General features: G+C 37.3%; 14 protein-coding genes across 15 annotated transcripts; 8 read left to right on the plus strand and 6 right to left on the minus strand.

Annotated features, from left to right (window-relative positions):
* Window positions 1–8,835: 8,835 nt before the first annotated feature.
* Window positions 8,836–10,867, minus strand: LOC128259810 (copper transport protein ATOX1). Its single transcript, XM_052992396.1, has 3 exons — window positions 10,666–10,867; window positions 10,498–10,615; window positions 8,836–9,384 (listed from the first exon to the last, which is right to left on the minus strand). Exons 1-3 carry the CDS (start codon window positions 10,669–10,671, stop codon window positions 9,251–9,253), a joined length of 258 nt encoding a protein of 85 aa, XP_052848356.1. The 5' UTR covers window positions 10,672–10,867; the 3' UTR covers window positions 8,836–9,250.
* Window positions 10,868–11,574: 707 nt separating this feature from the next.
* Window positions 11,575–12,886, minus strand: LOC128259809 (galactose mutarotase). Its single transcript, XM_052992395.1, has one exon. The coding sequence runs from the start codon at window positions 12,775–12,777 to the stop codon at window positions 11,674–11,676; it is 1,104 nt and encodes a 367-aa protein (XP_052848355.1). The 5' UTR covers window positions 12,778–12,886; the 3' UTR covers window positions 11,575–11,673.
* A 705-nt stretch (window positions 12,887–13,591) lies between these two features.
* LOC128259860 (galactose mutarotase) lies at window positions 13,592–15,979 on the minus strand. Its single transcript, XM_052992467.1, has 3 exons — window positions 15,609–15,979; window positions 15,432–15,533; window positions 13,592–14,421 (listed from the first exon to the last, which is right to left on the minus strand). The coding sequence occupies exons 1-3, from the start codon at window positions 15,831–15,833 to the stop codon at window positions 13,639–13,641; spliced, it is 1,110 nt and encodes a 369-aa protein (XP_052848427.1). The 5' UTR covers window positions 15,834–15,979; the 3' UTR covers window positions 13,592–13,638.
* Window positions 15,980–19,461: 3,482 nt separating this feature from the next.
* Window positions 19,462–20,826, minus strand: LOC128259752 (ORM1-like protein). The gene is made up of 3 exons (XM_052992304.1): window positions 20,556–20,826; window positions 20,345–20,496; window positions 19,462–19,664 (listed from the first exon to the last, which is right to left on the minus strand). The coding sequence occupies exons 1-3, from the start codon at window positions 20,730–20,732 to the stop codon at window positions 19,529–19,531; spliced, it is 465 nt and encodes a 154-aa protein (XP_052848264.1). The 5' UTR covers window positions 20,733–20,826; the 3' UTR covers window positions 19,462–19,528.
* Window positions 20,827–21,559: 733 nt separating this feature from the next.
* On the plus strand, window positions 21,560–69,083 carry LOC128259674 (rab11 family-interacting protein 4B). Its single transcript, XM_052992203.1, is given in 13 exon segments — window positions 21,560–22,242; window positions 31,536–31,688; window positions 31,775–32,063; window positions 32,741–32,809; window positions 33,773–33,817; window positions 45,735–45,773; window positions 46,439–46,553; window positions 65,370–65,504; window positions 65,987–66,443; window positions 66,978–67,075; window positions 67,077–67,127; window positions 67,379–67,417; window positions 67,688–69,083. Coding segments are annotated over 12 exon segments (1,599 nt in total). The 5' UTR covers window positions 21,560–22,242; window positions 31,536–31,555; the 3' UTR covers window positions 67,817–69,083.
* Window positions 36,011–36,983, plus strand: LOC128259684 (uncharacterized). The gene is made up of 2 exons (XM_052992219.1): window positions 36,011–36,339; window positions 36,401–36,983. The coding sequence occupies exons 1-2, from the start codon at window positions 36,121–36,123 to the stop codon at window positions 36,842–36,844; spliced, it is 663 nt and encodes a 220-aa protein (XP_052848179.1). The 5' UTR covers window positions 36,011–36,120; the 3' UTR covers window positions 36,845–36,983.
* Window positions 52,061–52,904, plus strand: LOC128259689 (peptidyl-prolyl cis-trans isomerase). 2 transcript variants are annotated; one of them, XM_052992224.1, is made up of 2 exons: window positions 52,061–52,217; window positions 52,310–52,904. In XM_052992224.1, the coding sequence occupies exon 2, from the start codon at window positions 52,310–52,312 to the stop codon at window positions 52,802–52,804; it is 495 nt and encodes a 164-aa protein (XP_052848184.1). In that variant the 5' UTR covers window positions 52,061–52,217; the 3' UTR covers window positions 52,805–52,904. The 2 variants fall into 2 exon arrangements, with proteins under 2 accessions (XP_052848184.1, XP_052848185.1); XM_052992225.1 differs by having other exon boundaries at window positions 52,090–52,217; window positions 52,272–52,904.
* Window positions 69,084–69,201: 118 nt separating the features above from the next.
* LOC128259680 (uncharacterized) lies at window positions 69,202–70,373 on the plus strand. The gene is made up of 2 exons (XM_052992212.1): window positions 69,202–69,333; window positions 69,396–70,373. The coding sequence occupies exons 1-2, from the start codon at window positions 69,303–69,305 to the stop codon at window positions 70,280–70,282; spliced, it is 918 nt and encodes a 305-aa protein (XP_052848172.1). The 5' UTR covers window positions 69,202–69,302; the 3' UTR covers window positions 70,283–70,373.
* Window positions 70,374–71,087: 714 nt separating this feature from the next.
* On the minus strand, window positions 71,088–71,721 carry LOC128259690 (uncharacterized). The gene is made up of 2 exons (XM_052992226.1): window positions 71,524–71,721; window positions 71,088–71,461 (listed from the first exon to the last, which is right to left on the minus strand). Exons 1-2 carry the CDS (start codon window positions 71,549–71,551, stop codon window positions 71,151–71,153), a joined length of 339 nt encoding a protein of 112 aa, XP_052848186.1. The 5' UTR covers window positions 71,552–71,721; the 3' UTR covers window positions 71,088–71,150.
* Window positions 71,722–73,421: 1,700 nt separating this feature from the next.
* Window positions 73,422–75,123, plus strand: LOC128259679 (uncharacterized). Its single transcript, XM_052992210.1, is given in 4 exon segments — window positions 73,422–73,580; window positions 73,959–74,140; window positions 74,143–74,869; window positions 74,939–75,123. Coding segments are annotated over 4 exon segments (999 nt in total). The 5' UTR covers window positions 73,422–73,558; the 3' UTR covers window positions 75,007–75,123.
* Window positions 75,124–116,408: 41,285 nt separating this feature from the next.
* Window positions 116,409–218,923, plus strand: LOC128259673 (frizzled). The gene is made up of 5 exons (XM_052992202.1): window positions 116,409–117,815; window positions 149,064–149,183; window positions 157,249–157,443; window positions 158,168–158,393; window positions 217,021–218,923. The coding sequence occupies exons 1-5, from the start codon at window positions 117,144–117,146 to the stop codon at window positions 217,551–217,553; spliced, it is 1,746 nt and encodes a 581-aa protein (XP_052848162.1). The 5' UTR covers window positions 116,409–117,143; the 3' UTR covers window positions 217,554–218,923.
* Window positions 172,019–172,568, plus strand: LOC128259691 (uncharacterized histidine-rich protein DDB_G0274557). Its single transcript, XM_052992227.1, has one exon. It carries the CDS (start codon window positions 172,117–172,119, stop codon window positions 172,408–172,410), a length of 294 nt encoding a protein of 97 aa, XP_052848187.1. The 5' UTR covers window positions 172,019–172,116; the 3' UTR covers window positions 172,411–172,568.
* Window positions 218,924–219,167: 244 nt separating the features above from the next.
* On the minus strand, window positions 219,168–220,064 carry LOC128259687 (uncharacterized). Its single transcript, XM_052992221.1, has one exon. The coding sequence runs from the start codon at window positions 219,999–220,001 to the stop codon at window positions 219,471–219,473; it is 531 nt and encodes a 176-aa protein (XP_052848181.1). The 5' UTR covers window positions 220,002–220,064; the 3' UTR covers window positions 219,168–219,470.
* Window positions 220,065–236,350: 16,286 nt separating this feature from the next.
* Window positions 236,351–237,468, plus strand: LOC128259683 (uncharacterized). The gene is made up of 3 exons (XM_052992218.1): window positions 236,351–236,416; window positions 236,473–236,899; window positions 237,027–237,468. The coding sequence occupies exons 1-3, from the start codon at window positions 236,400–236,402 to the stop codon at window positions 237,435–237,437; spliced, it is 855 nt and encodes a 284-aa protein (XP_052848178.1). The 5' UTR covers window positions 236,351–236,399; the 3' UTR covers window positions 237,438–237,468.
* The last annotated feature ends 6,325 nt before the right edge of the window (window positions 237,469–243,793 follow it).

Consider the following 243,793-nt stretch of genomic DNA (forward strand, 5'->3'; position numbering starts at 1 on the left):
AATATTCAATGACTTCTAGTAGGAAAAGTGTTAGACGTTCTTTCTTGCCACAGAAACTAATGGTAGGTATGAGACAGCCCATAAAATACCATTGCCATTTAGTGAAAACAAGTTATTGGCACTGAAAGAGCTCTCGTATGAATCACGCGCAAGCATCCCACATATTATATAAACCTCCCCCATATATCTGAACGTGATAAATGAGGTTGAGCTTGAGCTCAGGCACTCCAACAGATCGAATTGACCTTGTTATATTGGGCAAACAATTTAAATGATTTTTGCAGTGCTTATCGATTTATTTTTCAGTCTCTGCGGGATGTTGTTCACGCTTTGCTCGGCCAAAACGAATTGGATACCCCTTGGTATCTTTGGCTTTGCCAAGACTATTTGCTATGCGACCTCTTATCAGAATCCGGCTGAATGGGGTCATCTCGGAGCGGCCGCCTGCCCTGATCTGAGATTTCTTTTTAACCGTTCTCGGCTTTGTTAGTTTTATTTTATGTCTTCGTTTTAGGCGGCGCATTAATTAACCCAGCCCTGGCTTGACACCCAATAATCGAGCATCGGCCAGGAACGTCGATTGATACCCATATAAATGGCAGCTAACTGCCGCATTTTAAATGGCATTAGTCGATTCCATTCTTCTGTTCTCAGCCCATCGCGCTGCTGGCCGGCAGATTTATGGCTATGATTCTGTCTCCGGCAAGAAAGCGCTCTGATCTCGGAGAAGTCGTTGCAAATTGATATCACATAGCCGAGTTTATGGTTCTTAAACAAATGTCTAGATATCCGATCAAGTTCTGTTCCTCATCGGATTGGAAATAGCATTTCCGATATCAAAGAGAGCCTTATGTGAGTTCCAGGAAACAGGACAGAGTATAAAAATATAATAGTGTATAAGTGCTCACAACTTTGACTGATTTTTAATGAATTCCTGTGAGTCCTAGAACCATTTATTTTGAGCTTCAGGTTATGCAGCAAGCTTTACTTTTGCAGTCTACTTCAAAATTGAGTTTCATTTCCCGGTGGGTCAAATATTTAAGTACATATAAAATAACTATATTTATTGTAAATTTGCATCACTCTTCTGCAAGATTCTTTTTGGTAAAAATATAAAAATTTTGTGTACCTAATAAAAAAGGAGATGAAATAAACCCCCATATTTGATACAAAAATAAAAAAAATGTTTGGTTTCCTTTTATTTTTAAACATCGAATTATGATTATACAGATTTATAAAACCAATTTATATATTTTTATATTTTGTTCTTACACCGTTGAAAATTTGTATAGGTATCTCTGCCTACCAACTACAAAGCCTACAATGTTATTTGGATAGGCAAAATCGTATCGCAGACCTTTTACAACAATTGGTGAAGAACGTTCTTTGTTATAACAAATTATAAATTATTTCTTCGCTAATCGAGTCTTAACCTTTTCGGCATATTTCGAGGGGCTTTATGAGTAATTTCGCCTCTTTCTTCTCCAGCTACCGCATTCCAAAGTGAAAGGCCAATCCGAAAGATTCAAACGCTCACACGCACGGCTGCATAAAAAGACATATAAGAAATTTCATAATTAATATGCCGCGCATACGACTAACTGTTTGAAGTTTGCCCCGAGGCATTAATATGCAACAATGTGTGGGACACGTTGCAACACGGAATCCCAGTCCCAGTGTGAAGTATGATTCTAATTCTGATTCCGAATCGGAGTCCGGTCAGGTGGCGTTTTTTCGATTGTGACCACAGAGCTGACACTAATAGATGCGGCCTTCTACGCCCTTAACAGATAATTTGCATAATAAAGCCGAGCCATTGGTCCGGCCGGGAATCCTACCGAGTTTGTCGTGCCCATCGGTTCGGTTCGCTCCATTCATTAATCATACAAAAGATCTACGCTGAAATTTCCAATAGTTTCTTGCCCATCTGCCGATCGTGCCCCGAGGTATTAGTTTTTCGAATTTGGCTGGGGCCCGCGGTTCGATTTGGTTGCTACGGTTTCCACTTATTACAAAGATTAATTGCACAGCTTATGCTAATCCAATGTCATTAGCCATTTATAGATAGTTGCGGTGGCAACTTGGCAGCAAAAACAAAAAGCGAATGAAACAAAACCAGAATTCCAGGGGAAACTAATGTGTGGCTGAGTTTGTTATCTAAACAATTTCATCGGTGAATTTATCACCAATTTCGTTGGCATTCCTTTCTGGCCTATGTGGCAAATAAGAGGTATCGGTATCTGATTTCCGTGGCACTGTCTCCATTTGTTACTCACCCCGCGTCGGACGAATCACCGCATTTTGGGGCATCTGCCCGTCTCTTTTTGGCCGGGGGCACAAGCGCGTGTTAAAATGGCCCAAACAAACAGATACTCAATCCAATGATAACCGATCCCCAAATGATCCGATTCCATTCTCTTCCCTCTGTGAGTGAGCCCCGTGAGGCAGCAAAAATTGAAACGTTTTGTAACTGATACTTGGCCTGCCAGTCGGAATTTCTTCTGTTTCCATCTATCGAGTAGAAGGCAAACACTGAACACATTTCAAGTGGCCCGATGGCCTTTGCTTAAATCTGCCTGGGAATGTGTGAACTGGGAATTCCAATATTTTAATGAAAATTTCTAAGGAAATATGTAGGAAGCCCCCAATGGATAAAAATAAAGCCATATCTATTTCAAGCATTTGTGGGCTTAGGCATAGTTACATTTTAAACCTTAATTAAAACGCATAAAGTCTATAATAAAATTTTTATTTAAAACTTATCATTCTTTCTTTTGAATGCTTAAATGCCACTATTTGATAAGGATGGGACTAGTGTTTATTAATAAAGTTTTTAAAATGTGCCTGTTTTTCATTTTTTTTCTTTATAGCAAACGATTTTGGCATGATTTTGCTGTTCACTCAAAAAAAAAGTCACCCTTTTCTTTAGTTTTTAACTTTTCGCATGTTCTTATAAAAAAAAAGATAAGCTTATAAAACAAAGTAATAGCTATGCCTTGTGTTGGAATAATATTTTTAAAAAAACTGAAAACAAAACAACCTATAATTGGAAACATTTCGTTAAAATGAACTTACAAATAAATCGTTAGAAACTGAATTAGTCAAACAACCCATAAAATACTTGTAGTCAAACCTTTCATCATCAGGATATCAATTAATTAAACAATTTTGACTATAGACAACCCACTTAAACTTCATCTCAAATTACACAAAGCAGACCAGATGCATTCGTTGCCGTAGGGCGGGATGCAGAACCTGTTGATCTTAATTTGATTTTCGAATTTCTTTTGGCAAGTAGCCAAGGCCAGTACGGGGATCTTGTTGAGGCATCTGAAGAACTGTCGAGTGCCGTAATTATCTCCTCGTCTGCTGATGCTCTGCGTTCTGAATCTGATTGCGTGCGGAAAAATTTGATTTATGTCAAAAGCAAGACACGAAAGGCATTTTCGGCTACCATCCCTGGCTTATTTACCTTAATAAATTCAAAATTAAATTTTCTCTTAATTGCGAACGGGACGGGGTCGATGTTGAAGGCCCCGGCCAGAACTTGATGGCCGGAGAGAAAGTGATTTTCTGACGCGGCTGCTGCAGTGTCTGCCCGGAATTGGGTCACCTGGTTGATATTGGGTATTGGACTTATGACTCGGTCCTCTGGTCTCTGGTCTCGGGTCTCGACTTCTCGTGAAGTTGGGTCTGGACTGGGCCCGCAAGCTGGTTATTCGCTTGGACTCGCCCGGCCTCTCGCCCATTGACATTTAAATTATTTGTTCGAAACGAACGAAAAAATGCCACCGAACCAGCGTTCGCGACGTGGTTGTTGTTGTCACGTGATGTCAGCAAGGGGCAAAATACCAATAAGCGGAGGAAAATAATAAAAACAATTTTTCATCTTAACTGACAGTGAAATAAAATACTCTCTGCTGGGCTTATGCAACCAGCAACGAGCAACGAGCAACGAGCAGAGCCAAAATCTCTGGGGCTTAATGGACAATTGGCTTAACTGGAGACAAAGGGCCACGCCCATTCCCTTCACCAGCGACAGGCGACAGTGACAGCCTCAAGTGGGCCAAAATGCACACACACTCGCCCAAACAACTGGTAATTAAAACAGGGCTCAGTCTTTGACCAGAGGTCGCTCTCTCTCTATCGTACTATCTCACAAACACGGCTCTGTGTGTCTATTCCCCCCCCCCCCCCCCCCCCCCCCCCCTCCTTCTTTTCCCCGCTGCGAAACGCTTTTCTTTGACGGCGGCCCTATAAAACGGCCCCCTAATGTATCAATAATGTCAGGCCACAGAATGCGGTCCGTCGATGGCTTTTGACTCGCTTGTCAGGTGTGTCGGCACGAGCGGCTTTTGTAGGCCCCCTGAACCTCAATTCTCGGAGGCAGCTCTGCCTGGTCGTAGGTCTCTAAGCCTATTCTGTTGCGTTGATTCGCTGATATAGGCAATAAAAAATATATACCCTACACAGATCGGATTTATAAATATTATATTCCATTTAAAACAATAAGGTAAAAGCTGTTGATATTTATTTATCGCTAATCTAGGCAATACAAAATATATACCCCACATAGGAGTTGGGTAAGTCGGATTTCGAAATATTATATTCCATGAAAAACAATAAGGTAAAAGCCGTTGATATTTATTGTTATTAATCTCATATGTAAAAAGATTTGATTTTAACAGCATTTATATTTTTTTATTGTCAGAAAAAATATAGAAAAAATTATAGCTAACGAAGTTTGACTGAATTTGTGACAATGACGACAGTTTCAGATTAGTTTTTGACCTTACACAGAAAAGATTGATATTGTTTATCTCTTAGATATACAGACATATTCTTTAAAAGACTTCTTAAGATGTGATATGCTTTATGTACGGTGTATTGTCAATTCGTTGTTGTCAGTCAAAAATAATCAAACATATTTTATATCGCTTTACTAACATTTAGTTAATTCTACCTTCCTCCCTCTCTTTCTAGTTTTTGTCTTTTCGTTAGTTCCATTCAGGTCGTAAACAAAGTCGCAAAGGTGTCAAACGCCAAAGCTAAAGTCAATAAAAATAGTTTACCCATGGGTGAATATACATAAGCCCATTCGAACGTGTACAAACACATAAATATGCATGTGTGCTTATTGGTGTTTGTGTGCTTGACTGTTTACGAGCTTGTTTGTTGTCCACTTTAAACCAGAACAAGGAAAAACTAACAAAATGTATCTGTAAGATACACATATTTTCAGCTTATTGCCAAATGATTTGTCAGAGCTGTCCGCAAACAAACAAAAAAAACAATTCGGAAACCTCAATCCGAATTGAAATTGGGTTGCGACACAGAATCACAAGCCAAAAAATGATCTTCCCATGCTGGTCTTTGACATAATCTCGGCTTGAACCGCTGTAAGACGATCGCATTTGCATAGATTGAACTATGGCGATATTTTTGTATAAATAACTCTTTATTAGCGAATTTATTCAATATTTTTATGAACAGTTTAGCGCAAGAATGGACTCATTAGGTTTCCGTTTTTAGGTGTGGTAAGCTACTTGGTTTCATTTTGCAGAAGTCAAACGAATTAACAAACAGCAAATATTTGGGCAAACCTGGTTTAGATTAAAGATTGTACACAAATTGTGTAACTCTTTCGTGTTTTAATTAGATGAGAACCTTAGAAATTAACATTTTACTTAACTAAGTGTTGTTTGTTGGTGTTCTATGCACATGATTCCATCACAGCTCACCTTTCCAATATTCCGAATTATCTTAGCTCTCTTCGGAAACAACTTCAGCAAATAATCCAAATCCGAAAAGTTTTTAAAAAGGCACACAATTAATGATGACCAAACGGCGGTTAAATTGCAGGCCAATGCCAGCGATTATTCAGTCAAATTGGTTTGCTAACTCAAACTTGGCACAGTGATCGCTTGACTCTGCCTATCTCGGCTTACTTTAGAAAATTGCTTGCGTGCAATTAATTAAACAAATTGCTTTACTTTCACCTACTGCTGAGTGGCGAGCAGCAATGGCAACAGAATCAACATTTGCATGGCATTTTTGCACACTCGCACAGCACTTGGCACAACAACGCGGACACACTCACACACGGCTGCAGTTATTTATATTTTCCTCGAATTCTTTTCTTTTTTTTTTTTTTTTATTTTGGCAGGTTTTCGGCTAACAGGAAAATTGACTCTGCCGATGTATGCGAACGCTGCCTATATACCGAAAAACAACTTTTCGCGCATATTACACGGCCACGCTCAATCGGAGTATCGTAGTATCGGAGAATCGGAGAATCGGAGAGAGAGATGAGGAGACGCAGTCCCATACGGAGACAAAAAAACCAACCAACCGATCGCAGGAGAATCGTTCTGCACGGCGAAAAGTCAAAAACACAACTGAAACTTCTTTGGGAAAAGTATTTTTACAGAGCAACGATCGAGCGATCCAGCCAAGCAGCCAAGCAGCGATCCACCGAAGGCACGCGCAATAGACGAGGTCTTGGACTCAACAGGTCGGCGAGATCGGGTCTCTCTCCAAATCCAAATCTCTCGTTTGTGGCTCTCGAGGCGGAGAGTGAGTGAGTGTGGCAAACCAGTTGATCTTGTTTTGGTTTTTGGCCCTGGTTACATGACGACTGCCGACTCCTTCGGCCAGTTCGTGTCCTAAGTCTTTTGTTTTGCGCGCATGGACTGCAAATGCCCGGCCATTATTATCTATGAGTTATTTACGCTCGCCAATACATTGCAATGTTGCACTTTTTGTTGGCCCTACTCTTGTTATGGCCGAAACGAAGCTCGTGGGCTTGGCACACGCTGACGCTGGCCCCCGAATCGCCACTGAGGAGCTCGGGCCGTTGGAATTTCCATGGCGTCGACAGGTTTGGTCCTCTTCTACCGCTTCTACCGCTTCTACCGCATCTACCGCATCTACCGCTTCTCTCTGCAATTTGCAATGCTCGCTGTTGGCTACTGTGCTTCCCCAAATGGCCAAGGAGCGTAGGAGTCGCTAATAGTTCAATGACCAGCGCAGAACAAGGACCGACCGACCGCACTAATCACCGAAACTGCCAGTGGAACGACCTTGTGTGAGTGCACCTTTGAGGTGCAATTCTCCCCGGAATTTATGGCCCAAACGGGGCCCTAAGTTCAGTTTAGTGTGCCATTGTTCTGGGCGGCCCGCCTCACATCTTCCATGACAATCGGCAGAACAAGAACGCCGCCAAATGGCAAACCAGTCGGCCGTCGGACGCGGAGGCTGTCCTGCCAATGCCCCAACTGCCACAATTGCCACAACTGCCCCAACTGAGGTCCCTGGCCAGCCACTTGACCAGGCGAAAAACGAGCGGCCAACTGGTTGCAACTGGACACTATGTTGCCAAGCATGCGCCAAAGAATTTCGCCAGCGATTTTCGGAATGTCTACAATGCACAGAGTGTGCAAAGCAAAACATCAACAAAAAATCGCAAAAAAAAAAAATGAAAACAAAAACACGGGAAGACTGGTTCGCCGAAAGGCGCGATGCGGATGGGGCGTGTCCAAATTCTGACATATTCTTGATCGGATGCACTAGCAGCGTACAATGTTATTCATACACAACATAACACACAAAACCTGACTTCATTTTATTTTTGTTTAACCTTCTTTTTTCAGCTTTTTGTTCAAAATAAACTAACACATAGATTTTCAATTAAACGCAATAGTGTGTATACCGACTTAATAAGGAATTGGGATTAGAACCTTTTCTTTAATAAATATTATGTAGTAAATATATGTAATATTACAGTTTGCCCATAGACGCTTCCTCCTCTAAAATCAAATATTATTTTTAAACTTCCGCTGCTAACAAAATCCAAATGTTATCTTAATTACCAAAAGATTCTCATCGATAGCTGGCAATGGGCATTATAACTGTTTGTTTTACCTTACCCATTTGAACGGTATTCGGGTAGTTATGCGATCCTAACCGAGACTGCTTAAGAACCTTTTCAGATGCTATCTGGAGCCGGTCAGCGGGCCACACTTGGGGGATTACAATCGGTCAGAGGCAAGGACGTGTCTCCGGATGGGATGTGACTGGTCTGGTGTTGTGACAGGCGGGCTCGTCCCTCGCTGGGCTCTTTGTTGTTAGGGCATAAATCAACAGGAGACTCGCAACTCGAAACGCAACAGAACCGCAGCCTCAGGTAGCCGAAGACGACACTAAGTTCCAAACGTCCACCGCCGAGCTCAATTAGTGCAGTCGCCTTGGTTCTTTGTGCGCGCTGCATTCTTTGCATGCCAAGGTGGCATTTGATTGATAATTTCGTTACGCCTCGAACATGCCCCACAAAAAATGACACACATGAAAAAGACAAAAACAGAACATGGAAAACCAAAAATACAACAATTTCTGATTTGATAAGTGTGGGTTCCCGAAAGCAAAGATTTATGACGTGTTCTGCTGACTCTTCGATCGTTATAGGGCATAAACCGGCTATTTGTCGCCGATTCGCTGGGACACCGAACATGCTAAGTGCCCGCATCTGATTTGGAGATTAGGAACACGACAATGAGACAATTTTCATGCTACATTTTTGAAATGTCAAACATTTTTGGGTTTTCCGAAGGCATAAGCTTAACGGTAAATAAATAACTCCTTTGTGGGCCAAAATCCCCATGGAATCGGTGAAAGCCACTAAATTCCTTCAATCGAAAGGTTCAGTTAAAAATAAATAGTTTCTTGTAAAGCAGTAACAATAAAAACTTGTTCATGTTAGATTTAACTTGTTTGTATATATTTAATGTCTTTAAAATGGTAAAATTTGTAATATTATGATTAGTCATAAGAGAGCAATTGGCGTATGTCATTTATTGGCAACTACATTGGATTTATTTGAGTACTCCCAAATACGGCAACTACTTAACTAGGCAAAACGTTGGCTTTTAAGATTTGATTAGTTCAACTTGAATTTAAAATTCCTCATCTAGGCATAAGTAATGCATAATATAATAACACTTTAATTGGTTAACTACGAGCTACATACAATTTGGGCAAGAGCAAATACTAGTGTAAAATTTGTAGATCATTCCTATATTTGATTTTGAGTAAGATTTAAATTTGTATGTATCTCATGAATATCACTGAACAGCGACCCAACTCGAATGCTTTCGGAGCGACAATGTGGAAGATCCCTCTATCCTCTAGAGTCCAGACTCTAGACTTCAAGTTTCAGTTTGCCGTACTTCTGAAACTTGCTGAGGAACTCGTCTCATTTCTTCACTCCGACGTACGTTGTGCTCTTTCCGGTCTTGCGCAGCTGTTCCATTAGCTCGTCGGACGACAGGTTCGATGTCACGCTCACCGTCCGATCCTCCAAGTTAATGTTCACTTTTTCGACCTTATCTGCGGAATGACAAAACACAGACTTAAGTTGGTAACCGCCAAACGGAAGGCAAACCGCGAGTGATAAGCGATGGTGGGAACTATTAAAAAGTATGAAAAATTTATGAATTTTTTATCAATTTGTTACATTACTATATTTAGTGGCTTCACATTAAGTTTAAGTTGTTTCGCTTTTAATTTTATTTAGATCGGAAAACGATATCATATAGATATATATCGAAGAATTGAAGTGAAAATTAAGATGTTTAATTTTTGCAATAGCTTCAAGGGTATATAAACTTAAGCTTGTCGTTTGTTTGTTTCTTGATTAGAAAAGATTTTAACTAATCCGGCAAAAAAAAACACAAAAATTGGACATTCAGACGAAGGCTCACATTTCGAAACAGTTTCAGATTTTGTTATATTTTTTGAACGTGTTTTTTTAGAAGTATTAAATTTACCCATTTTAAAAAATCATTTTTTAAGAAAAAAATGCATTCTTCGTAACGAAATTCAAGCTATCTTATAAACATGAAGTTACCTTTCTGGAATACATTTATTTAAGATATTTGACGTGCAAATTTTTGTTTAATATTCTTAGACTGACAAAATTTATACAAATTTCCATGAACCATAAAACAAAAAATTGCAAAGTAACTCAATCTTGCTTAATAATAACTCGAAGTCTCCAAACTCAAATTTATCTTACAGGCACATGATGGATTGGATTTGGAATTTGTATTGAATTTGAAGTCGGAAAATGTTGGGTAAATATTTTGTCAGTCTTGCATTTATATAGCTTTACATTTATGGGTTACTGAATGTATTTTGTAAGTTAATTTGAAATTTTTTGAGAAAATTTGTATGTTTAAAATAATTACTCATTATTACACATTACTTAAACCTATATTAAATATAAATAAATAAATAAAAATCCAGCAAATCTTTTATCTTTCACTCAATTTATCATTCAGTGCTTTTAGTTTAAAAATCTGTGTGTAAAATATGTACATTGTACATATAATTATTCTTCAGCTAAGTTCGCCTACATATAGACTTGTGTATGCATACATGTGTCAACCGATAAGAGGGCATTAACTAACTTAATACCAGGCACTAATGGTACATACGTACCGCCCAATTTGCCCAAGACACGTTCCACGGCGCTGGCACATCCGCCGCAGGTCATTTCCACCTTGAATTCGTGCACCTGCGGAGAGCGGGAAAAGCGAGAGGAGTGGAAAGTTGGGGACTTTAAATACTTTAATCGATTTTAAGGTGCGTTCGAGGACCAAGACTCACTGGCATCCTGCTGCTGCTGCTGCTGCTGTGACGGCTGGAGTCGGTCGTCTGCTTGTACACTTGCGGTAGGTTGAACAGCTTGGCGGCTTTTGTCAGTTGGTTCCGGACGTGGCACACAAAAACACCTTTTCTTTAGGAGCGTAAATTCTTTAGATATTTATTTTATTTGGCTTATTAGAGTGACCAGATGAAGGGTTAGAATAATGACCAAGTTAAACACACACACAAATATCGAAACGGGGCAGACTTCGATAAGACTTTAGCGCTGACTCAAACCAATTTGTTCTGTCAAGTGCTGCCCATGCGACGGTTATTTTTAAACTTGAAACCAGGCTGAAACTGCATTTACTCTGCACCAACTTCATATAATGTGCCTCCGCTGGCTGAAAAGCAGAAATTCTATTATAAACATTCTTAAATAAAGTAATATCTAATCGCCTACAGTAACTGACGTCTGACCTAACTGCCTGACTTTATTTAAGTAACTTCTAAAAATTTTGTGTCAAAAATTAAATATTCTCTTATCTTTTTGACAAAATGGCGGTTTCTCAAACAACAAATTGATTTTTAAGCCAATTTTCAATATTAAATTACTTAAAAAATCTTTGATTATTCAATAAAAATATAACTAAGAGCTCGTGTTAAAATATGAGACTAATTGGCTTAGCCGTTTTTGAGTAATGTTGGTCACCGACTTCGAAAACACCATTTTAAGTAAAACGCATTTAAAGTTTGTACTTGTACTTGCAAGCACTCTGAAACGCTTTCTAAAATTTGGGTGAATCTTCCAAAAAATTCGCCGCTGCAAAAGAAAATAAAAAAAAAAATGTTGTAGAACTCGAAATGTATATAGCCCCTTAACTATTGCGTACTTCCTTGTTTTTAAATTACAAGAACTGATAATTATAGATAAAATTTTATTTAGGGTTGTCAATAAGGACACTCACACTTCTAATTTGAATTTAAAGTGGCAAAATGCGGAGCTTCCATTCCCACGTTCTGCTCCATCTAAACGCGCTTGGGGCAGGCGCCAAAGCGATAGACCACCTGGTGGTCGTACAGCTGGCCGGGATTCAGCACGATCGTGGGGAAGTCGCAGTGGTTCATGGCGTCCGGATACTTCTGCGTCTGCATGGTGAAGGCTCCCTGGCGGACGTAGTGAGCCCCGTCCTTGCCCACATTCGGGACGTCCCCGCGGTCCTCGTCCGGCAGATTGTTGGCCGTGGTGAACTGCAGGCCCGGCTGGTTGGTGTGCACCTCCATGAAGCGGCCGCTGCACGGATGCACCACCCTGGCGACCAACTGCACCCGGTTGGGCGCGACGTCCACGCAGAAGTTGTTGTCGAAGCCGCCCAGCGGACAGGAGCTCACCTGGTTGAGCCGCTTGCCCAGACTGACCAGGCTGGAGAAGTCGTACGGCGTGGTGCGCACGCGCATCAGCTTGCCGGTGGGCAGGAGCTCCTGGTCCACGTCCACGATCTTCTGGGCCTTGACCATCACCATGTGCTGGTAGAGCGCCTCCTTGCCCGCTCCGTGGCCGGCCAGGTTGAAGTAGCTGTGATTCGAGATGTTCACCGCCGTGGTGGCCTTCGTCCGCGCCTCGATCCGCATCCCGAAGCAGCCCGTCTCGTTTAGCGAGAAGTTGATGTTGGTGGTCAGCTCGCCCGGATAGCCCTCGTGTCCGTCCGGCGAGATGTGCTGCAGGGTGACCCCATCCTTGTGCACGCCCACCACGTCCCAGATGACGCTGTCGAAGCCCACAAATCCGCCGTGCAGATGGTGCCGGTCCCGCACATTGCGGCTCACACTCACCTCCTTGCCGCAGAGCTGGAAGCGCCCGCGGGCAGTCCGGTTGACCACCCGGCCGGTGGTGGCCCCGAAGTAGTAGGGCTGGTTGCGGTAGTAGCCCGCCACGTCGTCGTAGCCCAGGCACACGTCCTCCAGCTTGCCGTTGAAGTCGGGCACCTTCAGTGCCTGGATGACGGCGCCCAGGGTCAGGATCGACACCGACATGCCGCGCTCCGTGCTCAGCGTGAAGCGCCGGACCCGGTCCGTCTTCTGGGTCATCGGGTTGACGGCGATGCCGAACATGTCCTCGATCACGCGCACCATTTTGCCAAATGCCTAGAGGGAAACAACTTAAATTTAGAATGCTTTGCTCTGGCGAATGATTTTAAAGAGCTTCCAAAAGCACAATCTCTCTACTGATTCACGCATCCAAGCCTACTAAGATGGGTGCCGATAACTTTGCTCACCTTCTTTGCTCCCACACTTGAAATCAATTGGAACTAAGTTTGATTATATAGATATGAAAATACCCAATATATTTTTCAAAATGTTTTCTAAACGGTCCCATTGGTCTCAGCGTTCTAAGTATCAAATAGACCTTAATGTTCAGTTGTTAACCCGTTACCCATAAAAGGATACATTGTATGCGTTTTTAGGCCCTATAAAGCATATTTTATTTAGCCATGTCTGTCGAGAAGTTGGTAAGAGCTGGGGAGCTGGGGCTAAGCATCTAGATCCAGATTCCAGAAATATTTATGCATATTTATGTATATATACATATTTATTCAATTGTCAATATCTATCAATACACAACATTTTTTAATGTTTTTAATGTACTTTTAGTCATTGTCATAGGGTTATGATGTCCTCTGGCGACGCTCTGCCGCAGCTCTGCCGTGGCTCTGCTAAACAAAACGGTAATCGGTAACCGGAGGGTGGGGTGCTGCACTCTCTTCTGGTATTGGCTATGCAGTACGACAGATGGCGCCACCTAATCTTCGATTGTTTTGTAGGGAAAATACTTAGTTTGAAGTTTGTTGGCTGAAAAACGGTTTCGCAGAAAAGTATGTGATATAGAAGAACTATAAACATCCACCAATTTGTGAAACAAGTCCCTTAAAACACAAAGCCAATAACCTTTGGGGTTGAAAACCATGGGCGTAGTTAAGCTTTATTCACTGGAGATCACTCGTTGTTGCAGCAGCACTTCCAGGACTCCTCGACCTTGAACCAATACATAACATCGTGGCGGTACTTCTCGTCCGGCTCGAGACTGATCGACGGGAACTCCGGATGGTTCATGGCATCGGGGAACTTCTCCGTCTCCACGCAGAAGGAGCCGTGCTTCACATACCGAGTGCACTGTTTGCCCACTACGGAGGTCAAGTTGTTGGCGGTGTAGAATTGCATGCCGGGCTGGTTGGTCCAGACCTCCAGCACGCGGCAGCTGGGCGGATGCACCAGCTTGGCCACCTTGGCGATGCTCTTCTGCAGCTGTCCCCCGTTGACCACGAAGCAGTTGTCGTAGCCCTTGATCGCACGGTCCTCGAACTGCATCAGGCGGTCGCGCAGCAGAACCGGCAGCCTCAGATCGAAGACAGTGTCATTCACGTCGGTCAACTTGCCGGTGGGAATCTGCAGCTCGTCCGTATCCACAATCTGATCGGCGGCAATCTCCACTGTGTGCTCGGCCAGACCCTTGGCTCCGGATCCATGACCCGCCAGGTTGAAGTACGCGTGACTCGACAGATTGACCATCGTCGGCCGATCCGTGGTGGCCTCGTACCTCACCCACAGCCGGTTTTCATTGTCCAGCTGGTATGTGATGAGGGCCGTCAGGTTGCCCGGATAGCCCTCGTGACCATGTGGCGATACGTGCCGGAAGACCACCCCGTCGGACGACTTCTGAGCCACCTCCCAGATGACACTGTCGAACCCTACGAATCCGCCATGCAGCTGGAATTTGTCCTGCAAGTTGAAAAGTTCTCTATTAGTTTTGATTATGCAGATGCAGCTACTGTCCTTTATTTAACCCACACATGCCAAATGTAATGCAGTAAACCAAATTTCTTTTTTCGTTCAGTAAATAGTGCTCAATTATGTGATTAATTGAATATTGTGAAATTCTAAAAATTGAAAAATTACGAGTTGCGCTTCAAAAAGTAAGAAAATCCAAGGCAAACAAAAAATCGGGATTGTTTTTAAATTAAAGTTAAATGTGTCTATTTTCAAAATAAAATATTTATAATTATAATTTTTGTAAATTGTGGATAATTCACGCGGGTGTAACTAAGGTGTCCTTCATATAGGACAGTAGTAACTAACACATCTACGATGTTTATTCTCGAAAAGAAAAGATCGTGCAAGTTGAACAATTACACCTTATTAACCTGTATAATGCAAATATGGGATGCGTGGATAGGTCGGACCAAAATAAAAGCCTCTACAGATCCTCAGTCAAAGGAGAGAAATGGTACTGCCCACTTTTGGAACATTGTATTGACATGGTCCTTCAAAACGGCAAGAAGTAGTCATAGCCACAAAACTTCTGCATAAAAACAAAAAAGGGGTAAACTTGCAGACAAGCTGTTTGGGAACTCAACAGGTACATAACTGATTTACGATATGATTGTCTTGATCATCTTGTCATAGTTCAAGATCGGCAAACAAGACCATTAGGCAAAATTGCGATGTAGGACTACACACCAAGCGATTTGTTGATTTTCACACTAAAGTGTACATTTTTTTTACCATGCCCAATGTACTCTGTGTCCTACATAAAGGACGTCTTCAGAAGACAATAATTAAATACATTTGTTTGTTTTTGAGTTTAAGGATGTTTTTCTTAATTCAATTGAAGCTTAATAGACCAAAAAAACTAAAATTATTTTTCCGAAGACTGAGATATCTGGGTTAAGACGTTTCATGAATCACAGAGAACACTTGAGATTAACAGAAACCCAACACAAAGTATTTACCTGAATGTTTTTGGTCACCGGGATTTTTGTGTCGTTCACCGTGTACTCCCCGTTGGCCACCCGGTTGGCCACTCGTCCAAGGGTTCCTCCGATGTAGGCGTCCTTGTTAGAAAAACCATAAATTACGGATCAATATAACATTGTTTGCAAAGCTTTCAGTTTCGATTTAAATCGTACCTTGTTGGCCACATAACTGGCGATGTCGTCGAACCCCAGGCACACATCGTCCACCTTCTTGTAGGCATCCGGCAGACAGACGCTCTGGATGATTGCCCCCAGCTGGATCACCGAAACGGACATGCCCTTGGAGTTCTTCAGCGTGAACCGGCGCACCATTTCCGGTGATTTGGTGAACGGATTCACGGCCAGGCCGAAGATCTCCTCCTCTAGGGTAATCGACATCTCGGCGCGTCTTGGTTTCGTTCCTTCCCCTAAAAACAGTTGACAGCAACTACCAGGGTATCTGTAGGCGCCGATCCGGCACACCTCTGTTTACGTCTAGTTCACAACTGATTATGGCTAGCCAAAGTCGTTCGGGTCGCGAGCTTCTCCCTCAAAGTCAAACCGGGCAATTGCTTGTCAGAAGTCGATTGCTCGGCCCATCCCAAGCAATTTCACCCGCCCACAACAGTCAACAGTCCGCATTATCGGAGGAGGGAGATAGAGCAGCCGCTATTTAATCGCTATTTAAGTAGAATATATAATCTCTAGGGGGGCGCGACTGACACAGAAGCAGTTATACGAGTGCTCCGACGGTTTCACTTGTCACATTGTTTTGATAGTTTATATCCAATGCTCGTAAAGCACAATGCTCGTGATAATGAATGAATAGCAAGTTGTCTTTCTATTGCAGGTAGTATATAATGCGGAACGTGCCGGATCGGACGACTATAGCATATAGCTCCCATAGGAACAATCGGAAAAATAAATGAAAAAAAGTTATAACTTTGCTGTTTTTTAATTTTTTGTTTAGTTCTTCGACATATAGTAATGGTAAAATATTTCCGATTTACGGTTTAAATTTCATCAAAATCGGACGACTATAGCATATAGCTCCCATAGGAACAATCGGAAAAATAAATGAAAAAAAATTATAACTTTGCTGTTTTTTAATTTTTTGTTTAGTTCTTCGAGATATAGTAATGGTTTAATATTTCAGAATTACGGTTTTAATTTCATCAAAATCGGACAACTATAGCATATAGCTCCCATAGGAACAATCGGAAAAATAAATGAAAAAAATTATAACTTTTCTGTTTTTTAATTTTTTGTTTAGTTCTTCGACATATAGCAATGTTTAATTATTTCAGAATTATGGTATAAATTTTATCAAAATCGGACTTTTGTCTTAAACTTGGCTGCCGGACAATGTGTACGCTAACAATTAAGGAAGCAAGCTTTGGCAGTTCATATTCCCTTGCAGCTTCAAAATCTATTATTTTAAACAAGAATGGAAGTTAATATACCCTTGCTGCTATTTAAAAACAATTTTATATTCTTGAAAACACATAAATTTCGTTGTATGTGCGTATAAGTTTAAAAACATTGATGCTATGAAGATTTTAAGCTCAAATATTCGATCGTTCCTATGGCAGCGATATGGTATCGTTTGCCGATGTGAATTAAGTTAAAATCGTAGATCTGAACTATCAAATTATTACTATTCCCAAATGAATCTTTAATTTTAATTTTAATTTAATTTAATTTTATTTCTTTTATTATTAATAATACATTAATTATTACATTATTTAAAACACTTATTAATTTTAATTAGTTTGGGAATGGGTCAAAAACTACTTGATTACTATTTAAATTTCTTATGATCTTCCTCTGGGTGTTTCAACTGTTGAATTTACTCCATGTTTGGTCTAATGCTCATTTTACAATATTTTAGAGAATACAATTCACCCCACCAAAATCCTTCTGGTATTAAATTGGCATTCGTTATGTTGTAGTTCCCATTTAAATTACTAAAAAGAAACAATATTACAGACAGCAGTTACATAACTAATTTCGTGCAAGATTTTCTCACCACTTAAAACTTTGAGCCGTCCACCAAGGAAAATGATTTGTATACGCCTTTCCAATTGTTATAGAATTCAAAGTTCTGATTTTCATGGTCTCGCAGAGCATCGCCGGCATTTCCCGAGTATTTTCCCAGGGACTTAAGTCTGTACTTTTCTTCTAAACTGCATATTGAAAAGTTACTGTACCGAGCAAAGAATTGCCTTCCTGTGGAGTCCGCCAACTCGATATATAGTTCATGTCTTTGGTTATTCGTAATCTTATGCAGTTTCTCGCAACCAATCCAATACTCATTATTTGGATCACCAAAGCCGATGTTATACAAGTAGCTCTCCGTAATGAAATCAAGCTGTCCGGTTTTACGACACTGAATTACAATCCAACCAGATCTGCCGGGGGGATCGTCAAAACTACTTATAACTTTGGGGCTGGGGGTTTCTGTTCTAACTTTGTATTCCAGCTGGGCAATCTTCTCTCTCAGCTGTTTATCGTTTTTATTAGCACCCGATTCTAATTTAGCCCCTTCTTCTTTAAGATTCAAAATTTCTGTATTTTGAGTGGCAATTGTTTTTTTTAAATTTTCTATCTGTTCAAGATTGTGCTCCATTGTTCGATCAAGTTTTGTTTCAGATATGCCTATCTCGATTCCATTTTTGTTCAATATTATGTTAATATTGTATGAATCATTCACTCTTAAAATAGGATCATGTAAAGTGAAAAACTCTTTAACTGCTGCACTCAGCTTTTCCACCAATTCGGGATTACAAAAAACTCCTTCTCGAGATTCCATTGTGTCAACGCTGATCAAATTACAAATAAATATATGTCAGTGGGCAATGTAAAATTAAAATAAACATTTGCTTACCCTTCAAATCTAAGTTAGCTTGACCACGAATATACAACTCCGATAATTAAGATAAGAAAAATTGTTCCAAGTGTGACCAATTCGCTCTCAACTTAGATTACTGACAATATTGCAAGAGCTGATACGATTTATCAATGGGCGTATTCAGTAGAACAACATGATCACTGATCACTGATGGATCAGTACTCAGTGATCAAGTTTATTCTGCTGAACGTTATGAATACGCATTACGCATTAATTAATTCATTTTTGCTTGTTTTGCTTTGTTTTTTATTATATATTATTATCGACATTTACACCATCGATATAGGCTAGCAGATATATACATATTATGTATCCAGAAAACGCAGTGTACTGTTTTAACGCTCCTTTTTTAATGAACATTATGGAAGAATTTCAGCAGAACTATCGCAAATAATTCATCGGTGGTTAGTAATCATGTTGTTCTGCTGAATACGACCAATATATTTTCACATACGCGATAAGCCAATTCATAAAATCAGAATTATTTTAGCCCCTTCAAATGCTTGGCTCATTCATAAAAGCATATACAAAAAAACAATTAAAAATAAGTTAAACAAAAAAGATAGAAAGAACTTTAAAATTAGCAAAACATACTTTGATGTGTTGTTGTTTAATCACTAACCATACAACATATGGTTATGTATGGTTAGTGTTTTAACGCAGCAAACATTATAAAATACCTGTCTATATAAAATACTCCTAATTCGGTCGGATACTCATAATTAACCTTAAATAAATAAATTAAATTATATATAACCCTTAATGTAAGCTGGACAATTTAATCCAGATTTGAAAATTCGGTTTTTCTTTACTACACATTTAGCAATTTGCCAGAATTTGCCAGTGCAGAAAAAAATTTCGTTTCTAATATTTTGGGCAAGCGAAAATCGCTGACCCGTGGGTGTGCAGTACTATGAAACTAATTTCATGTGCAAGTAATTACAAAAGCTTAGCTCTAACATGTTTGGATCGTTTACTAAACTTTTAAGTTCGTCTGCTTCTTAAAAATTCAAATGTATATAAAAATTTCTAAAACATTTGGCCTCGAAAATCAAGATTCAATAGAAATATACACAATTATTTGTATTTTTATATTTAGGAATATTTACATGATTTACAAATTGAGTACAATAGCCAGCATTTTAGTTATATACATTTTTAAATCCAATCGATGTAACAAGTTTTAGTACTTGTTAATATTGAACAATCGTACGCCATGAAACTGCGGCAATTTGGGAAGCGTGACCACTACAAGGGATATAAAGTTCGCAATGAAGTGTTCTGTGTTGTTCCGGGTATACAAGCAAGTAAGTAGGAATCTGTAAAAACAAAATCGTTATAAAATAGTTCATTTTCAACGAGGCACTTTCTTTTTAACCTAAGGCCCGTTTTTAAATCGTTACTTAACTTCCAACTAAATTGTGATATCTTATATCTTACAAGTTCAATAAACACAAATATTTAATCTACGTTTAAGGTCATGTTTTTAAATGAATATGAATTATGGTGTTCGAAAGTAACTGAAAGTATAAATATTCTTGATCCGTATCACTAGGAGAGTCGATGTAGCCATGTCCGTCTGTTCGTTTCTTATCAAACTAGACTCCCAGTTTTTAAGCAATCTGGTTGAAACTTTTTATTTTTTATACCAATATGCTCCGAGATATAGTAATGGTTTTCCATTTCAGAATTACTGTTACTTTTACAATTAAATCGGACAACGATGTCATGTACATAGCTGCCATAGGAAATTCATCTCATTGATTGAATACGTATAATACATATACAATACATTGTTTTTTTTGTAATAGCTCCCAGGGTTTATAAGCTTCGGTTGCCAAAGATTGCTACCTGTCTTGATAATTTTTAGAATTTAGTTTTCGGCTCTAATTTTTCGACTCGAGACTCCTGTAAAAACTTATAAAAACAGCCCCCTGGTCACAGGTCCCATATTCAGGCCCATTCATCCATCGGTGACCCAAACTAGGAATGCACTTACAGCACAATGGGAACGGCGGTGAGAAACTTGCGGGTGGTGGTCATCTGCACGCCGTCGTCGATCTGTTCCCAGTGTGTCCATCGCCGGCTGGGGTCATTCTCGGTGCTCAGCCACGGAGCGCCCTTGATGACGTGCAGGAAGTACAGGTGGGCCTGGGCACAGACACAGAGCGATTACGTTTGATGTCGATGCAGCTGGGGACTCCACTTACCGCATTGTGGAGCAGATTGGTGGCAGTCCAAGCCCAAGGAATGCTCACGAAGGGCACTGATAAGAAGATAAGGTGCACCGACAGCAGGCCTAGCAGGTAGGCCAGCCAGAACCCGCGGGCACTCAGCCAGGAGCTGTTCGGATTCGGCTCGCCGTGGCCTCCTGCTATGGATGTCATATTGCACCGCTGAATTAATTTGCTTTTGCTCCCGAACAGTTGTTCATAACATAAATAGTCATTTGTGCTCAGTATGACCGTGTAAACTTACTAACATTACGCTGAAATATACTAAATTAGACTCGCCAGCAAAATACCTATAAAAATATCAGGTGTATAGCCTGTTTCCACTAAATCAGACTCGCCAGCAAAATACCTATAAAAATAGCAGGTGTATAGCCTGTTTCCACTGTCCATAATTCTTCAATCCCATACACCCAATCGCAGCAGAGCTGTTGGAAATTTATTGCCCGGTACCATTTATTGCCCGATCCAAACGAAATTATTTAGAAACTATTAATAGGAGTGAGTTTTGAATGGCATTTGCCAACCTGAATGGCAAGGAGAATGAGCTGATATGGTTGTAAGACTAATTTACTGAGAAGACCACAACAGTTTCTTAAAACTAGCAAACCCCCTTATATGTGGAACAGGATCTGCAGCGCTTGCTCTTGTTTTCAGTAATTTGTATGCAAAAAAGTGTTTTATATTTAAAAAAATTCAAAAATGGCGCCATCCTTGCATATGGTGGCACTAACGAAATATCGGAATTTTTCGGATAAGAAGATTGATGAGAAGACGGTGAAAAAATGAAGCTTCCAATTCTAACTGCCACTGTCTACCGTCAATGTCAATATTTTTTAATTCGAATGTGCACCACTTGGCGGTGTGGCCGGAGGTGCACACTTAGTAGGGTAGTTTGTCAACCATTCGAAAATACCGCGAGCGAGTGTTGCAAGTGGTGGATTTTACGTCGAATGGTCACAGTGGACTCTCAGCATTATAAGTTAAACAAAAACAAATCGGAGGTGAACTCTGGCGGTTGTGACGGAGCGTGTTTTTTAAAAAGACTAAAAATCACAAGACAGGTTGTTCGTTTGCTGATGCTGCTGCGCGCGTGCAGTCGAATTTTATAGATATATCAACCATACGGGAAACTTTGGACTAACGAAAAATACACATCGGAACTTACAGTTTTATTTACTTATTATTTACATATTTTCGATAGAGCGCGCGCGGTGGTATTTCCCACAGTAATAACCCGAAATCACAGCCATAAAATAAATTAAAGACGTTGCCAACGTTACGCACGCGTACAATTACAAATTTACACACAAATATAAAGCAAAAAGTGTTTTTATATGCGGAAAATGACGATCTGAGTGAAAGTGCAAGCAGATCGAATGAAATACAAGACAAATAGCTGATTTTAGGCAATAATTTGTGCAACTACCTGTTCTGCACCAAATACATGTACAACAAAAACAAGTCTAACTGTTGCGCTCCGCCGGCTCTCTCCATCTCACTCTCACCTATGCTCGCGTGTGTGTGTTTCCACTTTTCAACTGTGTTGTGGCTTTTCGCCAAGTGCAAATAGTTTTTTTCTTTTTGTTTTTAACCAAATTCATGTCCCGCTAACGGTTAAAGTTAGTCGTCTGCTCCAATTGGATACGCAAATATATTTAAACAGGTGCGTGGCCCCAACTAACTGTTTTTAAAACGGCTGCTAATTAGCAAAAGTTTGTAAAGCACTGTTTTTCTTCTTTTTTTCGACATACATAGCTAAATCGGGAAAACCGCAAAAACCAGAACTAATTGGGAATGCTAACTGGTGAAGGGGAGAACTTGAGTTCTGTAGTTCAAACTTTGGATGCAAAGCCTTTTTAGTTATCTTTTTAACAAAAATGTCTCACATTCTCACATTGTTTCTATTATAATGGTCCCCAATGATCTCATCTTATCTGATATCTACTCTGCTCAAAGTTATATTTACTTTCGAGCATTTTTCCTCTCTTTAGTCATTAAAACAAGTTAGTGATGTTCCGAAAAAAATTATTTTAGTACGAAATGGTGGGAGTAATTAATGTAATTTAATAACTTTATATATGTATATCTTAATGTTCCTACCAATGTTTATATATGAATTCATATTAATTTAATTGCAATTTAAAAGCAAATGCTTAAAAATATTCTTATTTATTTACTTGCTTTCCGGAAACAATAGTGTTAATTATATTAATTTAAAATATTAAATTTTTTTTAGCATTTTATTGATTAATTTTTCGTTTTTAAATTTCAAGCCAAACTATGTAAACTATTTTAACTAAAAACTAAAATCTCCCGAGATATATGTCATGCTTAAAAATGCCAACATTTTTTAACAATAAATTATTTTGTGAAGTCATCAACAATTAAATTGTTGACTTTGAGACTGTGTGACTCTTAAATGATATAGTGAATTATTTTCTTGGCCTTTTCCAAAACGTCACGCATTTTTATTGATTCTCGAATGCCATTTGAAAAAGTTTACTAGCTATCGACTTTCTTTATTTTTGGGCAATTAAGTAAACGACTTTTGCTCATATATTTATTTGGAGAGTGTGTTTGTGTGCGGGACAGTTGAAACATTTCCACGTATGCGAAAATTCGCAATTGTTTTTATTTGTTGATTTTGGTGGTCCCCTTGTTTTTGCGCTTGCAATTCTCTCAACGCTTTTTGTTGTGGGTTTGAGCCACGTTCGTGCCAGCCGGAGACATCGTTGACTTTTTGTTTTTGTTTATTTGCTATTTGGCTTTGTTTCTTCCCGCCCACTCAATTTTTCCTGGGCTTTTGTGGTTTTTGGAGTTTGAGGAAGTTATGCCACCGATTAATTAATTACAGTGCCCGGCTATGTCAACTATTTCCGGACCACCTGCCCTTTCCTTATCGTACAGGATACACAGCCCCACAAGTGGCTCATCTTGCACTTAAGTATCTTCTGTTTTTCCCTTAGTAATCTGAGATCCACTTGGGCAAAGATGGAAAATCTGCAGAGGCAGCTGCTTCCTCTTTCGATTGCATCATGCTGCACGGTGTAATTTGATATTTTTGGGTTGTAAGTGCGTCCATTTCCCCTAAGTTCATTTTGGCCTCTGTTTAACATGGCTTAGAGGTTCTCGTTTCACATTTGCACTTTGCAAAGTCTGCCAAAAAAAAAGAAAAAGAAAAACAATACTGGGCAATAAGCAAAAGAGAAAAACCAAGAAAGAAATACATTTTGCTGCTGGCTTGGGGTATTTTGCCTTGGCACAGTTATGCGGCTTTAGTCATGTTTTTTTCTTGCGTATTGTTTATAATTTTCAGTTGGGGTGTCTTAAAAAACATCTTTATACTTTTAACTTGTAAACATTCATTGCCGGAAATTCCCTTTCAAATTTGTTGCCCCTATGATTATTAATATTTTAATTAAATTATTATGAAGGCATAAAAACAATAAGATATAAACAAGGAACACGAAATATAAAATACAATCATAATTAGACTTGCACTTGTTATTTGTACATAAATACCTTTATGAGATATTGATATTTCCTATCTTAACATATAATTTAAAATAATTTATTGCCATTAAATATTCCCTTTCAATTTTTTACCATAACAAATGAAACCAAAAAGTCATTAATATTTTAATTATTATATTGGGAAGCCTTTTACAAAAATCGTATTAAGCAAATTGCAATAAATGCAAAAGCAAGAAAACGAAAAAAAAACTGTAGCTAAAATTGAGTGTAATTAATTGCTTGAACTTCAATTCGAGGCGATTCAAGGTAAACAAGTTGAAATAAAAAGATTTCGTATTTCTTTTAATTTTATTTCACGTCGGTTTTTTTTCTTTTGTTTATAAACAAGGCAATGACGAGAGAACTCGTGCCAGTTGTTGCTTTTATTGTTAGTGTGCCAAAACCTAAACAAGAATGAAAAGGAGGAAAGGAGAAGAATGGAGAGAAGACAGTATGTGAAAGAATTCAATTGCGCCAGAAACTTGTTTGAATGGGGGTGGGAAAAGCTCTCCGGAGGGGTTGAATGAAAGGCTGATTGAAGAGCCAGATGACGTCGCCAATTGACATTTAATTGGTTTAAACAACAACCTGGTAAACACTCGTTGATCGACCCACTGACTGAATGAGGGGCTCAAATGGAAATGCATTCAAATGCCATTCCATCAAACTGGGTCGAATGCCGCTTCTTCAACTTCCTCTTCTTCCACCTGTGCCGCCGGTTCAATGCACCAAAAAAGAAGAATCTTTCAATTAAGTTTTCTATATACTACTTACACTTCTAAAAACCACGAAATATTTTGATCAATAACGCTGATGAATATTTAAGACAGAAAGATGAATATTTTTATTTTTAAACTTCGAGCTTGAGTAATCGTAGACAAAAAGAACACACAATAGTTTCTAAAATAAATATTTCTTTCAAAAATTTATATTAAATTAAAATGTAATTAAACAAAATAACACATTTTAAGCCTTTTAGACTTCGACTAATAAAACATATTTTACTCTATTACCAGTAAAATTAGTTTGAGTTTTACTGACTTCGCGTAACGAAAGCTGCAGTTTATTTTTTTCAGTGTAATTTGTGAGGAAATCCTCTTTCCACATTTGGTTCTTCTACCTTTTTGAAGAGCCCGCATCTAGCCAAAGTAAATAATTGCGGTAAATGAAATGCATTGCAAACACACGAAAAGAACTCAAAAGGTGGGCAGGATGGAGAAGGAGGGTGCTGCATGGGAGGTGGGGGAGGGGACTTCCACAACTTTAAACAGGTGTCGCATTTTATGACAGTGTGTTTTGTTGACTGTGTTTTTATTTCTCAATTGTTGTTCTGTCATGTGTTGCCAGGCGGTTGAATGTGTGTGCCTGCTTTTCATCTTTGTTGTTGTCGGTGCATCTTACTACATCACATATGCACATATGTACATTGTACATATGTATATCTGGTGTAGACTTCCGTATTTACTTTTGACTAAATACACTAACTAGGGCTTGTTTGACATGCTTGAATTAATTTAAGCTGGAGCGAAAGGTAATTCAACTGAGTTATTGAAGCATGAAAATTTTGTCAGTACTATTTAAATAAAAGTATGAATTATAAATAAAGTTAAATAATAGTAATAAATTAAAGAATTGTAATTTGATTTACGCGTAATGATAAGGAACATCTTCTATATGTTATTAGTTTTCTATAAATTTAATTAATTAATTAATTTATTTATTTTAAGCTTGAAACAAAAAGCTTATAAAGCCTTAAATTCAAGAAATTCGAATGATCTAATGAACTAATTTAAATAAAAGTAGGAAATATTAATAAAGTCGTATCAAATAGTAATAAATTATTATGAAACTGTTATATAACTTACGCGTAATTATTTAAGTACTTTTTTTAATAGTTTTCTATAAATTTTATTTAATTACATTCTACTATTTTCATTTAAGTTTGGAACAAAAAGGTTTATAAAGCACTAAATTTCAGAAATTCTAATGTTCTAATAAATTAAATTCTTAAATACTTATTACTTCTTTTAGATTCAAATCAATTCAGAATATATTTTTTTTATAGAAATACCTCTAGTCTGATTTGTGTTTGCAGGCCAGATTTTCCTGACCTGCCTCAGATCTTCCCTGTAAGATCTCGCAGACAAGTCTGCAGAATATGCCGGGCTTTCTTCAGCCCCCTCACCTCCTCCACACTCCCAGTTAAACAAGGAACGGCACGCCCGCCTCATTATTCATTCAGCAAAGGCATTCACCAAAAACCTGACGTGGAATTTTCGCTCTTGTGGACTCTCCACGGGTCTCCTTGGCTTCCGCTTTTTGTGTGCGCCCGGAGAATTTAAAACCTGCGGGGAAAGACACAAATTAGCGGGAACTGCCAGCGAAGCATTCACCGGATCAGAAATAGAGTGCAAACTAGAGGAGGAAGACATTGGGAGGGAGTTTCTCCATGGGTGCCGACAGTTCAAGGCATAAAAATAAATTCACAGAGCTAAAATAAAATATGTCAACATAGGCGCAAATGAGATTTGTCTTTTAGTTGATTCAGATGTGTCGTGGACTTACTAATTGATTTCAAAGTAACACAGTGGGATGACGATTTACAGTGCGTGTCAGCGTCATAAGGATTAAAAGATCAAAGATTAAAAGATTAAAAATCACATTTATCTACACTATTGAATTTGTCAAGATATAAACTGAAATTTGTTAATCATGTCCTTATACTATAAATACTTTAAAACATTCGTAAAAGGAATCAATTTTTATCAAAATCTCGACTTAGAATATCATTTTCTCTTAATATTTTCACTTAATTGCTTTCTTTTTCCTAGCTTTTGTCGCTTTTTCATTGTTAAGTTCCATCACGTTCCCCTTCATTTCACTCCCCCCAATGACCCAATTTTTCCAATTCAAGTGTTGTAACAAAATTTTCCTCTTTGTTTTTCCAGACTGTGTTTTGTATAATTCATCAATATTGCTTCAACCGCTTTGGATTTGGTTTTTGTCTTTTTCTTTGATTGTTATTTTACTGTGTCTGTTTTTTGTGGGCGTTTTTTGGTTGTTTATGTGGGGCGTTTACTTTGGGAGCTAATTTTCTAGATAAGCTTATTTGAGGGTTAAATGGAAGATAAAATGTTGGTACGCCATTTTATTTTTGCCTCTTTGTGTTTGTTTCAAGATTAAAGTAAAATATTTAAGATTTCTATATTTTCGGCACTAGCATTACACTTTTGAATTATTTAGTTAAAAGTGTGAAAATGAAAATCGAAACATGATTTTGTATAAATTTAAAGTGTCAGATAAATCCCTCAACGCGTTTCCATTGCCTTTGTTAGTTACTTAACCAATTGATTACTGTGCCGCTGAATATTTAGCTAAGAGCACGTATTATATTTGAAATGCATTGCGGTTTATAAAGAATTCTCGTTTTTCTACGTTAAACACGTTCACCACTTCATTATATTTTTTTCGAATTTCGAAAAGATTTGGCAGAGTTATAAAAGTAAAAGATTTTTTTTTGAGCCGAGCAACACTAATTGAAAAACAGCTGTTCCTGCTTATCGATGAGATGCGATCTCTTGAGCAGGTAGTTGAAAAATCTCGGCATCTGTTGCCACTTGAGAAAAAGGATCTGTCGAAATCTCCGCACTTTCTTCGCTTTAATTGGGGTTTTCATAGGAATTTTTGGAATTGTTCTCTTGAAATGTGCAATCCACTATCGGCATCGGATCGAATTCGAACTCGCCCATTTGCCACATGGCTTGAAATCTTTAATGAGCTTCCTTTGGTTCTTCTATCTTGTATTTTGGTACGTGCGGTTCCATAATCCCCAAGTATTATTGCGTGAGCAACACAACACAACATCTGCATAATTGTTGAGATAGATGGATGGATGGATTACATGTGTGTGACAAAACAACTGACAAGTAATTGAACAATCTGGTGGATACTGCTCCCCCTTTTTCTTTCTCGGTTCTCATCGGTTCAATTTTTCAATTGTTGTCTCTCGCACAAGTTCAAGTTTATTAGTCATAAAGTGGATGGAAGGGGAAAATCGGGGGAGGGCAGCCAGCTGGTCAAGTCTCGGATAACATCTAATAGAAATAAAACCGAAACTCAGTTTCATGCTGTCAGCGCACCGCCCCTCCAATTTACAGCTTGTGCTATAATTATACAATTCCATATAGAGTTGAGTTGAGTTTTTTTCAATTTTGGCGGGGGCGGGAACGGGTTTTTGATCTTTAGCATATGGCTAATGGTTCGGCCTTATGAACTGCAGTGCCCCATTTTATGCGGTGGTATTGTTGCCGTTAATGAATCGAAAGTGGCCTGAGAAATTGGTTCAAGGCTGGATTGGGTCGCATGGCTAAAGGGGGAATATGGGTGAGATTACACATGCAATAAAGATAATTTAAAGAAAAAAGATTTATCTATTTGGAATTATAAATTTGTGTATCATTAATATTTAAACCCCTTAATCCCCTATGCAATACATTCATTAATTAGAAAGGTAATAAAAATATAAATAAATAAATAAATAAAATATTATATTATATATAGTAATTATTAGTATATGGACAACTGTCAGCAGCAAACATTTGCAATAGATTTTTTGGACTCCTAAAAACGTTTGCATGTTTGAAATCTCTACTGGGAGCTCAACACAAGTTTATCACGACAATGTTTGCCTCGTTATACATATCTATCTCCCTTTTGTTTTGAAATTTCACACAATTCTTTATTCATTTATTTCTATTTCAAATATTTCTTACTTTACTTTGCATATCAGGTAACGGCGATTGCAACGATGCTGAAAACAAAAGAAAACTGTTCATGGGAAATATATTTTATAATCTCAATGGGCGGAGGGGAAAACTCATGGGAAGCTCTGAAAAGCTAAGGCCCCTTGAGCATCTGTAGTAACTGTAAACCAAGCGGTTCGGTTGCTTCTAACTGCATTTCTTGCCTAGATGGTTGTGTATTTATTTCTTGTTTTTTTTTTGTGACCAAACCAGCTGGCAAAGAGATTGCCATTTGCATTAACAACTGTGGCTTAGATTGTAATAGAAGGTACAAGCAAGGAAGATTACTACGTTAAGCCGAGGTTTTTATACCTTGTATATTCTGTGTAAATATACAATATACAAATATAAACTTGTTATTTGTTTTAACAAAAAAAAAAACCAATACAAATATTTCTTAATTTTATATGCAGTTAATTTTCCGATCGTTCGTAGGTTACTTTCTAGAGCTAGCAATGTATTCTTCTCTGTATTACAAACATAATTTCCAAAAAAAAAAAAACTTTAGTTTTTTAGTCTATAATTTCAAAATACCCTTCCATTGAATTTCAAAAATTCGATTTTAGTCAACCTAACTTTTTTGAGCTTTCCATTTCCCAGTTGCATTGTACAATTTAATTTACATCATACCCAAAAACCAAATATTGCTAAACGATGTACCAAAAAATTGTATTAAGAAACATATTTTTCGTGAGGAAAAAATCAGTTAAGAATAAATTAAGAATAAATTCTTAAAATAAAAATATTTACATTTTTTGTAATGAAAATCAACTTTAAATTACTGGTATACGTGTTGCTTTCGAAAATGTGTTGTGCTCTTTATTTTAATGTTAACTTTAACGGTGTGTTTTAAAATAAAAAGTAAAAATATATTATATGAAAATACCCACTGAACCTCGTAGCAATACCAAAAGGAATTAGCCAAGTTAGTCAAGTGACATACCTGTCAGCCATGTGAACCCTCGGGGGTGGTAACTCTCACAAGAAAAACTCACGCCCAACTCAAAAACATTATGCAAAGCAATCAAAGCCAAGAAAAACATTGCATAAGGGAAAAAAACATTTTTTGTGCGGTTTTTTGTTTTAACTTTGTTTCATTTTGAGTAACTTTCATCGATTTTTTCAGTGCACAGTTGTTGTTTTCGTTGGGTTCGCCCAAAGTTCGTTGCTCTTTTGCTTTTGCATTCCCACCAAGTAACCTCCTTTGGTCAATGGTGTATTTGATTTGATTTCATTGGATTTGATTGCCGGTTGTTGCTTACTATTTTCTTTGCTTTCTTTCGAACTTCACTCTTCGAGGCACTTCTGATTAATCACATATTTATGCTCATTATTGCATATTATTCCAGCTGAAAACGTTTTGCATCGAATTAAGCAGACAATCGATACTTAATCACAACTTTATGGTTGGCTTATTATGAAATTGATGGGTTTGCCATAATAAGCTGTGTAGTTTTAATTAATTTGTTTTTTATGAGAAAATTGTGTGAAGAGATAAAATAATGACATTCCTTAAAATGCAGAGATAAAAGAACGACACTCCTAAAAATGCATAATGTTAAAATTAAACGAATAAACACTTCTGCATTTGTTAGATGAAAAATAAAAAATAATTTGATTACATGGCTTGTTAATACTCCCACCATTCTCTTTGAAATATTGTAAATTTGTTTCTTATCATTTGTTGCTTAACCTTTTTTTTGACCAAATCTTCGTACTTGTCATTGTAATTTTACCTAATCCCCAAAACAAAAGTTGACCCAATTCTGCTTTCTACAACTAACGGCCCTGACATATCAATCAGTCAGCCATCAACACTCGACCAATTGTGTACGTACAGTATTTATAGATTTTTGTACTCTGCCTTCTCCATCTGCCTTTTACACCCACCTCAGTTTTGTGACAATGCCCAAAAGAAACGAAAGCGTGAAACTCACGAAAGAAACTCGAAAACTGTTGCAAGGCATAGGCAAGACCAATTAAAAAAGAAATATAGGTAATTACTCACGCTTAGATCGCGGGACTTCTATAAAAGTACTTAGGCCCTTAGTCATGGCTCAAAGTTTTGGGTAATTGAAGGGAGGGGAAAGTGGGGACTAATGCAGGTGACCAGTAAGGGAAGTAATGTCCACGTCAAGCCCCGAGCCAATTTACTTAATGACGTTTTGGGCTGATAATTTTTATTTTCCTTTTTGCCGGAAGCGGAAAAGGCACCTGTTGAAGGCTGTTTCTAAACAGAATGACAAATTTTGATAAAGCAGGAAGTACAATCAGCAAACCCATATGTATAGTACTTTATTTGGATATTGAACGTGAAGTTGCTTTGGCTGTCTATTCATTTAGAAAGATATAGGAATGAAAAAAGATTTCGTATATTGATCTGCTAAAACAGTTTTCATTTCAGTAAGTGTTCTAGGTAGTTAAGGACAAACTTACTTTCCCTTTAAGTTTCCAATCAATAAGCTAGTCTTAGATGGATTCGTGTTTTGAGCTTTCGCTAAACTTTTTGCAATTGCACGTCAAAGTTGGTTTAGCACTTTGACCTATTGACCTGCATGTCATGTCTGTAGGCAATTGAATATCTGAATACATTCCGAAGACAACCAGCTTTAAATTTCAAACCTTTTATTTCTTTTTGCAGCTGCAGTTTTCCTCCCCAAAATGGCGCCTATGCCCCGAATTCAGTTGCCCAACGGAAATGCGTCGATAAAGGCTAACACAAATAACTTTCTATATGCAGAGACGATGTCCGGCGATAGTAGTCCCACTCCCAGCAGCCCGCCTTCCAGCACAGGTATGAGCTAAACATTTACAATAATATATATACAATAATTTGATTTAAAATATATTTTTTAAACTAAAAAAATGTTTAAACCACAGCGGGCGTAGCCAAATCCCAGTGTTCCTCGCTTTCGGATGGCGAATCCTTTGAGGGCTATGGTGAGAACGAGTATCCCACCCAACTTCGTGAAGGCCGCAGTTCCAATTCCAATGGAAGCGACAACAACAGCAACCTTATTAATAACAATAATGACAATCTGAGCGTAGGAAACGCGAGCTCACAGCATAACCACAGTGGGCACTCTAACGACGGAAATAACAATTTAAATGGCAGCACTGGCATCGAACTCGATTTGGCCCCACATGTCGGTTCATCTACACCCCAAGAGTAAGTTCCTAAACGTTTAATACATGACATTTCAAAAGTATCACAAACAAAAAATAGACAAATTTTCTAGAATTTGATTACTTTTAATAGCATGAGCTAAAATTGGATTGGAACGAAATTAATTATCGATGAAATGCATTTAAATCAGAACAAATTATACATATTGATTAAATTTCAAATGCACTTAACTTCTTTACTACTGTAATTATTATATTATTTAAATTTGTAAAGATTAATACTTTAATTATTATAATTTTTTACAAATTTAAGCATTGTTTAACCTATTTTAACAAATTCGATGAAATATTATCAATAATAATAAAAACCAATATTAGTTTTAATTTTAATTAATTTCATTAATATTTAATGTTATTCCAGTTTTAACGCTACCATCGAAATATTTATGTTTTTTAAATGTTTTTTTCTTAAATTTGAAACAATTTTTTCATATAACTATTTGGAATAGCTGTAACGTGTGAACTATACATTTTGAAACCATAGCTTTTTACTTTTTGTAAATAATTCACTTCTGTCATGTTATGAACATGAGGTTTTTCAAATTAATTTTATGTAGATAGTCTGAATCTAATTCCTGGAACTATATGACACTTAAATGTCTCATATATTTCTATTGTTAACACTGCTGACACTTTATTAACTTGTTTTCATTGTTGCAGTGATGACGAGCTGAACATAATGCCCCGGGACAATTGGGCCAGGCGCAGTCTGAGACGTACTCCCACCAGGTAATCTCGCTCATTTGATCGGTCCACCTCCCAAAATGGAAATCGAAGCGAATGCGAATTTCCTTAGTTGTCAGACATTTATAAGGTTGCACACATAATCGGGCTGAATACGTAATAGCCGTGAACAGAAAATAAAACTGGCCAGGCCCAGAGACTTCATCAATTCAAAACTCTCAATTTGTCTGTCCGAGGCAACATAAAAAATCGTATTTGAATAGTTAACCTTTTCTTTTTTTTAAACCTGTGTTTGTCAGTTTCCACGTTAGTTTGTGTGTGTGGCATAAAAAATGCATACACAGGCTGAAACCAGTTTTTTCTATGCTCTGTCTTGGGCACATGAAACGCTTTGGGCCGTGATTCATGCGTGTCTCTGTCTTCGGGTTTTGGAATCTCTCACATCACAGCGATCGTGCCTCTCTTTCTAGTCGTGTTCTCCCGTCTCTTTCTGACTGTTTCCGCCTTTGTTCAACACGGCTAAAGCCGTGGTGAGTTCACAATTCACCTGATCGTAAGAGAGTCGGTTAACTCTCTTAAACTATACCGTGATGAAGATTCATTTGATCCCAGACATACATATTATTATAATATGGTATGTTGTTTACAACAAATATTACTTAGATTAAATATATATTTTTTAATAATCAACTATGAACAACAGTAGAACTTTATTTTTATTCACATACAACATTGAAAATAGATGAGAATATTGTTGATATTTCGTATCCTACAAAATATTTCGATTTGTCCAAATCGTCTATTGAAGTTTAAAAATAACTCTGTCTTCTTATTTGGCTTTACTTTTGAAACTATTAAACCAACTGACACCATTATTTATATAGCCTTTTAAATTGTAAATCTTACAATAAATATGAAGTGCCTAGGTAATACGTTTTCTTCTTAAAATAAATTCAAATAAATACAATTAAATTCGCTCCCCCCAATTGATAAACATTTTTCTTACAGCAATCCCGATAGTTTGTCCCAGCGTCGTTGGGGATCCATGAGACAGTAAGCCATCTAAAAAATATTTTTATTTGGGTTTTCATGTAGAGCTTCATAAATGTCATAACCCCCATTTTTGACCCATTTTGGTTTTGGTTTATTGATTTGTATATACAATATTATACTTAATTTTTAAATAATCATATTGGTATGTAAAATAGAACGGTAAAATATCACTTAATGACATAATGATTGTATATATTTTTGGTTTTGTTTTAGGAAAAAAAATTACCTTATCTGATTTAAGGAAAAACTGTTTTCATCACCAACGAACTCATTTCTTGGGGTCTATTTTTCAAGTTTGTAAATTTGGGTTATTAGTTTGCTCAAATTTTTCCCAATTTTCCATTAGTTGAGTTACTCTATTGCTTATTTTTCCTCTGCCGAAATTAGTTATCAGTCCGTTCCCATCTTTTTCGCCTGTTTCAATTGTTGTACCACCGACTGTTCAATTGGGTAATTTTCAAGAGCTTTCTTTCCACCATCCAGCCCCAAAATCCGAAATTTATGATTATTGCCTGCGGGCTGTCATAAAAGTTACAACGAAAAAAAATTGCTCACTTCTCTAGGACTTAATTGCAACTGAGACCATAACGAAAGCCAATAAATATATCAGATTAATAGCAAGAGATGTTAGTTAATACAATGCGAGCTCTGAGATTGGATCTGCTAGAATTTATATAACTTCCTTTGGCAGTTCTGCTTGTCAACTGGCGACCGTGTTTCCTACTGACATCTTCTCGGGCCAAAAGTTGTTTGGCCGCTTTTGTGAACTCTTCTCGGTACCGAGTGAAAAGGTTGAAGGTAGAAGATGGGGGTCTTTCCTTCTCGCCCCTCCTTTTGGCCAACTCCTTCCTCTTGACTTGGCTTACGAGTTTTGCTGACTCGCTGGGGTTGTCATGCCGTTGGAATTTATATTTTCGTTCAGCCGATCGGAGGAAATGAAGTGAGAGGGTCCAGAAACAGGTTTAACTTGCGGCAATTGTTTACTCTTCAGAATTTAGGCCGGCACTTTTGTCAAGTCGCGAAAAAATGTGACCCAAAATAAACACAGTTTGGTAAATTCAAAAGATGTTGATATATGCATCGATACCGCTCATCGCTCATTTGCCTTATATACTTAAGTCAATATAATAATTTTAATATTTGAAATATTACCTGTTGAAATTGTCAAACAGCTGTTTCATCAAACATCCGTTACAACTCTTGTTTTTAAATAGCCCAAGCATTCTTTGTCTTTGTTTTTGCTTGAATTTAATAATAATTTGCTAATGGATATAAAAATATCCACATAATATTTACATGCATTTGGTGACTACATTCATTTTGAGACCAAGTTGCCTTCTCAATTTTAGTAGGAAAGAGCGACTACCCTGGCTTCTCAGCAATTCAAAACAAATTTTCTTGTTGTTGATTTTCTAAAAATTTCAGCCAGTTGAGTTCGTATGGAACAGCAAATCAGCAATTCCGAAATTCAGTCGTTTAAAGAAAACCCAAATTGTGTGGTTTCTGCTTGTTTTTAAAAAGCTTTGTTTTTAAAACTATAAAAACTATATTATCCTATATCGATTTGTGACAATATGATAATTTATGGTCTCTATAATTTTAACAGTATAATTTCATTGAGATGGTTTGGTAAACAAAATAATCAATCTCGCTTAACCTGCTTTAAAACTTGTCTACGACTGAAACAATGCGAGAAATCTGCAAAAATAATTAGATTCCTCTGCATTTAAGGCGTGTGCAAATAAGTTAACCCCACGCAGGCTGTAAATTGTGGATGCTCTGTCAACTTTCCGGACCTTGATGTTCCCATGGCTTCTCCTCTTTTCAAAGTGACTACAACTCTGGCCGACTTGAATTTGTCATGCAAATGCCTTTGTTTTTGCTCATCTGCTGGGAACATGTTTCGCCCAGTCTCTGCACTTGGCAATCAACATTCAACAAAGCTGCGCTGGGAAACGGAGGGGGAAAATGCATTTAAAGAACCGAGAACAATTAAGGGAAATTTGTGGGAAGAGTTATAAGATTTAAATCTGAAAATGGAAAGGGAATAGGGAAAATTCCACAACCTATTTGTTTTCAAAAAAAAATTTAGCTCAATGAAAAGGTTTACCATTTAAAAAATCAAAAAAATTTTAACAAAGAAAATGTTGAAAAATATATTTAGCCTAGCAATCAGAGAATTTAACGTTGTACAAATTGCTGAATGTTTCAGTTCAGTTTTGTACCTCCAGTCAGCAGCGTTCTGTTTTCTTTGTAAGTCATTCAAAATTTTTGATCAAAATCAACAAAAATTTAGCCATAAAATGTGGGACTACCGCCAGAAAATTGACTTTGAAACATCGGTGAAGATATCACCGTACTGTCATGCTTGGCAATCGGTTTGCTGGTTTATGCTCAAGGGCCTTGATCTGTGGAAATTCTTGGTATCTGATCGATCACCAACTTATCTGGTGGTCCTAACCATTTTCCTGATTGGACTTTCTTGGATGATATTTAAGAAGCTTAGGCGTAGATGGAAAGAAGTGAGTTGGTTGATGAGGTTCATAAACTAGAGGCCCTCTGTTTTAATGGGGGTTTCCCCAGGTGCCCATGTCGGAGATCCAGTTGCTGAGAGATCGTGTTCAGTTTGTGAGCCAGGATATGGTCATGTTGCAAGACGCCCTCAACGCTACCTTAGTGTCCAAGCCCGTTGCAAGTATTTCTAACGAGGTTATTGATGCCTTTCTTGAGAGGGGGACCGACGAGGATGAGGAAAACCCACCACCGGAGCCTCAAGAATCTGAGTCAGCTACCAAGAATCCAGACCCCGAACCTCAGGATAATTCCTTAGACGAAAATAAAGCACTGCCTGTAGAAAAAGTTCCAGCAAAACAAGCCCAATCTGTGAACAAGCCCCTTGTTCAACCCAAACCCAGACGTATGCTATCTCAAAATCCACGTGATCTAAACGAATATACAGACGTGGAGCAAAGAAATGTGCGTAGACGCCAATCCATTCCAGGCTCTACTGCAGAACGGAGAATGTAGATTGTTGTTGTTCGCCATTGGGATACTTGACTGTACTTTAAAACTATAAATGAATTCAAATTATAATATAGGCTTCTACCTCAATATATGTTTTGTAAAAATTTGTATCATTATGATAATATGTAAAAAAATGTCCCGATTCATTTTTTTTTTTTTTAACTTTTCAAGTTTTGTTCTGATTTTTTAAGCCTGAAAAGTTTAACTAATTTGGATAGTTTTCCTTTTTTTAGCCTTGATGCAGCCTTGACAATCTTGCCTTCAAAAGTTTATCTTTAATTGATTTTCAATTGCCTTTGGAAGTATTTCCCACCTTTTTCGTTGTGTATCTCTATTTTCCCGTGCATAATTGCCAAGTCTACCCGTTTTGGCCCTCAATTTACCTTAAGGTGACCGGCTAATCGAGGCATTTTCCAAGCCACTTTTGCAGGTGCACCAGTTTGTTGGCAGTTGGCTTAATTTCTTGGCTAATTGGCAGACTCGGCTACAATTCCACGTTTTTTTCTTGCCTGCATTTTAATGATTTGGCAGCCGAAATCCGTTTGAAAGTTCCGTCTGTCGCCAATTTGGCATCGGTTTGAGGTAGTCACAAACTAATAGATACTTGAGAATGTTCATTGTTCGCCAAATTTGTTGATGTTGTATGGTTTTAGTTTTTAGTTTCGCCAGGCAACATGTTGGCAGCCAACAAGTTGCGTGGAAAAGAGCAGAGTCTGCAGAAGAGCTGCCAGATTAAGTTGTCGAAGTTACCTCTGTTAATGTAAAATCTTGTAACATAATATTGAGAAAAACAAAAGGATGACACCGTGGGTTTTTGATATATTGGCATGTTCTATAAAGGAGTGTAACGACATGAATGTATTTTAATTTTTTGAACTTTTATTACGTTTTACATAAATAATATAGATATTGAATATTTTTTATTTTATAAATTTATGTAATTTTCAGTTTAATTATTCGATCGTTCCAATGGCAGCTATATGATATCGGTTGCATATTTGAATTAAATTAAAATCGTAAATCTGAACTATCAAAATATTACTATTTGCAAGAGTTTTTGAAAAAAAAATTTTTTAAATACGGAAGTTTTTTTTTTTTTTTAATTTATTTCTTGGAGTATTTTTATTGTTCCCATGGGAGCAATACGATATATTAATATATTTTGAAGAACTTAAAAAAAGTTTAAAACAGCAAGGCTATGATTTTTTTTCATTTATTTTTTCGATTGTTCTATTGGAGCTATATACTATAGTTGTCCGATCCGTCTCGTTCCGACTTATGTACTGCCTGAAATAGGAAGACCACTTTTGGGAAATTTTCATGTAGATAACTTTAAAACTGACAGAATAGTTTGCTCAGAAACGGATGTACGGACAGACAGACGGATAGACGGACATGGCTAGATCGACTCTCCTAGTGATGCTGATCGAGAATATATATACTTTACAGGGTCGGAGATGTATCTTACACTGTACTGCAAAATTCTGACTGAAATTATAATACCCTCTGCAAGGTGAAAAAATGTATCTGTAAACTCTAGTTGATATAGCCGTTTAAAACACATTTTAAGGGTCAAAAGATAAAGCCTCTAGTTGCAAGTGGAATATGCTTCTAAGAGCTTTCAAACGCCATTAATAATAAAATTATTATTTGTGTTTTTGCTTGTGTATAAGCCGTCTAGCATTTTTATGTTAACTGCTAGCACTTTTCTGGCCGTCCAACTTTTTCCAGCTGTCTGGCAACCGTTTGAACGGCAACAGAGACTGAAAATGGTCTGGGCCATGTTAGTTTCTCTCCCACACACACTTGTGCTCTTTTGGCCTGCTTTTTCGCTTTGTTTATTGTTTGGCTGGTTGGCTCTCCGGCTTCGAACCTGTTTGTTGGCCGCCTTTGGATTGGCAGGCGGCTAAAGAGTTGGAATGCGGCTGGTTTTTGGTTTTAGTTCGAACTTGGCTGTAACCGCGTACGGACGAATTTCTGTCGTTGTTTTGGCCCGATTTGATTATTTATTAATCGCCCGAGAGTCTGTGACTTGTGTTCCGGTACAAACCCATAAAAACAACATACAAAATTCCGCCGCATCCATTGAGAAAACAAAAGTATGTGAAAGTGTCTGTGTGTGGCTGCTTTTGGGCTTTTGTTTTTATATATTTTGGGGGCCCCAGACAACGCGTCGTATGTGAAACATTTGTGCAAATAGATTTAATTGTGATTTTTCTTGCGGTTTTGTTTTTGGCTATAAATTTCGCTTTCCACGGAATAGAAAACGTTTTTAATTTGAGCAGCGCGGTTTTATGAGATTTCGTCCATAGCTTTGTGCTGTAGTTTACACTTTGGTAATTCGCGGCGTCACGCCTTAATGGCGTTCAACTACCATCATAATAGCCACAATAACAAGCGCAGTCTTCGGCCATATACTGCACATTCCCATGCAAAATCGCCTGCTTCGCCCTCTTCTCGTGCGTTATCCTCTTCTCCATCTTCGACATGTGTGTCTCGTCTTTTGCACGTGACTTTTCCTTGGGTTTCCACGGGGCCCACGCCCTTTTGTGCTGCACTTTTCCCCAAGCACTCGTCCAAACTAAAGCCCCATTAATACACAGCCAGGTAAAAATAGGTGGATCAAAAGTGAATAACAAAAGGTGAATAGGTTAGTGCTGGCACCACTCAGTTACTGCTCTATAAAAATACATTTTAAAATTTTAAAATATTTTTTTTGTATAAACTAAAATATTAAAATAACTGATCAATATATTAAGATCTAAATAAAATATTTCAAGCTATATAAAAATGCTATTTCTAAAGTCAAAATAGTTTGACACACTTTTTTGGTATAATGATAAACAAAATCTGGTAAATAATTTTTCAAAACAGACATTTGCATGCAAAATTTTAAGATAGTGGGCTTAAGTTTTGAATTCAAAATTTAATCATTGAGCTGTTTATGGGAGATTTACATAATAACCCAAAATATGTCTATCAACGTAGCAAGTGTTTTGAAAGCTTCTACTTAGATTTCAACAAGGTTTTGTGAAAACGCATTTACCAATCAATTCTTTCTACATTACACCTTGGTTACAACACCTTTCACAACCAGTAACGACACCGCCAATTAACTGAGGCTCTTGATTGCGTTAGGAGTTGAATGAGTAATCGACTTTTGGAGCTGGTCTGAGCCGAAGTACAGTCGATCCATTGCCACACTCACCGCATCTTCAACTCGGCCTAATCTCCCTTTTCTGCTCGCATTGTAGAGATCCATCAATCAAAATCGAATCAGTTTTATAGCCCTAATTACCGCGAAGAGCAGCCGTATAAATGTTGCCTGCCCGGGGCACCACAATTTCATTGCTAGATAGTCAGCGCAGTCGGCAGTGCAGTTTTCCAACGATTTTCTTTTCGATTTGCGATTTTCGATTTTTATTTCGATTTCGCTGGCGGAGAGCGTTTAACGACGTTATCAGAGCGATTTCCAGCCGCGTGTTGGTGAAATATAAGCCATATACCATCCGCTCATCGTCTGCAGTTGTGGCTTGACTTGGATGTTCGGCTTGAGGAGATTTGTAATGAAAAGTGAAGTGTGGCTGGCGGACCCGTCAATTGCGAAAGTGTGTCTAATTTGCCGATGATGAGTGCGAGTGCGTTTTCTCGAACGAAATTTCCTTTTCTGTGGCAACAACAAGCTTCCAATTTGTTGAGCGGCTCATAAACCAAATAAAAAGCGAAGTTATTGGGTGTGCAAAAATCCACAAAAATACACATCTAAAAAGACATTAATGTTATATGGACACTTCGTTAATTATACTGATAATAATTTTAGTTTAAAGAGAGAGCTATCATTAAAGTACTTAAATATTTATTTTCAAAGATCGTAATGACTTCGTTTAAATACAACAAATAGACAAGTGCCAAAGAACTAAAAACTCAAATCAGAACAAATTTCATAAATATTTTTGTTATAAATGCGCTTAAAGTGATCATCCAAAAACCATTTTACTAAAATCAAATTCTATAAGAAACTAAGTTAATATGCCCAATTTAATTTATCAAATTTCAATGACAAAACTCCACGGAGGTTCAAATTTATTTATTAACAACGATGCTATCACAGTGTTAAATGAACTATAACGTCTCCTGTTAAATGCTTTAAAATATTTTAATGACTAAATAAACAAAGCATTATTGTTTAACTCGTTCAAGTCTTTAATCTTATCAAAAAGCCAAAGAAACAGATCTTATCGGTTGCAGTCAACAAATTAAAGTCAATGACGTGCGCAATGCGGCCAATGGCACCTAAACCTTATAGCCAAATGAGCTAACCAAACGATAAAAGATAAACTCCATATAAATACCTAACTAAAAGAAAACTGAACTCACCTAAATGGATGATGAATATTTTGAGTATTTTCCTTATGACCGTCGTTGCAGTCATTTGAGAGACATGTGCGTATTAAATCCTCACCCAAAAACCCTTCACAAACTTGTTGTTGTTGTTGCACTTAGTCGTATTCATGTTGTTTGTTATATTCATATCTAATTCTCAAGAAAGCTCACAAGACACGCCCATTGTAGCCAGTTGGAGAAGTCGCCGCCCACATGTCCATAAATACTTTCACTTGTCCGGCAACAAAAGACGAACATTTCTTTATATCAACTGTGACTCAGGGCATTGTTTCTTTGGAAATCGCAACAATCGCGACATTTCTTGACCCCTAGTAATTTTGTTACCATTTCTGGAGAAACGAATTGAAGCACATCGAAATGTTTGTTGAAGTAAAAGTTTTTCGTAAGCTGAACAAAATGTCTGAAGTGCTAAAGAATTTAATATATAAAGGAATTCCAGTGTAAATTATAATAGATTTTTCATTGTCATTTTAGTTATTTCATTCACAGTGTCAAAATCATTTAATTAAATTAAGGTATTAAATTACTGTCTTATCTCGTGTAATTTTTGTATTCCAACCCTTTCTCCGGCTTTCTGGAATTTTTATGAATCCATTGACTCTTTTTTCCATAATTAAATTATCCACAAAAATCTTAAAAGAAACAAGAAAACCAGTCTAACCCCTTAAAAAATAGCTGCTTTAATAGTTTCAATTCCCAGGCGCTTAGTGAGTGGTTTTCAAGTCGAGGCACCTCAAAAGGGGGAAGGGGGCGTGGCCAGGTGAGTGGGCAAGGTGTACTTCACCCTTTGGCAACACCGCTGAAATAGTAACACTAACCACTGTGCGCATTGAGGCGTTTCGCTGTGAACAACAATTTCTGCAATAGAAAACTCGATTTGGGCAGCCAAAAAAGCTTCCGCCGGTGAGGCAGCGAATTAATGTCTATGTGGGTCAATCTCACCTGACGGGGACAGGTGTTTGTCTAACTTATTTTTACCAAGCTTTGTTTGCCTTTTCCCTCCTTTATTTTTGCATAATCCGATCGTGATTGATTGACGCGCTGTGGGGATTGGCGCGGCAAATATGAGACATAAATTGCACTAAAGAAAGACAGGCAAAACAAAGAGAAATACCGAATATAAAAGAAACTCGGGGAGATAATAGCAATAAAACACAAACATTAAGCAGCGTAAACTTGGCTGGTACCCATTGTCTGCCTCTGTTTTTGTTTTGAATTTTAGGCAGTAAAGTTCAAGAAACTTTTGCCACCTTTACTTAGTTGATTATTTAATTTATGAAGACCCTCAGACCGGGTCCGGGCATCATTAAAGTTTTCCGTCACTCTTGCCTTTGACTTTTACTTCAATTTGAGCTGAGCCTCATAACAAGTGCGGCAAACAGGTTGCCTCTTCAGTGCAAACATTTAACTCGTTATGAGACGGGTCCCTTTGTCAGGTGACTTTAGTTTGCAGAGAAGACGGGCACTCTCCCCTGCATTCAATTAACACTTTTGTGCTAAGAGGTGCAAGTGACGTAGCAAGGGTAGTTAAGTTCGCTTAACTGATGTTATTTTCTCATCACTGTAAGAGGTGATCATCCATAAAGCCATCTAGAAAAACACAAAGTCTGCGAACTTAAAGTACTCACAATAATGTTTAATGTGGAATATAAAAACCCAAAATTATTATTTTGTCTACCTATTTAAATTTAGATATTTATTTTTTTATTGCCCTTAATCTGATATTTATCTAAATTAATCTTAGCTATTGTTCATATTAAACCATTAACCTTTTAGCAGAATAGCAAAGCTTTCTTTTACGCTAGCCTTGTTCTCATTCATTTCCATTTTTGATTATGCAAACTTCATAGGCCAACAAATACCCATGGAAAATTACATAAAAATGTATAATTTCGGCTATGACTGCAGTTCATTCTAAATAACAATTGAAATACCTTTGAAAGCTCCCTCTCTGTTTTTCGGATTTTCGTGCCCCTCCCAATACCACCCTTTTCAGGGTAACGAAGCGGAACGCATTGCGAGAGGGAATAGAATAAATTGGCGGGGGTGGGAGATGGGAGATGGGAGGTAGGGGAATGAGCTTGCAATGAGTGGTAAAAAAAAAGGTAAAACTTAGGGGTATAATTTGTTATTCAACAGGTGTTTTGGTAAAATACTTCGACAGAATTTGTTTAACTTTTTCTCAATATCTTTACATATTTATTGTGGGATTGTGAGTAGAAATTTAAAATCCCCCAAAAAGTTGCAGTACATGAAAAAATCTAAAAATAATGGAAAACCGCTGCTTGATTTCCGGTCAGTGTCTCGAATTTCATTCAAATTTTCAAGCACTCCCTCGCCGAAACTCAAGGTTACCCACATGCTAGAAACTGATCCAGCAATTCAGACTCCACTCCCCTATAAACCCCTACCCTTTCGCCACTCCTCCGAATGCTGCCAACGACCTTAATCATATTTAAACAGTTTTTTTTGTTGGTTGCTATAGAGATTACATGCCATTACCTTGATCGTTTTTTTGTGTGTACAATTAACTGTCATTTTTTGATACGTTATTTTCTTTTGCTGTTTTGTTTTATGTTGATTTATTGTTGAGTTTAATGTGAGCAAACCAAAAAAATGAACAAAAAAAGTCGCTTATAGTTGCATACATTTTTTTCTTCCGTTTCAAGCAATTTTGTTTGCTTAACTTAATCTGATATTGCCTGTTAATCACAAATTGAAACCATTTGTATTTTGTACTCAGATAAAATTCGTACCAATATACAATAGACCAATGTTAATTTAACTATAAAAAAGTTATTTTACTATTTTACCGCAGCTTGCAATTCAATATATCACATGTCTTGACAGCAGAACTTAGGATGCAGAAAAAACTGGATGTGATAGTCAGACGGATTTGAAATTGCAACTTAATGTCAACTTCAGCCGACCACTGACTCATAAAAGCAGCTCCCCAGCTAACCACAAATGCTTTTTTTTTTGCATTTTCTGCTTCTGCTTTTTGGCTGCAAAAATTGCGCAATATTTGCAGCAGGTCCCCTCAACACTTTTCGGCTTTGGTCAATTTGCAATAATTTGCTGGCTTGTTTTTACATTTTTTTTTTGCATTTTTTACGAGCACGCAACTCTAATTTGTATGGTGTTTTTGCATAAAGTAAATTAAAACATAAAATAAAGTTGCGTTCACGGAGTGCCATAAACCCAGATGAGATACATAGATTTTCACGAATGTTTCATGTTTTTAGCTCAACTACACTCAAAAGTGGGCTAATGAGTTCAGTTGGGGCCAAACTGAGACTGTGAGAGGCGAGAAAAAAGTGGAATAGCTAACGTTTTGTTCGCAAACTTTTCTGGCTTGCGAATTTTACTCATTTTACTCATTTCTAGTTTTCAATTTTTCAAAACGGAAACTATTTGCGGTTTTCATATCTACGCTTTTATGGCCCAGACTAAAAGCAACACATTTTCAATGAATTTGCCATGTGAGATCACCTCAGATAGAAACCGCAATAAAGAAAACAAAACACTAATAAATGTAGCTGATGTTAGAGTTTGACAAGTATTTGTTTTTTTTTTTTTGTACTGTGGTTTTATTGTTTGGTATGAGTGATAAGTTGTAAACTTAAAACGCATCATGTTTAATAGTTGTGTTATCATAATGAACACAAGAAATACAATTTTATTTAAGTTTTTGATTACAGTTAAGTTAATAAATATCTTTGAAACACTTTAAGTAGGCTTATAACAATTTCTAAACATGCTCAGCTCTAAAAACCAGTCCATAATAAACATTCCACTACAAATACCTTTCAACAAAAATATATAAGCAAATACACTTTTCCGGCATTTTCTTAGCATCTCCCTTTTCCTTTCTCCTTAATTTGGCTTTCAGCATTGGTAGTTGCAAAATGTCTCCCACCTTTGACCTATTTTTTCGCTATGCACTTTACACAAACACACATTTTCCCCCATTTTTCCACTTTTACTCGAAATTTAGTCGTCTACGTCTCTGTCTTTGTCTGTCTGCACTCACATCTTTCGCAATTATTTTGAGTTTGACGTTTCTTTGCTGCTACAATTTCTTGGCTGCAGTGTGGCTTTTACAATGTTGACTTTTTTTACCTGCTAGCGTGGGTTGTGCATTTTTGTTGTTTTCGACTGCTATTATTGGTAGTTGTTTCTTTCATTATCACGTGTTTGGTTTCTTTTTATTTTTGTTTGGCTGTCTGCCTCAAGTTGTTTTACAAGTTGCCTTCTTTGGTAATTCCTCTTTTTGTTGGCCATTCAATGCCATCTAATTTATTTGCATTTCGAATTGCTTGAGTTTCTTCCATTTTCTTTAAAGGGCTTCTATGGGGTGTAGTGGGTTAGGCTTAGGGTTAATTTTTCATTTATCCATTCTTAGTGGTTTGGTGACTTGCTTGCGAAATTTGAGAAGCCATTAATCTATATTCCATTTGCTTATTTATGTTTTATTTATATTTTTCAGCTCCGGTCGCAGACAGATTAGTTCAAATGCCTTAGCCAGGTGAGTTAATATACATTTTGTATTTCAAGCTTATATTGTGAGCAGGAATATTTTTAACAGATATTTTTAAAACTCCAAAAAAATCCATTTTAAAATCATATTTAAAAGTTTTACATATATATTATATAACGATTGCTTTTAACGTATGCTTACAAAATTAGTCAATTATACGATGTGATTTTTAAAAATTTTAATTTGGAAATTACGAATATTTTTTTGATATTTTAAATAGTACAAATTTAATTTATTTTTTTATCAGAACTACAGTTTGAGATTCATTGTTCAGTCGGTTTGAGTCGTGACTAACAATGTCGTCTAGTAAATACGGAAACCATGTATAGCGTAAGATACATAAGTGGCGCCGTAAAACTGTGTAAAGTAGTGTAAAAATACGCGTAGTTGGTGTCAACAAAAATTTACAAGAACCTGGATAGGTTTATGTCCCAACTAGGTTGCCATGTCAAAAATTATAAAATTATGTTTCAAATTAATCAACAAAATAACTTTTAAATAAAGTAATACTATTTTCTAAGTATTTTAATCAATTTATTGACCAAGCTTTTAAGACATATATAATAATGCAAAAGCTCTAATACTTATAAAACAATGTTTGCCTTGCCAATTTAAATATTTTTCCAATTATTTCATTAAATCATTTATTTCAGCCAACTCTACAGATCATCGAGCTTTAACTCATCGGGCCGTAGCTCCAACTGTGATACAACAGAAGACATGTACAGCGACATTAGCTTGGAGAATCGTCATGACTACGATTACAGGGTAAGTACACCCATTAAATATAGCCACAGTAGTTAAATAAAACTCATGTTCTACTTCATCTTCATCTTAATGAAATAATAGATTGTTTACTTGGATAACGAGATATCGTTTGGGCATCAATCCAAATTAGTTTCGACTTCGACTTATTACACATTTGTCTTGCACAATTTGGTTTCAAAGACTTGACATTATATGGCAAAAAATAACGGAATAAATAAATAAATCGTCCGCTGCATGAATAGGCTAAAAAAAAATTGTCACGTCTGATATTTCATCAAAGAAATCGTTGATGAAGCATAATCTGCACTTGAGCCGAATTCGCAATTGTAAAACTATTTCCCAACTTTCATGTGTGTGAGCTTGAAAAACATTTTCATTGAGTCAAAATTTCGAAAATGTTGGGAAAAATGTTCCCTGGAAAAGTGAATATGTGACTTTTCACTTTGGATCTGCGGCCGCAGTGAATTAAAACGTGTTTTCTTTCCCTCAATCGCTGTGGCAGTCACCTTCGCTGGTATTTCACTGGGAATTCGTGGCTACTTGGCAGGTGAAATTCAGTGCTTTGGTCTTGTGTGGGTTGCCGTTGCTGTCTATTGCGATCTGCGGATCCAATCCGATTGTGCTCCGCCGGCCATTATATAAAACTTAAAAAGCCAAAGCATTTCAGCTGGCTCTCCGCAATTGGCCATGGCCAGTGGGGGAGTGCATTGGCGCCTCAAGGTCATTGAAATTCACCCAGCCTCCCTCGACTCACTGCCAATTAGATTTCCCACTGGCCAAGCAAGAGCTTTTTCGATTGAGTGCCAAAGAGGTCGGGAAATCATCGGTGCCTCTGGGGTATATTTTCGCTTTTCTTTGTGGGAATCATCTGGAATATACGAGGAAGAGACCAAGACTAAATGACTAATTTTTGCAATTTCAAAACTTAAATATAAGTATATGTAATGATAAATATTTATGCAAATTTGTAGTCCGACAATTGTTTTACAATTTTTAATCATTAACGTGGAAAGACAAAGAGTTTTCTTCCTGCCATCTTAAGCTTCAAGATTTCCTGAATGAAAGTAAGGCAAATTCAAAGCAACTGATAGGGATACACACTTGTGATGGCGATGCGACAAGTGTAAAATTGCTTTCTGCATAATGGCGAAATATAAGCAAACAAAAGGAGCGCGAGCCTGGTAAAAGTCGCCAGCCACGACAGTAAAAAGAAAGGTGGAAAAGCGTACAGGAAAAAACAAGACAGAAAGACAAACAGAAGTGGAAATGATTTTTGCGAAAAATCTCACGTACGAATCAATTTTTAAACGCCCCTGTGCGATTGTTCTTTTGTGCAACAGGCCAACGGGAAACGGATGTGGAGTTCGTGGGCGAGGGAAAGGTAAAGGCTTTTCGGTCAGGTGAGGAACAGGTGAGGCGGAGTTGGGCTAAAATATCATTACAAGTCATAGAAGCGCCTCGCATTTGGGTTGATTGTTGTGTGAAACTCTGTGATGCATGCCAAATGAGCAGCGAGCAGAAAAGATTAAGGTTTATTTAACAGGAGATTTTATTTCAAAATAAAAATAGAGAGACACATATGTTGGGTGCATTATTTTAAATACTTATTTAGTTGCCTTATGAACTCGGATTATAAATGTTTGCAAATAACATTTTTTTAGCTCAATAATGAAAGAGTTTTTTTTCTAGTAATTAGTTATTCTCAAAATGTATTTACTTATTTACAAACAGAAAACCAGGCTGTGTCACCTGCAAACATTAAAATATCAACACAATTGGTTATCGAATCACCTGAGGTGGGGATAAACAAACTATTTATTAAAAATAATAAATGTATAACTATTTATTTAAATAAACAAATTTTTGAATTCTTTAATTATTTAATAAAGCAAAGTTATGACAATTTGGAAATTAATTTATTTCTGTTACCACATGGCCCCATAAAAATTGAAAATTTGGCAGCGTACAGATTAGCTCCCTCGTTTTTTTTTTAATTAGGTATTAGCCCCTTCCTCGAAGTAAACAGTGAAAACCCAAAAAAAAAAAACTTTCCAAATCTCACCTTGGCTAGATGCCCAGGAAAGTGCTAAGCGTATCCAAAAAGATTTTCACTGCACCAAATACGATTTTCCATTTGATTCTTCTTTCACTTCTACTGACCCCATTTTCCGCACCCCCTCCCCCCCCCCCCCCTTATTTCAATGCTCTGCTGGCTTAATTAAGCTGAGGTCACTCTTCAGGCAATCTAGTGCGGAAGAAAAGAATCGCATTGGATCGAGCCGAAAGTATTGCATAAGGCCTCGAAGATGGGGAGATCTTGACTTCGTCTTCCCAGTTTTCCCAGCGCTGTCAGAGGTTGATTGGAATCTGCACTCGTCTTGAACTATTTGCAGCTGTTTTGCATCGTCGCACTTATGCAATTATAACTGTAGGCAGGCCCAAGCCCAAGCCCGAGACAATGCCACAATTGCAATTTGTTCAATTGTCAGAGTGGGCCAGAGATGTGGGGAGGAAATCTGCTTTTTTTTATTTTTGGGCTAATACATGCACAAGTGGAGTATCTGCGGTGACGACACCACTTGAAGTTGCCCAAGCAAAATGTTTAGGATTTGGTAATCCCTCGAACTGAATGGGAGATCCCAGTGGCAATATATATATATATATATATATATATCTCCGCCACGTCGATGAAGGCGTTGACTGGAAACAGCCACCTACAAGACATCGCATAAACAAACACTTCCACCAGGTGTCTGGCTAATAGAATGCATAAATGTGGTAAATTCGAATACAAATGAAGCTAATGTTAGCAGGAAGGAAAAAGAAATTACCATTTGATTCTATTGAACAGCACTGTATTTATTACACCTACTTGGTAATTTATAAAATGGGGTTTACTAAAAGCTTTTTATTGCTATAAATTAAATATATCTTCTTAATATTTTTTATAGACAAAAATCAATTCCTTGGATTACGAAACTATATATTGAATAAAATTGATTTAACTCAAACTTAACAGTTACAATTTTCCAAAAACTTGAATAGTTTTGGACAGTTTCAAAATTTTTAAACATCATAAGTTGCAATGCAATTATGACTAAGCCCCTTAATTTCACTGTCATTTTAAACAATTAGCCTCCCCCGAAGGGACTTGCATCATCCATCGTATCATAACAATTTCGACCCATTTGGCCTAAACGTTTTCGTAAACGTCTTCGAGCATTTAATTCGGTTTTCTTTGGGTCTACTTTAAGGCGCATTTGCATTAATTATGATAATTGCAACGTTTATGCTTCAATTCATTGCGTTGTGTGGGTCTCTTTGTCTTTGGGATTTCGATGGTTTCTGGGTCAACGTCACATTTGGGTTAAAAATTGATTTTCGTTTATGGTTTTACTCGCGTTTTTCGTACTTTTCCCTCCATATCTCATTCGGCTTGGCTTTATGCTTTTTATGTTGTGCCGGGCCTCGAATTGAGGCGGTCTTAAGGTGGGCGTCAAAGGTGCCAACGAAATTGTTTAATCGATAAGACGACCCTAGCAGGTGGCGAATGGAATGGCACGAACTGCTGGACAAAACCCATTTTCAGAGGTATTTTGTTGTGGCAGTGGGTGTAGAAACTGTTTTGCTTTGCCGGCTTGCAGTTCATGGATCGATCGATGATGGCTTGGAATTAGTTAAACTTTCTTTTGCTTGCCGATAAATAGTTTCGGGGGGTTTTTGCCGGTAAAAATATGGTTATTGGACTAGCATTTGTCCATAAATGCAATTTTTATATTTAATATATATTATATATATTTAATATACTTGTACTTATACTATTTAAGTTTCTCATTATTTTTTGTCAATTTTTTTCCATAAATGGCAATTTTAATATTTGATATATATTATATATATGTTATATACTTATACTTTTAAGTTTTTCATTATTTTTTGTCAATTTTGTACTTCTATATCCTCTTAAACTTGCCTTTGCTTGGCTTTAAGTTGTTCTAATGTTGACTTTACATTCACCTCATTTCCATACCCATTATTCTAATTTTTGCTATGCCAAATCTAATAATAATTCGTTCTTTGTTTTCTTCTACTTCCAGGTAAGCACAACAATGGCTAAAAACCAAACTACCTCAAGCACTCTTATCTTACCGATTCCACTGGGTAAGTGTTAAAACGAACCCACAAAAGTGTTTCTTGTCTGCCTTTTATCTAAGCTGCAAAATCGCCCGAAGAATTGGCCATAATGTGAATTTATGTTCCCACACACACACACACACACACACACACTCGCCAGAAGGCGCCTATTTCTGGGGGCGTGGCAGTGGGAGCAGTTGCCAAGTAGAAATCCTACGCTTTCCATTACGTCATATTGGCTTTTCGTATATAACTTTTGCACAAGGTTGTCCAAGGCAAACGGGCGTTACATTAATGGGTAACTAGTCGAATCGAAACGAAGCGAATCGAATCGAATGGGGTTCGAGTTCGAGTTCAGTTGAGGCTGCACTTGTCTTGGCCAACTATGGCTTGTATCTTTTCTTGTCTTCGCTTTTTGGCCGCACCACCATTTATTATAAGTAATGAGGCAGTGGAGAGTTGATTTAGCAATTACGGCCTACGTGCGAAGTGCTTTTTTTCGCGCACTTCTTCTATAAAGTCTTGAACTTTTGGCATTTAACTATGGGTTTATTAAAACAGTTCGAGTTATAAGAAAATAGATCGAAAAGTAAAAAATATCATAAGGAAGCCGCTGAATGCGTAATTACAAATTATTTTGTAGCTCAAACAAAGATATTTCTCCAGATATAAAATACTACGAAATACTTAAAAAGCTTAAATAAATGTGGCTTACTTGTAACTTTCTTTGCTACTAGCCAATCTTATCGTACAACAACCATCCTTAGTTTTCCTCTATAACAATTCTTATGTATATCTACCCGAAAAGCAATCGTTGCCTTGACAACTAACTAACCCGTGGACTATGTGTACACAAAATGAGCTAAACACAAACAAATAGGTTCAAAGGAGTGCTATAAGCTCATATTTAAAACAAACATGAATTCAAATTGCAATAGCAACTTCTCGAAAACTTTAATAATTCTCACAGTTTCTGGGCAATACTTTGTTTGCTTCGGCACATAAATATTGACTATAATTTGCCTAATTATACAAACATACAGCTGCGAATGAAACGTAAATAATGCTGGCTTTAAAGGTTTCCCGATCTGCGGGTCTGGCGTTGATAAAAGAGTCGGTTAAACAAATTAGCAGCGTAAATAAAGATTGCAATATTACGTAGTGCCAAGAATAAAGAAGAATAATGTGGGTGTATGAGATCTGAGGGTATACTAAATAAAGTAATACAAAGTTTTTCAGCTATAGAAAGGAATTTTCTATGTAGGTCCTATTATAAAACTTTTTCACAATGGAACTTTATCTGTTTATTCCAAATAATTATTTTAAGTGATTGAAAAGCAGGCTTTGATAAATTTTATTTCGTACTGTGTTTCGGGATTTAAAAAAAAGAAGGCTTTGACTTTTGTTTCAATCAGCCTTTATTTTAGATTCCCAGCTGGCACATCAAATCAGTCAGTTCAGCTTCAACTGTTCAACTGTAAGGTGCTCTTGTAAATTCATTTTCCTTTCATCCTGTCACGGCCAATTTATCCGGTAAATATATTATACTTGTTTTCGGACAAGTCAAATAGATTTAAACCCAAATAGAGCTGGCCTTCTTACGTAAGTTTTCGGCATTTGCGAAGATGTCGCTGCCGCGTGTTTATTTCGACATAGCCGCAGGAAATGAGAAGGTCGGACGGATCGTGATGGAGCTGCGATCGGATGTGGTGCCCAAGACGGCGGAGAACTTCCGGGCCCTGTGCACCGGAGAGAAGGGCTACGGCTACAAGGGCTCTCCCTTCCACCGGGTGATCCCGAACTTCATGTGCCAGGGCGGCGACTTCACCAACCAGAACGGAACTGGAGGACGCTCCATCTACGGGAACAAGTTCCCCGACGAGAATTTCCAGCTTAAGCACTCGGGAGCCGGGATTCTTTCGATGGCCAATGCCGGGCCCAATACCAATGGATCGCAGTTCTTTATCTGCACTGGCGAAACCAACTGGTTGGACAACAAGCACGTCGTGTTTGGCAAGGTCGTCGAGGGGATGGATGTCGTCAAAAAGGTGGAATCGTATGGGTCGAGGGATGGGAAACCCAGCAAGAAGGTCATCATCGAAGACTGTGGTGCCCTCTAAAAGGGGAAACATCAAATTATCTGATGCGAAGTTCAAGTTAATGTTAATAATGACCAGAAAAAAAAAAATGGTAGCATGAAATAGATATATCGAAAACCTATTCAGACTTTTTATTAATGCGTATAAAGTTTATAGGAACGAAAACGATTTTAAAGAATTTAGCTGGAATTACTCATTTTACAGACGAATTCTTTGAATCATTCTCAACGAAAAAGAGCTTCCCTGACTCAGTTTTCCTTTGATTTTCTTTTCCATTACTTTTAATTGACTCAATTTATTTCAAGTGATGCTCGCATATGTCGCTTTTGATTCTTTCCACTCAACTCTTTTGCCGTCTCCCATTACCTTTCCCTTGTGCCTTTCTATCCACTTTACCCAAATGCACTTTGCAAATGTCTATTAAGTCGCATACACTCAAAAGAAAAACCACCCCAAAATTGCGTACCCCTAAAGTCAAATACACTTCACAAAAATTCATTTGTTCAACGTACATTTCTACTATCTAAATAAAAATGTAAAATATTATTTCGAAAACTTTTAATCCCAAAATGTTATGTCACGTTCGACATCTCAAGAACATTTTCTTTGTTGTTTATTTGCTCAATGAACCAACTTTTAAATATTAAAACTACGAAAGAAACATTTTGTTTTAACAAATTTATATGCGAGAAAAAGCAATAAAATATAAATTAAATTTATCTGAAATACATATATATATTTATTTTGTTTGCCAAAAACAGAGAAAGGTTAAAAACTTTTGAAGCGCTGTTGTGAGTGTACGAAATTCGAATTTCAACAATTTTTGTTTAAAAAGTTATTAAAGCTTTAAATATTAAGACAAGTAAAGAAAATATATATATATATATATTTTAATAAATATATGTTTTGTAGTGTTCAGAAAAGATATGTTCTGTCACGTTTTCGCAACAAAAAACGTATCTATTTTCAAAAAAAATAAATTTACATTAAAATAAATATTTTAGAAATACAAATTTAGAAACATACGAAGTTTGAACATTGGCAAATAGTTTCTGACATTTTTAAACAAATTGATATTATTTTTCGAGTGCATGCAAACGAATTTCCAGCACTACTAAGTCGCATTAGTGGAATTTTGCTATTGCGTTTATTTTGTTTTTGCTTTGGGGCTCTGTTTTTTTGTTTATCTTTTCTTTTTTTCGGGCACCCAAAACAAGTCGCGGTCGCTGCCAACTTCGCCGTCGACGTCAATGCCGACGCCGGCAGTGGAGGAGCCGCCGCTTGGCGCTGGCTGTTCAGTGCTTTCCTCTCTCAGATTGCATTTAACTTTGGCCGCGTTCACAACACTAGAAAAGCGGAGCAACGGTCGCGCTCTCCCAGACGCCCTCTCTCTCGCGCGGGTGTTTTGTTGTTGGGCAATGCAACTGCCGAGGAAAATGAAAAGGAAAATGCAGCTGCTGCTGCTCTCCTAAAGCAAAATAGCCAAAAAAAAGGTTTACAATTCAAGAAATTCAACTGAAAATTACCTCAGTTTGTGTGTTTTGTACATGTTTTTTTTTGTTGCCACCTTATCGATCGGAATCGTTTATCAGTTGTGTCAGGTGCCTTAGGCTCATTAAACGCTTATTTAATAAAAAAAAATGAAATAAAAACACGTTAATTACACGGTCTGTTGTGAGAAACCCTAATCAAAATAAAACCCCCTTTTCTCCTCATATTTCCAATTTTCATACCCTCTGGCAAATATATTGGTTGATTGGTCTTAAATTGAAATTGAAAAGTGCGGTTGAATAAGTCTACCAAGTGTTTTATCGAAAAATAAAAAATGAAAATCAAGTGTGGCATAAAATTGATAAATGATGAAATTAATGATACAAATTTAAGAAAATAAAAAATAAAATAAATAAAAAGCAGTACAGAGAAAGTGTATGATATGGAACATTATAAATTGATAAAACCATGACGTTAATTAATGAGATAAAACAAAGGAAGATAATATAACTAAAAATAATATGTGCATAGAGTAGACAGTACAAAGTTATTGTGTTCGAATTAACTAATTAAGTGTGATAAATAGTAATAATTAACTTTTTTGTGTCCTTAAACTTTAAATGGGTGTTGAACAACTTAAATATTTTTTCATGTCAATGATCTCTGTGCATTGAACAGAAAAGGCTTTAAAATAAATATAAGTATGTGAAATAAAGAATGAAGTTTGAATATAAAAGTTAAATGAATTGAAATAATTATTTTTATTATTGTTATTTTACGACTTTTTACAAAAAAGATTACAAAAAAATCCTGATTAATTATTATGTTAATCAAATTTCAGGAATTTTCAATCACAACTTTCATTTCCTCCTTGTTTCATGAAGTCCCCTTAAAAAGGGGAATTAAATAAAACAAAATATCAACAGCTTCTATCTTAAATAAAGCATAGCACTTTCAAGTTCATTCAAAATACAAAGCTCGTATAGTTTTCCTGCCTCTTAGTTTCTTTTACTTGGCATTTTCCGTACCGTTAAGTTCGGTAGGAAAATGTTCTTTCATTAGCGATGGCACGTCAATTAGTAGGCATATGAATCTAACGGCACAGTGCTCGAGGCAGAAAAAGAAGAAGACAACGAACCGGAACTGAAAAATAACATTAAAACCAATAAGCAAAAGGTCTAAGGCAACAAATAAAAAAAAAAAAACGGAAAAGAACCGCGATGACATCAACGAAAAAAGGGGTGCACAAGATATGGGATGAGATGGGGAATGCCACTCCATCCATCCCGCATGCGTCCCGTTACTTTTGCTTCTCGGTTCGTGTCCACGCTTATTCACTTGCGCTTTTGTTTAGTAATGAGTAAAACATACAAACTGCGGAGGGATTTTTTGGGGGTTTGGGGTGACCATATAAAAATTCCACATAATTATGCGCTGTCTCTGACTCAAATGCCATATGGTAAAAAAAGAGACAGACAGACTCGATGAGAGAATCACCCTCGGACATGCATATGGCGAAAAACTTTTCCTTGGGGGGATCGCTCTTGTCATTGCTCTTGTTTGTTGATTATTATTTTTCCTATTTATAAAGATTGCGCCTCCCCGTTTTCGCTCTCCCAGTCTCTCTTTTTTCTCTCATTCTCCGATTGCCTCAGTTTATTGTGCCCCTGAATTTCTGGTTCATTCAGTTCGCTTTTCGCGTTTCGCGTGCTTTAAACTAATTTTGTTTGCCTCCCCCGAAAGTTGTTTGTAATAAACATATAACGCAACACAGCATTTTGAATAATTTCCAAAAAATTCAATTTAGTTTTTGAGAAATTTAAAAAAATTTGTGCAAAAGTTCGGCAGTTTGGCATTCATGATCTCTTAAAATTTGCAAGAAAATCAGGATCGACCTATTTGATTACATCATTTGCTTGAGATTGTAAACAAGCTTGTATTTAAACAACCAAAAAATAAAAATATTTGTGTTTCAATTGCCACATAAGGTTATTCGTAGTTAGCCATTATCTCTTGTCTCCCAAACCCTTTAAAGGTATAGTGATCTCTTGATACAGTGAACCAATAACCATGGGTAAAGTTTACTTAAACAGGAAGAAGCAATATAATATTTGCTTTATTTGGAGCGTTTTAAATTCTCAATAGAACAATTCTTTTTGATACATATCCTCTTTAAAAATTTATAGAAAATCACGCACATTTTATATAGTATTCGGGTTTTCTGATCTCATTTTGCTCAATAAATGTATACCTTAAAACCTCTTTTTCGACATTTTTTGTTGCATGAAAAATGCACAACAGCAGAGTAAAATTTGCATTTAATGAGCTCCTTCTCTTGTATACGCTCCCCTTGCCTCATTGTATGCAAATCTTTGGGGAATTCAATTTTGTTGAAGACCACCTAATGATAATTTTCTTTTATGCTATTTTTGATTGGCGGGCATGTGCGAGGCAGAAAATTGTTGAAAAGATAGTAAAACCTCAAAAGACCGAGCTGACAAAAAAGGAAAGTTTGCTTCATTAACAATTTGTGTTTAAACTTATTTGGTTCAGTTGACTAAACATAAAGAAACAGGATTTAGGGTCTTATTATTATTCACATGAGAATAAATATTTATAATACAATATTGATTTACTGTACTCATACTAAATAAAATAAATTCTGTTTTATGTCTTTCTAAGAATTATTCTTATCTTCATTTAAAAAAAATAAGACAGTCTCACTTAAGGTCTCGTTTTGTTAGAAAAATTCGGTTGTTTAAACTAGTCAAATCTTTATCAGTCATGCCCTGCTTTGTGGCCACCAAATTGACCTTTGTTTATATGTGTTAATGTGATTATTTAGCTTTGACAAGGGCACCTTACCTATAGAAGTGGCGAACGTTTTGATAAGCACATAAGAATGATTCAGTTTACTGGACTACAAAAATAAACGGCACATACAAGTTTCCAAGTAAAGGAAAAGCAAACTTAGCCAGGCATTGCATTTTCTGGTAATTAGAAACTTGTCGGACAGTCAAAACCTAAAGAATGAAAAAACAAAGAAAATAAGGGGAGGGGTGGAAATAGCTGTTGCTGGAGGATATTTAAAGTTGCTTAAGAATTTGCCTTAAAGTCTGAACGAAAATAATTTAACGCTCTGTTGGTTGTAGAAAAAGATCAAGAAAGAAAGAAGGGTTGGCTTCACATAATGAATAGAAAACTAACTGTGATTAGCATATTTGTAGAGCTTCTTATAGCCAGAGAATTTACATATTTTGCTTTGTAATCTATTTTTAATTTTTTTCAGTTCCTACGATAGTGCAATATTAAATTGCTGTTAAATGGTAAATACCATTTGGGGTAGATCGGCTTGTGACAGCACACAGCTGTTGTTTGTCGCGGCTTCTGTCTCTTTCCTTTCTTCTCTATCCCTCCTTGTCGTTTCCCTTCAGGCCGTGAAATGAGGTTAGCATGTTGTTTCAGTTTCACCTTTTAGTTCTTTGTCTTAGCGTGGGCGGTCGTCCAAAAGGTTTATTGCCATGTAAAATGCAACAACTGAAGAAATAATTGCAAATGCAAGCTGCAACACTAGACAACGAAATCGAGGTTAGCTGGGGTAATTGACACGAATTTGTTGCCAAGTTGAAGTATTGGAAGTATTCAGGGGAATTAAAAGGAGCCTAACTACCCAGAATACATTAAATATGAGGGTGCAAAATGAACTACCCACTTAGGCCAGATTGGAATACAAAACTGTACAATTACAAAGAAACTTAAATGATCAAGCGCCTTTTTTTAAATTAAATTCCCAATTCAAAATTCGTAAAACATTTTACCAAATCTATTTATAATACGCAGCCTATCCCAACAGCTTATAAAGCCACAAATTTGAGCTATTTATGCTAAACAATCTTTATGGCCCCACATAAATGCTTTATCTGGCATCTCATAAACTGGAATTCTCGGGGTTGCGCGTGTGCATTCATTATATGATCCCCCATTAATACTCTGATATTTCACCTCAACCCCAAACATTCTTTCAGTTCGGATTTTAAGCGTAATGCGATGAAAGATGCATCATAAAATGAGACTGCTACTGCATAAAAATCTGAACACATTGCAGTTGAAAATAGAAAATGTTTGTTTCACTTACTTTCAATTTCATCATCATTTTCCAACGAAACGAAACAAGTTGCACAAGATTTGTACGACAGGGTCTGTTGTTGTTATACTGAGTTGTTTAATGGACAAGTTTGTTGGTGAAAGTTGTTGTTGGTTTTGTTGTTGTGCATGTTAACGATGTTGCTGCTGCGTTTGCCATGCTCCATTGACAAAATTGACCATAGATCAATGAGTCTAGCTGTCAAGTTGGTAGGACTTCTGTTTTCGGTCTTTGAGGGATTTGTGGTTGTGGTTTTAAAAAAAATTAACAGACATTTTAGGATGGAAAAACAGAAGAAAGTATTTTCAAAGATGTTGCAAATGGGTAAATCGTATGTATAACTATGGATTAAACTATCAGCCTAGTTAAACTTTGTTTTAAAATGTATTGACCTTTTTTGTAAGTGAACAAAGTGTTCTCATTTCTTAGCTCGCAAAATAAGTAAAACAAATAAATTCTAATTTATTATGACAAGCCACTTAAACCCATTTGACATTGGCATATGTGCAGAACTGTGTTGTCTTCTCTCATTTTATTTTCATCTTAATTTGTATAATTCCCGTTTCTTCTGAATCATACAATTTATTATTAACAATTTAGCAGAAGATGAAAAATTCAAATTCATGACACATTTTCCACTGCCATTTCCTAGCGAAGTATTGAATCATCTACAGAAAATAAAGAGGCAATGAAGAGCAAAGACCGTCTCCGACTAGATTATGCAATTCTTTCAGTTACAGCAGAAGAATTGCATGCACCAACAGTTTTTCCCCTTCTTAGCCGCTTCTTTCCATTGCTTGGTTTTATCTGCACGAAGTTCATCAATTCAACAGGGAAATTAAACTTAGCCAGAAGCGCAGAAGCGCAGAAGAAACCAAACTCAGTCGTGTAGAAAGAATGAGACAGAGTACACTGCAGGGCGGTGAGGAGAATCGGGTAGATTGTCTTCGTCGGTTCTTTTGTTTTGGTTATCTTTTTGCAAGCGCACATTTCCTGCATGAAATATAGGAGAAATTCTTTATGGTTTTCCACCATTCTCCACCTTTGTTTCCAGTCAATTTCTTGCTCTGCTTTCTGGATACATCCAAATCTCAATCCCAAACAATTACCTTTCAATTTGTTAAGAATTGTGCTAAAGGCCATCGCGATACAAAAGAAGAAATCATTTGCTAAGCTTCTATTTATTTTTTTTTCTACTATTATTTTTCTGCATAATTCATTTAGCTGCTTGAGGGAATGAAAATTCTTTTGTTTACTTCGTGAACCCTGCTGGCAGTTCAAGATACTCATTTTTTGGAGAAAAAGAAAGAAATTCGTGGGGGACAATCTCTGGGAAGAGATCTGCAGAACAATTGCTCTGCTTATAATTGTGCAAGCAGAATTTCATTATGAGATTGCTATGGGATCTAAAAAGTGGTTAATGGAAGCTTATAAAGAGTTTTAATCACTGTTCTAACTTTATTTTTAATGTAACTAAAGTTAGTTTGGAAAGATTGTTTTTGTAACTTCAATACTGATTATATCAAATAAAACAAACTCAAGTTTATAAAAATATATAAACGGAATTACTAAACACAAAAGTGAATAAACGTAAAGAAACAAAAACCGAAAACCACAACAATATTTGTGATAATGCAACAATAAAAAATTAAACAAAATAATGTTAAAAGAATATATTCTAATAACTACTAATTTTGAAACGATTTAAAAACGCATACTAAAAGAAGTGAAATAAAAAGTGGAATTATATAAAAATACACAATGAAAACCGAAATCGATATTCAGAATAATGCAACAATTAATACCTATGTATACTTGTAAATTATTTTATTTAGCAACATTCAAACCTTAGCATGCCCAGAAAAGTGCCTTAAAAATGATGGGAGAGTAGAAAACGTGTCAACAAAAAAATATCTGAATTAAGTGCCTACAAAACTAAGACCAAAAGTCTTCCCACTCAAATGAAGAAAAATAAAACAAAAAAAACATCAAAGTGCGAAAAAAAAACCAACTAAAAAATCCCCCAACCAGTGCCACGCCCCAGCAAAACCATTTAGCCAAAAAAAAAAAAAAAAAAAAAAAGAACTACCCAAAATAAAACAAAGTAAATCATGAGTAGTCAACCTGCCAGCCAGCCCGATAGCATCGATTTAGCCTATGATATGTGGGCGGGCCAATTCGAATTCGTAGGACCCACAAGTCAGCAAAGCAACAAGAACAACAACAACAATCTGAACAACAACAAGTGCAGGATCGGAGCGCAACAAAATCGGAAACTATCTACGGATAGTTTGGAGGACCTGAATCTGAGCTTTAACACAAGTGCTACGCAAAATCCGCTGAGCAATACCTACAGTTTGGGAGTCACCGGCGGTGCTGGAAGTGACTACTGTGGCTTTGGAAAACACCCGCCAGTACTGATCGATCAGGAGACCTTCCTTAGCCTAAATCCAGCGGACTTTGAGGACATTGTGCCATCCAATTCGGAGCCCAGTTCGCTGGTCTTCATCGAAAACAAGCTAGAGACGAACAACAACAGTCTTGAATCGAACAACAATAACCATATCAACAATAATAACAACAATAAGATTTACAATTTGGAGAATTTGACCAGTAAATTCAACAACAAAACGAACAATACAAACACAAACGGTTTCAAATTGGAGAACCTGAAGAATTTCAAGAACAAACTACTCTGTGATTTCGAGGACACCAACGGCGGGGGAGGAGGAGGTGGCGGCGGTGGTGGTGGCAGCAGCGGAGGATCAGGACCCGTTGGCATGATGAACGGGGCCCTCAGTGCCGAGATCTGCGATAATCTCAACGAGCAAGTAAGCAGTTTTCCACTAATTTCCCCGATTCCGCGGGCTAATTTCATCAAAGTTCAGGGTTCATTTGGGGGTGGTGACGCCCCCTTTATTTAGGCTTCGCATGTCACGACATCTAGGTTATATAGTATATACGGCCTGTCAATATTGTCCAGTCCATTCACTATAAATAAGCAGCAATTGAATGCAATTTGCTTTAGTCTGACTCGGAATTCCATTAGTTCAACTGTTTTGTTAGCTTCATCGCTAGGAAATTTCCCTCTGAATTGATATTTTAATCAATTGCTACTGGAAGGCATAAAACAATATGTTGGAAACTAACGAAGTAAGTTGAGTGGTGGAAAATTCCATTGAAAGTATTAGATAATTGTAGAAAAGTTACTTGAAAACTGTGGACAAAAGTTTCATGTGTTGAAACTAAAAACTAAAGTGGTTGTGTCGGTACAGAAAATAATAATAAATGAATCTATTATAGATTTTTCATGAAATTGTAAAATTTACAAAGTGCGTTGGTTTCAAAACTCTTCAAATAATAATGTTAAATAGTTCTGTTAGTATTAAGGTTTATTTCGTTTCGACTATATGCTTGCACCTTTTAGAAAATTAAATGTTTCACAAACGTTGTTTACGATTTCCTTGACTTATTTACCTTTCTCAACGTCAAAACTGAGCCAAAAATAAAATTTCAAAGTCGAAGAACTTGTTGTGTTTGCCATATAATTTGCCAGACATCTGCTAACTATAAACAAATATATCTTATAGTTTGTGGCAAATGAGATCATCGGCCACAAATCATCAGTGAGAAAAGAAAGAAATAGTGAAACAGACATTTTGAGAAATTAGTTGACGAAGCCAAAATTAATGATTAAAAAACTGTAACGAAATTGATGATTAGCCGTGAAGGGAAATTGTGTCAACGAAAGTAACAGAAGTGAGCTCATGTGGACGGAAAGAAAATTAAGGAAAGCCCATAGAACGTCATTTTCTAATGCGATTACTCTAGTTTCAGGGCAGTAAAAGAAAAGAGTCTTTCACAAGCTAGTGATGCATTCCCATCATTTTATGCAATTAATTATGAAGCCTTTTATTGCTATTGGGCCGACAAATGGGTCTCTAGAGATTCGAAATTTCCTCCACTGCGCTGGAGGTCAGTTCCTCGCTTCTGTAAAGCCATAAACCTCCGGCGGATGCGAGATTTGTTTACTATACTTGATCCACATAAACTAGTGGGGAAACTCATTTGATAAATGAAACAATTGTAGGGCATTGTATCGCCGGAGGAGGAAACTGCGCGAGTGTGTTGCAAGTTAAGATTTTCATTTTGGGGTCAAAGCTAATGCCGATTACAATGTCCGAGTTTCCAATTGTTTTTCATTTCGTGATTAACGATCTGTAAATGAGTAAAATATATCAAGGGTTTTTTTCTTTACTATTTATAAAACTAACGCATTATATGAATAAGATCAAAAGACGAAGTTTTAGTTTATTTGGTCTTTATTTTTTTTATTTAAATTCTCAATTTAAAAGAAATTATGACCCAACCTTTGCCGACGGTATTTATAAAAAAAGCAACCAATTAGCTCTAAACATTTTCACATTGTTACACTTTTGCCTTTTCTCGTTGTACCTTCTATACGAAAAAAAAGAGAACCTTTCTAGTTTCCTTTCCCAAAATTATTCCCATTTTGAGAGACAACCTTCACCGAGGCCAAAACATCTGTTGCGTATTTCCGCACTTGCTATTACAAATTTCCCATCATTTAGTCGCACCTGTCGTGCCATCAACTTGACAAAACGAGACTGGAAAAATCAAAGGCCCTCAAAGGGGCGGAGGGCTTTAATGACCCCGGGAACACCTTTTTAAAGCTGAAAAATGAGGAATAGTGACGAGCACAAGTAAAGCTACCAAAGCCTTACCACTGATTTTATACTTAGCAATCGTAAAGTAAAAGATTGTATAAACTATGTTCCAAAATTGCATATTAAATTAACAGATCAGCCATTTTCGTTAAATACAAAAACTTAAAAAAGATAAAGTGCATTTAAAAAGTGTACACTGCTTTTTCAAATTTTAAAATCATCTATCAACATCCAAAGTCAATTCTTTTCCAAAAGTGTAGTTTCTCCGTACCCTTTAGTAAACTCCAGAGCACCGAAAACAAAACTTTTAGTTTTACAATTTAAGGGCAGGGTATTTGTAGTCGACTACAGCAATCTTATTTTCTCTATATACAACTCCTCGTCACTTGTTACTCAATTCGTCTTACACTTTTATTGTTTTCTCTTTATGCCCCCAGCAACATTTTATTTTTATTACTTTTCTGTTGTTGTTGCTTACGTTCTGACCAAACGGTTTCTGAATGAGACGCGACTTCTGTTTTGGCTGCTATTTTTTTGGCTTCTAAGTCTTTCCGTGTTTTTTTTTCTGTAGAATTCGGTAGACATTTAATTTAAATTCTAGTTTCTATATAATATGCTTAGTTTTTTTTTTTTTGCCATGGTTCATTGTACACATACGGAGCCCCTAATTGAGACCCCCGCCATATCGTACTTTTTCGGTTGACTCAGCAAGCTTATTCTTCTCTCGAAACATTTCTCACTCTCTGAATATTTCTCCAATTCTATGTTGTTTGTTTTTGGTGGGGCCCTAGGCCCATTTTTCAGTACTCGCCGTGCCGCCATAGACGTCGATTGTGTGTCCGTGTATCCATCGGTGTTCAGTGCTCTCATCTCGATCTGTTTAATAGTGCCATACTCTCTCTGTAAATCTAGCAGAAATAATCAACTACGAATTGTCGCCAGCAAATTGCACTTAATTAAGCCTAATTGAACCCCCTGCCGCACAGTTTGACAGCTATTGGGCGCCGACCCAATAGTTACAAAGCCGTTTGTAACCGCTAATTGAACTTATCAATTGACATTTCTGAGGGTTTTTTGGAGGCTGATTGTTGTAGGGGGGGTGGGGGAGGGGAACCAGTGAAAGGTGGCGGAATTAAATTAGCAGGAATCCCGTATCCCGCGGCGATGCTCATTTGTAGATGGACTTTACGTAGACAAACGTTAAAGTTTGGGGTAGAAAATCACTTGCGTTTTCGGTGGTCTGTCCCTTAACTAAAAAGTAAATATTTTGTTACTTGTAATACTTCGAAAGGGATTTTATTTATCTAAACTATTATACCTATTGATTTTCAAAACAAATGTAATTCATTAATTTCCTCTTTAGAAACAAATAAATATTAAGTTAAAAACCCAAAGACACCCTGTTTCCGTTGGCTGTTATCAGAGCTCTCCGGCATCCTGTACTGCAGTAATTGCACATTTCTTATCGGGCTAAGCAGGCAAGCGACTCGTGTTTACATCTTCTGTTTTTATATTTCCTATAAGTTTTTAAATGCGCGGGCGGGTCATGAGTAATTGTGCAAAAAGCAGCAGCCAGCAAATCTGTGGTGGCGAAAACAGATTTTTGCACATGCCAGCAACTAGTTGGCCAAAACTTGAATGCAAAACACTAGCAGTGTGTGCGTGTTTTTTTACGCCTTCTGCTGAAGTGGGTGCCTATGGGGCGTATGCTTAATATTTATGAGATTCATATGGGCAAGGCATGCCAATAACACTGGGCTACCAAAGTGGGATGGCAGATGTGTAGGAAAAGCATTTAAAGTGCTTCTCCAGTGAAATGTATTTTTCGCAATGTTCAATATTCAGGCCCAAGCTTCGTTATCAACATATTGCTTGCTTGTGTTGACTGGTGTAATTAACAGCATTTTCAGTGAGTTGTCGTTGTCGCTTTCAGAAAATACAAACGAAGTGTCGGCAGTCTGCTTCGACCATCAAATGAGCAAAGACTGCGAGACGATGCAGAAATAATTTGAATTTGTCTTAAGCCTGCGAGAAATGAGCATTCCTCAATAATGTGAAAAATAAATATACACAGATATAGTTACAGTTGCACACCATATAGATATAGGCAAATGTATGTGAAATATCCCATGGCTGATGTGCAGTTGGTGAACGATCTGCTCCTCGATCTGCGGCACATGAAAAACGATTGTGTTAGTCGAGACATGAACTTTTATTTTCGAACATAGACTTATCAATTTTTATTTCTTCCATATACTTACAGTTGGAACTGCTACAGCGCAAGGTCGACGATTTATCGGATACGCAGAATATAGCTGAAGATCGGACGACCCGCACCAAGACCGAATATGCGGTGCTCCAGGCGCGATATCATATGCTCGAGGAGCAGTACCGAGAGGTAAGTTAAAAGAAAATAGTTAAATCATGTGTTTAATGGTTCGTTTTCTTCTTATTTATTGTATCCAAAAAGGAAATTTGTGTTGTTAAAACACTTGAAAACAATATGTAACTTAGTTTAAACGTATCAAATTATTAAATATATTTTAAATATATATAGGCTTTTTAGGTAAATGATCCAAAAATCTCTGTAATTTAAAAAAAATTCTGTTTTTGTGCATAGCAAAATGGCTAAATAGTAATCAATGATCAAAAACTTTTAAAGTATTTTTTCCTAATGTTTTTTTTTTGGTTATGAATTTTAAAAAGTCTAACAATTTGTAATATTAATTTATTAAATTTCAAATAGCATCGAAATTATTTAATTCTATAGGCTTTTTGCATTTTTAAATAAATAGTATAGAATGTCTGAATCCTTTCAATTTACGACTTGCAGAGATCAAGAGTTGTACTTTTATTTAATGTTTTTGCTTACCCTTCCAGTCGGAACTGCGTGCCGAGGAGCGTTTGGCCGAGGAGCAGAAGCGGCATCGCGAGATCCTGGCCCGCGTGGAGCGCGAAGCCTCGCTGCAGAACGAGAACTGTCAGATGAAGATCCGGGCCACCGAGATCGAGGCCTCGGCGCTGCGGGAGGAGGCGGCCCGACTGCGAATCCTTTGCGACAAGCAGGCCAACGACCTGCACCGCACCGAGGAGCAGCTGGAGCTGGCCCGCGACCAAATCGCCGTCCTGCAGCAGGAGCACGAGGAGCAGGCGCAAGTGCTGCGCCGCCACGAGCAGGAGAAGAAGTCCGCCGAGGACCTGATGGTGGAGCTGAGCCGCGAACTGCAGCGCGCCCGCGAGGAGAGCGGCGCCCGGGCGATGCCCACCACGTCGCCGGAGAGCATAAGACTGGAGGAGCTGCACCAGGAGCTCGAGGAGATGCGCCAGAAGAATCGATGTGAGTGGGAAAGTTAATTGAGCATTGTTCAGCATATGGATTGAGTTAAATTTGGGAACGGTTATAGTACCTACAAATCTGATCTTCTCTTAGTCTTAAAATTTTTTTTTTAATTTTCAGCAGTAAGAGCACTTTTAAGACATTTCAGAAAAGTATAAGGAAAATATTTGAAAATTTTATAAAGCAAAATTCACCTCATTGGTTATAAAACGTAAAAATAAATTTGATTTTAAAATTCTAAGGTAAAACCATTAAAATTTTTAAAATTAAATCAATTAGTTCTGAATTTATAAGGATATTATGTTTAAAAGGTCAATGACATCAGCGGTTGGTGGGAAATAGTACTTACCACTAGATGACGTTGGTTTTTTCTTATTTAACGGGCTATTTGCACATCGCGCCACCTGCTGTTGGCTTAAATATTTGAAAATGGGTCAACAGAGTAAAGTCAATGCGAACAAAAATAGGATTTTTTCTTGTCTTAAATAATAAATTTGATCGAATTCAACTAAACTCTCTATTTTTCACCCTCAGCACTCGAAGAGCAGAACGAGGAACTGCAGGCCACGATGCTGACCAACCAGGCCACCATGCTGACAAATGGCGTGGAGCAGGGTCGCCATCTGCTGAACGGGCACCCTCAACAGTCTGGCCCAGGAGCTCGAGGAGATGTCACAAGCCCAGGTGTGTAGTTTGAGCCCGCCTGTAGTGTCGCCTGCTTGCGCTTTTAGTGTAGTCCAATCCGTCATCCCCACACCCACGAACACACAGTTTAGAAGCCAAACCCAAAAGCACACGCACAGTCACCGCAAAAGAAAAACTGATTAATGCTATTACAAAGCCTAGTGACCGTACCGTACTGCCCTGCGTTTACTTTAAATTATATATAATATCTGCCCACATGTGTATTTAAATTGACATTTATTGTATTACAGGATTCTGTGGATTCAGCCACATTAGCATCCTTAAGTCAGGTAATGCTTCAATCACGCAAAAGCCACAAACAAAATGAAAAAATTAATACAACACGGTTTTGGAGCCATTGTGCACGCATTGCAGTTTGACTTAAACTAAAATTGACTTAAAATAATGTTGGTTCATGGTTTTCTAATTTATCGAACTCATCAAGGACATACTTTCACATGGTCTAACATTCATTCGTGTATATAAAAACTCAAAAATCTTCCATGTTTATATGTTTCCCCAAGTTTGAACTGAATACTAACAAAACCCATGTCTTACAGCTGCAACAGGCCTTCCAGGAGAAAGAGGACGAAAATGTTCGGCTAAAGCACTACATTGATACCATCCTACTCAACATCGTGGAGAACTATCCTCAGTTGCTAGAGGTCAAGCCCATGGAGAGAAAGTAAAGCAGCCAAACGGAAGAACAAACCAACAAATCCCTAGACACTCAATCGAGCGCCGCCACCACCTAACATTAACTAAAATAAATGAACTAACTAAACCATACTTTATGTTAACTTTTTAAGCTACACTCTTTACATGTATTTATGCCTAACTTAAGTTGTAATTTATTTTATAACAGTTTAATGTAGATTTTTAAACCAAAACAACACAGAAAGAGAACACAAAGATTGCATGTCAAAATGATGAAAAGTCCTTAATTCGGTTAGGTAATGTTTTGTATAAAGAGAGTCAAAAATTGTGTAAAAATTTATTTTCCTTCGTTTCTAGTTTGAGTTTTGTATAGTGCGTGTTGTTGATCCCAAAAGATATTACATATAAATATTGTTAGATCTTAAGAATTATAAACCTCGTTTAACCTTTATTGAAATGGAGCCCAATAATTTATTGATCCAACAAAAAGATATTGTAATTGCTTGGAAAATCTGATTACGAATGTGTATAGCATTAAATAAGGAACTTTTATGGAGTGTTAATGTTTGATTGGAGATATGTTCCAATTTTGTTATGGCAGCTAAGAAGGTTTTTGCTGGCACAAATTTCCCCTTTCGGCATTCTTCATATATTTTCTTTTCGAATATCCATTCACAACTTCTTTCTACTCTACATGTGTACACCCAAAAAAATCTTTCTTAGTTTGCCTCTAAAGTAGTTGCAAGAATCTATCGAAAAAGTTGCGTTTATGGTATGGACAATCCCAGGATACGAAGGCGAAGTTTTAGTTTGATGTGGATCTAAAGGAAAGCAATTATCACTAGTAAAAGTAATTCAATTGATAACTTATATCATAACCCACAAACATACATATGTCAATGTATAGCACAGTTAAAACTAAACTTATTCTGCATATATATACCCAAATAAAATGGACGTAAAGTGCAAACATTTAGGGATGGCACATCAGAAGGTCTCACCCATAAACTCCAAACGAAAGCGATCCCTAATAGTCTAAGCAACAGAACAACTCAAGCGGTCAACCCTAATTTAGTTATGATAATATCCAAGCAACACAAGAATCGAGATGAAATTGTTAATCAAAATTTGATTGCCTTAAACGGAAGTTTTTAAAGTGTTTTAAGGCCTAGATAACTCTAACAAAAAAGTCCGTAACGTTTAATGACATACTGAGTAACATTGAATTTTAAATGTAATTTACCAGATGCAAGTCGCAGAACTTATATCAAAATAAAAAAGGAATATTTTATAAACAAAGACCCGCCTTTCTGACTGGCCCTAAAACCAAAGCGTTGCTAATTGGCGAAACCCGTTCAAAGACAATGCACATAAATGTTTAATTTATTAAGGAAGCTCGATGCGGAGAACAGGTTCCCCGGGAAGATTGCGTAAGATCATTTTGATATTGTATGCCTTATATAAGCCCGTTTGTGGAGCAGTCAAGGACAGAGAAGACATTGGAGTTGAAGTTTCAAGATGTTTAAGCTGTGTTATCCTTTGGCCGCAGGTGGGCACCTGAATATCCCTCATCTCTTGGAATAGGAATGAGTTTGACTTTTGTATTTTCAGTGCTGCTGTGTTTTGTCTTCGCCACAGCGCAGGTTGTGCCAAATGCAGAAATCGGTCGGATTACCATCCAAGTGCCGTTGCTGTCCAATGGAAAGCCCGTGATCCTGACCAATCAGGACAAGGAGGAAATGGCCACCGTGGAGGAGATCAAGCCGGGAAAGGTCCATGTTGTTCAGGAGGTAGTGGTGCCACCCACAGTAAAGGAGGAGACCAAGATCAGGATGGCAAGATCCGTTTCCAGTACGGGGAGATACAACCATGATGTGACCAATCCCGGTATTCCGAACCATGGAATTCCCAATCCTGGCATTCCGAATCATGGAATTCCGAATCGCGGCATCCCCAACGATGGCATTCCCAATCCAGGTATCCCCAATGATGGCATTCCCAATCCTGGCATTCCGAATCATGGAATTCCGAATCGCGGCATCCCCAATGATGGCATTCCCAATCCTGGCATTCCGAACAATGGAATCCCCAATCCTGGCATTCCCAATCCCGATGCCTCCGAACTTTTGCCGGTTGTTGTGATGCCAATGCCAACAAGTCGAACCACCACCTCACCCATGTCCACATCCATGGCCAAACGAGTGCCAGCCAGGAATTGTTTCCACCTGCTGATGGGAGGCGTGACTACCATGCCCCCAACGGATATGATGACAATGACACCTCCACCGATGGAGGACTGCGATCTGTTGTGCACCAAGGGCGAGTTCTTGCCCATTTGTGCCCACAATGGCAACTGTGTCCACGAGTTTGCCAACCAGTGCGTGATGGACACCTTCAACTGCAAGCATCGGGAACTGGCCTTCCGTGCAGTGGATGAGGACGTCTGTCGGCTGGGAATTTGTATGAAGAAATGCAAGGAGGAGGACCTGAAGCTTTAAGATACCTTAAACTACGAGTATTAATTTTAAATCTTTACTTTATCCTTTGCATATAAATCATAATAAATACTTTCGAAAAAAAGCCAAGCCAAGCTTCTGAAGCGTAGAGAAGTTCCAACGTGTAGCTTCTATCCCTAGAGATAGCTATAAGTCTGAAGTTAATAGCTAGTTATATCATGTTTAAGTTTCACTATTCAGTTGGTGCAAGTGTGATGAAAGTTATTAAAACGTTGTGTTAGCCGTCCCCTCGAGCTTAGCAAGCAAATGAACTTCGATTAACAGGTCGATATAAAAACTAATACAAAAACATTTTAATTCAAAACGATTTCACATTAATGTTTTGTGAGTATCGTATTGATTATGAAATGACAACATTTTATCTCTTATTTTAATAGAGAGTTACTTTAATGTTAAAACTTGATCTCCTAAGATAAATGATATACTTATGATATTATCGAAACTTGCATTTAAATGTATCGGGTAAATGGATTTTCCTTCAGAAATGTAAACTTCTTTCGATTTATCAAACATTAATGGTAGTTAACGCTTTTTGGTTTTTCGCAGCTTGTTGTTCACTCCTTTTTCTCGCCAGTCCCGACATTAAGAAATATGGTTTTTTCAACAATCCTAGTAACGCATTAGCAAAAACCAGAACAACAGAAAATATAATGTTTAAATATTGATTTATATAATTAGATTACAACGACACACTTTTAATAAGTAGATTCTTTTAAGTAAAAACTGCATCAACTTATTAACCTTTTCTTCTTGGTTTTGGGTATATACGAAAAGAAAAATGAACTTGTTTATCTTCATCAATTGAGTTTTATTAAATTCTAAATATATAACCTTTCAACCGAAACCTTTTTTACAAGCCAAACTCCTTGAGATCTGACTCCATGCAAAGTGGCTGCCAATCTTGCATGCATCGATGGTCATCCACGGTGTTGAACATTTTCTGGGGATTGCGGCAGTTGTACGCGGCCATGGCGCAGCGACTCTCAAACTTCAGAAGGCATTGTCCATTGCTGGCACATACAGAAGGGTCCTTTTCAGCACAAAAATAGTCGCATTTATCCTCGACTTCGTCCGCATAAACCCTTTTGCCATGCTGATCAATGCTCAGACTGTTGCTGTTCGACGTGGGCACCACTTTGGCGGCAGCAAAGGCAACAACAGCTGCAAAAAAATTGTATTGTTATAATAAATTAATTATGCTTCGGTTTAAAAAAAAAACGTACCCAGAAAGATTAGCGGCAGAAGCTTCATTGTTGGTTTGTGATGGACTTTCGGTTGAAACTGTTGATGTTTATTTTTGTTGCGTTTACCTTGCTGTGTTCGCAGCAACTGTTAAACTGTTGATTTTGCCACCAACTGGCCACATTTTATACACCCATACCCAACGACGATTCTGCTGATGAAAGCTTTTGGCTTCTGCTGCCGATGCTGCGGTCTGTTCTTCCTGATTCGCTGCATAATCCCTTATTTTAACACCTGCCAGAGATATTAAATTGCATCATCATCAGCGGCATCAACAGCTTTGTCTGTCATTTTTATCCTTGTCTGCCTTGTAATGAAACGGCTCGCCTGGCTAAAAATAAAACTTTGAAATGCCTAATTTGCATATTTATTGTTAGCATTTAAATTTGCTTTTACTGTATGTGCCGCCTAAAAGTACGCTTTGAATTGTGAATTTTTTCGTAGTTGCGGAAAATTCCGCTTGGTTGGACAGCGCTAATGCTCTTTGTTTGAAAATTAATAATTTGTTGGTGCTATGGAAAATGTATAACTTTTTGAAAACGTTATTAAAGATTTAACCGATACATTCTGACCAGTTCAATAATATAAGCGACATGATGACCAATAAATTAAACTCAATAAATTTCACTGTTTTACCCAAACAACATAGGTACACAATGAAAAATTCCACGAACCATTTGTACTTTTCCATAAAAAGTCGGTGCTCTTGAGTAAAAGGTTCATTCAAACTTATGTTGCGTAAGCTAAGGGTTCCGCGGTACAGCTACGAATACGAAAATTCGTTGTTTGGCGACATTTTTAGTTATTCGGCCCATATAATTTGAGTTACATATTTTATTTTTGCTAACAAACACTCATAATACATTACTGTATTATTAAAAAAAATCCACGGCTTGAACCATTATCCATGCTAGGAACTTGTCGCCAAAAATGAAAAATCTAATTTTGATAAAATTTCTTCAGTCTTAAAGTTCCTCTTAAAAATATGTCTTTAATGGAATCAATCAGTTTTAAATTTAATTTAATTAAAATTATTTTTTTCTTGGAATTTAAAGTAATTTATTATAAAGTAAAATAAGTAAATTAGAAAGTATCCTTTTATTGTTATAATAAATTGTGTTCAAATTTTATAGCATAGTGTAATTACCGATGAAAAAAAATTTTTTTTATCTTTTCGACCTGTGAAATATAAACTTTTGTTATTTAAAGAGCTAGTGAGTGTTTAATACCGGAAAAAAGTTATATATTGTAATAATTTTTTGAATTTTAATAAAAGATTTTTTATGTTTATTATGACAACGTTATGACAACCACTGGTGCTAATATCTTCTAAAAAGAACTTATTTTTTATTGTAAAAGATAATGGTCAAAATTGGCAACCTATTTTAATTGAGCAACCTATTTAAATGTATAGTTTTTTTTTAACTTTTAGTTAAGAACTTTTACTTTGTTATTGAACTAATGAACTACCGGCATTTAATGTTATATAAACGTAAACGTTTCATATAATTAAATTTGGGAAATTTTACGTTAATAAGCTTTTATTACTGACAACGCTAACCAGTGCTATCTTACATAATATATTTTTTGACACCATAAATTATTAAAATATTTCTGGTCGCTTTTCAAATATATCACATAATTTTCTTATTTTAAAATGCCACATCCAGACATAACGTTCCATAAGGAAACGATAAAAGCAATGTGAGAGATATGTCCAGCTGGAAGACGAGTATTTTCAATCCCCTTCTCCATCGTCACCTTCCTTCAAAGTGCTAATCTCAGCTCACTGGTCCGTTCAAGCGCAACCAAAAACCTGTTAGCAACTCGTGTGCTGAGAATTTACATAAAAACCGAATAATAACATGAACAAATGTTATTAAACAAATCGTTTGCAAGGCTGGTGACGTTTAAGGGAGCTCGAAAAGGCTTTATAAAGTGCCAGCTTTTGGGGAAAGAGTCACAGAACACCTTTGAGTGTCGAAAACGAACGCAAGTGTGGATTATCTCAGAAACATGAAAGTTATTTTGGTGTTAGGTAAGTTTTAACTAAACTAAGCACTGTGTAAGCAAAGCGGAAGAATTTAAGAAGTATATAAAAAGTTATATCAAGTGATTATTAGAAGCAATCAGAATGCCATTCAGAATTTTAATATTTTGATTTAGACAAACAAGAAATAAATATTGGAAACATTCCTTAACTAATTAATAATTGAAGGTTTCTGTGAGACTACAAGTTTTCTCTTAAATAACTATATTTTTAACCTTCGTTTAATTTTTTTAATATCATAAAGCTTAATTTTAGACAATACCAGTAGTCTTGATTTTTACAAACTTTACAAAACGTAAACCTAAAATAATAAAATTATTTTTTGCCTACTGGAAAAATATAAAGAAAATCCTTGAACTTCCGCAGCCATCCTGTCGCTGGGCCAAGCCGCAGAGTTGCCCCAAACCACGACGGGGAAGCCCCAGCAAACTGAGCTGCCCGTTCACATCCAGAACATGATAACCAGCCACGTCAATCAGGTGCTGCAGCACATAAAGAACAAGCCACAGGTCCCGAGCACACTGACAGGGCCAGTGGATTGGAGCGGGAGTGGAGTGGGAGTGGGAGTGGTAGTGGCGCGCCAGTGGTCAAACCCTATCCAGATCTCCTTCCACCACTGGCACACTCTGGTGATGTCCTTGCCCCTGCCCCTGCCCACATCCCAGAGGTTGCACCTGCGCTGCAATCTGGCCTACAACAGGTGCAAACTGGCCATCCACAGGTGAGGGTGAGGGTGACCAACCATCAGGCCACCGGCACTCTGATTCACCAGGGAAGGCCGGTGGTGCACAACAAGGTGGTGATGCCGCCGGTGGAGCAAGTGGTGCACTCACCCATCGATGTGGCCGAAAAGCTAAACAAACTGCAACTGCATGTGACGAAGGTGATGCAGCAGGCGGAGAAACATATTCCATTGGCCGTGAACCAAGCCATTAAGCAAAAGCAGGAACAGCAGGCGCAGAAAGAAAAGGAGCAGCTCCAAAAGGATAAGGAAAATCATAAGGATCAGGTGCACTCCGATACAACACCTCATCCAAATGCAGCCAAAACAGGTCGCTCGCTGGTAATTCCCGACAAGGTATCCAACATAGTCAACCTAGTCCACGCCCACATCCCCCAACTAATTTCCCAGCACCGCGAGGAAATGAAACTGGGAAAATGTAATTTCCAGTGTCCCAAAGCAGCGTTATCCGTGTGCGCCAGCAATGGCAAGTGTGTGGTCAATTTTCCTGGCCAATGCGAGCTGACTCAATGGAACTGCTTCAACACCAAGAATGGTAATGCTTTTATCCACACCTTCAAATGATTTACATTTAATATGCCCAATTTATTTTTTATTTTCTCAGTTTTCCACCAGGTGCACGATGCCGAGTGCCAGAACACAATCACGTGCTATCAGAGGGATATGATGTAAGCGATTCGTTCTGGGAGACGAGGCAATTCCACAAACGAATTTACACAATACTCCAAAACAAATATGATTTTATAAAGTAAATTTCAAAATAAACTTACTCATAAATATTAAAATACATATTAGGTTGTTTATATTTCAAGATGCCGCTGTGAAAAATAAAAGTTTGTTTCGTTAGCAAATATTTGAGAACAATTAAAGTTTGAATACATATTAAAATATGTGTCTTTTAAAGGAATCGTTTTAATGTTTAAAAAATGTAAATTTTAGTTGTATATTTATTAGATGTATTGAATATCTATTCTGGAATCTAGATTAGTATTTTTGTAATTCCATACTTGTAACCAAAACTGAGTGGTGTAAGCAGCACAATTCATACAACACAATTTTTTTTTTCATTTTTAGTTCGAGGTTAAATAGGATTTTTGTTTTTTAGCAATCTAAGGCCTTTAAGTATGATTCGGAATTTAGATAAATTTACTTGCTACATTTCCTTTTGCCTTGCCATTGTCATTTCCCACATAATTTCCATAGCGAATAAGCAGCCACATTCCATTTTCACGCCATTTTCCGTATCTGCCGAGAAGTTGTTTGCATGACATTTTATCTTCACTTTCGCCACCACACTTTCACAGTTGACGGGCATCGCTGGGATGTCCCATCTGCTCCTGGCAGGCGAACGATTGCGCGGCAATCATCCAATTTGTCAAAATGGCTTATTAGCGGATTTGGGCAAGAGCCCCGCTCGAGAACGGGCCACAAGCGCATCGGATTTAGCTCAAATAAATGTCATTATCATTGATTTGCCAATACAAATGCCACAAAACCGACAGCGCCCAGGGGACGGGGCTTGGCTTTTGAGATTGGAGTTTGGCCAAAAGCGAAACAGACAGCTGGGTACCGTGCTGGCCAACATTTTTGCAGAGCGGCTTATCACTAAAATGTTGCCACATGTTGCGCTGCTGAGCAGGATCCCCGAATGGAAACTGGGACCCGTTTCGAATGTGAGACCTCCGGGCGATAACTGCTTGAAATGGTCTATGCAAATTGCAGTTTCGACCAATTAAAAAGCACTTTTGGTCAGCTAACGGAGTTCAAGGGAAGTTCACAAATGGCTTGCTGTTTTCGTTTTTGGTATCTCAGGAAAAGATTGCTATCTCGTGGTGGGCACCTATCAATTCCTCCAACCTATATTTTACATATATCCATGGATCTACAAGGTAGCTACGGCTAAGCCCCCATCCTCGGCTTTTAACTATTCGCTGCAGCATGCGGAATCTACGACATCTATTCGCCTTTTGGGGCCCATAAATTTTCCACTTTTTCATCCGCGATTCCCCCGGGAGATCTTCGGACTGCGGCCCCTCTGTTCGATTCTCCGCCGTGTTCTACAAATGTTTGACTTAGTTTCGCTCCATCTGACTGCCTGCTGCGTGTCTGGACTTCTTTGCTCTGTTTTTGGCCAGGTCCGCAGTGCCACGCATGCGTCTTGGCCATTACGTTCCCTTTTCCCCGCTGGATTCCTCTACAATTCGCGATGCACCACACAGAAAAGCGCCGTTAACTCTGCCGCTCGCTTATCTCAGCCAATTGCTTTGGTTTGGCTTTGGCTTAGCCACACTTACTTCTTTCAGTGCACTGGGAGGAAAGTTTAAAACAAAAAGATTTGCTTTTGTAAACCAAAAAGCCGAAAGGCTCCATGAAAATTAAACCTTCGAATTTGAGGATGCCCACATTGCAGATTTTTTTCCTATCTATATTTAAATATTGATGGAAGTTTTTAGCTCCAACTATAAATAGTTACATTTAGTTAAGCTTTAATTGCTTAAACTCAGTTATAAAATAAATATTGATGTTTATTATAACAAGGAAAAATATTTGTAAAACCGATGTAGGGGATTTAATATTTAAACAAGTGTTCCTTTTTAGTTGAACAATGTGCCTTTTTATTTAAAAAAAAATAAATTTATCTTCAGAATAATTACATTTATACACTGATGTAAAAATATCGACCTTCAATCCTTAAAGCCTCTTTCTGCTTAACAAAAATAAATGAAGTAAATAAATACATTATTTTTTCAATTAAGGTTTAGAATACTGAGATAATGAAAAAGTACCATTGGCTTCTTCAAGTTTGTCTTCCATATTTATTTTTGATCAGATATCAGATCAGATATAATCATATCTGTATAATAGTTTTGTTATATTATTTTTTTTCGTTTATTCTACACTTCATATTACGATTGCAGAGCTTTTTTTGCAGTGCGAGTAAGCTGTCTCTGGTTAATGCCGAATGCGTGAGCTGAGGGCCGTGCCGCATTTGATGGCTTGGATAGCCTCGGCTCCATACTTCCAGCCATCCAGCTTCTGCTCCTGCTGGTGATTCTGTTCCTTTGGATGCAGCGCAGAGCAGAGCGGAAATGCAATTAACACTTTGGGCCGTAATTGCGTGCCAAATGCATTTCGTTGGCTCTGTGGCCGGTCCACATCGGCATTGGCCAGGGAAGAACCAGTGGAGTGGAGGCCGAAACAGGAATATATGTTCCTACTAGCAGTCTTGTTTTGATTTTCTTGGCTCATTTGCAAGAAATGTGCTCATAAATCAATTTCGAAATGCTTGTTGCCTACTGTCTGATCTGAATTGCTCCCCTGTAGAGCACCTTTCTCCTGTCAACACTCCTTGGATGTTTGCGGAGGTGGCAGCGTTGGTTGCTTCAAAGTTTTGAAAAGGTTACATGAACTTCAAGTGAAAAAGAATTTTTTTCGGCCATCAGGTTTTTTTCTGGATGGCTTAACAGGGTCTTGTTAGGAATTCTGGTAAAACAAGATGTGATACGCTTTTAAAGTTAATTACGACAAAATCGAAGATTAATTGATTAACACTTTACTAGGTTTGTTGAATATCATTTGTCTGCATGAAATAATTCCAAAATTTTATTATGGGATAAACAAAATATTTGCACAGTTGGAATAAATCATTTCTTATGCTGTTATTAATGAAAAAGTATTGGCCTTTTCTTTTATCTTAACTTGATCTTCTGAACCATATAATTTCGCTTTCATTTTATGCTCTACGAACCATAAATTGGCTCCTTAACTTGTTTTATTCTCGACCAATTATCCGCGATTTCCACGCAAATGCCTACCAATTTTGTAACTCCTGGTGGGAATGACGGGCTGCAGCATTTCCTGTTTTCTGATTCTCCCACATTAAAAGCTCGCCTTAACTTTGTTTTTCATTTAAGTGAAATTAATTGAGTAATTTGAAGCGAAATGTTTGCGACACGCAGAGGACAGATGGAAAAAGTGGGGAAAAATGAAAACAATTCCACAAACATGGCTGAGAAGGGGGCGGTAGGCGGTGGTCGGTGGGCGGAGGGCAATAGGGAAGTGCGGCAGATGCAGATTATAAAATGCCTGCCGGCCGAGCAGTTGAACCGGACTGAAAGGAGGCCAGGCAACAGAACAGAATTTAATATAAAGCATATTAACTTTGATGGCAAATGACCGTGGGGCAACGGGGGGTGTGGGGAAATGGGGGATAAGTGGGGGCGGTCACAGGGGGAGGGGCCGATCTGGGCCCACTCCAACAACACATGTTTGATGATGATGCGCGCTTTTGAAGTCGCTGGCAGTTAGGACCATCGTGGGTTCCAACCGCCTGACAACCGTTTAAAAAGGTTTTATTTACACCGAAGACAGCAGCTGGAGCGGGACAGCACTAGGCAGCCAGAGGGAGGACAGGTAGCCCGAGAATCGGTCTTGGCCTGGTCCAATGTGCAGCGCAATTAAGTTGCCAACAACTTTGAAATTATGCAATTATGGGTATGAGAAATTGCCTGGAAATTACACGAGGGACTTGACGAACAGCAGCAGCTCAGAAGAGCAAATGCACTCAAATCAAAAAGTGAACAATAAAAAATTCGTGTGGCTTTGACTTTGCATAAAAACGTATTCATGAAGTCCTTATAATTCTCATGAAAATTTTTTTTTTTATTTATTTTTTTTTTAACTCACCGATTTTGTTTAGCTAAAATCGCGATGTTCACTTAAAAATGCTCAAGGCGCCTCCGAAGATTCACGGACACCTCTTATTTTTCATTATTTTCTTATAAAATTTTATCTTACATTCTTTAAAGGTTTAATTATAATATGTAGTTAAATTTAAAAAAATATTATTAAGTAAGTCGACAAGGAATCTTTTCATAGATATTTATTTCAATTTTTGGATGCTTTATTTCTGCTTTTAGTTTTTATATTTAACAAATAATCTCTTGATTTTACCTTATTCTGTCCATAGATATTAATTTTAATTTTTGGATGCTTGATTTCTGTATTTAGTTTATATATTTATTAGTTTTTATATTTAACAGATAATCTCTTGATTCTATATTATTCTACTTGCTTCCCATTTTTTTTTTCAATCTATAGTTACATACAATTTTGAAATAAAAACAAAATTCGCTCCAACAAATTTTGTTGAAGAACAACATTTTTACCTTCCGTATTGTTTTTTTACAGTTTGAATATTTATGTTTTAATTTTTTTTTCTGAGTGCCGGAGCAGCTAAAGTGGAGCTTAAAACAGCTCAAGTGGAGCTGTGCTCCCGACTCAGAGCCTACTTGATTATTTATTAAAACGAAAGTTAAACAGCGAAAGGAAGCAATTTTCCATATAAAAGAAGGCAACTTCGCTGCTGAGGAAGCCGGGATCGGGATTCGCCGGCCATGTGTCTATGCAAGTTTTGTGGCTCCCTCCAGAGCGTAATTGCCATGTTTAAAGTGTGATTAATTTGTAATCATCAAAAAGGCAAGAACAGCCATGTAGAGAAGAGCTCAGCAGCTCCGGAGAAGCTCGGCAAATGTTTGCATTTTAAGTTGCCGGGGCAGAAAGGCAGAAACGAAACGAAGTCAAAGTAAAAGCCAAGCCCAAAGACAGGAATCGCCTCAGGATTGTAAGGGGCGGCCAGCGGAGAGGGGCGTGGCGCGGCCGTAGAAGTGCGGGACAACAGCGTGTTCTCTAAGTAATTGAGTTTGCTCGCCGAGGCGTTGAAAGTGGCCGAGAATCGGGGAAATTGGGGAAGTGCCGGCAGTGAAGATAATGAGCAAGCAAAGCTATATGCATAATGTTCGAGTCCGCACTGATATGTTACAGTGTCATGATTAGCCAACAAAAAAGTAAAGAATACTATTGTTACTTGATTTTTGCAACATAAATGTTTCCAGATTTATTAAAACGAAATTTTTCCTTGAAAATAACATAACATAATGACATAATTCCCCGGTGGATCTGCCAACTATACCAATACAAATATACGTTTTTTTGTTACCTTCTCAACTATGTATTTTATTCAGTTAAACAAAAATAGCTTCATACTTAAATTTTTGTTTTTTTTTTTTTTAAATCCTTTCTATTTAAAAATCACATAAAAGATTTTATGGAGAAATTTTAGTGAAAGGAAACTATCCATTATTTCGACTTCCATTCAATATATTTTACTCTTAATTATGACCATTCTCAGAAGCACAGTGGTCTGAAAATTCATTATCAATCCTTTTTCGAACAACAATCGTGATTGTGGCTCTTGGCATTGCCAATTTCATTAGCTGACAACTTTATTATCACCTAAGAGAGAGCAAAGCGTAATGGCTTTGGCCAAGACAGCGCAGCAAACACGATTCTCAGCTGGCCACGACTAATTACAGACAACTGCTGTTCGAATGCATCCAGCAGATACGCGTACTAGCCATAAAAGCCAATCGCAAACGCATTGCCATTAATTAAGCCAAAGTATAAATCTCGCATTGCTCCAAAGCCGAAAACCAAACAAAGCCAGCCGCGGATGCGCAGATCAGAATGACCATCAGCGTTAGCATTCAATTCATAAAATAGCTAGAGAAAGCTAAACAAAATCAAGTTATTTTTAACGCATTTGTAAATGTACTAACTTCTCTAATAATGAATTTAAATTTGAATTAATGTTATTAATATTAAATAAATTTAGAACGACTCGTAAATTTAAGTAAAAATCAGCAAGATTTTAAAACGACTGATCTCCGTTCTAGAATTAATTAAACTTTCGATAGCACTATCTATACTATCGTTGGTCGAAAAATTTAGCAAACTTTTTTATTTATCGCTCTAAAAAATACATTCTTTGCTGGAATTTTCAACTTTCAGGTGCACACCATGGCCAAGCCTTTCCTTATTTCAAAGTCTGTTAATTTATTAAATAATAATATTTATAACTCTACCAAAATCGACTGTTTCGGTTTTAAAAAATCGATTTCGAAATGATTTCGATTCAATGAAAATTTTGTAATATTGTCCTTAAAACTTAATTTTAAAATATTGCGAATAGCAGGCATCGCAAAAGCGAACATTTTCCGGCTTTTGACCTTTGAAAAAAGCCAGATTACACAACACTAAAAGCCATGAAGATGAGGAGCGGCTGGAAAGGGGGATCCCAACTGCGGACCCGTCAAGCCCGACATTCCAAATAATTACAAGCTATAAAAATTTATGAGCGCCAAGGATTTTCTTTTGCCACCACAAAACGTGAATGCGAGTGCGCGCCTCAGGCGCTGACCACAAGAAGTATCTACGTATCTCCCAGATACAAAGCGCTCACCCATAAAACAGTCGCCTCCATTACAGGCAGCTCCGGGCTACCGGTTCCTCCGCCGGGTTTGGCCAGCCTTTTGTTCTGGTTTCGTGCATTGATTGAAAATTAAGTTGGACCGATTGGGTGGCGCTTTCCTCAATCTCTCACTCGCATCGTCATTGAATAATCCCGTCACAAAATGTGTTAAAATTCAATTAGAAATGCTAGAAAAAGAGTGATACTTTACTTCTATAAAGTCGCATTTTTGGTTTAATATAATGTCTCAATGCTAAAAGAAATTTGTACCGTATATTTTACGACACTCACTAGTGACAGTGACATGTTTTATTATACTTATTTATTCTGAGCGCCTATTTTCCTTTTTGCATATAATAAATTATAAATAAGAGCTTAAGTAACTTTCTAAACATTTTGCAAGTGATTTAGTAAATAGGTACTCACTGGAAATTAATCTTAAGAATCTTTAAACTGCTTTCCTGCATCATTTTATGTTTAATGAATTTTATATTTACAATATTTCACTTTAATATAATGTTGTAGACTATAAATATGGTAAATCTTAGCATAGTTATTCATATTACAGCATAAAACTTAATATTATAAAATATATTTTAAATACAAAATTCATTAAATATAAATTTGATGCAGGTAAACAATGTAAATATTCTCACGATAAATTTCATTTAAATACCTACTTATAAAATGATTTCATTTTATTGATCATCTTTTGAAACTTGAACCGAAAGGTATCTGTTCTAAGCCACCTAGTGCTTTAATCTTTAGCTTATCCGTCTTAGCCCTGACAAATTTTAACATCGCCCCATGTGCAACCACATCCGCTTGACCTTCTTCCATAGTTTATTGGTTCCAGCCTCCCAGGTGACCAACGGCCAAGCAGACATTCAATTTGACTCGTTGTCATATGAAGTCAACGCAATAACTTCTCCCAACTAAAGCCCCAATTCGCATCCTGAACCTGGAGCTCAAGTGATGGCTACATCATGCTCTTCCACTTGATTTACGTCTAACTGTAATCGAATAATATATCAGGCAAAAGGCTAGTGCCCAGCTTGCCAGGTAGCTCAAACTATCTTAGCCACAAAAACCAATCCAGTCTGCGGATGCCCCTTCATTCGTCCCTATCATCAGTATGTGCATGTGCACACGAAAAAAACACCGTATGTTATGCTTTGTGTTGGAGATGGCACTTTTAAATTTAAAAATCTTAAAAATTAAGATTTTACTATTTAAAAATTATATTAAAAACAATTATTAAAAATCATTTTTTGTCAAGCTTCCATTAATCGAAATAAAACCAAGATAAAACTTATATTATGGGCGACTTTGAGTACTGGAATAAATTTCCCTTACCTCACATTTGTACGGTTAGTTCTCCATTAAGGGGACAGAATGGTTTCCGAGGTTGAAAAAAAAAAACAGATTCTTGTGGTTTTTTTTCTAATTTCTGAATGGATATAAATATTCAAGTTTTTTTTTTCACGGTAAATATCTTTATTTCAAGAGTATGCAGAGTTTTTTTTATTTGTAATTATTATTTATCCCGTAGTGGCGGCCGGTCGGAGTCTCTTCAAACAAGTGGCGTCTTGCGGTCCATAAAGCCTGAACTTAAATTCATTTGATTTATTTATTTATTTATTTGATTTAATTTAATCAACCTATTATTGCCTTAAAAATATAAAAAAAAATTGTTTAACTAAAAACTTGGGTTCAGCCGAAAGTATTTACTGTTAAAGGAATGTGTAAAATTTCATTCATATGGGTTCATTACTTTTTGAGTTATGTTACGCAACGACTTGAAAAAACGTAATTTTGAGAAAAATGAAAAAAAAAAAAAACAATATTTTTGAAGTTGCAAGCTATGTAGCTTTTTTAAGAACCTTTAAGAAAGCGCAGAGTTCAATTGTACAAAGAATATTTGTGGGCATTTGCATTCCATTTTTTAACTAAGAACAGTATAGCTAAAATATTTTGAGAAAATAATATGTATTTTAATATAAATGTTTTCTGTGTTCCGATTCAAGTATCTGCTCTAGGCCAAGCTATCCTCTTCACCAAGTCCCCACAGGGGCGAACTTAACGGCACGACAACCTTAGTCAAAAGCTCAGGCATAAAATCAATTACAATGACAAATGAGCAGTTGACAAGCTGGAATGGGGGTATGGAGGATGGAGGATGGACACAGGGTGGCGGAGGGAGCATGTGTCAAAGCGTTCCAAAAGCGCCGTTTGCCCTCAGGCCAATGGATGCTACGCGGACAAATCAGGTGAACGTGTACAGTGGGTTGGCTGTTAGGATATGTTCAACATTAAGCTAATAATTTTAGCAACTCCCATAATAAAACAATAATTGTACTCTTGACTATGATTTACATATGCGTTTTCTTAAAAATCCCTTTTGATCTAGAAGCAGAAGAATTATCATCCCTATAACTATTCCTTATTTTATTAGGTATCAGAAACTTAAATGCATCAATGAACGAAAATTGCTAAAATTTTTTGGCAAGTATAATAAATGAATTTACTCTTTAATATATTGACAAAAAAATAATTATTATACCTACACATATATTTCATGAACATTAAATTCAACATACTGCACTTGCAACAATGTAATATTTCTATAAAGGGTTTAATTTGGCTATTTATAATACTGATAACCTATCAATATCAATAACCAAGTGTAAAGGCGAAACGCACCCCACTGTATTACAGTGGCGTTGCAATCTCCATGCTAAACAAGTAATCTGGAGTTTCGGGGGAACGCGGCACATCCACATTCGCCAGTCTCAACGCTTCGTGGAGAATCCGTCCCCTGCCCAACCTACAGCCCCCACCCATTCTCGACCCATGAATTATGTGACTTATTAAAACGTCATTCGAGCTGACAAGTTGCCTTTGCCACTGCCGTTTGTCCACATGGCTTCGGATTACCTGGTGCCTCCCCGTCGCCTCCGGTTCCATGGATGAGCAGGATACTTCTAATTGTTATATACTGTCCATCCGTCTTGGCCAGTCGATTGCCTGGATGTGTGTGTTGTGCGGTGGACCTTTGTTTATGTTCTCTCCGTATCCCAGTAATCAATGAGCTGCCAGCCTCACCGGCTTCACCAATTTGCATTTATAATTTTCAGACTGATTGACTTTTGGGGTTTTGCCTCGGCTGCTGTTTGCACAAAATGTATAACCCAATGATGACAGGCCAAAATGCATTCGAATGCACTTGCTTTGCAAGTGCTGCAGTAATCCTATTTGTTTAAGTTAACAAGGTGGGTGGTGTTTTGATAAAAACAAAACGCAGTTGGAAGGAGCATTGTAGGAGTTTTAATTTTAACATTTTAGGAGTTTTAATTTTAAGACTTAGGTCATACCTTACAGATCGATTTTAAAACCTGTCTTAGAATAATGCAAAATAGTATACGCAGATAAGTACGCAAAAAATGATAGCTAAAACAAGAAGGAAGGCTTTAGTCAGGTGCCCCGACTTATAAATTCAAAATCTCATTAATTATTATCAATTTTAAAATAAATAAAATAAAATTTAGGGTTTAAGGGATTAATACTTACATATAAGTCAAAAGAAAATTGCTCTTAAAAGGCACAATATAAGGTACAATTGAGAAAAAGAATACCACTAGCTAAACAAAGGATTATGTTATTTCTAAATCGAAATTTCTGGAATCGAAACCGAAGGTCAATGACGCCAGCAAATGTAAAATACAAGACGAAATTACGTTAGATGGAGCCAAACTTACAGGTTCCGACCTTTTAGACATTTATCCAGAACAGAAGAATATGATAATAATTAGCTTCTGTCATTGAAGTAAAGCTTATAATTTCTGGATTCGTGAAATGACTTTTTATAGCTGCACAAGCTGACATAATGGAAAATGGCTTTACGGCTCTAAACATAATAGTTTTTTTATAACGGAAATATGGATTTTAATCCGATATTTTACTCAGTCCAATTCCCTGCTAGATGTACCCTTTGTAAAATCTACTTTTACTAACTTCGAACTATCATTGTCCCCAAATGTATAATGCAAAATTTACTCTTTCTTCCCAGGTACTCATTTGTGGCAAGTCCATCACCGAAGCACCGTGCGCCTTCGGAGGGGAAGAGGACCCGGACTCTCAGGAGCTGAGAAGGAAGACGATAACTATGACGATGACATGGATGATGATGATGGGGATGAGGACCAGAAGGAAAGTGAACCCAATTGTACACTGAGAAAATGAATCAATTATATTGCACTCAATCTGAGCATTTTTGAACTCAGAAAAATCCAAGACCGAAAATTCTCAGTTTGAGTTTATATATTCTGGTTGGCTGGGTCGAATATCCTAAAGATGCTGATCAAGAATATATATATACTGCATAGAGTCGGAAATGTCTTCTTCACAGCTGCAAAAACTTCTGACTGAATTTATATCACCCTCTGCAAGGACATAAAAATTAAACGCACATCTATAAAATGAAATGCCCACGGATGAAAATAGCTTAAGTCAAGACCTTTTTTTTTTTGGCAGGGATATAACAAATTCTACCCACCAGCAAAAGAAACTAGAAATTCATATAGGTATTGCAAGATTGGTTGACATTAACTAAATTGTGTACAGATAAACCTGCAGCTTTTACATAGTATTTGAACGAACGACTATATTTAGCTGGCTAACTTAAAGCTGACGAATTGATATTATTTACAGGCGTTTTTGTGTAGGACTACTAGGAAGCAATGGAGCCGGAAAAATAATAAAATAATTGTAGTCGAGCAGCCGATGGACAGAGGCAATTTCTTTTTTTGAATGACCAGTGATCAAGTTTTTCCTGCAGTTACGTGGCACTAAAAGCAAGAAGCTGAAATAACGATCTGAGCTACTGGCTGATTAGATCGGATTTAGAAAGCACTTGGATAAAATGGTACTAAAATGTGTTCGATAATTAGCTAAATAAATATTTTTTTATCTCCTAGATTAGTACTTCAGTGGAGGAGCAAAGCGATAAATCAGCGCGTCAGTTGCTTTTTTGTCTGTATAAGGCCAGAAAGAAGAAGTTGATCATGCTTATAGCTCCTGAGTTGAGAATGAATAACGAAGAAATCCTATCGTATGTTGACTACTTCCTATTTCAGCCATCCTTTGAGGTCGTAAAGAACAGAGGCTTTGGATTAATAAATAAATAATAATTAAATTCCGGGAACAAAATATAATAACTTTTGTATTCACAACATATCCTTTGTATCCAAAACATAAAGATACTTGTAATATAATACGATATAGTAATATTAGGCCACGCATTGTGGACTTAACTTAATGGTTGCCTATGTTTATCCCAGCACTTTTATCAAGGTCAAATTTTATACACATGTTCTGATTTCACAACCTTTCTTACATGAGGCGGCAAATGTAACACATCATAAAATAAAATACACCTCACTTTCACTCTTGCGTTGCACGTTTCGGATTTTATTTTCACTCATTCTGTGGTGGCGTTATGTTTAGCTTATGTTGGGGGTGCGGGATGCTGCTGAATGCATTAATTAAATTTAATTAAAATGTGTCAACTGAGCTTGTCATAACAAATTCGTCTCGCTTTTGAATTACACCCCACGACCCTCGTTTACAGCCACATATCCAACAAAACGGGACAACAGGAACGTTGTCAACAGCGACAAAATGGCTCATTAAAAACTTTATGCTGATGATAAGGCCTTAAAAACTTGGCCAAGGAAGTGTGGCCAAGGTAAATGTGTATACGTGTGTGAGTTTTGTTAATTAGCGCATTATAATGCAGATACACACTCTCTGTCCTCCAGGTAATTGAAGATTACCTGCCCAGGTAGCACGTACGTTGGCCCATTCGGTCTCATCTTCTTTCGCAATATTTTCATCAACTGTTGCTTCTTCAGTTTGCCCCCAACGCCTAAGCTTAATGAAAGTAAATGAGGTCTACTTCTTCCCTTATGTGAGGGAATTGTGATGAACGTGCGATAAACAGTTACTTTTTTCACCTGAAAAAATGTCAATGTGTAGAATCACGACTTTTTGGTATACATTTGAAATTAAAAAAATTATATAGGAATTTAAATCAATAACTCAAAGTAATCATTTCACTTGCTCGGTTCTAAAGTATATCAAGAACAAATTTTCCACTTTTAATCACTTTAGACTTTAACTCAAAATAAAACCTTTATAACGTTTTAAAAGAAATTAAAAATAAATCGAAAGGCAAACATTGAAAGACTTCAGCTTCTGTGGCACTGAAGAGTTTTGGTTGCATTGTAATCAACCATTACAAATTTCTGTGACACTCAAGAACTTTTTTTTTCAGTTCAGTGTATCTTTAAACATACTATTTTACTGTATTCTTCAAATCGCAATATATAAATTATGATCATCTAATATGCATTAAATATAAAATTTTTTTTATTTTTATAATTTTTAAATATACTATTTCTGATTGGATATAGATTCTTTATAATAGTCTTTTTTAGTGTTCTTTTCTTTAACAAGTCAGTTAACGTTAATTCTATCAATTTTGAAAGTATTTGAATCGTGAATTACCGCATCCCTATCATAGACTTCCTGCCATATCCCTTTCACCCCGTAACCCCCACAGCAGCCCCTGGATAAGCCTGCAACGGCACAAAAACACCCGTGGGTGTCGTTAATTGAAATTATTATACTTGTCTGTGGTATCATAAATGCGACTCGTTAAATTTGTATGTATGACACTTCGAAGCACAGCCATAGTCAGGCGTGCATAATGCGTGAGTGGGTGTATGGAGTGTACTGTATGTAGATATCCGAGATATATGCAGCCACATATCCTGCTCATTTCGCTCGTCCCCGATGTCGAGGGTCCACGGAGTGTCTCTTATTTGCATGGCGTCGTCATCGCTTCAGCGACAAAATGGAAATTTGTTGCCGCATTGCTCATGGCGTTGTCACGCCCCCTTTAGCGCCCAACGCTCCTCCCCGGGCAACCAATTGAAGACCCCCCTTTGGGCCACCCATGTGTGCGGCCGTTGTCGGTGTTTTAATGTGTCAAGTGTTTTATTTTCGCGTGTTACCTACTTTGATTTTTATTGCTCGCTCGACGGGCAAATTACACTCGCAAAACTAAGGTTATTGGCACCTATTGCACATATATATGTACAAATAACTTACTTATGATCAGTAATTTTAAAATTGTCTTCGAAATTACTGGAAATTAAATAAAAGGCAAATATTTTATGAAGAAGACAAAACAAATAATACGTATATAATTTTTAATATATTTTTAAAATTATTTAAGCAAAGTAAAGAATTTAAATTTGAGAACATTTTCTTTAAAGAACTCATTTTTATCAGTGAAGCCATAATTTTACTGTTAAGCTATGACTTGGAATAATTTTGAATTCTCGAACACAATATTTTTAGAAGTTATTTAGAAGTTTATTTAAATTATGTCAATGATGTCAGCTCTAGCAGAAAGAAAAACCTTAACACTATATATATCTTTGTCGTGCCAATTGAGTTGCAAGTGGGGCATATAAGACCTATAATTGTTTTGAAAATGGTTAACAGATTAACAGGTATTTAATAGTCGAGCCACTCTATAATGGCGTGAAGAAAAAAAACAAAAAGGTGATTTGTAAAAGTTTGGAGTCTTTGAGTCTTTAATAGAGAAAAATCTAAATAACTGCCTGTTAGAATGCTGAACATTTTGAACGTCATTAATAAACTTTTTTTTTTTGGTGCAAGAAAAGGCATACCTTTTTCCAAAAACCCCAACTGCCCTATATATGGAGTTGGGGTAGGAGAATAGGGCATTCCACTCGTGTATACCTCACTTGCTTTTATGTTTAATTCATGCGCAAATTGTCGCGGAAATCTGACGTCAAGTGTATTAAACGCCATGCTCTGCTTTTGATTTATGGACCCAGTTGGTGCCAGTGCCATTTTGGAGCAATGGGGGAACAACAGGGATGAGAATCACGGGTGTTGCCGCGGTACTGGCCGTCAATTCCAATAGCAAAATGAAATTGTTGCTAATTTATGAGCGAGTAAGCCATGGTCCTGTTCCAGACCCTGTCGCGGTCCAAAAATTCTTTGGATGCTTAATGAGCTGCGACAGTTGCTGCGATTTAAAATTCCACTTTAAAGTTAAGCTGGCAATGGGATTAAACGAATGGAATGCTATAAATTGTAGATCAATGGGAGGATAATTATGGGGCATTGAAAGATTGGAGCAGAACGTTTTTGCCTGTATTGAAACGGTTGGGGCTCAGCAGCACTTTTAATATAATTAAGTACTTACTAAAGTAAAGTTTTATCCGTTTTTAGTATAAACATTTTTACAAATTTTTTAAAAATAATTTAAAGGTTTCACAAATTTACAATTACTGCGCAACCTTTTCTAGAGTCAAGACTTAAACTATAGTTTAACATTACAACAGTCCTAAATTGAGCACAATCTTGTTACCATTATTATTTCTTTATTTATTCCACCATTGGCTTAAATCCTTATGTGCGTACAAAGTTATAAACATAAAAACATAACATATATAATATTCCCTAAGCTTCTCGGGTCCCCAAGAAAAAAGAATGCTAGCTGGCAGGGAGTTAAGCGACCGCAAAGTCCTTTAAGTCCTTAATGGAGTAAGATGAAATTGGCTCAGAAAATGCATTGGTTGCAGTGGAAATTTTAAGAATTTTTGTTGAAGCCACTCAATTATTTTTATAGGAATAGTGCCTAAAGGATTACAAATAAAGAACGCACAAATGCTGAATACACAGCGAGTCTAGAATATGGATTTCTGAACAGTACGGTATTTCGCTTGACAAATCCGAACATTGCACACGCAAGTGGTTAATAAACGGGAATTTATTATTTTAATTCAGGAAATCGAAGTTTATATACCCTTACCGTTGTTGCCAAAATTAAATATTCTTTAACCATTTCTATTATGGTTACGCATACGCCTTTATTACTTGCAGTGTGTAGAAAATTTATGGCTAGCCACATTATTGAGTTTCGAATACAAAATAGAAACACGGCCAATTAACATTAAAATTGCAACTAAGAATCTGTTTATTTCAAAAATAAGTGTAAGTTTAGCACAAAATATAAGATTTAATGAAAATCCAGTTTTAAACAAAACTTTTACATCTATTAACAAGAAAGAAAGCAAACTTCGGCAAGTCAAAAGCTTGCAGTTTTGCAAAAATGTAATATTCTTTGATATATCTAATTCGCTTATGTTTAAAAACATTGAAGTTGTGTTGATTTTCAGTTTTTCGTTCCTATCGTTTTCCGATTTGATTTAAATATAATAATTCTGAATTATTAAACCTTAGTAATGGTTTAATAGTTCAGAATTAACCAAAATCAATAAAAATAAAAAGTGAAAAATAAGTAAATAAGTAAAATTTTTGTTCTTCCCATGGGAGCTTTAAACCGTTATTTTGGAATAATAAACCATGATTAAATTTTGAAAAACTAAAAAAATTTAAAATGAACAAGGCTTTAATTTTTTTTTGTTTATTTTTCCGATTGTTTTTATGTATATAGCTGGTATAATCGTCCGATCCGCCTCGTCCGACTTATATACTGCCTGCAATAAGAATACAACTTTTGGGAATGTTTCATACAGATAGCTTTAAGACTGAGAGACGGACAGACGGACAGACGGACCGACGGACATGGCTAGATCGACTCTCCTAGAATATATGTACTTTATAGGGTCGGAATTGTCCCTTCACTGCGTTGCAAACTTCTGACAGAAATATATAATATTCTCTGCCAGGGTATAAAAAGGACCCCAAGATTCATAGTCTCACTCAGCAACACATTTATTTCAATCAAGAGGCAATTTGTTCTGACTACACCATAAACTGATTTGTTTGACGTCAGACTGTAGCAAATAACTGTCGTTTATAGAATTCACCGAGATATATATTTTAAGGTATATATATGTATTGCACCCATTCGTCAACCCCTTGTGGTCAATCATCTGAGGAAGGATACTTAAGCTGACCATTCAAAATCAATTAACGCGACAATTTGGCCGAACACACCCCGAACACGACAAACGCTAATTATGCAAGTGGCCAAACAAGCTTCTGAAGAATCTCGTAGATTGAAATCTGGTGTGCAGCCGATAGAGGAAAGTGTATCTATTGCCCAAGGCTTTAATGCTAATGGTATTATAATTAAGTGCCAATTATAAATGGATCAATCAAGGGAGGTAATATATATATTAGCACAGTATGAAAAGGAATCCTACTACCAACAACATTATATTGAAAGCATCATTTTTTAAAATTGCAAAAACCTAAAGATGCATAGAATGGTTAAAAAATAGTTTTGGAAATATGTAAAATGAGATTTTCAAACTTTTTTAAGTTTACTTCAATTTATTTGTCATGATTTCTTGCATCAGAAACTTAGAGAATTACAAAAAAGCTTTCACAGACATACATTTTAATAGGTCTGGCAAGAGGCAACCTATAGACAAATTTTTCGATTTCTAGTGTTTAACGTTGGAGTATGTTTTTGACCGATAATCAGGCTGGGTTTCGAGGGTTTTTATCTGTTGGAAATCAGCAAACTTCTAGCGAATTAATTGACGATCCTGCCACTTTGTCTTCCTTGTCTGCATATCAAGTTGCTGTCGCCGCATCTCGACGCTTTCGAATGCCATGGATGGCTGCCACGTTAACTGGTTGGAGTCGGGGTCTAAGCCGAGTCATCTGGGGCCATCCCAGCCAGGTGGGCTCGAGATCGATGGCAAGTCAGGAAGCCAAAGCGCAGGCCAGCAGCGGAAACCACTCGGGAATCGGTGGAAGAGGAGCTGTGATGCCAACTTTTCCATTTTGTAGCTAGGGCTGACTGTTTCTATAAATCTAGAACTTTAAAAGATTCTATTAAAAGAGTTAACCAAGGTTACAAAAAAAAATAGTGTTGTGAAAAAAGTTTTAAATAGTAATTGAATAAACAACATTTTAAGAAAAGTATGTACAGAGTTTTCTTATAAATACTATTAGTCGAGTACAAAGGTTTTAGCCATTTTCAAAGGTGGGCAACACTGCTGAAAAGACACTGATCATTATGCAAGACCTGCCGAGAAGAGCTTCTTCTGTTGCTGCTGCCTGTTGTTGTCTTCTCTCACTGATTACGTAATCGCAGGCAGAGTCGGTAGTGCACTGGTGTAGACCGTTTTAATTGCCGTAAATTAAACTATCATTAAAATATGTAGAAAATCTCGTGGAAAGTCCCCCAACCACCCAACTCTTCCATCAGCCCCGGCATAGCAATATCAATTTCGCATTACATATTACATCACAGCCCAGTGAGCGACAAAAAAAAATATAAAAAGTATTGGTATATAGGAAAGCGGAAAAATTGCAAATTGATTAAAAGCCATTAACATGTTCTTAATCACTCAACACATATGGCTGGCTGGCTGGCTGAATGGAGTTGCCCGGGAAGAGCTCTCCTATTCGAGTGGCTCCATGTGGTATTGGGTGTAGGCCGAAGTTGTTATGGAGGCCACTGCTCAGCCTCTGGTAAAACCACAGCTCTGGGCACCAATAGCGAATTGGGTACCCTCTTTATAATAGGGAGGAGTCGTCCAGTTGGGTGCTCAAATTTTATGGCCATGCGTTGATGGATGGTTTAAATGGGCAGGATGTTGACATTCACCAGATGTACACATGTAAATATGTGCGATCAGAGAAGAAGTTTTGCGAAAACATTGAGAATTCTTTGAAATTCATAAAGGCCTACCATCACAAAGAATATTGTATGTTTTCAAAGTCTGATGACGATTAATTATATTTACCTAGCTAAGTAAATCGTTGCCAAGCCAATTTTAAACGATTCTCAATTGATTTCCCTTTTAAATATTAAAAACTTATTCAACTATTGCACGTGATTTAATTGGAATTTATATTTTCCCTTACTGTTTACGTAACCCAGTTTCAACTGCCACCGATAACAATCGACGTTTTCCCTTGTGGAAAAACTTTACCAAACGGAAACCGAACTTGGCCACAAAATTTTGCCCCCAACAACGGACCAAAGTCCACAACCTTGCTCGTATTATGCGATTCATCAATTTTATTGTTTCCTCTCGCTTTGTTTTTCTGCGTTTTTTGCCATAAAACTATTGCAATTCCAGTTCGCCCATTTCCATTTCGGACCGCAACTAATTTCAACTTTATTATTTCAATTCGATTCAGGCGATGGTCAAGAGGAGTCAGAGGCAATAAATCACTCATACGACAAGTGTGCCAAAGAGAAACTGATTGGAGGTCGGGGATTGGGAAATCGAAGGGAAATGTCGCCAAGTGTTGTAGAAAATTTCATGGCTCGCCGGCAGTTCGAGGGTCTCGACTTTCTCTTGTCGTGGCCGCTTTTACTGCTGGCCAATTTCCCGCTTATTTACGCAGTTGACGTGTGCAACACGTGCGTTGACAAATCATCGAAGGATGGAAGATCTAGGAAGTTGTATATAGCCCTAACCCCTTTCCTGTGAGGAGACAATTTAACACCTGAGCGAGAGCCAAGCTGAAATAATTTATTGACACAGTTTTGCCTGCCACACACTTGGCCACTTGGCTTTGATTTCACCCCTCTGCCAATTTCATGCCCAGGCGAGCAGAAGCACCCTGTATATTGGGGTTCAACCACCCCCGTACAGTGAACCAAATACCATTAGGCAAAGTTTTATATATAACACAAAATAATGTTAAAACATTTGATTTAGGGACAGATTTTCCAATGTATGTTAAAGGTTAATATGTTATCTGTCGGAATGATAGAATAGAGTCTTTTGTCAGACAAATTGGTTAGAAATTCGGACCAGAAATAGATAAAAGGTGAAGCAGAAATAATATGTTTCCGATACAGCTGTCTAACTCATTATCAAAACCTAACAAGGCTTTATGAAATCGGCCCTTAAGGTTGAATAATGACATAATTATTTTTGCTAGTGTGCGATAGGAAAAACTCAACTATCATAAAGGCAACGTCCTCTCTACCGATTTCGTTTCTGTTTTGTTTTATCGCTGCCTTAACACTTCACTGCGCTCAAATAGATGTGGCTGCTTTTGTCGCTTGTATTACACTCACTTAAAGCCAATTATGGCTAATGTCTCAATTATGCGGCAGTTATGAAAATTATTGACTCGCGCACAGAGCTCGCTCGGCTTACGGTCTTAACCTTTTCCCAGCTCTCGTTGCACCTAGTTGCTGTGGCAATTGCGGCTAATGGGCTAAGTGCAAGTCTCTGCCAGAGCCTTAGCCCCAACTGATTAGATAATGTTGCCCCCAGGTGCACTGGCGGTCACTGTCCTTCTCATGGACTCGGGTGGCGATCAGGTTGAACGTACCCAACTGAGGTGGAACTTAAAAAAATAAGCTGTGGGTTTGCACGGACTTAGGCGATGGGAGGTGCTGCGTTTGATGGAAATTTAATGGCACATCGCAGACCGACATAAGTTTCTAAAAGTCAGAGTCATAGCTCAAAAATGTAACGAAAATAAAATATTGAACAAAATTATTTAACTATATGTTGATAACATATTTGAACAATAGCCAATATAACATGTTTTTAAATCACCTTATCATTTAATGGATACCTACTTTCGTCAAAGTATCATTTAAAAAATAAAATAAAACATTTTCATTTGACTGTGTTATTCTTGTTCTTTTATTTTGTATTTCCTTGCTTTTTTTATATTCCAAGTAAAGTGGTGATTACTAGAGATTGGCACAAAACACCTAATGTATTTATATAAAAAAAGTATATATATAACTAAAAAAATTTGAGTCAACTTGTTTAAGTTATATATTTTAGTTTTTAACCAAAACCAAACTAATTGAAACCCAAATAACGTATCTTGTACACTCATGTGTTGTAAATATATTTAATTGGTTTCGCTTTTTTTAAGTTTTTTTTTTCATGATAATAATATATTCTACCAAAAAACTTTCTTCTAAAAACGCACCGTTTGGCTTTCTTACACTTGCCCCCCTCCGATTTTCAACTTAATTTTTCAATCTATTCCAACTTTGCATAAAATCTTTGCCAGCGAACGGCTTTATTTAACAGGCACTCAATTCATGTTAACTCATTGTACAGATGTTTCTCTTGGAGAACCCATGGGATGTATTTTCGAAAAAGAAATCAAGTTGTAAAATGTACAGGTTTCTGCTGCATCATGATACGCTCCTCGCACCTCTTAACTCCACTCTGGCCGTAATGTTCGCGGTGATCTATTCAAATTTCATAACATGTGTCAAAGTCAAAGCGAGAGGCAGTTAAAGTTGCCTTGGCTACTTGGTAATATAAGTCCCTCACTCCTCTTTGCAGAGGTAATAAGATATGCTCAGTTGGGTCCTCTCGTGTGCACTAAAACAAAAAGGTTGAGCTGAAACGTTACCATTTAAATTATTTTAATAGAAAAGGAAACAATAAACTAGTAAGGATATCTGAAGAACATGACTCCCAACTTATTGGTTTTAACACTTCAAAGATGTATACTTCCATTAAACGCATTCCTTTCAGGAAAGAAAATTTGTGTTTTCAAAAGTAAGCTTATGTTTGCAACTCAGCAGAAAGTACTTCTCCTCACTGATTACATAGGACTCAATCCTCAATCAATTCGAGAATCCCCGTTGGCATTCCTTTTTTCCTGTGTATATTTGCCTGTTCTGCATCGCATTCTCACTGATTGTGATTGGGATGCCTGCAGTGCGGACTTCGGCTACCGTTGGAGTCGCTAGTCCCTGGTTCTTATTCTCTGCCAGCCTCAGTGAAAAATTTGCCTTAAATTTAATTTTTTATTCGTTTTTCGGTTACTCAGCTCATTCATGCTGCCACTCTGTCTCAAAGCGCCGTTATGGTGTGGAAACCAGTTGTCCCAGTCCCCAAGTCCCCGGGTCCCCAATCTTCAGGCCGTTGCGATTCCAAGTCGTTCTCCCAGTTGGCAGCTTAAGGTGAGCTGCATAGTCGGGGAGATTACTTAATTATGAAGTAAGTCCGACAGTAATCGAGGGGAAAGGAAGTCTCCTTCTGCCTGAACTTCCTCGTTATCCTCGAGCAGGAGGTACAACTTAAGCCTTTGCGCCTGATTTTAAATCCTTGAAAATTTAAGTTATTGTTTTTGGTTCAATAAGAATATGTTGGTGATTTTATTAAGAGATTTAATAAATATTTTAAAGTTGGTTTTAAGTTTTATTTTTTTTTTCAATACCTTTCTTTTCCAAGAGCCCGGTGTATAATTATATTAAACTATTAGTCCTGCAAAACTTATTTAAACACCAAGGGCATTCAATATTCACCATTCAAAATTTCATTCATTTTCCCATATTCCACGTTATTTTTGTCTCCTCCTTTTGGGTCTTTGCACTTGTTTTAAGCTTATCAGCAAGTACAAGTATATAGCACCAAAAAATTGCTGTAAGCTTCGCAAAAAATATGACATTGACAGACACTTAAAGCTGCTTAGTGGCGTTTTCAGATAGCTGCAACAGAAAGTTGGTCCTTTGCATAATATGTACTTTCCCCCCCGCTAACCCTCGACTGGTGCAGAATTTGTAACTTTTCCTTTGTGGATTATTTGCATAGAAAGCTTAAAGCATGGCCTAAGCCTGAGCTGCTGACAGTGGCAAGGAATTTCATTCTGCTTTAATTAGATAATTTGTGCGGACCAGAGGAGAGTTACCATCTATTTTCCACCGAACCACCGTCCACACCTGAGGCTCCGCGAATTTGCATTGCTAAGCACTTGCAAACATTTCATTATGCAGCTTAGCGAAATATCTAAATGCAGCCCAAGGGCAAAATGCGAAAAGAAATGTTCGCCCCACTCCCCATATAATATATAATAGTAATGCAAAGAAGGAGAGGGCACAAAAGAAGGTCCTTAGCCATAGTGGTTTCAAGGGTGACTATGGGTTATGAATTCCTTGGCAAGGGTCTTGTGTCGAAATGGAAACTACGAGAAATTCAAAAGAAGTAAGAATCTAAAACAAGTCAGGGTTAATTTAATTGATAGCGGTTGGAATAGTCCTTTCGTAATTAAAAAAAAGGAAGTTCACTTACAAAGGTAATTAAATATATTTATTAAAGGATAACAACATTTTAAGTTCCTAAAAAATCACATATAAATACTTTTAATATAAAGAGGACAAATTAAAAAAAAACGGTGTTAAACAAATTTTTAAACGGGTTTTAATTACTAAATGGTCAAATAGTTTAATCCGTAAAATAAAACGAACAAGAAAGGAAGCAAGCTTCGGTAAGCCGAATTTTTTTTACCCTTGCAGCTATTGCAAAAATTACATTTTCCTTAAAACATAGCATTTTAATATCCTGTGACAGCTTTATGATCTCCATTTCCGATTTGAATAATATTAATAGCGTATTTCGGAATTATTTAACCATAACTGTACCCAAAAGAAAAAAAAAATTAACAGTAATTCTCGAATATGAATTCATTATTTAATCCGAAAAACTAAAAAACTAATTTTTGTAAAATAGCAAAGTTATATTTTTTCCTTTTTCGGACGGATAGACGGACAAGGCTATAACGACTTTCCTAGTGATGGCGATCATGAGTATATATTTTTAAAATGTCTCATTCACTGCACTGCAAACTTTTGACTGAAACTATAATACCCTCGGCAATTATAATACCCTCTGCAATTATGTTACGTTATGTTCTCTGTGAATTAATGAGCGAAATTAATCTCGCCAATGTTATGTTCAGTTTTGGAAAAACAATTAACATGTATTAATTACGAAAAATAAATCAATTAATTTGTTTATTAACCCTCTCACTTTAATAACATTCATATGTTTAAGGACAATTATTGTGGTAAAAAGTGAATGCACAACGATTTAAATTTTCTATTCCCTTTTTTCGCACTTCGTAACTCTAATTCCAAAGCCATTTTCCAATCTCCTCCCCTGAAGACGGTTACATTGAGAAATTGTAACGCCAAGAATTTTCAATTTAGAAAATAAGCACAAAACGGCATGCCATGCATTTTCCTAGCACTTTTCCAGCTTTTCTCCCCAAATGACCGTTTGATTTTAGCCCGGTTCCCTTACTACTCTGTGTTTTTGCTGCATTTTTTGCTCAACTTACTTTAGACTTTTTCCGTTCTTCGTTCTCCATTCTCCACTTTCAGCATTCTGTTTTTTTATTTAAGTTGGCCTTAAAACAATTTTATGACACCATAAGTACAAAACAAATAAATTCCCTGGTCACTGCCACGAGCCGCACGCTCCTTCTCTAATGCCCACTGCATTCATCATGCGACCCGTTGGCCCAGTCCCGCCCTCGACCCGGCACGCCCCCCACGAAACAAAAGCAAGAATATGATAAATAAATGCAAGGGTAGCGGGCAAAAAAAGTGGGGAAACTGTTTCGCTACATTGCGAGGGACGCAAGGCAACATGCAGCAGCGAAAGTAGCAACAGCTGCCACTTCTCTTCCCCCAACCCAATCAGTGAAAACTAAAGATAAAATGTAATAAAAATCGTAGACAATGGGTGACTGAATTGGAGGCGATTGAATACTCTTGAAGGGTGTACACTGTACAGATGCTGTAAAGTGGCTAAAATCAGAAAAAATACAAGCTACAGAAAACATGAACACCACTTTAATTCGAAGTATTTTTGAAGAAATTTTAAATTACAAAGAGACAAACATTAGTTATGACAAAAAAATAAAACCGAATACAAAAAAATAATATTGCTTCTTTTAAAAAAAGTTTTACTTTTAAAATGCTATCAAATGTTAATTTGAATGAATAAATGTTTTGTTCATAAAGAAGTGATCAAAGCAAGAACGTTATTTATTTGACCAGGTATTTAATTTAACACACACTAATTTAAAATTTTTAACCTGCTTAAGAGAGAAAAAGCAAACACAATAAAAAATATTTGCTTGAGTTTCAGACTATTCGGTATAGATTTCATATATTTTTGGCACTTCTCTCGTTGTAAAAACACAGCAACAATTACCTTTCCCGGCAATCCCATGATCCACATGCACATAAAGGGCTTGAAGCACCCCCTCAGTTGGCATAACAAACCGATCCGAATACCCTAAACCCGAGGACTCTGGTTCGAAAAAAAACAGAAGCACAACTCGGGACTTCATAGTGCCGCAGAGCGGCAAATAAGTGTGTGCGCTTTTGGGTTGATTTATATGGTCTGCCCAGAACACCCTACGAAACCCCAAAGGGATATATGCACTATATCTCTGTGCATCTGCAGCTTGCACTCGCCTCGCGCCAGATTTCGGTCCCTGTCCTGCCGTGGCTTCCACGTTCTCCTCCCCCGCGGAAAACTTTTATTATTACAACGCTCTGCGAAAATGCGTTCAACGATTTGGGATCTCCCGCTCTGCCTTCCTCGGAGCTTCTTCTTCTGTTTTTCCTTTTCACTTTTTTAATAAAACACGCAGCAATAAAATTCCAGCTGTGTTTACGTGATTGGAAAACGATTTTCCATAGCGGCGAGCATGAAAAATTGTTCCCAAAAAAATCTACAGGAAAATCGGCGAAATTTGTTTTTTAAGTTCGGCACAAAATGGTGTGAAAAATGCAGCTGAAAAATATATATAAACATTTTTTCCATATTTTTATCGAGCAGATTAAAAAGATATTTCGGCGGTTGGGGCAAGCAAGGCGGAGGCTAAATATATGTAAAGGTCCTACCCAACATCCCTTAGCCATGCAATCTTAATGACCTTGTAAATTTTATGAGCACGCTGAGAGCGGGCAGTCAATAAATTTTCATTACCTTAATTCATGTTTTATGCACGCAGAAGTTGAAGTGGCAGTCGAAGTTGCTTAGAGCTGCCCTCAATCTGCAGTTTTTCCATATATCCTATATATAAGAATTTGTACATATATGTTACTGGTCGCTGGTCAGCTCTCTGGAATGCTGCCTCACATGTTAAATCCCAAAATTTATGATGCTGTGGTCAATTTGGAGCATATGGCTGCCACTGTTCCTCGTTCATCGGACCTCCTTTCTTCTAGCTTGTTGGCAGCTTTCAGCAATAAACTGGTGCGCCGGGTTCGAAAAAAAAAGCATAGAAAAAGGGTTACAAGTGGCTTCCTTTCGGGTCCCAACTTTGGGGTTATATTTGAGGGATTTTTATGGATAAAGTTGCCGTTGATTGGGTTTGCGAAGAAGAACAACATCTGGCTGGCAAATTATGGAAATCAAATCTAATTTGCTGGGCTAACAACATTTTCAAAAGTCAGCATGGAATAAAATTGAAAAGTATACACATTTTTTGGGGAAAAGTTCTAAAGTTTAGTTTTCCAAACTAAGATTAAGAAAGTATTTAGTCTTAGAAACTTTTTAATTTAAATAAATGAAATTGTTTGTTGTGAATCCTAAATGAGTTCCAGTCAATTAGCTTTGAATTAAGAAAGAAAATTTATGTTCTTCTTTACTTAAACCCAACGCTGAGGTACCCCAAAAAAGAGGATGCTACCGCCCAAAACACTTACATATTATATGTATCATATGTCAGCCACCGAACAAAATTTATGACACCCAAGGACACTAAAAGAGATGGAAGTTTGAGGCCAGAAGGGGGAGGGCTGGGTTTCCTACCTATGTGGATGTCATTTATCATGTTTAATGCTTTTGAGTGATTATGGTAGAAGCTACCTGGCGATGCCCGACTAATATTTTAGAATCAGTCTCAAGCTGTGCCTATAACTCAGGCTAGATGAATTATTCACGCTCAGCCAGGAATTTCCATGAGCCTTGAAAAGCCAATGAAAGAAGGTAAATGAATTGCAAATTCGAAGTTTAACGAAAAACAGGAACTCTGAAAAACGAAAATTTTATGTAAACTGTCTGACAAATGTAACTATAGCCTAAAGACGTATCTTTCACATCGTTTCCTTTGACTTCGCAAAGAACTTTGGGGCTTATTGAATGATCCGATTTAAACATCAATTGGCAGTCTAATGCAAAAATAGATTGAAACCAAACAAAGTTGCAGTTGCAGCTCGAAACTCAAATGCAAGTGCAATCGAATGATTTAACTAGGAACTCACCTGACGCAGACAAAAGTTTTAGGGGCAACTTTGGCAATGCCTCACATCAATCGATAAATGAAATGTAATCCCCATGCAGATGCAACTGCAGATGCATTCGTGTTTTGTACGAATTTAAATGCACCTCCGTGCAGCAAACGCATTGCTGAAAACTTTTGGCCATCCATTCAGTGGGTACAAATTTAGCTACACGCCAAAACTTTTGCTTACATGCATATAAATACACGTGATACCTATAGGTATGTGTACATAAGGCAATGGAAGTACAGTATAATCCCAATGCTTTGGACGAATCAACGAAATTTTTATAAATTGATTTAAATACTTTACAAAACAACAGAGAATCGGTAAAGGTTTCGCTTAATTATATTTTGGTCCAACTATAATATTTACTTCTAAAAACAACATCCATTGTACAAAAATGTAAGCTATGTAAATAAAAAAAAATCTTGTATATTATTAAGAAATGTTTGTATTAAAAAAAAAACAAAAACTGAATAAACTAAATATATGTTAATGCTGCAAGCGAAATCTACTCATGTTTTGTAAAAAATGTGGTAGCAAAGTCACGATGCCTCTTTTTATTCCACACCATTTGAAGCCCTTGCAAAATACATAAGAAAATGGCAGTAGGAAAGCGGAAAATACAAATCGAGTTGAGTAAAAATGTTTAGGTAGCAAATGCGGTGCGTGACAACTGCAACTGTGAAAGTTTTCCCGCTCTTGCCGCCAGCTCGCCCGCATCGCGTATACGACGTGTGGCACATTGGGAAATCCCTCGTCGCTCAGCCATGTCTTCCGATCTCCCGGCCGCAAAGTCACCTCTTGGCCTTCTCCTGGTTGTTGTCTATTGAGCAATATGTTTTATTTTTATCGCAAATTGGTTGAGTTGCAGGCCCGAAGGGAATTTTGGGTGAAAGCCAGGGTGAAAGTCTTGGTTTTTTATGTGCATTTAGTGTATATTTTGGAGGGGGCGCGTTGGTATTCGGCTTGAGGTTGGGGTTCGGTGACAAAGTAGTCAGGCCTAAAAAGCGTCAAATGCTCAACTTGAGGCAATGTCTTTTATTTAGCCGAAGGCCATTGGCACGCACGGTGTAAAAAGAATTTGTCACTTGGGGGTTGGGAAGTAGGGGTTGTCTTTTACACTTAAAGTAGATTACCAAGGGAGCGTAGTCTATATCCAGCCGGAATTTGTGCCTCTCAGATAGTTCCTGCTTGTCAAGTTACTTTGCGTTTCAAAAAAGTGTAAGTTGATAAGGGAATTTCGGAGGGGTGAGATGTGTCGAATCTTTCTGGGGGAGTCTGTAAGAAAGTCCTCTAAGGTATTGCTATGGCTTATTTATTTCTTAGAAAAACTTTTAAATCGGTTGCCTTAAAAACATATTAGTCGAAACTCGTCAATATCAATATATAAATAAATGCTGCGCACTTTTCAGTATTTTCAGTATCGCTAGGACAAAATCCAAACATTTAAATAAATATTTCAATTTGACTATTTTGGTTTAAAACTCAATTACTCATGACTAATAATATTTAACTATTAATCTTTTTTGGGAATGGTAAAGTGTTTGTTAAGAGTTTTGAGAAAAGGTTTAATGATTAAATCAATTTAAAAGACGATAAATGAATGATTAATTTTCTGTGTGATTTCTACATACAATCGATAAATGCATTTAAAAAGGTCAGATGCAAGGGAATTTAAGCTACAAGCTTATTTGGACTAACTAAACTATTTTCCTAATATGACCATTGTGTGCAGAGCTGTAATCCTGGGTAGTCTAACCAAGGCATTACCATGACCTGGTTTTTTTTTCTATGCTCATCAGCAATTGTACTCGAGGCATTCAAATCCTTAACGGAGCATTCCTTAACTTCTCATCTAACCTGACTAGCACGCACGCAGTTTTATTCGAGCATACAGACGGAGATAAGGCCCCAATATCCTCGATTCGAACTGCCAGGGGCTATTGGCCACTTTCAATGTCCTCACCCCACGAACAGAAACCCATGTCGCATTGGATCCTAGACGTCAATGCTAGTTATAGCCAAGAATCGCAGTCGCAATGTAAGTTGTCGTATTCTCAGCCTGTTTATATATTATATACATATATGGGGAGTTTTTCCAATTTTGCTGATGGCATTTTAGGCGACACGGAGGGAAGGCTCCTTGGGGCATTGTAAGGAGCAGCCATCGCTTTGGCCTGTCTCCTTTTTTACAGCCTGCCCGGAGTCCTTGATGTGATAGGCATCAGACAGTGGACGAGGGGAGTCGGCGAGCAGGGCAAAAATTGATGGCACATTAAATTGGGCCACCAGAACATGACAACGTTGGAGTCTATCAATGCAACATGGCAACAGACACATGGCCAAGTCAATGGCTCAATATGGAATGGGCTTTTTATTGTCCCTCCAGCAGTCGAAAGGGGGAAGTGTCAAGTAGTTACTTTTTACCAAGGGAAAAACTCAATTTTCTGGCTCATAAATATTTGTTTAAACTCAAGCTTTGATTCACTTTTTCGTCTTCCATCAAAATTTGTTTGCAATTTGTTCCCTGCTACTCCTGTTTCTGTTTATACGGGAATGTCATGCATGATTTTATGGAGCCAACATGGCGCTTTTATTTTCCCGTTTATTGATTTATAATGTTTGCAAAATATAAAATACTTTCCGCATACAAATACTTTGTATATTTTTTCGCTCACAGATATTTGCACTCCTTTCGTTTCCCTTTGAGTTGGAATTGGATTGGTTTGATTGATGGGCAACGTATTAACATATGTATTTCGCTATTTTATTTGTCATGTGCGTGCTTTTTTTCCAGTTTTGTTTATTATTTAATATTGTTTATTCATGTTATTTGCATCGGTTCCTTCTGCTATTGTTTTTATTTCGACAAGTCAATTTGAAGCCAATGGGGAATGCTTATATGCAATTTAATGTAATTCATTTTCAATGACTGATTTATGGTTGGTTAATAGTAGCGCTCACCCACATATTTGGATGGAAAATAATCAATTGCTATATGACAATCATCTGGGATTATAGACGGATTCAGATATTCACAGTGAAGAATATTTGGTGCAATGGGAAATTAATTGAAAAGTAATTAAAATAGTTGTGGCCAGATTGTTTTGACTTTAATAATTTTATAAAAAACACAATTTTAGTAAATAATTGTTCAATAAAGTTATTCGTATTATTTAAGTTTTTTATTACACCGTTTTAAACAATGCTAATATTAAAAAAAAGGTGCACTCACTTAAAATTTTGTTTTTTCTAAGCCATTAGTTTAGAAAACCAAAAAATATTTTAAACAAGAAAGGAAGCAAACTTCGGCAAGCCGAAGTTCATATACCCTATACCCTTGCAGCTATTGCAGGAATTAAATATTTTTGAAAACATTAAAATTATGATATACTAATGTTTATGATATATATGTTTAAAAACATTGAAGCTATGATGATTTGCAGCTCAATTATTAGATAGTTATTTTATATATTTTTATTATTTCTATGGGAGCTGTATGATATAGTCGTCCGATTTTGTTGAAACTGAAACCGTAATTCTAAAATATTTAACCATTACTATATGACGAAGTACTAAAAAAAAATTAAAAAAACAGCAAAGTTATAATATTTTTTATTTATTTTTTCGATTGTTCCTATGGGAGCTATATGCTATAGTCGTCCGATCCGGCTCGTTCCGACTTATATACTACCTGCAATAGAAAGACAACTTTTGGGAAAGCTGCAGACAGCTTTAAAACTGAGAGACCAGTTTGCGTAGAAACGGACGGACAGACGGAAGGACAGACGGACGGACAGACGGACGGACAGACGGACGGACAGACGGACAGACGGACGGACAGACGGACGGACAGACGGACGGACAGACGGACGGACAGACGGACAGACGGACGGACCGACGGACGGACAGACGGACGGACAGACGGACGGACAGACGGACGGACAGACGGACATGGCTCGATCGACTCGCCTAGTGATGCTGATCAAGAATATATATACTTTATAGGGTCGGAAATGTCTCCTTCACTGCGTTGCAAACTTCTGACTGAAATTATAATACCCACTGCTATACGCTTGCATTTGTGTACATATATGAATTTCCTAGTACTTACTACTTTATTTGTTTTGTAACACCATTACTATTTTAAAGGCAAATGTTGTTATCCCGTATTTCTTTTTTTGCCTGTCTGTTCTGACAAGTTTTTTGTGGCCAATTAATGCTCACTTTTGGACAAATTCGCCAGTAGTTTTGTGGCGATTTTCTTACGCTTTTCCCATCCAGCAAGTAACTAATTTGGTTAGGGGAAAATGGCATTGTTTACTTTGAACATGGTTTTTGTGGTGGGCGAGTGTGGGAGTGGCTGGGAATACATTTCCCTTAGCATTTCTTTGGAATTTTGTGTTTTCAGCTTCGTTTTGGTTTTATTTTTCGTTGACTGTTTGCTGTTGGCGAAAACTGAAAATCCCCAAACAAGCCAAAATCATTAGCAACAAAATTGCAGTTCCCTCTTCTGCTGCTCCATCCCTCTTGACTTAACATTTTAATTTAATTTGCGCACAACAAAAAATGTACAATTTTTTCAGCTCAGTCTCTGCTGACATTTGTTTGTTGTTTTTGGTTGTTCCTCCAGAGATCGGTGGCTGGTTTTCGGGGCGGCAACTGTGGGGTATCGCTCGTTTGCATATTCCTTTGTTTTCGCTTCTCTTCCACGCAGTTCTCCGGTTTTTTCGGCATTGCATGTCTCGTCCTGTGGCAAATCCTTTCGCGGCCGTTGTCACAATCAGGAAAAGGTACAACAAATATAATGAAAATAAAAGAAAAAGGTTGGGAAAACGGCGTGAGGAAAATTCCTTTTCCCGCTCTGCCCTTAATGCCCATTTGACATGCAAATTTATTTAATTTTCTGCTCCAAATGTTATGGCTACCTATCCCCCATATATCAGCCCTTCCGCCTGAGGCCGCAAACTCCCTGTTGCGCTTTTAATTACGCAACAAATTCCTAGATAGCCAAGCCACGCCCTGCTACTCGCACCCGCCTCTTTTCCGATTTCCCGGGTTAAAGCTCACGCAAGGTAACTTTAAGCAAAAATCAATGTTTTTTAAGCACATGAAATGTACATTGAAAAATAACAATATTTATTTAAACAAAAAATATATAATAACAAGACATTCTTATATATATAGATAATAAAATAATATAGACAAAATAAATAGTTAATTAGCCCTAGAAAATTGACTTTTATTGTTATATTCTTTATTATTCTTCATTGTTAATTAATCTTCAACGAGCAGTTTTTCTGAAAGCTACGTGCTTGGACAATTGATAAAGGGGTAACGGATTGTATTATTTAAACATCATTAAATAAATCCTTTAGCGCCACAAAGATATATATTAAAAAGACTGTCAGTAAATTTAAAAATATACCATGTTTATTATTATTATAAAAGTTATTATTAAAGTTCAAATTTTTCCAGTGTTGGCAGGAAATGCCGGAACATTGCTGCCTACCTGCTCTCCTCCACATTTCCTCCACATTTTATTAACACCCGCCCTTAACACCCATTTTTACCTTCTTTCACCCCTCGATTATGTTTAGGTATTTTCGTCGCATACACATAAGGAAACTTTCCAGCGGAAGCGGAAGTGTGTTTATGGCTGTGTGCTTGTGTCTGCGGCTGTTTTGCATCGCTTCCCTAACTCACCTCAATCTTTTTTCTTGTTTGCACCCCTTAACCCGCTGCATCCCCTCAACGAAAGTTGCCAGACAGCAAAGCCAGACGAGAAAAGCGAAACGAACCCAAATCGCGTCTCATGTTGCAGGGCTACCCCAGAAATATTTTAGCTTGTTATGATTATGCCCTAACCTGAGCTGGGACCTCCTTAAGTCCTTCGGGAATACCCAAACGACTTGAACAGCCCACCCAAAAAAAGGATAATTTTTTTCAGCATAGGAATTTTATCTTGATTTGGTGGTGACTTGGAAATTCCTAGTATTCATGGCTGATATATATTTATATTTAATGATAGCTCCAGGTCATACATTTTTTAAAATAATAATTTATTAATGTTTAAAAAAAGCAACAAATACTACGCCATTTGCTTAAATTTATCTTAAGATTTATACAAGTTTCAGATTTTTTTAATCTTTACATAATGAATTGTTATATTTAAAACATTAAATGTAGAATTTTTTCCTGGTTAAATAAAATTCTGTTTAACTTTATTACATAACAATTTAATAATATTTATGCAAAACAAAAACATTTATGCTTGAGTCATAATTATTTCTAATCCTTTCGAAAGCAGAGCATTAATTTGTCTGAACTTTTATTTGACCTCAACTGTTTGCACTCTTATGAGGCTGACTGCCTTCGTTTAGAAGCCTCCACCTCGAAATGGCGGGGAGTCCCTCACTTGAGTCGCCGTTTGATGTTTTCCTGGGCCACGTGGCGTATGCGCAACGCAACCCTTGTCCAAGGTCCGGCCCCTTTGTTTGACTCTTTCCACACGTTTCGGCCATCAGGTGGCGTTAATTTCGCAGTCAGCACACGTCCTGACCCTTTGGCGAAAGTTCCTGGCTCCTGTTTTTTGCTCCTGCTTATTTGCCCGTTTTTGTTGCTAGTTTTGTGTTTTGGTCTGCCGTTTTTCCAGACGACATGTTGCCGCCGCCATATTTAATTTGTTGCAACTTGCCGAAGGCTTAGGACGGGGTTATAAATTTGGAGGAAGGGTTTGTCGGCCTGGCTTCCGTTTTACTATGTAACTTTTTATTTTTTCCTACTTTTTTATTTCCGGCTGGCATCAGCTGTGGTTTCGCCCCCTTTTTCGAGGTGGCAAATGCATCACAACAACGAAATCTCTCGGCCATAAATTAGTCGTGTGGCAAATTCTCAACAGAGGGCCATAAAAAAAGCTGGAGGGAGAACTGAGGCCAGTTTCTGTTTACGAGGCAAATGAGTTTAATCTAATTGAAGTGGCTTAGCTCAGGTTTGGGTCTGGGATTCGGGTTTCGGGTCCGGTTAGAAGTTCAACTTGGGCTAGCTGTGTTAATTGGCCAAGGGATTGCTAATCAAATTTGTTTAGAGTGCATCCAAAATAGGGAAAGTATTTTAGTGTCTCTGGGGCGGACTTAGGCCTAGTTGGTTTTGGAAAGAAGAATCTTTGTTAAAAAAGTAAATGCGCATGCTTAAGTATTTTTATTTAAAGCTGGAATTTGGCTTATTTAATTTCATAAAATAATAAAAACATAATAGTGGTGTTAAAGTTACTCCCTATTGTACTTTTAGGAACACGGCTTGACGGGCTTGGCATACAACTTCAAATATTTTAAGTTTGATTAATATTTTAACAACACCACATTGCGCTTGGCCAACAATTTAAGCTTAAACCTTACCGATTTCTGCTTTACTCATAACTTCCCCAACAATGATTTCAATTAAAGGCGTACCAAGAGATGGAGCCTTCAAATAGTACAAAACTCGATCCATTTGAAATTCAGCAAGACTCAACCACAGCACCAAACCAACCGAAAACACTGTAACGCCCAATTAACCAGCTTGTCGACAACTTCGCACAGCTTCCAACTTCGCCCAAGCTTCTCTCCATTTTGCCTGTCATATAGCCCCACTGGTACCCCCTTTCCCTGCACCTTGCCCCCCTCTTCCAAATCATCGAGGATGCTCTCCTCTCGCCTAGCGTGTAAATCAAATGCAGTTCAAAGTTGAAAATGGGCCGACGAACAACAAGCGAAAAATCTGCGACTCCCACAGCAAAAGTTGATCAAATCTTTGCCGCCACTAGCCCGCTCGCCTCTCCTCGCTTTTCCCCATGAATTGCCGGCAAAAGTCGTAAGCCAAATCGCATAAATAACGCCCTAGGCCAGATCCTAGCCCCCTTCGCCCGAATTTCCCAACACCCCGACCCGTCGGTTGTCCGTTGGAGGAGTGCACGCGTAGGTGGGAACCACACACACATTTCCGCAGCTCTTTCTTTCTACACTCAAAAAAAAACTAGCCCCCTGAAAATCCACTGCCTTAGTTAATTTAAAAAACTTTTGCTGCTTACTAATTAAGTTTGTTCAATTCTCCGATTTTTTCAATTAAAAAAAATGGATTTCCTCTTTGTTTAATACTTGATTTGATTTAAAGAGATGATTGTTAAAAAAATATAGAATTGAAAATTGAAAGTTCCTAGCTAATCAAATTGAAGTTTAGTTTTTATTACAAAATCCAAACAAACGTTTTTAACTGAATCCAATTGCAAATTTTACAATTTCTTTATGATTTAAAAAATGTATATTTTCAGGGAAAGTCTTTAAGTGGACTCGAAACAATTCTAAAATTAAAAAATAAGGAAATGAACTTGACTTATGTCGTCACAAATACATTTAGAGCACTAAGACACTTTTAAGACCACAGCATTTGCAATCTAACCTAATCTTATCTAATCTATAAGCATTTAGCAATAATACCTACATTGAAATAAGTAAAAGTCATGTTAAGGCTTCCCGAAATTCAGTACCTTGAGTATCCTTTAAGTGCATCAATTTCCCCGCCTACACCAGGGCACATTTATCACGCATACGCAGCGTATGCTGGCTTACCAGGTTTCCCCCCGTGCGGCAGGAGAACAGGAAAGCAGGCGATTGTGCATACCCTGCGCCCAGCGAATTGCAAATTTCCGCAGACGAAAAGCCAATGCCCGACCCCAAGCCACCGAGGCAGTCAAGGGGCAGCCTTAACCAAATAGAACCGCAACGAACTCCGGTATTCGTATTCCTGACCTCTAGCCTCGGGGGCGGCGGGAAGTGGGCGGTCGTCGGTGGGCGGGGTGTGCAATTAATTATGCGCGCGGTCGGAGAGGTCATAAAGATGGTGGAGCGCGATGGAATCTACTTCTGTGGCTGGAGGTGGGTAGCCGCCCATAAGAATTGCGCTATAATTCATGCCAGGCAAATCAAATGTGGCAGGAAGTGTTTATTGATAGTTTGGGGTAACATTAAAGTGATTGCTCGTGAAATTTGCCAACGGAGAGTATGAACAAAACAACTAATTTCCCTTAACCAACTTGTACAATTTAAGTTCTTTATGCTAAGAGGTCCAGCGCGTAACAAGCTCGTGTTTGGTTTCGTTGGGCCACTTGTTTGTACTGTTTATAGTGCATCAACGTTCAACAATATTATCGCTGTAAAAGGAACAAAAATTTGATGGATCACAAACAAGCACGTTCATTAAAAACAAAAAGTTTTATTCTGTATATAATATTAATAGAAATAAAAATGGGAAAATACAAAAATTTTAATTATTCAAAAAAAAAGAGTCAAAAAATGATCCTTTTTATATTACAAGTACTAAAAATCTTGTTTACTTTCAATTTTCTGACATTTTAAGAAAACAAATTCTAAAAACAACTCTTGCTACCATTTCTACATGGCATTCCAAATTATACAGCTTCATTTGAAATTTTATGCTGGTACAAATCCAACCGTATCATGCAACAGTTGGTGGGGCATTGAACGCAGACGGCGGACTTAATGAGATTCCGTTTTTCCCTTTGATTGATAGCAGCAAACGATGCTTGACCAATGTCCAGTTCCAATAGCAAACCCGCCTTTAGCCCGATAATGTTTTTTTTTTCAGCGCGGTCTACGCTGGCAGTTTTTCAAAAAATTTAATTGAGCTTTCGGCCGTTGGCTGTTTTTAAGTAAATAACTGTTTTATTTATGAGAACAGTCTGCAGGGACTTGGAAAAGGCAAAAAAAAAAAGTGGGGTGCTTGATGAATTTCGCTGCTGGCCTTTGTGATTGCCCAAATGGCAAACAAATGATCTGTGAAAATCCGAGTCGAAAAACCAAACCAAACACTGTAAACTTTTAATCAAGAGTTACACTTGAGGGGCTTTTCCAAGAGCTTTTACATCTAATTAGAGGGAAGTGAGTTCCCAAAAGTGGTGGAGAAGTGAGTGGCTTGGGTCGTTAGAGGTCAGTAATGAGAACAAGTTTTAAACGTTGGTACATTAAATATAAATGTCTAGAAAGGCAAATTTAAAAGAGAGAAAAATATCTGTTTCAAAATATTCTTTCCACTTTTTGAAAAAGTCACTTTTAAAGTTAAAAATTTATCTTAGTCCACTTTTTGTTACTTTTAAGTAATTTAAGCCTTCGGAGATTTTTTTGGTAACTCAAACAAAGAGTAAAAAGGATCTAAATTTGTATTGAAGCAGCAACCTGTCATTTTAAACATGAGTAAAATTTGAAGTACTTTAAGAGTTTTTACTCTAAGTAAGATAAAATCTTCTTGAAAACTAAAGTTGCTTAGGTACGTGTTCTTATAGATTAATGTTTTCATGTAGGTACATTAGGAAAACATGTAATTTCCTTCACTTTTTGAGGTTCTCTGTTAAAAGTTGACATTTCACTTTGGTTTTTGTGTGTGACTCCTGGCAAAAGTTTTCGGCAGCCACGTGACCTTTCTGGGGTTAAGAGTGGGGTTTCCACTAATGTGACTTGAGACGCCAACTCAACTCGGAGGGGGTGGGTGTTCTTGGAGGGTCGAAACGAAAAGTAAATACTTGTATTTTTCTATGAAAGTAACTGAAAACCCTTTTTATGGCTTAGGGCAAAGTCCCTTTTGCATTAGCACACATGTGGGTCCGGGGGTTGTTTATTTTTTGGCTTGCCATGCGAGACATGACTGAACTTGTGCAGATTGATTTGTTTATCCCTTGTATTTTGTTGGCTACAAATGAGTTGGGTTCCCTTTTTCGATGGGGCAGAAGTCTCTATAATCACAGGATTCAGGAATTACGTAGGAAAGGGGAACAAGAACCACTCTAATCAGTCTAATTGGAGAGGGAAATCAGTAAGGAAAAACCCTGTTCGAATCCCAAATTAACCACAATAAAACATTAAAATTCTTGTTGGGATCGCATTCGTAAATATAATGTCTTTGGTAGAATAATTTGTTGTTTTGTTTATGATTGTATTTTGACATTTAAAGAAAATAACATTTTGATAATACATATCCATTTTTATACAATTTATATAAAAAATTAGTTTTATATAATCATTTGAACGTTTGTTTTGTTGTTTCACTAAGTAACTTACATAATTAATTATTCTAATATGCTTTAATTTTTTAACAATGTAAAACATTCACAATGTGAATGTGATTTTAAATTGGGAAAACTAATTTGTTCAATGATCATAAGAATATGGTGAATATTAGCATAACACTTTTAGGTTCGTTTTCTGGTTTTCATTGTAAGCTGAATTGTCAATTTCCATACGATTTTCCATGCTGAAAATAATATTTTACTCCTTTATTCCATTTTAATTACATTAAATTACATATTCCAAAAACAGACACTTTACAAAAACAACAACATTTAAAATAGAGCAAGTTATGTTCGTTACAATAACCCATGCTAAAATTGAATTTAATTATTAATTTTTCCAGTTGGATAGCTTTATTTACTGTGTGTTTCTCGAACCCTTTATAACTGTCATTAAAAACAATTATTGTTCCCTAAAACGTGAAGAAGAATAGGTGAGAAAGAGGAGGGAGCTAATTCAATTTTACTTTCGCTTATCTAATGAAGTTAATCTGCGTTCTGGGTGATATTTTTTTCTTTTATTCCATTTTAATTACATTAAATTACATATTCCGAAAACAGACACTGTAGAAAAACAACAACACAGCTAAATCACTTTCTAACAAAGGAGTGTGAGCGAGAAAGAAACAATTGCAGAGAGGGATGGAGAACGCAAAGCGTCAAAGTTCGTTCACTTGTAAACATAAAATGAGCGGCAACTGCAAAACAGCAGTAATACCAACAACAAGCGGCAAACGGAAACCGACTGAACAACAACAATAGAGCCAGAAGCCAAGACATGCACTGGAGAAAATGTCATACCGAAATCTACGAAACTTTATTTTAAAACAGTCTAACTAAAACACAGACAATTTATGCCCAAAGAGTATCGTTATTCTCAGACACTTATTTTTTTAATAAATTTTCTTTGTCGAGACGAACTATTTTATTTAATTCACTTCCATACTATAAAAATTTTCCTGTTTCAATAGCTTAATAATCTTAATTCTCATCTCGTAATATGATATTTACACTTTGATTGTCATCAGTTACGGTTATTAGTTTTTTAAACAATTTAATTTTTCTTTTAACTGTTTTTCGACTTTTGTTTAACATCTGAAATTAAATTTAAATTTAAGCCATATTTAACAGAAGTAAAATGCTTTTGAATCAAGTATAAACTGTATTAAATCTAATATTTTTCATATCCATTAAAATATTATAATATAATATAAAATCATGCAATTTAATATGCATCGTACTTAATTTTAATATTGAATGTATAATTTGTAATTTAATGGTCAGATGTTTATTTTAACTATTGGGTTTTTTGTCATAATAAATAGAATTGCTTACGAGGGTAGGTCTACTCCGTATCATAGGATCTAGTTTTTGGAATATATACTTTTCGGCCTGAAGCCTTTAGACTAATTATTTATATAATTCTATCTGGACTTTCTTAGAGTGTATAAGCGAAGGCAGAGGAGAAATGAGAGATGGAGAAGAAAGAGCCTTTTTTATGCGGCGCAACTTTGGCGCTTTTTATTAAACAAGCCGACGAAGTGTAGAAGCAAGGAATAAGCAACAAGAAGGGAGATGGTGGTGGGTAGGGGGCGGTGGGTTGAGCATAAGGTGAAGGAGCCAAGAAGAGAGCAGAGAAAAAGAGCATAGAATCAAATGAACATTGCCGGCATAACCGGTAACACTTGTTTGTCAAAGAGAGTGACGGGAGGAGATTGCGAGAGAGCCAGTTATATGCTGTCGAGAGAGCCATGTGTGTTCACTAGAGGAAGAAAGAGAGAGCCCTGATCGGATAAAAGGGTTCTACAGGTGACAAAGACAAAAGACTGAACCCCTCTAATGTCATCATTATTGTCAATATAACAAGTTTATTGACTGGCAGCAGATGCCTAATTCCCCGCATCTCCTCTTTTTCGACCCTCCAAGGGGTCATTAGAGAAATGCCAGGCATAAGTTCTCTTAACTCATGCTAAAGCGCAGATTAAACGCAAGTTAATGACTTAATTAACTGTCGAGCAAAAACCAAGCAAATAATACAAGCGACAAAAAAACATACATACATAGATAAAGATAAATGATAGATGCAAGTGCGCAGAGAAATGGTCGGCGATAAAAATTGTCGCAGAAAATCGAGGAAATTAACGCGTGCAAATATGTACATATTCCAAGGAGAAGCAGAGTTGGAAAAGAGTAATCACTGGTCTGTTCCAGGGCTAATGTCTTCTAACGGCACTTGCAACAGCCGACGAAAACCCCAAGCGACAGAACAATGGGAAATATAACGGGCATCGATGGATTGATAAAAAAGACAAAAGGGTGCGATGATCTAAGCGTAATCAAAATATGACGTTTCAAGAATTATTTCTAATTTTGAATCTTATCATATTTTAAATCTTTAATTTTACACAATCTTAAATGTGTTTATAGTAATGATTAATCCAGTTTATAAATAAGAATACAAATGTTTAATTGTAAACCAACAAGTATGTTATCTGATTTTAGTTTTTTTTTAAATGCACAGTTAACATTGAATAAGTTTGTTGATAGCCCAAGATATTCCATAGGAACAGTCTATTATTCGGCTAATATTACACTCAAATTAAGGCATTGCTTCCGGACTTTGATTTTCTATTAGTCCTAGCACAAGCATTATCATCTTAAATTCCAATTAACCACGTTTTAGTCGTTTGTTGATGTTTATTTTTTTGTCGGCTAATCAACAGGAGGCCAAGAAACTGAGAACAGTCAAAGAGCGAGCGGGACAGCATCCAAACAAATGGCATAACAACCCCGTCTTTCACTACGCTCTCTCCAGCTCTTTCTTTTTCTCTTTTCCTCCCACCAAGAGTGTCAAATTCAAGGTCGCCCCCCGGTCCGACGTATACTTCATATAGCTGAATAGACCCACGGAGCGAGAGAGCGCATATTCAGCGTGGGAGCGGGCGAGTAAGAGAGCGGCTTCGGAAGACCAATGTGTTTGGTCCCGCTTTTGTTGCGACCAATGCACAGTGGGCCAACAATCTTGATTTTTTGTGCAAATGCACATTCGTTGTATAGATAGGGAGCTAAAACCAAGCAAAAGATCAACTCCCGATAACTAAAGCATAAATTGGCGAGTGAATTTTATAGGTAATTGACCAAAAATTAATTTTTAAAGAAAGAGGGTACAAAAAGTGAAGCAAAGTATACAATTGCAAGAATTCATTATTCCTTAAAGTTCTTGTCGATTTTTAAAAAATAATAATGAAAGTAAGCTAAGTATTATTATATACTTGTCATGTTAATCAGTACTGAGGGCTTCACAAGCATGTGATCAGCTAGGTCTTTATCTCATTTTACTTGATTTGTTCACTTTTTATTCTATACGGCATAAAGTTTCATCTTGGCATAAATTAAATAAATTTAACATACATTAATGTTAAAAAAACCCGATACGTTTTATAATTTTTAAAAAATATATGAAAACATGGACTTTTGACCAAATTTCTGGTGCGTTGGCCCAGTGTGCAATGTCAGGTTTTCATTTCCACAGTTCCACAGTTGCTCAGTTTGTCAGCGAGTGCCCTGCCATGTGGTTGTGCCCGCGGATTGTTTCTTGAACTCCGGCTCCGTTTTCGATTTTTGGCGTAAACTCCGTGCAAAAGAAGTAACTTTCGAGTGCGATTCCCGGTGTGCGGTAGTCTTTGCGCGTTTTTCGAAAAAGTGAAAAGAAGAAAGGTTAATAAGTAAAGTGTAAGAGGCAAAAGTAGTAGGATTCTTACGGTATATGTTACAAAGATAAAAATTTGGCAATCGGAGAAGTAAAGCCCAGGCAAATACGGTAATTTGCCCGAAAAAAGCCACATAATATCAAAAAGCAAATGCAAGTAAGGTCTTAAGACCCCCAAAAAATATAATTTCAGAAAATAATACTTTGCCAATAACATATACAAAACCAAAACCAACTCGTTTGAAAAATAATAATTTGTAAACAAGAAAAGTCCAAACAAAATAAATAGCAAAGGCAACGCAAATAAGATAGAGAGAATTATTTATTATTTGCTTATAAGGCCAAACTAAATATTTGCCGGCGGCAAATGTTTAAAAGGTGTTAAGTGTTTCGTGGGAGTGAATTTTTCAAACAGAATAAAAATTCTACGGTGCAAAAGTGAGTGCAAGAAGTAAAGCAACATGTGTGTGTTTTAAACGTGGCTAAATAAATCGAAACAAGTACCCGAAAAGTTATTTGACAAGGAAAAGACCGGTACCGGTAACGGAAAATTAAAAAAATGTGGCGGCAGATCCTGTTTATTTTACCCACCTTGATACAAGGTGTCCAGCGGTACGATCAAAGTCCCCTGGACGCCAGTCCCTATTATCGCAGTGGCGGCGGATTGATGCCCAGTTCTGGAACAGAACTGGATGGACTGCCGCACCACAATCGCTGCGAACCCATCACCATCTCGATCTGCAAGAACATACCCTACAACATGACCATTATGCCGAATCTTATTGGTCACACAAAGCAGGAGGAAGCCGGTCTGGAGGTGCACCAGTTCGCTCCGCTCGTGAAGATCGGCTGCAGCGATGATCTCCAGCTGTTCCTCTGCTCACTGTACGTCCCGGTCTGCACAATTTTGGAAAGGCCCATTCCGCCCTGCCGATCTCTGTGCGAGTCCGCCAGGGTTTGTGAAAAGCTGATGAAAACCTACAACTTCAACTGGCCGGAAAACCTCGAGTGTTCCAAGTTTCCCATTCATGGCGGCGAGGATTTGTGCGTGGCCGAGAACACCACCTCCTCGGCCTCCACGGCCGCCACGCCCACAAGGAGTGTGGCCAAGGTCACCACCCGAAAACACCAGACGGGCGTGGAAAGTCCGCACCGCAACATAGGATTTGTCTGCCCCGTGCAACTGAAAACGCCACTGGGCATGGGCTACGAACTAAAAGTCGGCGGAAAGGTGAGTTTCCCAAATCAAATAATATAATAAGAGACAGCAATTAAACAACACAAAAAAAAATATTTTTAAATTCAATTTTATGGGCATTTTGGCGACGGCAAATGTTTAAAACTTTTACATGTTTCGTAAGATGCATTTCTGTGAATTTAGCATTGAATGTCTTTAAAAATGTTTTCAAAACTAAATTGCTGAGATAAAATGTTCAGCGCTTAAATAATTTAAGATTTTTATGCTTGCATTCTTTTAAAAAATTCAACGTTTTCAAGCAAATATTTGTAATTTATCATAGATTCACTTAACCGCCGGGGTTTCCAAAAAGGAGGGTCTTGGATATTTTAGGGCTTTTTTTTGTTTTGGGAACAAGTTCTTCACGAATTCCTCTAGTAAAAATATTATACCTTTGTCTTAAAATGTTCCTGTTTTCAAAGCGTTTTTAAATATCGAACCGGCACATATATCCTCGATGAGTTTTCATGCAAACCTTTTAGAACGAATTTTGTTTTATGCTTAAAAGTTAATAGTTTTTTTTTTTGAGCCCCATGTAGGTCAACGATTTTTTATGTCTTCATTTGAACTCCAGACTCAATTTGTAGAGCACCGTAGTGGTAGAAAAAATGCATATCCTGTTGCGCCGAGAAAACAATTTCCAACCACCAGGGAAAACAGCAGGAGGTCCTTGGCAGGGCGGGAATGAAGAGAGAAAGAGAGGGCACCGGCAAACCCGCATTCTACCTGCCAGTGCCTCACAAAAGATGGTTAACAACGTCAGGTAGATCGTTCCTTTGGCTTCGGTGGAGGAAAGGTAAACCAGTTCTTTTTCGAGTTGTGTAATTTGTAATGCCTGCTTAAATATATTTCGGAAAAAAAACGTAACAAGAACCAACGAATGTTTAATAACTTGAACTGGGGGTCAGCCTGTTGCATTTTCTCGGTCTTTAATTAATTTTCCACCCGCTCGCTGGAACAGCTTTTTCGGGGTCTTAAGTCCATCAACCGACTGATTTCCCTCGAATTATTTTGTGTGTTGTTTTGGATGAGTGATGAACATCTATGTGTTTCAAATGTTTTTGTCTGTGATTTTCCTCTGCTATTTTTAGCCATCTCCCCGTTGTTTTCCTGCTGCCATGAGTAAAGCGCATTAAATACTTTGAGGCAGGATAATTCACACTTCCCTCAATGTCTGAGTATTTGGCGGATACATGTGTATCTCTTAGCTACTTTACCATTGCGATTTCTCTGTTTTTTTCGTTCTCCCTTTCTTGATTGGTCTCGTTTTTCCCTGGCTGTGTGTCATCAGTTCCCCTTGGTCTTCCTACATTTCATCCCCGCATCATCATGGCTGTCAGCATCTTTGGTGTAGTCGAGGTCCCTACCCCGTGCTTAAATGCCTTTTGTGAGCTGCGTGCGAAATTTAGCAGCTTGTTTGCCTGGATTGCATTTGGCCAACATCACGATTGTCTGTAAGAGTATCTGTAAATGGTGTCTGTATCTGAGTGTGTTTTGGCCCTGCTCGCCGTGCTTTATGAGCCAGATAGGTCTCTGTGTTTGCTAATGATAATGGCGCCGTGTGAGAGCGTGAATTAATGCTTATTGGATAGATAATGATCCGGCCATATAAATATATAAAAAGCATGTTACAAACTTAAGGTATTTACACTCGTTTTATAAGGGCTCTGAAATAAAAGAGCTCTTAGTCTTTGTTGCAAGATTAGTTGAGCTGTATAGCATAAAAGCTATTTTGAAAATGTTTAAAGTTTTAAGAGTACACAAGTGGATTATCCAAGAAACTCATTTGTATATCCTTAGCACAAGTAAAACTTCTTACATAGAGTAAGGGTTGTAAAAACTTGACAAATTTAAAAGGAAAGTTTTAAAATATCTTACTAAGACAGCACATGATTAGTGATTAGTGATTAGACAAGTTGAATTAGTTGTTTACCTGACCAATCTTTTAATTTCGCATAAATTAATAAAGTACTTAAATCAATTAATTCTCTCAAATAATGTTTTCGCTTAACACCTTTAAATGAATTTATTTATGCCAAAGGCAACTCTCAACATTTGCCTGTAAGCCAGTTGTAAGTATCAAATATTAATTTCATTCATCTTAATTTCTCCATTTTCTCTTTTTGCTGTTTCCAATTTCTCGATTGGCTTGTCAATTAGACCTTTTTTGACTAAATTAACCAATCACTCTGGCTGAAACTTGTACAAACAAATATCTGGAATACAAAATATGTAATTTCGCAAATCAATTACCCAAACCAAAGGGTATGAAACGGTAGAATGAATTAGAGTGAGAAACGATGAATGGAATTAGTTGAAAATTCTTAGTCTGTGCTGAAATACTCATAGACCAAAAACCCTTAGGGCACGATAAACCTCAACCCATTGCCAGCTTTTACCAGCCCTTTTTCTTGTCCTTTTCTTGCCTCGAATCCATTATGCAAAGGCAGCAGTCCGGGGCAGGAAAATCTGTTTTCCGTCTGAGAGGAAACTGAGTGGAAAGCCAGCAGTCATAAGAGGGCACAATCAATTACGGATTCGTCCACAATTAAAAGTCCTGGCAGGGGGTTCCCCCGGATGATTCAATTTGGGGCCTACAAATAATCCCCAAATCGGAATGCTTCTCCACTTCGCCCCTCTAATGCGTCAAAAGCGTTCTAAATGAGGCTTTTAATGGATTTACGATTTCCTAAACAACCAAGCTGAAATCCCTCCCTCCTTTCCACAAACTAAACTGTTGTCCTTTCGCGCTCTTTGATTAATTTATTTTTGGCCGCCATGGGTTAGATGGCGTTGTGGGTTAAAGAGGCGGAGGCGTGTGCCTGGATGCCCAGTTGTCTACACATGTAGCCATCAATCGGGCATTGCTCCCCGGTAATCTGTTTGCTCTGAAAAGGTTTGACGTCATCCAATGGTACACGTTTCAGTGGATTCAGTCCTGAAAAAGGGATAATGATTGCCGGAAGTGAATAGGAAGTTGCGTAGGATATTGGACACATGAGCTCAAACTGTGTTTGAGCTTTGTTAGTACGTAACAGCATTACTAACTGATAAAAAAGTTTTGTTATTTTTAAAGTTATTATAGTTATTCATTAACTAAATATATTCTTTGTATTTTGTTTAGAAAGAGCAGGAGAAAAGATTGCGTTTCTCTGTGAATCCATTAAAATTCCCAAAGAGTGTGAAAACAATGTTGGAATACATCTCTTTGCAAACTTACCACAAATTTTTATGGAACTCAAACCTTATTTTTTTCCTATAAAAATAAAAGCCTTCATAGCATGTAGACTATAATAATTATAATTTGTATAGTACGCAACATGTTTTATAAACTAGTGCACTATTCACTATAATCCCTAAAATACTCGACTTTATTTTATTGTATCGACCTCTTTTGTTCTCTGCCAGTTATCAACATCATCATCGGCAGCTCATCAGCAACTATTCATCGTTAAGCCCTGAGATAATCTCTCCCAGTATTTTCCACCCAACCTCCTTGTATTTCCTTCTGTTATCTGTGCAATTTATCCCTTAAATTGGACCTTAATATATACCAAACTATGGCGAAGGCTTTTGTTGTATTTGCCATATCAGTTTTTCTCCATTAAAACTATAATCCACTTTATATATTTCACGCTCGAGCTGTTCAATTTATAACCAATAAATGTTAAGCCGATGACGATTATTTATTTATTTTAACACGGATCTCATTTTACCCCAACCATGCGTAAAGGAATTGCAACAAAAGCGTTTTCAACTCAATTAATTTGCCGGGTGGAGGGAAAATCTACTTCCGGCTACTTAAGCACAGACAAACAATGATACAGGAAAAGGGCAGGAGAAGAGCTAGCGTGTCCCTGTAAGTCCATAAAAATGACCAGAGAATGGGAAAACAATTTTTCCCACACGCTTTTCTAGCCGCATCTATTTGTTTGCTGGCCTGGACCAAGGCGATAAGCACAACAAAATCGTTTTGTGTAGCAAAAGGCAATGTCCTGCAGAACATTGTAACTTGAGCCGATGACAAGGCAAAATCCGGTTAGTCAAGTGACAACCAAGAACGTAAGTAAAAGCTGAAAAATAAAATATTTACCAAGAAACTAAAAATATTTTCATTCATTCAATTGGGACTTGAGACCCACACACAATATGCTTTTGAGCTGAAGTTACAACTCTTAGATTGACTACAATTCCCGTGCCTCGATTTTCGTGACACAACTTTGAGACGCCCACTGAAGTTGATTTTGTTTTGAAATATATTTTCATGCACCAAGCTCCAAATTCGAGCTGGAATTGTTAACGAAATGCTAATGCTTGGCTTTGACTTTTGGCTGACAGCGAGCCAGTTAAATATGTTTAAATATTTAATTACTGCCAGCCGTTTAATGACAGTTCATTTGGCGGCCAGCACAAGCCATTTACCATTTGCTTTAATAACTCTGGCTAACCGCACCCCAAATATGCAATTTACAATTCAGTTGTCACCTTTTACGGCTCCCTGTACGTTTTTTATAATTTTATTTTGCATAAACTAAAAATAAAAGTTGGCTGTTCGGTCATTTTGTGTTAGTTGCTTTGCAAATGCGACACTAAATATATCTAGTCAATTTACACCGACAGTGTTGAGGTTGACGAATCTATACAAACATTTTGACAAAACTAAACTTTTTAGGTTTATATTGATTGAAATGATTTAGACTTTTGGAATTATATTTTTTCGCTCTCAAACATGTCAAAGCTTGTTCGATATTTTATCAGTCACGTTTTTATACTGTTTTTTTGAAGTAAAAAGTAAATCTTATTTAAAGCTAAAGGCTTTAATTAATTTGCTTTCGCCCAAAAGGTTTTTTACCTTAGAAAGACATTTGAGGTGTACTATATTTATATACAGGTTATTTTGCTCCCACCGAAGAAGTTGTATTTGCTTTTCAATTTTCGTAAAACTTTTCCGTTTCCCTTCGAGCGATTCCCGCTTTTGTTGGATGAACTAGAGCATGAAACTGAAACACATATTCGCCCATATTGCTTGTCCCTTTTAATCAGAGAACTATCACCACATGCTGAACTAAGCCCCCGCAAAAGCACACAGACGTAAGCCTCCAAACCAAACCTACATCGGTGCCATTCACATCTTTTTGTTGGGCCCTTGCCACAGGATTCTTTCAATGAAGTGGCTTTCATTTGCACCTACGTGTCACCGCAGTGCTCCACTTTGCGAGAAGGACCACCCTTGCCGGGCCATACAAAATTTGACACAATTAAAAACAAAGGCAAACCAAACACAAATGTCAACCTCAGACGGAGTCCTTTTTTCCCTCTGTTGTTTGCTGTCTGTTTTGCTGTTTTGCATTGTTCTGTGAAGCGTTGCGCCATTTTGCGATGGCAAAAGGCATCTTACAGATACTTCGGATACCCCAAAGATACATTATGCAGGGTTGGCTCCTCGTATGTAAGCCAGAGAGTCTGTCTGATGAATTTATAATGCCCATTGTCTGTTTTGGGCCCAGACAATGGCAAGCAAAAATAAAACGAAGGAGCCATAACTTCTTTGAAAATAAGCTGAAATATTTGGGTCCCGCAAAGATGGCTGACTGACATACTAAGTGGACCCCAGCCGTTGGCCAATAAACTTCAATATTTTAGGTTGAAACTGAACTCCATTGGGCTACAAATTGGCTTCAGTCTGTTGGAAGTCAGTTAACACCTCGCAATACCCGACACAAGACTTAATTAAAAACTGAACTAAAAAGTGAAAAAAGTGCAAAAAGAGAAGCCGCGTAGGCGCACAAAGTCCACAAATGGAAAGACTGAAAACGAGTTTGTCGGGGACAAAAATAAAAAGGGGCAGATCGAAAAGGCAAATCATAAATTTTATGCTCCAACCGAATGAAGAAAGAGGAGCAGCCACAGACCCGTCTTTTCAGCGTGTGGGCCGATTCGGGCTTATATATAAGGCAAATCGGAATATGCTATGGAACGGAGGAAAAAACGAAGTTGTTATAGCATCTTATTTGTATAGTAGGTAGCAGCTGGCTTCGGGTAATCAAAGTGGGATTCTTTAAAAAGGATCTGCCTAAAGCCCCACCATACATTTAAAGAAATGTGGCAATAAAGAGATATTTGGATTGGACAGGAAATATAAAATAATGAAACCGAAATAAAAATTAAAATATGTTGTTATATGTTTGATTCTTTAATCTTATAGTTTATAGATCGTGTGCTTTAGCTATATGTTATAGCCTTAAGACGAAGCTAGATTTAAATAAAATCATGTTGTTTATTTTTATTGGGGTAATATTGCGTTACAGTTGTACGTTTGTAAGGCTGTAGAAAATAAAAAAAAATGTTGTTTTTTCAGTTAAGAAGACATACATTTTAAATTAATTAATTTATTAACAAAGTCCAAGCCAAATCGCACATAAAAACTCCCTTCTTCAACACGCGATTAACGATATTAAATTGAAATTCCCCACTTTTTCTGATCTCCTCAACATTCCTGTGTGAAAAACTTGCCACAACCAAATAGAGAAAGTTCTGCGCAACATTTCGCTGGCATGCAGAAAGAAAAAAGTAAAACGATTCTGGAATCTCAAGCAAGCAAAAATCATTCAATTAACGTTAGACCCACCTCCACCTCCATCTCCGCCCCCGCCCCCAAAAACTCACATGACGGGCCGTAGAAAAACTACGCAAACAACCATTAGTTGGATATAATTTAGCTCTTTAGTTGTGGCCATAATGCAGCTACTTAAATGCAACTCAAATCTGTGGGGGAGCAAGGGGGATCGGGCGGATGCTTTACTCAAAAATGCTGACAGTGGCTATTAATTAAAGTGCAGACACACCGTGGAACTGTGAGTGGAGATCCAGATGAGCAGCTGACGGCTGGGGACGACTACAAATGGATAACGATCGGGGTTTTCCACGGGGAAAGGGGTTTTCCGCAGCCATAACAAGACATTCCTAATCATCTTCAATCATAACACAGACATTCAGGCACGAACACAGCCAGCCCAAGTTGTGTATCTGTGTGTGCTACTAATGAACCAACTTAAAATTGTCATAACTGTAAATCATCTCGGACTTATGGAGCGTGCATATGTGGAGCAATCAGTTAAGGCCCTGAGGAAGCCAACGTCATTTAGACGTATGCGTGGGGAAGCATCAAACTAGGAAGGAATATAGAACACGAAATTTGAAATACTCTACTGCAGTTTTGCTTAACTGCTTTAATAAAAACAAAAGCCAAGGTTATGAATCTGTTGCTTTAAAAATGATATAGAACAGTATGTTAATAGTACTCTGGAAACCGATATTTTTCGATATAATGCAACTATATACACTCAGATAAAAACCATGGTAAATCCAAATATTTTCGGTACTTATTTAGCCCCGACTGGTATTGTGTTGAAATCAAAGTGTGTTACACTTTATTTTAATTTTTAAGTATGAAAAAATGTAGTTTTAAATTAAAAAAAATTGAATTCTACCATGTTCTTGTTGAACAAACTAATTAAATATGTGAAAATTTACATTAACATGTTTTTATTTTATTTTAAGTAAGTTCATATTTTGAAAAACAGTGTAAAATTCAAATTTGTTTTGTTTAATTTTACTATGTAAAAGAATTGAGTTGGAAAAATCTGTTTCTGTTTCCTATATTTTAAAATGCAATTGATATAGAAAAAGACTGGGTCATATGAGTTCTTCGCTTAATGGATTTGATACTCAAATTTGATTTATTTAAAACTAACCTTTGAAGAAGCTACTTTAATATATGTAAATATAGTAGCCAGTTGCCAGTTCACCTTTTGAAAAAAAATGTACTACTTAAGATCAGCCAGCTGATGTAGGCCAATACGACCCAAACAAGCCAAGAGCGATCGCATGGTTACCATGACGGTGCCGAAGATAATTATGATGCTGCGTGTTGGCCAACTGAAACCGAGGGCCAAGAGTCTGGTTGGCCCAGAGGAAAAGGCCAAATAGTGGGCAGTTATGCTTTTGGCCATTGGTCATCCTCTGACTGATGTTCGGATCAATCATGCGACATTTGGCGGCTCGAATTTGATTGTCGCGTTAATTACAATGAGGCAATCGGAATGGGAATAGGCCAATGATGATGGAAACTCATCCTGATTTCCCTCCATGACGAATCGCCATTGGAAGCCATGATTTGTGATTCGCCTGGATTTACAGGCAAAGTCAAATTGAGTTTGGGAGATTATTTCCAGCTGTAGTTTTTTTTCTCCCGCTCTGACATTACGTCAAATGGAATTGCCCTTTTTTGACAAGTGGAAATTGTTTTCTCTTTTCCTTCATTTTCATGGGTAAGTGCGTTGCTATCGAGATTTGCGTGACGCGTCACAAAACTTCGATTGTTCCGAATGGCATGGGAAGGTCTCTTTTGATTTATGTCGGAGCCATAAAAACTAGTTCCCATTTTGCCGGAGGTTTGGAGATGCGGAGCCGGAGAGTCGTTCACATTACAGTGAGAAATTTGGTGTAATTTGGCGCATGTTTTTAGCTAAACGCTTCTTATCAGGCAAATTGGTTGATTGGCTGGGTGGCAGGAGAAAATGGAGCTTTGCATGTTGATGAATTTTTGGCGTGTGCGTCGCCTAAATCGTGACCAAATTGTGTTAGGATTAGGAGTTTGTAGCCAAGGCTACGGAGCCACGTTTGTGCATGTTTTTGTCGGATAAAATACACCCAGACACGATATATTTGGCTTTTTCTTTGGAGTGGGTGTATAAGTATAAGTCAAATGTTTTGCGAGCCCCATGAAATGTGGAATAGGTTATTTATTAGCCAAATGAATGTTGTGAATAAATAAAGATGTGGGTCAGGCCTTCAGCGAAATATAAGGTGGAAAATAAGGTTAAATTTAACTAGGGGGGAATTTCGAATCAATTTAATAAGACGCATATTTTATAAATAAAGCTTCTTATAATAAAAAAATATAAAAAATGATTGAAATTTGATTTTGTCCTCAAAACCCTGACTTTTAACCCATTTTTCCCACTGCAATATCGAACTAGTTGTTCGCCTTGGCAAGGTAAACCAATTTAAATATTCACATACACATAGGCCTCAAAACTCAATCTCTGGCAATCAATTAGAGGCCTCTTCCTCTGGCATAGAACAAGAAACGAAATAAACCATTTTTCATGCAATTAAAAGCGAAGCAGAGTCCCAGCTTTAATTGAATAACACGAGGAACAGGAACAGAATGGCAGCAGCACACAAAAAAATTGTCGTTAAAATCTTACGGCCAGTCCATTGAGCGATGTCGATAGCACGAGATGCTGGGCTGTCCGTCTGACACGTGTCTCAAAGTAAAGTTTAATTTAATTAAAATCTCTGTATTCACTTCGAGGGAGATTGGCAGAGGGACAGTCGCCGGCAGATCATCTGCAGCACGCATGCCGGCCATGCAAACACAATCAGAGCACCTGCAGATACAAGTTGGAGTTGCAGCCTCAGCATCTGACTCTGGATCTGGCCATTGGGCGGTATTAGGGCTGAGTGTGCCCACTCTGGCTTAAAAATACTTAAAGTACGGTGTGATAAAAAAAAAACTAGCCCGCATGACAGCTTTCAAGGGTCTTTCGACTCGATTTTCAGGTTGCTAGGTGAGAAAGTTTGCTTTCAAAGCTCTTGAGCATAGTTAGTCTTGTGAGATAGGCGAACGTATGAATGGAAACATTTAATATGGAATATTTAAGGATTTATTTTTGTATATTATAATTAAACAAAATTTGTTCTATTGAGGCACTATCTACTTGTTCTTTACTGGTGGTTATTGGTTGCGTTTTATAAAAAGTAAGTAGTTAGTTGTTAACAATACTCAATCACGTTTAAGTTATATGATGCATTTAAAGGGGATTCATTTATTTTTTCTGATTAATTCCACTCGTTCGCCAATTTGTTTATTTTGTAGATTATACCAACATTAAGTAAACTATATGAAAGGCAATTCAAATCGAAATAATTCAGCACAAGAAGAATCAGAACACACGTTTACAGCATGATGGAAAGCCACTGTGACATGCAACATTTTTCTTTGACAGATGCTAGGGTATTAAGAAGTGAACATCTGGTGGCAATAACTCTGTTTCCTTCATGAAACCACTCAGTATTCTAGAATGCCTTGCTCAGACTACCTAGCACACATTCACTCACTGCCCCTTTTGCTTGCATAGCAGGTGAGCAAACAATCAAGCAGAATGCTGATTTTTTCCAACATCCGTTGCAGACTGGACATATTTTTGTGGTCAGCTTGGGCTTTATATCCATATACCCTCGGTCGCCGCCTTGCCTGTTCTCACCTGGGCTCCCCACCTGGAACTGCAGCTCCTTGGGTCTTATGCATAACCAGCATTGCATGTTGGCCACCTGTCAATGCGTCGAGTGAAAATTGCTGGCCATGTCAGGGAGCCAAGGACCTTATATGGCGGGCCAGCATAACGCCTATGGCCATCGAACTATTACCAGAGCATTATTATAATGCCGGGCCAAAACCAAAACCAAACCAAATCGAGCCATTAATAGCCGCTGCATGGGGCTGGGTCTATATGGTGTGCCACTTTTTGTGCAAAAAAGATTTACAATTAAAGTTGGCGATTAAATTGTTGCGATAGCGTTGCCTCGATTACCAATATGCCTGGCTTCGATTATTTTATTTATAGAGTGAAAGCCCCGACTCGAACCCAATCGATGGCTATCTGATGCCGATAGATCGATCTGAGTACATTTATCTTGGGCATTGGCCTGTAAGTGTAACTTTTAGTGCGTAATTTATGGCCATTGCTGAGTCTGTGAGTTTATCTTGAAAGGAAATTTGCTCGGCGATAAAACGATAAGCGATAAATGCTTACCGTTTTTGGTGTGTCACAAGGGGGTGGCGAAGGGGCGGCGTGGCCACCGAATCAATTTGCCACGGCTAATATGGGTTAAATGCCATGATTTCTATTTTTTGCGATATCGAATTACAACTCTAGCAGTTATTTAGCACATTTATGTGCCGTTATAATGGCACGATTCAAAATATGGGTATCCGCTTTGAAGGTGAAATGAATGCAAATTGCCGCTTTAATGGCTCCTGATGGTTGAAAATTGCTTTTTAGGCTGGGCTGGCACTTAATTTGAGGTGTTTAGGCACATTTATTTCGGGGCCGTATTATTTTATTGTTGTGAAATAATAGCTTAAGCTATGGTAAAGGCTTTTCAACAGTTGGGAACATTTTAATGATTCGCCAATTTGGGTACCGCTAGTTTACTACCTAGAGGTAACTCTTTGCATATAAAATAATAGTTTTACAAAAAGGTTCTAGCACAATAGGGGTACTTTATTTATATTTCAAAACAATTGTATATAACATTTTACTTTTTACGGCCCTCAGACAATGAAAGTACAATATAACAATAGAGTTTTTCAGTTGCAGAATTTTCCAAATTTACACTTCCGCGGTACAGTTTGCCAGTGCCTGACACCCAGATTAGGTACACTTAAGTACTTACTTGGGGCCTGACAAGCAGTTGCTAGTTCACTCCTCCGATAGCCACTTCCTATGACCACTGGCTCCACCGAAAGCCAACCCCATCATTTATAACTGTCAACAGTTTTTGTGGCCCAAACAGGCCAAGTAAATGCAAAAAAAAAAAGAGACACAGCGCACAGTAACTTAAAAAAAAAACTACATCTAATATTTAAGCCATCAACGAAGTTGGCCACTCGACTGCGGACCAAGATCCAGCCCCCTCACCTCATCCTGGCCGCTACGCTAGACAAACAAATTATGGCTACTGTCAATAGACGAGCGTTTCTAAGCCCAGACAGTGGAAAAAACAACAGCCAAACAAGTCAAACGGGAAAGAGGCCGAATGGAAGTGAGAGATGCACCCACAGTTGCAGCAGTTGGACATTTGACTGATGCCTCGAGGGGGGAAGCAGCAGTTTTTCTCCTTGGCCATTTTCCACCAGCCCCTTGACAAACTGTGAAAATTACCAGCGGGCAGTTTGGGGCGTCAGCCAAGAAAGCAACAGGCAACTGGCAACTGGCAACTGGCAACTTGCAACACCAAATCACAGTCTGGGCAACATGTTGAGCTCCTTGCCCAATTGCAAATTCTAAGCCAACTCAATAATTGCCATACAAACACCGCTTGCGTATTTTATTTTTCAATTTATCTAAAATGCTTTGTATGTATCCAAAATTGTTCGTTGTTGTGCAGTTTATGGCCTCAGGACACTTTACAGAGAGATATTCAGGCCAGACCAACGAGTTTGTCTGGATTTTATTTTTAGTTTTCATATCCTGCAGCAGTTTTTGTGTTTGCTAAATTATTTTAGTGCGTTTTTTGGTCGTTTTTTCTTTGTTCGCTGCTTAATATTTGTCTATTCTTTATTGTTTGTTTCCAAAGCTTATGGCATGCAAAATTGCTGCACTTTAAATCGCATTTAAATTTGATAGAGTATTGCTGGCTTTTGTGCAATTTTGTGTTTTTGTGAAAATCGTCTATATATTGATCGAAAAAACTATTAAGAATATATACAAAATGGGCTTAAGCTTTGTGATTTTAAATGAAGGAGTAAAGAAAGGTAAAATGAGAAGTATCTATATTAAAATTGTTATTTTAACAATTATACTGGCTAAAAATAGTAATCATTTGATTAACTGTGATTAAGTAAAGAAACTCCCTGAAGAACACAATTTAATGGTTGTGGAATGTCGAAACTTACTGAATTGTGTTGTTACCTTTCACCTTTTTCCTATCTGCCTCTTTCATTGTCTGTCCAAATTTACATACAATTTCTGTAGTTTTCCTGTCGACAAAACTGCAATTTGCATTTGACGAATGGCCAGACAATGGTAAAACAGACTGGAGTTAAGTGGAAATCGCAGTCTGGCACTTGAAGCGTATCCCCGAAAATAAAGGGCGCCAGCACCCAAGACACGCCCACAGTTCCACCCGCCTCTTTTCGGCCGCCTGCAAGCCCGCTGTATTTCAGACGCTGGCATAATTAAAAACGTGCTAAGCGTTTTAACGAGGCCTGGACACAGTCGGACAACTGCGATGATGATGATGGCCGATCTACTGTCTCCTTTCCCCACACCTTTTTGTCCCCCTCTTTCCCTGTTCCGCTCACTATTCCCATCTCTGTCTCCCTCCCCGACTTTTGTCTATAGCCAACGATGATATGCTGGTTTCAAGTGCTTCATACACACGATAAGAGTCAGCGGGGAATAGAATAAATGTTCAATTCAGTGCTGCCCTCTCTGTTTTTTTTTGTTTATCCATCTCTTTCACTCCTCTTTCTCTTCGACTTTTTTGTTTGTTTTATTTGTTTTGCATTCTTTTCAGTTTTTTTGCTATCCAATGGCTTGAAAACTGAATTTCCAGTTTCAGATTTGTAAATTTTTACACTCACAAAAATGTTTTTATCAAAAATAATAACAGTTATTTATTAGAAATAAAGCATAGTTAATATAATAATTAATAATATTTAAAGGCACGAAAAAGTTTTTATAATAATAGTTTGGTTTGGCTACAAGCCCTTATTGACTTAATTTTTATATAAACTCCATTGCCATCTATCTCTAATACTAGTTGAAAGAAGTTTATTTACTCTTCAAGAATTTCTTGAAGTGTATATATTTTTGTTGGCCTCAAGTGCCTGTGCCACCGTTAAATGGAATGGGGAGGGACATGATGAGGCAGCCTGCCGGCACTAAGGGAAGTGCTCTAATGAGATGAGACTCGGACTGTGGGCTCTGTGAGTGCCCCAAGGCAGCTGGATTGCATGGCTCTTATTTTTTTTAATTACGAAAATTGGATTTTTATGTACAAGAAGCAGGGGCTGCGGCTAAAGACACTTGACATGCTTGGTGACGATGAGTGGCCACCAGGTCCACATGCAGCTTTCAATGCTCCGCACCCATTTCACATTTCACATTCAACTGCAAACGAGAGTGTTGAGGTCTGCTGCCAGCATAGTGGTCCATTTGATTTTTTATCTCCGCCAGCTTAATTGAGTTGGTGGTGAGTGAACAGCCACCACCCCTCCTGCATCCCTCTAATGAAATTAGGTTAAAGCGGTTGTAAATAGGTGAGCATAAGAAAAACAGTTGACGGGGAACCGAACTCACGTTCTTCCACCACAGCATGAATAAGTGATTCAGTTCAGAGATAATATAAGCATGTGTTCCAACATACCATCGACCGACCGGGTTGAGTGTCCGTTCTGTGGCCCCTGGCACCAGCAGTGGGTTAAGGCTTGAGTGAAAGCTGCGAGAATGCTTCACCACAATTGACGGTCATCTGGATTGCTAGGCGGTCTGGCTAAAACGCTAATGATAGGATAGGTTTCGCGATCCGCGTTGCTTAACAGATCGTAACTTTGAAAGCTCTAAAATTCGTGCTGAAAATCTGTTTGCCTCTGGGAAGGAAAAACATAAAATTGCCATATAAAATTAGAGTGCATTATTTTGCACGTTTTTTAATGCTTTCCAGGTGAAACCGTAAAAATTGATTTATTACACGTTTAATAAATAGAAAAGCATTAGCTTGCGAAAATGAGTTAATTAAATGGAAAGGATATTTTTTCAAATTTAAAACTTACAAAATAGTTGAAACAAGAAAAAATGAATATTTGTAAAACTAAAAACTAAACTATAAGACCATACGATCTATTGCAGATAATCGCTTTACTTTTGCCAATATATTAAAGCATAACCCTAATTTCAGCACCCCACTTAACACCTTGTAAATCTCAGATAAACAAAAATCGAACCCCTTAATTAATGGCAACTTAAAACTGGTTGTGCTGGGCTGTTTCCTTATTCAAGTTCAAAGTGGATTATCAGCCAATTGTTGTTTAAACCAACGTATCCGGACAAAAAACAAGAACAGTGTTGGTGTCTGGTAGTTTATTTACCGCATATCATATCATGTTTCCCAACAGGCAAGCTCGACCACAATGTGTGCCAGGAAGGTACGTGGTGTACCTCCCTGCACTAAGTTTTCACCCTGGCAATGACAACCACACGCAGCTCTTGGTGCTGCAGCTCATCACCTTGGCCCTGTTCTCTTTTCGCCAACGGAGATACCACCACTTCTTCTACTTGTCAGATCCATCTTCATAATGAAACGTGTCAATTTACATGAAAATGATTTTTCTCATCTCCCCGGCAAAGTGGCAACGTGTTCTTAAGCAACCCATTAGGGGCTTCCTACCGCCTCGCTCCTCTGATTCACCCCCTTTAAGTGTTTTTTACGGCACGCTCAAACTTTTTATGGCTGCCTGCATCCTGTGATGACTCTCACGGACTGCGGGGAGAATTCTCCTCTTGTTTATTATTTAAAGCAAATTATCAAAATGCTTTTGCATATCGTAAAAAAAGGATTTTTATGCTGTACATCATTAAGCATAATAATCTTCCCTCTGATGTAGAAACTTCTCCCGGGGAAAGAGTGAGCACATTTTATAGGCTACTAATTTTTAAGCTGATTAAAAGACATCAAAATGAAATCAGGAACCTTTTTGAGTGATTGTATCCCTTACTGAAGGTGCACGGAGTTTTTGATGGGCAAAGAACTTCAGCTGATTGCGGAATCGTAAAGAGTTTAATGCTTTTCAAGGGGAGATCAATGGCGGTAGATAGTTCCTATAGTGAATTTCCAGACATGTTAAAAATATTTAAGTCCAGAACTAGGCTGTATACTATATTTAACTTTACAGAGTAAAATTATTTTTATATTTTATGTACAATGCACAAAATTGATAACTAATATATATTTATTCTCTTTCTCATTTTAGGTAAGTTGACAAATTTGAACTCGAAACTTTAAGGACCAAATTGCACACCGAGTGTGAGTAACGAAATCATTTCCAAATCTATGCGAGACACACTCATTCAGCCCTAATTCGGAGCATCAACAACCAAGCCCTCGGCATCAGAACTGTCAAAAACTTTCGCCCAAAGCCAATTGCCGAAAAAGTTTTCCCCAAAGGGCTTTGACCCAAGTCGAGAAGAGATTGGAGCCCCAAAAAAGGGTCAACCATAAATACGCAAATAATTCGGCGAGCCGAGTGTCGCACTCTCTTAGCTAGAATCCTAATAAAAAGTTTTATAGACTCCTACCTGTAAGCCCTTAACTTAACCCCTGTCAGCTGATTTTGGGAGTCAAGCGTCTGGGCAAACTTTTGGTTTCTATTATCTGCAATGAGCAAGTCGCACAATCCTTCTATTTATTTTACTTAGCAATTACCAAAAGCCAAAAATTCAAAAGTTTGTCTTCTCTATAAATGCATATTGTCAGATAGCAGCGATTTTTTCATCTGTTTGGGATTGTCTTCGGTTGAACAAGTTTGAAACAAACATTTTGCTGATTCTTTGTCAAAACTTCCCCAGTTCTTTTATTTTTGGCTAGGCATTGTGGCAGGTGAAGCGCGATTCTAGTTTCGAGAATTTTGGTGGAGCTCGCCAAAATATACATTTTCGGGTCTTCTCATATTCCTGCTATTTTTTTTCGCTGGGATGGCTTAATTTGCTTTTCATGGAACGGAGTATCCACAAAAATTCGGTGTCTCGTTATTTTATTTTCCTGTGTTTTGTTATGCGAGCCATTGACTTTTATATCCAGAGATGTGGAGGACCCGAACCTCATGGAAAAAGAACCGAATTGAAGTTTTTCTCTCTGCCATTTTGTGAGCCGTACTTTTGGCTGGCACTGTTCACGCTCAAGTGAAGCGATGTTGTTTTTAGCTATTGCCTATAAATTTTCCTGTGGTCGTTGGTCTACGGGGAATGAATGGGATTTCGGGTTGAGTTAGTGTTTTCTAGGGGGCGTGTGTTGGTGTTTCGGTATCGGTAGTTTTGGTGCCATTTTTGGAGCAGCCATCCGTTCATCCATTCTTCTGCTGCTTTTTCCCTCCCCCGCTTTCTCTATTCACTCTTTCATTTATAGGTGCGTTGGGCAACGCATTTTTGCATGCTCCATCCGCACACCCCAACAACATCCGCCACTCCCTTCGCCCACGATCCCATGTGTTGAAAAAATGGCTTAAAGTTTTCGGTCATGGGTCGCGTCGAGGGTAAGCTGCCTTTAATTTGAGGCAATTTGGGGGACTAGGGAAGACAGCTTAGAGGAGGGATCCAAAGTGAAAAACAAATTGGTCGAAAGCTTAGTTTTGGGCTTTCTGCACTTCAAAATGTATCTTAACTGAAGACTCTTAATAAAAGAGTCATAGTTGTAAAATGTCGTACAATTAAAACATTCTATAGTGTTTTAATTGAAGCTGAAGATGAGTTTTTTCTATATTTTTACATGGAATACGAATGAAGTATATTTTTAATTAAATAATAAATTTATTTATTTTATTTTATTTTCTTTCTTAAAATTGTATTTATTGTTTTAAAATGTTCTTTATAACCTTAACCAATTCATATTCATGGCCTACCATCAATAGAATTATTCTCAAAAGTGATGGAACAATTAATCACACTTCTAACAAGAATGCTTTACATTTATTTAAAGCTTCGACTCACAAAGTTGAGGTCCTCTTTTCAATCCCAACTCTATTTTCAGCCCAATTTATTCATCGTCTATCAGTACTCTATCTTATTGGAAAGCAGAACCTTTAAGTCCGGCAGCGATGACTGATAAATGTGGTCCGCGAGCGGCGTTCACAATGGATTCAATGCCAAATGCTGAGTCACTTCCCCAGGAACTCCATTTCGAATCCCGCTCCCGCGGCCCAATAGCATTTCCTGGATCAGAAGCAGGGCTGAAAAGCGCTTCCTGTCCGTGCGGCAGGTTGAGCCTTCATTAGCAGATAGTTTTCCATGGACGCAAAGCATTTTCCAGCAATTGAATATCCAGAGAGCCACACAAAGCATTTGAATGTTGGTCGGCCATCTCGCATTTTTTTTATTTTTCCTTTTATTCGCTGTTGTTGCTGTTCGAGCGGAAATTAATGAGACTGACAGGCTTTTGACGCAATTTGAAGCCCCGCAGATTCTGTTTTTTCTTCCCTTTTCGTATAAATAAATATTGAAATCATTTATCAGCAGGCACAAAAGAAATTGGGGATGGGCATGGGTCACTGAGGAATGCGCGAAATCAATGAGCGATTGTGTGTCATGTTTTATTTTATTTTCCTTTTTTCCCTCTCACCTCCCGGTGTGTTATCGCAGTGCAAAAAACATTCTCATAATAAATGAAAATAAATGCTGCATAAAAAGTCGGCGGCTTTATCTTAGTTTTATGCTCTCCATGGGAGCCACAGTCATTGTCCGGTGGTATCGCAAAAAAAAAAATGAGAACTTTTGTACAAACAACTTTTCAATGGTAGTCGAATTGCCAATGCCATTATATAGAGTCAAAAAATTAATCAAAGCATTTCGCATTAACTCCGGATTGCATTCACTAAATTGAATCGGCTTAAACTGTTCAAGGTAGTCAAAGAGAGGCTGAAAGGCCGCGTCTGAAATAAAGTTAGCAATTAAATGAAAATTCGATGTATAGCGTGAGTGTGTGAAACTTTGAATGAATTGTCAGGGGTACATAAAGTTTTTCAATCGCTTTATAATTGGTAAAAATGTGATATATTAAAATAAGCATTATACCAGTATATTAGGGACTGGTACTATCGCTCGCGAGACAGTTGGCCTGCAGACCATGCGAATGAAAATTCCATTTTTAAAGTTAATGTAAATATGAGCATAGTGCACACTATCGATGTTTTACAAGCCTTACAGTATATCAAAATAATTTTAAGTAGCGTTGTTTTAAGAGGATCACATACATAACATTTCAATAGACAAATTGGAAATAGCAATACTTTCGATAAATAACTTATGTATGTAGTTTATGCAATACAAAAAGTAATTTAAATACTGAAAATAATTACAGCCTTGTTTACGCATATCGGTGAGCAGCAGATGATGATCAGCTAATAGGAAAACAGTCTAAAGCCAATCTAAATCAGTTTTAGGAATCCGACATGGGTATCGTTCATCCAGGTTTCCCCCTTAAGCTCATCAATTACGGCCGTTTCTGCCATGGAGACCCCTATTCCCATGGTAAAAGCGAACAAACCCGCATAGATAATTAGACTAACCTCACTGAAAGTTTGCTAAAGCGAGCTGGGTCACGGGGGGAAATTGGTAGTGAGTTGGAACGAAGGACCCTCTTGATCCAGAGAATTCTGCTGGGCTGTCATCGTTGCGAACACGGTTGAAATAAATACGAAATCATTTGTATATTTCCCGAAGTCTCGTAGTTTGTGTTTGCCGCGCTGAAACATTTATCGCTGTCGCTGGGTTAGAGAGTCTGGGGCAAAGGGACAGGGAACTGGACAATGCGGATGCGGACATGGCAAATGGTCCGGCAGGAGATGAGTCCGATGATTCCGATGAGCCTGCCGCTGAGCAGCTAAAAACTTCCCCACGGGCCAGTCGGTTTTGTTTAGACTGCAAACTGTGAGATAAATTGTGGTGTATATCTGTATCTGTATTCGAGCGAGGCATCTGCAGTAAAATGCAGGGGCCTACACTGACAAAAATTAAACTTGCCATTAGATTCGCGTGTTAATTTTTAATAAATAGAAAATCTTATAAAATTTTTAGATATTTAAAAAGTAGTTTAATCAGTAATCTTCAATATTTTTACTATTGCAAAAATATTTATTTTTTGTAATTCATTGAATTAAATTTTCGACACCAAAACTTCCAATGTTAAATAAAAGTTTTATATTATTTTCAATTCATATAACATTTTTTCAGTAAATTTAGCTTCAAATATTTGAAAACATTTTGAAAAAGAAATACGAGTAAAATTAACAATTTAAATATATATATACAATTCAACAACAAAAACATAATTTTTGTCTTTAAATTGGTTTGAGTTTCATTTTATCAAAGGAAATATAAAAAAAATATAACTTTTCGAGCCTTATAGTGTTAAGACGTAATCTAAATATTCAAAATATTTATTAAAGTGCAAAGTCAAAGCCCCTTACTCCATGGTTGATTACAAAGTGTTGGCCAGCGTACCGAGAAATGGAAATGCACCGCTGCATCCACAAATCCACTATAACCCATCGGTATATCCCATCCTCAATCCTCAATCCCCTTCCCGTCTAAACGTCATCGTTTAAAGTGTTAAAATAAAAGCAAAAAAGCACCAGACCCTGTTCATCTGGCTGGGGTTTTGTGTGAAAAATTATGGCAGCTGACTGTGAAAAATTGTTGCAAATAGTTTTCAGTAAATGTTTTTTATTTTGCTCCTCCTCTGTCGATAGTGGCGGCTTTTAGTTAATGCGCACTCGGCTTAGAGCAGCCAACGTCAAGTGGTTTCGGTTTATTGGGTCTGGAATGAGGAATATGAAGTTTTTGCTGGCGAGCATGGATTATGCAGCTAGCATAAATGGGGTCGATGTCAGTCGACGAGATGTGCACAAGTGCCTAGCATTCGCGTTTCGAGTGCGAAGGTTTTGTATCTGACAGTTTGCTGTGCGGGGAGGGGAGCATTCAGTATTCTCAGTTTGTACGTGATATGATATCTGAAAGTTATCTATCCTCGAAAACAGTGGCAGCAGGGAGCCAAGGCACGCTGATTGATTGTTTTTACCAATCACAGAGCACGGAGCTCGAGATAAACGTATTGAAATTGAATAAAGTCAAAATTAAATTGGCAAAGGGGAAGAATGCTTTACGGAAGTTTCTGCCAAACAGCATAGCGGTAGAGGTTAATAGAAATAAAAACGTGGGAATTCATAGCAAGTAGGTGAGCCAATCGAAACACTTTGCTAACGTGAAAGTTAAGAAATGTACAGATATAACATAACCACATAGCAAAGATTTTAACTTTTTGAATTTCCTGAGTTAAAGATAGTAGTAAAAACATACATAAAAACGGTGCTTCAACTAATGTACAATATTAATAGGGCAATTCATTTTTAGTGAACTTTTTTCAGGCTTACATAAAATTGATACTAATTTATTTTATTAACTAATTTTATAACAGTTTTTCTTAGCATTAATCAATTTGATTCGGAATCTGTGAAATTCAGCACCAAAGTACTACTCTGCATCATTCATCACCAGCCTCTGGCACCGAACTTAAACTCCCATCTAGCAATAAAATTCTTAATAATTATGGAAGTAATTCGTTCACTAAATATCAGGCTGAGAAAATACCCCACATTGTCTCGCTTTGAGCAATGACATCCATTCATTGCTGTTCTCTCCCTTTTCGCAGAAATCGCACACAAAGCAATAGTTGTACCTACCACAGAAGAGACTCCAATCACAGTTTGATCTTTCATTTCCTAGACGCTTTGTCTCGGCACGAGTATTTCGTTGATGTAATTTGATGCGTTATTATTAAAATGATATATAATTTCCAGCATTAAATCCCCGGCTGACAGGCCGATTCGAGCTTTGTTCACATTTCGCTGGTTCGCTTTTCATGGATCCCTGGCACCTGCCATAACTTGTTGTTCTTGTAATTATAATGGTATAGTCCCGTGTCCAGGAGCGAGGGAAACCGGCTCTGCGAACGCCTCCGTCTAACTGTACGTGTAGCCTGGCATCTCGACCCGATCCCATCCTATCCGCAGTCCAAACAGCACCACACCATCCCCATCCCCATTCCTATTCCCATCTCCAACTCCATTCCATCTTTGATGTACGTGCATGTACTTCAGGAGCGTCCAGCGCACACTTTTCGCCGTTAGCCGCGTGGCTAGTGGCGTATCTGTATCTCGGATGTTGCATGCCACAGACGCCATCGCCATCCCATCGCTGTTGGAATCGCCATCGCCGCCGTCGTTTTGGCCGACGTCTCGAAATCGTAACAGTAACAGGCTTTATGCAAATTGTTGTAATATTTTGTGTGTTCTATGTTGATTTCTTCTACACAGCGGAAAACGGCATATAAGGGTTAAACTAATTCAACAAATATGGTTAAGATTTTATGTCCTTACTCTACGTTTTTCTAATCCAAGTATTTAAATGTGACACAACTAATTTTTATGGGTCATTACAAATAAACGCATATGCAAAGATCATAAATATGAATAAGCGAAGTTCATGGGTCAATAGATCGATCTCTGTTTGAATTGTAGAGTTTTCTTGAACATATTATCCAATATATTATATCCTTTTAAAATGATCACACCACGGTTGTTACCATATTAAGGCATATTTTTAAACACTACAATGTGATTAGTGAAAATGTGTTGCGATATAATAACAGCAATATTCAAACTCAAATTATCTAAAGTAACGCAGAAGTTTTTCTTGGTGTACCTTAACTACCCATGATTTTGTTCCTATTGCGTGTAACCAAAGATAGGGGCAATGGGCTGGGGTGTGGGGTAGGTGTGGTGTGGTGTGTGTGGCGGTGGGGATGGGACTTCAAATGGACCGTTGGCTGTTATAGGCTTATAGGCGACACTCCATGAAACCAAATTACCGTTTTGGTAGTTTGAATCTGACAAAGCTCATTGGGCATCTTACTTTATTGCTGCGACTTTATGCGCTGTGCGGAGGGACTATTTATCAGTCATCTTTGATATATGGCTAATGATCGGTGTTAAGCTGCGGATTTGTCACAGATGGGAATCTATATGGGGGAGGAGTTCTTGAAAACATAAAGAAAATACGACTAGAGACTCTCGAGCAAGGTGCGGTTTTCTGAAAGACTGCTGTTAGTTAGAAGTATAAAATGTTAAGTAACCTGTCGCATGTTATTTATTTATGTCCGACATTAACGCCGAAGACAAAAACATAAAAGAGCACTTGTCCTTTAAGATACAGAGAACTTGTTCTTTAATCGCTATTAAATAAAGGAAATATAAACTGATTTACTGATATTGCTTTTTAGAGCATTCTAAGGAATATGGTTTGATAAATTTCAAACAATATTAGATTAGATCTAAAACATTCGAATAAATAATCAGAAAACGTAAATAAATGTTGCATCATTTGTGGACAAATTGTCTCTGATATTTCTCAGTCTTGTCGTAAGTAACATCTTGATAGTCCACCCATCTCTCCCTCCAACAAGCAGCAGTCACGCCCACTTTAACACAGGGTTCCCCTGTATGTACCACCCCTCCAAATCGCCCTGGGATACCGCAGGCATATAAATTTCAAGAGCAGAACCACCACAAATTTGTGGCCAGCAAACACGTTCCTCTCTATTAAATTTCATAAATTTATTAAATTATGCCCCGACCGTTGAGGCTCAAAGCCAGAAAAACGAAGACAAAACAGAATACCCGATGAAGTCGCTTTAATATGGAACAATATGTACACTTACACAAAATGGCACCACATTAAAAAACAATTTTTAGAATTTTCTATATAAAATGTCTGATTTTAATAAGAAATACCAAATTTTTGGAAAACATCATGAGATGACAGAATTTTGTATTTGTCACAACAATTATATTGTATTATATTATATTATATTATATTATACTATATTATCATTTTAAGTTCAATAAATAAATAATTATTTTTTATAAGAATTGTTATAGTTTCAATGACTTTAAATATTGAATATTTGACTTAGAATCAATTTATTTTTTTTCTATGTAATCTGAAGACCAGGGAAAAATGCCACCAACTGAGAAGGTGCAATTGGTTAGAGAACAAAAAGTCAGCTCAACAGGGGGGAAAATGTTTAAAAGGAGGAAAAAGTGGGAGTTGGGAAAAGTCAATGGGTTTTCTTTTCGGCCCGCTCTGCTCATTAGTTGTTGTCATTCAGAGGCTTGACAGCCAACTAAAAATTAATATGTCAAATTATGCAGCAGTCGCAAGGGGAAATGCTGGTGGCAAGCGGAAAACCGAACTGAAGCGTGTCGAGACAGCATGCAAAGAGGAGTCTTTCTCTCCACATTTTACCAAAGTCTTTCCCCCCACTTTTCCCCTTGTGCAATTAGAAAGAAGGGGCTGGAACGGCTGCCAAAATGTCAAACCAAAATTTTGCTGCGTTTGCTGCTGTCTGCATGTCAATGTCAAGAATGAGATAGCGATAGGAGTAGGGAAAGAGAGAGGGATACGTGGCCAGGTACAGGTTTTGGTAGAAAGTGGGAATGTTGTTCCTGTCCCTCTCTTTTTCTTTCCACTTATAATCATCTCGCTCTTTCGGGCTGCACCTGCTCGTCCCACATCAATCCTTTGTATCAACAGTTCTTCGACAACAGTTAGCTATGAATTCGGGAAATATTTTTTGGTAAGAATTGTTAAACAATTAGGTATTTCTTTTTAATTTTAACTTGACTTCCGTGCAGTCGAAATCAGTCAGTTTAAGTTATATTGTAACAATCTTAAAATACATTCAAATAATAAATCTTAAATACCCATCCTTGTAAGGTTTAAGGCAACTTATGTTATTTGTTAAATCAATTTCACTGTTCTCTTCGAGAACACTCACTTAGCTGCAAGCTTTTCCGCATCTTCCAACTTGCTCAAACATTCCTGGTAGCATGTTTGCCACTGTGTTCCCAACAAATGCTTCAATTTGCATTTGACTTAATGCCCCGTGATGCTGAATGATGTGACTGGAGATCAGCCTCGCCCTTGCCCCTCCCATTGCCCACACTATATCGGTTAGCATGTTTAACGTGTATTTGAGGCCGTCAGCTGGTCAATGAGTGTCAGTGTCACGTTGTCATCCCTCTCCATTTTCCGCCAGCAATCCGCTTTCCCATATTCTCCACTCCACTCGGAACTACGTGATGTGCATGGCCGATAAATATTTGTTATATACTCAAATCGGGGGTGCCAGTTATCTTTGTATATGCGTAGAAGTTTTGTGTGGGAAAAGCTTTAACTCGGGTTTAAGTTGGTTTTAAGTTGTAAGCATTTAGTTGACATTAACTGGGATTTGTATGCTCGAGGGAGAAAGAAACTTGGCTGGAAATGTTTATCGCAGAAGATAAGGGGGGCAAAAATATGTCGTGCCCCGCAGCAAACTAGGATTAATTTGATAGATGGAATGTTTGTTGAAATATTTACGCATAAATACTAATAAATGAAAGTGATAGATGAATGTTTTTTAGTAACTTGGATAGGATCAAACATGGGATATGAAAATATTTATTAAGAAATTTAAATTTATGCATAAATAAATATAACTAACAAGTGGTAAAGAGGTTATTTCTTTTACACATAAAATGTAAATTTGAAAACTCATAAACTAAATAATCAAATTATATTATAATTTAATAGACGAAGTAATTTTTAGATAGTTATGCAGTTTTAGCGAAAGACAATCTGGAAATTAAAAAAAATATGGCTATAAAAAAATAAAATACTACATACATTAGGGATAACCCATAATTAGCGCCAGTTACTTTTTCAGAAAATGTCAAAATTTAATTCGTAATAATATGATGATGAATAATTTAAGCAATTAGTGTAAAAAGAATGGTGGCTAGCCACTCACCTTAACAGCCCTAACTCATATGCAGAACCCTTTTTTCAAAAGCTAATTGCGTAGGTTCTGGAAGAGGAAATGGGAAATAAAGTGGGGCTTGCCACCTGTAGTCCTTTATAAATATTATATTCATATGAGCGAAGCAACATAAAAAATTCCCCCAGCTTAACACCTTGCATGTGATGTCGCTTTTGTTGCTGCACGTACCTTAACCCAACTCCGGCTCCTAAAAATGACCCGACAACAATTCACATATCTCCGGGCCTTGGACCTTGTGCCGTGTAAATTTTTCAGGCGGGAAACAAAGGACGAAAAAATACGTAAAAATTTAAAACAGATGCTCATTATAAATATCCATTAAAATTACATGGGCTGTAATCAAGGGGTGGACGCAGTCACCCAGCCAGAGTTAAAGGAGATGCCGATGCCGATGCCATTTAACCCACCTCATTCGTCCTTCAGCCCGTCGTCCGCACCACCTTTTACTTGGGTTTCTCTTTTGTGCTTTCGCTGGGGGCATAATTTGCATGTAGTCAAGTGTAGACCTTAACAGCAATTCCAGTTTCTTTCCTCTTTCTGCTCTGCTTTTGGCCCTGAAAGGGTTAAACACATCTCCGGCCACACCAAAAAGGGGCGTTAAGCCAAAATAAGAGGAAATCGCGCCAAAAGTTGTTGGGCCTCCGGATCCTAAACCGCCGGCTCTTCTCCTTCCATAACGCAGCCAACATATGGACGGGTCGACATTTTATAGCCTCCGGATCGGTTTCATTTTTGGCAGACCGCAAGACCCAAAAAAAAAAAATAACAAAGCGGACCTTAAAATCCTCCAATATGGAATCAAAGTCCTTAAAACCCTTTTTTTCTTCTCTCTGCTTTTAATAAAGTGTCGACATGTGTAATTTGTGAGGGGTGTAGTGGGTTTTCATGTGGGGCTCAACTTGGCTGACCCCCAACCAATAATATTAATAAATTATGAGCAGGCATTTTTTTAGCCGCCTTCCTTTGTGTTGCGGTCAGCAAAGGAAAATGTGTGACTCGCTTTTTATTTTCGGAGTATTTGTTGTCTGGCTCTTTGACTCCTTTTTATGATTATTCTGGGTCTTTCTGACCATTTGAACTCTTGACCTGAGTGGGAATATACTTGGCTTCTTCTTGCTGCCGCTTCCTTATTGAATTCAAATTGTTGTTCTTGTCTGTCTGTGTGGTTTTTCAGCTTTCGCTGCAGAAAGAAAAACAGTACAGTGACGAACGAAGAGTTGTCAGTCGGCCATCGTGGAATATCGTCCTGGCTATATCTTCCTGTTCGAATCCACCCCAGGACATTTGAACTCTCCGTCTCGTTTCGTTTCCTGTTTGCTCTCTTTCCTGCTGTCTGTTGCTCTGTCTATTTTGACTTTAACAACGTCAGCAACACCCCCAAAAATGGCACACAAGCAAACACATGCCGTCTATATGGGGAGAATCTTCATTAACGCTGTCCGAGGGTTGTCTAAAAAGTACGAGAAGGGGATTGAGGCCTGCCGGAGGAAGGATTGGGAGAAGGAGGAAGTCTGGAAACATTTAAACAAAGTTTTTCAGCCTTAGGCGCATAGTGGAATTGGCATAGTTTTTAATTTCAATTTTACTATATTAGCTTCCATTTTTTTTATTTATACACATTTGAAAGTTTTTTACACATTCCCAAAAAAAACAGAAAAGTTTAAACGTCTGTAGTTTTAGTATTATTTGGAAGCCAAGGAAGGTTTTTTTTTAAAGGGAAGAGAAATAACTTTTTATATAAATAATATTTATCTAAATTTTTTCATCTATTTATTAAACTTTAAATAAAAACTTATTAATATTTAAGTTGGCTCTTTCTTAAGAATGTATTTAACATGTCCCTTTCCAATTCGGTACAAGTATATTTCACAACCAATTTATATTGCCTTTAAGCCCACTGTTTCTGGCATAAAGACTCGGCCTGTGTTTCAGTTGCCTCATCTCTCAGAGTGGTAATAATTCGCAGCTTCCACCATCATCATCAACACGCCCCCAACTAAAACGTGAAGCGACGGCCAGCTGGAAGGATTCCCTTTGCGCTGGCTGCACTCCTTTTCCTCATTCCCTTTGGCCTTTCATAACTCGCGACGGCATAAAATTTATCTATAATAAATTAAAAACTCCTTAAATGTTAGCTAAACTTGGTTTATGACTCTGGCTCTTCTCCGCAACTGCGAAACCCTTACCCATTCCCTTTCTTTATGCCTTGCCCACCTCTTTTTTGTTGTGTTTTATTTGTAGCCGCTGGCGCAAAAAATACAACTTCAACGAAATTTTCTGTATTGTTTGGGTCTTGTAGTTGGCACTTTTAGACTACACAAAGAAAAAATATTGTTACTTTCATTGAAAATGTTTAATAAAATTTTGCATTGAACACTAGAGAATTTATTTTTGTGACATTTAGTTATAGTATGCCAGAAATGGGAAATTTTGTGGAACATTTTTTTTCGTGTAAAAAGCGGCATGTGGAATTCAAGGAGGAGGTAGGCGGATAGGGTGGACTTTTGCACGGCGGTTTAGTCGCTGTCCAGCTCTTGTTGTTACTGTTTCCCCAGCTTTTAGCTGCTGCTGATGGTCGGATGCTCACGCGGCATGAAAACTTATGTCGGCGGCCTTTGGGCGCAATTATTTATACATGCCTCATAAAAATCGCAAGACAATGGGACCCCGGTCTGTAACCCAGAACAGAAAAAAAAATATATAAAAAAAATATATATATACAAAGGGACAGCAGCAACTACGACTAACAATGCAAGTCTCTCGACTCCTTTCGTTGTGGTCAATGTTGCAACTAGTTGTTGTTGTCGACCGCTCTGGGGGCATTTTATTCTTTAAGGTATAAGTGGGGATGTGGGGGCTACAAATACCCATAGAAGAGGCAGTCTGTTTGATTTTGGTTGGGTAATAAAGATAGATGGATGGATCGGCGGATAGATCTATTGACCAGAGCCACAGGAAGCGATTGCTGATAGAACCAAGATATAAAATCCTAAGTGGAACGAGCCTGATAAATGTTATGGTCATGTGGAGAAGATTTCAAGATAGAAGAACAATTTAATTATATTTTTCCAGTATGTAAAGTTTGCCCATAACGACAGTTGAATGAAAAGAACATGCAATTTAGCATTAGCTGAATTTAAGTACTAGTTTGAAAATATAATTATTATTGTTTAGCCTGAGGTGTGTAAGAAAAATATTTGTTAATCCAACAATTATATTCTTAATTGGTCAGCAAAACTCTTTTGACTTTTAAATGGAAATATTTTTAAAATTGCTTAAAGCTGAATATTATAATAAAGCTTTAGCTTTTTAATGAAACTCATAAGGTTTCATTATACATGACTATTAAGACCACCGAAAATGTTTTATCCAATTTCATTTGCCATCTCAGCTAATGTTGGCTCTCCAAATAAGCCTCACTTTCTGCTGCTGGCCAATTGGAATCCCTCAAAATTAGTTCATTAAAATTTAAATATAAATTTTCATTGCTTGCCTGGCTTAAAGCAGGCTTAAAAGCTTCCAAAATAATTTCAGATAAACGTGGCTGGGCAAAAAAAACTGCAGGCAATTTAGAGGAGATTCTCCGTTCCCTCAAGAACCCTCGGCACTGCTGCTTTATGTTATTGTTGTGGGTCCGTTTCCTTATGCGCCCCAAATATGCGTAAATATTGCCCCAGTCAACAGTTCTAAGTGTGCCATCTCGTTCTGTCTGCACTTGCTTATCGCCGGCATCGATTCCCCCTAAATCTGCCCTTTTCGCCGCTCCCCAAAGCAGCAGAAAAACGCAATTTGCGCCGCTAACCTAACGATGATTGCCAAAAACGTTGGAAAGCCAGGGGCTGCTGTGTTCAGGGGGGAGGATTTTAAATTTTTAATGGGAATTTGAAATAAAGCACAGACAAACAGAAAGTGGTGGAACGGGGACAGTCAACACATTCGGGGGAAGATTGCTCTTTGACAGAGGAGCAACTGCAGCCAAGCTTGATCTCTCTGTGTTTCTATGCTCCAAAGGGTTTTACACTGCAAAAAATATTACTAACTAGAAGTTAATTTTATTTTTTTCTTAATAATTATACTATTAAAATGAAAATAAAAAATATTAACAACAACAAATTTAAGAACAAAAAATATTTAATATTTGGCCACAGTGTCTGGCATTAAATGCAAAAAAAATCTCACTCCCTCAATTTTGGTTGCTTTAACCAAATGCTTTAAAGAGGAAGTATATTTTCGCAAAGTAATACTGTTTAAGGTTTACCCATATAGTTTATCAGGTGAAAACTATGTTTTTCATAATATTAAAAACATTAACATGTATTTAAACGGTTTTGGGTACGTTGGTTCTTTTCAGTTGTTTTTGTAATTCCTTTTTTCAGTGTACTGTATGTTTTTCCGGGCAAAAAAGACTTGCTGCAGTCCAGGGATCTTCTTTATCTCCAAGCTGGGTTTTGAGCTCACTTTGAGAGACTCTTTGCGGCAAAGCCATGCAACAATATTTTTTCGTACTCGACCATGGTAAAAAACCCGCCCTCGGGGTTTTGTTTGAGTGTGTTATGTGCGTGCATGTTATGCTATCTAAAATTCAAATCTCTTGCGGTTTACAATGCGCCAGAACTCTTCCGAACTTCATTCCATCTGTCTCGCTCACATCCATAGAGTGAATGCCAAACTGGGGAATTGCCTTGTACTGTCTGCTGTTGTGTACAGTCAATATTTCCTACCACGAACCGTGTTTCGAGGAGTTTATTTTATACATCTCTGTTCTATAAATTAATTAACTAAATTAAATATCGCAGCATTTTCTGAACTATGATTTGAAATACTTTGCTGAGTTTAAAAGCAAACAAAATCTAGTTTTCATTTGCGTTTTCCACTCAACGAGGGCGTACTGTTTGTGTGTGTAAGTGCGTTTGCATTGTTGCCGCACTTCGTAATGCAATTGTTTCTGCGGGGGTTGATTTCGCCTCAGCTTTTTGGAGTTCAAGGTTGAGTTGGGTTTTGAATGGAGTTCAGATCTCTGTACCGGGAAATCTCATTAAACTGCACTTATTGTTTGAGTCCGGAGTTTGGACACTGGAAGTGCAGAGTTGTCAGTCCGATGAGATTTTTGCCAAATGGGGGTTGTACATTGTACTGGTCCCTAATGTCATTTGGGAGATTGTGCTGCCCTGAAGGCACAATTTCAAAACTGTCCTCACAAATTTATGCTAATTTTGAGTGGTTCTGAGTTTTTAGCAAAAACTAATCGAATTGTGTAGGTAAAGGAAATATTTTATACTTTTTAAAAAGTGTTGCACCTATCATCAACTGAAGAATAAATAAAATCAGAAGTATAGTAGTATCTGATGATTGAAAATTGTGCACAATAATAGTGATCTGATTATCAGACCCAGTTTAGTCAAAATCCATAATAATTATGACAGAAATATAATATTATTGGTATGTTATCTTTTTGGCTGTTTCTATAATTAACCATTTCATGCTCAGTAATCGCGTTTAGTAATCCCTCCGTAACTAGGGTTTAATTCATTTCTTCTCAAATTAATTTGTGTGCGAGCTCTTTGCCGCCTCCTTTAATCCTCTTTAATTGCAACTTTCAATCCAATTTGGTCCACATTTAATATAATACTTATTAATTAATCGCTGCCTGCAAATGAGTTTCCTCCTTTGAAGGCTTCCTCTTCACTTACCCCCACTTCACTTCACATTTACTTATTCGCTTCTGTTATTGTTCCTCTGCAGGATCTCCATGACTGCGGAGCCCCATGTCATGCCATGTTTTTCCCCGAGAGAGAAAGGACTGTTCTCCGATATTGGGTTGGATCCTGGGCAGCGGTCTGCGTTGCCAGCTGCTTGTTTACGGTGAGTGTTTAATATTCCAATTTATATTATTCTTTAAGTTAACAATGAATTTGGGTTTCATATCAATGTAAGCAGATTTCCATTATATAACTTGGCACAAAAGGTATCAAATTGCTCAAACCTAATTAATAGTAAATGTACCTTATTGTGTAGTTTCTTCCACAAGATTTATTTATCAGCACTACCACAAAACTATCTTACCTTTTAAAGCAAATCACAAGCTTGGTGCAATAAAGTGAATTAAATAATTTGATTTTAGGATTGTCGAAAAGGACTATAGCTGCTTTAATTTTCATAAATCATTTTAAACAAATGTCCGCTTCAAGCGGTCAGTAATTGTTAGATAAAATATCGAATTTTTTTTTAAATTAAAATGAATTTAATGTCCGCTTCAAGCGGTGAAGTAATTGCTAGATAAAATATCGAGTATTTGTTAAATTAAAGTGTTCAAATTCGAGACATATATACATATATACATATATAAAAATAAAGCTTTGCTGAAGATGCAGGTATCTTAGGTACTCAGTGTGCTCAACTATATTGTTCTATATTGGTGCCCACCCCCATCTTAGTTTATCCTTGGTTGCCAGAGAGCTGCCATATTTTCTTTAGAGCTGAAAGTAAACATCTTATACGGGGCCCAAGCGAGTGAATCCAGCTCCTTCAGCATGTCTATTATTCTGGAGCAAGGGGGCAATACATATACGGATGGTAGGATGCCAGGACGAAGGCGTTGGCACTTAAGTAAATCCCACGCATTGACATATTACCTGTCAGCGCATATTTTTCAATAAACTTGGTAAAACATATGCAGAAGCCACCCCATCGAAACCACTCCGCCCGCCAGCCCCTCAAAAGACCCCAAGGCGTTCTTGGCAAGCAGGATTCCTTTGATGGAGTAGGGATATACATAGGTGGCATGTAGGGGAAAAAGGAACAGGAGCGCTCTGGAGGTCGCCTTGGCATGTGGCATGTGTGAATGCGGCTGTGGGAGGACAAATGGCAGAACAAAAGTAAATTTCAAATATTATTAGAATTGCCCTTTGATATTTCGGAATGTCCTGGGCATGCCATGTCCTCTGCTCCCTTTGATTCGACTATATTCGAATGCCTTCAGGATGGATGAGCTCTGAACTAATATTGGAAATAGTTCTGTATTGTAATCCTTGCCATTCAGTGTGCGAAGGATCGAATTGGAAATGTGGCTGCTAAAGAAGCGAAGATGGCCACGAACTTAAAGAGTTAAAGGTTACAGGCCAAGGTGGTGGGAAAGGTCAAAGAAATATGACAACAATATGGGAAGGGAAATTGATGGCTTTCAGGTTATTTATGGTTTTTTGGAAGTAGGGTGAGAGCAGATATAATGAAATCAAATACACAGATTTCTAAGAAGATAGAAGGGCTTGGGATATTGTTCTTAAATTTATTAAAGATGCGGTATCTCTAAGATTTAATTTGGACGTGGGACTTTTTAATTGGTTTTATTATCTTAGTGGATTCAAAAGAAAACAAATCAAGTCATTAGACCTTTGCAATTCTCCCACTTAAATTTCCATTCAATACCGATACCATTTATCCCGCTCTGCTTAAACCTTTCCTATAACCATAAATCAATCAATTGACTTGTCTAATTATCTCATCTCCTTGGAACTATTCATCATGTGTAAGGACCTAAAAGGGATGCTCTCTGCCAATGTCTCACTCCATTGCCTCCATCACTTTCACATATGGAAATCAACTTGTTAGTCAGGCATTTTTCCCCCATCAGCAAATGTGTTTGGTTTTTTTGTATGCTTTGTTTCTTTTTGCTTATATCCATCAAGTGAAAAAACTGACAAAATTTGAATAAAAAATCAATTTAGGTGCTCTGGACCGAGCACATGACAGGCACTAATCAACAGGAGAAACAAAAAATGAATATGATAACCGTGCTTATAATTCCCTGGCAACCAGGCAGGGGAAAAATAAAGGGGCGGAGGTAGGATGGGAGGCCCCAAAAATACATCTATCAAAACTTGAGAGGTCCTGACTGACTCGAACACACACACACACACACACACACATCATAAAGTGGCGCTACATCCATCAAGCCCAGAGAAATAGGGGCTTTTTTCGAAGGCCTGGGGGTGGAACTCACCCCCTGGGAACATTGTCACTCACATGGCGACATGTTTTGCATGTGTCTGCTCCGATTCTTTTCTCTCCATGTGATAAATTTTTGTCATTGCATATAATTTGTCGCCCATTGTCGGCGCCAGATATTGCCGTCCTTCGTGGGCGTGGCATATCAGTGCAACTCATAACAGCAAAACAACAACAAATTCTATGCAAATTTCGAAATTGTTTTTCCAGGGCCAACGACGACTTTCATTTGGTAGCTCATTCTACTTACTTTTTACGATTATGATTATGTTCTCTGAGAGCTCTCCATCTCGATTTCATTCGTTGGATTTCAGCATTTTTACGCATTCATCAGTTCCAGTTCATGCAAATTTTGCCTCTATGTTTTGTTATTTAGTCGACTGCAACATTTTCTCGATTATGATGAAAATTTCCCATTCTCTCACGTCAGTTTGTTTTATAGAATTTTCTGATTGATTAAAATGCATGAAAATCATTAAATGGTAAAACAAATGTCAAATTAATCAAATAACTGAAAGATATCTGTCATATTCGTTGATTTAAATATAATTTTCCGATAACGTACATTTTCATAAGTGTAAATTAAGAGATAAACTTCTATTTCGTTGACCATTTTTAAGAGCTCGCATGTTTAGGTTGTAGTCCAAAATTCTGTTTCCCATTTTTGTTGGCTTCAAAAAGTCAACCCAAATAAGCCGTTATAAGCCTTGGAAAATGTTTTTCTCTAGCGCACACACATTAAATATTTGAATGGCTTTCTATGCCATGTTCCGCTGTTTATGTGAGGATGTGAATAGTGCTCAATACATCTCAATAAATCCCCCATGAAATGTGGGTTATGCTTGTTTGTTGTTGATTTTTAAAAACTTTCACTCCACATGTGTGTGGGGATAAAAATTTCAATGACACAGAAATATGTCAATGAAAATGGCTACAAAAAACATAGCACACACGAAAGCATTAGAAAATTGCAGTTGATCCTTTGGTCAGATGGACAGGGTAAAAAATATATCTAAAAATATTTGTACACCGATGAATGTTTGCCTTTGTGCTTAGAATGCTTTACATTTATATGGATTTTGTTGTGACATTCAGGGAAGTTTTAGTATTTAATAAATAAAGTGCTCAGTAAATTATTTGGAATGATGAAATTGTGTTAAGGAAAATATTGATACAGCAATGATAAAATGTATAAAGGAAACATAGGAAAATTTAAAATATTAAGCATTCAGGAAAAATAAAATAGTCGGAAAGGTAAGCATTTAAATTATACAAAGTCCTGGCCTTATCTCAAACAACGAACACATTATTTTGATAGCTGGCAGTATAAGAACGTAAACTTTAAGTCAAGTCAAAGTTACTGAAGGAAAGTAATCCCAACTTTTCCCCAACCAATTTTCTATGACAGCCCAACTTTTGCTAACCAGGGAAAACCTTTGGGGCTTTTCATTTCAAGTATCAAGCGAAATTATAAATAAGCACATTTTATTTCAATTTTCGCGAACTAAAACAAATATTTTTGCACCCACAAAAAGTTTTGCTTGTGAGACAGGTAAAATTGTCAGACGAATTTCTGCAGAAGGAAACTTATGACAAGAAAATGGAAAATGGGGGATTCTGTGTGTAACATCAACTGTCAACAATCAACACCTTTTTCATTAAGCGCATTAGATGCGATGAGACACCGAGTGAGCTTTTCTCCTCCTGCGCCCTTCTTTCTTGACATTTGTTTTGCAATGAAAAGCGAAAAGAGGAAATGACAATGTGTGTTTGCTGAAAGAGCAAATAATCGTATAGTCGTTGACTTTGATGACTTTTTCTTAATTACAAGACCGGCTGCTGGGAGCCCAAAAAAAGGGAAATCGAGAGGCAGAAACTGAAAGTTCAGTGAGGCGGATGTTTCGATAGTTGAGACTGGAGAAGATATGATCAAATATGGCATTTCATGGTGACTGCACCCAAATTTCCATTCCAATTTGTTACTTTTCCAAACGCCTTTTTTTGGGACTCTTGTTTTGACAGTTGGATTTTCATACTTGTTGTTCTGAGTTCTTCACAACGTTATTAATAGTTTTTAAATATGCACCAAATATTTAATCATTGATATGCATAAAAAATACATGCCATAAACATCATATGACAGAAACAGAATATATAAAACTTCGCCGCAAACATTTGCCACAAAATTTATGCCGCAATCGCTGTCCAACCTGACTGAAATGTTTATGATAATAGTTAGTTATTCTAATAGACGATCCACCCTCGAAAAAATAACCGGACCATTGTTGTTGTTTCCTTATGCAAATTTATACCATTTTTGAGCGAGTTTTTTTTAGTCTGTTAGTTGTGAGTTAAATCTAATTTATGCAAAATTCAAAACCTGCCAACCACTGGCAAAGCTCTCAAAGCTTCTCTGTGGCTTTTAGTTTTCAACACTCCAACGAAGAAGGGGGCGGTGCGGTTTTCGGGGCGGTAGGTGGGTGTAACTACTTTAGTTTTGGGCTGATTTTAATGACCCGACTCTACAAAATTTATGAGCGCTAAAAATTGAAATTACTTTTTTTTCACTGACCATGAAAGGCGCGGCGGCTCGACTTAAATTATTTATTTCGAGTTGGTTGACGGAAATGTTTGGGAAATCTTAACTTGAAGACTGTGGAAATGGGAAAAGCATTGGAGGAAAGTTTTTGGCAGAAGAAGTCACCTGAGCTTTTGTGGTAGGAGTTTTATAAAGTTTGATAGCTTAAGTTGATTGAAAAATGTAAATAAAAATGCTTTTAGCTAATTAATATTATTTTATTTATTTTAATCAATTAGGAATGGGATAAATGGGTTGAACATGAAAGGCGCGGCGGCTCGTCTTGGATTTGGTTGACGGAAATGTTTTGGAGAACTTAAACTGAAGAATGTGGAAATGCGAAAAGCGTCGGAGAAAAGTTTTTGGCAGAAGAAGTCTCGTGAGCATTTGTGTTAGGACTTATATAAAGATTAATTGCTTAATTTTATTGAAAATGTGGATACAAATGCTTCTAGATTGAAGTGGTTTATTTTAATCAATTAAAAATGGCTTGCAGCAACTTTCATTATTTTAATTAGTTTTAATTGGGAAAATGGCAGCAAATACGAAATGGCATGAAATTTAGAGCATTCAGTTTTTTAAACATAGATAATAACATTTTTGCAGTAAAAAAAACCAGGTGTATTATCATTATAAACTGTTCTTTTTGTTTATTCATATTAACTAAAACTAACCACATATTTAAAAGTATATAAACACAGCATAATTGTTAGATTATGTGGACATCCCAAAATGTTTCTCTGTTAAATTTCCAAACAATGTTCAGAGTTTTTTATATTTTGTATACAAGCGCATGGAAACCTCTTCTATATTTCATTCTACGAGTGCCACTCAAACTAAGCTCTTCTCCAATGCAAGTTCCCCCTCGAATTTTGTGTGGGTGTGGCCCCAAGAAACTCCATATGGTCTTCGCCAAGTTGGGAAAACGGCCGCCCCCAGTGACGCATAATTTTAGGGCGGGTCTAGGATGGCTGAATAGAGAGGGGTACTAAAGATGTCGGAGTCTGTGCTTGCCAAATGTTTCAACATTTGCAGCTTATTTCGTTTCATTTGTACCTAGTCACACCTACAGAAATTTCCCCCTTTTTCACCTATCATGCGTGGCATAACAAATTGCTACGGGAAGTTAAAAGGGAATGGGCTGGAGCAGTGACTGTCTGTTGTTGTTTTTGGCATAAATAAACAATTCAATTCAATTTCTCAGCTTGTTTCTTCTGCATTGAAGCGTTGTCAGCTGAAGGAGTTACAAACTGACTCACTTCCTATTCTGTTCTCCGCCATCACGAATATATTTTGCATTTAAATGAGGATGAAAGGCAAGGGTTGAGCAGAGAAGACAATGCGTAGGTGGAAATTAGACGTAAGCTGGCTAAGAGAACTGTAATTTCAATGAGAGCCAGGCCGAAAGAAAAAATATTTTACAATGAACAGATGATATACTGAAAAAATTGGTTTTCCAAATAAAAATGAAATAACTATTATAGGGTTAAAATAATAATTTAGGTACAACTATTAAAATTGGCTAAATTTAATCAACGTCATATAATTTATATAAAAATGGCGAAGGTAAATTATTGTGCATTCAAATAAGAAATCGATCATCAGCTTTTGGTTTATACATTTTTTACGCTTTGCAAAATTGAATCAACATTTCATTATTTTTAAAAAAATGGAAAAGGTAAATTATTGTGCATTCAAATGAAAAATCTATCATTGGCAGTCGGTTTATACAAAAATGACTTAAAAATAAATAAAATAAAATAATATCACCAATTTAAAGTAATCTTATTTAGTTTAATAACTAATAATTCAGTTTCATGATCTATTCAATGGTCGATTAGTCTTTTTTGCTAGTGCAGCAATGGGGTTCGTGCGGAAGACTGATGTTAGCCACGATTCGGAGCCGAGAAGTGCGTTCTGCATCTATGAATAATTCAGGGGTCTAGTCGTGGCAACAATAATACTCAGCACATTAATGCAATGCGAACAACTCGAATGCAAACACAACCCACACACCACACAGATAGTCACACACACACACACACACACACACACATGCAAACAGGGCCACCCACACAACGAACTTTCAGCTAACTGTTTCTCTCTGATAGTTTTGTAATGATCAAATTAAATGACTTGCTTGGGTTTGGTCGGGTTTTCTGGTTCGAGGTTTCTGGTTTAGACAAAAGACTCCTTGGCCTGGCTTAGTGGGAATGATAATGAATTTATTTAAATGGCGCGTAATCAGACAGGCACAGAGAAATCCAGCAAAGGGTGGGGAAAGTTTAATGTGTGAGCTTGTGGTTGGGAAAGAGAGGGGAAAACAGTATCTGTGTATGTGAGGGACTGTAATTGCTTTCAAAGCCTTGAGGAATTGTCAACCATTCTGTTGGCCCTATCTCGAGCTCTCTATCTCTGTCTTCATATATGCCTGCCTTCACCATTTCCTAGTTCATCCTCTGGCAAACCGGAAGTGGTGTCTGATCAAGAGGAAGAGCCGATTGGTTGTTGGTAAGCCAAACTGGCAAATGCTGATAAAATGAGTTAATATATTCAATGTCTCAATCAGGGCACTTATCCAATTATTGACTGTGGTTTGGCAATAGAAATATGTAAATTTTCAAAGACCCTTTTTTAATTATTGAAAAACTAACATAGGCTTAATGCACTTAGCGCTCTATTTAGAAATATTTATATCGAGCAGGCAGTCAACTTATGTATTAGCCAATAAAAAATGAAGTATAATTAAGATGAATCTAGTGTGGAAAATTGGAATTTATTTCTAACATCGCAATAATGGATAATTAGTTTTGTTAAATGTCAATTTATTAGATGCAATATGTCAAACATTGATTTAAATAAATCATAACTATAAAATATCGATTTTTTAATAATGAGATATTTATTAATGATAATGATAATAATGGGATAACGCAACTAAACCTTCTAAGAAGTATTCACATTTTAAAGTGATTAAAGCTGACCACGCTCATTTTTGCATTTGTCTTAACTTCCTTTACAATGGCCATTCCAGCTAAGGACATTTTAGCCAAATTCATTAAGGCCAACCGACCACGGGAAAAGAAACCTTGCGAATTAAATGGGGCCCGGGTTTTGGAGTAAATGGCACAACAATCACAATCAGCTAATGTGTAGAGCCTAATGACCAAAAGGCGCTGGGAAGAGGATCCCTAATAGGTTCTTCTCTCCTTTAATAACCCACCGCTCATATAAACACTAATGCACTTTTAAGGGAACATCAAAGCACATCGGCTTAATTAGGGCGAACCTAATTAAATCTAAATTTATATTTAATAACCATCTCCCCTTTTTGACTCGTTGCAGGTGCTCACCTTCCTGATCGACTCGTCGCGTTTTCGCTACCCAGAACGGGCCATCGTCTTTCTGGCCGTCTGCTACCTGGTAGTTGGATGTGCCTACGTGGCGGGATTGGGGGCGGGCGACTCCGTATCGTGCCGAGAACCATTTCCGCCGCCCGTCAAGCTCGGCCGTCTGCAGATGATGTCCACCATCACCCAGGTGAGATGACCCTGCAGAGGCATCTCTGCAGTACCTGGGAAACCAGTCCTCACTCATTTTTAATGCCACCGAAGGGGAAACTTTTATTTGCTTGCAGCGATGAAGAGCCAGGGCTTTCGTTCACATTTTAACAGAATCTTGTGCTAATACCAAAATCTAGAGTTCCTTGAGTCATTTAGAAAAAGAGATTATTAAAACAAAACTAAACATTTCCGATCTCAGAATTAAAAAATAATTGTGACTGTATTTTATGTTAACATACTATTTTCTTAAACATTAATAAAAAATCTATGAAAATTTATTTGGAGGTTGCTAAAGAATCTAAATATTTGACATTTTTGATTTTTATAATTTAATTCAGAATTTTATAACCAATCACAAAAGTATTTAAGACTTATACAAATTTGTTAACTTTATTTTATTTTTGGGAGCTGCAAATGTCTTTCCCAACTAAATTGATAAATACCACATTTTATTTGTCTATATTTTTAAAGTAATTAGAACAACTCAATCACGAAAAGAACCTTAATTTATTTTACCAGAAATGTCCAATAATAGCTTATTTCTTACCTTTTTCGTTTTTTATAAGTGATTAACTGTTGTAAAGGTAGATTATGTTTCCCTAAGGTCACTCACCAGCGAGGGTATTGAAGGCTTCGATCTTTGAGTCTGGCCCTGAATTAATTGTAATTTTATTGACCGAGTTTTCTTCTTTTTCCGACAGGGCCACCGCCAGACCACGTCCTGCACGGTTTTATTCATGGCACTCTACTTCTGCTGCATGGCGGCCTTTGCATGGTGGTCGTGCCTGGCATTCGCCTGGTTTTTGGCCGCCGGCCTCAAATGGGGCCACGAGGCGATTGAGAACAAGTCGCACTTATTCCACCTGGTTGCCTGGGCTGTTCCCGCCCTCCAGACCATTTCCGTGCTGGCCCTGGCCAAAGTTGAAGGTAAGTTGGGCTGAGATCCGGGCGGGATTATTATCGATTAGCCACCAGTGCGACCTTGATCCGGTGGCGCATTAATCCATCTGAGTCCACATCAATTTCTATCACACACTCCGCCGAAAGACTTAACTCTACCATAGCTGCGGTTTTGGGCAATTTCAACGCGTAAGGCGAAACCGTCATTAGACATCATTTGTGGCATTAACTGTATCTATTTCTGGGGGGCTAAGGCCCGGTTTCTATCAGGCAGCCTCAAAAAGATACAAAAAACTTAAGAAAACCAACAAAAAATTAGAGATGAAACAGTCGAAACAGTGGGCTTGGCGGATGTAAAAAGTTCTACAGTGTTGGGTGCAAAAAAACAATAAAAAAAGTTTGACCATATTTCGGTACTTTTTTCTGTTAAGTTTTTATAAGTTTTAACATTATATTCAAAGAAGAAATAACTATATTGTTGTTAAGAACTACACAGAACATTGTAATTTTAACGAAAAAACAATATGTTTTGTAGTCTTGCACAAATTTGTTCGTCCACAAAAGAATACGACCTTTATCTACAACTCTAACTTTTTAGCCATCGCGAACCACTGTTCGACTGCGTGTTTCGCCCGTTTTCTCAGTCATTTTGTGGTTCATTTGAGAATGGGGTCTGGGTTGGGCTCGGTTATTTGGGTTTGGATACTGAGATACTTTCAGTGGGTTCTAAAGCGGCTGTCCGCGATTTCTAAACCATTTAATGACCTACGTGGTCGCGGGCAGACACGAAATAAATCTTGACGACCAACAAAAATGTAAAACTCAGAGGAAAAAAGACGACAGGCTGAAAACGGTCACGTTAAAGTGCCGTAAAAATTTGTGGACTCCGGATGAGTTCCCTCTTTTTCGGACTCCCAAGTCAAAGAACAAGACGAAAACTAATTCGTTTAACGCGCTGCCTCTAAGCCAACTTAGAGGCTTTTTCGTTGTAGCCCATTCCCGGGCTCATTTCACATTTTCGGGCTTAATTAGATTGCGGCTTAATGACTCAATTGTGTTTGCCGGCCAGGCTCCTGTTTTCCCCGTCCCTTTCACCCAATAGCCATGCCTCTCTTTCTTACCCCGGACAATTTCCAATATGACCAGACGGTAGTAATTAAATACAGCAGCACATGATTATGGCTTGTTAGGCAAATCGAATGAAAGTCATAGACAATTTGGAGGGGTCGTGGGCGAGTGGGAGGGTGCATCCCTGTTGATGGGCACTTATAGCCCACCATTAGCTGCGTCTGCTTAATGCCCCGGCTACTTAATTGGAGGGAGTGAGTGAGGCTGGGTGCCAGCTTAACACTGCATTAGTGCTACATTGTAGTAAACTGGGCTGCGAACTAGACGACTTGACTACATATCCTGTAAAATGTCGGCACACGTGTAAATTTTACAAGTCAATCAATGCGAAGAGCTTAAACTGTGAACCTTGCATGAGGAAAGGTACATTTTTATACAATAAGAAGATCAATATGCCGTAAAATGATTATTAAATTGATGATTAAGATTCAATGGATATACTTTAATTCAAATCCACAAATTATAGCTTCTCGCTATTTTATTTCAACCATTTTTCATCACTTCGCATCTCAATTTCCACATCAGACATCCCCTTCCCAAAATTGCTCGGCGATGAAAAAATTTTCAATTGCTTAACAAATATAATCAAAATTTTTCACTCTAGCCTAAGCGCTTACAAACACTAAGAGACACTCGCTAATGCATGCAAAATGCCAAGAGCCATAAAAAACATATTTCCCCCTCATCGCGACTTATATAAAAACATTAAGGTCTCAGGCGAAGGAAAAACGATTTATGGGAAAAGTCTCCGAAAAAAATTAAAATAAAATGATGACTTAATGCACTGCAAGCGACCAGCGAAAATCGCTGTTGTTGCTGTTGGGGGCACTCCTTGAGATGCTTCGCCAAGAAAGTAACAGTAAATGGAAAGGAACAGGCGCAGCCGTTGCGTGCACTGCGAAAAATATTCAATTGAAATAATGCACTATTAATCTAAAGAAATATGCCATACACTTTAATGTATTAAATCAAAAAAGTGCATAAAAATGTATATAAACATATAAATGATCCATGTTGTTATTAATTTAAAATAAGTTTATGTTAACAAAGGCTTAAAGTTAACTTTAGTTATTTTAAAGATAACAAACACAAGTTTAATTTAAGTAATTAAATATTTATTTATTGTTGTTTCAATATTTGTTGTGCTTTAAGTTACTGTTTAACTTAATTCCTTTTCAGTCGTTCTGTTTTCAAAAACAGGTTAGGTTATTTTGATGGCGTTTTTAGTTATTTTTTCCAGTATAGCAGCCCATTCAGAAACCATTCAACGGCAATTAATGTTAAATTTAAAAATACATTATTTTAATGTGTCGCCAGTTGGAGTATGCCAGCGTGAGGGAAAGAGGACAGTTGCTGCTTGAGCGTTGATGATGGCGGTAGACATTTACAACAACAACGACTGCTTTTGGGTAAACAAAGACTGAACAGAAACGCTCGAGGCGGGAAGCTTGGAAGCTCTGGCCGCCGGCTACGTGCATTGAATCCGTAATTTGCGCACGTTCATTGCAAACATTGAATAATGCTCACAGATATACCCCCAGAAAATCGCTCCCCCTGCGCCCACCTCTGGCACTCCCCTTTAAACACTTCTGGCCAAGTAAATAACAGGCAGGATCTAGAGGGGGCCAAAAGGGGAAGCTAACAATTTGTATTGACTCCACAACGCGTTGGCAGCTCATTTGATGGATTCCCCCTCCCACATACAGGGATTTGGAGGAGAAGAAGGAGCCGGTCTATGAATCACCTGTCCACCTGCAAATGTCCAGTTCCGAAGGGATTCCATTTGCTTTGTGCCCCGAATATTAAACGAACGAAATTGGACTGCATTTTGATTTTTGCTCCAGACACATATGAATATGTGGGATCCAAATACTGTCAAATTTCGTTAGCATTGCAGATTTTAAGGGCTTTGCAGTTGCATTTAAGAGACTTATCAACGTTAAGAAATATATAAAAATGAATACCTTACAGAATCTCAATAGCTCGATAGAAAAAAAATTTTTAAAACAATTTATACTTCACAAACATTAAAGAATAGCCACTTACTTAAAACTCCATTTGTTTTGAATAACTGTGCAAGTTTACTTAACAATGTTTTAAAATTTTATTTATTGAAGAACTCCAAATCGTACAGTTCTTGAACATTTAAATTACTTTAAGTGTCACATGCCTTTTTTCAGCCCACGAAAATCTTAAGTATGAGTATACTTAAATACTAAAACCAACCCAAAGGCAACAATTTGCTTTACTTGTCTAGAATTTATTAGCATTTTGTAGACACGCTCAACAATTATTTTTCATTTATAAGAAAGTAAAAAACGAACGAACCCAGAAAATATGCAAATTAACAGAAACAGAACGAGACGCAAGCAAGGCAGAGCAAAGGAAAATTAACAATTTGTTGCGCTTTTGCGAAATTATATGCCTGGCAGTCGTAAGTCCGTTGAAGAGGCTTCTCTGCTCTCCTTTTTCTTTTCTTCATTTGTCAAGTTATTAAAGAGCAAAGCGAGTGGAGCATGAGGGGTAGAACTAAATTAACATAATTTATCCAAGGCGGAGTTCTTTTTGCCTACAAGAGAGAGTTTCAAACAGAGCACAGTGGATACTTGAAATCTGAACTTAAAGATGAATATCTGATATAAAATATTAACAAGGTAATAAAAGAGGCTGTATTGTAAAAATTATTCAGAAAACTTGAACCAGCTCTACGGGACACATTTTTATCAAACGTACTAGAGACTATAAACAATTGAATTAAAAAAAAAATAGTTTTTAACCGCATAAATTCCAGAATCCAAGTAGACAACTCTTATTAAATTATGTGCCAGGAGCGGCTTCGGTAGACCATTTAAAAGGGAGTCTCTAACGAAAAGTAAGAAATCAAGAGTCACTTATCGAAATGGCATAAAAATACTTGTCTATGAATGATTTATGAAACCGAGTGGTTTTAGAGTGAAAGCGGAAAAGGGGGAAATGCATTTTGAAATGCATTCGGTCAGCCAGCAGGAAAGTCAGCTGAAAATGTAAGCAAGTGGGAGCGGCATTCGCTCAAGGATCATACACAAAAGTTGGCTCGCTCTTTGACCTCGCCCTCTCGTCCTGTCTCCTTCGTTTTCCCCCACCCTTCTCTTTCACTCTTTCCGAGTGCCCCCTGCATAATCAAATAATGCGCTTTGGCATTGCAGTTTCTATGGCAATCGTGCCAGACAAAACCCACACAGAAATGAAATGAAATGAACGTCGGAGAATTAGACTGAGTAGCAGCAAATGAAATACTAAAGTCGATTCACGGAATGGAGCACTTTTCTTGCATGCAAGTCACATAAGCGGACGGAGACAATCGACGGACGTAAAGTCTGGGAAATAGAAAGAGAAAAGGCTTGAGACCGCGAATGAGACGGATATATGCAGCACTGGGGACAAAAACTTTGCTTGCAAAGAATCTACAAGCAGTGGGAATTGATAAATTATATACAAATTTCGAATACAGCGATACCCTGATCTTGCTTCAGCACAAGATTTAAATCTTTTTTTTTAACAACATCTTCTTTTTGACCTACCTAGCCAAAGGAATTTAAATATTTGTAAACGACCTAAAATTTGTATATTATTGATTTTATTCTTAAAAACTTCGGAAATGAATACGCTTTTAAAATTTATTTTAAATCATTATAATTAGCTTTTAGTTTACTGCTATTACTTGAACATTTTATTTTTGTTACCCTAATGAAATCAGGCATTTGACAATTTATATATATATATAAAGAACCAACAAAAATATAATTGAATAATAAGTCACTGGATATGTTTGGAAACTTTATCTAAATGGAAACCAGATTTTGTAATATATTGTTAGCGCCATAATCCCACGGTCGATAAAATCCTTATTTAATACTACAAAAAAAAATATTGGTGTTCGCTGTCTTCTACCGATAACTCCCAAGTTTATATACCCTTTGAATTGATTGAAAGTCAGTCCATATGAAGAAGCCACAATGCAGTTGACCGCAGCAGCAACAACTGCGGCAGCAGCAGCAATGGCAGCAACATCGACAACAGCAACAACATGCAGCATAGCAACACGAACAATGTGCGTTGAATGGCATGTGGCAAAAGTTATGGAGACTTTGGCGCGTAAAACCGGTAGCTAAAATGGCCGAAACGACCATGGGGAGGGGGTTGGGGGGGGGACTGGTAAGAAATGGGGTTCACAGACGCGATGAAGACAACAGCAAAAAGCGTGAAACGTGTGCGTGAGTCGAAGTAGCAGCAGCAACAACAGCAAACATTGGCGACAGCAGCAGCAACTGATACGCAGTTTGAGATACCGCGATGTTGTTGCTACATTCGCAACATGACTACAAGTTGCTATTACCCTGGCCATATCCAAACGGCATCGGGCCTCAACTTCACTTGCTATTGCTGCTCGTTGTCATGGCTACTGAAATGGCATGGCAAAAGCCCCCGGACACGGAGAAAAGTGGGGAAAGGTGGGGCAAGTGAAGAGAGAGCCTTTTTCTGTCATTCGTTTGATTACATTTACAATTTGAGCAGGCTGCTATACTCTACCCAAGATCACAAAGATTACAGGATGGAAGTCTAAAAAAATTTATTTTATGTAGAACCTTTAGATTTTAATATAGGTTTCTTTAAATGAAGAGTATCTCTTCAATTGGAATACTGATAGTTGGAAAAACACAAATATAATTTTTTGCATAGCTGCAAAATATTTTTAAATAAGTATTGGGTTCCGCTTTAACAATCTAACTTTCGATAATCTTTAATCGATTTCAAGACACCATTTATATGTTCAATCGATTTTAGCCCATTATCTACATTTTAAACTTGTCATCGACAAATGTCATATCTTTCATGTTCATTATGTTAATTTTACCTAATAGTTGGCTTTCATAATTTCAATCAGTTTAAATATAAATGCTGCAACAAGCTTAAAAGCAAAAAACAACAATCATTTCTTCTATATCGCAAAAGGTTTTCTGTAAAGGTAAAGCCATTTATTCAATATAAACAAACAGAATAATTGCGCCATAAGTAAAGGCATATACATATATAAATTATTGAAGGGTATGTGAGGAGCGACACTTAAGCCAGACAATTTAACAGCTTTTTTTCGCTTTGCGCATCATTTGTGCGGCTTCTGTTTCTTTTGCCCTGACTCGCAGATTATTTGTTTGATTTCATTTTTATATTTTGTTTATATGTAAGCTTTTGGCATCATTCATCTTAGCGGGGGCCAGTACGTGCTCCATTTGGCTAATGTCATTTTTATGAGTTTTTATTTCGTTTTGTGCCATAATTTGATTGTCATGTCTGGCACTTTTTTCATGGATTTTCCTACTGCATGATTTGGTGGCAAGTGTTTTGCCAAAACATCGGCGAGATGTTCTTTGATATTTAACCTGGCGGCCACAGCACGGACTCAATTTATGTATAATTATATAGAACTCGTAACGGCTCAGATCATTATAAAGTCATAAAGCTTTTGTCGGCTCCGGTGGTCCAGCTTGCCCACTAATTTGCGGCAATTAAATTCATTAATTCAAATTAATATGATTTGAAAAACATTAAAGCCAAGCTAGGAATCTTGTTGCCCGGGGGCGAAAAGCAAAGAGAAAACTGTTAAAGGAGAAGCGGCATAAGGGCCATTGACCAGAAGGGAACAATGGAAACCGTACAAAATGAGGCAGCTAAGTGTGAAGACGGCCAAGTTAATGAATCTCCGAAAACCAAATGGTCCAATGAACGGAGTGCGGAGGTTGACTGACCAGCTGCTCGCCAAAATTAAAGCCGGTTACTTAAGACAGAAATTGTAGGCATATACAATCTTGTTAATTTATGACAGGAAAATAAACTAATGAATTCATTCACAAAACTTTTTTGCAGAGTACACAATTTTTCTCTCTCAAACGCATTTAAGCTTTGCTTTTATGTTTTGTTTTACTTATAATTTTCCTCCCTTTAATTCTGCAAAGTATATCTAAAAACTAAAGTCAATATCAAAAATACTCTTTGTCTAACCTGTGCTATTTGATTAAATTAAATATATCACTGTGTTCTTTTTTTGAATTAATATATTTATAAACTTTTTTAACAACAACAGAATGGTTTTTTTATAATTTTATGGGGTTTTAGTTAACACAATATTGAACTCTTTTTTATTAACTTAGTTGAAACTGAAGCGTTATAGAATAAATTTCAATAGAATCATTTAACACTGACATTTAAAAATGGGAAATCAAATTCCTAAAGGGAACCTTTGATTTCTTTCCGCGGATTTTCAATCGTGTTAACATAAAAATAAAAATAATGTTTCCCTGTGGCACCTAAAAATGTTGATGACTTTTTATCGATCTGCTGCAGTTAAGAAAGTCTGAAAATGTTGAACCTCCGGCAAATTGATTCGATGCCTGCACAAAGACCGGCCGTTTACCCAATATACACCCAGTATACACCACCCTACGGTTGGCATCCTGCTGCTCTGTTTATTTCTAATATCCTGCCAGAATTTTTTTTTTGGGAGGGTTGATGGAGAAGAGCAGCGACAATAAACACGCCCACACGAAATTTGCGGACGAAATTGTCTTTTGCGGCTGCCATAAAGCGCAGCCGATGTCATTAAAATCTCTTTTCGGCTCGAAGTTTCGCACGGCGCCATATCGATGGGATATTCCTCAGCCGGGGGGCAATTCAAATGTTTCCTGCGGTGCTTGCCAACACCTTTGACCTGCTGGGATAGTACCACGCCTCCTTTCCCAAAATCCGCAGAAGGCCTTTCCCTGAAATTTCTCCCTTTTGTCTAATTTGATAAGCGAAAGGAAGAAATCTTTTGGCGTGTAAATTGCTTTTGCCATTTATTTTTTCTCGGCTTTTTTTTTTGGTTTGTTTTGTTTGGATGGCGTGGGCCAAAGTGCTCAAATCACTGGTGACCCAAAGATTTCCGTTTCCAGGCCCTATAATTTCAACCGATTTCAATCGTACCACAGCTAAAGTTTTCTTAATTACGTTCAGTCATATTTTTTGCGAATATTTTCGGGCCTGCTTTTTTGTTTTCTTGTCGAGTGCAGAGCACTTTCGCTTAACCCCACGGCGGCCCCGCACAATTTATTGGCACAACTTCAAAAAAGTTTTCCACATTTTTGGTTTTTTAAATTCCCTTTAGTTTTTGCTTTTGTTCTAGGCCAACACCTTTAACATGTTTTTGGCAGCCCCCGAAAATAAAAAGTGCAAAAAGTTTCTCACTCCATCACTGCCCTTCTCCCTTACTCTTTTTCCATCTCTCTTGCTCCCAGTTTGCATGACGCGTTGAATAGTTTTCGCAGTTTTTTGTTTGTTCATGTGCCAGGTGCAAGGTAATGGGTTAATTAGCTTTGCGCCTGGACCACCAAGGGTTAATTAAGTGGCATAAAATTCGGGAGAAAATCCCTGACCAAATTGATTATAGCAAGAAAAATTAAAAAAGGGAAATCAAACAAATTGAAAATGGGTCATGGAAGATGAAAGGTGGTTTTGAATGGGTAAGTAAGGGACCACAAGTAATTGTGATTCGGGTTCATGGAGAGATAACTATGATTTGGGGCTCAAAGAAAGTCCCTGCGGCTGATATCTGTTTTGACACAGGTTTTTTCATTGTGTTGGGGGTTGAACTCTAGAAAAGTCAAAAACAACATTTAATTTATCGAACAAAATATTAATATACTATTAAATTTTAGTTAAATATATAAACTTAAGAAACAGTTGTCTGATTGAGTTATTTTCAACTTGTCTACCCTCGGGACAATATTTATTCAAGGGTGACTCTGGATCGGTCAATTTATACATCAAATAGATTGCATCCCCCAAGATTTCAATTACTCTGCGTAGAATAACTCAATCCAACTTGGAAAGACCCAGAAAATGACTCAGCTTCGCACACTCGAAGAGATTCTGGGAAAATATCAGAGTAAACCCAACTAAGAAAGCATCATCCCTTAAAATCAGAAGCCCCCTTCTAATATTAACTTTACAAAGCTTACAAATTCGTGCAAAAAATATTTTCGGGGGCGCCACAGAATGCATTAGAAATGTTCGAAAGGAAGGAAAAACATAAAACCGAAACACAAAGGAACTAACAAGCGGTTCCACCTACTCCACCCCGCCAGCAAACTCTTCTAAGTGATTTCAACCCGGAAATGCCCATAAATCGATTGGATCTTGGGGGAACGAGGGAAATGATGGGTTGCTTCTGGGTTTCTCTACACAGAAAAAAATGTAAGGGTACGAAATAATTGCATTTTAAATAGATTTATATTTTTTTAAGGTGTTTTAGGACCAACCAAATTATTATTTTTATTCAGTCAAAAGTATTATAAGTTCATAAGTTCATTTTTTTACAGGAACTTAAATACTTAGACTGATGTTTTATGCTTACTTAATTATATCTAAAACTGGTTTTCTGAAAGTGAAAAATCTAAAAAGAAAAATTTTTTATTCATTATATTTTAAAATAATTTGTAAAGTTTACGATAGTATATGTCAATTTTCCTTTACTTTATAGTTAATTAAAGGTTTACTTTTCCACATTAAGCTACGTTTAAAGCAAATTTTAGAAGAATGTTTCTCAATTTATGGAAAAGTCTCTTAAAAAAAGTATTGGTATACTTATGGCACTTTAGAAAAAGCTAAGTTTCTTGTATCTACAAAGCCCAAATCAATGTTTTGTGATTTAGAGAGTTTAGATATTTCCCTCTGTGTATGGTTTTCTTTGGCTACGGATGCATCAGACTTTATGGGCTAAATGAATGAATTGAAATGGGTGTGGACAAGAGTGTGTGGCTTGTATCGGCTTGTGGCACACTTGTCTGGATTTTCCCCCTTTGGAAAACGCCCCTCGTGTGGTGTACAATGCAAATAAAAGTTCATTACAAGCTCAGGCCAAGGCGCTTAAAAAAACTGTTGTAACCGAGGCTTTTGTTATATTCTTCTGTCTGGCCCACTTTGTGCTGTGTATTCTGCCCCTTTTATGGTCAACGGCCCCTTTCTGGCGCTTGGAGTTGTGGGTGGCGAATGGAGAAGTCGCCTGTCCGGAAATGCCACATCCGTGTACAAGTCCATAAAGTCAATAAGGAAAAAATGGAAGAAAAGGGCAGTTGAAGCAAGGGAAATTTTAAAAGGCCAAAGGGGAAATAAATTAAGAATAAGCAATGATTTTCCAACTTGTGTTTCCTCACATTTATGATATGGATGTCCGGTTGGGAGACCTTAAATAAACCTCTTTGATTGTAAGCCGTCTTTAATTTACATGGCTTTTACGAGCGTAAACTATTGGCTGAATGCCATAAGACTTGATTTTATGAGATGGTTCTAAACATAAAGCCAGCATTAGCCATAAAACCAAAGGGAGTTTTATCTTTGACAACTGCTGAAAGAACATCGCCTCGTATTAATTGAAAATGTCACCGATCCGTGGCAATTATCGTAAATTATGCACACGCGCCCAAATCCAAATATTATTATTATTTTTATTACGTGCGTAGCCAAAACAAAAATCAAGAATTTCAAGCCACCCTCTAAAATTTGATGCTGTTTTCAGGGTGAGTTGTGCATAATGAAATGTCAACAAATGTGAACGAGAAAAGGGAAGTTGACAGAAGTATGAAACAAGGCTAGGACATGGTCTTTGTTTCAGCGGTGGTTGCTCGACTTCCCCCCAGTTGACTTGCGGAAATTGAAAACTTAATTGGCAGGTGCTGTCGTATGGCTGTCGTAAGATAGAGGAAGTTTTGTAAAAAATTTAAGAATTAAAAAATTATTTCTAACTATAGTATTTAAATTAAGCTAACTAGATGTTAATTGCTTGATTTTTCTATTCTATAACTTAAAAAATAAATATTGTAATTTCAATAAGCTTACATGTCAGCTATATATGATTAATTTTGAATTTAATAACACTGTTTTCTTTTAAAAATCTCAGTTTCATAATTTTTTTTATCTTATCTTAAATCAAATTTTATTTTGCTGAATTATCCTCATGGAAAAATGTGTATCTCCCATAAAAATACCCACGGGTGACTCATGACCAGACATAACAAATAAATTCCCCAGAAAATCTGAGCCAGCCAAATCCCGTAAATCGCAATTTTTCTATGCGTTTTACCCGTTTGCAGACTCAGATGTGGAGAATAGGAACCAGATGGGAGAATATATATAAAAAGAAACCATAAAAAATGCAACAGACCATAATAATTTCAACGTTTATTTTTTCGAACATTTTCTGCTTTTGTCGCAATCTTCCACAGGCTCCAACCCCTTTTGGCCCATCGAATTCAGGGTCTGACTATGCAAAAATGCAGCAGCCAAAAAGCACATAAAATTATTATGTGACGAGGAACGTGGGGAGTGCAAATCGAGGGGTCGAGGGGAAATGCTCAAAGGCATTTCGGACTCGGCCAAAAATCAGACTCAGCATGTGCGCATAAAGCTCAAATAAACTCAAGTTGTTGACAAAGGGGTTAAAGGCCATAATTGTGGCCGTCGGCAGAGCGGGTTTATATGAATATGGGGTGGCCTAACCCTACTCCAGGGGGAACCACCCGAACGTGCCAGACTGAAAGTGGAATTTTCATTGGATGTGTAAACAAAACCAGCGGGGGAAAACTGAGCCAGATGAGCTAGTCGGAAAAGCTTGCCTGACGGTGCCACTAAAGTGATTTTTAAAGGGGTGTTCTCGTCTTTTATGACCATGCTAATGGACTTTTTCTCAACATATTTAATTATCTAATAAAAATTGGAAAATAAATATTTAAGAAAAGTTCTTAGTGAGTGCTAGTTGACGAAGTTACAAGGTTCTTATAACATCTTCTCTTGCACAATGTATTCAGTTGAATAACTGTGTAGAGGTGTGAAAGGTTATTTCTCCGTAATTCTACGTGTACTTTTATTGTTTAACAAAATTACACTTCTTTTATTTTTCTTCCAAAATACAATTTTATAATTTGATAAGAATTTTTTAATAAATTGGATTAGATTGTCTCCATTTTAACAATTATTTTTTTGACAAACTTAAAAGTTCGTTTTTCTTTTCTCCCTTTATGTCTTCGCTTCCGCCTTATCAACTTGAAAATATTTCTTTACAAAGCTAATAAAATGTATTATCAAACTTTTGCAGAAGTTCTTTGAAAAGCAACTCCATAAAATCAAATTTATGTATTACCTGCATTGCCCCCATCCATTTTCCTTGCCATCACTTTCCAGCTTTTTTTCACTCATTTCCCATTTCGTTTTTACTCCCTCAGCTGCAGGAGGACAAAACCTCCGGTCGCACTTTAAATAAGCATTAAATTATACAGCATAAAGTTGTTTCCTTCTCTTTCCATTTTTCCACTCCCCCTCTTTCTCCCAAGACGCACTCCAGACACATTCTAATCGCTTTATAACTTCTAACGCAGTTTATCGGAGCCCTACCGCAGTTCACAGCCCCTCATCCCTTAATTCCACCACCCCCAAAGTCACCCATCCCACACCATTAAAAAGGCTCAAAGGCAAAAGTTATTGTCACGCACTAAAGTCGCTTTCATATGGAGTTGTGTGATGCACGGAGAAAAAATATTCATCGAAACTGATTAATTTGGGCTTATGATGTAGAAATATAGCACCTATCTGTGGCGTATCAATATCTTATCAGTATAACGCTTACGGCATATACACCTGCGGGAAAGAAAAGAGTGATAAAATGATCACCAGAATAATACAATAAGTTCGTGGAATACCTATTTTATATTACGCTGATGGGTTTTGCTTTCCCAGTAAATATATCAAGCTGATAGAAACTCATAAGATTAATCCATTTTAAGCAATAAAAAAAATTGTATACAAAGTTTTATTGAACAAAAATTATTTGCAATTTATTTTTTCTGTGTATTTTTTATTGAAATGGGTGAAAAGGGGATATTCAGACCTCCAACCATCAAGCCAATCTCCACGCAAAAGCTCTCTGGTTATAGCTTTCTTACTTCACTTTTTCTAGGGTTTGGTTGGGTGTCTTTAGTGCCTTTTTGGTTTTCCTTCGTTTTTCTTCTATCGCAATTTATTTTCCTTAATTTTTTTTTTGGGAACTACGTCAAGCAAACAAGTCGAAATTATTTTCGGCGGCGACTTACCATATTTCCTTTTTTCAATCAGTTCTGTTTGCATCTCCAATATTTTTTTTGAAAAATCAAATTGTTGTGTCTGTGGAATACTTTTATTTTGCTTATTTGCGCCCTAACTTTGATTGCATTGGCTATGAATGAAAGCAAGTAAAGTACCCTAAGAGTTTAAACAGATCTATGAGTAATTCACTGTATAGATTGCACAGGAATATTGCTATCTTTATAGCCCAAATCGAGCATTAGTACTGGAATCGAAGTGAATCCCCAGTGAGTCAGTCGAAAGCACACCCCTTTCGATAAGATAAGCCCGCAGAAAACAATACTATCTGAAATGTCGAGCCAGTCAAGTGGAAATGTATATAAAAAGCTGACATCTGTGGATTGGAAAGCAGTCCGCATTTAATAAGCAACAAGAGCAGTTCTCGAAAGGAATATATCAGTTATAAAAGCAAAGGATTTTGACAAAGACATACACAATGCCGCCACCACACCACGAAGATCGTCTGTTTGGCATTCACTTTGGCCTGAGCTTGGGTGGTCATGGACATCACCACCACCATCACCACCCACCGCCGCCTCCACCGCCGGTGCACCACCACCACCACCACGGACCTCCGCCGCACCACCACGGTCCGCCGCACCACCACTATCACCATGGACCGCCACCGCCCCACTACGATCATCATCACTACGATCATCACCATCACGGCGGTCACTTTGATCATCATCATGGCCCGCCGCACGGACATCATCATCATCATCACTGTTAGTCCAGTGTTGAAAAAGGTCTTTCAAAGTCCAAATCTTCTAAGAATGTCTAAGCTATCGGAAATATTGTAAAAATATTTATAAACGAAATTAATTTATTACATCTGTAAACATGTATAAACTTATAAACAAACAACAAAAATGAACAAAAAAAAATTAAATGTGAATAATTTTGCAAAAAGTTTACTTATATTATTTATATTTCAAGTCGTTGTGGTATTTTCGACATCTTTCTTCTACAGTACCTGCACAGTGACTAATAAGTTCAATATTTTACAGATTGTTCTTCGATTCCAGTTTAGACTGGAATTCAGAAACATTTCATTTAAATTGTAAATATGCATTATATAAGTGTTGACTTCACCTCCTACCTGCAGAATTACCTTTGTCAATATTAGTGGCTTATCAAGCCACAAAAAAATAAGTTAACGAGAGTCAACTCGATCAAGTTAAAATAACATCTATCTTATCTAGATTGACATGACAAACACAAAGAAATCAGCAAAGCGAAATATAACGATTGGCTTATAATCTTTATTAAGCTGATTACAAAGGGAAGTGAATCAAAGGCATTTATAAAAATAAATAATTAAGGAAATTCTAAACCAATAAGCAGATTAATTTTAGCCACAGACTCCAAACCAGCCCACCCACAAAAACAATTTGCTAAGCCGATAAACACAAATGAAATTAAATATAATTTCTGTTCTATTGGGATCCGCTTCGGGTGGGTCAAACAAAATGTTTGCCATTACTAAACCATTTCAAAGTGTTTGTATTTTTTCCGCGGTTGTCACAAAACGCTAATTAGACAGCAGCTACTATATAGAGCGGGTCTCCCCATGCCCGTATATATTTGTCTGTGGGTTACGGGCTGTCATAAAATGTAAAATGTTGCCCGTGGCGTGGGTCGTATGGGTATCGACACCTGGAAAATATTGGTAATTAAAATTTGCCAGTTGTCGGCCAGAAAACCGAAAAAACCGCTTCCATTTCGGCCTGTCTAATAATGTTGTAAAACATGTTGCCATTAAGTAAAACGACAGACGCCAAAACGCCCCAAAGGCAAAAATTAAAAAACAGGAAAGGTAGGGAAAAATTATTGGGTGGTAGGGAAATACCCTATATCTAACTTGAGTGCTATAAAAATTATATTTGTTTAGACCGAAAAAACAATTTATTCAATTACATATAAGTATGTGTAGCCAATTTTTTATCCATTCTCCTAAGTTCTAGAGGATATGTTATAGCCACTACTATTATTAATAAAAAGCTTTTTGGTTATTGTATTAAATATAAAATTTCTATTATCCTATCCTGCCAAATGAAAGTCGAAACCGATCTTACTTCCTAAAATCTCCTAATATAATGTGAATCTATTTTATACTACACCAATGTTTTTAAAACAGAAAAACAGTTTCTTTAGTACCACATGTGCATGTGTAGCAAATGTTTACGGCATTATCTAATGCCCTATACTTAAATTAAATCATCAATTTAAAAAGGTTATAACAACTTTTTATCATAGGTTGGCATTCCCAGGACCTTTCGAAGTAAACCTTGAATTAAATTTTGAATCGACTTAAGACATTTTCATACTTTTGGCAAAAAAAAACAGGGAACAACAAACTTAACTATTTTATACTGCCCGATTGTATTGTAGGATACCTTACTCATAGTCTCGCCGTTACGCTGACAAGTCGAGCTAATGGAATTGGTAGCAGTAAGTGAGACTCGAGCGCTCACTTCAGGTTTCCAAGACTGTCAATTAGGTAAAAAAATTATTTGGGGTCTGCCTATCAATGAATTTTTGACAATTTCATGAGACAGGTCGTCAATTGACAGCCATGGGAGTGAAGTGCCCCTCCCCCAGAAATTGAGTAGATGACAATTAACGTCTCAATTCATAAATGTCGCAGTCTGGAAAATCGATTCCTCAAAACGTGTTGCCTGCTTTTAATTAAAAAACTTATATTATGCCAGTGGCCTGGCATGGAGCCGCCTAGCAACTTTGACTCAGACTCTGCGTATATCTTAATTGTTATTTGTATTTAATTATATGGCAAGTCTCCTCAACTTTGCCACGAAAGTTGAAAAATGTTGGAAAAACAACAGCAAGCAGGTGAGGAAAAAAAGTCAAGTCAATGTTGGCTCGGATTTTTTCACCTAAATAAAATGTTTACTTTACTTTAGTTGGCCAAGTGTTGACACTGCCGGTAAAAAGGTGAGCGTTGAAAGATGAGAGAATACAATAGGAGGAGTTGCTGGGGCAATCGTCAGATTACTATCTGTGGTTATGCAAGAAGGCGAAATAATGCATGTCACGATAAAAGTGAAAAATCGGGGAAACTGTTAAGTTACAGCGCTGTTTTTCTAAGTCTATGCACCAAGTAATAACTTTTGTCTTAATTTACAGCAGTACAATTCTTATGTATTTACCATCTTAAAAACCATGTACAAATTAAGTTATTCAAGCTGATATGAACAGCAATTTCTCGGTTCATCAAGGTACTAATTTCCCAATTTCCTCTTCTTTCAGGTATGTACTTAAGGCAGTTCCACACCATAAATTAGAATTATGAGTTGAGTAAGTAATGAAATGTTCATACACTGATCACCAATTCGACCTGATGGTCCATTAATGAGTTTACCCAACTAAAGTACAAGCAAGCCAATAACATAGAGCCAGAGAAATAGACTCCTATAGACCGCAATCAAATCGGTAGAAAAACCCATTACCGTACTCACTGCCCATGATCTGCCAAATGGGAAGACCAATCATAAGCACATTCACATAACAATCAAAGGCAATTTCTGGAATTCAGCTCACAGGATTACTTGGAATAATTTAATAAACCCATGAAAAATCAAAAATACGATAGGTACGGCGGGACAACGGGGCTAACCTCCTCCAACGCACGGGGCAATAAAAATACCCCACCGAAAAATCTCATTAAATAAACATACTCGACGCAGAGACAAAGGCCAGGCCATATCGAGTACGCATTCCGAAAAACTAGTCCCAAACTAAGGCCTCGTAATGTCGCTTGTTAGTACTAATGATGGGCTGGTCCGCTGTTCCCGCCCGATCTCCCCGCCATAACCTCTCAAATCCAACCCCCCGCCCCCGGGAAAACGCAAAAATAAATTTGTACATCTGCGATAGAAGCCGCGATATGGGAGCCATGGCCATGGCCAAGACCTCGGAAGGCCAAGAAAGAGCGTTGCCCATTTCGCCTGCTTGTCATAAATTGCCATGGAGCGCCAACAACAAGTTTCCTTTGACTTCGAGTGTTCTAGGCGCTTTATTCTCAGGGATGGCACCGTGATCTGTCAGGAGAAAAACTAAAAAGGGTTTAAAAATATTTACATTTATATGGATAGCAAGTCTTCTTCAAGCGACATCACCTTTGACTAGAAAATTGCCTATTAAATAAATGTCTTAATTATGTAAGAATTAAAAGCAAGTAGGGAATATTTTAAAACAGTTTTTTGTTTAAGTTCAAATTTTATTTTATTCATTATTGGCATTTTGAAGACATACAGATACTAAATCTTAAAATTTAACTTATAAAAACAAATATAATTTACGATCTCTTAACCAAATTTTGTATTACTTTACATTATTCGATATTTATCTCATAATTTGTTATTCCGTTTTAAAAATTTAAATGCATTTTAATTTAATGTAGTAACTGCCAATTTGTTTTACAAGCCATTAATTCTTTTTTTTTTGTGATTTTAGTTCGAATAATCTTTTTTTAAGTTACCGGTCCGTGACAACTTCGAAACCCATCTCTAAGCTCTAGTCAAGACCCCCAGGTTCGACCAAAAAACCGAGTCGGCCACAGTCCATTGGATCCCGACCGTCGCGTCCAGGCTGTAAAAATTAATAGCCAACATAATAAGCGGCATTTTATGACAAGCGTGCACCTCAGCACACACACACACAAACACGCTCTCACGAACACGGGGCCACGCCCCCTGGCAAGCACCCCCTGGGTTTTTTTTTGGAGCCGAGGCTTTTGGGCAAACATTTCTCACAGACTCACACGGCAGAAGTCATTAGGTTAGGGATCAGTTGGCCACTCTTCTTCATCGCAGTCACTTTGAAAATTACGCAAATTGAAAGTTACATCGTTATGGAGCCGGCAAATGGGAAAATCAGGGGGAAAAACTCCGCAACTCCCCCTCAAGTAGAGCCCAAACTACCCGACAAGTTGTGGTCCTCATATTGACGCTGCTAGATTTCGCTTTATGATAATTACACGCAGCGTTTAGATTTGTTTTTATACGATTTTTGTCTAGGAAAATTGAAAAACTTTTCCACGGCTTTGGGGCTCGCGAGCGAGGAAAATAGATGGTCGATTATGCAAGAGCTGATATGGGAAGTTTATTTATATAAGCAAGCTAATGGATTTGAGGACTTTAATTGGAAGAGAGGAATTTGTGAATGATGAAGTGCTCATAGGTCTTGACTTCACGCTGGTAAAGCTCATGTCTTAAATGGAAAAACTGATCGCTTAAGGCCAGCTGTTATTTATGAGAGTTAAACATCATTGGAGCTACAAATAAATAACAGATGAACTGCCCCTTAGATCTCTGCATCTCTAAAATAGTCAGAGCCTGAAAAATCCAAATAACACCACAGAATAAACTATAAAAAACTAACAGAACTTGAATGGAAATCGTTTACAGTCAAAGTCTGACTTTTTATGCCCCACTTCTGACCAAACGAAACCAAACAAATAAACAGATAAAAATACATCAAAACTAAGCACAAAGTTGCCAAGTTGAGCTGAATTTTAAATCGAAATTCGACTTAACTTTTGATTGTTTTTATATGGTTTGAGTCACTATAAAATTGATTGAGTGATAACTTAAAATGGTGAAGACCAACAAAACAAATTTATGATGCTAATTAGTTTTGAATGAAGATAAAAACTAAAAGGGAAATATATTTACCTACGCAAGCCATTCAGTCAATAAATCTTTCAACAAAACCAATGCGAAGACGAATCACCAGAAATGAGATTTGTCAAAGTCAGTCTAAGGCCCAACGAACTCTTCTGGCATATAAAATGCAAATTAGCTACAAAATGGTTTATCTCTTAGCCCCCAACCACTGCCATCTATTATTCAGTTTTCCTCCTTCCAGCACTTTACATTTTCTTATCTCCCTCAAAATGCATTTTCTTGTATTCTTTTTTTATTTATTTTTCCATATTTTTTCGGTCTGTGGCTTGCATTTTTATTACTTGTCAAAATACAATAAAATTTATGGCAAGTTGGCAATATTTTTAACGCCAAATGCAGAGCATTGGGTGCTGAGGGGAGAAAAGGGTAAGAAACAGCAGGCAGAGGGCGAAAAAACTCAAAGAAATCGCCCCATAAATCATGCAAGTGGAGTCTGGCCAAAAACAAAAGAAAATCTGCAAGAAAAATAGGGGAAAAACTGTGAAACGCAAATGCGCCCCACAAAAGTCATAAAAATAAAATTAGCCAAAGTGGGTGGCACTTCGGCACAAAGAGGGGAAAAGTGCAGCATAAATAAAAAAATACTCACACGTCAATTAAAATGGATATCAAATGGCTTTAATACTTTTTTGAACAAAGAGCTTATGCAACTAAATGAATTTAAAACGAATTACTTCTTGACATACATTAAAGTGCTTGTTATGTACAATAAATTTGTTGTTTGAATACTTAACTTTAAATGTAAATGGTGTAGGTATCCAGTGTTGCTACTTTATTAACGTTATTACTTTTTGTTTGCTCTAAGTTTCCGCCAACAATTTTCCTAAGAAAGTTAAAAGCACTTTCATTAGGAAACTCTGTGAATTATAGGAAACAATTTGGAAAATTATTCATTGGCATAAAATAGCTCTCAGATCCATTATTTCGAACTCGGCGAATTTCCCTGAGAGCCCCGAGTCCAATAATTAATGCCTAAACACTTTTCTTCGCTCTTACCTGCGGCTCATGATTTTCGCATATTTCTCAAGACGTTGAAATACTCGCCTTATGTTCCCTGCTCTTCGCTCCGCTAATAATGTGAAAAATAAGAAAATGAAAGGCATTTTTGTCTAATGAATTTCCACGCGCCATCACCTCTCTTTAGCTGACTCCATTCATTTTGGCCTGTGGTACGTGCTTGTGTGAAAAGCGCATTTAAATGCGGTTGAGGCAAATTAGTTAATAAATCACACGTGGAAAATTGATGAGTTGCCATTTTCCTCCTTTGGTTGAGGTGGTTGGTGGTGGGCTGGGCATTTCATTTGATTGTTTGCCATTTGTTTGCAAAATTATTTTCCTCTTTCTTTTCGGTTATGAGGAAGAGGAACTCCCTGGGGATCCCGTCTCTAATTAAGGGGAGCTGAGTTACTCAATTGAATACGAAACTCAGATTATGATTTTGAGCACGAATCCAAAAGGGCAATAAACCAGCAGACAATTGAGGAAAATTAGTGATTGAAGTAAGCCAAGAAATCTCACAAAGCCAACTGAAAAGTTTACGGAATCGAGACTTACCTTAAAGTTACAAAAAAATCCCAAATGAACTCATTGCCATTGTGCGAGCAGCGTTCCCAATATCTCATTGTCATGTAGCTCAAATCGCTCCAACAGTCAACAAACTACAACAACCGACAATCAGCAACTACAACAACCAACAACTACAAACTATTGGAAACAACACAAACAACACTTTGCATGTGTAGCCGAGGTTCCACAAACAAAGAACACTGCCAGCGAACAAACAGCCAAAAAAGCAGAGGGAGGCGAAAAAAACAAAACCAAGCCAAACAAGTAGAACTTGTCTAGGCCTAAATCCAAAGACGTAGATTCCAAAAAGGGGATTTGGCTTACAACTACCCAAAACAAAAATTGAAAACATCAGCGTTTTTAATTAGAAATAATAAATAAAAGGATATAACGAACCATTACTTGCCTTCTACTAATATTTTCTGACAAAGGAAAATAGATTTTCGAGTTTTGGGAAGTGGCTTAAAGTTTTTATAAATATATATATATATAACTGATCTTCAGTTCTTAAGTTTCATAACTACTCGTAAACTTTCTCAAATGAACCCCCTTAAATTGTACATCATCTCCACCTCTGATCCTCTCTTGCATGACCAACAAATGTTTTCCCTCGAGATGTCTTTGTATAGGTTTATAGAAATAAGGAGACTCCAACTTTGGCTACCCCCAGGCCATTTAAATGACTTTTCTTTGGCTTTATTTGCCGGTTCGGTTTCGCTTAGCCTTATTTTGTTTTATTTTTTCTTGCACTGTGCTCTTTTCTGGCCCAAGTCTGATGTCTAAAGTCAAGATCACAAACGTGATTTGTTGTTGCCGTGGCTTTAGCTTTTTGCTCATTTTGGCAAATGTTCCAAAGACTGTGGAAGATCGTGATCTTTAAACTAAGCAACTTCGTGGCTTAAAGGCTTTGTCTTTGCATTGTTTTCTTGCCTATTTTTTTTCCAGTTTTTTAGTGCTGTTGCTGACTCGATCAGTCGTCACTTTGGTACAAAAAAAAGTTGGGGAGACTTCCTTTGAATAAAAGTTTGATGTTGCTTGTGGTTTGTTTTGGTGTTGCTCGATTTATGTTTGTTCATTTATTTTGACAAAGCCTTTGGCTCTTTTTCGAGCCAAACAAAATAGTGTGGGTGTCTCTACCGCTGTCTCTTTGTAGCCCGCCAATATCCCTCTCTTTTTATCTGTTTGTGCGGCGCCGCCCCAGCAAAAGATTTGTGTGTTTATGTAGAAGGAAAACCCCATGCTTTTTATCCCAGCCCCAGTACACTCTGATTGATGTGGGGCACATTAATCAAGCCATTGAAGCGGCCGTCTGTTTGATGTTGGTCGGATTTTTGATCAAGCGATCTTGTGCCACTCATAACATTCCCCCTTCCCCTCCCCCTTCCCCTCCACCTTCCCCTCCCCCTATACATATACACTTACATATATAGTATGACCAGCTCTCTATTTAGCAATGGTCCGTAATCGAAGCGATCACCGAGTGATTTTGGTTTCGTTTACTGATCGCACGCTCGTTTCTCACTTGACGACCGTTTTATTTTCGTTTGTTTTTGGCCAAGTTAATGGTCAATTTGTTTTCAATTAATTGGCTTGTTGTGTTAACTGCTTACTGATTACCCAAGCGCTGCCTCAGGGGCTTCCGTTGAATCGGAATGTTCAATCTCGCCTATCTCTGATCGTTTTCACTTGCGCTTTTTCCCTACTGGCTGTCATAAATTTTGTTTGAATGAGATGCCAAAGTTGTTGTCTATTTAAAAAGATCAAAGAAACATAGATGGACAGTGGGCATATAAATAAAATGAAAGAATGATCCTTAATATAAGCAAAGGAGTCTTTTGTTTATGCAAAAGTTTATTAAGTAAGCAATGTTAAATTTATTGCAATTAAGTTATTCATTTTTTGACAAGGACAAATAAAATTAATATTATTATTTACTCCATTCTAGCTATATATGTATGTATATACTTGCAATACAAATATTACTTCGATTTATGAAGTAAAATAAGAATAGACTTAAAATATTTTAAATAAATGTGCGGAACTCAGGACTCCCACTGTATTTTAACAAACACCAGACAAGCGATGACACAAGCTCTGTCCATTCATCTATCCAACCATCCGACTATTTGCCAACCCAACCAGACCGTGCAAAATTCATTTTATGCCACATTAACAAATGAGAGCAAGTTTTAGAAGAGGTAGGGATGGGGGAGCAGAGTTAGTCTGGTCTGCCCTTTTTGATATGCCGCCATCGCCTCAGTTTTTCCTAGAAATTGTTTAGGAGCAAATGAGGAAATACTCACAGCGAACTGAACACAAAACTCATCCATGGAACTCAGAACATTCGAAATGGAAATGATCGCGGACAGCTCTGGAAACTGAAAGATGAAGATGAATGGCAGATGGTCTGTGATGAGTCTTTGAAGTTGAAGTGCTTTGTGTTCATTAGCTCATTGCCACTAATTTGGTTTCGGGGCACAATTTGCATACACATATAGGTCCGAGAAGTCTTATTTGTTCGTTTGAAGTTGCGTGATGTAGATTGAAAGAGATCAGTTCTGACTAGACATGTTCTATCAAATATACAGGAAAATGTCTAAGAGTTATATATAGCTGATGAACTTGCTTGATGTCTTGAACTTCTAATTGAGTCTGAAATTATAAGGAAATGCACTAAAAAGTAATTGGTAGACAAAGTAAAAACTTTCCAACAATTCTTGATGTTTTGTCTCCTGAGCTTGAACAAATATTTAGCCTTAATTTAAAGGTATTATTTTCAGATTTCCCTCTTTGTTCTTTTTCCATCCCAGTCACCTACTTTTCCAATCGCAACTTAACCTTATGACCACATTTACCTATTCTCCGAGCATACCCATCGATAATATCATATTTCCAAGTCGAAGCCGCACAAACCCAAAACACACACACCTTTATAAGAGCTCAGGCATCTTAGAAATTTAACCAACCTAGAAAAGTGTCTAAGTAACTCATACACATTAACCACTTTAAGGTGTTCGTTTACATCTTTTTTGTGGTTTTTCTTTCTTTTTTTTTGTTTTGTTGGCTTTTACGTTCTTTTGCTCTTTTTCAAAACCCCCTCTCACTTTTTCCCAAGCCCCTTCTGATGCCTTGGGGCCGGGAAAGTGTGAAAAGACATAAGAAAGGCTGTGCGCCTAAGCAAAATCTATACATAAAAGCCAACTTTCTGCACTATAAAAAAACGTCTTTTACATGACATGACACAATTTGCTGGCACTGTCGCCTTGTTATTGTTGTTGCTTAAGTCGCCGTTGTTGTCGGTCGGCCACTTCGACATGTTTGTCTTAGGTTCACTTCAGGTAAACCAAAATCTCGTCCGCAGCAGCTCCCGCAGCTTTGACTGCACAGAAAAGAATTCCGAATGAAACAACAAAATTGTATACTTATTTTTCTATTACACAGTTATCTATAGACCTCCCAAAGCAATCACAATGTATGTGCTTAAAATTTTCAATTAAAAGTGTTCAAACCAAAAAAAATGTTCATCCTTCAAAATGTTCGTAACGGGATATTATTCTAAAGAAAATTTAAGGTTTTAAGGATTTAAGGATGTAAATGATAGGAAAAACATGGAAGATTTGTAAATATTATCTAAGTTAAAATGTGTCAAGAAGTTAGTTCAATTGTTGGCTTCACTTTTAAGTAATTCTTCACATATTAATTTTATTATTATTTTGAAGGCCCGTTTTTGACAGTGCACCCTGCTGCAGATACTCCGCTTATTTTCTGTTGCTGCTCTCGTGATATTTTTCCAGGTTTACCTCTGCTCTGTTTGCTCTGCCATCCCCTTCATCTTCATCGCTTTGTTTATCGCGTGTGAAAATATTTTTTGCACTTTTAGTTTTACCGAAAAGTTTTCGGCACACATAAAAATGTTTAAGTTTTTGGCTGAGGAAGCTGCATTCAAAATTGTTTATAAGAGGCAAGCGCTTTGCTTGTATGGTATTTCCTGCTTTAAAAGCGAAGGAATGAAATGGGTTTCTTTCATCTTTTTTGTGAAATGATTTAATTTAAAAAGAGTGAACTTAGTGGCTAAATTAATTGTTTGATTGGCTGTGAGAGATATTTTCTGAGGTCTTTTTATACCCTTGCAGAGGGTATTATAATTTCAGTCAGAAGTTTGCAACGCAGTGAAGGAGACGTTTCCGACCCTATAAAGTATATATATTCTTGATCAGCATCACTAGTAGAGTCGATCTAGCCATGTCCGTCTGTCCGTCCGTCTGTCCGTCCGTTTATATGCAAACTAGTCTCTCAGTTTTAAAGCTATCTGCATGAAACTTTCCCAAAAGTTGTCTTTCTATTGCAGGTAGTATATAAGTCGGAACGAGCCGGATCGGACGACTATAGCATATAGCTCCCATAGGAACAATCGGAAAAATAAATGAAAAAAAATTATAACTTTGCTGTTTTTTAATTTTTTGTTTAGTTCTTCGACATATAGTAATGGTAAAATATTTCCGATTTACGGTTTAAATTTCATCAAAATCGGACTTCTATAGCATATAGCTCCCATAGAAATAATAAAAATATATAAAATAACTATCTAATAATTGAGCTGCAATTCATCATAGTTTCAATGTTTTTTTTTAGCACATACTCAAGTAAATCATAATTTAAATGTTTTCAAAAGTATTTAATTAATGCAATAGCTGCAAGGGTATATGAACTTCGGCTTGCCGAAGTTTGCTTTCCTTCTTATTTAAACAAGAAAATAAACTATATTAACTTTTTTACAAGGTGATATATGCTAGGCGCATATTTGAAAATTTGTAACTGCCAGTCGTGGCACTGTTTAAACTATTTAGTTGTATTTCAGGCAGTATTACTAACAACTAACTTACTTTGTGTTGTTTTAAAATATTTGTTTAATAAAAGTCAGATGAAAAAAGCTGCATACGTAATCAAAAACAAACAGAAAACTTTAATCCGTGCAAATATGCTGCTTTTCACTACGTGAATAAAATACAAGAGCTTATAGTGATTTAATCAAAGTTTATTAATAAATCATGAAATAAAATTGAGCAAAAGCAGTTGAATGCATTCGATTGGCTGTTAATTAACATATCGGCAAAGTTCAATTAATTGGCAATCAATCATTTTTAATGAAACAACAACAGCCACAAGTCGGAGACTTGTTAGCGAGAAGACCACGAAGAATCGGGCGACATTATCGGCGGGCAACGATCTTGAACTCTGTGCGCAAAGACTGGAAAAAATAGGAAGGAAAATAGGAAAAATAGAAAACGTGCCTGGGGAGGGGAGATGAAAAAATAATGCTGCAATTCTATTGAGCAGCCAGCAACAGGGAAACGTGCCACACGATTGACAAGCGGTTTTGGCCTGGCCCGGGGACTTTGGGCCCCCCGACACCACAGTCCCCGCGCCTGTTTCAGCCAACTTTTCCAGCTTGTGGCAGAGTGGCCTGCAGCTGCAACTCCGACGGCAAAAGCTGCCAGCCAACCTGGCCAACGAGCGGCTCAGTTGCGGGTGCCACTGCATTTGGCATTAACACCCCCACGCCCCTCTCAAAAACGTCCCATCATGGCCAAGATCCAGCCAGGGATGCCTCGGAAAACTGAGACTTTTCCGAAGCCAAATGTTTTTTTCGGCCTGGGGGTGGCGGAATTTGTGGGAACAGTTTAAAAAGTCAGCGGTAAACATTGTGGGAAAGGCAAGGTTAGTTCCAGGACTGCCAAAGGTATAAACGAAAGGTGGGTGGATGCAAATCAAAGTTTGACAAAACTAATTATTCCACGGTTTAAAATATGCTGTAAACTTGCTTTTTACAAAAACAAAAATCCCTAAGAAGTCCTTAAAATAAAAAGATCCTCTGTTAATTAAGTTAATAAAAATTGTGTTAAATACACAGAGCTAAAATAAATAAAATAAAGTAATTTATAAGCGATAATATTAAATAGCTTATAAATAAAACATAAAAAACAAAAAGAATTAAATAAAGAATTACAAAGTAACCAATAAATCACGGAGCAAATAAACTCAGTACCATTTTCTCGCAAATTTAAAATGCCCATTTCCTTGATTTCTCGCTAACTGTAGTCTTAGCAACTTACTGAACACCAAGATACAAGCAACAAGCTATTAAACTTCTCATTTGGCTAAAAGAACAGCTCTCGGGACCCTCGCTTGAAACTCCTCGAACATATTTCAAACAAATTTATTTGCGCCTGCAATTTACGAGGCTCTTTCATCTCACTAGAAAGAGACGGGACGAGGGCCATAGAAAGAGGTAGAACAACTTGAGACGAAGTGCAACAGAATCTACAACAACTAACGGCGAGGCATAATTAAAATGTTACAGCAGCAGGCAAATGAGGAAGCCAGCGAAAATATCTGGGGGACTGGGAGTGAGGGAGTGAGATGGGAAATAGAAAGGGAGGGGCATATCGTACAACTAGCCATGTTGCAGCACAACACCACTACAACACTCAACATTCAAGATTCAGCTTTTGCAGACAAGTTGCGCATGCGCCCGATGCAAATTAAATTGCAGCATTTTTTTCTCCGCGTAAGCCTTGTCTTACATGCAGCGAAAATTACGCAAGTCACAAAAATTCGTTAAAAGAATAATACAAACTACACAGAAAATTTTATACGCAATCGCCATATCTCAAATTCAAAATTATATAAGATTGTGTCGTTAAATTATATTTTTTAAGGTAAAGGTGTTTTAATGTTCAATAATTTTTTTTAAAGAAAAACAGCATTGTAAAAATAGTATTTAAAATTTCAGAAATCTTTATAATGTGGGCACTTTTAATTTTTATTTTATTTTTATACATTATTTGCATTCTTAACATAATTACATAGACTCACAAAAAATTTGATAATTAATTTTTTTTTACTTTATTAGTTAAACAGTAATGCCATTTAAAAAGCATTCTTTTTTAATCTAATCTATACCGTTGAAATTCGATTTTTTTTCTCTGCAAGAAAATGGTAGTTCTTCAAACTAATTTCCTGCAATTTGTTTCCACTCACATTGATTTTTGACGAATTGTAAATTTGTTACCCGTGTTGGCCACAAAGTTGCCAGGCAATATCCTCCAACTATGACTTCGCCAATCAACTTGTTAAACTTTTGCTCTCTCTCAAAATTGCTCATGTGTGAAATGAAATGCATGAACACGAAAGTAGAGCGAGACAAACAACACTCGAATGAAAAAGATAGACGACATTTGTATGAAAGGGACAGACTGCGAAAAGGAGAGGCCACGCACGCGCTTTTTCACTTTGTTTTCATGGGAGTGTGTGGGAAATTTTTTGATTAAACTTGTGAAGAACTTTTTAATTGCCTCGATGTAGTCGCAGACGAGGGCGAATATTTGACTTGGCCTGAGGTGAACGATATATGCAAAAGCGAAAGAGACAGCAAGGACGGAGAAGAAAGAGAAGGCTAACTTATGAACAGTGGGTGCGGGAAGTTTGCCGACAAGCTTACATGGTTTTTGTGGGTCCTATGACGTATGAATAAATGTACACAGGCATAACTCCTTTCTGCTCGGGCGTGCATATTAGAAAAGTTTATCTGGGCCAGGGAAAACTAGGTTTTTCAAAAGAATTTTGTACTCCCATTATATTTATACCATTGTCTACTGCAGACTACACTTTGCTGTTGCATTGATTGTAATCTTGTGGAAAAGCTACGTTATCTACTTAGAAATGTTGTCTCATTTATTTAATTTTGTATTTTAATTTTCACCTCATTTTTATAAATACTTAAATAATAAATAATTTTTTGGAGCAAAGAACTTGTCTTTATTTTTATACCCTTGCAGAGCGTATTACAATTTCAGTCAGAAGTTTGCAACGCAGTGAAGGAGACGTTTCCGACCCTATAAAGTATATATATTCTTGATCAGCATCACTAGTAGAGTCGATCTAGCCATGTCCGTCTGTCCGTCCGTCTGTCCGGCCGTTTATATGCAAACTAGTCTCTCAGTTTTTAAGTTATCTGCATGAAACTTTCCCAAAAGTTGTCTTTCTATTGCAGGTAGTATATAAGTCGGAACGAGCCGGATCGGACGACTATAGCATATAGCTCCCATAGGAACAATCGGAAAAATAAATGAAAAAAAATTATAACTTTGCTGTTTTTGAATTTTTTGTTTAGTTCTTCGAGATATAGTAATGGTTTAATATTTCAGAATTACGGTTTTAATTTCATCAAAATCGGACGACTATAGCATATAGCTCCCATAGGAACAATCGGAAAAATAAATGAAAAAAAATTATAACTTTTCTGTTTTTTAATTTTTTGTTTAGTTCTTCGACATATAGCAATGTTTAATTATTTCAGAATTATGGTATAAATTTTATCAAAATCGGACGTCTATAGCATATAGCTCCCATAGAAATAATAAAAATATATAAAATAACTATCTAATAATTGAGCTGCAAATCATCATAGTTTCAATGTTTTTTTTTTAGCACATACTCAAGTAAATCATAATTTAAATGTTTTCAAAAGTATTTAATTAATGCAATAGCTGCAAGGGTATATGAACTTCGGCTTGCCGAAGTTTGCTTTCCTTCTTGTTTAAATACAATTTTTTATGTTTAATTTTTAATAAAGGTTGTACCCTTGCATTTTACTTCCTACCTTGTTACACAACATTTGTTATTTGGTAACCATAAAAGTTTTTATTAATATAATTCCATTAAGCTTAAATTCCTACCCCTCTATAAGTTTTCCAGTTTATTAAAACACGTTTCAGTTTCAAATTGGCTTTGAAAGGCAACCATAAAATGACCGCTTCTTGTCGGTCGTTGTCATATTTGACCTTTTGCCAAAGGACCGTTTCAAACCAAGTTTAATATTTAATAATCCGCTTCAGCGCACATGGGGAATTATCTACCCCACCTATCCACCTCCATGGGTTCTCCAAGGTCCAGGCCTCCCATACGATTTAGTTGCAGCCATGTAATGATCTATGGCGCCTTAAGTCAAGATTTATGCCCTCAACCTCGACGATTGGTATACCTACCATGCAAAGCAAAGAGGCAGCAGTTTTGGGAGGAGTATAAAAAAATAAAGAAGTAGCAACAACCGAGAAGCCATAAAGCCAAAGAGGCGAAAAGTTTTATGCAGAAGTCGAGCGCCTTTTTTATACAATAAAATAAATAAAACAGACAGAGCGCGAGTGAAGGAGGCATAAAATTGTATAAATTTATGAGGGGACCCAGTTTGGAAGTCCTAACTGCCATCGATGTTCGCTTCTTGTTTTTGCCTTTTTTTTAGAATTTAATTGGACATTATATCGCATATTCTTATATAGGCAAAATCAATGCCTTACCATATATCAAAAGGCAAAAAGTACCGGGGAAGTGGGCAGAAACGGGAGACATCCAACGGTAATGGCCAAAAAGCTTTGCCATTGTCTGGGTTAGTTTCAGCTGCTTCAGCTTCGATTGTTGCTCTTGGCATTATTTATGGTTACTTAGTCGTCTGCCACCAGCTCCTCCCATCGCTCCTCCGATCTCTCCGATGTGTGAACAAAAAGTTATATCTTCCACCATGGGAACGGGACCATCTGGGAATGGGAAGTCACACTCAAGCGCGGCCAACTTCCTTCTCTGCCTAATCACGTAGCTTTTCCTCCACCGATTATTTTATTTATAAAAGGAAAAACAGATTTCACCATGATGTCAAAACATTCATTCAAATGTAATAATCGGATAAAATTGCCCAACATCCCCTGGCACTTTTTCAAACAACACACAAGAAAAATTATTCCAAAAACATATTTGTAGAACCATCTTTGTTTTTTTCAATCAGGTTTTTTTTCCTAAATTTTGATAGCCCTTAACTTTATAACTTAATTAAATTCATTCATAGAACTACATGTTTAACATTTAGAAAAGCAAAGCAAGATGCTTACTTTAGCTTGAGATACGAATGGAAATTAATTTTTTTTTCTGTGTGAACATATCTCAATCTGTCCAGTTGGGCCAAAAAGCTGTCGCATCTAAAGCGCTTTATCTTTTCTCTATTGTGTTTGTGAGCTGTGATGCAAGCCAATGCCACGCCCACTCAATGTCGTCTATACGCCCACGGTCGACTTAACTGGCGCCCGTTTTTAAATCGGCTTAAATTATGAATGGCTCTGGAAGAATAGGGCAATAAGTTCGGAGAAGCTGATGTGGAATGAGCAAAATTGTCTTTCCATTATTATTATTATTAAAGTTTACTTTTGAGGCTAAAGAAGGACTTGGCTTTAATTTGCCCAATTTATAAGTAAAGTTTATATTTAGAATATTTCTTTGAAAGGGCTAAATCTACATTTTTATTCTAATTTGTTTAATAATAAATCTGTTATTCCCAAAAAGGTTTTTTTTAAATTAAAGCTAAACCCTTTACTCTGTGTTTTTTCCAAGAATAATTATTTGCAGGAATGTAGTTGATAATTACCAAAAAATGTTAAAACAAATCCCTGTTATGTTTCTTATTTGGCATAACAAAACCCTTTCCCCTTCATTCCTGAAAAAAATATTCCGAATGCCCTACGTCTTAATTGCTCTGTCCCCAAACTAACCTGCCTTGGAGTCATATGGACCATAATGCCTGGAATTAGATGAGAATAATGCCGGACCCTAATTAATGTTGACATGGGATATATTTTGCACTCCTCCCATTATATTTCTCCAACTGTCGCTTAAGCTTTTGTGTCCATTGTCCCCAGCTGGAAATATGCAAAGGCAGAAAAGAAATGAAATAAAAATCTGCTAGATTAGTGCGTTAACAAGGGGTCATCAGCCGGCCCTTTCAGGACAGGGCAAAGAAATGTCTACCCTCATCTTTATTTGCAGATTATCAGGCCGTTTAATGGAGAAATTTAATTTCATACAATTTTTTGCCAAACTTTAACCTCAAGAACAGATTTTCTGGCTCACTTTTTTCGGTTATAATTAATTTCGAATGTCAAATTACAGAACGACGCCCCTGACAGGATGACAAGTGGAACTTTATACACATAATTAAATAATTTTCTTTTCACGTTCTTTTTTTGTCACTTTTTCGCCACTTCTGGATGGAAATAAAAGTTAAGCTGCGAAGTCGAAAAGCTCCACCTGGCTGGCAACTTTACTTGCATAATTTACAATTCTTTCCTGTCGCTGTTGCTCTTTTGGTTCTCATAAATTAAGATAAATCATGAAATAATAAAAAGTGAAAATGCGTCAACTAATTAAAATGGTTGGACCGTGATAAAAAAAAAATGGAGGGGGGAGGGGGGTAAAGGTGAGAGCTAAAGGCCAGAGACACAATGACATCGAATTGAAAGTGTGTAATGCGAGGGAAAATTGCACAGACTTCGGCGTGACTTTATTAATTCAAGTATACATTTGACTATTAAAACCCTGTGGGAAATATTATATAAAGTTTTAGGTTTTACATTAATAAATCCTATGAGTAGGTCGTTAAAATGAGCTCCAGTTAATAATATAAATTGGTAATATTTGTTTTAAACTTGTGTATGCTTATGTCGTGTAAGGAAAATGTTTTTTCTGTAAAAAATCTCCAACTAATAGGCTTAGCAAATTTCAAAAGAAAATACACACCATTAAATTTAAAAAAAATAAAGAATAAATTAAAAAAAAAAAAACACAAAACCTAGGACGAGATCGAAGCTCATTAATTTTTTATTCCCACCAGTCTGCAAAATCCTTACAAAAGTCCCTATTAATGATATTTCTTTGTGAGCGCATTTTCCACGAATTAATTGAAATATTGCCGGACGATGGTACGCCGATTGAAAGGGAAAATTTGTTGCGGCTACGCGAGAGCATTGTAATCGCCAGAACAAAGGACACATAAATCTGCTGCCCGCCAAGGAATGCGCCGTATTCTTTTCGGTTTTGGTTCTGGTTTTGGTCATTTAAATTGCCCCCTGACTTTGGGGACTTGGCGACTTTGAGGCAGCTTTAACTATGCCGCCTTCTTGTTGCGCCTTGTTAACTCGACCAAGAAGAGCCACAAAAAATGCCAGCCAACCAACCAAAAAAAGTACCACAATTCAAGCGTACAGTGTTGGTTGAAAAGAAGCGGGAAAGTGGAGCCCAGAGCACTTTGCATACAAGTCTCGTACGGCTGCTGTGTACGTTCCTTGTGCACTCCACTTAAAAAATCGTTAAGCATAAAAACAATAAAAATAAATACCTATAAACACTTAAAATGGCACAGCTCCTCACCGGCCAGTCGACTGAGTACATCAGGCAGTAAATGTCGGATGCGAGTTGGCCAACTTGGCCGGTTGTAAATGTCAAGCAAATTTGGCTCGCTGCATTTCTCGTTTGTTTTTTTTTTTTTCATTTGCTGTTGTTCTCCCCAACTTTAACCCCCGCTGTCCAACTCACATGGCTTAACCCCCCAGCGGTTTGAGGGGACTTCTTGCCTATTGAAAGCAGGGGGGGTTCTTCGTATTTAAGAATAAGTTGTGGTGACTAAAAAATCGACGAGCGGGTAAATTACCCATTGAAAAGGAAAATAATTTAAAATGATTAATATAAATGAAATAACCTTTTACTCACCATAAATAAGTTAAAACTGGTTAGTCAATAAAATAAATGGTTATAAGGTGCATACAATAATATATATATTTACCAATGTTTTATGCCTTATTATAAGAAGCCTTGGTACTTAAAACCCTGTTTATTTCCATTCAAAAATGTTTATTTTAAGTTGCTAGTATAGACTTTAAAACAAAGTGTTCGTTTATAAAATGTAAATTCCTTATAGAGTTGAACTATTTTCTTTAGGCCTCAGTGCTAATAAGTCTACATTTACATTTGTACAAACTCTAACCCGAAATTTCCCAATTTCGTCTCATTCCAGGTATGTAAATTCCATCAGACCACCGCTGATTGACCCCTATGTCCCCGAACATGTGAGTTGAGTGACCCTTCCCCAGAGACCCGCATTGATTTATGGCACTACTCCGGCTAATTTGCCATAATTAGACACGATAAACCCACAAACACTGGCAGCAGAGGGCACTAAATATTTATATATATTTACTGGCTAGATTGCCAACATCGATTTGCACTCGAATTCCTCTTAGCCGGCACTCACTTGACATCGCACGGCACATGGGACCACAAATGGAGGCAATTATGCCTGCTCTCGAGGTCTCGACTCCGAACAGATTTATGAATTAGTTTAAAGTGCGTTTGGGGCCGCAGTAGCTCACTCTTCTCCCTCTACAATTATGTCATAAAGTTAAATTTACTCTGCTTCGGCTGGAAAGCCGCTGGCCCTGCCACTATAACTATATACATTTAATCATAGATATTTGAGAAGCTCCAGCGGATCTACTTGTAACCAAAACCGGTTAAAAGGTGCATTACACCAAAAAAAATAGCTTAGCGGTTAGTATTTAGGTAATAAAATATTTTCTTTTATGAACAAGATTTCAGTATTTCCTATAACTTATAATAAACTTAAATCTTTTAAGATACGTCATGAGGAAGGGCATGTTTATAGCTAGATTTTGAGCTCTAAATGAACTGATCTGTGTTTTGAGTAACAATATTTATTGTAAGCCATAATCCACTTAATGCCTAAGATCTCCTTATAACATAAAACACTATTTTTATACCCGTTACTCGTAGAATATGTATGTTACAAGTAGAAGGAAGCGTTTCCGACCATATAAAGAATATATATTCTTGATCAGGTTCAATAGCCGAGTCGATCTTTGTCCGTCTGTATGTTCGTCTGTATGAACTTCGAGATCTCGGAAACTATAGAAGCTACAGAGTTGGGACGTTGCTTGTAGATTCTAGTAGTTCCTAAGCAGCGCAAGGTTATTTCGAAACGCAGCCACGCCCACTCTAACGCACACAAATCGTATGTACTGCCACTCTGTGACATGTTAGACCGTAGGTGTTGGACTCTTCGTGTGTGTTTCAGGTCAAATATATCGGTAGACAGAACATTTTTAAAATCGAGCAAATTTTTTTGAAGTCATATGGTCCTTTGCCGCCGCTCGGCCGCTGCTCTGCCGGTAATCGCTGCAGTAGAGAGACAGAACGAAAGAACTGTTAGCGGGAGGTGGGAGTTCTGCACGCATTTAGCTTCCAGTGTCGGCTATGCAGTTTGACAGCTGGCGCCACCTAAAGTTCGATTTTATTTAGGGCAAATACTTTGTCTGAAGTTTGTAGGCTAAGTAAGGGGTATCTAATAGTCGGGAAATTCGACTATAGCGTTCTCTCTTGTTTTTCTACGTGTTGGTATCATGGTCGCCTTCTGGGGCAACCTCAATCTCGGTCTCGGTTTGAGTTTCAATTCCATTTGCAGACCATCGGCATCTGAAGTACGGCGCTTGCCAATGGGAATCTCTATCGATGTCCGCGCTCCCAGTCGAAGCACCTCCTGATCCCTGACCATGTCCCTCCGCCCGCACTCTCCAGATTTAGACTACTCCTTCAGTGCCCACTTGAGCTGGTATTCTAACGCACTCGAGACTGGTTTCTCAAAAAGCCACTCGAGCTGCCCGTCAAGTGTCTCTGTGTGGCTGGCTGTCAATAGACATCTTGCCATGACTTGGGTAAAATATATATCCACCAAAAAAAATATATAAATCGTATATATTTGCTGTGTGTTTAGTTGCTTGTGCACACTTGAAGAAATCATAATTATTGCCAGTCAACTTTTTTGAGTGGTCGCAGACTGGTTCATAAATTTACATAAAAGATAAGCACTGGCACCACTGAAATTATTGTGTACAGAAAATAAAAGGCCCCTCTGTGTGTGAGCTGCATTTGTTGATCCGAAGCGATCTGAAATGATCTTGGCGCTCCATTAGTCATATTGGAATGTCTTCGGACACACATAAATTGCCCGATGAGATCGCTTACCCAATTTGAATTTTATTTATGTATGATTGTCAATGGGCTATTATTTACTTTTTTTTTAATTTTCAAATTGAAGCAAAGTTGGTTTAGATTAATGGCGTTCTTATTTTCATAAATCAAGTTATTGGTTATTTTGGACCTAGGTACATGTTCAAGTAAAATTAAACTCATTTTATAATTTATACATTTTTTTCAAGGATGTATACATATATTTTTACATATACTAGTATAACTATCATTTGAAGTAGAGTCATACTTTATGTGAACAATGTAAATGTTATTATATGAAGAAACATTAAGGTAAAAGCCATTAACAATAGATACAATTGTGGAGCTAAATTATGGAAAATAATTCACACAACTTTATCAATAGGCCATTTATGGCCGGTACAAAGCCGTCCATTAAGACGCCCATTCAAATAAATCATAAATATTTTTTTTGCATTTGTTTTTGTGATTTTGAAAGTGCGTTTCGCATTACCGGGCAAACTGAAATCGAAACTGCATGGCACACATGGCGCAACATGTGGCTAGGTGGCTAGGTGGCGACCAATTAAGCGACTACCCACCTTGACTCTAGACTCGGGACTAACCAAACCCAGCCCAATCCGCATGCGATGCCGAGTCCAATCCCAACTCAACTCTACCCAACCCAACTGCAGCTGTAAATCAACTTTGCAGCTCTTGAGATCTCAAAAGACATGCGTGGCAAGAAAGCCAAGTGAAACATACATAAATTAACATCAATAAAGCAGCAGCACAAACTAAACTCAGCTTATGAATACTGGATATATATGCATACGTATCATTTTTTGCGCTGCCGCATATAAATCATTTTTAATGGCCAGATGCAAGAGAGTTGAGGTCCCTTGATTGCCTTCCTTTCACACCGCAGTGTTCATGTTGGACATGTGTAGGGTCTGATAAGGCAGGACCATATCCCGGGAACCCCTTTTAAGATCCGGTTCGGCCTGGATTTGGGAAAGCCATCTGTCGGATGCTTCGGTCCGCTGCTGATTTGCAAATTTAGATACGATTTCCATTGCAGCAAAAAGAAATATGCGTATGACATCGTTTTGCCTTTTTGGCAAAGTGTTTTTCTGCCCCAATATGTTTTGGCAACACTTGCAATAGCAAAACTGCAATAGCAACTTGTTGTTGGTGCGTGGCTTCGTCTGAGTGTCTGAGTACCGTTAACTGCAGCGTTTAGATACAAGTGACGAGATAACAAATCGTTGTACAACGCTGTGCGTACAAAGTTTCGCCGCTTTCCTTATTTTCCAGATTTTTCTTTTCTGGTGTGTGAAAAATTGCCCAATCCCAGGCTTGGCTTGCTCCATTTGTTTTGCTCCGTTCCGATCTGCAAAGCCATCTATCGCCTTACGGGACACACCGAAAACAAGGAAGTTGGGTTTTAGTTAGGATGCTTTGTTTTTTAAATCATGTATATGTGCTAGAATAGTTAAAAAAAAAAATAAAAATGGAACTTGAGTTACTAATCTCAAGTTGTTAGTTTGGTAAAACAATCTATAGCAATTTCGATACTATCGATGGACGAACAATTTAGCAAACATCGATGGTTTGGGCTCACAATCGATACAATCGTTCGATAATAATAATTTTGTATTATGGTATATTTGAAGAACATTTGGAGTACATTCCGGTATATTCCTTGGAACTTGCTGAAATTTCAACATTTTCGAATAGTTCGAAAGGGGTTAAATTAGGCTAAGAAGTTAGAAAAAAAGTAGTGAAACAATGGACCTGCACACCATGGCAAAGCGTTTTTTTTTTTAAAGTTGATGTAAATATGAATTCTTGATAATTTGCTTTGTTAATCAGCGTCAAAAAAACATATAAACTATGAACTTGGATTTGTTTTTGTTTGTTTTTTTTCTATTGCAATACTGCACATTACTGGCGACGAATAAATTAAGTTTGATATTTCCAAAGAATAACCTTTAAATCAATAACTTTCGAGGTTTGTTAAATTGAAGAAAAAAAATATTACTGACGTGTGATACATTTAATTTAAGCTTATCCGGAAGCTATTCTTTATTCAGAAGCAAATGAAACCAAACACAAGCTTATTTGCGATTCTGAAATGTGGTTTTGGTGTATTTGAATGGTGTATACACAAAGAAATGGGCTTTGCAATCAATGCAAACATTTATTCCCAATATTCAATCAAAGCTTAAGTGAATGGAATTAAATATGTCTGATTCCACCCGGCTGTAATTTTGTTTACTTTTTTAATTCGTTTTAAAATATTTTTCTTCAGTGATTCAATTTTTGTATCTTTATCTGCAGCACTGCCATCTTTTCATCTGCATCTGCAGTTGTCTATCACTTGTCCTTCTCACTCTTTTGCTGTGTTGCAGATATCCCGCTCTAGCCATCTCCCTCCCATTTTTTGAGCGACATTTTGACGCGGCCATTTCAAGTGCGATTCGGCGCTGGCTTTTGAGCTTGCTTTTTGACGTGTCCAAGATGGCGAAGTGGTCAGGGAGCCGAAACTGTTACACGCTCACTTTGGCCCACCTGTCAGGCTGTCCAAAGGTAAACCGGCCCACCTGACAACGGGAAAAGCCCGCTGATTAACTGCACTTTGCAATTGTCACCATGCTTGGGGTTGTTAAAGTGTTATATGGGTACATATATACAAAAAGAAGTATAGTTGAGTATGTAAAGCAACTGTCTTTTGCAAATTCATATTCAGCTTAATTTCTCCAAAAATAATGTAGCAAATAAAAAAGACTGTCTGTCAATTTAATTTAAATAACTAGAATAATATTATATTATTATAAGTTTTAAAATAAAAAAAGAAAATTTTGTATGCACCAAAACTTAAAATATAAAGGTTTTTAGGCTCCTGAATATTTAAAAAGCAATGTTTGAATCAAACTTTCAAGTTATGCATAATTAAGACGACCTTTCTTGTCCGCAACATTAGGGCTGACATAATTTTCAATTATCCCCCACCGAGTGGACCTTTCTTAAAATACCAAAGGACCCAGGACTCGCTACCACGCTAAACTCTGACTTCCCCCTTGATGACATCAAACGCCTCCAGCATATCTCGCTCAACTTGCTGCCAACTTCCGCAGAGCTTCATTAATTTTGCAAGCACATTATTGCTTCTGTCTGAATCTGGAGAAGAGCTCAACCCCCCTATCCATTGCCTTTAACAATTTGCCACTGGAGGAAGTCCTGGCCTGAGCATCAGTCTGGCCAAAACTAATCATTTTTAATAACCAATAATTTATTTTTAATCAAATTTTAATGAAAACTTTGCCGCCCCAAAAGCAACGCATGAAAAATTCAACAAAAGCTGGAGAGCAAGAGAATGAAGTCGCCGATGACCAAGGATATGGGGTGCTGAAGTGGGCCGAACATTTCGGTCAAAAGACTTTTGTGGGCCTTGTCATGCATAAAAATTAGAGTAGAACAGAAGCCACTAAGAAGCAGGAGGCTGGGGGACGAAAGAATGAGGCGTGGACCGAGATTGAGCTGAAGATTTATTAGGCCCGAGATTGAAGGAGCCAGAGATGTGAGACTCGCGATAGCCCCGAACGAAGGTCGTGCAGAAATCAAACAACCCACCCGACAAACGCCATCGGCATGGAGCTCGACTTGGACTTTCAGTTACAAGTGCAGAGAAAAAAATAAAGCTTTGGGAATCTTAAATATAATATTACTTACTTGTACTCGACTTGGACTTTCAGTTTAAAGTGCAGACGAAAAAATGTACAACTAATTTATTATTTGGGAATTTTAAATATAATATTATTTTATAATTTTTAATAATATTTTAAATATTATTAATAATGTTATGGGCATTTTTGAAAGTTAAATTGTAAATTGTGATGTTAGAGACGCCGCAGTTAAGAAATGTTTGTTTGTACAAGAAAGCAACATTAGACCTATTTGAAAATTGTTTAAATCTTATCTAAGTTCAAACTTTTATAAAACTATCAAATGATATTCAGACATAAACTAATTTTTTCCGGTGTCGGTGTGGACAACGTCGAGTACGACGCCTCAATCGTTCGGCCCCTTGCCTTAATTAATTTTCCTTTTGCCGCCGCTCAGCTTCTGGGCCCGTTTCCCCCACTCGCTGGACCAAAAGGGTTACACAGCTCATTATTTTTGCCCCATCCGCCTTAGCAGAATCCATCTTGAGCTCCTCCAGCATCGCCCGTTGTCATCTCATCGCTTCAGTTGCTTCATTCTGCTCCTCGTGCCAGCGACACTTGCAATTGGGATCGGAATCGGAATGGGATTGGGAATCGGATGGGATTGGGTTGGGATCTGCGTGGAGCTGGGGTCTGCAATTGCTTTGATTGCCCACAACACACCGCCGTGGAATGGACAACTGGAAAGCTGTGGGCGCAGTCCAGTGCTGAGCTAAGACAAGGGCGTAGTCAAAGGAGTAACCCTTTAAAATGAAATAAGAATGGAAGAGTTTATTAAAACTATATCAAAATATATGACATATATGTGCTTATTTTTGTCTAAGTTGAGATCAAAATAGCGATAAAGCTCTATGCAATGATCTTTTTAATTACCCTAGGCGTTATAGATATTTTACTCAATACTGATATACAAATAGTTATACAAACTGTTATTCAAGTTGTTTTACAACTATTGTCAATCGCATTCCACTTAACGCGAACACAGAGCCCCCGACGCCAATGCCTCAGCCCCTGGCCAGCACTTTTACCCATGTTTGGTCATTCTTTTTGCGCCTCTCTGTCTTTTCTTAGCCAAGTGCGAGTCCAGGCGATTTGCCATTTAGTTGCTTGTTCTTGGGGCCTTTTGCCTTCATTGCGGCATCTCAAAAATGTCGCTGGTTAACTTGCTTTCAGTTTGCTTTGCTTTTCTTTTCTGCGGTTCTGTCATGGACTTTGATTGTCGTCTTGCACTTGGATCTGCGGAGTGGACTGCGATGTGGAAAAGAGCCGCCCACTTGCCGCTGACCAGAAGATGAAGATGATGATGATGACAATTATTGCCACTGCAGAGGCTTCCTTGCCAGCAAGTCTCCTGCCATTGTTATGGGATATCTCAGCCTTTGCCTTCCCTTTTCCCCCTTTGAACAGAAGTGTCGTCTGGCTGGGGCCTTTTTTATGAGTTTCCATTCGAGACTCAGTCGCTGGGGAATAAAATAGGGGCAAAGTGGGGCGGGAGAGCGGCCGACTAACCGCCACTTATTACTATTATTTTAAGCAACGTGCAGCGATGAGGCAACAATTATTTTTCCACCGCCTTTCGCTGACGCAGACACAACAAAAACCGAGCTTAAACAGTCGGAAAAATCGTTTAAAACTACAATTATTCCCTTGATCGAAGTACAAAAATTTTAAATCGTGTAAGAAATTTGATTACACTTAAATACAAGTTCAAGTATAGCAATAATAGACTTCCACTACTATTCCACTATATATAGATGGTATTTAACCAATTCTAGCTCTAACAATTTTTTCTCAGTGGTTTCGCGTTCCATTTCATTTCGCGCTCCATTTCTCTTTTGGCTGGACGAACGTGACAAGCAATTAATTAAAAAATTAAAGACCGCTGAGGGGAGCTAAGCAATCTAATGGTTAATTTCCGTTCCATCAGTCGAACAAACCAACATGGATGTCATTCGCAGGCCGCAAAAATCTTCCTTTCTCCGCTTTTGTGTGGTCAAGTTGATAATTTGCCAATGAGGCACATGGGATATGGCCGAAACATGACCAGGGCCAGTATGCTTGGGCACTTATTAGGTTGGCTATTAGGCCATAACCATATAGAGCACCAATCAGCCGGAAACAGAGTGAGAGAGATGGCAGGACGGCGGCTAGAAAGAGAGGCACTGGTGACAGCTGTTTGAAGATGACGGACAACATTTGAAGTGGACAATGTTGTTGATGTCGTCGTTGTCGTCGTTGTCGTCTGTAACTAATTTTGTGGAAAGATAAAACAAACAACCCAGCTGCTGTTGCTATTTTTGCACATATTTGATGTACTTCTCGGCAGTAGAGAGAGATGGCACAAGAGCCATAGAAAGAGAGGGAGCGAATCTCTGAATTATGAGTGCAAGTAGGAGTATCAGCTCATTACTGGCCACTAAGTGAGCCAGGCATATGCTAAATTTTGGCCAAGAAGAAGAGATAACACGAGGGCCAGAAAATACATTGCTAATACGATGGAGAAGAAGATTTAGTTTGGGGGTGGGAAAGAGATAGCCCCAGCAACATCAAACGAGACCCAACAAAATTTCCAATGAAACGAGACAAAACTGGCCAAAAGCAATCCAACATGCTTGGACAGAAGGGGGTTAAGAAGGGGTTTGAGGCAGTAGAGGGTTAGTAGCAAACAGCCATAATGGATGCAGGCAACAACAGCAAACAACTTCTGCTACAACAAACGAACGAACGTTGACAACATGGCTCAAATGTCAGGCAATGGTCAACGGCTGTTCACTGAGTTATACCCCCTTTAACCCCCGGATCCCCCGAAATAGCCCCCCTCCCTGTCAGCCAGCTCTTGTATCTATTGTCTGTGCTTTTTTTCCCTGCTGTTTTGGCCATATGTGTCTGACTCGGTCTGCGACTCCGGGTCTGATGCGAATGTTTACTCAGGGCTGGCCATTTTACATGTGTGCACTCCTATCCTGTTTTCCCCCCATCTCTTAGGCCCCCTCAAATACCCCCCTAAGCCCCCCAAACAGGCAGCTTCCGCCTGCCAAAACGTAAAATTTTTCGGTGAGTTTGGGGCATTGATGAGGGGGCGTCTCTCGCATGCAAATATGTCCCTCGGCAGATAGTCGAACAGCTGCAGTCAAAGTAGTAGCACTTTTCCGAACTGCAATAAAAGACAACACGTTAAGTTTAAAATTACCCAAAAATCCCCGAAATGTCACTAAAACAACATGACCATATTCTTGGAAAGATTTTTTAACACGTTGATTTTTTTTAAACAGACAACTGCCCTAAATGGCTAAGCTAATCTTGCAATCAGCGAAAAAAAAATACAACATATTTTCTAGGAGTAACAGACTTAAAAATGGTATGTGATTAATTAGATGAGTGTTCGAAGATATGTTTACCAAAAGCATAACACCCTGAAATCCATTTAATCATCATAGTCAATCTTGCGAACTTGTTTTGCTAATTTTTAGATTTCCCTTAATTTTAGGAAAACTTGTATTTAGGTGATACTGAGAATACATAAATTCATTTTGTTTAAATCTCGACACTTTTAAGTTAGTCCTCAATTTGAAAGCTAATTTATTTTGTTTAAGTTTCGGCTCTTATAAGCTAGTCTCCATCTCATCTGGGGCCCAACAGATGATGACAATTCATTGATTTCATTCTATGAAACATATGTTAATTTATTTATTTAAATAATATATTCGATATGTGTGTCTGTCAGACTTACTTATTATTCCAAAAATATTATAGTAATATGTTTTTAAAAACATTAACCCATCTAGAATTTAAAAATAAAATACTTTATATGTTAAGCTAGGAGGTATTTAACATGTAGTAAAAATTTCAAATAATTCCTATTTTATTGACCAGAACTGTTATGCCATAAATATGTGTTTGCCAGCAGTCAGGTAGGGGTCATAACTTCTCCCATAAAAGGACATTAGACTTGATTGTGGTATGGGGCTCGAGGGTAGTGGAAACAGCAGCAGTCCAAGAAATTTGCATGCAAGGACAACGTCATCAGTTAGCAAGATGAGAGGATACCTCGGAGGTGGGAAACTCAAGTAGCATCTGCACTGGACGCTGATGGGCGTTGTACAACAATGTGTATAACAGCAGGCTATGTGAAAATTTGTACCCTGTGGGCAGAGTTTTGGGTGGTTTGCTGATCTGGACAGACAGCGACAACCTGTGGGGAAAAGCTGTCTACGACAGTTAAATGCAACACTACGGCACATCTATGTGAATACTAAGTTGGTGCAAAAGTTTTAGTCTGGAAATAAAATAGGTATTGTTTTTACAATGTTCTACATAAATCACTTATTATTAATAATTGTTAAATTAAAAAATTGTAATAAAAATAAATATGAATTATTTACTACCACTGGCTTTAGCAGCTTGTTATGACCTTTTTGCACGTTTGTAAAACAGGCTGTAAATGGCTTTATTTCCGCAAGCATAAGATCGCAAGCCATGGGTTGGCACAAACGCCAACACAGCCTAGCTCCCCCGATTTCCTCCAATAAAACCCGTCAGACATTAAGTCCTCATATTTATGTGTTTAAAACTCGGTACCCTTGCCACCCTCCGTCTTAACCTGGTTACATGTTAGTTGGCTTTATGGCTTGGAATTTTTATGTCTAATGCATGCAGAGGGCTGACTTTTCCCCTCCCATTTTTCTTATCCCCTGCTTCAGGCCTGTTTATTAGTAGTTGACCACCCACTCCAATCCCAAGCACACAGAAAAAATAAATGTATTTTAGACTTTATATTATTAAAATCATATTTCATATAATTTATTTGATACCTTAGCCTATTAAATTGTAAGTTTCTTCAATTCTTCTCAATAGTAGTATAAGTATTGTGGTATTCAACACCTCAAAGATACCTGAACGAAAATATATATATTTCTGTGCACTCACAAAAATAAATACCAGGCTTTTCAACTGCGGTTCGCTGTTTTTCTTGAGCTATTTTATTATTTTTTCCTTCCTTCGCTTCGTTTTGGTTTGTCATAATTTTTGTTTATTTTCTTTGCCACCCGGCGTCACTCGTCGTTTGTTTGTTGAGAAAACAAAGCCAATAGAGGGGGTTTTCGGGGACAGAGCTTATGTGGGATATATCTCCGGACCCAGCACAGCTGTTATGCTCTTCCTTATGTCGAATGCCTTTGTGCGATTTGCTCATCTCGCCAAACTAACAATGCCCGACAATTTCTATTGTTTGCTTGGTAAACTTTTCAAAACTGTTTGTTCGGTCAACATTTTATATAAATTTTCTATTTATCCTGCCTTTCAGCCGCCCCCAGTCTGCCACTTAAGTTAATTTTCTACCCGCATGGAGATTTCAGCTGGAAAAGTCGAAACACACAAATTGATTAAACTGTCAAGTGACTTTATAACTGACAGACCAACGAAGGGACATCGTTGACATTTCGATTATTAATCATTTGCCAATCGGGAGACAAACATAAGAGGAAGTGAGAGGGATAGAAGGGAAGACGGAGTTGAACGGCGATTTAGCGACTATCTCTCTCATCAATGCGGGCTGAAGTCTTCTTTTGACAGCGCGACAAATTGCATTATCAACTTTGTGAAGGGGCACACAGGGGGAAACCATATGTAGTTAAAAAATATATTTCCTTGAAATGTAAGACAATCCAAATATTTTAAGCGGGCCAAATCAATAGATTTGTAAAATTAGTTTTGACATTTAAGGTGTGTACATATATACCAGGACTTTTTTAATAATTCAAGATTTTGAGAGGGGCTTACATAATTGGGTTTATTAAATAATAATTATATGTAATAAATAAAAAATGACCAAAACTAATATATTAGAAATTAATCAAATTTATTTTCCTACGTGTAGCCAACATCCATGGCTCATAATTAGGTATACAGCTTACAAGGGTCTTTCAATTCCGACTTTTCCATTCCCGCCCCCCTTATTAACTTTTACGCAAATGAGCCAAAAACTTTTGTGTCAAAACTATCGACGAAATTGAAGGGAAAAAGCACCTGTTGGTAATAGTCGGATGGGAAAGCAGGGAAAAGTTGGAAGTATGGGCGGCGTGGGCTTACTAAGTTCCTCAGTTAGTTTTACAGCTTTGAACTTTTGTGTCTGGCAACTGTGTTAAGTGCGCTTTGATAGTCCATTGAAGAGGTCGAAATGCAGTTTGCCAAGGGTTAAAGATCCAAGGCCAATCTTAACGAAGAAAAATGTATATAAAACTGTTAAGGATGCAAATTAAATTAAATTTAAATGTTAAAGTGATTAACGTGTTACGTTTGTATTATTTTTTTCCCATAAATGAATATTTAAATCGAACTTTATTTCCTTGCTAAACTCAAGGTGATGGATAATACTTAAACAAAACTTTAAATTTGTGGATATTTTAAAAATAAAGACCTGAAAGGGGATTTAAGTTACGAATACTTCAATTTTTTTCATCCAAATCTCCTTTTTGAAATTTAAAAAATGCACCTTTTATTAGATTTTTATAAAAATGTGTGTATTCAAGATTTCGCCTAGGATAATATTAATTTAAATGCTCCGCATTTTAGATTTATTATCAAAAACTAATATTTCTAACTTGAAGTGGCGAACTGCAAACACGAAACCCCTCGAAAGGCAGTCAAAGGAAAAGCGTCTCCTCCGGCTCTCAAAACTCCTTCAAATGGCAACAATATCCCCTTGGTCCCTCCCCCCTTTGCCCCACGCCTTTTCCTGACCCCTCTCCGACACTCAGACAAAGCAGAACAACAAACACTTCAGATGTTAATTACACGTTACAGGAACAGCTCACAAAAGCGTGAAGGCGAAAAGGAAATCCTCAAAACAGTGCAACATAGACGAAAGGCAGCGTGCAAAAGAGAAGGAGCTAGTTGCGTTTAAGCCCGACATCACTTTAACTTAATGAGCTCAGCTGGCCGACCAGAACGATTTTCTCCAAATTTTTCCCTTTCTTTTTGCGGGATTTTCCGCATTTGTGCTGTCCATTTTTGGAACGCTACCCTATAATGATGCCGCAGTAGGAAACAAGAAACGGAAGAGCCAAAAATACATAGGATCACACAAAAAATAAGAGGAAAACCTAAACTAACAAGAAGATTTTTGTGGGGCTGTTGTGGGCGGTCCAAGAAGGAGAAACTTTTGTCCTGGGGAGCTGTTTATAGTTTATAGTTACAACAAAAGCTGCTTAGAAAAGGGCGATTCCCCACCACCCCTCTCCATAAGAACTTTGCTTACCTTTGTCTTAGAGTTTGTGTGCATTGTGGCAGTTACTCGTTAGTTGCACATTTTGCACATTTTTGGTTGCCTTTTTTGGGCCGACTTTTGTTTGTTTCCTGCCCTTTTTTTGCCTCAATCGCCTTGGCACTGTCTTGGCGCCCCCTAGCGGGCGTACCACTCATCAATATTGCTTATTTGCAACACGGCTTTTTGCTCAGTTATTGTTGTTTGGCAGTTATTGTACTTGCTGATGTTGGTGCTCTTAACTTTTACAGTTCAGTGCAGAGAGAAAAAAGAGTTAGAAAAAAAAAACAATTTCATACCTCAAGAAAATCAAAATAATGAGGAAAAGTATATATCTGGTTTCCCCTTAAGTAACAAAAAAATATTGAATATAAAAAGTTTCAATTTGTGGTTTCATGTTTTAAGAAAAATGTCTGTGTCATACAGTAAAGAAGATTAAAAATATTTTGTTTACACATGAAAATAGCAACCAGTTCGACATAGAATTTTTCTCAGTGCAAAGCATTGCCATTTTCCTCCCATTGCCATCCATCCAGATCCTGGGGAAGTCCCGCAGTACAAATTGCGTTCACTTGTTGTCGTGGTGCTGCTTCTTCCTTTTATCCTGCACTGCTTGCTGCACTGCTTCTCCTTTAGTGCTTCTTCTTCCTTGTCTCCCCACGTCCCTTTGTTATTGCTCCTTTTGTGCGTTGATTTATGTGCTATATGGCATGCATTGCATGTGAGTGGGTGGTTTGGTCATGAGTTGCAGTTGTAGGTGCTTTAACCCACCACCAATCCTCCAACCCCTTGCCACTTTGCCCTTGCAGAGCATACAAATTGGTTTTAGTTATTAATGGTGTGTATAATTAAGCAGCCTGCCTTTTGTTGCCAACTTTGTCTGCAGTTTGCTAGAATGTTTCTTAATAATTTGTGCTGCGCATCCCTCAAGACGCAAGAGTGAGACGGCTTAATGAAAAAAGTAAGAGAGAGCGAGATATGGCTAGTGGGAACAAGTTGTAAATGGGCAATGAAGTGAGACAGAAATTTTCCGAATAATTGAAAGCAGGAAATAAAACTTTGCATGGTTAATAAAATTCTCTCATGAAAATCACGTAGTTTTCTTTGAATTTACTAAAAGTAAAGTGCATGAAACTGAATTTAAATCAAATATTTGCTTAATTTGATATTCGGTTTCGCTTTTTGACTTTATAAACTTGTTAGACCCACAATAGAAAATTGAATATAAAATTACGCAAGCACAGAGCGTTTAAATAAAAGAGTAAGGTTTACGAAAGCTATTTCAAAATTTGTTGCTATCAATCAATCGTCCTTCCGGTCAAACAAATTTATACCCATGTAATTGATACCCGAAACCTTTTTTTGGCCAGCGGGAAAGTCGAATTACAAATGCCTCACACTTTTTGTATTCATTTAGGAAATAGGAAACAAATCGGTGGTGGGTGCTTTGACCTTTACACGATATTTGTTTTCATTTGAAGTTATATTTGTTTGTGTTTACGCATCTGACGCCTTCATAAACCTTGATTTCCCCTTCGTTTTTTGGACACTAAATGGTAAACAAATGTTGCTGAAGTAACTTTTAATTGAAAGTATAAGAGAGCTCTTGTTCTTCGGAACCCTGATAAAATATTAATAAATTTCCTATACAGATTTGCTGTCGACGGGATAAACTTTTGTCTGCGTTTTGGGGGAGGCGAGAACAAACTGGAACTTTTCTAATTTATTTTCCATATGCGTCTCTTGCCAGTGTTAATACATATTATATAATACTTGATATTTTTCTTTGGGCCTGTCCTGCGTTGCGCTTTTCTTTCCGCACTTCGGATATTTCGGCGCCTTTTGTTCTAAGACCAGTTCAGGATGTGGCGGCAAATATAAGCAAAACTCTTGGGGAAAACTCTGCCAAAAGTTTCTCAGCAGCTATCCGAGAGGAGTGGGTCGGAAAAGCGGAAGGCACCGCTTACCTAGATGGGTGGGTTCCTCTTGGGCCTCGACACCGCTGGTGTTGACTGCTGCGGCTAAGAGAAAGCTTTTCTCCGGATATATGCTGTCTGCTTTGGGGTTTCGTTTTTGGTTATGCAATTTTTGCGAAAATCTGATTTAGATAAGAAGTAATAAGATATTTTCACACATTTTCCTTATTAATATGTACAAATTTAATTAGGTACAACAGGTACTTTTAAATTTGAATTTCTGTTCTTGAGTTTGGCCTAAACATTTGACTAAAATTCAAAAATTTTTAACATTAATCAAGAGTTTATTTCATCTTAAAAGAAAAATTTAATAAACTTAATTGCCTCTTATCGAACATTTTATATAAATATAGATTTAATAGACAACATTTGACCTTCTGCATTTCCAAATTGTCGTACGCGCCTTTCGAAAATAGCCCAAACCACCCGATCTTATATTTTAATACATTTTCTTGTTTCGAGTTTCTAAGTTGTACCTCATCCCTTAACCGACAACCATAATCGTTACGATCTCATCTCTAAAGCAACACCTAAAAAATCGCATTCAACGTTTTCGGCACTCAACTTGAATGAGAGAAATAAGTGTTTGTACCTCCAACTGAGGGAACTCGAGCCCAAAACAATTTCGTTAAATGGAATTTCCCCTAATGAACATTTTTCTGCTGCTTTTTGCGCTGCCTGATTTTTTATGCGTGGTCGTGTCGCTGGATAATTGAGCTGAAGCTAAGAGCCAGCACGCGACAACCGGCACGAGAGGGTTAAGGGTGTCGGGGCGGGTTGGCAGCAAAGGGTTAAGGATGTGGAAAAGGGTTTTATGGGTCAGCCGCATGAACCGCACGCGAACGTGGGCCAGTAATAAGAAAACCAGCGAGGAGATTTATTTTTCGCTGCTTTTATTCCGGAAAATGTAAAGCTAAAAATTAAAATGCCAGGCAGGGCAAAAAAATAAATCCGTTGGTTGGATGTGGGGAAGAAGAATTAAAAGGATATTTAGAACTGATTCCAGAGAAAAGTCTACAAACAAAGATTCTGGTATCAGTTTACGGTTTTCGGACACAAGGGTTTTCCAATTATAAATTGGCATCTTTGTATTTTATTTCCGTTCGATCTTTTTTTATTTTGTGTACGAACTGATACCATTGTTATATATATATATAGCTTTGAATATGTGTACTAAAACACTAAATGGAAACGCAAAACAAATTGTGTCTTCCTAATAGATATATATTTAAATTATATTAAATATATGTACAATACTACATTTGAGAAAAGAAGATCAAAAGGTGAATTTCCTTAAATTCTTTTCCGTTAAATTTCCATAAATCCTTTTCCGTTTACCTTTTTCATGCGGTGCATTGCTCTTGATAAAAAATAATATCCATATATCACGATTTATGTCAAATGACTACCACTTCTGGTAGCCATTCGCTTATTTATGGATCACACATCTTGAGCTTAACCCGAAGTTAACCCACAAGCACGTTCCGAATCCATTTCCCCTCCCGACCGACCGCAAATACCAAAAACCGAAGCAATTTCATAAATTTTAATCCTTTTTTATTGCCCAGGTAGAAGCGAGTGTAAGAAGACAACTAAGGGGTCGCGGAAAATGGAAAGTGAAATACACAAAACTCATTTCCGCAGCACGTGCGGCAGGAAAATGGAAAAAAGGGGGTTTCAAAAGAGACACTCTGCTGCTGAAAAGAGAATGAAAAGCTGCGCTTAACCCCTTGAACAGATATACACCGAAAGCAAACCACAAGCATTTCACAGTCATACTACATTTCTTTTTTTAAACTCATAATTTCCGAGTACATTGGCCTAAATTATATCTATTTGGATAACAAAGCTTTTTGAATGATACATTAAACATTATTTTAATCAGATTGTCTTGGTTTTGACCTTCTACTCTACTTATTTTTATACTGAAGTTTAGCTAACTCTTAATATGTATTTGTGAAACAAAAGTTAGCAGGTGACAAAAGCAGGCACACTTTTGTTTCAGTGTGTAGCAAGTACATGACCACGTTAACAATTGCCGGGGAAAAGAGACAGAGGGGGCTCTAATCTGAAAAGGACGGGAAAGAAGAGTTCTTTCGGCTGCTCACTAATTACTTTGCCACCTTCAGCGCATCATGAGAATGCGAGTGCTCGTCCACAGAGGGCGCCACACTTAATGTCAAGCATATGCCCCAAGCTCACTACTTGCGGTTAGATATGTCTAAGCTCTGCCTCCCCTCTCTTTCGAGCCAGTATATCTCCCTCTAACACTCTATCCTCCTCGTTTTCATTTAAATAAGAGAAAACATAAAACAGCGCAATAAAATCTCCTGTGTGAGATTTGGTGTTAGTATGCTCATGGCGTTGAACAGAACTGTCAGTAAGAAAAAAATTGTGTATATGTTATTGAAGACTTAATGTCTGAACTTAAATAACGTATACGCAAGGTATGCCTGAAAAAAGTTAAATTTTAATTCAATTCAATTTAATTATGTCGCAGATACTTAGTTAAAAGAATTAATTTTAATACAAGCAAACAAATCGTTTATTGGTAAAATGATTATGTTAAAATCAGCATACCATAAGTAAGTCAAAAAGAAAGCCTTAATGCATAAATATCGGATTTACTTTATAATATTATTAAGTTTGGGGAAACCAGTTTTTTGCATAATAACAATTAACAATTGTGTTCTACAAAAAAAATTTAAATAAATTTTATAGATTTTTTTGTGTGATATTTAGTCAATAATCATTTTTTCTTCACCCAAAAGATTGTCATAGAAACCAAACTATTGTTATTTTTTAACTATTAAAAAAGAAAACTTTCTCAATAAGACCAGTAAATCAATACCAAGAATGTATCAAAATAAATTGTATGTGGTTTAAAACATGGCTTTATACTACAATTTTTGAAATGAAACCAATACCTATACTATAATACTGACTGTAATTTATTTTCAAGACACACTTATTAAAGATAAACTTTCTTTTTTTTTGGTTTTTAGATGTCTTTATACATTCAAATGACTTGTGCGCTGTCTGTGCAAATTCATGCATTGCTTAACAGAGGTTGAGGATTAGATTTACAGACACAGAAAAAAATGGGGATTTTTTAACTACCAAAAATAAGACTTAAAATTTTTTTATTATTCCTCCTAAGTACATGTTAGCGAACAAAAAGGCAAAGTGATCGAATAACAAATACCTTTTTACTGCGAGTTCAAATAGTGAAGAAACGAATGATAGGAGATTAAGGAGAAGCCAAAGCTAACGCAATTATAAGTCTCTGCCCGACTTCATGCCCCACAACACCCTCTCCTCAACTGAAATAACAAAACATGTTCATTCAACAATCAGAAACATTCCATATGTTGCATGCCACACAAACTAGCACAGAACTTAGTCCACTTCAAAGCACTTCACACCAACAGTAGAACTTCTAAAACGAACATTTTTTTTAAATTGGTGCAAAATATAATTATGGGGCCTGCAAGATAAAGAAACGAATTGTATGCGAATTTATCCAACAAATTCTGAGTTTACACAGGGTTATTATTATCCAAACTTATTGAGTCTCATTGAGAAAATCAATTCAATTATTGCTAGCAGTTTTAATTAAATATTTTCTAGGGTGTATCCTCGCAGCAGCCTTATGCAACAATATTCTTAAGTACTCTTAAATTGTTTTTATAAAAATTACTTAAAGGTGGGTTAATTTGTGTGACATTGACATGATAAATAGTATAAAGCCTTAGTTTCGACTAAGGGAAAGTTCTACATCAATCTCCACTCCCACGTCAAGCATTCTTGCTTACAACTTTGAACTTTCGACTTCCAATTGTGTGATTGTACGTTCGTGTCGGAGGCTTCCTCTACATGCAAATTGAAATTGTTTGCCTTGTCTGAGTGTGTGAACCGAATTGAACCTTGGCCAATGTTGTTGCCGCCAGCTGTTGTTGCTCCTAATTGTCGCTGCTGTTATTTTTGTTGTTTGTGTCGCCGATGTCGACACGTTATATAAATTCTCAACAAATTTTGGGACAAGCATTTGCCCCACCCGTCCCCGCGTTCCATCATGTTTAATTTTTGAAATATTTGCCCAACTATAAATGTGAAACACCAAACAGAAACATCGACACTTAATGTAACTCAAAATAGTTATGTAGAATGAATATACTTTCATTTTAATTTCAAGTATATTAACTAATTGATTGAATTTTCTTTTGAACTGAAAATATAAGGCTGTTGGTTTCAGACCGCTTTAAATTGAACAGCGCTGACATTTAACGGCCTCGCGATCATTTAATTTTTATTAATAAATTTAAATGTTATAATTGTATTGCAGTATTTTAAATTAAATTAATTCGTTGCTGCATTTTTATCCGTGCACCCTTTTTGCAACAGCACCTTTTGCGGTTGCCTCATGAGCTTTTACTAAATAAAATGTCCCACCAAAATGACATTAAATTGTCGCAACAAAAAATGTTGTTCCTTTTTTAGGGGCAGTGGGTTGCTAATGACACTTGTCGCGTGTGCGGATTTTATGTTGTTGATGTTTTTCACTCTGCATTTTCCTGCATTTTCATTTTGTGTGTGTCCGCGTCTCCGTTGCACATTTCCATATTTAATTGCGCATCTTGATAAGAGTGGGTCCCCCTCTTCCGCTCCGCCCCGTTTTCCAACAACAACGTTTTGCTGTTGACATTTTCAATGCGAAATTATGCGACACGGCAACTCTTTTCCTCCTTGTTCCACTTGTTCCTCTCCGGTTAGCGTTTTCTTTGTTATTCATTAGCTGCCGTTGCTGTTGACCTCAATTTTTATTGCCTGCCACGTTTTTAATGTCGCGTGTCGCAAGTTTTAGTTTTATTTTCCTATTTTTTCTCTGCCTGGTTACGACTTTTTTTGGTTTTGGTCTTTTGTTTTTTTTAGCACTTGGGCAACAGGTTGTTGAACTGTAGTTTTGGCAAGGGTTTGTTTTAAAGCTTTTAAACTTATAACTGAGATTTTAAATGTGTAAATCGCGATAGTAACTTTATGTGCATTACGTGGGAAAAGATAATATGACTGTATTAAGTTAACCAATTAAATATTTCGACCTATTAAAATTTGTGAACTCGGTTCCGATTGTTCTTTATTATCATTAAAATTGAATAAATCTTTTATTCATGTGTCCATTGCTTATTAAACTGGTTAAATTAAATGCAATCGAAATAATACAGACAGCTTTTCCCTTAACCCCAGAAAAGTGAACCGCCCCACGGCCATTATTATTACCCATGGTAACTTTATGACTCTGTTGTCAAAATGTTTATCTAACACTTGAGAAGCGTTGTCCATAAAATGATAGAAAAAACGCATTAAGAGAGCAAATAAACTTTTATTGAGATAGAATTCTCCTTACTAAAACAGATGTGCCCCAGCTTTATCCCCCCTCAAGCACCCCCTATACAACTATACCCCTCAACCCCTCGGCGAATGGGTCAACACTCAAGTTGAACAAATAGCCAACGACCGATCATAACGAGGTTGAGGGGTCCTCCGCACTTATATATGTAGGGGGAAGTAGAAGAACCAACACAAGCAGCTTGACAATTGTTATATAATTATTTTATCATGAACAAAGGGCAAAGCAAAAAGCGAAATTAAAAATTTATATCCAATCTTAGGTAAGAACATACCCTATAATAAAAATCATAATAAATCTGTATCTTTGAGTATTTATACTTATTATTTAGTTTACGTATAATTTTATACAGCCAAAACTGTTAAACAACTTCGATTTTAAATTGGTTTTGTATAATATATTTTATTTATTTGGAGTGTTCAACTTTTAAATCTGTAAGCCTAAAATCTTATATAAACACTTCGTATTTTTCTTATATTATTTCACATGCAGTCAAATAAATTTAGCCTGTTAGATACTTAGAAGAGCAAATAGTTTTCCCCTTTGGGTTTTCCAACATGCCCGCGCAGTGGCCACTGAGTAGCGGGTAGCATAAAAGGAAAATTGCTTAATTTATGTGTCATTTATCTAAATGGAGCAGCGGAGCAAAAGCAATGAAAGCAATGAAAGCAAAGAGCCCAATGACGCCTGCTCCATCTCCTATATTATTTTTATAAAGCTCCGCGATAAGCAACTGTCAGTCGGTGCAATGAGGGCAAAGGGACCGAAAGGGGCGTTGTGGTGCCAGAGTAATTAAAAATCTTCAACTCTCGTTGTTTTTGCTGTCTTTGCTGGCGACAATAATCGTTGGCAGCGAGTGGAAAAGAGACACACAAAGGGGCACAGCGACGGGCAGAAGAACATGCGATTAAAATTTTAAATGACAGTTGACAGTTTCATCATCAGCATGTGTACAAGAGTTTTACATAGATATGAGGCAGATAGTGCCTGGCAGGGCACAGGGGGTTCCAAAGGGTTAACGTCGACAGGAACTGGTGAGCAGGTGAAATGTCACATGAGATTGACTTCAGGCGGAAGCTAAAAACCAGAAAGAGGGCATCTGATGGCAATAAGAGGACCGTATGCATATGCTGGAACCTCGAATTGTAATATGTGGTGATGGTACACATATAATCACGTTATTATTATAACACTAACGTTGCTAAAGAAAACTAATCTTTCCTAAGACTTTAAAGGAATTAGCAGTTTTATAAAATTATCTAAATATCGATGAAACTAACGTATGATCAGGAATTTGTGATTCTGTTTCAATCTCGTATAAAGAAAAATTAGACAATTGAAAAACTATTGTTTCTTAGCTTGTTATTTACTTCCCAGTCCACATCTAAGAGCGAACACTGACCACACAAGCTGTTAAAAACCAGCTCTTAAAATGTGTGAAACTGTCACCTAGAGAAAAACATCTGGAAACAAAGAGTCACTCTCTAATTGAAAACATTTCACCCTACTCCGTAGCACCTCTATTAACCCTTTGTGTATGTATGATTAGAAACTAAAGTTAACTCACAGAAAATAATAATTAGGTAAATAATGTACTATGTAGTAATGTTGCCTAAAGTATTTTGCTTGTACAAAATATAATTTACTATTCTAGAATCCTAGGACAAAGGTCAACTCTATCTACAGAGTTTTTGTAAAGGGGAATGCTTAATCAGTTTTGTATATTTCATTCATGAGGTTTATTACGAGTATTTAGTGGGTTAACAACCTACTGGAACAAAGCTCGAGCTTTGTTTCGTTTGTCTAACCAACTTCAAGTTGGTACCGGCAATCCTGTATTTGCCCAGCAGATTAACACCTTTGCTTTTGGCCAGTGGACCCGATCTCAAATGAAATTACCAACCTGAACAAAGGAAACAAATGCAGCTTTTTCTTCATTATCAAATGCAATGTGGCACTGGCTAAAAATGGAATTCTGCTGTCTGCACTTCGTCAACGAAAGGAAAAGGAGGCAAAGGAGAAGAAGCCCTGACTGAATGGCTGACAGCTGAAAAAGTCTCCCCACTCCCCCTCTAATCCCACGAGGAACCCGTTTCTCTCAGTGCAACATGCATTCCTCATGCCATACAAAACAATTGACATGCATTGTTGCTGCTGCTGCTGGGATGTTGCTGTTGCTGCTGTTGCATCTCCCGGTTCTTGGCAGCCTCTCAACTGCAGAGCCTCAGAAATTGTCACAGCAACTTGTGCCGCTTGCAATTTTCCAAAATGAAGCTGAAGTAAGTGAAAAAATACAAAACTGGTTTCCCAGAATGCACAGAGAAAAAAGCTGAAATATACATATGTATGAATGAGAAAAAAGCTGAAATATACATATGTATGAATTAATAAAAAGGGATGTTGCCACAAAAAAACCAAGTCTTAATCATTAAATAACTATTAAAAACAGCAAAAATTTTGTTTTGAATGAGTCATTTTTATAAAACTGATTACCAATCTGTAAGTAGTTTTCGCACTGTGTGGCTCTTAGCAAAAAGGACTCGAATAGAACTGGTTCTGTGTATAGGCCCTGCTCTTCATTTATCAATACTCGATCGTAAACCGAAAGTCCGGTTTCTCTGCCCAGTGGATTTCATTTGATTTTGTTTCATTCGGATTGCAAACGATTCTCAGGCTCGGATATAAATTAAGATCCATATCGGAAGGGAAACTGGAACTGCGATTGAGTTGGTGGAAAACGAAAGAAGCCAGCGGCAGGTGGCATTTCGTATCGGGTTCGAAAAGATCCCGAATCATATCCAGCCCCGGAATTGTGATTTATATTCAACAGTTATGCACGTGGGTTTAGCTCGTTTCTTTTATTTGGTTAAAATTTTCAGTTCAGAATTCTTCTCTATGAATTCTTTACTCGGAGGATGTTGCAGACTGCCTGCTGTTATTTATTGTATTCGTTTATCGACGTTTTCCCGGTTCTCGACTCACTTAATTTGCCCAGTCGAGTCTTCACTCTCTCCCTCTCTTTTCTTCTAGTTCTTCCCTTTCTTTCTAGCAAGTACGGTCTCTTGGCTTGTCAGCATGACATGACTTTTATGGTATAAAGTTATATTTCAGGCTTCCAGTTGCAGATAACTTCAAAGGCAGGCGATTTGTAAAGGCGCCATCTGGTGTGGAGAATGTGAGTTCAATGGCTATAAATGTCAGGCCATCGATGGGTTAAGGATTTATGTAAAAGCCAAACTCATAAAAATCGGATAAAAATGTTCGGTGATTGGGAAATAATTTTTTGCAAAGGAGTCGGCTAGGAATTTAACGAATTTACAAAACAAACATTGTATTAAACTTTAATTCCTTAATCTATTATACTTAAACAAAATTTTTTTAAACGAGAACCCATGTAATATACATTTCTTCCAACCAACATCCGGTAAAGACATATGCTTTCTTCTCTTATAAATGATATATCTGCAGAAAAGTATTTAAACGTACTATTACTATAGTTTTATTTGAGTTCCGAATAAAGTTGAGCACCCTCAAGTCCCATCTAAAAAAAACTTAAATAAAAGTGAACTGAAGCGCATTAATTGAAAGTATTTACAACTCAACGAAGCTTGTAAAATTTCTTAGCAGCCTGAAAAATCGCGACAAATTTGCGCAAAAAAAAAATATAACCTAAGGAGAAAAAGAACGAAAAGGCAGAAACTTCAACAAGGATCTAATCGATAATTTATGAGCGGAAATATGGCACTCCGAACGAATGATGAATTCATTAGGGGTATGGGAGATCGGGGGCGGGGCAGGTGTGAGCTGGGTATATTGCAACATGTTTATAAATAACGCTAATGAGTGGGGGAGATCGGTGGAAGGAGTTGGGTGAGTTGGGCAGCGTAGCTGCTCGTAAAATGTTCAAACACGCGGCGCATTGACTTTGAACTAAAACCGTGGAGGGGCCATCGACGCTGCCGTTTGGGGTTATCGTTGGGTAAATATTTACCCCGAAAGAGGTACATGAAATGGTAAAATTAAACATTGTTTATCTCCCCGTTTGCTTGTTTTCCCTGTCTGCAATCAACAGTTATTTTCAACACATATCGCTTGCAATTGTTGACATTTAATATTGTAGAAAATTTCAAAGGTCGACATGTTCACCTGAATATGTTTTAAAGAGAATAAATACTTGTTTGCTTAGCTAATGATGAAAGTGTCAATTTGGTTTTGAATATTTGCACCTCTCTGCGGTCATGTTTATTTAATGAATTTTTTGTTTCTTTTCGTACACAGGATTTGGGGAAGTTGAGGAAATATACTTTTTGTTTAAAATATAACAAAGGGATATACATGTTTAAAAAAATTTTTTATGTATATTTTTTTCAAAAATAATAATACACCATAAGTCATTCCTATTAATTAATATTTCAAAACAAATAAAATAAACAGCCATACAAGTTTAACTAAGTTGACTTCAAGATTGGTTTAGAAAACATAACTAAAATTAAGCCAATATCATTTTGGAAAATTGAAGTTGATATTTTTTTTGTTAAAAATACGTGTATTAAATTTTTGTCACGACTTTTTTTCCTGGTAGAAGTATTTTTGATTTTTATATCAAGAAAAGATTAAAACCAAATTTTTAAAGGTGAAAAAGTTTAGCCTAACATGTTGCAATAATAGGCCAATTTTTAATATTTTGAATTAGATATAAAATATTAAAATATGAATGATAAATGCCCTTTTCTAAGAGATCACGTATTCAACTCCTCCTTTTCTCCGCTTCAGCTTAGTATTTAATCTTTTAATTAACAATTTTGTTTTTCTTTCAGGCGACATTCTCTCTGGCGTTTGTTTCGTGGGCCAGCTGGACACGCACTCCTTGGGTGCCTTCCTGATCCTGCCTCTCTGCATATATCTCTCGATCGGAGCGTTGTTCCTACTGGCCGGATTTATATCGCTGTTCCGCATCCGGACGGTGATGAAAACGGACGGAAAGAGGACGGACAAGCTGGAGCGCCTGATGCTGCGGATTGGCTTCTTCTCCGGGCTGTTCATACTGCCCGCCGTGGGATTACTGGGTTGCTTGTTCTACGAGTACTACAACTTTGACGAGTGGATGATCCAGTGGCATCGGGACATCTGCAAGCCCTTCTCGATTCCCTGTCCGTCGGCCAGGGCGCCGGGATCGCCAGAGGCCCGGCCCATCTTCCAGATCTTCATGGTCAAGTACCTCTGCTCGATGCTGGTGGGGGTCACGTCCAGCGTGTGGCTGTACTCCAGCAAGACGATGGTCAGCTGGCGGAACTTCGTGGAGCGGCTGCAGGGCAAGGAGCCCCGGACGCGGGCGCAGGCGTACGTCTAGTATGAGACGGGTCCGGCGGGCGGGGCCAAGTCCACGCCCCTCACTCCCGACCCGGAGGCGGCCAACGAGAGTTACTTAGAGTTTAGCACATAGACACCCTGCCCCGAAGCAAAACACTAGCCCCCAAAAGCAGTCGTAGTTCTTAGTGGCTTTGTATAAAGTTCATCATCTATGTCCGGAAGCACAAGAAATAGAAGAGAAAATCAAAAGTTGACCCTAGGCTATTGTTTGAATTTGAAATATGTTAGTTGATACGGAAGCAAGCTTGTTGAACCAAAACTACTCATGTAAGTCGAGACTCTAGCTCTAAGTCGAGTTGTATTCTGTAGAATTTCATTGCTTTCGTGGTATACGAACATTAGGCATCTACGATCTTTCATTTTTGAAGCGAGTTTTAAGTTAGGTTCTGATTTTTTGAAAGCTTTAAATGTGCCCTACAATTAATGAACGTACATATATAGGTAGTTATATGCGCATATAAATATGATTATGATTTGAATGTTAGGCATTAAAGGGATGTGAGCCCCGACTGTTCTATTGTAGGTTATAGAAACCAAGGCTTCAAATTACATTTATTAGTCACAGAACAAAATATTTACACCCACACACACTAATTATGCATATATATATAGTATACAATCCATGCTTAAAACAACCGCAGTTCGGTGCTCACACCTGTGCTTCATCTATGTATAAACAAAAAGGAAACCATAAACTATATAAATGTATTATGTAGCAATAAATGTCCTCCATGTGCTAAACTTAATGCAAATACGATTATTATAATTATAGCTGTAACACTAACTGTAACTGTAATTCTAACTGTAATTGTATATTTGTTGAACTAATTAATTCTAAACGCATAATGAAATAATTTTTAATTCAATTTTTAAATGACGTTGTAGTCATAGCACTTAAGTGAACAAACAAACAAAACACGCAAAAATTTTGTTGCCACTTTATGGAAATTTTTCCCCTCACCCCACTATATAAGAGTTGAAACTGCCATTTAAATATTTGTAGAGACATGAAAAGTCACCGAAAGTAAGAGAACGGCACACTGCTATGTTGGCCCGTTGTTGAGCATTTGTTTTCAGCGCATTTAATTGAGTCCTTGAATTAAATTGGCACTAGAAGTACGTGAAATTTATGTCCAAGCTGATTTTTGTAGCATTTAAGCTGATGAAAATGCATATTAATTATAGCAATTAACGATAGTCGGTGTAACATAGCGAGTGCCCAGCGGCAAGAGAACAATTATAAGTGTATAAAACAAACATAAACATACAGAAAACCATGGAAGCATCCAATGGCAAACACAAACGGAAAATGAAAAAATTAAACCCTATTTTATTGTTAAAGACTGAAAATGCTGTGTTTTTAATTCGATTGGGAAACTGCTCTGTTCAATCATTAAGAATCAACAGCACCAATTATTATTTTTTTGAACATCTTTCCAATTAATTAAGTTGCTTGCTGTTGCAATGTATCGATTGATGTAGCAAATACCGTATTACACTGGTAAAAAGGCTTGTTCTTTTATTTGGTCTTGAAAAATAATGGGCCTTGGGACTTAAATTCAGACTAGTGTTACTGCAAATTTGAAAAAAACATTTGAAATCCTTTTTTTAATTTCCTGGGTGAAGAACGAACAATTTTAGTTTAATTCCGTTATTTTTGTATGTTTCTCGATTGAGTTGGTTTAGCATTGGTTACATTTGAGGGCCATTCATTGTTCGATAAGGTCAAAAATATGTAGACAATTGGCCATTTCCTTCATTTCTGTTGTTAAATGAGCCATCATACACATTTGGTCATCGTAAATCATGAATAACGGCAGGAACTAAAATCTTTGAAATTTAAAATAACATAACAATAAATAATTATGTAACTCCAAGCGAACAAGTGGTGGCAACACTACGGAAAGACCCGTTGACTGAAGATCCTACGCAAATCGGAGTTTCGGGCCCGGCGCCTGCAAATCGGACATCGATGGGACCTTCTGATGGCAGTGCGAATGCAGATGCTTCCGAAGAGGTGTCCACATCTCAGCGAAACTACACGATGTCTGCCCTGCGATGTCCAAGGGGCGAGGCAGATGGGGCAGGTGATGTCCTCGCTCATTCTGTTCATCCGGTAATGAAGCGCATTCAGTCCCTCCCGCAGTTCGCCGAAGCCTTGCCTCAAAGCAAATGAAATGTGGTGCTGCACAGAAACGTGGTGCGCAAAGTTCTGATGCAGCTGCTCCACTATGCTAAGTCGCTCTGTATTAAACAACGTCATCTGCGATCTAATCAGTTCCAGCCTGCGGACTTGCTCCTGCAGTTCGCCAACAGGCTGCTCCTGCTGCTCTGCATTGAGGATCAGAATTTCTAGATTCTGAAGAACTTTTAGCCTCGTCACCAGAGTTTGTAGGTGGCCCAGGGCATCCGTGCTGCTCCACGACATTTTGTTTTGTGATGCTTTTTGAAGTCAAAAAACTGTAGATTGCTATATTGTTTTGTTATTTCTATATCCGTTAGACAACTAGATTGTTTTTTTATTTTTATACTCGTTACTCGTTGAGTAAAAGGGTATATTATGATCTTTGAAAAGAATGTAAAAGGTAGAAGGAAGCGTTTCCGACCCTATAAGGTATATATATCAGGATCAATAGACGAGTCGATCTAGCCATGTCCGACTGTCCGTCTGTATAAAAATCGAGATCTTGGAAACTACAAAAGCTGGAGTTTTGGGATTTGGCAACTCTTAACACGTCTGTCACACCGCTCTGAGACATGTAAGACCTTAGCTGCTGTACTCTGTGTCTGTGCCTTGGTCAAATCTATCGATATACACAAAAATGTTCAAAATCGAACTATAGTTTTAGAAGATATTAGTCGTTCTTTCTTGTTTTAAATAAATATAACATAGAAGCACAAAATCGAACTTTTTGAAATTTGCACGAACCAATTGTTCTTTTTCTTGCCAACTATGTGCTTTGCGGTCAAAAATAAAAAGTTCCCGATTTGAACCACTGACCATGTCTTTGGAATATGCCGATAAAGTTGAATCCTCTGATTTTACACAATTTTTGCGACCTTTAAGTGCCTTTGTCTTTAATGGAAACAACTTTAGTTTCTAAAGTCCTCTGTAAGTTTAAATTTTAGTGTAGGGAATAGACACAAATATATTTAAAAGGATTTAATGTAGAATTAATATCAGAATTTTTCGGTATTTAATACTTTTAGTTCTATTTTTTCTGATTTAAAATGGTCTTGGCAGCCAGTATCATTTAACAGATAACCATTATCTTATCTTATTAGTCAAAGTTAGTTAGTTTATAGTTTTTGAATTACTATTTGCACAAAAAATTTGTTTGGTAAACGGTTTTGAACACTTTTGAATTCTTAGAGTAATGCACCACGAGAAAATATTCAATATTTCAAGAAAAAATTTTAGATATAGACAACTTATTAAGTATTAATGCTCCGGCACAAAGTTATGATTTTATTTGGTGAAGCAAATATAGAGACCGTATAAATGTTCTATGCTGAACTAGGTAAACAATTTTCAAAATAAATGTTCAGTTCACCACTGCACTCCCACATTTTAAAGCTCTTTGCAAATCTCGATTCTTCTCACCTCCCTTTTGTTGTTGACCTAAAACTTTTCCCATTAGAACCAACTACACATGTAAGCGGTACAGACAAACTATGAACACAAAAGCAGCTCGAAATTCAATCATAACTTGCCAACACCGCTGGCCAAGTTCCACGGCCACTTCGCCCCTCCGTCCGCCAAACACTCGAAACACATGGCCGTAAGCCTTGAAATTTACGAGTGGCAACGAGAAATCCACGCCCATATAATTTTGATTACACTTGTTTTCTAAATACTCTCCCAGAGAAACCGCAAAAAAGAATGAAAAACATCGAAAAAAGGAAAACACGCAGACAAAAACAAAAGCGTTCAAAACACATGTGTGCGGTGAAAAGGCCGAAATAAAATCGAGACTTATACTGTACTTTTTCAGAGGATGCTGAGGGTACACTTCACCAAAATTATTTACTTATACTTTGTAAAAGCTTTAATTAATCAGTCGCATTCTAAAACTCAACTTGCTGTAATGGAAACAAAGAATATTGTTACCAATACTACTACAAATTTTGATAATATTTTCTCATCCTTACAGATTCTGAAATTCAATTTTTGGCTTAAAACAATAATATAATGCAATTTTTTTTATAGTTTTCGGTCCGTGTGGACTTCAGTCAGTCACTAAGCTCCTCGGCAACAAATTGCAGTTAAAATTGGGGAAATAGTGGGATGAAAATCACTAGAGCCTCCTAAGCAGAGGGACATGTATTAAGGAAAATGTAGGAAGGATATGGCGATGTTGTACAAAACACGTGTGCGATTTAACAACTACAACAGCCATACAGAAAACTTTTTAGCAACACGGCGGAAAAAAAACGAGCAGAGAACTGCACACGAAAATGGAATCCAATGTTCGGCGGTGAGTTTTGTTGCGTTTTTATGCGACCGCCATAAAAAAGTTATTAATGTGTGGGTTTCGCCAATGTGTGTTTGTGGGGGTGCTAGGGGAGGGAAAAGCCAAAGAAAGGGAACAGGAAAAGCTGGCTGCATACGGCCACAAAATGGCGCGGGCGTGTGCAGGCGTTAATGTGGCAAAACATGTTTCTGAACCAGGACGTTTGTTCTGCATACCGATTTGCAAAACACTCTAATCCGTGAAGTTTTCCGTTTCTATTTCTGTTTATATTTTTATAGAGCAAATAGCCGATTTGATGAACTATACAAATTCTAAGCCAAATATCACTAGCTTTATATTGAATATTTAAATGAAAAAAAAATAGTTTTGAGGTGAATAATAAATTAGCAATACTTAGTCCCAAATGGTTAATATTATTAAGAATTAAAAAAATTGTTGATTTTAAAAACTTATAAATAGTTATATTTCCATTATTCAAAAGCTCATATATTATTTAAAATTACCAAACTTTAAAGCAATAATTTAAATAAAGCATATTTTTATAAATATACTCTTAGTGAACACCTATGAACGTAGTGTATCCCATTTTCGTCAATGAGCAGCTTCATTCGGCCCTTTTTTATTTGCAGTGCAGTTTTGTTGCCGCTGAATGCGGGCGTGAAAATCATAAAGCAAAGCATATGAGTAGATGTGAAGTTACTAAAAAAGAAACATAAAAAAGAACTCGGGGCAGTGGAAATAATACAGAAGAAATATTCGTAACTGTTAGCTGGGAATGTCGAAATGTGATATATTTGTGCGGCTGCACGTCCCGAACGAAGAGATTTGAGGTTTTCAAATGGAGCCATAGCATATTTAGAGATTCTCATTTTTCATAAAAGGACGTTACCAGTCAACCCGTGCCTGTTGTTTCAAGAAAAATCAGTTTTAAATAGTCAGTCGTTATTTTCGACATCTCGATGTCAACAATCTTCCTTTCATCTTGTATTCTGGCTATTTGTTGCAGTACTGTCTCACTTCTACATCGGATGGAGAAACCCGCAACTTGAGGACTTTGGGGTGACTTTGACTTTCCGAAAAAATTTTGACAATCTTATTGAAATGATCACTGTTCAAATAGATATTACTCTATTAAAGGCAAAAAGCTTAACGAACCGGGTCAAAAAAGCTGTCGCCAAATATAAGGAAGAACGTGAAAAAAGAATGATGGCAAAAAGGCGGTTAAGGTGTCCGTAAATTTTCAATAATTTTCTACAAGTTGACTTTTATTGTTTGCTCGAAATAATGCTTTTAAAGCAAGCAAAAAAAACTTTAATTTAATTAATTGCCGAAATCGTTGCGACACAATCGAAAGCGACAAAAAATTGGCTCAAACGGAAGCCGCTTTGTGAGCGCCTGGGGGAGTTTGCAATTTAATTGCCATTTTCAATTAGGCAACTGCACAAATGGACCAACGAAGAACACGCTGCAGTGTGCCGTGTAGTTTATTTAATTAATGTTTTGCTGGCAAGGACTTTATGGGGATTCCCCAAGAAGGAGCGACACTAAAATAAAAAACACCTAAAAAGTATGCAACGAAAAAAGTTCGGAGGAAATTGTTTCAGTCGGATTAAACTACATAATTGACTAATGCAAGGCGACTATAAGAAATACATGAACACAAAAAATTGTTTAATGTGGATACTGGTTTTGTATTATGCTCCAACAAGGAAAAATTACCGTATTAAATTTAACATATATGTAGAAGCCTTTTTGTCGTTGCTTAAAACTTGTATATTTTGTTAAAGTTCTATCGATACAACAGATAATTATGGTTTTACCAAGTTATTGTATTTTATTTGTAAACTATTTTTTAATACTACTCGGTTTGATTTTTATAAAATTAAATAAGTTTTCAGTTAAAAGATTGTGAAGGTTCAATGTATTTGAATTAGATATGTTAATAATTCAAATACTATATTGCTGATTCGCCTAGATTTCTACGGTAGAATATTCATTCGCTTAAAGAATGTTGAACCTTCGACCCAATCTATTTTCAAACTGTGCTACACAAAAATCTCGACAGCTGCGCTCAACTAGCAATGAAATTTCATTGCCAAAGGGGGCCTCAACCCCCGAGAATCCCCAATGTCCTCCAACCTCCGGCAGTTCCAACTAGCTGAAATCACACAAAAGGCTGCAAGTCCACCGCAAACAAAAGAAAGTTAATTGCCAGGCCAAATAACAAGTCTGCACCCCGCTACCGCACTGAAATCTCGGCAAAAGGGGAGATTCGGGTGTTGGTTCAATATTTGCCTTAGTTATGCCCTCGAATTGGAAAGGGGCGAACTAGCTGCTAATTTTTCGTTGAGAAAAGTCAATTAAATTTTCCAAGAGTGGTGGTGGGCTGAATAACTTTTCGGCGCTGAAAATGAATAAATGATGGAGCATGAATGTCAATCAAAGTTAAGCGCTGCAAAATGTAGTCAAACAATCGAAAGGGATCGGAGCGGCGAGAAACAGAGATGGATACAGGAATTAAATCAAAATCTAGATGAGTCATTGGGGCGGGTAAACCAGCTTCCATTAGTTCCAGGGGGTGGCATACATTATGCCCCGGCCACACCCACAAATTGATAAAGTTTCCCCGATTCATACACCCCGACCACCTCTCATTCGGCTAATCCAACAATGCCTAATGACAGTTGTCGAAAAGTTTCGCCCGAAAATCGATTCTAATGGCATCGCAAATAATCGAATCGAGTTGTTTATCGGAATGAATAGTTTTGCGGGCTGGCAGGGGGATGTGCCGAAAAGTTGTCAAATTTTATAGTTATTTAGGGGGAGGCCAGCAGTTTGAAAACATTTCTGTCCGATAAAAACCCCTTTTGCCCAACTTGTGTGTGGTTATTGATAAAGTTGCCGTGCAGTCTTTCTCTCTGTCCCTCTTTTCCTCTGTCGGCCATAAATCAGTTTGGGCCAAGAACTCCAGCTGAGTGGTTGCAGAGAGGTGAGTCTCCAATGGGACATAAACTATGCAGCAGGTGGCCCTCTTAGGGCTTTTCCTTTGAGTAATTAAAGCAATTGCGACAAAAGAGCCACAAAAGCCGTAACAGCATGAAGCCAAAACGAAGAAATTGGGCTGGCCCTAATCAGATTTATAAGCTTGCCTTAATTGCGATAATTTCTTTTTAGCGCTTTTGAAATGTGTCAAAATTATGTGGTATATGGAAGCAGAGGAAGTGCCAGCAACGAGTTTGTCAAACAAGAAAGTTTTAAATGGATAAGACAGACCAACAAAAACCGTTTAGGGACGGTGGGAAGTAATGATAAACGTGCGAAACGTTTTATAATTACATCTTAAAGGAAACTCGACTCTTCTGTGTCAATAAAATTATATTTTAGTTTTGGTTTATGCAAAATTGTAATTTTTTTTTAGCAAAAACAAAACAAAGGCCTTCTTTAAACAAGTATACGATTTTAGCATACAAAATATATTGTAACGGTATTTTCATTTAAAAAAAATTGGTTCACTTTTAAATTAGAATTCCCTTAAAAATATTAAGAACAGCAAATAGTAATCACTTTGATTATAACAAGAAGCATTTTTTTGATTTGCAAATCATACTTACTTAAAATTAAAGCCTGACTGGTATATATTTTTTTTAATTTTAATAATAATATTCATTCTTTATTAACATCATTAACTTTTAAAAGTATCTAAGTTTTAATGCCTATGGAAACTATAAAAGCTGTAAAATAAATAATGATCAAGGAGTCAATTAGTTAAAGCATTAGTTTTTATAGCATGACCTGCCACATTCATTACTTTTAAAGGCTCACGAAAAGCACCACAATATAGCTAAATAATTAAATGCCTTTCCTTTCACGTACTCCACCGAGATCCGTTCGTCTCCGCCCAATCTCCCCGAAAACCTAATGAAAACCATTGAGCTGTGAATGATCTCATGTCGAAGACAGCTGTCAGAGGTCGCCTCCAATCGAGTTGATCAGCCAAACAATGCAGACTCATTAACGATCTTAGGAATACTTCTCCTGCCAGCCAGAATTATGCGCGGCCAGCACAAATAAATAATAAAAGGGGTGGAGGAGAAAAATATGAAAATAATTTTGAAAGGGGGGAAGGGGGGAAGGGAGACGCCATCATGGCCGAACAGTAAGGGTCGTGAGCATAAATTTCGAAATTGTTTCTTGGCCTCGGCGCGCGGCATTGATGAAGTACATCGCGATGGGCGGGGAGCAGAACTGGGTAGCCTCATATGCCACAGGGCAACTTATGGCCAAGAAAGGTGCAGATTGGAGTGCCACAGTGAAATAGAGTCGGGGAGAGTGGACACTGAGAAAAATAAAAGAAAAACCTAGGGAAAACAATTAAGGTTTAAGCTTAAAAAAGTGCGAGTAATATTTTAAATGGCAAAATTTTGTAGTCATGCTAAGCCTGATTGTAAATACCATCAAAAATAAAGATAATTAATTTAGTAATCTTACAAGGCAATTACAACTAAAATTACAATGTAATTTTTATCCCTTTAAAAAAAAAAGATATACTTTTCTAAATTAATATACTTTGGAACTTGTATAATTTTGATCAGCATTTCTAGATCAGGCTGATCTATCAGTTCCAATCCAAACTAAGTTTTTGTTTTGAAGCTATCTGCAAAAAACTCTCCCAAAAGTGTTTTTTCTATTGCAGGTAGTAAGGCGGAAAGGGCCGAAACAATCGGCAAAATTAAAGAAAAAAATTATTACTTCGTTGCTTTACAATTTATACGAATTCCCAATTTTAGGATAACATTTTTAATAAAATCGACATTGCTTAAGAGTTTTTAAGCATATACACAATACAAATGTGATATTTGATTTTGGTAGTTCGCCGAAGTTTGCTTCCTTTGTGGTTTTTATTATTAATCGCTTTTTTTATTAAATCACCATAATTTTTGTGGCCCCTTGTCAAATAAAACAAGTTAATATTCCTATAAAAACCGTTGTAATTTATTTTTTTTTATTCATGATTACAATTACTGTTAACGCCTTTGGTTTTGAATTTCGTTTCTATCTTGACTTTTTAATGATATTTTTAGAGCATCGTCGATATAATAAAAATGTCTGAAGAAATACATTTCGTTTATGTGAATCGGTTATTTATGAACAAGTTTTAACTTTTTATTTTTGGTGTAAAAGGAAGCGACGCCAAAGACTCAGACCAGGAAACCATTGTGCTCGACTGTTCCCTTGGCCATTCTTGATGGTCGATGCTGTGCGGGTGATAAGTAACATGAATCACGTTTTATTTTGCCTTTGGACTTTAACGATGCAGTCGGAGCGGCGGGCAGGGCAAGTCAACTCCAGACTGGCTCAATGGCTGACTGACTTCGCCTTCGAGTTGGCTGAAAGGTCAGACCGAGAGTCGAGAGTCGAGGTTTCCTGCAATTTTTATTTACCTTTTGTGTATGAGAACAACTTGGCTCTATTCTTCTGGCGAATCCCCCGACCCTCTTGGGCTCTTGGTTTATTTTGTAGAATATGCTTGCAGGGATTTTCGTTTCTGGCTGCTTTTTTCCATTTGCCTTGGAACGTGAGAATTTAATATTTCTTTTCATTAGCCACGCTCGACTCGAGTTCGAGCTTAGGGCCCTGTTACTGGGGAAGTGGAACTGGGGCTTTGGAAGGGGCAGGAAGGTAGTTCTGGCGACACTTACAAATTTCATGGTTCCATTTTTAGGGGGTCAACAGCAATGGACATAAGTTATGTCTAACAACGCCAACTTCTAAGTTCGTCGTGAAAAGGAGCCGTAGGGGAAAACAAGTCCAAAAGTGTCGATGAATGGTTAAAAATTTTAGAAGAGGTGTTTTTGTATTGTAGCACGGAGCCCAGAATTGTGGGAAATTGCTTTTCTGAAGCAGTAGCTAAAAGCAAGACTCAAGTGATTGGATTTTTTGAGAATTAATTTTAGGAAAACCAATGGCCTAACAAAAAAAATTAAAAATTCTTTTTTGACACTAGTTCTTAAATAATGATTAAAGGTAATTTAATAAATATTAATTAGAAGAATGTTGCCATTCTTTGATACACCTTAAAATGTATTTATTTTAAGTGGTCTGTAAATTGAAACTTGAATTTACATAATTACATTAAAATAATATTACCTTTTAGACGGAAATTTAAATGTACAAGACCTTTTTATATATTAGTAACTACAACTGTAACTTAATATCGAGACTCATTGGTTTAGAAAATGGAAAGCTACAGTTTGTAAAGCAACACTTTCGATATTGAATGTACTGCGTCTAGTTTTTAGGACAGAAAGAAAGCATTAATTTCGAGACTGATTATGTAGCCGCTCAGACAGGCTTATGGGAATTCTTTCTTCCAAAACGTTGTCACTTAAATTCTTTCCAATTTTCGGTGCCCACTTTGCCCAGCCATTTCCATGGTAGCACCTTATCGCCACCTCCAATGTGTCAAGACTTCAGCATGTCCAATGCAGCCACAAAAGTTTTTCCACCTCAATTTCATCTCGTCCCTTGGCAGTTCTACCGCCTTCTGTGCCACTAACCATGGCTAAGGCCCTTGTCAAAACTTTCGTTGCTGGAAAACAGAAGTTAAACCGAAACTATTTGCCAGTCACGTTCGTCTGATAACTTGTCGCCAGCTGGAAATCTGCGGAGCATGCGAGACATTGTCGCCAAATCCGCGGCCAAGTGTTGCAACTGGCAGCACCAGGCAACAATGTTGCCTCCACTCAGCCATCGGAGCCTCTGGATCCGCTGGGCCACTCGGTTCTGCCATGGCTGTGGCATCCAGAAGTCGCCTGCAAATATCAGCCACCAGCAGCCGTCAAACGCAGCTTAGGCGCGAAATCCGTATGCTAAAATCCTCCGCGGCCACGCCCCACTCCGCCCCTTTTGGCCACCTAGCTTATTTGCATGTGTCGCGCTGTTTCTGGCCACATTTTGGTTGCCACTCGGCTACGCGACTTCCTATCTGTCGAAGAATGAAACAAAAATCGAAAAGACTGCATATTGAATGCTCTAAACAAAAACTAATTGCACTCAGAATAATAATCCAATGAACACATAAGTACTGCTTTAGAATTTTATTTTCTTTCTATTTGCTAAAAACTTCAAAAAGATAAATTTATTTTTTAACCGTAAAACAATAAATTATTTGTGTTTTTTTTAATTTAAGATTGGATCCTACTTATACAACGCAAATGTTTTGCTTAAAAATGTATTGTCAATAATTAAGATAACAATTAAATTAAATTAATTAGAAACTTAAAACTAAATAATAATAATACAAAAAAAGAAAAAAAAATATGCAAAACAATTCGGGATTTTTGGATTGACATTCAGAACTGAATGTTTTTTATTGATACTGATACACAGAAAAAAATACCAGTATCGATTTGATATTAAGGAAATGAAAATGGTTAAATTTTTATTAAAAATCGGTAATTCTTCGCTTTTTCTCTCTAATCGAAAGTATCAAAGTGATCCGCCAAACTATCAAGATCAAATTGATACGGAATTTTATCGTTATAAGTATCATTTCATATCAATTAATTATTCTGTATAGCTTGGATTTTTATCAGCGGGAAGCAGTCTGCCCTTAAGATATATTTTCACTATTAATTTCTTCTATTTTCCATATGATCAAGTTTTTTTCCCAGAATTTCTGGCATATTAAGATGATAAGATAAAGTAATATATTATTATTAGAATACATTCAGAGAACAGTTAACGAAAACAAAACTTAATGACAACTTCTACTTTGAGGTATCTGTATGGATACTTCGCCAAAGTATATGTGGGATGTCCCCGAAAGCAGTGCTCCTGACGCCGGCCCACCTTCTTAACCCTCGAAAACCCTCATCCCCTTTTGCCTTTTTACTAGCAAGATATTCGTGTCCCGCAAGCATTTAGCATAGTATCATCAAGTCAGTACCCGTGCCCGCAACTTCCCTTCTATTTTCTGCTTTTGGCGTAACTAATTTTTCTGCCTGTGTTTTCTTGGCAGTTTCTGTGGCTCTTTTCGGCTACTTTGCCTTTGCATTATGCATCTTACAGGGCAAAAATGAGCAGAGGCGAGGGTTTTCTCCATTGTTCCCCAGTGCCGAGTAATGTTTACGCTTGCTACACTTACTTTGCATGGCCCTGCCCACGATCCCCGTCCTCTGACTGGGTAATGCCAATTTGGTGCACTCCACTTGCTTTTCTCGGATGGCTCGCAGGCGTTGGCTTCTACGGTTGCTTCTACCAAAGCTCTCCATCTGGGTTTGGTTTTTCTAGCTTAATAACACCAAGAACACCAGCACTCGGAAAAATTTTCTTCAAATGTTTGTTTACTGCGAGCCCTTAGTGTAACAACTATAGACCTTCAAAAGTCATTGTTTCATGAATGATTTTTAAGTATTAACAAAAGAAGAAAATGACATTTGATTTGGTTTTATTAATATTTTATATTTATTTTTCTTATATTTACATATTTTTTATTATTTATAAGAGATTTCGGGTTAAGAAAGCGGATTGTAGAGATGCGTATATACGACTATAGTTAAAAAATATGACAGATGGCGTCTCAAACTGAGTTAGCAGATTAAAGGGTATCTGGTAGTCGTGACCCACTAGTTTTCTCTTTCCAGTTTTTTTTTGTAATTATTGGTCATTTTAAGTGTCCTATTGAAAGGACTACTTCAGAATGCAAAATTATATTAATAAAAAATAAAATTAAAAAAAACCAAATTGTAAAAACTTTTTTATAAAATTGAATTGGTGTTTAAAAAAAAATGTTCTAAGTGTGACCCTGTTTTCCCCCTTCTAGCACAGCTTCTCTGCGTGGAACTTTCGACAAGCTGAGTTAACTTCACAGTTTTGTGCCCTAAAGCAAATTGAGTGATTATCAGTTTGGCTTACCTGAAGCCGTTCTCGACGAGAAGAGTGGATTCCGGGGGGAGTCTTCTGCAAGTGCGTGTGGGTAAATCTTCTTGGATACGCTTTAATTATTGAATCGCTGGCTGAGCTTGAAGCTAGTGGAATAAACTGGAGTTCACTTTATCGGTCTTCCAGCTTTTATTTTTTGACAGACTCACTTTGCATATTAATTGAATTCGTTTTGGTTATGGCAAGCAGGGTTTCTCTTGGGAATTAGTGATGCCAACAGAAGATAAATGAATTTGAGGTTAGGGCTAACTCGCAACTAAAAGAAATAAATGAGCCGGAACAATTAAAAAAATCTAGGGAATTTAATAAACAATACGTCCAAATCCAAACTTAAACAAAATCCAATGGCTTTAACCGAAACTTAGACATTTTCTTGTAACTTTGAAATAAAGAAGCTACATGTTTGAATAAACTAATTTAAGATTTATCCTTCATACATTAAATATGTGATGAAATATGCTTTTCAGCATTTATCCAATTTAATTCATAGCAAAATCCAAAATCCATTCACCCAACATTCTTTCTCTCTCCGCTTTTATATCATATTTTTTTTACATTCATGCATTGCTCAAACCGACCACAGCATAAACAAAACAGAATTAGTACTTTAACAACTGCACGGAGTGAACCTCAAGAAAGCGGCAAAAACTCGATGAGTTGTTCAGGCTAACCTCAAAATGAAATACGAGCTTCGAGCATGAAATGCTTGGCAAATAACTGAAGAATTTCCAGCAATGCACGAGCACAAATTAAAACCATAAAATATTTGCAATCACAACGAAAGGACATCGGCCAGAGAGCGACCAGCGAAAGGGCAAACAACTAAATGGAAAACCACGGGAAATAAATTCCCAAATGGAGCGGAGTGGGTGGCAAACGGCTTGGAGTGCACCGCAAAATCAAACAAAGTGCAGCTGCATTAAAGAAATTAAAGTGCCTGGCGAGGAACTGACTTTGGATCGGGTTGAGTCCTGCGTTCGTGCCTTGGGTTGGTCCCGAGCAGGTTCCTTTATTTCGATCCTCTTGGCCACTTTCAATGCCGCTCCCAACAACTTAACAACTTTTGCCTCGAGGTATGTTGAGGAAAAATAAGCAGACGAACGGAGCCATATTTATGTTTTCATAGCTCGCAGACGGACCTCGAGTTTCAGGTTAGCGCTGAATGAACTCGGCAGATTCTTTATATTACCCTGGATTTATTACACTTTTAAAGCGGGGTATATTGCATTTATTTAAGTAATTTCATAGTTAGTGGTACTAGTCAACAGTTTTCGAGGAATATAGAAAATATTTAAAAGTGACCTTGAGCCGGCAAGAAACTTCAAGTGTGGGTACAATTTCAAATCGTGTTGTTTGTCCTTAAACATACAAACATTAAAGCATTCATAATCTGCAAAACGATTTATTTTTTGCAATGACTTTGTTAGTAACTGATTATTTTAAAGTCGTTTTATCTCAACTCAAACTGCACAAAAAGTGAAACTCATAACTCCATAGCGGGTATCTGAAAGTCGGAGAACGCGGAAAAAGCGCTCACATGTTTTTTTTTTGGTCCGATTCCCAGCTTTTTGTCAATTCCGCATGCAAGACGTTTTCATTGCCAACTGCAGACTGGAATTACTCCTGCGGGGCGAATATAGCCGGGAATCTAGCTAGGAACGTGCACAAGGATTCCAAATGCATCCCGCATGCGGCAGTGGGGAGCAGATAAAAGCAGCGATACACGAGCAAACACGGAGCCCAAACAAAAACAAACAAGCCGCACAGAAGATAGGCAATGATGCGGAGAAAGGAAAAAGGATGTGCGGCGACTCCAGGGGTGGGGAGAAGGACTCCGTACGAAGACTTGGCGAAAAAGGCTAATGAACTTAAATTTCAAATTCAAATAAAATTTAAGTTGTATGAAAATGTTAACATATTTAATTACTGTATCAAAATATGCCAAATAGCTTAAAATGTCGCACAAAGTTCTTAATCTTATTTTGATGGTCCCATATCCTCTTAAGTAACATTAAGTTCAATGCTCCTGTTGTTTTTAAACTAAAGTTAAAAATTATTTAGGAATGCAACAAAAGAAAAATATTGACATTGAATCGCACTTTTCCTAAGTCTTACGGTTTTCTAAGTGTAAGCTTTGTGTGCTCTCACTTCACGCTTTCATCTCGAACTGCTGTTATCCGACATGCGCCTCACATGAAAACTCGAGCAAGTCATCAGAATTCATAGTCTGTCTTTTTTTGTACATCTTGCAGAAATTCCCCCGCACTCGCCACTATTTTCCAGTGCTGCACGGTTGCAATTGCAAGTTGCTGCTGCGTCAAATGCAAAATGTGATTTAATGCCCTTTGGTGTCGCATGCTAATGAGGCAAGGAAAAGTTGCTTCTTTCTGCCTGCGTTGGCAACTTTTCTCCGGCACGTGCCTGGATCCGAGTCCGATTCGAGGTCCAACTTGGATCCGAAATGCAGGTCACCCTGGTGGCTCAGAACTAGGACTGTGACGGGAATATATTTAAAATATGTAGTAACATGCTAAATAGTTTCCCCTTCGACTTGAGTTATGAACCCGCCTGCATTTGCTAATTGTGTGGCCTGAAAACTGAAAAGTGGAGCCAAGTAGGGTCAGTGCAGTTGAGGGGGGAAATGAGGCATTGACTGCACTGCATGTGACTAAAAGTGCTCATGTTAAAGTTCCCAACAATCTCAAATAGGCATAAGTTATATATGCGTACATATCTTTAAAACTCAACATTACATATGTTTTTATCATACATATTTTCTTTGTTTTAATTCACTTTTGTTACTTAATGGAAACAGGATCATAGCATCACTCGAACATTGTTGCGTTGGCGATGTCTGTTCAGTAACGTTTTTCTTCAACTGAAAAGCTCTTTCCTAAACACTTAATCCACGCAGTTTACTACTTCGGCAGAAGTTATCTTCTTGTTAGCCTCTTTTCCCAATTGTAGGAAACTTTTCCTTTAATTGCTCCAGCAGACTGCAAAAACTGTTCGGGAAAAACTGTCGCTTATCGTTTGATTTTCATTTCGAGTGCTCGGAACTTGGCCGTTGGAGTTCCAGTTAGGATTGCACCGCAGTGAACAATAAGAGCGGTGCTTGAGATCTCTCCAAACTCAAACTGTAAAGATGCACTGAGAGATGAAAGTCAACAATATTAAAAACATTTTATTTTTTTTTTTTTTATTTTAAATTTGTAGGCACTTAAAAGTCATTTTAGCACCCACACATAAGTAATTTTTAAGGAAATTAATATAAGCAAGGACATATAAAAGATGACCCTAGCAACAAAAAGATTTCTTATTTAAAAAACCCGATTAAAAAGAAAGAAAGCAAATTGTGGAAGGACAATTTTTTTAATACTTTTACAGCTACAAAAAAAAGTATATATATAACTTATATATATATATATATATATATATTATTTTAATAATATGCTTAAGTCGTCAACACATTTTATAAAATGTATTCTGCTTTTCTGAAATTGTAAAACTTCCTATATTTCGAGGTGTATGCGTACATATCGATAGACCTCTAAATATGTCCGCTGTGTGCCACTTACTAAGACATAATAAATGTATTTAACCTTTTATTTAATGCTAATTTTTTCTCTGTAAAATTCCCCATTTCCTACTCTTAGGGTGGACCACAATTAAGCGCAGGCCAAGAGAAAGCTCATTACAGGCAAAAAGAAAAAAAGCGCCACTTGAAGGATTCTTTCAAACTAACCGCCCACGCCCATCACTCGATTTCTACTGGATTAAGGGGATAGGGATATGGTGGGAAGGATATAGTGGGTTTTAGCAGGTGGCGTGGCTTCTGTCTGTCTCCATTCGTTGACGCCCTGTCAAAGTTGCCTGCTCGGCTGACAAACATTGTCAACGCCCTTGGCCAACGTCATCATCAATGTCAGTGGCAACACCACCCACCTCAATTTCCCATTACCCGGACCCCCCCTTTGGGAAATCCCAAGCCTCTCCTTTTACCCTCGAGACATCACTCAAGTTGAGCTGGAAGTTTTTCTTTTTGGTTTGTGGGTCTGACAGCCGGGAGACCCGCGATTATTTTGCTCTCCCTCGGAGAAGAAGATGGCCATCAATTTCCATAAGTTGTCATAAATGCGGAATGTTGCCTCATCGCGTACTATATCTATACGGGGTTTGATGGCCCATTAGGGCAACCAGGCGACAGTTTTAATGGGGTTTGATTTAAATTTTATGCGCATTTGTCATTAAATATTATTATTTCGCCAACCAGCTGGTGGCAAATGTCGTAAATAAGCGTAACAAGTCGGGAATATATTTTAAACATAATTCGGCAGAATGGGTGCTCTCAGATCTTTAGGGACTTTATTTATTAAATAAAATATATTTGCAAAGCTAAAAAATATCTTACAGCTGTTTTTGCGCACTTACAATAGCAATCTATAGGTTGCAGATGAGGCAGGGCACCAGCAAAACTTAACTTAAACTTAAACTTAAAGACTTCTAAAAACAAATCAAAAATCTAAAACCCTGCCATTCAATAAGTAAGTGAGTCAACTAAATTAAGTTAATGTAATCATTTCACAAAAGAATTATTGAAACAGGTAATTTTTTATAGTTTTCATTTAGTTCTGTAAATTGCTTTCTATAGATGGTAAACTATTTTGTTAAATTTTATTGTAGCACTGAAAGACCCAATAATTGTGAGTAATCAATATTTGTTATACGCTTGCAAAGGGTATTATAAATTTGATCAGAAGCTTAAGGCGCAATCATGGAGACAATAAAGAATATATATTCTTGGTCAGCATTTTATTTATTTAGTCATTGATTACGTTATAATTTTTTACCGAACTTATCATTATTATGTCTATTAACGGATATCTGCAATAAATTAATGTAAAAGTGTGAAATTAGAAATTGTCTGAAATATAAAACAAAATCTCGTCACAAGAATGTATGCTACTTTGAAACCATTTTATTCTGTGTTAAGTACAAACAAAATTATATAATAAAAAATGTGGGTGAAACCTTATAGAATATAAATGAGTATATCATTTTCAATTATATGTAACTTTTATTACTTAAATAAATTAATTAAATTATTTAATACTAAAACCTTTTATTTTTCAAATTAACTTAACTTTGTTTTTGTATTGTTTTTAGCATTAAACTTATTTATTAAAATCAAAATGTATTCGTTCCGTAGAATATTTAATTACTGTAACAGCTTCGGATTAACGTGTCCCTATTTTACTAAACACAGCTGTAAAAAACGTTTCCGCTCCGACAAGTAGCGTATTCTATTCTACTTTTAATAAACAAAGGGTCAGATAAGTTTCACTCGGCAGTTGTAAGTCAACGATCAAATCGGAAGGTTTGGGAAGGTAAAATATTACCCCGTTAAAATGAATGTCTCACCCTTGTAAGTACAATATATAACTTGGATGTCGTCCTAGTGAAATTAACCATTAATTTCAGGTTGAGCCGGCCAACCAAGCTGCTTAAATCGGGCCTCTTCGCAGATATATGTATTCGTGTCGATTGCACTAGCTTTTCTTGCCACAAAATCGTCTTAGCCTGCGCCTCGGAGTTCTTCGAGAAATTATTTCAAAAAGATGGTTTACAAACGGGAGAAGTAACATTAGAAGGCACAACGCAAGAAATTTTTAAAATATTTCTGGATTTTATTTACACACCCGGAAATTGCCGATTCTCCAAACTGGAATCTGAAGTGTTAATGTCTCTTCTTAAGTGTGCAAATATGTGGCTAGCAATGGAAGTAGAAAAAATATGCCATAAAATCCTTTACCGAAAATGCGAAGATATGCAACCAGATGAGTTAATAAAACTTTATGCAGTGTCGTATCAAATTAATAATAGGCGATTAATGGAACGTTCGATTAAGGTATATACAGCAACCTTTTTTGTTAACCCCTAAAAAATACCACTTTTTTTTTGTTAGCTTTTTGGAAAATCTTTGTATAGAAAATATATATTTTTTTATCTGAACATATTTAAACACCTCTTAACAGTTCTTGCAACACGAGTGGCCCAACGAAATGGACTGTCAATCAACTGTAGGAATGGGGATCGACTGTTTTGAGGAATATTTTCAAACCACCATTGAAATTTATCAACCACTTAGGCGTTTTGCCATGGTAGAGAACTGGATCAATGGAAATGCTTTTGAAAGTGAATCCGCATTGAAATCGGAGCAAATTACCAACATCGTTAAAAGCATTGACTTTGAAGAAATGTCCTTAGACGAATTTTATAATGGTCCTGGAAAATCAAGCGTTTTGTCTGATTTAGACAAGTTTGAAATTATGTATAAAATTGCACATCATCTACGACATAATCAATGGACCTTCGTATTATATGAAGAAGAGCGAAACACAAATTCTATGTTTGATTGTCTACCTTTTAAACTTCTAGGTGATTGAATATATCAGTATACAAAGCCAAGATTTGGAATTAAAAAATATATAAAAGATGTTGGTGTTGTTTTAAATTTAAAAAATGACTGTGATTTGAAAAGCTTTTCAGTTTAACCTACATCAATATAGTAAAAATCTTACTTACTCACTCAGTAAGCCGCTTCAACATATACTTCGTTTAGCCTACATTTTTATACCCGTTACTCGAAGAGTAAAAAAAAATATTGTGATCAGTTCATCGATTGCGACCCTACAAAGTGTATATGTTTTAGATAAGGATCAACAGAGGAGTCCATCTAGCCATGTCCGTCTCTCCGTCCGTCCGTATGAACGACAAGATCTTAAAAACTAAGAAGCTAGAGATTTGGGATTTAACATGCAGATTCTAGTTATTTCCACGCAGCGCAAGTTCAATTTGAGTCAATGTCATTTTGAGACCTGGTAGTGGTCAGTTGGGCCGTGAATGTGTGTTTCGATCATACCATTTTGGATATCCATACATTTTCCAAATCGAGCTATTGTTTCAAGTATTTATTATTATGACGTCGTTGCATATTTGAAAAACGGAGATCGTGCGTAAACCTGACGTGCTCTGCCAGCGCTCTGCATTTCGGCAGATGGCGCCACTTAAAGCACGGTTGCTTTCTGAGGGAATATTTATTTTGAAACTTTTTAGCTGAGTTTTTATTTTACATATGCACAACATTATATCGCAATGACAATATTATCAAATAACTCTTGTTCAATATTAGAAGTTTTGTATGTTGAAGATGCGATCGTCTCGACTTTTACCTCGTTAAGAGGTGTTGTTGTTTGATTTTGAAGAAACTCAAAAATAATTGAAACAATTACCTACTGCAATTTTATGATGTTTGCCCTCAATGCGATTTACTTGTTATAAAATATTTATTTTCAACCCCGAGCATCGAAAATTAAGCCAATTTTAATTGGGGTCCTTGATGCCTCCCCGACTCCATTGACTTTCCAATAATTTACCCACTTATTGCGGCCTCTCAACAGTTATGTATTTAATTTGTTTGGATTGCAAATTATAATATGCAAATTGATGTTGCCTATATTTAGACTGCTCCACTCCCTCCGCCCACAGGTCTCCTCATCTCCTTCGGCCATTCATATGGGAAGCACGTAATCGAAATGAGCACTAAAAAGGCTTCTCAATACATTGCCAGCTTAATTACGTTAATGTGGAGAAGGCAACGAACAGCTTTTATGCCAATTTTAACTAATTACCCAGTGTAATTTCACATTTACGTGGGGGGACATTCATTATAAATGTGCGGTAATTTGAGCAATAATGGCAAACAAAACAAATCAGGAAGGACATAAAGCGAGGGCAAAGTGCATTGGACTGTTTCCAGAATATTTTCCGCAAGTATATCTGTCAGAGCTTTACATGAAATAAGTCACCGAACCAAAATCACGCGACACCCACTCGAGAGATCGCACTTCTTCCTATTTGTATTCTCTTTCCGCCTCCATCTAAGCAATTTTCAAGTGACAATCCCCAACAACCACCAGAAGCCAAAGCTCCTTTACTTCACAGAAAGAAAATAAAATATAGTTATAATATGCCATACATGCATTCATTCCTTTAATATTTATTTTTTATTTATTTTAAAGAGTTTTTGTATATTAATTATGTAAGCTTTATAAATTTAATTTAACTAATTTTAGTTTAGATAACAAAATGTTTATAATAACATTTTTTATTTTTCCCTCTGTATTCCGAAAACCCACCAGACCAACTGCCAAGCAATTTCGTCCATTGATACGCAAGACAGTCACACAAAGAATTGGGGTAAGGAAAATGTGTTGAGAATGGTATTTTAAGGGGTGAATGGAGGCAAGTGGAAATGAAAAGGGAGAATCGAAGGAAATGTTAGCAGTCGCACATATTTTATACTTCGATATGTTCCAAATATCTTTAGAATAGCCTCCACGGCACTCAAATGAATGTCGTCGTAAGTAGTCGCCTGTCACGGGATTTGAAACCAGCGATGAGCGCCACAACTGTGATTTCCAAACGGTGATTTGGTGTACATAAATACAAGTAAAATCATTATAAAAAAAAATTTATATATATTCAAATTTTGTTAGTTTTTAAACAAAATTATATTTATTTTTGGCTACCAGATTTATGATAATTGATTCACCCGTTTAAATATGACTCTTAAAAAGTCTTTATCAAATATACATTTTAGAAGATTGTTATTCTACTTCTTAACTTAATTATTGTACAACAAGTTAACTTTCAAAACTCCCTCACAACTGCGCCAATCCCCGCAAAAGTGATTAGATTTCAGTTGCCAAGTGAAATTCATTACAATTTATTGTAACTCAATTTCTCAGTTAGTCCATCACTCGCCCGGACACTTTCATCTTTTGAATGTCACTGATAATGATGATGACTGACACTGTCGATGATGATGATTGTGGAATGACGATGATGAATGGCTGGCGTGACAAGCTCTACTCCGCCATCCAACCCCTTTCTATTCATTGCAGCAATTTCAATTTAGCCTGACATATAAATAACTTTGAATTTAAAAAGAAATATGCACAGCAGTTGTCTGATAGGAGGAAAACTGGGTAAACATGTCTGTTGTGTAATGTGCATTACATTTGACTGCAGAGGGTTTCGATCGGAAGGAATTTCCTTCAAAAAAAAGGGGAGCTGATGGCAAAATGGGTGTATAAGTCAGTTGAGTTTATTTTGATTGATTTCTGTTTGCCATTTGGGATTTGATGGCCCTGTTTGGTATTTGTCTGTCCACTTATAGATGGGTTAAAGTCGCTGGGAAAGAGTTTGATTGCCCAACAGCCTTGGGGATGATAGTTGCGGATTTAGAATTGATATGAAAAAGGTCAACAGCCCTTTTTATGCTCCCTCGTTAAATACTTTAAGTCAGTAATTCTTCTTTAAGCGACTTTAAAATTTAATAATGCTTAAAGGAATGGTTTAAAAAATAAAACCTTTAAATTTTTAATCAAAAATTATTACCTAAACTGTAAACTGTTTTTAATTCAAATCCTAAAATCATTGCTTAAGTATATTACTCATACCTAAACTCAATCTGAAAATGCATAACGTTTATCAAAATTGCACCAAGGAAATCTCTGGTCTCAGAAAACCCTACCCCAATCAACCATCCATCTCTATCGCCTGTCATTAAATTATGCATTTGCGCAATCACTTCCTTAAATATATGCAAAGGATGTTGCAGGCGGTGGGCGTGGCAGCAGGACATTCAGCACGTTCCCAGCCTCAATGCGATGTGGCAAGTTTCCGCGAATTTTCCCGTTTTTCCCCCGGGGAAAAGTTTGCGAAGGAGTCGGCTGCGCTTGATTTGCGTTCATAGTTATCCGCCCCCCGAGACACCTGCTACAGTGTCCTCGTTGTCATCGCTCACATGCCGGAAGTTGATAAAGTGCCTGGCAAGGCAAAGGAATTCCGCGGCATGTCGGTCCCGCTTTTCCTCGCGCTCCGATCCCCGCCCTTCGTTTTCCGCCTGCCGTGTCTTCATTAAAATATTACTCACATGCTGGCAAAGACGGAAATGCATTAAGGCTCCTGCTCCTTCCTCGCGATTATCCTTTATGTGTATGCAACAGTTAAATCCGGCTACCGGTTCACTATCACAGGAACAATCAAAGTTCAAGCGCCAGTGGCGCCAATTCTATGGTCTTTGGGAGTGTAAATATGATTGCAACTCGTTAATAACATAAAAGAAGATATTTGTGTATATTGGATTAAAAGCATAACAGAAGACAATTTGTATTAGATCACACACCACCATAATTTAAAAAGTCATTCAACAGACTAAAACGAATATCTCGGAAAATAGATAGTTTTTAGTGTATTTTTTGTTTCGAAAATATTTTCCATGATTTTTTTTTTGGCACGTTCATTTGGTAATCATAATTTAAAAATACATTTGTTTGAACAGCTATCTCCTCTGACTATGCTATTCATTGTTCCAGGTCAGTTCCATGTTCTATCTGCAACTGATTCGCGTCCATAAATCACGCATTCGCAAGCAGCGTTGACAGTTCATTAAATTCCGATGAATGGCAAATCGCGCATTCGATGCGTGCTAAATCTATATTTTTATGCGCTTTTCATATGGATTTGCTAAATTAATGCGCGTGTGAGGTCTGCGAGCAAAGCGATAATATTAATTATGCCACATAAATCGGGGATTTGAAATGAGGTGCCCCATAGCTGAATAGCTAGATAAATTAATAGAGAAGGCATTGCGAAAGGAATTATAAAACGAACACATGAAACTTAGCTGAAAGTGTGATAATATTTAATCGGATGGAAAATTTAACAGAAATTGGGAAATGTGGGAAAATCGTATAGAAATTAATAGAATTTAACCCTTAGAACAAAATTGTGGTTATTAGTTTCTATAAAATCAGTGGAGCTGGTGGCATGATGATGGAAAATTGCCGGCTCAGGCTGGCTTACAAACTAGCACTTCCTAATTGATTTCTCAATGCAAGTTTCCAATATCAAGCTGCCTTGTCCTCAAACAAAATGAGAAAGAGGACGAGAGGAGGCGAAATGCATGCTCTGATTGCAGACAAATATGTTCAATATAATCGTGGAATTATTTCAATTAAATTAATGAAACATGCTTGTACCAGGATCCTCCCATAGAGATTCTGAATTCCACTGTCGCCCCTGGTTGGCACTGTGCCTCTTTGTCACTCTGCACCCTGCAAAACTCAATTATGTACGCATTTTGAATTTGTCTAGCGACCGAAACTACACTGCAAAAAATTAAGGTCGAATTTAATTTAGCATTACAGTTTATGTATGATATGATATGGAAAATTACAAAAATTTAATATTTCAATTACATTCATAGATATTTTATACAAACATTGATCAAACAAGAAAGTATAAATTATTTAGATTTAAATGATATTTTAATATTTTGAGTATTTTTTTGATGGTCCTTTCCGTGTTTTAACAACAATCAACCTCAATCAAGTTTTTAAACTCAGTGTTATGTTTACAGAACGAAAGTGAGAAGAATTATAAGAAAGTCATGGCCTCGGGCCAACATAGTAGTCTATAAATTTAATGCCACAGAAAGGCAAAAACACAATCACCCTTGTACACATAAAGGGATACACAGACAATGGCAATTGTTATTACTGTTTCTACTGCTGCAGCTGCATATTTAAATGCATGTGGTGCTGCTGCTGAATTTGCTGTCATTTGTCTGCAAGCGTGTTGTTGCGTAAGCGAGCCACTTTTGTTTATTAAACATTGTACATTAATATATGGCAAACAATCGCATAAACATTTAGTAAATAGTGCGTTTCATAGGTTTATACTAAGTTAATTTATCAAACTTAAATGGGGGATATTAAATACACAATCTTACAATTTTAAATCGACAAAATGCTCCACAGATCAAAGCTTAATTTTGCGGTGCAATTGGACCCCTGATTCACAAAACGACATTCAACATTTTTTTGTAACATTTAAGGAGTTAGAACTTCAATTGTAGCCGTTTATCAATTGTAAAAGAAGTTGAAAAACCTTCTATTTCTAGTAAAAAAAACTATCGATGACCGAAATCGATTTAGCAGAACTGAAGATAAAAATAAAAAACGAATAATAAGAGGTGAAATTGAATTTTATCGATGATATCTTTATCCAAAACTTAAAAAAAATTTTTTGTTAAAGATTATTTACGCTAAATTTACAAAATAATGAGGTAGTAAATATTTGGTGCTTACATTCTGTACTTATTTTTTTGTTTTCTCACAATATTTGTGATGAACCTAAAAAACTTAATAATATTGAACAATCAGGGACTTATTCTTTGAGAAGCACTGTTTTAACAAACACGCAGACAATATATACGAATATGCTTTGCGGCAAGTACTTGAAAGCTGTTAACCAGTGCGTATGAGTGATATGTAATTATTATGGCTTTAGAAACCAGTGCCCTGGAATTCAGAAAAGGTCTATTCAAAATTTTACAAGCAGACTAAATAACATTCGCACTAAGTTATTCAATTATAGCATTTGAGGTCATCCCTTGGAAAATTGGCAAGTGTCAAAAACTTTGAAAGAGCTAAGCCACAGAATGTCCAGTAAACAAGCAGAAATTTACTCCAGTTTAAGCCGGATCATCAGCTTTTACTTGGGACTTGGCAAAAAAAATGGTTTTCGCCCAAAGATAAAGCCCGCTTCTGCAAACCAATTTAAAAGTTATTTAATGCCAGCTAATTGCCAACAGGCAGGAAGATTTTCTGAGGGAGTGAAAAACGAGCTGGTGATGCGCTTATCACGTCAATAATTCAAGGAGGACACTTGC

This window comes from Drosophila gunungcola (genome assembly GCF_025200985.1).
Source record: "Drosophila gunungcola strain Sukarami chromosome 3L unlocalized genomic scaffold, Dgunungcola_SK_2 000009F, whole genome shotgun sequence".
Lineage (NCBI taxonomy): Eukaryota > Metazoa > Arthropoda > Insecta > Diptera > Drosophilidae > Drosophila > Drosophila gunungcola.

What these genes read in the sequence shown, in the direction of transcription:
- LOC128259810 (XM_052992396.1), bottom strand. An exon ending in TGTCTTGGGCAAATTGGGCG is followed by an intron (nt 9,385 to 10,497) that starts GTACGTATGTAC and finishes GTCATTCCGCAG; the next exon opens with ATAAGGTCGAAAAAGTGAAC.
- LOC128259809 (XM_052992395.1), bottom strand. Translation starts at nt 12,777, where the DNA reads ATGGTGCGCGTGATCGAGGACATGTTCGGCATCGCCGTCAACCCGATG.
- LOC128259860 (XM_052992467.1), bottom strand. Translation starts at nt 15,833, where the DNA reads ATGTCGATTACCCTAGAGGAGGAGATCTTCGGCCTGGCCGTGAATCCG. An exon ending in CCAGTTATGTGGCCAACAAG is followed by an intron (nt 15,534 to 15,608) that starts GTACGATTTAAA and finishes TTTTCTAACAAG; the next exon opens with GACGCCTACATCGGAGGAAC. An exon ending in CGGTGACCAAAAACATTCAG is followed by an intron (nt 14,422 to 15,431) that starts GTAAATACTTTG and finishes TTCAACTTGCAG; the next exon opens with GACAAATTCCAGCTGCATGG.
- LOC128259752 (XM_052992304.1), bottom strand. Translation starts at nt 20,732, where the DNA reads ATGACATCCATAGCAGGAGGCCACGGCGAGCCGAATCCGAACAGCTCC. An exon ending in CCAATCTGCTCCACAATGCG is followed by an intron (nt 20,497 to 20,555) that starts GTAAGTGGAGTC and finishes GTCTGTGCCCAG; the next exon opens with GCCCACCTGTACTTCCTGCA. An exon ending in ACCGCCGTTCCCATTGTGCT is followed by an intron (nt 19,665 to 20,344) that starts GTAAGTGCATTC and finishes TTGTTTTTACAG; the next exon opens with ATTCCTACTTACTTGCTTGT.
- LOC128259684 (XM_052992219.1), top strand. Translation starts at nt 36,121, where the DNA reads ATGTGGGACTACCGCCAGAAAATTGACTTTGAAACATCGGTGAAGATA. An exon ending in TTAGGCGTAGATGGAAAGAA is followed by an intron (nt 36,340 to 36,400) that starts GTGAGTTGGTTG and finishes GGGTTTCCCCAG; the next exon opens with GTGCCCATGTCGGAGATCCA.
- LOC128259689 (XM_052992224.1), top strand. Translation starts at nt 52,310, where the DNA reads ATGTCGCTGCCGCGTGTTTATTTCGACATAGCCGCAGGAAATGAGAAG.
- LOC128259680 (XM_052992212.1), top strand. Translation starts at nt 69,303, where the DNA reads ATGTTTAAGCTGTGTTATCCTTTGGCCGCAG. An exon ending in GTGTTATCCTTTGGCCGCAG is followed by an intron (nt 69,334 to 69,395) that starts GTGGGCACCTGA and finishes TTGTATTTTCAG; the next exon opens with TGCTGCTGTGTTTTGTCTTC.
- LOC128259690 (XM_052992226.1), bottom strand. Translation starts at nt 71,551, where the DNA reads ATGAAGCTTCTGCCGCTAATCTTTCTGG. An exon ending in TCTGCCGCTAATCTTTCTGG is followed by an intron (nt 71,462 to 71,523) that starts GTACGTTTTTTT and finishes ATTTTTTTGCAG; the next exon opens with CTGTTGTTGCCTTTGCTGCC.
- LOC128259673 (XM_052992202.1), top strand. Translation starts at nt 117,144, where the DNA reads ATGTGGCGGCAGATCCTGTTTATTTTACCCACCTTGATACAAGGTGTC. An exon ending in AACTAAAAGTCGGCGGAAAG is followed by an intron (nt 117,816 to 149,063) that starts GTGAGTTTCCCA and finishes GTTCCTCTGCAG; the next exon opens with GATCTCCATGACTGCGGAGC. An exon ending in GGCCCTGGCCAAAGTTGAAG is followed by an intron (nt 158,394 to 217,020) that starts GTAAGTTGGGCT and finishes TTTTTCTTTCAG; the next exon opens with GCGACATTCTCTCTGGCGTT.
- LOC128259691 (XM_052992227.1), top strand. Translation starts at nt 172,117, where the DNA reads ATGCCGCCACCACACCACGAAGATCGTCTGTTTGGCATTCACTTTGGC.
- LOC128259687 (XM_052992221.1), bottom strand. Translation starts at nt 220,001, where the DNA reads ATGTCGTGGAGCAGCACGGATGCCCTGGGCCACCTACAAACTCTGGTG.
- LOC128259683 (XM_052992218.1), top strand. An exon ending in TAATGGAACGTTCGATTAAG is followed by an intron (nt 236,900 to 237,026) that starts GTATATACAGCA and finishes ACCTCTTAACAG; the next exon opens with TTCTTGCAACACGAGTGGCC.